The sequence below is a fragment of the Delphinapterus leucas genome, chromosome 2, assembly GCF_059928025.1.
Source record: "Delphinapterus leucas isolate spDelLeu-1000000601 "Yukka" chromosome 2, BTC_Dleu_Yukka2, whole genome shotgun sequence".
In the NCBI taxonomy this organism is placed as follows: Eukaryota; Metazoa; Chordata; class Mammalia; order Artiodactyla; family Monodontidae; genus Delphinapterus; species Delphinapterus leucas.
This window is the reverse complement of record NC_143130.1, coordinates 172,235,901-172,523,384: the sequence shown is the minus strand read 5'-3', so window position 1 is coordinate 172,523,384 and position 287,484 is coordinate 172,235,901. Positions and strand designations below refer to the sequence as shown.

Below are 287,484 nucleotides of genomic sequence, written 5' to 3'. Positions count from 1 at the left end.
GCTACTTTATGAATTTAGGTTTATAAATTTTGTAATCAAGTGAATCTTTTTTCTCCCCTTTCAAATAACTCTCCTTTACAACAGACTGTGCCTCCCTTCCTTTATGGCTTCAACTTAAAAGTCCACGCAGACTGCAAGGGAAATTTTCAATGGCTCCCTCCCTTAATAAAATATCTAGTTCTATATGAAATCAGCGAAACGTAGTAAATCCTAGAGAACAACAAACGATTCCTTGAAGATTTATAAAAGGCAAAAACGGCTCTATAAAGAATTTGATAGTTTTCTAACTAATAATTATTACTAGTGATTACATGGCTATTTACCTTGGTTAAAACCCATAAAATTATACACTTTTTAAAACTGGTAAATTTTGTAGTATGTAAATTACACCTCAATAAAGATGATTTTTTAAAGGCATAAACACCCAGGAACAGTTTGGTATTTTTCAAATAATATTAGTTAAATTTCACCTAATATATTCCTAGGCATAGAATGTTTCTTTCCACATTATTTAAAAAATTTGTCTTCAGGACAAACATCTCAAGCTGAGATAGAGTTCTGAAACTTTGGACAAGCTTCCCATCAAAAACGCCTAAAGAATTTTCTCATATTTTGTAGCTTTGTATTTCAAATTAAAAAGCCATTGTTTTCGGGCTTCCCTGGTGGCGCAGTGGTTGAGAGTCCGCCTGCCGATGCAGGGGACGCGGGTTCGTGCCCCGGTCCGGGAAGATCCCACATGCCGCGGGGCAGCTGGGCCCGTGAACCATGGCCGCTGAGCCTGTGCGTCCGGAGCCTGTGCTCCGCAACGGGAGAGGCCACAACAGTGAGAGGCCCGCGTACCGCAAAAAAAAAAAAAAAAAAAAAGCCATTGTTTTCTATAATTGCTTCCTGCTAATTACAGGAAAGCTCTTGTTTAACTTCCTAACACATTTAATCAGGTAGAAAATTTCTCCTGACTCTCTGCCACATTCTTTACTGGGTAGATGCTCAGAAAGGAAATTTAAAGATTGTTTTCAACGGCACTGAGGGAAACTGTGTCCCCTTCACCAGCTATATTCTAGCCTAAGTTCCTAAGGATTCATAACTTTCTAGTCAGGCATGATAAACTTTTTCTTTGCAACAATCTAGCACTGACAGTGTGTCTAGCATTTTCAGTGATTCGTACTGTTATGTAGGAACACTTGTTTCTTACTCTTGATATTTCCACTGTCAAGGAAGGTACATGATTAATGTACTTCCCGATGTTTCCTGGTTCCTTCCATGGGAGGAACGTTGTAAGCGGCCTCTTTCTGCCCCTTTCCTCAATCCTGCTGGGAGGCTGAAATGACTTACCCAATTGGCAACTATGGAAAACTCAACCAGGCAAACTCAAGTTAATTCCTCCCGTCTTCATCCTGAGACTGAGCCTCCCTGCTGAAGCATGAACTCTCTACTCTTCCATATGCCCTAAGACTAACCTGGGCAAAGGGCCCCACACATGGACCCAGTGCCCTGTCCCACCCCAGCTGCTAGGACAGGGTGGTTAAGTCAGTCTAATGCTAGGGTTTAATTTCAGTAAGCTCACTTACCCAAGGATAAAAGCCATGCTCCCAATCTTGATGTTCCATCCACTTTCTTATCTGAACAGGGAAGGGGGTGTCATTAACGAACTACCCTCCAAGACCCCAGCACTTGTAAGAGAAAGCAATGGACATGCACTGAATTCTCAGTCCAACCACCTAACTAGATCGTGACTATGGACCTGCTACTTGATCTTTCTGAGCTCCATCTGTAAAACACAGAGGAAAACAGTAGCAGCATCACAGCACCATCACAGTATCAAATGAGATAGGGAAAAGGAAAGAGGTTGGTAAACTGTGATGACCTCTGTACTTATGAGCTATGCTTAAAACTGTTTGCTCTAGACTAAATATTTGTGTCCCTCACAAAGTTCATATGTTGAAACCTAATCTCTAATGTGATGGTATTAGGAGGTGGGGCCTCTGGGAGGTGATTATGTCATGAAGGTGGAGCCCTCATGAATGGGATTAGTGCCCTTATAAAAGAGCATCCAGGGAGCTCCCTTGTCCCTTCCGCCACACGAGGACACAGCAAGAAGACAGTGAGTGGGTCCTCACCAGACACCGCATCTGCCAGCACCTTGACCTCAGATGTCCCAGTCTCCAGACCTGTAAGAATAAATTTCTGTTGTTTAGAAGTCACTCAGTCTATGGTACTCTGTTATAGCAGTCCAGATGGGGTAAAACAACATCATAAACAATCTTTAGTAAACAGATCCAAATGTACTCAGGCATGCAGAGATCTAAGCTATTTACATGACACCTGTTCTCTTAGCATCTCATAGATCATCGACCAGTTTGTAGTCTTGGCTCTGGGACTGGCCCTGACAAGACTGTGTAGCAGGTGAAAGCACCGTTTATTGGATGTCACATGAATATAGTGAGGTGGCTGAGAGCATAGACTCTGGTGCCAAACAGAACTGGCTGGACTCCTAGCTCCACCACCCACTAGCTGGGTGTCTGTGGGTGAATTTTTTTACCCCTTTGTCTGCAAAATGAGAATGATAATAAATGATGGTAATACTGGACCTGCTTTATAGGGTTATTATGAGGAATAAATGAAGTAAGGCATGGGATAAATTCAATTGGAGTGCTGGTACATCATAAGCATTCATTACATGTTAACAGACATTAGAATATCTACCCACCACCTCCACATGGCACCCATGATATTCACAACCCCCAGGCTAGTCAGGATTCTCGCTAAAACTCCTCGTCTGAGCCTAGCCTCCTTCTCAGCCCTTGTAGTCCACGCATCTTAGCACCACTCATGCTCTCAATTACCCCAATCAAGCAGCCAGCTCATGCCCTGTTTGCCCCAAGCTCCTTGCAGGTGATCAGGAACTATGCTCGTTTGTTCATGCATTCATTCATTCAACAAGTGCGTACCTAGCACCTCCTCCATGCCAAACCCTGGGCTGGCAGTTGGGGCCATGGAGACAAATCAGTCTACTTCTCCCACCCTTGCTGAGCTCATCTGAATGGGTAACAGACACAAATGGCTCCACTCCACAGCTGGCTGTGAAGGAGCAACCTGGAGGGGCAGGCAGTGCTTTGGGAGCACAGGACATGATGCCTTCCAAGTAGGTCATGTTCAACTAGAACTTTGAAGGCAGGAGATGCTGAGGAAGAGCCTCCTGAGCTAAAGAAAGGGCGAGGAAAGGAACCAAGATGGTCAAAGGCATGAAGGTAGGAAGCCACAAGGATTGTGAGAGGAAAGGTCTGTGATCCAGAACCTAGGCCCACCAGGAAGAACTCTGTAATCAGAGATGAGGTTGCTAATTCCATGCTAAGGGATTCTAGATGCTTGAGCAAAGGCTTGAAGTAATCAGGGCTGCTCCTCAGGACGATGAATAGAGCAGACTGGGAGGATGGGTTGTGACAGGGTGGGAAGGCCCAGATGCCTTCTGAAGACCACTGGACAGTGATGGTCTTCAGTCACTTGTTCACTCATTCGTCCGAGAAACGGTCGTTGTGTTCCTGATGACAGGCAACAGCTGTGCGTCTTTGAATGGGACCCCTGAGCCTTCCTGGGCCTCCAGGAACCTTCTTTCGTCCAGGAAGGGAAGATGTCAACATTCAGGGACTGAGGTTGTGCTGTCTGAAGCCAGGTCTTGGGCACAGGTTGCTTTCTGGAGTCTCCTGCAGCCTCAGGACTCCACTCTGCCCAACCAGCAGTATTGGACTTGAGGACTTAAAAATATTTCATCAGCCTTTCCCAAGCTCCACTAGAGTCTCATCTCCCTGACTGCAAAGGAAGGTACTTCCATATCATCTGGGCACACGTGGTGGGTGCTTGCTCAGAAACTGGATGTCCCATGAATGTCAATATCCTCTGAAAGGAAATCCTCTCCAGACAGATGAGGAATCACAGATGCAAAGAGGGGATTTTAATCCATTGAGCCTTTACATCATGCACAGATACTATGACTGGGAACTTTAATGGCCTTCACTTAACCCTCCAAAAACCCAAGGAAGAAGGTATTTGTATTCTCAAGTTCCCAAGGACCACACTGAGGACCAGGGAGACAAAACAAGACATTTGCCTCAAGTCACAAAACAAAGACGCAGCAGAGCTGGGACCTAAGTCAGCTGGGGCTGGTTCCACATCCCATGTTCTTTCTGCTGTATCACTGTTTGGAATCACACTGGCCTCCTCCCCTGTCCTGCACATCTCATCCTCTGGGATTTGGGGTTGCCCCTGCATATCTCAGGATCCCTGGTATGATGGTTCACCCTGGCTCAAGGAGAACAGTACTACTGTGGCAACATGATCCAGGTAGGAAATACCACTTTAATGCATCTCGTCCATCACCCACTCCAACAGGAAAAACAAGTTATTAAACACGCCCCGTGTGCCCTTTCAAATCCTGGCAGAGAGCAGCAATGAAAACTTCTCATTGCAGGGGTCACCCTGGAGACAAATGAAAGGAAACTGAATGCACAATGTGGGGAGAGAAGAATTTCTGTGGGGATCTGGGTAACTTCAGGGTTGTTCAGAGAGATGAGCATTTTACAGATGGTTTGCCAACAGTCTTTGGATAGAAACTCTCAAAAACAAGCCCAGAAGACTTCTCTGGTGGCGCAGTGGTTAAGAATCCACCTGCCAATGCAGGGGACGTGGGTTTGAGCCCTGGTCCGGGAAGATCCCACATGCTGCGGAGCAACTAACCCCGTGCGCCATAACTACTGAGCCTGTGTCTGGAGCCCGTGTGCCACAACCACTGAGCCTTCATGCCACAACTAGTGAAGCTCATGCGCCTAGAGCCTGTGCTCCGCAACAAGAGAAGCCACCACACCGAGGAGCACGTGCACCGCAACGAAGGGTAGCCCCCGCTCGCCACAACTAGAGAAATCCCATGCGCAGCAACGAAGACCCAATGCAGCCACAAAAATAAATAAAATCAATAAATTTATTAAAAAGAAGCCTAGAAAATGTGTGGTCAGTGAAAAATAGCATTTATCAATATGAATATAAGTTGAGCACACACATTCATTTATAACAATGCTTTCTAACTTAAACAATAAAAGATGTTCATTACAGAAAATAATGAAAGTAATAGAAGCAGGAAGGGAGGAGAAATCGCCTTTGGTTCTACTCTTGCTTCCTTCCCTCGCCCAGTAAACAGGTTCTCTCAGAAATAGAGTCACGGGTAACATCTGATTCACTTCATTCTACTTCTCTTTTCACCTGTTCAAAGCTATGATTTGGAGGGAAGAGGAAGTATTTATTTAACATCTACAATGTGCCAGGCAAGTGCCTACTGCATTGCTCCTGTTGCCTTATTTAATTCTCATAATGATACTGTGAGATCAGTATCATTATCCCTGTTTTAGGGAGGAGGAAACTGAAACTCAGAGAGGTTCAAAAACTTACCCAAGTCATACAGCTTCTAAGTGGTGTAGACAGATTCCCACTGGGCTCCAACAAGACTCCGAAGTCCCTTTTATGCCTGGTACCTTGGGGGGAACACATAGAATAAGATTAAGACTTGGCCCTTATTCTCCAATTGCTCACAGTTGAACAGGGATAGTTAGATACATGTGGGATTTATCTGAAGCCCAGACAAAATGCAAATGGTAAGAAGAGGTTTAATTTAAGTCCTCTGAGAATTCACAGAAGGACCGTGGTACTTTCAGTTGGAGGAAGGCAAAGGGGGATCAGATTAATGGAAGGGCTGACATTTGACCTGATTCTTGAAAACAGGGTGGGATTTTAAAAGCCATACTGGTGTGTGTGGGGGTGGGGAATGAAGGGCATTCTAGGCAGAGGTAACAGCCTGAAGAAAGAAAAGAGGTAGAACACTCAACAGCCACAAACAGGGGTTAGATTCATTTGGCTGGAACTTAAGGATGTATGAGTGGAAGACACAGAAAATGAAGCTGGAAATGAGGTTAGAGACAGATACTGAAGGGCCTTGAATGCTTGACTAAGGATCTGAATTTCTTTTATTGAACAGGGGAGTGACATGCTCTGACTAATAGTTTAAGAAAATCTCTCTAGCAGTAGAGGCTGCAATCATCACAGAGAAAAGGGTGTTGATAACGGTGATGGGGAGGATAACAGGAGGAAAGTACTGGAATATGAGGTACGTTAGAGATGAGATTTCTGACCTGAGTTACAGATGGTGGAGCCATCAGTTGGGAGAGGGAACTCGGGGAGAGAAGCCTACTTGGAGGAAAAATACGACATCAACTTTTGTCCAGTTGAGTTTGAGGTGCCTGTGAGGCATTTAAGTGGAATGTCGAGTAGATGGTGGCTGTTATGTGTCCAGCAGTAGAGACACTGGTCTAGCCGGTTTTAGCATATCCCATCGTAGACCCAGTGGGGGCTCTGGAGATGATCCATTCCAGTCTCATCATCCCTACAGCAAGCTGCATTGATTAGGTCTGCTAAAAATTCATGGTCTTTCCTAGATCAGGCCACCCATGTCATTGTCAAAACGTTTTACTTGTCCTTTTTCAGCTTCCTTTACCACTTCATTTCCTCTCTCCTTGCTCCATAAATTCTCCCCTCTTTTTTCCTGCTTCTTTAACCTCCTCTTCTCAACTACCTTCATGCTCAGATCTCTTTCACTTCAGCTGTCCTCCAATCTCTCACCTGTTGTTCTCTTCCCAACTTGTCAAGAGTTATCTTTAATGCCATTCACCATCTTCCCTTCACTTCTCAGCCCATTAAAACTGGTTTTTACCTCCACCATCCTCCCGGAACGGCTCTCAGCAAGGTCAACAGTGAGCTTCTGAGAACCAATGGGACGTGTTCCTTCCATGCCTCGTCTCACTGTGCTTGTCTCTGAGATTTGACTCTGCTGATCCCTGGATTTTTTTTGAATCTTCTTATTCTCAGGGCTTCCACAGCATCGCAGCTTCTGGTTTATCACATCCCACTTTCATTCCTTCCTGGGATTCATCATAGGCTCCTTCTCTTTCCATCCTTTACATGTTATTTCTTAGCATTCTATTCTCAGGCTGTGGCTCTTTTAATTTTATACACATCCTTGTTTAGGGGCTCTTGTTCAGTGCCATTGTTCAAATGACCAACTAAATATTGACAGCTCCAAAGACTGCATCATCATGCAAAAATCCTCAACAAAATACTAGTAAACAGAATCCAACAACATTAAAAAGATCATACACCATGATCAAGTGGGATTTATCCCAGGGATGCAAGGATTCTTCAATATATGCAAATCTATCAATGTGATACACCATATTAACAAATTGAAGAATAAAATGATCATCTCAGTAGATGCAGAAAAAGCTTTTGACAGAATTCAACACCCATTTATGATAAAAACTCTCCAGAAAGTGGGCATAGAGGGAACCTACCTCAACATAATAAAGGCCATATACAACACATACAGCATACATCATTCTCAATGGTGAAAAACTGAAAGCATTTCCTCTAAGATCAGGAACAAGACAAGGATGTCCACTCCCACCACTCTTATTCAACATAGTTTTGGAAGTCCTAGCAACGGCAATCAGAGAAGAAAAAGAAAGAAAAGGAATACAAATTGGAAAAGAAGAACTAAAACTGTCACTGTTTGCAGATGACATGATACTATACATAGAGAATCCTGAAGATGCCACCAGAAAACTACTAGAGCTAATCAAGGAATTTGGTAAAGTTGCAGGATACAAAATTAATGCACAGAAATCTCTTGCATTCCTATACACTAATGATGAAAAATCTGAAAGAGAAATTAAGCAAGCAATCCCATTTACCACTGCAACAAAAAGAATAAAATACCTAGGAATAAACCTACCTAGGGAGACAAAAGACCTGTATGCAGAAAAGTATAAGACACTGATGAAAGAAATTAAAGATACCAAGAGACGGAGAGATATACCATGTGCTTGGATTGGAAGAATCAATATTTTGAAAATGACTATACTACCCAAAGCAATCTACAGATTCAGTGCAATCCCTATCAAACTACCAATGGCATTTTTTACAGAACTAGAACAAAAAAATCTTAAAATTTGTATGGAGACACAAAAGACCCCGAATAGCCAAAGCAGTCTTGAGGGAAAAATATGGAGCTGGAGGAATCAGGCTCCTCAACTTCAGACTAAGTACAAAGCTACAGTAATCAAGACAGTATGGTACTGGCACAAAAACAGAAATATAGATCAATGGAACAGGATAGAAAGCCCAGAGATAAACCCATGCACATATGGTCAACTAATCTATGACAAAGGAGGCAAGGATATACAACAGAGAAAAAACAGTCTCTTCAATAAGTGGTGCTGGGAAAACTGGACAGCTACATGTAAAAGGATGAAATTAGAACACTCCCTAACACCATACACAAAAATAAACTCAAAATGGATTAGAGGCCTAAATGTAAGACTGGACACTATAAAGCTCTTAGAGGAAAACATAGGAAGAACACTCTGACATAAATTCCAGCAAGATCTTTTTTGATCCACCTCCTAGAGTAATGGAAATAAAAACAAAAATCAAGAAATGGGACCTAATGAAACTTAAAAGCTTTTGCAAAGCAAAGGAAACCATAAACAAGATCAAAAGACAACCCTCAGAATGGGAGAAAATATTTGCAAACGAATCAATGGACAAAGGATTAATCTCCAAAATATATAGACAGCCCATGCAGCTCAATATTAAAAAAAACAAACAACCCAATCAAAAAATGGGCAGAAGACCTAAATAGACATTTCTCCAAAGAAGACATACAGATGGCCAAGAAGTACATGAAAAGCTGCTCAACATCTCTAATTATTAGAGAAATGCAATCAAAACTACAATGAGGTATCACCTCACACCAGTTAGAATGGACATCATCAGAACATCTACAAACAACAAATGCTGGAGAGGGTGTGGAGAAAAGGGGACCCTCTGGCACTGCTGGTGGGAATGTAAATTGATAGAGCCACTACGAAGAACAGTATGGAGGTTCCTTAAGAAACTAAAAATAGAATTACCATATGATCCAGCAATTCCACTACTGGGCATATACCCAGAGAAAACCATAATTCAAAAAGACACATGCACCCCAATGTTCATTGCAGCACTATTTACAATAGCCAGGTCACGGAAGCAATCTAAATGCCCATCGACAGACGAATGGATAAAGAAGATGTGGTACATATATACAATGGAATATTACTCAGCCACAAAAAGGAACGAAATTGGGTCATTTGTAGAGACATGCATGGATCTAGAGACTGTCATACAGAGTGAAGCAAGTCAGAAAGAGAAAAACAACTCTCGTATATTAACGCATATGTGTGGAACCTAGAAAAATGGTACAGATGAACTGGCCTGCAGGGCAGAAATAGAGACACAGATGTAGAGAACAAACATATGGACACTAAGGGGGGAAGCGGCGGGGTGGTGGTGGTGTGATGAATTGGGAGATTGGGATTGACATATATACACTAATATGTATAAATGGATAACTAATAAGAACCTGCTGTATAAAAAAATAAATTTAAAAAAGTCTAAAAAGTGCTTCCCTGGTGGTGCAGTGGTTGGGAGTCTGCCTGCTGATGCAGGGGACACGGGTTCGTGCCCCGGTCCGGGAAGATCCCACATGCCGCGGAGCGGCTGGGCCCGTGAGCCATGGCCGCTGAGCCTGCGCATCCAGAGCCTGTGCTCCGCAACGGGAGAGGCCACAGCAGTGAGAGGCCCGCGTACCACAAAAAAAAAATAGTAACATAAGCCAGAACTTCTTCCAATGAGCCAGACTCATACATATCTGCATACCAGATCCTTCCACCGACACATCATGGCTCCTCAAACTCAACGTGTCCAAAAGTGCCCTCTCTCTGTCAGTGGCATGACTATCTACTTGGTTAAACCTTGAAGTCATCCTTGAGTCTTCCTCCCCTTACCCTTCACATCCAATAGATCTCCCCGTTCTGATTATTTTACCTCCCAAACATCTCTGAACCCGTTTCCTTCCTCAATATTTCCCAATGGTTCATATATTCTTAACGTCTCTCCCCGAATTTCTATAGCCCTCTCCTCACTAGTCTCCTCTATACAGCTTTGTTTTCTTCAAAACTAACCTCTATACGGTTAAAGATAAATCATGCAGAATTACTCTCCTTCAGAAAACATTTCCAAGACCCTTGATTACCCATAAACAGTGTTTTCCAAAGAGGTTTTTAAAATACTGGCTTTTCAGAGTGTTACAAATTATTACCAAGTCAATAAATTGAACAGTTTTCTTCATTGAAGGATTCTCAGTTCCCTAATGTGCTACTGTTTATTAGGAATCTCTAAAGCATTGCCCATGCATACTTGGCCTTGGGACTTTTTCCCAAGGACCATGTCACAAGGCCAATTTTCTAAGAAACATGTTTCAGAACTCAATTAGTCTACACAATAAACAGGGTTCCATACTGTTCTCCATAAAGAGAAAGACAAATATCATACAATATCACTTATATGTGGAATCTAAAAAATATCGTACAAACGAACCTATTTACAAAACAGAAATAGAGTCACAAATGTGGAAAACAGAACTACGGTTACCAGGGGGAAAAGGTGGGGAGGGATAAATTGAGAGATTGAGATTGACATATACACACTACTACACAGAAAATAGATAACGAATGAGGACCTACTGTAGAGCACAGGGAACTCTACTCAGTACTCTGTAATAACCTATATGGGAAAAGAATCTAAAAAAGAGTGGATATATGTATATGTATAACAGATTCACTTTGCTGTACAGCAGAAACTAACACATTGTTAAACAACTGTGGTCCAATAAAAAATTTTTTAAAACGAGAGAGTTCCAGAGCTGGACATGGAGGTCCTGTGATGTTCCTCCTGTGACTGCTCCAGCCTAACTCCTACCATGCCCTGCCTCACCTCCTATGCTGTGGGAATAGCACACACACGTACCACCCTACCTTTGTCATCCTGTCTCTCACCTCTATGAACTAGGAATGTCGCCTGCCGTATCAGTGAACAAATGATGTGCCAGCCATCAAGCCATCACATTACAGCCACCTGGACGGTGAGCCCTGAGGGAACTCAGGATGGAAACAATGCCTATCCTGCAGCCACTCCCTGAGGGTGCACCCTGAGGAAACGGGGTGAGAAAGCAGAGGATACTGGCCCCAGATATCTGAAGTGCACATCAGAGGAATGATTTCAGTGAGCCCAGACTCTTGCATCTTCCCATACATAGAAGAGTGCTAATTTCATTAACTTGAGATATGTGGTTTTCCTTAATTAACAGTAATCTTTTGATGTTCCAACTACCTGGTCTTTTGTTGCAAAACCCCCTATATATCCTGGCTCCCCGCCCCTTGCCTCTTTGGAGCAGTCCCTCGGAATTATCTGAGATGCTGTGTCCTGGGCTTAAGTCCTCAGATTTGTCCACCAAATAAAACATAACTCTCAACTTTTAGGCTGTGCCTTTTTTTTCAGTTGACACCTCCTTGCTGTGTCCTCTGTTTGGATTGTTCCTCCAATCTATCTTCACATGACTAATTTCTAAGAGCTCTTCACATCTCAGCATAATTGTCACCTGCTCCGGGAAGCCCAGATCATGGAATTACACAACGGGGGAGTCAAGTAGCTAGAGGAGAATTGGGGCCAACTCATACCCTGCCAATCATAGAGGGGCCAGGAAAGCGTCTAGTGAGTTACCAGGACTGGCCCGGGCCCCATCCAGGGCTGCTTACCCCATGGAGGAAAGGAGTGGGAGGGAAGCTCTACCCTCTAGAGTCTGCAGAGGCCAATAGAAAGAGCCCAGAAGGGTCCAAGACACTCATGTACAGTCCCTTTACCCATCCTTCCAGCCAATTAAGTCGTTCTTCCTGCTTCCAGAAGTAGTCAATTGATAGAGTGGACTAAAGGGTAGAAACCACTTTCCAACATTTCCAAAAGAAAAAAAAGTTTCTATTTTACAGACCAAGGTAGAAAACTTGATTAAGAGAGAAAATAGTTTCTCCTTCACATAAAACATTCTTAATAATAGTCTTAACAATTAACTGGGAAATGGGCCATTTAAGTGCATCAAAAGAGCCGCATAGAAGCCACGGCCTGCTGGCTTAACACAGGTGATGCCTTCTGAAATTCTCCTTGTGGCTCTGAGAAGGGGGACACAACAGAGCCTAGAAACAGAAAGTAAATAGGGATCAAATGGCTCCCTTTCCTGGCTGTTTGGAGAACTGTTAAGTCTTTGATGAGCATTGCCACGGTCTGAGTTACAGAAGTCACTCTCACCTCCCCCTTCTCATTTTCGCTGCAATCCCTCTGGTTATTCTAATTAGGAAGGTGCTTGGACTACATATTCAGCTTCTGTTTCTCCTTCTCCAAATGTATTCTGGATGCCCACTGTTTCACTCAGTTGTCCATGCCCTGAGGATCACTCCTTCCTTCCAAACGTTGGCTTCTTCTCCATTTTGCCTCCACTCAGCCCCTCTGGTTCCCATCAATCTAATTCGTCTATGTCTCCCAAACCTTGGACTGCCCACGGCGGGAGGAATGCAAAACGCTAAGTGCTAAATGCTGTGAAACTGTTTCTCCATTGAATGTATCAGCAACCTCTCTCCGCAGAAAGATGCCATTGTCTTTCCTTTGGTCCAGACCCACCTCGTTTCTGGCTGTCCCACCTTATTCTGATAGAGGCTGAGACACAGCTTGGTGCCGTGTAAGGAGCAGGCCTTGGTGAGACACAGCTTGGTGCCGCGTAAGGAGCAGGCCTTGGTGAGACACAGCTTGGTGCCGCGTAAGGAGCAGGCCTTGGTGTCCACAAAGCTCTGCTGCTTTAAGCCGTAAACAGCTGCTTCGGTTTAAGACACTTAACTAGTCTGGGCCTCAACGTCCCCATCTGTCAATGGAGATAATAATATACAAGGCACAAATCTGGGATATCAAATTAAAGGACCTCGGCACTGAAAAGCCCATAAATCCATCAGTTCACTGGAGCCAGGCTGGGGTTTTCAGACCTTCCTGAAGAGTCATTCCTCATCATTAGGTGGTTGTGAGGCTCAGACGTGAATACGAGTGCGACGCCTGCTGTTCAATTCCAGGCTGACAGGAGCGCCCTTCCAGCCCTCGATCATCCACGTGTCCCAGTGTCCTGTTCCTCCTGAACGCCGCCAAGACCCTCTGAAAGATGCAGTTAACCCCCCAGCCTCCCTTTGAGCTGGACTCCCACCCTCCATGCCCTCTACTTACTTTACGTTGCCAGCTGACTGAGCCCTAATCACCTGTTTCATTAAAAATGGCTAAATTGATAAACGCTAATTGCTCAGAGAGAGAGAGAGAATACTTTAAAGAATGGTGTGTGCAGTAGACTCAGGGGACAAGCCACATAAAGGGGGCTTATCTTCTGTCTGGAATTTAGTGAACTCTTTCCAGATTTTAATTACATTTCTCAAAAACGAAAACAATACCCATTCTGCTAGGAGGGGTTCACCCCCGTTTTATGGAGAGCAGAGCCAGCTGTGTTAACTGGCAGAAAAACAGACAAGAGACAATCACAGCTCACGGGGAGTGGGCAGGACAGCTGCCGAGCGCTGTGCTGACGGCTCCGCGTCGCATCTTTACAACAAGCAGGGGAGGTAGTGACTGTTATCATCCTCGTTTTGCAGGTGGGGAAACTGAGGGTCAGGCAAGTTAAGCCATTTGCTCAAGGTGAGAAGGTATGGGCCCGGCGGAGCTAAAACATGAACACGGCTGTCAGATCCCAGAGATCGTGTTCCCACCCCCAGGGCATCCTACCTAAGGGAGGGAGAGAGACATACACATCCCCCAGAGTTCACCATGGCAGATGACTGCAGGGATTTGAACAGCCCCAAATCCCACCTAACTTTGTAAACAGCAGCTCTGCAAGTGTGGACCTGGACTCAAAGGACCATCATTTGAGATTTGAATGATTTGAGGTTTGAGTTCTCATTGGAAAAGTCACTCAACCTCCCTTCATCTCAGTCTACTCATCTATAAAATGGAGCTAGTTATCTTCACTCTATGAAACTTCCAAGGTTGTTGAGCTGAAACAAGGAGGACATCAGACGTGAAGAGTCATGAGCCAGAAACCCCTCGACAAGCTTTGTCATCGAAGGTAGAGGAGTCACACTCAGCAAAGCTCTCTGTTCTCTGGGTTCAGGCAATGGGTGCAGGGAAGAAGGGTGATGCCCCTCTGGCAGCTGCGGTGCTTGAGGAATGTGGTGGCTTTTGTGCCTCCTGGTTCTGGGGGGTTCTCTCCATGAGTAGCTGGAACTGACCAAGTCCCCTGAACCTGACCGGAGAGATGCCCTTTTAGGTTCCATCAGGATGGACTCTGTGGATGCTGCCTGGTGAAACATGTCAGCATGGAACAATCTTGCTGGAATGGACCCTTCAAGGCAGCCTGGATGGCTCACCCCCATCCCTCCAACCCGACCTTTTGCTCAGGAGGTAGGGGATGCTGACAGCTCAGGTAGAGTTCTCAGCCACATCTTCCTTAAACAGGTACAATGGTGCCTGGGGATTCGTGTGCTGTGCCTTAAAGAGAGCAGGAGCGAGAACTAGGAAATGTGGCCCCACATCTGCACGTCTCATCAGGGATTCCCTACATCAGGGGTTCTCTACTCCAGTGATTCTGATCCCCAAGGGCATGTGGCCGTGTCTGGAGACATTTTAAGTCATCACAACTCGGACGTGCGTGTGAGGGTGCCACTGCCATCTAGTGGATGGAGGTCAGGGATGCAGCTGAAAACCCTGCAGGGCACAGGAAAGACCCCACCACAAAGAGTGGTCCAGCCCGGAACGTCAGTAGTGCTGGAGTTAAGAAACTTTGGTCCAGATAATATTTCAGGGTCTCCTTAACAGCGGCTGCTGTTACTCCCACTATCCTTTCCTTGTCTTTACTTAACGGCAAATGGCCCTTGGAGACGGAGGTCCTGACCTACCATGGCTACCACCGTGAGCCCCCAAATGAGAGCTATTACCAAAGAAAAAGTCATCTCTTTTGCATAGAATGATAATTGCCACCCTAGTTTAGATAAGGGTTTTAGACTCATGCTACGATAGCATACAGGCTAGTTTAACTCATACTGCACACTCCATCTACCATCTCCCTAGTCTGCCATCCCATGAATGATGGTGTTAAACTTGATCTCATGGTCAGGACAGGTAGGCTTGCAAGGGATAAAGGTCCTTTACATTCAAAGAATTTTCCTTCGCCAGTTAGAACTCTTCTCGTATACAATGAAGCAGCGCCTTTGCAAATCACAGTGTTAGTTCAAAATTATATTAAATTCAAATGAGATCCAACTCAAGCATTCATGCACTCATCAACCTGCCAAGAGAAACGTAGAGAGCACCTTTTAAGCCCAAAACCTTCTGCTCCAGCCTGGAATTCTAAATAAGAAGCGGCGCTGCAACCCACACGGCCGACCACCCCCACAGAGTGCACACTCAGATGGGAACACATACCTGCAGGGGAATAAGATGGATTTGCTGTGGAGGCTCGTGGTGGAGGCTGACAGCTCCAAACCTGCTTCCTTTCGTCTTGTGCGTGCAGCTAGACGCCATTTCTCATCTTCCCCTGCAGCTGGATGCACCTGGGTCTCTGAGTTCTGGACTGTGAGCTAGAAGTGAGGAGAGTCGCTCACAGCCTAGCCCATGAGAACCTCTCGGGCTTGGTCTCTCTCCTTTCCCATCTCCAAGCCAGAGACAGAGGATCCAGCAGCAGACTCCAAGACCCCAGGGGATGGCACAGCCATAGTGTGGAAGGGTCCCAGGATGGTGGGGGGAAAGAAAGACCACCCCTAAGCAAGAATGCCGACATTGGAGTGAGACGTCAATTTGTATTGCATTAAGCTACTGAAATTTGGGGCATGATTTTCACAGCAGCTAGGGTTACTTGTCCTAACTAATAGCAGATGTGTGCCCAACCGTCCACCCAAGAGGAGCTGATTCTCCTTTGTGTCCCCATTATGATTTATAAAGACCTTTATCACAATACCTGGAAGGCCTTGCTGCACTAATTTATCTCTTTGTGTCCCTACAGTGGTCGCCACAGACTTTTTTCATGGTAGGGGCTTAGGGGTGGCCATCTTACCACCAGGGGAGACAGGAAACTTGTCTTGAAGTTATAACTGCCTAGAAAATGCACCATTTCACTCTCAACCTAAAAAATAAGAAGATACATTTTGTTGGCATTTTTTTTCAGCAAGGATTCTTCCCTAGATTCAACTAGGATGGCAAAGTCAACATTCTACCAGGGTACTTCTCCATTTTTATTCTCCTCTTAAAAAAATATAATAGGGCTTCCCTGGTGGTGCAGTGGTTGAGAATCTGCCTGCTAATGTAGGGGACACGGGTTCGAGCCCTCGTCTGGGAGGATCCCACATGCCATGGAGCAACTGGGCCCGTGAGCCACAACTACTGAGCCTGCGCATCTGGAGCCTGTGCTCCGCAGCAAGAGGCCACGATAGTGAGAGGCCCGCGCACCGCGATGAAGAGTGGCCCCCGCTTGCCACAACTAGAGAAAGCCCTAGCACAGAAACGAAGACCCAACACAGCAAAAATAAATTAATTAATTTTAAAAATATAATAAAAGACTGTAAGGCTATTTTGTTTGGAGCAGTAGAAGGTATTAGCCTACGTCCTCCCTGTAGCAATGCATGTTGCATTGAAGAATCACCCAGCTGTGCTACCTGCTTTTGAAAAGAGACCAGAGACAGCCCTAGGGATCCAGGAGCCATTGGAGGATCTGGGCGGAAGACAACGCTCAGACTCGGGGGCTGTTAAAACCAGAAGAGGGAGGCGGGGCGGAGGCGCCGCGGCCGCTGTTATTGTTCAGCTGGGCTCCGTTGGGCGCCGTCTCCCTTGCCTCCGACGGTGTCGATTTCTCCCGCTTCCTCTCGGCACCTCACTCCCGGCGGCTGACGGCGGCGGCGGGCGGAGCCTGGCGTTTCGAGGCCGTGCGGCGCCGTGGTGAGGGGCGCGGCGGAACGGGAGCCTCCTGCCCTGGCGCCGAGCGGCCGCGGCCATGGCGTACGCCTGTCTGTTCAAGTACATTATCATCGGCGACACGGGCGTTGGTAAATAATGCTTATTGCTACAGTTTACAGACAAGAGGTTTCAGCCAGTGCATGACCTTACTATTGGTGTAGAGTCCGGTGCTCGAATGAAAACTATTGATGGGAAACAGATAAAACTTCAGATTTGGGATACAGCAGGTCAGGAGTCCATCACAAGGACCTCGTTCCATCACAAGGTCGTATTACAGAGATGCAGCAGGGGCTTTACTACTGTATGATATTATAAGGAGAGACACATTCAACCACTTGACAACCTGGTTAGAATATGCCCGCCAGCATTCCAATTCCAACATGGTCATTATGCTTACTGGAAATAAAAGTGATTTATGTAAGGCCAACTGGCCCGAGGCAAGGGAACGCAATCAGACTCACAGGTTGAAACTGACCTGGAGACTTTCCGGACCACCCAGTTCCAGGAACTGACCTGGGGACTTTCCACCCGGCCCAGCCTTCCCGCCTTTCGAGGGGCGGGACTAACGGTCCCCCACGATACCCGACGAGACCACCAAATAAGGAATACCCTGCGCCCTCCCGGATTCACCACACCCCTTTCCCTTCTTCCCCTATAAATCCTGCCCAAACCCTCACCCGGCCGCGACTTGTGTGGCCCCTTTCTCTCGGACCAGTGAACCTCGCCCGGGAGCGTTCCCAAATAAAGCTTGTTTAAGCTCTCCTCCGTTTTTGGTGCCGTTCCTTACAATTTAGAATTTAGAAGAGAAGCTTTTGCACGAGAACATGGACTTATCTTCATGGAAACTTCTGCTAAGACTGCTTCTAATGTAGAAGAGGCATTTATTAATACAGCAAAAGAAATTTATGAAAAAATCCAAGGAGTCTTTGACATTAATAATGAGGCAAATGGCATTAAAATTGGCCTTCAGCATGCTGCTACTGACGCCACGCATGCAGCACGCAGCCAGTCAGGGAGGACAGCAGGCCGGGGGAGGCTGCTGTTGAGTCTGTTTTTACTGTCTCGCTGCCCAGAAGGGGCTACTCACCTATTCTTTCACCCACCTGCTCAGCTGAGACATGAAACTCTTCGAAATGGCTTTATGTCACAGAAGAAGACTTTAATCCTTCAAATTCTTGTGTAACTTTGAATAAGTGGTTAATGTTCACTTAAAAAGACAGATTTTGGAGATTGTATTCATACCTATTTGCATTTGATTTCTAGGTCAATTGACGTGATTATTTTTGTTCAGTGTTGTCTTGTGCCCTTACCTACGAACTGAATTGTATTGAACACTACAAAGTCATCCTGAATATTTTAAATCGGTTTGTGTAGTTAGGTTTCCCCACATCTGTGGTTACCTAATGTTTAATATTATGGAATTGTTCTCAGAAGTTTGTCAATTTTCAAGGCTATAAGGAAAACAGAAGGACTCTTTTAATTCTGTATTTATCATTTACTTTCTGTATATATAGTTTAATAACCTGCTTGGGTGTAATTTGCCAAGCTTGGATTCTTTAATGCATTTGCGTAAAGTCTATACTGTTTAGAGCTTAAAGCTACAGAAGCATCGTTAGGAATTGCTTGGACACTGAATTTTAAACTTTTTGACATTGTTAACAAGCATGTTCATCTTTTTCTTGTCACTAGTCCGAGAGAAATATGCTTCATGTACATTCTAAAGGCTATGTATGTGTTAACCTGTTTTAATGCCAAAAGTTTGCTATTTGTCCACAGTTCCTTTAAGACCTCTTCAGAAAAGGATTTATTTGCCTTAATGCATACTGTTGGGTAAAAACACAGTATAATGAGTGAGGTGGGTGGAAGAAAGAACTCCCCCCCGCCCGAGAGACTCCAGGAGGAGTGAGTGTCCACATTTAGATGGCACATTACGAGGACTTTAATCTTTCCTTGAACACAATCACGTTTTCTTTTTCTTTTATTCACATGACTTCTAAGTATATTTTTCTCACAGGACAGTTTTTCAACCTTGATGTACAGTGACTGTGTAAAATTTTTCTTTCAGTGGCAACCTATAATCTTTAAAATATGGTGAGCATCTTGTCGGTTTTGAAGGGGATATGACAATAAACCTACCAGAAGGAAAATCCTGTTAAAAGTAGAAAAGCTTTAGTAATTTGCTCAGTGTGGTGGTTTTATCCTTCTTTTTCTTTTTCTCCCTTGGACTATAATGAAGTTGTTATAGCAGTGCAAAATAAAATCCTATGTATAAAAAAAAATTTTTAAATAAAACAAGAAGAACCTTAGGAATCATCTCAGGTTGTAGATGGGAAAGCTGAGGCCCCACGAGGGGTCAGATCACCCAAGGTCATCAGCTGGGAAGCAACTGGTGTCCCAAAGTCTTCACTCTTAAGCATCTCCCACTAAGGTCCAGGTGAAAGCACCTAGGTTCTTCCTAAGGCATCCTTCCACCCTCTGTCCCCAGGATCTAGTGCAAGCAGAGTCATTCATGCTTGCTCCTCCAGAGGCCGGTGTGGGTGTCTGGGGACCTTGGCCCCAGCCTGAAGCCCTGATGTCACACTAGAAGACGACTGGGCCAAGGAGCTGAGTAAGGCTCATAGCAAACATTTTCAGGGAAAATAACCTCTGAGTCACAAGAAGGATAGCCAGATGGGTCATCTCCAGCAGCAAAGAGAGGGTCAAAGCAATGGGTCCCAGTACCCCTTGGGGTCATATTGCCTTCAGAATAACTTAGCGGATGGGGTAGATGGGGAGGAGGGGTGAGCGCAACAGAAATCTTACTCAATGAGCTGCATCTGGGCAACCTGTCCAATTCAGTCCATCTCCAATCCAATGTCCAGTCCGATGTTCATTTGTCTAGACAGGTCACACTTGCTAGAGGTTAAAAGTACAACTCTGGGGCCAGACTGCCTGGGCTTGAATCCCTGTTCTCCTGCTTACCTGTGAGACTTTGGATAATCACTTACCTCTGCTTGACTCAATTTTCTCCTCTGTAAAATGGGGACATTAATTGTACCTGCTTCATAGGGCTGCTGAGAGGATTACAGGGAGGCTGGCACCTTATAAGCACTATATAGATACTATATATATACTATACATATATATATGAGTATAAATATATATAAATGTATATATACGAGATTACTTTATAAAATACCTTGTGATTGTCCATTTCATGGTTTCACCCCAGGACTAGCCCACCTACCCTGGGGACGATGACTGTCCAGGTGGCTCTGTGCATCACGAAAACTCTCTTTTTTGACTTAAACCAAAGGGAACACAAATGTCTTCTGCTATCTGGAGTGTGACTGCTGCCGTAAGCTTGGTGGGCCACTGCCCCAAGACTGGCTTTCGGGGAAAAAGACCCAGGAGATGTGATCTAAAGGAGGATAAATATTTCCCCCTGTGTCTGGAATCAAGGGGCATTCGCTTTCAGCGTTGAGGAATCCATTCTTTTCTGTAGCCCCAAATCTTTATGGAGGGAGGAAATTATCAGAGGTAAAACTGAGTCTGTTTAGTGGTGCCTGACTCACTTGGGGACAGCACTGGAATGCCCGTGGGCCCAGGCCCTGCTGGTCACCCCTCTCCCGGAGCAGGCTGCCCACTTATAGGGCGGAAGTGGGGAAGGGGGCTACACTTCTGTCATCTGGCCGACATCCTGCAGTGACCTCACCGCTGATGCTCTGGGTGGCCAGGAGCAAGATGCTTCACCTCTTTCTGGGTTTCTCTTTCCTCTTCAGTAAATGTAAGATAATGAGTCCTGCCTTGTATTATTACCGTTGATTAAATCACAGATGCAAACACCTCTGCACAAACACCAAGAGGTATTATTCCAATCAACTCGTGGCTGATCTGCCCCTTCCCACCCACCAAACTCAGCCTCTCCTTCCTCTGATAACTCCAAAGGGGTTAAAAGATTTGCATCCTGGCTCTGCCATTTACTAGATTATGCCTTCAGACAATGCATCACTTCTCTGTGAAATGGGGCTAATAATAGTACCTCCCTGCAGAATTGCTGGTGAGAATTAAATGAACAAATCCATGGTAAAGCACTTAACTCACATCAGTACTTGCCACAAAGCAAATAGACATTGACAGAGATTAGCAGTAAGGGCACACTTAACACCTCGTGTGTAATTTGTCCCTCTCTGTGCATTCCTATGCGATTGTGGGCCCCTCAAGCACAGGGGCATGACCTTTCTATTTTAATCTATTCTCCTTTGCAGTGGGTATGGGATGCCTCCCGCATACCTCTCTCTCTAACGGAGTACAAGGCTCTCACACACCCCGCCCCCACCTCACCTCTTTTCCAGCCACTGCTGCCCTGGCCTTTTCTGCTGAGCTTTGATCAGCTTTGTACAGGGGTCGCTTGGTCTCAGCTTTTGGCCATGTGTCTCTTATGCCCTGTCCCAGGGCTTCTCTCATGGGTGTCACACTCCTGGGCACTCATCCTTGCCCAACCGGAAGTGTGGGAAGTTAACACCGACGGCCAGGTCTTGACCAATGGGATAGGGGCCGATGCCTCCCACTGCCTTCCCCCAGGAGCACAGTCCTGAGAAGCATTTCAAAAAGGGACTCAGAGTGTCCATGGGACGGAGCAGTCGCTCAGAGTGGTGGCCAGTTTAATAAGGCCTCCTTGCATTGGGTTCTCCCTTCCTGTTTCACTTCCCCAGGCCCTCCCTCCTTCTCTCTGGTACTATGTTCTCCAATAAACAGCCCCACTACAAGCCTTTCTCTCGGGTTCTGTCTGCAGGGGGCCCAGGCTAAGACATCCTCTTGCTGTGTTTCCCATCACAGGGAATGGCAACCCCATCCACACTGATTCCAGGAAAGAATCTGGGGAGAGATTCCCTACTCTTCCTCTCCCTTCTTTACTCCTCCCCCACCAAAAAACAAAACAAAACAAAACAAACCCATCCAAATGATTTCCTTTCTGTTGATTCTATTTTATTTTCTGTTGGTTTGATTTGACTTCCTGTTGATTTTATCCTCCTAATTATTGATTTTACTTTATTTCCTGCTGCTTCTTTTTTATTTCCGGTTGATTCTACTTCCTGCGAGCTTTTTCAACAGCTAGTTTCTCAGCATCTCAGCTGCCTCTGCCTTTGTATGGGCCACCACCATCCCTCCCCAGCACACAGCAGCAATCTCAATGGTCTCCCTGCTTCCAGCACTCAACAAGGCCAGAGCTCAAAGACTCTTGTATAGTTTGCTCTGTAGTTTGAACTTTACCCTTACTCTGGTGGGAGGGGTATGGTGGGAGTGGAGGGTGGTGATAAGTAGAGTCTAGAGGCAGGGAGGTAATTTAAGAGGTTCTCACAAGAACCCCAGGCAAGAGGTGGTAAAATCCCAAGAAGTGGGAGATTTGGCAATAGATGTGATTTTTGGGGGTGTGGTTTTTTTTTGTGTGTGGTATGCGGGCCTCTCACTGTTGTGGCCTCTCCCATTGTGGAGCACAGGCTCCAGACGCGCAGGCTCAGCGGCCACGGCTCACGGGCCCAGCCGCTCCGCGGCACGTGGGATCTTCCCAGACCGGGGCACAAACCCGTGTCCCCTGCATCGGCAGGCGGACTCTCAACCACCGCGCCACCAGGGAAGCCCTGCAATAGATGTTTTGAGTTCGCCCTCCACTTCTTGTTTCCTGGGAGTCCTGCAACTCATAACATTCACCTCCCAGATTTCAGTGGCAGGGAGCAGTCTCAGAATGTGAAGAATCATGCACATTTGGCATCAGGGGACTCAAGAACCCACGAGCAGGCTTCTTGTCCTCAAATAAAAGTGCTGCTTCATCTCCAGCAAAGGGAATTAAATTAATAAACTGCGTAAGGAGCCTAGACCCCCTCCAGCCCCCTGTCAGTCACCCCAGCACCAGTGCCCTCAGCCTCTGCTGATCAACAGCAGCTCCAGCCTGGGGGGCAGGGAGTCTGAAGTCTGCTATTTATATGTCTGTCATTGTTACCCACAGGTGCTTGGTGGGGAGGAGGTCCCGGAAAAGCTTTATGCTTAAACTGAAACTATAATACACCGTTTACTTAGGGACCAAGAAAGGCCATCTAGGGCCCATCTTTTATTTTCTTTTAACTAACATTTTTATGTCAACCATCATATGTAACTCCCCTAATCTTCTGAAGGGACACTTTTTCCCTTCATTTTACAAATGAAGAAACTGAGTCTCAGAGAAGCAAGGTAACTTGACTAAGATCATGCAGGTGTGTCTCCATCCCCACTATATGCTGAAAGTCCCTTTTCATCTTTCCCTTTAAAGGGCTGGTCAGAAAGACTTCTCTGGGTGGGAAGTGTAAGGCCAAATGGCACGAGGCTGCGGAACGCAATCAGACTCACAGGGTGCATCAGACCGACACTTTCCGGACCACCCAGTTCCGGAAACTGACCTGGGGACTTTCCACCCGGCCTAGCCTTCCCGCCTTTCGAGGGGCGGGACTAACGGCCCCCCACGATACCCGAAGAGCCCACCAAATAAGGAATACCCTGCGCCCTCCCGGATTCACCACACCCCTTTCCCTTCTTCCCCTATAAATTCTGCGCAAACCCTCGCTGGGGCGCGAGTTCCTTTCTGTCGGGCCAGTGAACCTCGCCCAGGAGCGCTCCCAAATAAAGCTTGTTTAAGCTCTCCTCCGTTTCTTGGTGCCGTTCCTTACAGAAAGAATAGGCTATAATCATTGGCCCACTTTTCAAAGGTTATTTTTTATCTGGAGCCGAAGGACCTATTCCCTTTCATCCAGAGGCTGTCTTTTGAGGCCATTCCAGTACCCCTCCCCCACAAAGGCCACTGGCAGCGCTCCAGGCCACGCCAGCCGCTCTTACCTCCAAGTTCCAATAGCACCTAAGCTTGTGCTGATCCTTTGGCTTTTAATTATCAGAATTCCATATAACTTCTCTTTATTATTTAACACTTGATGGTCATTTCATTTTAACAATAGAAACCTTCTAACTGAATATAGTATATCTCCAGCAAATTGTATATACGGTGAGTGTATAGCATGTTAAATGATCACAGACTGAATCCAGCTGTGCCACAGGACCCAGCCCATAAAGAAGAACATGGCCAGACCCCTAAGAGCTTCCCTGTATCCCCTTCCAGCCACTATCTCCCCAACCGAGAATAACCACTCTCTCGACTTATGACGCTACAGATTAGCTTTGCTTCTCTTGGTGCTTTCCGTGAATGCAAATGTAAATGTCATGCAGTACATACCCCTTTGAGCCTGGCTTCTATGCCCAATGTCTGCGAGTTCACCCATGGCTGTAACTTTCCTCACCCTTCTGTTTGTGGGATTCATCCATTTTGTTGTGCATAGCTGTAATTTGCTCATTCTCATTGCCAAGTTGTATTCCATTGTATGGAAATACCATGATGGAATGAATACCATTTGACCATTGATGGGCTTTTGAGTGGTTTCCAGTCTGAACAGTTTTGCAATGAACATTCTAGTCCATGACTTCTGGTGGACATAGGTTCACATTTCTGTAGGGTGTGTACCTGGGAATGGAATTGTTGGGTCATCAGGTACATGTGTTTTCAGCACTAGTAGAAATTGTCGATGATTTTCCAAATTGCATGAATTTACACTTCTACCAACAGGGCATAAAGATCCAGTTGTTCACAAGCTAACCAGAAGTTGATATTTTCTTTTTCCTTTTATCAATTCTGGTTAGTACACAGTGGTCTCTAATACTGGGTTTAACTTGCATTAAACCTGATGCCTAATGAACTTGAGCTTATTTTCATATGTCTATTGGCCATTTGGATAACCTCTTTAGTGAAGTCCCTGTTCAAGTATTTTGCCAGTTTATCTACTGGGTTGCCTTTTTTTATATTGATTTGTAGAAGCTCTTTACATATGTTATATGAGTCCTTTTTCAGATACATGTACTGAAAATATCTTCTCCCACTTGGTGAGCTGACTCTTTATCCTTTTATAGTGTACTATGTGAGTAGGCTTCCTCAATTTTAATATAGTCCAACTTTATTTTTTCTTTATGATTAGTGATTTTATGTTCTACTTAAGAAGACTGTCTACTTCAGGGTCACAAAGATATTCTGTTATGTCTTCCTTTTAAAGTTTTATTATTTAACCTATCTCATTTAAATCTGCAATCCATCTGGAAATATTTTTTGCACATTGTATAAGATAAGGATTCATTATGGTTCATGTATATATCCACTTCCCCCCATACCACTGGTTGAGAAGACCATCCATTCCCCACTGCTTGTCAATTAAAAAAAAGACTTCTAGGATTTGGATTGGGCCTGCATTGAATCAACAGATCAGTTTAGGGGGAATTACCATCTTAGCAATAGTGAATCTCCCAACCCATAAATATTCTATTTCTCTCCATTTATTGAGGCCTTCTTTCATTTCTCTCAGCCATGCTTTGTAGTAGCCAGTGTACAGCTCTTGCACATCTTTTGCCAGATTTCTCCCTAAGCATCTCATTTTGTATGCTATTCTAAATGATGTTTTTAAAATTTCTGATTGTTTGTTGGTAATATTGAGAAATACAATTGATTTTTATATACTGATCTTCTAAAATTATTACCTCTAGTAGCTTTTTTAAAAATAGATTTCATCAGATTTCCTACATAGGCAATCATGTCAACTGTGAATAAAGACAGTTTTCCTTCTCCCTTTCCAATCTGATGTCTTTTATACCAGGGGTGCCCAACCCCCGGTTAGGAACTGGGCCGCACAGCAGGAGGTGAGGGTGGGCGAGCAGGCGAAGCTGCATCTGCCGCCCCGGTCATTGGCATTATCCCCTGAACCGTCCCCATTCCCCTCCCCACCCCACCTTGGTCCGTGGAAAAATTGCCTTCCACGAAACCGGTCTCTGGTGCCAAAAAGGTTGCGGACTGCTGTTTTATGTATTTTTCTTAATTTATTGCCCTGACTAGAAACGTCACAATTTTGAATAGAATTTGTGGGAAGAGACATTCTTGCCTTGTTCCTAAACTTAGAAAGCGTTAACTATTTTACCATTAAGTATGTTAGCTATAGATTTTCATAGATTACCCTTTATCAGATGGGGCAAATTCCCTTTTATTCCTAGTTTCCAGAGACTTTTTATCAGGGATGGATGATAGATTTTGTCAAATGCTTTCTCTGCATTTACTGAGATGATCATATTTTTTTTTTCTTTTTTTTTAGTCTGTGAATATGGTAAGTTACATTAATTCATTTTTGAGTGTTAAACTAACGGGGCATTCCTGGATTTGGTGGGGTATTTTTGTTTGTTTAGTTTATTATGCTTTCTTTTAGTTACTCTTGACTTATGAAATCTTTTATCTTTGCTTAATTTTCCCTAATCTCTGCTAAAGATGATTAATACCTATGTCTTCTCTCCGCCACTTCCTTTCAGCCAAGATAAGAACTTCAGCATTGATGCACTTATAGGGTTCCTAACCTCCTGCCCAAAATTATGTTGTTATGTTATGTTTAATACTGGATTTTGAGGAGCATGTTTCTTTAAAAATCGTTCCTTATTCATAGAACTATAAGCCTTACATATTCAGTGCCCTTTCCTTACTTCCCATTCCATGTCTTTGCCTGCATGATACATTTTGAGCACTTAAGTAGATATTGCTATGGTTGGAACAAAGAGCATAGGGTGTGGGGTAGGGGAGGAGAGGGTAGTGGAGGTTAAAGGCCAGATTATGATGAGCCTTGGCTGCTAAAGAGTTTTTTTTCCAGAAGGCAATAGGAAGGTATAAATCAGGTATAAAGGAAAGGTAATTTTGATATCAAAAGTTATCATAAATGTAAAGTAAGTCAAAGTATGATATTGATGCAGCAATAGATAAATAGGAAAATGGAACATGATAGCTCAGATATATGTCCACACCTATGATCCTATGATAACTTGGCATATGGAAGAAGTATATCATAAGGCACTAAGTAACAAATGCACTATTTGCTTAATGGAATTAGGAAATTTTGTGTGGAAAAAATTGAACTTTTACTTTATGTAACCCCCAAAATGGCTTCCAGGCATACTGAAACCTAACTGTTAAAGAAATAAACAAACTTTAATATTTCTGAATCAAATATAACTATATATGTTTATGACATCAGGGTAGGGTAGTGAAGAAACTACCCTGGAGGATTGGGATGTGTCTTCCATTTTAGCCATTGTGGTGGGTAGGATTTCTCTGTGGTCTAACTGACATTTCCCTGATGAGGAAGGAGGTTCAGCACCTTTTCATATGTTTATCGGTCATTTGGATATCCTCTTCTGTGAAGTGTCTGTTCAAGTCTTTTGTCCATGCTTCTATTAATTTGTTAGAATTCTTCATGTATTCTGGATGCGAGCAGTTTGTCAGTTCTAGACCTTGCAAATATAACACTCTGGGTTTTTATTCTCTCTCTCTTTTTTTTTTTTTTTTTTTTTGCGGTACGCGGGCCTTTCACTGTTGTGTCCTCTCCCGTTGCGGAGCACAGGCTCCGGACGCGCAGACTCAGCGGCCATGGCTCATGGGCCCAGCCACTCCGCGGCATGTGGGATCTTCCCAGACCGGGGCACGAACCCGTGTCCCCTGCATCGGCAGGCGGACTCTCAACCACTGCGCCACCAGGGAAGCCCTATGATGAAGAGAAATTCTTAATTTCATGAAATCCCATTTACCAATGTTATTAAAGGTGAATTTAGGGTTGAGTTTGGTGACTCCCTGTGTTGCTCCACTCCCCACTCTGGGTGACCCAACAGTTGATGGGAGAATGTGCTTCTGCCACTTCCCAATGTAAGACTTTTCTGGACAGTTTTCTCATTCCAGTATTTCTTAAATGTCTTCTGTGTGTCAGGTTCTCATAGGTGCTCAGGATACAAGGAAACAAGACCAAGTCTCTGCCCTTATGGAGCTTACATTCCCGTGAGGAATTAGAAAAAGAGTAACTTGGAAGTCTTCACTATGAGTAAGATAATAAATCAGCAAGACTGCTGAGTGGGCTGCGTGGGATCAGACATGATGAATGTATCAAATCAGAAAAAAGCTATGACCTTCTCCAGCAGTCCTCAGAAACCTGGGACGAGATCAAACCAACAGCAGAGCGTTGTAAATTAGAATGAGGGGAAAAAACGGCAACTGTTCCAGAAATATATTCCAGTCTCCCAAGGTTACTGCCACAACTGGTTTGTTTAGTTTTAACAAAATGCAGCAATGCCCAGATGAATCCAGTGGTCAGATTTTTGGCACAAATACAAACCAGGAAATGAACAAGATCATAGTGAGGACACAAAGCTTTAAGAAAAATGGCCCTTATGCAGCCTCTGCCATCCTTAGCCCCTCATCCAGATAATGTCATGTAAATTTAGACAACAGATTAGAAGAAGGAAGATACACAGGCCCTCATTAAGGAGTGAACAGGAAGAGGAGAGAAAGTAACTAAATGCCTTCTGAAGTAAATAGAACTAAAAAGGCACAGGAGTAGGGGCCGTACAAGCTATTAGGCAGAAGGTCGGCCTGGGTATTAAAACTTCTTATGAATGTTTCCAAAGCATAACATGGTTAATCACTTTACCTAAGAAGTCAATAAGAGAAAGCTTATTTATACTTAGTCTACTGTCTTTATGAACTCCAGGACAGATGTCATATTCTGGAGGAGACATATTTTTCCCTAAAAATGACTTAAGTTGTCCTAAAGAAGAGGGGAAACTTCAGTTATCAAGAATCACAAATCACATGATGGATAATTCTTAATTTTTAGAGTCTTGGACCCTCTTCCTAGAAAAACGTCGTATGTTTCCATACAAATAAAATTGTACGTACAATTCCAGGATCCTGGCGCCTAGCTTTGAATTTCAGATTGCAATCTCTGACTCATTTCCCAGCAATGTGAATAAACAGTGTTACTATTTTTGTTCCACTTTGCCAACGTTAATGAACCTTCCAGGAAGCCCTCTCTGCAGTTTTACTCTTAATAATAATGTGCTTAAAATCCATGTTTAAAAGTATAGTGTAATCTTAGCTAATCTTCCCCAGCTCTATTTCATTGCTGAGTAATTTACATAGGACTAGAATTTATTCACTGATTCATTGCACCACCAGATGCCCCACCCACTGGAGACATCTGGCCTCATCTCCGCTTCCTTCCATCCTTGCAGGTCTGTTTCCAGATCCCAGCATGCCTCCTGCCCAGGTGCACCTGAGTGTTGAAGCCCTGTATCCCGCCTCCACCCTCCAATATTGCCTCTGTATTGTCAGGGTTCTCCAAAGAAATAGAACCAATAAGCGCTGTCTATCTATCTATCTACCTGTTTACTGATTGATCAATCCTTTTTGCTTGTTGACAAGGATTTTTTAAAAATTTATCCTTGATAATTGTTTTACAATGTATTTAGATATCTTTTCCCTTATTTATTCTATTCTGATGATATCAATTGTCTTTAGTTCTGGAAATTTCTCAATTATTTATCAAATATTGCCTCCCTTTTATTCTCTTTTCTCTGCTTCCGGAATTCTTATTAAATAGATATTGGAATTTGTGCATTTATCCTCCAGGTCTCTTAATTTCACACTTTCCAACTTTCAGTCTGTGATGCATTCAGGGAGGCAACCTTCCAGGCTTCGATCTTATCTATTCTGTTATTCAACGTACCTAGTGAGTCTTTAATTTCAACAACAGCATATTTTGTTTCCAAGATCATAAGAACAAATATTAATTGAGTACTTACTATATGTTAGGAGCTACTCTAAACACTTTACAAATATTAACTAATCTTCATAAAAACCCCATGAAGTAGATGTAATTTTATTATTCCCATCTTCCAAACAACAAACTCAAAGCGCAGAGAAGGTAAGGGACTTGCCCAAGGTTACAGACCCAGTAAGCGACTGATGGAATGTAGATCCAGGCAACCGATTCCAGAGCCTGTGCTTGTACCCCTACAGTACTGCATCTCCAGAATATGATTTAAAAAAAAAATAACCACTTATACTTGTGTCATTGCCATAAAACACAACCTTACTTTCTGTGGGCATATCAATTAGGCTTGTTTTAAATACTGCTTCTCGCTGTTTGGACTGCTCTCTTCCCTTAGGTGTAAGTTCTTCTGTTTTTTGCCTCTTTTGCGTGGCGTGTGTGTTCTTGCACCCTCCTGTGATTCCTTTCTGTGAGCTCATCTCAGAAGTTGTGCTCCCCTATAAGAGTTTCAGCTGTCCTGGCTTTGGAAATCTATCTGGGGGATGGGCAGAACTTCTATGGGGCTTGTTTCTCTTCTTATCCAGGGCTAAGGAGTTTGCCTGGGTCTCCAGTGGGCGGGGGTGGGGGTCGTCTGCTTATTTATGGACTTCCTGCCCCCTTCCAGGGCACTGCCCCAACTCCTATCCGAGTACCATTCCTCCAGAGAACAGATGTAGTTTTTCCCTTAACCAGGGCGGTGGGGTGTGGAGGTGGCAGTGAGATCTTCACAACAGCTGGACCAAACGCCCTGCTGTAAAATTCTAGTTAATCCTTTTGTTGCCACTTCCATTCCCTCCTCCCACTACGTGTGACCATTTCTGTGCATGGAGCTCCCGTCTTGTGACTCACGCCTCATTTGGATGTACTTCCTTGTAAGCAGGCTTGCACTGCTTCTCCTTTGATTGAATTTCTTTTTTTCCCCCCACCATTACTCTTCATAAACCCTGAGTCAGTTTTAAAGTATCTTTGTAAAGTATCTGGAGTTTGAGGAGAGAGACTAAGAGACAGGGAGAGGTGAAGAAAGGGAGTGTGTTGCTTATCTTTTAAACCACCGTTTGTGTTTGCTGAACAATTTTTTCAATTTATCATTCTTTTCCATTTTTGTTTGTGGGTCTTGTTTCTTCGTGAAAAAAAAATACATTTCTTCCCAAGGTCATAGAAGCGGTCTTATGTTTTTCTTGCAATCGTTTTTAAGTTGTATTCTTCACTTGCCTATCCCCCAACAAAAAAAAAAAAAAGAAAAATTGTGGAAACAAAAATAAAACTCCTGAAATGAAAAACTCAGTAGATAGGCTAAACTGCATAATGGATACCAGTAAAGAGTAAATTACTGAACTGAAAAATCAGTCTTAGGAAGTCTCCTGGGATGTATTAGCTAAAAGAGAAGGAAAGAATAAAAATGAGCTAAGTCATGGAGGATGAATGCAGAAATATAAACACCTATTTAATAATGCTTCCAAAAGAAGAAAATAAAAAGAATGTGAGAAAACCATAATTGAAGAAGTAATAGCTGAGAACTTTCTAGATCTAAATAAAAAACAGCTTAGGCCTCATGGGCCAGAGCTAAGGCATGTGGTCACCCCAAACCAAGAACTACCTTAGAGAAATCAGGATTTACCGATGAAGTGGGTCATCATTACTCCCAGTTACCTGAAGAACTTAGAGGTAGAGACCCCCCAAAATGAGGGTTCTGCAGCATGAAGAAGAAGAGAAATGCGGGCTGGGTAGCTAACCTACGGCATTACAGTAACCGCTTCACCACAAATGTAGATCATTTCAATAGATGCAAAATAGGCATCCAATAAAATTCAACATATATGTTAAAAAAAAAAGCTGAAGAACTAGGAATGGTAGGACATTCTTTAACTGATAAAGCATATCTATCAAAACTTTCAGCTAAGATCACGTTTACTGGTTAAACTTTAGAATTCTTATTAAAGACAGGAACACCTACCATCAACCACTCATGTTACTTAACATATTTTAACGAACACCAAAAGGCAATGAGACAGAGAGACCTAGAGAGAGAGAGAGAAAGAGAGAGAGAAAGGGACAGAGGGAGAGGGAAAGGGAAACAGATAGACAGACATTAGGAAGTATAAGGATTGGAAAGGAAGAGGGAAAAATAAACTATTATTTGCAGATAAACCAACCATCAAAACTAATACAAGAGCTTAGCAAGGATGCTGGGTGCAAAGTCAACACCAAAATTTTACACCAGAAAGGAGCATAAAAAATACCATTCAACAAGAATTTACTATATAGCACAGGGAACTATATTCAATATCTTGTAACAGAATTTTTAAAAAAGAATATATATATTTGGTGTGTATATATATATATATGTATATATATTAACCAAATCACTTTGCTGTACACCTGAAACTAACACAATAAACTAACTATAAATCAACTATACTTTAATTTTTAAAAAAGCTTAAAATCTCTAAAAATAAGACCATTCATGCATTCCCTCATGCAATTTTCTGTATGTACGTTATAGGTCAATAAAGAAAGAATTTAAGTGTATCCTTTCCAACTTTTAAGGCATCGTTATCTTCTCACTGATACAAACACAGAGAAAATATATGTTTTCATTGGCACGCAGTGACAGAGATGGACGCAACAATTCTAAATAAAATGATGGCAAATTAAAAAATATACACCATTTAGAAAAGCAACAAAACTAAAAAATATCTAGAAGTAAGCAAAACAAAATATGTAACACTTTCAAAGGAGATATTACAAAATGTTTTCAAAGAATATGAGGTTTTCCTTAACTGTACAAATTCAATGAGCTGCCAGTAAAAATCCCAAAAGTATTAAGAAAAAATACAGACAGGGAGATCAGCTCCGTGCTTTGTGACCACTTAGAGGGGTGGTATAGGGAGGGTGGGAGGGAGATGCAAGAGGAAGGAGATATGGGGATATACGTATGTGTATAGCTGATTCCCTTTGTTATAAAGTAGAAACTAACACACCATTATAAAGCAATTATACTGCAATAAAGATATTAAAAAAAAAGAAAAAATACAGAGATGCAAAAGTACAATTTTGAAAAAAGAACAGAGAGAAGACCTATCCCATCAAGTATTTCAAATTCAAATTTGTAATAATTTTTTTTTTTTTTTTTGGTACGCGGGCCTGTCACTGCTGTGGCCTCTCCCGTTGCGGAGCACAGGCTCTGGACATGCAGGCTCAGCGGCCATGGCTCACGGGCCCAGCCGCTCCGCAGCACGTGGGATCTTCCTGGACCGGGGCACGAACCTGTGTCCCCTGCATCGGCAGGCGGACTCTCAACCACTGCGCCACCAGGGAAGCCCTGTAAAAAATTTTAAGTGTGGTTTTACCATAGTAACAGTCAAATGCGACAGAACAGAGCCCAGAAACAGACTCATTTGTACATGGGAACTTCATATTTAATAGGGGCACTATCAGGGACTTCCCTGGAAGTCCAGTGGTTAGGACTCTGTGCTTCCAATGGAGGGGGCATAGGTTCGCTACCTGGTCGGGGAACTAAGATCCCACATTCTGCGTGGTGTGGCCAAAACAATAAAATAATTTTATTTTAAAAATTTCTGCTGTCAGAAATCTTGTGTGGAAGGATAAATTATTCAGCAGTCTTTGGGAGACTGACTAAAAATTTGGAAAAATTAAGATACAACTAGATTCTGACCTAGCACATAAAACATACATATTAGTATATACATACTATATTTATATACCTCATGTAAAAATAAGTCCCCCATGCTGTTAATTGATGAGAATTCCATTTAAAATATCCTAAAATTGAAAAGCTAGGTCAAGAGATATTGTGTAAATGGGACAGAGGACATTTTCAGTATGAAAACTAAAAGCGCTATACAGTTAATATATTTATCTCAGTTTATATATGTTAGAAGCATGAAGATGAAGAGCCACTTTTCTAGGAGGAATAAAGAGAAATGCAAAATATTTTTCTGAGGTCAAATTAATGCAATCAAACTAAATTAAAGAAGAATTAAGGGTGCAGCAAGAAGAACCATGCTGGGGCTTCCCTGGTGGTGCAGTGGTTGAGAGTCCGCCTGCCGGTGCAGGGGACGCGGGTACGTGCCCCGGTCCGGGAGGATCCCACATGCCGCGGAGCAGCTGGGCCCATGAGCCATGGCCGCTGAGCCTGCGTGTCCGGAGCCTGTGAAAAAGAAAAAAAAAAAGAACCAGGCTGATGGGCAGCCCCAGCGATAGGGTGGGTATAATACCCAACGTGTGGAGTAATCCCATGCTTGAAAAGGGCTTCGGATACAAATTTAGGTAAGTTTTAACCTGTCTCCGGGCAAATGGGAGCCTCATTTCTAGCTCAAAGTGTCTGTTACAATTCTATTGATCCTACATGCTGCTCACTGCACCAGTTTGTCAGCGTCAACCATTTTGTGTGTTTTGAGACGGGGTTATGGGTGTTTGCTTTTGCAGTTGTGTTGTGTGTGTATTGAGTTAGCATAGGACCTTGCTACTTGGGGGTGGTTCATAGACTATCGGCGTCAGCCCCACCTTGGAGCTTGTTAGAAATTCAGGATCTCAACCCAACTCTATCCAGTTAGCATGTGCATTTTACCAAGTTCGCCATATACACCTTAGAGCTTGAGAAGGGCTTAAAACTTAAAGAAAACTCTGTTTAGAGAGAGACAGTAGCCATGCAAGGATTAAAGCTATGATCAGTCCCTGAGTTTTACTTAGTATATCCTTGTCTCAGATTCTCCATTAACCTAGAGACAAAATTTCATCCCTATGGGTTAAAGTTATAACATCCCTTTTACCCTGAGCTCACTTAGTCATCAGCCTTAATTATCTAAAATATGGCCCAGGTTTAGGAATTAACAAGAAGAACAACAAAACACTCCAGGCAATTAGCATGGATGCAGCTTCTGTATTTCTCGCATTGGCGAGATCTCAGACCCTCACAATCCTAATAATCTTGGTGTTATGGTTCCCCGTACACAAAAGATTGGAAGCAGCAAATTAAAAGTAGAGCCTAGGAAAGGAAGAGCAGGCTTGGGTGAGGTTCAGAATGAGAATTGACGGTAGAAAGAATGGCTTTAACATTTTCACGGTTATTTAGTTTTATAAGTCTTGGTCATACCTCCAAAACAGTAACTCAGATCTTAGAGAAGTGGTTCTCAACCTTGGCTGCCCTTTAGACTCACCTGAGGAATCCTTTAAAAAATAAAACCCAAAACCTCAGTCTCAGAGATCCTGGTCTCATTGCTCTGGGGTGGAGTCCAGGCACAGGTGTTTTATAAAAGCTTCCCAGGTGATTGTAATAAACACCCAGGGTTGTGATCCATTAGCTTAATGGTGTGGAGCCACTCATTGTAGGGCCCAGAGCATCTATCTAGCTTGGCTCATCTATTACAAAAGTGTGGAGATGGGGCCAAGACAGCAAAGGATTTGCTAAGTTCATACGTCACAGAGGCAAAGTCAAAACGGGCTCCAAGTCAGGACGTGTGTCAGTTAAGGATGTTACTAGAAAAATGAGTCAACATAATTGCTTTGTGTTACTTTCTATATGAAAGTTACTTTCTGTATGAAATATCAGCTTGATTATCCTCAGGGAGCTTGCAGACTAACAAAGGCCAGAGCTGGAAAGGAGCACAGAACTCTGAAGCTAGGCTGGCTGGCCGTGAGCCCTAAGATGGAGCAGATAACATGCTGAAGGGGCTCCCCTGTCTCTGAGACCCCACAGGAGCTATGTTTTCCCTCTCATGGAATTTCCATAAAGAAGGCTCAGGTCTCCAACAGCAGCTGCTCGATGAACTCCACAGTCATGCTTATTTCACTGATCATTTTTTGGACCCGCTTCTCAAATGATTTTCTAAATCCTACACAAGAATGATGTATACTCCCATTCAATGTTAAGAAGCCCTCGTGTGAAACTGAAGAAGTATATTATTCTTTCAAAATGAGGGTGGGAGGAGAGGGGGAATCATATTCCCAGAACATTCAGAAGCATATCCAGCCAAATGGTTCTGATTCTTGGCCCATTATTTGTGGCCTCTTAGAAAAGCAGAACGAGTGCTAATGAAATCAGCAGACCCAGTGGCATTGTGGGTCCTGGAGCCATCCATGTGGCTGAGACAGTGGCCACAATGGCTCCTGGGTGCCCCCTTCCCTTGCCACAAGAGGTCATCCCAGCAGCACTGTTTAAGCTGGACTTGTTTTTGTTTTGACCTCAAAGCTCAGGACCGGGCTGAGACTTCCTCAACAGAGTATATGACCATATTATCTTGCTCCCAGTGGCTATCTGGGTCCGGAATTAAGAACCATTCACAGGGAAAGCCGCCTGAAAGCCACAAGTCTGAATATTAAACAGTAGCACCATTAGGGGCTGCAGTGGGAAAGAGGTTTGCTGGCTCATGTCACCTGCCTCCGCTCCCAACTTTACTTGGCTTTTGTCTTCTATTTTGTGTTCATGGTAAATCTAATTATATCTCCATTACCTTAGGCCACCTCAGCACCTTCCTGGGAATTAGGCTGTCTGGTTAGGCAGAGAAGCAGATACATACCTTTACTGACAGAGGGATCAGGTGTTAAGCTCATTTTCACTTCTGAGACATTTCAAAAGATCATAAATTATTTTCTTAGTGCCTAGTCAGAGAGACAAGAAAGAGCTGGAAGGTGAGGCACCACTGGTATCATTTGAGCAACCAGGCTGGAGCTCCTTTTACATGTTTCTCGTATTTTATTTTCTTAATTGCCTTAATGGGCATGTGGTACAGCAAAATGAAGTGAAATTGTTTTCCTTATTCGATGTAATTTACAGAGAAATGCTTGATTCTAGAACCCAGGGACTTTTCAAATCCATTGATCTTGGGGTGGAGGGAGGGGTTTCTTTTTAAGCATTCATTTTGGAACGATGTTTTCACTAATGAATTCAAAGACTATAAAGGGAAAAACCCATGCTTCTTCACTACCACGTTTCAGAATAGCTATCAGATGACCACAGCATCATCAATGAATGGAAAACGTGTTGGAGAGAGGGAAGGGGGGCTTCAAGAGCTGCAATTTACCAAGGAAATTGACTTCGATACCCAAATCCACAGGCTGACAGTGGTGCCGTGAACCTGGGAAAGTCCAGGCCTGGTTCAGGCTTGCACCATCTCTTCTGATCCCAGATGTGCAGGGGCCCTGGCTCCGGGTGGCCACATGTCGACTGTGAGCTCCAAGCAGAGGCTCCGAGTCCCAGTCTTGAGCGGCCACACATAGTGGCTGTTCCGGACAGTGGGGCACGGGTGTCGAAGGGAGCGGAGGACGCAGGTGCCTCCTGACAGAAGAAAAGGCCATAGCCACAGACCCGAGTGCCTCCCCAGCAGTGGGGAGTAGGGGACGGAGGGCAAGGCTGGCTGGCGGTGAGTATGGAGGAAGTCCTGGGTCTGTGGGGCTGGATCTGCGCTCCTAGACGCTGCCAGGGTCTCAGGGCACAAGGCAGGCCTCGGTGCAGGGTCAGATCCTGTCGCTTCGGCACGGCCCTCCTCCCGCCCCGCCCTCCTCCCGCCCCGCCGCGTGGGGGCGCCCGCGCACCGTCCCGTTATAAAGCATCGAGGTTCCGCAGCCCCTGGACTACCGAGAAGCCCGGAGAGGCTCCAATCCTTGCTTCCAAGACCGCTCGCGTCACCATGGGCGAGCTCCCTTTCTTCAGGGCGCACACGGCCTTGCACCCGGACCACCTGTGGATCTGGGAAAAGGCCGTGTATGTGGACGAGAACCAGCGCACGTGGCTGCCCGTAACCATCGAGGTACAGACGCTCTGGGGTCGGGCGCGCGGGGCAGCATGGGCGTCCCATCCGTGGCCCGGGCTCTGGAGCCGGGTCGCCCCAGGCCGTGCAGGCCCTGGAGGAGCCCCTCACATGCCGCAGGGCGAGGGCGGCGGGGAGGCTCAGAAGGGCAGGTCCACCCAGGGCGGCCGGGGACTCACAGATGAAACCACTTTGCACTGAGCGCAAGGGTGAGAAGTTCTCCGGGCCAGAAAGGAGGGTGGGAGAAACACAGAGAGAGGCACGTTGGCCAAAGAATGGGGACCCAGTGTGTCTGGAGTGTATGAATATGATCTTGAGTAAAATAGGACTTCTCTGGGCCTCAGGGTTCTAATCCATAAGATGGGAATAATCTCCAAAGTAAGTGATTCACACACATGGCCAATTATCAAAATCTCAATAGATGAGCCCCAGAAATCTGTATTTTGAAAGAACCCTCAACAGATTATGGTCAACCAAGTTTGGGAAGCACTGCTATAGAGTTTGGAATATTTCATACCTCCTCTGTGCTTTGGAAGAAACAAACTTCACAAGGTATATAGTAGTATAAAAGCCAGTGTTGAATAGACTTTGACTTTGTTTTATGTGTAATGCCTTAAGATGGATATTTAATTTTTTTTCTTTTTTTAAGAAATACAACTCTCTTACAGCACTTTCCATCGGAGCATGGATTTCCTCAAACTTAGGTGAAAAATGTTGAAACTTTCCATATATAAACCAAAGAAAGAACGTATAAAAGAAAAATTTAAATGTCGTATTAGAACATTTATGTAATGTAATAGCAGGACAGCTAAAAGTTACTGAGAGTGACTGTGTTCCCATTTTATAGATGAGGAAACAGAGGCATAAAAATGTAAATCTGTTCAAAGTAGTGCTGCTTGTAGGTAATGGGGTTGGGATTCCAGAGTCATAACCACCATCTAAACTTTGCATCTTTATTGGCTTTTAAGAGTTTGAAATACATATTTATATACATATATATACTTTTTTTTTTTTTTTTTTGCGGTACACGGGCCTCTCACCGTTGTGGCCTCTCCCGTTGCGGAGCAACAGGCTCCGGACGCGTAGGCTCAGCGGCCATGGCTCACGGGCGCAGCCGCTCCGCGGCATGTGGGATCTTCCCGGACCGGGGCACGAACCCGTGTCCCCTGCATTGGCAGGTGGACTCTCAACCACTGCGCCACCAGGGAAGCCCCATATATATACTTTTAAAAATCAAGTCAAATATTCACTGTAAGTCAAGTATTTGAGGAAAATTTAAGTGAATATCTTTTTTTAATCTCTGGTTGGGACATATCTTCTTCAACATGATGCTGAAACTGCGAAGCAGAGTTTTTCACCTAATCATTATAAATTCTGGACAAAACATAACCCCTTAGCAAACCATGGGGCAGGAATTTCCCCACATAACTTAAAGGACCAGTATTCTTAATATGTAAAGATTTACATAAGTCAACAAGAGAGAGATGAATAAACAAACGTAAAATGGTTAAAGGATATGGAAGGTTATATACTAACACAGCAAGAATGGTGATTTTCACACTTACACCTTGCAGGATGATCTGAATTATTTTTTAACAGTGAGTTCTAATTTACTTCATAGACAAAAATTTTGAAAAGCTATTTCCACTTTGGAAAAATAATCATTGAACAAAGATAAGAGTCCAATTTTTATGCCAAGCAGGATTCTAGGCTGTGGGGTTTTGCAGTGAATGTGATTAAATCTCACTGCTTGTGAAGCTGACATTCTGCTGGGGGAGAAGGACAGCACACTAATTGAGGCCGGTGGTAAGTTCTGTAGGATAACTACAGTGGGAGGGCAGGCAAGGATGAGTGGGGTAGTGGGGTGAGGTCTTCAGGCTAGTCCTCTCCAGAGTTTTTCTTGTTTGCTTGTTTGTTTTTAATTTATTTATTTTTGGCTGTGTTGGGTCTTCGTTGCTGTGCTCAGGTTTTCTCTAGTTGTGGCGAGCGGGAGCTACTCTTCGTTGCAGTGCATGGGCTTCTCATTGTGGTGGCTTCTCTTGTTGCAGAGCATGGGCTTTAGGCTCGTGGGCTTCAGTAGTTGTGGTTCCCAGGCTCTAGAATGCAGGCTCAGTAGTTGTGGCGCACGGGCTTAGTTGCTCTGCGGCATGTGGGATCTTCCTAGTCCAGGGCTTGAACCCGTGTCCCCTGCGTTGGCAGGAGGATTCTTAACCACTGCGCCACCAGGGAAGCCCTCCCCTCCCGAGTTTTAATTTGCATGTGCCTGCCACACTTTGCCCATCATTTTCTTTGAAACCTTTCTGGACATCTGGGACATGCCTCTTATGTATATCGTAAAAGTTGGATTTTGCTGACGTTTGTATTTATAGACATACATTTGAGCAGAGACCTGCCTTAAAAAAAGGGTGTGAGCCCTTCATGGATTTAGGGGAGAATGTTCCAGGCAGAGGACAGCAGGTGTGAGAGATTTCTGGGCGTGTGCACATCCCAGACACTGCGAGGAGGCCTGTGTGGCTGGAATGGGTGGAGGGTCCAGGATGGAACAGAAGGAGGTGAGAGAGACAGGGAGCCGCTCTTGGGGGCCTTCGGGCCACGGTGAAGATTTCAGTTCATCTGCCTGCGATTGGAAGGTGTCGGAGGGCAGCCAGCAGGGGAGTGACGTGATTTTTAGGTGCACACCTGGCTGCGGTGCTGAGTCTCGGCTGTGGCCACAGGGCCAAGTAGGCGGCAAGTTGGGCCGTTGTCACAGTAGCCCAGCGAGAGGCGATGAAACAGGAACGGTGGCAGAGATGGTGACAAGTGGGCTGTCACCTGATTCTGGGGTCTGGGGAGATCTTGTTTAAAAGAGGTTGTGTGATAAAGAAGAATCCAAGAAAATCCCCCATCAGCTGAAATAGGCACCAGACTCCATAGTTACAGAAGCTCCGGGGCCCCATGGCATACCCCGGCAACTAGGCATTTGTCACGAAGTGGACCTTTTGTGGCCCTGTCTGGGTATCTAGACCCATTCGAGTGCTGGTCATCTCGGCCCAGCCAGAGTCCCTGAGAGGAGCGTGCCTGGCTTAGGGATTGGAGCTTCTGGGAACAGTGACCACCAGCATCTTAGATGCGGGCTGGGCTGGGTGGGTGGCAGGATGGACCGTGGGTATTTGTGCCTGCAGGACCGTGAAGGTGTGCCCTGCCCTTCTCTTCTCTTCAGTTAGAAAGTAGCCTCCAAGTCCTCATGCGTCAGGAAGATGTCCCCCTGGGGGAGCCTGTGTGCCCCAGCCAGCTGGGCCCATACCTGCTGCCCGTCATGTGGCAGCTCTACCCTGGAAGAAGGTACCGAGGCTCAGACTCCAGTTTCTGGCGCATAGTATACCACATCGAGGCAAGTGTGTGCTTCTCCGGGGACCCATCAGGTCATCGTGGGTGGCCCTGCTCCCCTTCCCCCATGTCTGGCCTCTGTGGTCTATCTGTTCCCTCCATTTCTGTACCAGAAGCTAAAAAAATGGAGGGACTTTACAAGTGCAGATTTTTAAAGGACCAGATTGGAGAAACATTAGAAGCAAATGACCAACCACCCTCGGGGGTCTCCAGCGGAAGCCCCTGGGTGGCAGGAGCCTCTGTGGCGGGCAGTCCCAGGGTGAAGGCTGGTGGGAGGAGGGGCCCCTGGGGTCCCCCCCATGCAAGTTCCCGCCTGCCCCTCCAAGCCCTGGGGCCGGGAGGGGAAGGAGAATCCCGGACTCTGGCCTCCAGCTCCTTCTCTCTCACAGTTCGGCGACACGGAGGACATGCTCCTGGAGCAGATGGCAGACCCAGAGTATGAGTGACGAGGTGAGCCCCCGGGGCCAGGTCAAGAAGAGGGTACGCCCCTCCTGCCTTCCGTGAAGGCAGAACTGACCCCCACCCCCCGAATGCGCTGCCCTGCGACGGTCCCCAGGGTGGGGGACCCAGGCTCTCTCCTTTAACACCTCAGAAGCCAATCATTTTTAGGCCCCCTTAATATTAGGGGCACACAGCTGCACAGTGCTTCACAGGTGTGGGCACTGTCCCTTGATCATCGCATCAACCAAGCTGGGTAGTATTAACTTTACAGGTTATAAAAAGGGGTTTTGAGAGGCACAATGACTGGTCCAGATCACAGAGCCAGGTTTCAGATCTGGGTCTTCCGACACCAAGCTGCTGGCTCCGACGCAAGGCCTCGGCTCTGGAGACCAGCACCGACCACCCAGCTCGCCCGTCCAGACTCTTCCCGGCAGCTCCACTCCTGCCCACCCCGCACCCTGCCCCTTCCTCCCCTTTGCCCTTGACCCTGTCTTCTCTTGTCCCAGGTCCTGCAGCTCCCATCTCCTCCTGCCCCCTGAGCCCCAAGCCTGCCGCGGCGATGTTCGTGCTTGCGTTCACCTTCGTGCACCAGCCCTGTGTGTCCTGCTCCGCCACACCCAGGTCCAGGAGGGGAAGGATGGGCAGAGGATGAGCCCCCCACAACGGACCTGCCTGCCGGAGAGGTTGTGTGTGGGTACAGCTTCCTCTTCCTGCCCCGCCGTACCCGTGTCTCCGGCTTTCTCAGCAGCCCGATGGTCTTCAGCCTCTGTCCCCGTTCTGTCCCTCCCAGCAACTAGTGTCACATCCGGAATGCCCTGGGCTGCTTCTCATTCTGTCACCTCAGCTCTGTGTCCTTCCGGCCATAGGGGATGGGACCTACTCGCCTGAGCCTGGTCTCTGAGCCCCTGGACCAGCTGTCTCCTGTGGTGCCGGCCCACACATGACCACACCTCGGCCAGCGCCCCCTGCCCCAGCAGCCTCGAGTGAAGGCCTGAGGAGGGCCCAGGTCTGTGCTCAGGACCCAGAAGCCTGCCGGTCAGTGATCCCCAGCCTGGGATGTGGCAGGAGTCTGGACAGGCGAGCACTGTGGACGGGACCTCGGGTTGCCCACCTGTAGAAGGATAGAGGTTAGAGGTCCCCCTGTTTTACAGGTGCCCACAGACCTGGATGTTATGAAGTTGTATGTCGCGTGAACACTTTGTAATGTTGGTTGATTAAATGTAAGACAGTTCATCTAACTTTGTGCCGGACCAGCTTCTATCCTTGACCCAGATTCTAGTGGAGAGAAGCGGGAGCAGATGGTCACTGAGTAAGAATATTTGAAACGGAAAGAATATTCGTGAATTTAGTGTATATATATTTTTACTTTGGAGGAAAGGTTGGAATTTTCCTTTTTTTCCGTATAATCCAAATGCTCAAAAGCCCAGCGTTCTTAGAGGTATAATTTTGACAACCATTGGAATAAGTGACCTCAAAAAGTCTCAATCAGCATCTCCTGGTATTCAAGGCCCCCCACCCCCGGCCCTGTCCTCCTCACCCTCCTGGTCCAGCCAGCTCTAGCTCCTCTGTCCTCACCTGGGTAGTTCCAATCCCAGCAGGAGTCCCTCCTCCCTGAAACTGTACCCAGCCATCCAGCCAGAGTCCCTTCCCTACTTCACGTGCCCCGCAGTCACAGCCCAGCCCCGATGCCTCCTGCTTCCTTCTCAAGATCCGCTGCCCCTCGTCTGCCTTCTGAACAGGTAAGCAGTACCTCAGGCATTACAAAGGGATGCCTTCCAGTCAAAGGAATCCATTCTGTGTGGAATACTGCTCCTCTCCACTTAGTGTGACTTTAGTCTATAGCTCTTCATCACAGAGCGATGTCAGGGTAATGACACAAATAGGTTGTTAAGTATCTAATATGAGAATTATATAAGAAAATACTACATTTCCTATTTTTTATTCTCTGACCCCAGTCTTCTTACTCGGCCCTAGACAGATAAGCGTCAGGTACCACACGTGCCAGGGTGTGCATCTTTTATCATTTTAACCCTATCGCCTTGCATGGTGCTTGGCAGTGTAAAAGTTTGGTCTGTCGAAGCGTCAAAACATCAGACCAGGAGGAACATCAGTGATCAGCCAGTGGCCTCATTTTAGGAACAGGTCCAGGAAGAGGAAGGTTCTCATCTGGGGCTAAATGCTTGTGTGTCCCCCAAATTCAGATGTTGACGCCTTAACCGCCAACGTGTGTATTTGGAGGTGGGACCTTTGGGAGGTGATTAGGGTGAGAAGAGGTCCTGAGGATGGGGCGTTCATGATGGAATTAGTGCCTTTTTAAGGAGGAGAAGAGAGAAAGATCACTCTCTCCACGTGCACGCACCCAGGAAATGCCAGGTGAGGACACAGCGAACAGACAGCTGTCAACAAGCCAGGAGGCGGCCCTCACCAGACACTGGATCTGCCAGTACCTTAATGTTGGACTTCCAGCCTCAGAACTGTGAGAAATAAACATCTGTGCTTTAAGCTGCCACCACCACACCACACGGAGTCTGTGGTGTTCTGTTACAGCAGCCCGAGCAGACCAAGACAGTTCTTGTGCAAACTTCTCTTGTTCATGAAACTTTGGCCATCACCGTGAACTCTGCTGAGGGCTGCAGATACAGCAGTGGACAAAGCTAAGCTGCTCTCATGCAGCTTTCATTCTGGAAAAAGAAGAACAAGAAGCTTGGAACGTGCAAAATCCTACAATGAAAACAGAACACAGTAACCTGGTAGCGAGTTAGGTCAGGTGGTGAAGGAATTCCCACCTGTGTAGGTAGCCTTTAAGATTGAACCTTGAAAATGAGAGGGATCTAGATTCTTCTTAAATCAGGGAGGAGAGTCCCAGGACGAGGAGATGCAAGTGCTGTGCAGGTTTAATTTGCTACGGAGGGCTTGTCTGGTGGTACAATGGTTAAGAATCCGCCTGCCAATGCAGGGAACAGGGGTTCGAGCCCTGGTCCAGGAAGATCCCATGTGCCGCGGAGCAACTAAGCCCATGCACCACAACTACTGAGCCTGCGCTCTAGAGCCCGCGAGCCACAACTACTGAGCCTGCGCTCTAGAGCCCGCGAGCCACAACTACTGAAGCCCGTGTGCCTAGAGCCTGTGCTCCACAACGAGAGAAGCCACCGCAGTGAGAAGCCCGCGCACCGCCATGAAGGGCAGCCCCCGCTCACCGCAACTAGAGGAAGCCCGTGCACAGCAACGAAGACCCAACGCAGCCAAAAATAAATTATTTTTTTAAAATATTTGCTATGGAAACTGAAACAGCAAAAGATCTTCTCACTAAAAGAAAATGCTCTTTTGTGAGCATAAGTGGCCCTAATAAATTAACTATAAATGCGATGCAGAATCTCAGTTTTCCACAACAAGAATGACTTTGGGGTTGTGGCTGAGACAGCTGGGTGGACAATGGTGGAATAGTGACACCTCCAGTTGGCGAGTCGATAGGCTGTTGATTGAATATGGATCTAGAACTCAGGTCAGGACTAAAAACATCAATGTAGAAATCATTAAGGTATCAATAGCAGTGAAAGCCAGGGGTCTGACCTAGGTCCCTCTTGGAGAGATGGTGGCATCTTTGAAACCCGGAAGCAAGTGTTTCCAGAGGGCCGCTGTGGTGGGCTGGGGAGCACGCCGATGAGGGGCTGAATAGAGAGAAGTGGGTATCAGATTTGGCCACGTGGAGGCTGGTGGTGACACTGTCAGGGAAAGTTTGCTGTGACAGGGGCATGGCCCGGTTGGGGTAGGCGTAGGAGGGAAGGGGAGGTGGGGAGAGGCAGCCCTTCTAGGAGCTTTGCTGTGGAGGAGGGTGGCGTCGAGGGAGCTTCAGCGGGAGGTGAGGGAGCCCGTGTGTGCAGCCCAAGGAAAAGGTCAGCAGAAGGGACAAGCTGGTGCGGCAGAGCAGAGAGGCTGTAGTCAAAGGACCAGCATTCCTGAGGAAGCTGAGCGAGATGGGCCCAGGCACAGATGTATGTTGGCATCTGACAAAGAGCTTGAGCCGTGATCAGCATCACGCCAGTCTTGTTTCATTTCCCCCCATACAAAGTTGGGGTTTGTGTTTTTGCTGAAGTATTTTAAAGGCTTAATATTTCACCCACAAGTATTTTATTATGTATCTCCACAGAGAAAACTTTTTATTCCTGATAGCCACAATACCATTGTCACCCCTAATAAAATTAACTATAATTCCTCAATACATCTAAAGCCCAGTCTGTTTTCACATTTCCCCAGTTATCTCAAATGTCTTTCTGCAGCTGGTTTAGATCAAGACTCAGACTGCGTGTGGTTGATGCATCTCAAGTCTCTTGTGATCTATAACCCACTTCCTTCCTTAGAAGAAACCAGGTAAACTGTCCTGTAGACTTTCTGGATTTGGTGGACGGCATCCCAGAATGTCCTTTAATATGTTTCTCTTCCTCTTATTTCCTGTCTTTAGAGACTTGATTAGATTCTGGTTTAATTCTTTGGGCACAGATACCCACAGGTGGTGCTGTGTGCTGCTCATTGCATCAGGTCAGGATGTCAGGGTACCACTCTGGGTAAGACTGATGTGTCATCCGTCATGACGTTCGCCATCAACCTGTCATCTGCGCCTTTGGCATCTTTATGATGTGCCATCATCCTGTCCAAGAATATGGTCTTCTCTTTTATTTAATTATACATTTGTGTCTTTCAGGAATGTTTTATAGTTTTAATCATAAAAGTTTTGCCTATTCTTTTTCTTTCTTTTTTTTCTTTATTTGGCTGTGCCAGGTCTTAGTTGTGGCACGCACTATCTTCGTTGCCATGTGCAGGATCGTTTTTTTTAACATCTTTACTGGAGGATAATTGCTTTACAATGGTGTGTTAGTTTCTGCTTTATAACAAAGTGAATCAGCTATACATATACATATGTCCCCATATCTCCTCCCTTTTGCGTCTCCCTCCCACCCTCCCTATCCCACCCCTCTAGGTGGTTACAAAGCACCAAGCTGATCTCCCTGTAAAAGTTTGTTGTTGAAACTATTCTTGTTGAAACTATTCTCAGACATTTAATTTACTTTTTGTTACCGTAATGGTGTTTTCCCTTTCATTATATCTTTTAATAGGATATTGCTTGAGGGGTGTATGTGTATGCATGTGTGTATAAAATAGCTATTATTTTCTGTATGTCAATTTTATATTCTATATTACTAAAATACCTTATTATTTTTTAAATTGAAATATAGCTGATTTACAATATTGTGTTAGTTCAGGTGTGTAACAAAGTGATTTGGTTATACATATACTTATATGTATATATCTATATTCTTTTTTCAATTTTTTTCCATTATAGTTTATTACAGGATGTTGAATATAGTTCCCTGTGATATACAGTAAATCCTTGTTGTTCATCTGTTTTATATATGGTAGTGTGCATCTCTTAATCCCGTACTCCCAATTTATCCCCCCCCCGCTTCCCCTTTGGTAACTGTAAGTTTGTTTTCTATGCCTGTGAGTCTGTTTCTGTTTTGTAAATAAGTTCATTTGTATTAGTTTTCAGATTCCACATATAAGTGATATCATATAATATTTATCTTTTTCTGTCTGACTTCACTTAGTATGAAAATTTCTAGGTCCATCCATGTTGCTACAAATGGCATTATTTCATTCTTTTTTTATGGCTGAGTAATATTCCATTGTATGTATATATACCACACCTTCTTTATCCATTCATCTGTTGATGGACATCTAGGTTGCTTCCATGTCTTGACAGTTGTAAATAGTGCTGCTGTGAACATTGGGGTGCACGTGTCCTTCTGAATTAGAGTTTTCGTCTTTTCTGGATATGTGCCCAGGAGCGGGATTGCTGGATCATATGGCAACTCTATTTTTAGTTTTTTAAGGAGCCTCCGTACTGTTCTCCATAGTGGCTGCACCGATTTACATTCTCACCAACAGTGCAGGAGGGTTCCCTTTTCTCCACACCCTCTCCAGCTAAAATATCCTACTATTCGCAGTAGTTTTAATTTATTCTTTGGGTGTTCCAGATACGTGGTGATAGCAGCTGCAAATAGAGATATTATTACCTCTTCCTTCTTAACTCTTATTATTGTAGTTCCTTTTTCTTGTCTAATATCTCCAAAGCTATCATAAGTAGTAATAGGCATCCTTTTATTTTCTTAACTTTATCGGGAAGGCCTCTGGAGCTTCCCTGTTAAGTATGATCCTGTCTTTGCAGCTGAAATATTTTTATTTTATCAAGTTAAAGAAGTATCTTTCAATTCCTATTTTAGAATTTTTAACATGAACAGGTATTGAATTTTGTTACATGCCTTTTGAAGTCTAAGGAGATGATTAGATGATACTTTTATTAAACTCTATTAGTATTATATTGATATTAGGGTATTGACTCTTTCTTACATTCCTGGAATGAACCACACTTGATCATGGTGAATAACGCATTAATGTGTTGATGGATCTCTTTGCTAATATTTTATTTTAAATTTTTGCATCATAGTTAAAATGGTCTGAAATTTTTTCTTTTTTCCCCCCCTCTCAATCTTTGTCAGATTTTGGCATAAAAGTTATATTCACTTCATAAAAATAACTTAGAGGCTTTTCTTTTGTTCTACCCTGTAATACTGTAAACTGCATTAGGATTATCTTTTTTTTTTAGCTTGGGAGAATTCCATTCAAGCCTGGTGCTTTTCTGGAAGGAGCACTTCTTCTACAACTTCCTGTTTCTTCTATGGAAATTGGCTGTTTAAGCTTATTAGCTATACTGGATTCAACTTTGGTTAAATAAATTTTCCTAAAAAAGTATCCATTTCATCTAGGTTTTATATTTTATTTTCATAGTTATTCAAAATAGTCTCTGGGATTTTAATATTTTCTCTGGATTATTATTGCCCCTTGTCATTTCTTATTTTGTCTTTTGTGCTTTATCCCATTTAGTAAAATTAGGTTTGTCTATTTTATTTCCCCAAAAGCCAACTTTTTGACTCATTTATTAATTCTGTTGTTTTGTTTGTTTGTTTTCTATATCATTGATGTCTGTTTTTATCTTTAGTTCTATATTTGTTTCTGTTGTCCCTTTTCTAGCTCTTTTGAGTGTTTCTTTTCTTTTTAAATTTTTATATAGATATTTTGTGTAACAGCTTTACTAAAATGTAATTGACGGGGCTTCCCTGGTGGCGCAGTGGTTGAAAATCTTCCTGCCAATGCAGGGGACACGGGTTCGAGCCCTGGTCTGGGAAGATCCCACATGCTGCGGAGCAACTAAGCCCGTGCACCACAGCTACTGAGCCTGCACGTCTGGAGCCTGTGCTCCGCAGCAAGAGAGGCCGCGACAGTGAGGGGCCCGCGCACCGCGATGAAGAGTGGACCCCGCTCGCCGCAACTAGAGAAAGCCCTCGCGCAGAAACGAAGACCCAACACAGCCAAAAAAAAAAAAAAAAAGTAATTGACGTACCATACAATTCACTCTTTCAAAGTGTCCAATTCAGTTGTTTTTAGTCTATTCACAGTTTTACAACCATCACCATGGTTGCCTGTTCTGGGTATTTCGTATAAATGTCATCACACAGTATGTCTTCTTCTGTGGCTGGATTCTTCAGCATAATATTGTCAAGGATCACACGTATTGTGGTGTATATTAGTATTTAATTTCTTTTATGACTGAATAATACTCCATTACATGCATATGCCCCATTCTATACAATCATGGACATGTAGGTAATTTCTGCTTTTTGCCTATTATAAATAATGCTGCTACAAACATTCACACACAGTTTTTGTGTGGACACGTGTTTTCATTTCTCTTGGTTATATGCGTAGGAGTGGAATTGCTGAGTCATATGGTAACTTTTTTTTAACTTTTTGAGGCACTACCAGACTCTTCTCCAAAGTGGCTGCACATTCCCACCAACAGTGTATGAGAGTTTCAGTTTCTCCACATCCTTGTCAACACTTGTTATCGGGCTTTTTGATTCTAGCCATATAGAAGGTATAAAATATCTCATTGTACTTTTGATTTTGTATATCAAAAATCAGATGGCATGGCCATTTGTATATCTTCTTTGGAGAAATGCCTATTAAGAGCTATTAAGATCTTTTGCCCATTTTTTAAGTTGAGGTTTAATTGACATAAAACATATTGGTTTCAGGTATACAACATAGTAATTTGATATTTGTACACACTGTGGAAAGATCACCACAGTAAGTCTAGTTAACATCAGACCTCATACATAGTTAGATTTCTTTCTTGTGATGATAAAAAGTTTTACTCTCTGAGCACATTTCAAATGTGTAATACAGTATTATTAACTATAGTAACCTTGCTGTACATCAAGTCATGAGTTATTTATTGCCCACTTTAAAAAATTGGGTTATTTTCTTTTTTATTACCAAGTTATGAGTTCTTTATATATTCTGGATTCAACTTCCTTATCAGATAAAATTTACAAATATTTCCCCCCAATCTGTGTATTGGCCTCTCGCTTGTTGATGGTATCCTTTAAAGCACAAAACTTTTAAATTTTGATGAATCTAATGTACCTATTTTTTATCACTTGTGTTTTTGATATTATATTGGGTTGGCCACAAAGTTCATTTGGGTTTTTTAGTAAGATGTTAGGAAAAACCCGAACGAACTTTGTGGCCAACCAATATCACAGAGGGCTTTGCCTAACCTTCACAGTCATAAGGTTACTCTACATTTTCTTCTAAGAGTTTTAAAGTTTAAACTCTTACATTAATGTATATAGTCCACTTTGAGTCAATTTTTATGTATGTTGTGAGGGTAGGGGTCCATGTGTATAGCCAGTTGCCCCAGCACCATTAGAGAGACTTCTTCCCCCCACTGAATTGTCTTAGCACTCTTGTCAAAAATCAATTGACAGTAAAAGCAAGGGTTTATTTTTGGATCCTCAGTTCTATCTGACTGATGTACATATCTGTCCTAATGCCCATACCACACTGTCTTGATCACTATGTCTTTGTGGTAAGTTTTGAAATTGGGACATGTGAGTCTTCCAACTTGGTTCTTCCTTTTTGTTGGCTGTGCAGTGCAGCATGCAGGCTCTTAGTTCCCAGGGATTGAACCCGTGACCCCTGCAGTGGAAGCAGAGTCTTAACCTCTGGACCACCAGGGAAGTCCCTGTTCTTCTTTTTCAAGATTGTTTTCATTACTCCATATTCCTTGAATATCCATATGAATTTCAAGACCAGCTTGTCAATTTCTGAAAAGAGGTCAGCTTGTATTTTGATAGAGACTGTGTTGAATCTGTATATTAATATGGAGAGAATTGCTGTCTCTATTAATCTGCTTAGGCTGCCAAATCAAAATACCATAGATCGGGTATTTTGTTTCAATGGTTACCTTTATACTAATATCTTAGGGTAATATTATTACTCCTTCTTTTAAAAATGCTATCTGCTGTAGCATTGTCCAAAGAACTTGCTATAATGATGGACATGTTCTGTGTTCTCTAATGTGGAAGGTGTACTGGCTACATGTAGTAGCTTATGGAGCACTTGAAATGTGGCTAATATGATTGAGAAACTGAATTTTAAATTTTATTTACTGCTAATTAAAATTTAAATAGCCAGGACTTCCCTGGTGGTCCATTGGTTAAGACTCTGTGCTTCCACTGCAGGTGGAGCAGGTTCAATCCCTGGTCAGGGAGCTAAGATCCCACATGCTGAGCGGCATGGCCAAAAAAACCAATTTTAAATAGCCATGTATATCTGGTGGCTACCATGTTGGATGGTGCAGGTCTTTTGTTTCCCTACTATGAACATTATTGAAATTAGTAACCACTTCTTCCCCTCCCTTCCTCTCCCCAAAGTATCTAAAGTGATATCCATTTAGTGGTAAATAATACCTTTGAGGCAACCAGCAAGCTTACTTTCTACATAATCTTTCCCTGCTCTCCCCATTTTTGATAGATGAATTATGTCTTCATTATTGGAGGATATAACATAGTATTTTTCACCCTTGTGCCTACTAGTCTTCATTCTACAGTTATGTGTGTTCAGTGATCACAAGTAGTTCTTACAGAAAGCTTCTCTAAAGAATTCTTGATTGTCTGGAACTTATTGTTTAGTAGATCTCTCAGTAAGGGCACACAGAAACAATATTCCCTGATTCCCTCAACTTCATCACAGTTTATGTCTTTTATAATTGAAGGTCACTTTGGCTGAATAAAATCATTATTGGCTCACATTTTCTTTCTTGGGTATCTGTACTTCATTACTCCATTTATGCCCTTATGTTTTAATTTAAAAGTATACCATGAAGGTCTAATCCCATATAAGTTACTTGGTCATTTTACCTTATGCCAAAGGATTTCAATTCTATAAAATCTGATAATTTGAATAGACTATGTCTTGGAGTTGACTGTTCTTGGTTGTATGTCCCAGGTACATCATGTCCTTTTTAAATACACAGGTTCAAGTTATTTTTTGTTTGTTTTATTTTCAGGAAAGTTTTTAAAAAATAGTTTTGTATATTCTACTCCACAGCCTTACTTTTCTGAGGTTGGGGGGTGTGGGGGGGATTTATTATGTATATGTTGGATCTTCTTTGCCTGTCCCCTATATCCATCACTTTCACTTGACTCCTTTGGAAGAATCCTTCTACTGATTTATTTCTACTTTCTACACTATTTTTCTATTTCTATCCTTGTTGCTCTGCTGGATTTTGTGAGGGGCTTTGAGGAGATTGGGAAACAATGCCATTGTTACTAAATTGCCCTGATCCTTATTGTGTTTTAAAGCCACTTTGTTAGTGTCACTGTATTTTGCTTACAAAACAAGTTTATATACAAAGGGGAAATGTCTTTAGAAATATACTAATTCTAAAAGATTCTCCCCCATCTCTTTATACCAAACAAGTTATCTTGAACTAGTCCAGTTAAGTCATTGTCAGTGAGTGAGTCCCCCTAGTTTTAGTGAGTGAACCTCCTGGGGCAAACACAATTTATAAATTGTAGTGAGAAATTTTCCAAGAAAATGCTGAACATTCATAGTTTTGAGGTGAAAAATCAGTAGCCCTTGAAACTATTAAATGGAACATTTCAATAATATGGGAGAGCTCTTTGCACTTCTCAGTAATTAAACTTATAAACTCAACTTTGGCACCTGGTCCAGATGATACGGGACTTTATACAGCAGCTTCACTGGTTAAGATGCCAGTTACCTGGGCCTGTGAACTTGGAGAGCCAAAAAGCCTAAAATCTAGGGAACTTTGTGCTGCTCTGATTGGATGGTGCCTCCCCTCAACACTGGCCTCATCAACCCACCAACCAAGGGCACCAAGAAGCCGTGTCCATTTTACCACCTTTTTGGTTGGATTGTACTGGGTTAAATATCTGAGTGTCTCATTCCTACTGATCCTATGACTCTTGAGGGCCATGGGTAACCATAATAAGTCTTCGTCCTGGAAGGGACACACACAGATTTAGCATATCTTATAGAAGAATAATAGACTTGGATCATAATTTGATAATCCCATCTGGTTCATTGTGAAATCCCCTGTGTTTGATGTGGTATGTTTGTCATCTGGGGCACCCCATCCTTATAGACAAGATTTAATCTAGCTCGACCCCCCCCCGACCTCCATATAACACTTCACTATCCCTCCAGAGATTTCATGGGGTCACACATCTGCCCATCACCCCTTACTTCAAGTTCTAGCATATGCTGACTTTCCTTGGTTTATGGGTAATCTCCCATCCATCCCATTCCTGTTCCATGCATATCACCCCACCTCCCACTGGGCACTGCTGTCATTCCTTTACCAGAGGGCTGCAGGTGACAGACATTGGGGGCATGGTTGGAGTTAAGTTTGAGGGTTTGGGGAGGTTTTTGGTTCAACACTCAGATTATGCTTTAAAGTGGGATATTGAACACTCTGGTTTTGTAAGGCCCCTTAGCCATTGTTAGAGCATTACCAGCCCCTCCGCACTAAGCCCATCACCTCATCTTTCTGGGCTCTTCCCTCCTTCACAGACCCCCCCCTCCCTTCTTATAACTAATCTTTGAAATGCTAACATTCTTACCTTATTATGCAGAACAACTTGGTTCTGTTTGACTTGGGGCTAGCTTTTCTGAATTCAATGCCCCATCAAAGTGTTTTGCTAAAATAAAGGATGATCATTCCAAGGAGAATCTCTCCTAGGAGGCGGAGCTGCTGCGGTTAATTTCGGGTTTTCTATTTTCTTACTTTTTCTGCTTCCTTTCTTTCTAGTACACCTGCTCAGAATGTTTGAGTTGGGAAGGGAGGGAGGAGGGGAGAGAGAGTTCAAATGAACAGGACTCATCAAGGAATACTTTCTGGAAATCAAGTGAGACTCCGTCTGCTGAGAAATGTCCTGGGGTGCTCCAGGAGAGGGCCAAGGCCAGGAGGAGGCCCAGGACTGAAAGCAAGCCTGCTTGACTAAGTAAGAGCCATTCTGAGAACCTACCCCTCAGGGATATATTATTATAATGATGCCTCCTTTACACACAAGAAAATGGGCTTAGAGGGATTACCTACCTTACTCTAAGTTAACAGAGCTAGTAAGTAGCAGACCTGCATCCAAACACAGGGATCCTGGCTGAAGTCCATGCTCTTATTAGTCACCATGATATTATACAGACTTGGAAACAAACATGCTTGGATGGAAGCCCAGTCCACCTCTTACTCAGACCCACAGTAAAATGTCTCACTTCTCAGAGCCTCAGTTTCCTCACTGTAGTAAGATAGGTGCGTTGAAACCTATCTCAGAATGTCATTGTGACTATTAAATCAGCTAAAAGCTGGAAAGTGTCTGGCACATAGTAGATTTGATCGGTTGTAATATTCCTCCTTTATGAAATTTTCTGTGTTGAGTGGAAAGTATCATTAACGGCGTTCTTAAGGGGAAAAAATTTAAAACTTTCTAAGATAGTTTTACCTTACTAAAAAAAGGAATCATAGAAAGTTGAGGGACAAACAAGACATCAATACCTGTTATTTTTATTAATATTATTTAAACAGGAGGGGAGGAACGACTTGGTCTTCAGCTAAAGAGACAAAAAATATTGCAAGAACAATACAATTTGCTCTATTAAAAAAGAGTCAAACAATTGGTTTATTTGAGGGGCTCACCTTAAAAACATGACATATATAATCACAAATAATTAGGTCGATTTTTGCGCCAAGTTACAGCTGCCTTTTTTCAACATTTCTACTTCCCTTGGAGACTGTTTAGCAAGGTGACAGGCACCCCCATCCCTGGTTGCTTCAAGCTACCTAAGAATGAATCTATCCAGGTGTTAATACCACAGAATGAAAAGTAAACTTGAAATAAAACAGTATTGTTAGCTTTGTAGCTACTTAAAACACAGGTTTTGTATATATAAACAAAAGAATAAAACTTGTGTATTATGCATTTTTCCCTCTCACGTTTCTAGAAATCCTTTTAGACAGAGATTTGTAAGTATCGCATCCTGACTTTTCGTTAATCCCAGTATTCTTTAAATGTACACAGCCACGGGAGTCTCCCCTTATCCGTGGTTTCACTTTCCATGGTTTCAGTTACCTACAGTCAACTGGGGTCAGAACATATTACATGGAAAATTCCAGAAATAAACAATTCATAAGTTTTAAATTGTGGGCCATTCTGAGTAACTTGATGAAATCTCACACTGTCCTGTGTAGGACAATGAATCATCACTTTTCCAGCATATCCCGGCCGTTAGTCACTTAGTAGCCATCTTGCTGATCAGATCAATTGTTGCAGTATCACACTGCTTGTGTTAAATAACGCTTATCCTATTAATAATGGCCTCGAAGCACAAGAGGAGTGATGCTGGCAATTCGGATACACCAAAGAGAAGCGGTAAAGTGTTTCATTTAAGTAAAAAGGTGAAAGTTCTCAATAACGAAAGAAAAAAAATCATACCATTAAGCTCTACAGTAAGAAGGAATCTTCTATCCATGAAATTGTGAAGAAGGAAAAAGAAATTCGTGCTAATTTTGCTGCTGCAACTCAAACCACAAAAGTTAGGGCCACAGTGCATGATAAATGCTTAATTAAGATAGAAAAGGTGGGCTTCCCTGGTGGCGCAGTGGTTGAGAGTCCACGTGCCGATGCAGGGGACGCGGGTTCGTGCCCCGGTCTGGGTAGATCCTACATGCTGCGGAGTGGCTGGGCCCGTGAGCCATGGCCGCTGAGCCTGCGCGTCCGGAGCCTGTGCTCCACAACGGGAGAGGCCGCAACAGTGAGAGGCCCGCGTACCGCAAAAAAAAAAAAAAAAATACGGCCGGGGCAGAGAGATCTGGCACATAACATCTAATCGTTCCCACGGAGGAAGATGTCCAGTGGGAAGGGCCTGGGAAGGGCCAGGCCTGGGCTCAGCCAGGATGCAGGCATCCCAGGATGTGTGCCCAGCGTCTGTTCCCATTGGTCAGTGCGTAGGCAACAAGGGTAGTGCAGGGTTTCAAACATGGCCCCTGGTTTTGGCTGAGTGGAGGGAGAACACTCCTGCAGAGAGCATCCTTCATGGTCAGTGATTCTGACATACGAGGCTCCTATACATACTAATTAAACCACCTGTTGCTGCCCATCATCCTTTACAAAAAGATATTTTTCCCTGTGTTCTGCGGGACAACGTCTCCTTTGTCCATCACCCGAAGTCATTAACATAATCCCTAGTAGCTGCTTTTAGTCTTCAGCTCTGGGCAGATGGAACTGAGAACTATTTTCTCACCTGCACCAAAGCAAACTGTCAAGAGGTGCTAGACCCAATCTCCAGGACCCCACACCACAGACCCACACCCCGCTGATGAACGCATGGAGATACGCATTCAGGAACCGCACAGAGGATGGAGGAGACCGCACTGCGGACTTCAAGCTCGTGGGTGTAAGCGCTCCTGGATATGCCCCGGGAGTGATTTTAAACATTTCGATGTGCTTCTGCTCTCTTTGCTCTCTCGCATGCCAAACCTCTGTCCTGGATGGCCTGAGACAGCTACCTCCTGGAGGGAAGGGCAGACTTAGACTTTGTTCCAAGGACACGGAGAGAGATCAAAGGCTTTTGACATTTGCAATTGGATTCCGCAGCAGCACAGCACCCTTGCCAGCCAGGCTGCCATCCTGTGAAAGGATTTCCAGATTTTCCTTGTCCTCGAGCATATTAGCAACGGAGCTCCATGACCTAGGAGAAGCAGAGGAGAGCCTGCTGCCTTTCCTGCCCCAGAGTCGGGGCAGGAAGGGGAGGAGGAGGGAAGTCTTGCCCAGTATGTCTCCTGGAATCCTTCCTTGTGTGTGGCTGGGCTGCAGGCTGCATCCGACATGCCCCCACCCATCTTAGGCCAAGGGGAGGGGAAGGCGAGCTGAGGGGAAAAGGGTTTTCTAAAGAGCCAGTTTGTCAGATCACAGGAGCTTCTAAGAGGAAGGGGCTCGGCCCAGCCCCTGGTCTCCCTTTCCTTAACCACTCCTCCACGGCGGACTTGAGTTGTGACCACAGCACTCCCTCCCCTTCCCTCTTCTGCATGCATGCAAGTGTTTTTCTAGGGCAGTGATTCTCAACTGGGGAAAATTTTGCACCCGTGGCAATCGCAACTTGGTGGGTGGGTTGGGCAAAGGGCTACTACCAGCACTTTATGGGCAGGGACCAGGGATAGTGCCAAATATCCTACAGGGCACAGGACAGCCTTTCATGACGAAGAATTATCTGGCCCAAATGTCCACAGCGCTGAGCTTAGAAACCCTACTCTTGGTATATACTCTGGGTATGGCTCTGTGTGCCATTTTAAAATTTGATAAATGCTTCTGAATTGTCCGCCAAACCTCCAGGGTGTCTATAACAATCCACTCCCACAACATGTAAGGCTTAACTTCTGCCAAAATCGAGGATACACATTTCTGAATTCTGAAATCTGCCCTTCCCAACGTTGGGCGTCTCCTCTTCTGTAAATTGCTCATTCCTGGCATTCGCCCATTTTTCTTTTCTTAGGGAGTTCTAGGAGTTCTCTATGTATTCTGCACTCTAGTGCTTTGTATCTAGTCTTGATATTTCCACCCTTGCTTTTTTAGCATCTTGTCACACAGAAAATGCTGAATTTGAGAAAGTTAATTGTCTCACACTGTCTTTTGCTTTCTTTGTCTTGTTTAAGGTGTTTTCTATCCCAAGATCATGAACATATTCCCCTGTGCTTTCTTCAGTAATTTTACGGATTCATTTTTAAGGTTAGGACTTTAATCTGTTGGTGATCTCTTCTCGTGACGGTGTGAGGCAGCGAATTCCCTCATCTTGCCATCACCAAATTCCTGCCCTGCCCTGCATCCACACCGCCCTCTTCCACCCTCTGCTTCCAAGGGCAAGACCCGTCAGGGCCCCGGACTCTGCCTCACCCCTCCCCGCTCAAGGACTGTTGCCTCTTCACCCAGGACATGCAGGAACATCACCGCTTGTGAAAGCTCACGCCTGCTACTGGATATCCTGCTGCACCTACCACAGTCTTTGCCTTTTCATAGCCCAGCCTCACGAAGAGCCCACCCTCCATTCCCTTACCCTCTGCCGACGTCCTGCTGCTGAAATGGGCCAATCCCAACTTCCTTCCCTGCTTGGAAAAACACTAAAGGGATAACTACAGTTCTACCTTCAGTGTCAGCTTCCGCGTTTCTACACTAGGAACCAGTTTAAGCTAAGCTCCGATTCCGCACAAAAGCTGAAGAACGAGCAATGACGTTTAATTACCCAGCACTGGGAGGCAACCCTCCAGGACCAGCATCACTTCCTGGGACTGATGGGGCGGGAGAACCACAGGCCAAATCCGTCGCTCCACATGCCCCTTGTGCAGATGGGCTAACTGAGGCTCAGGAGCTAACAGCCTGCCCAGCACTTGATCTACTCCCGGCCAAAGTGTCAGCAAAAGTGACATCCAGGGCGCATCTGAGTCTCAAGTCCAGACCTGTCACTCTTCAAGCCACTCCCTGCCTGAGGCCAAGCAGAGCCGAGGGCAAGTTTCCAATTTTAGGCTGCACTGGAGGCTCGGGGCTCTGGCTGGGCACTGGGTCTGGTGGGCATGGAGGGGAGGTGTTTGGGGGAGTGGCACCTGGAAGATTGGCATGAGGGATACAAAGGGGGAAGAGAAGCTATGGCAGGTCACCCTGAGCACAGACGGAGGGAGATGGGAAATGCAGAGTGGACAGGGGGCCCGCTGCCTCTGCCCCCCCCAAGGAGGCCCTGGTAGGTGTGCAAACCAAAGAGCAAGTACATAAGGATCACAGGGCCAGCAGGGCCTGGGAGGAGACAAAAGGTGACAGTCTGGGAACCTCAGAAGAGCCGGGCGGTGGCCTGTCAGAACAGGACCAGGGGTAGGAGGGCAAAAGCCCCACTCTGGGCCCTCAGTGCAGTTCGAGCTGCTGCCAGTCTCAGGAAGAAGGCTCTGTGGGTCGACGCAGGGTCCCTGAAGGCCACTGCCATCGACTGGACTTGTGGCGCCCCAGTGCCATGGCCGGACCTAGAGATCCCCGTTCGTTGGATCCAAGCTTGATCACGGCTATTTCCAGGCTCTGTGGTTTCAGGGAAATCATTCCAGCTCTTAGAGCCTGTTTGCTCATCTGTAACACGGGATGTTAACATGTACACCTCAGAGAATTCTTTTGAGAATTAAATGATGACCATTATTCAGTGTTTTGTGAACATACTAGGGGTCTGTCCACGGTGGAAATCACATCCACTGGGGTTGGGAGGGGGCGTAAACGGGTGGCTACGTAAGAAAAACTCAGGGAGCAGCCTGAGGGCAAGGTGGCCAGCATTGCCTTTCTGTAAAGAGGAGTGTCCTCCTTGCTAGTGTCTGCCGTCCGCATTGCGAGGCTCCAGGCCTGACATACCAGCCCCGTCAGCGGCTCCCACTTGGCAGACGTTTTAGGATCGGCTGCTCCATGGAGTTGATCTGCAGAACGGGGGAGCAGTGATCAGTGCCTCTGGGAGATGCTCTTCTATCCAAATGAAGCAGATGGGAACCCGGGTTTGTGGATTTAGGGGCCCGGGGAAGGGATCCCTCCCATCCTTTGCCCCACTTTGCACACCTACGGTCACTACTTAATGCCCATCCCCCTCACCTGGGCCACCATGCACTTTCCTGGCCATGGTCCACTATTTCCCAGAGTCTTGAATCCGTTGCTTGGTACCTTCGCCCGGGGTAGAGCTCCCACTTGGGGGGCAGCCCGAGCACGAGCAGATGGCTGGGGGACCTGGGCATCTGGGGGTGCACTGGTATCTGCCACACGTGGACTGTGACGATGATTTCATGCTGAAGGGACCAGAGAGGAGGGGGCACATCAGGGATGGTTGAGCTGCACACACACAACCAGGGTCCTGGATCCCCTGGCCCGGCTGGTGGGCTGCCCAGACCAGAGGTCGATGGGCATGCTTTTAGAATCCCACACCCAGAGCCTTGGCACCATCACTTGGGGGTTTTCCTTGGACTAGTTCTCTCCAGGCCTCCTCTGTACCATCCTCCCACTGACCTGCACCCCACTCACCCCACCACACCCTGAAAAGTTAGCCTCTGTTTCCAGCCTGTCCGCAACATTGGGCCTACACTGATTACTCTGTTGGCCCTCTGTCTTGGCTACTTCCATAGTTTTAAAAATTCTCTTTTTAAAAATAAGATATCTAAAAAAATAAATAAATAAAAATAAGATATCCATAGACCTCAGGATCTGGGAGTGATGGGTTTTCCCTTAAAAATATTTTGTAGTTTTGATCATGGCCATCACTACTTGTTGTGAACATTAAAAGAAAAAAAAAAAATCAGCCAATCCAGAAAGGTATAAAAATGAGGGAAAGTCACCAGACAACTATAACCAAAGCTCCATGTGTTTTGCAACTAAATGGGAAGTTCTTTACAGAGTTTTCTATCAGAGTATTTGTCTTTGTGCTGAACATTTTTCCGAGCTAAGAATCTAGCCCTTTATCAGTCATACATGTTGCAAGTTATTTTTCTCCGTTTGTTGTCCTAACTTTATGAGCTGGTTTTGCAAGAAGGATAGTTTTAATTATGTGGCAAAATCTCTTTCCCTTTGGATTCTGGCTTCAGATCAGGCGTCAGCAAAGTATGGACCCAATCTGGCCCACCACCTGCTTTTGTAAATAAAGCTTTATTGCAAACAAACACTACTTCCTTTGTGTGCTGTCTTTGGCTGCATTTGCACTACGAGGGCAGAGTTGAGTAGTTGCTACGGAGTCTTTACCATCTGCAAATCTGAAAATTTTTACTATCAGACTCTTTACAGAAAGTTTGCTGACCCTTGCATTCGATCATGCTCGGAAAGCCATCTCCCATCCTAAGACTGCATGTGAAAACCCAGATCTACTATTCAGAAATAATCATTTCAAATTGTGAAAACAATGCTCAGCCTCCACGTTCCCCTCCCCCACTCATGACTAAGTTATTTGAAGAATCCATTCTTTTCCCATTGAACACTTTTGTATGCTTTTTAAAAACTTCCTAAACTATTTTGTCCAGAATTTTCTGCATGCTTTATTGGGTGGAAAAGACAGTGTTCTCAACAAAAAATTTTCTGGATTACCTATTTGAAGATAGCTAGGAAATGTGTTATATTGTTTAAAATGACCGTGAATTGTTTATTTAATACCTGGATAAGTATTTACCATATTACCCTGAAGTATTTATATTTTGTCCCTCAAAGATGGGCTGTGATCCAAACCCTTAGTTTAGGGCAGCTCTTTCCAATCTGAGTGATCATCCTTATCACCTGGGGAGCTTTTAAAACATAAAGGGTCTTAGACTCCACCCAAGGCTCCTGAATCAGTTTCCAAGGTGGGATTCTAGAATGTGTTACCTCTCAAATGCTCGCCCAGGCCATTCAGATGGTGAGCTGTGTCTGTGACCTCCACAGAAGTAGATTTTTCCCATTTTGCAGGTGAGGAGCCTGAAGCCAAGGTAAATTTTATACTATTGGCCCACCTGCTGCTCTAGGTTGCAATGCTTTTGCCTGTGCTTGTCCTGTCTCCTTTCTGATCCTGGAGAACTCCTACTCATCCCGCAGAGCCCACCTGAATAGCCGCCGGATGTGTGAAGCCTTTTCAGCATGCACTAGAGGCAAGACTAGGCCCTGAGCTACCTCTCTCTCAGCCACCCCACGGAGGACTGCATCATCTCCTGTAGATAAGCTCTGCCTGTGGCCCCTCCAGGCAGGGGCTCCTGGTCAGCACGCTCAAACCCACACAGGCCGAGTTTTCCAGCGCCAGTGAGAACTGCATCCTCATTGCATAATATGCAGGGCCCCCACGGGCTAAAGTCTATGTACCACCCTTCCGCTGCCTCCCCTCATGCCCCACGACTCACTGTGCTGCCAGGGGAGCCCCTGCCCCAAGCTCTGTGGGAGGGACTGATCCGCAAGGCCACAGTCACCCAGGTCCTTCCATTCTCATCCTCGTAGATGCCAGGCCTCCGGAAACACAGGCAGCATGGGGGCGACCCAAGGGGCGGAGAAGCTTCTGCTTCCATTGCAAGGCTGTGCCCAGGGCAGGCCTCGAGGCACACAGGGAACCTCCCAGGTGTTCAGCCTCCTTAAGTGGACTGGCTCCCGAGTGGGGTGAGGCCGGTGATCCTGGGGGCGGGGCCAGTGAGCCTTGGCAGGGGCTGCAGGGACCAGCGAACCCAGGTGTGAGGGTGCGAGGGGGTTGAATAAGGGGCAGAGCCAGAGCGGGGAGAAGCCCTCTGCCTCTGGGGGCAGGCAGGGGCGGGGCCACAGAGCAGGAGTCGGAGGAACTGGGCCCACCTGCCTGGAGGTGCGCGGACCAGAGTCAGGAGCCTCAGGGGCCGGCGGATAAGAAGCTCCCCAGGTACAGAGCCCCCCCAGGCCTCTGCGCAGGGGCAGTTTGGTTCCTTAAGATCAACACTTCCCTGCTTCCGCTGATTCCTCCGCAGCCTATCGCTGGCATCCTCTGCTCTTGCCAGGCCTTATGCAAACCTCCGAGCTCCAGATTCTGAGCTGGCAGGGACTGCCAGGGCATCTTCCCGTGGCCATTCCTTCAGCAGGACCCCAATCGCGAACCCTTGGGGTAGTGAGCTCAGTGGATTCTTGCCCCTGGAGATAGCTGGCCAAGGAACCTCCTGGGCAAATCAGGCTCCCTCTCCACAGAAAATGAGCCAGTGCCCCAGGGGCATTTGCAATCGGGATCGTATAAAGTGTGAGAGGGAAACCAGGCCACAGGAGGGAGGGTGTGTGGCCATCTTGCACACCCTATCCTTGACCATGGGGTCCGGAGCACCCGCTTGGCCTGGTCATCTTATTAGCTCTGCTTTGCCAGGAGGCCACAGACACAAGAGGCAGGCGCATGTGGTAAGCACGCTGGGCTTCTGATGAATGCAACGTGAATGTGGTCATTTTCTTGTTGAAAACCGCAAGTGTGATTCTTCTTATTCATCTGAGAATGAGCAATGAGATGACGCTGTTCCTCTGGGCAGGTTGATGTAAGTGGCACATAGGATGCCTGCCTCTGAGGAACTCACTGTGCAGCTTCTGTAGAGGCCTGAGCTTCTTTTCACAGCAATTCCACCTCCTTCCCTGGTGTTTTTCCTTCTATCGTGGGATTGGAGTGGCCGTAGGAGACGAGGGGCATTAAGGTCTTGAATAACACGATCACATACATCTGTTACCATATTCTATTGGTTAGGAACAGGTCCTGCCCACACTCAAGGAGGGTGACAGATTATACAAGGATGTGGATATCAGGAGTCAGGGCTCAAGGGGGTTCCCCAGAGCCTGTCTGCTATAAGCACCAACTCCACTGGGTTACTCTGAGGATGAAATGAGATGGTGTATAAAGAGCAGTGCCTCTAGCACATAGTGAGCTCTCGAAAAATGCCAGGTACTAGCTATGCTCCCAGACTTGTCCCCTTCCTGAGCAAAATCCATCAGTCCACCCTTTGTAACACGAATGCAACTAGTATTTATCTCTATCACTCCATATCACAAACATGTACGGGTATTCTCAACCTCGCTCCAAGATGAGCAAGTATGTGGCTGTTTGTGGGGTGGGGGCAGAATTGGTCAATACGTGCAGAGCATCTATGCCGCATGAGGCACTGTACATGTGTTCTCTCAGTTACGTCTCCCAACAACTCCATGAGCTAGAGACTGTCATCCCCACCTCACACCACTGAAAATGAACAGAAGTGCTTCACTGATCTCCCTTCTCATGCCATGTGCTCCATCCCGGGCCCCTTGGACCCACACTGAAGGAAGATCACTGGCGGGCGATGAGAACAGAAATTTGGACCCTTGTCCTTCAGCTGGCCTTGGTCCATATCATGTTTGAGATACAGCAATGTTTTCTGGCCAAGTGTCCATCTTTGGTACCTGCAATTTGAAGGATTCACTCTCGGGGTGGGTATCACCAAAGTCTTTGGGAAGCCCTTTGATCTCTCCAGGATAGCTCCGGGCAGAGCCTTGTAAAGACAGTGTAGTCTCTAGTAGGTCTGTGTCTTTATTCCTGTCTTACCCCTAGGTTCTTCATGACCTTTTTTTTTTTTTTCCTTAGATTCCATATATATGTATTAGCATACAGTATTTGTTTTTCTTTTTCTGACTTACTTCACTCTGTATGACAGACTCTAGGTCCATCCACCTCACTACAAATAACTCAGTTTCGTTTCTTTTTATGGCTGAGTAATATTCCATTGTATATATGTGCCACATCTTCTTTATCCATTCATCTGTCGATGGACACTTAGGTTGCTTCCATGACCTGGCTATTGTAAATAGAGCTGCAATGGACTGCAGCTCAATCTGCAATGAACATTGTGGTACACGTATCTTTTTTAATTATGGTTTTCTCAAGGTATATGCCCAGTAGTGCGATTACTGGGTCGTATGGTAGTTCTATTTTTAGTTTTTTAAGGAACCTCCATACTGTTCTCCATAGTGGCTGTATCAAGTTACATTCCCACCAACAGTGCAAGAGTGTTCCCTTTTCTCCACACCCTCTCCAGCATTTATTGTTTCTAGAGTTTTTGATGATGGCCATTCTGACTGGTGTGAGATGATATCTCATTGTAGTTTTGATTTGCATTTCTCTAATGATTAATGATGTTGAGCATCCTTTCATGTGTTTGTTGGCAATCTGTATATCTTCTTTGGAGAAATGTCTATTTAGGTCTTCTGCCCATTTTTGGATTGGGTTGTTTGTTTTTTTTGTTATTGAGCTGCATGAGCTGCTTATAAATTTTGGAGATTAATCCTTTGTCGGTTGCTTCATTTGCAAATATTTTCTCCAATTCTGAGGGTTGTCTTTTGGTCTTGTTTATGGTTTCCTTTGCTGTGCTTGAGGATATGGGGAGGGGGAAGGGTAAGCTGTGACAAAGTGAGAGAGTGGCATGGACATATATACACTACCAAACGTAAAATAGATAGCTAGTGGGAAGCAGCTGCATCGCAAGGGGATATCAGCTCCGTGCTTTGCGACCACCTAGAGGGGTGGGATAGGGAGGGTGGGAGGGAGGGAGATGCAAGCAGGAAGAGATATGGGAACATAGGTATATGTATAACTGATTCACTTTGTTATAAAGCAGAAACTAACACACCATTGTAAAGCAATTATACTCCAGTAAAGATGTTAAAAAAAAAAAAAGTGTAGTCATGCCTGGACCCAATGCTATCCTCCTCCAGCGGAGGGCGCCCTTCACAAACCTTAAGTCCAGGTGTCCTGGTGCTGGGGCCCTCAGCCTAAGGGGATGATTCTAGACCGCAGATGGGCACTGAGCAGGACTTGGAAGGCTGGGTCTTGGTCACCAAGATCTCTGCATATTCTGCTCATCTCCTCCCATGTACTGAGCCCAAACTTGCCAAGGCAGGCAGGACACTGGAGGCAGATAGCCTGGAAATAGCATGGCACAGATGGGGTTGTTCACCAGCATGAATAAAGACATGGAGAGGGGACATTCAGGATGTATTTGGAGGTCAGAGAATAATGAGGATTAGCCAGTGCTGAGAATGCAGGCTCGTCATAAGAGGAAGGATGAGAACATGGTGGTGGTATGTGTGGGGGGGTGGATGCTGACGCTCCATTGCAAGGATGCCAATCCAACTAGTTGATTTTGATCAAGTTGATCAGGAGCAATGACAGTGTTTGGGAAAGGAAATGGCATAAGTACACACTTGATAAACGTTTGAACTAATGATAAAACAAAAGAGTGACTCAGTAATCGGGGATTCCTAGAAATGGACTGGATGGAGATGGTTCAGGCAGTATTACAGGCAAAAACATCCAAGTTCCAGCTCTGCTTGTTTCAAACTATCAACAGTATTAAATTGGCAGGATGATAAAAGAAACTTGACGCAGCCATGGAACTGAAGAATGAGCGTTTGGGGAAGTTTTGTCTATTCCAAGGCATTGAAGATATAGTCTGTTTTCTTCTAAAGGTTTTATTGTTTTACTTTTTATATTTAGATGCAATTTATCTTTGTGTGTGATGTGAGGAGAAGATCTAGAGTATCTTTTTCCATGTTAATATCAAATTAACTTAATCCCATTTATTAAAAAGACTATCCCTTCTCTCCTGTATTGTATTATCACTTCTGTCATAAATCTGGAACATATATGTATGGGTCTGTTTCTGGAGTTTCTTTTCTATTCCATTCTTTTTTTTTTATATCCTTGTGTCAATAGCACATTGTTAACTACTATAGCCTTAAAATAGGTATGGATATCTTGTAGTATAAAGCTCCTAGCTTTATTCTCCGTCTAGATTGCCTGGATAATGTGATGGTTAATTTTATGTGTCACCTTAGACAGTGTTTTGGGATAAGAGTAACATTTAAATCGGTGAACTTTGAGTAAAGCAGATTGCTCTCCATATTGTGGGTGGGCCTCATCCAATCAGCTGAAGACCTGAATAGACTGAAAAGGCTGGTCTCCCCAGGCAAGGAGGAATTCTCCAGCAGACTGTCTTTGGACTTCATCTGTATCATTGGCTCTCCTGCCTCTCCAGGTTGTGCACCTTTAGCTCTCCTGGGTCTCCAGCCTGACAGCCCACACTGCAGATACTGGACTTGCCAACATCCATATTCATGTAAGCCATTTCCTTATGATAAATCTCTTTCTATATACATATATGTACATATACACACATGCCCTGTTGGTCCTATGTCTCTGTAGAACCCTAATTCAGCTATTCTCTAAGCTTTGCAATTCCATATGAATTTTAGAATCAGTTTATTACCATCCGTCTCCTCCAGAAAGCCTGCTAGGATTCTGATTGGGGTTGTGTTGTATCTATAGGCCTGTTTGAAGAGAACTGACATCCATACCATGTTGAACCTTACAACCTCAGGATAGCGTATGTCCCTCCCCTCCATATCTTAGGTTGTCTTTAATGTTTCTCTATTTTTATTAAACTTGTTCTTAAGTATTTGACTAATGCTATTCTTTTTTGGTTTTTTTTGCGGTACGCGGGCCTCTCACCGTTGTGGCCTCTCCCGTTGCGGAGCACAGGCTCCGGACACGCAGGCTCTCAGCAGCCATGGCTCATGGGACCAGCCGCTCCGCGGCATGTGGGATCTTCCTGGACCGGGGCACGAGCCCGTGTCCCCTGCATCAGCAGGCAGACTTTCAACCACTGCGCCACCAGGGAAGCCCTGACTAATGCTATTTTAAGTGGTGTTATTTTAAACTCTGTGTTATATTTGTTTGCTGCTGGTATAGCAAAACGCAACTGATTTATGTATATTGTCCCTACATCCAAAAATTCACTTAACTCTATTTTTTTTTGATATTTTGGGAAATTCCCAGTCATTATAGCTTCAGTTATTCCTCTCATTCTCTCTCTCTTCTTCTGTGCTTCCAATTACACTTTGCTACACCTTATAAATTGTGTACCATGCCTCCTATGCCCTGTGCTGCTTTATTTGAGGCTTAAACATTTTTCCTCTCTGAGCTTCAATTTTGATGTCTCCTATCGGCTTATTTTACAGTTCGTTATTAATCTTGTCATTTGCTGTGTCTAATCAGCTCTTAAACCAATAAGTTGATTTCTTAACTGCAAATATTATATTTATCAGGTCCAAAATGTTCATTTGATGCTTTTTTTTAATAGATTTGAAACTTCTCTGATAATCTCTATCTTTTGAACCATTTTGTCCATCATTCTTTCTGTATCCTTAAACATACTCCTCAGTGATTTTAAAGTTCTTTTCTGATACTTCTGGGTTACTAGTGGGTCTGCTTCTATAGTCTGCTTTTTCACTTGGTTTTCAATTACATGTTTTTTCTTTGGGAGTAATTTTTAGGTGAATACCAAATAGTGGGTATAAAACCTCGGAAAAGTTCTAGATAGTATTGTCTTCCCCCAGATGGCGTTAACTGTTTCCTCTGCTGGGCAGATAGAGTGAGATACTGAACAGCTTACTTCTGATAAGAACAGAATCGAATCAAGGTCCAGTTCCAGTTCCAGTGAGCATCAGTCTACCTCCCTCAAGTTCACCCTATTTCTATAGTGTGGCTCTCAGTCAAGAGCCAGGTAGGGCTTTGTCTCGACACAAATAGACTGCGGGAGATTCTGTTCTGTCTTTCGGGGCTCTGGCTTTGCTCTTCAGCATCCTGCCCTGAGCCGCTTCTATTTGTAAAAAGCCCTTTTGGGAGAGGGCACTGGTCTAAGTATGAGGTCCCTCAAGTCTCCACTTTGGCCAAATGCATCAGAATCAGCCAGTGTCCTCAGGAAAAAGGCAGTCACAGATGCCTGATGGTTGATGTCAGTTCATTGCTCCCTCCCGTACTTTCAGCTCTTACCAGGTTGTCCTCACTCCAACCCCTGGTGAGCCTTTGTCTTTTCAAGAGACTCCAGAGAATTCTAGTCTGTTTTCAGAGGTCTTCAGCTTAGTTTTTCAGCCTCTTACATCACACAGCTTCATAATTCAACACATATCTCTTTTACCAAACACAGGTCCAGCTGCTCACTGCTCTGAAGCCAATAAAGAGGCAAGGTTGGTGGAAAGGAAAGTTTGCTTTATTTCGGAGGCTGGCAGCTGGGAGAGGAAGGGCGGACTCATGCCCAGAGGCTGACCGCCCCTCCCTCCCAATCAGTGGGCAAGAGCTTTTATAGATGGAGGGGAGGGGGCCGCAACAGAAACAGCACAGTCAGCTGTGACAGTCACCTTGAAGTTGGTCACTGGTGGTCTGACCAGCATCGTCTTGATTGTTTTAGGTACAGTTCATCTTCAGTTTCAGGGTCGGTTTGTTCCCATTTCCTTGAGGCCAGTTCTCCGAATTGTGGCAGCTTATGTCACGGCTACAGTCTGGTCATCATGTAGTTAACATCTTCCACCTGATGGGGCTTTCAGTATCTATAAGACAGCTCAAAGGATATGGCTCAGAATATTATCTGTAGCCCTTGAGGAGGAAATAAAGTCCTTGACTTTGCTTAATGACTAAACTATTATTATTTGGTCTCATTTGACTGTTTTCCTTTGTTTCTGCATTTTCTCACTTCTCTGATTAAACTTATTCTTTGACTAACGTTTTTCTACAGACAAAAGGCAGACGGAGGACATGGGGGGTAAGAACCATAGGGTCCTGCTTCGTTTCGTCTCGAGTGGAATCTGGCTGGATGTTTGTGGCCCCCCAGGCCTCCAGTTTTGTCACTCTACACCAGCCCTGTGACCCAGCCTTATTTCACCCTCTAGCCTGGACCCAGAATCATCAAGTGACCAGAAGGGAAAAGCATTTGCAGATGCTCACCTCTGAGAAGTCTCCCCTTCTCCAGAATTTTAGTTCCTCTGGTCCTGGTTGCTCCATAGCTCCCTAATGCTTTGGGAAATACAATTTTTATTTTTATCCAGATTTTCTATGGCTTGGCTGTAGCTGTGTCCTGTCGCAAACTATTTCATCTTACCCCAAAGGATGGAGGTATTTTTTTTTAAGGTGAAAGAAATTAAACCATGTCTTTGTACTGATGGAAGTGATCCAAGAGGGAAGGAAGGGGTGATGATGACAGGTAAGGTACAAACTGAAGGCAGTTCTTGAGAAAGGGAGGCATAGAGGTGAGAACCCAAGTGGATGGCTTGCCCTTGAGGGGAGGAAGGATTCTCTTTCCATTGTAACTGTGGTAAGAAGGAGAAGCAGGGTTAGATGCATTTAAGAGTTTCAGATTAGTGGGGGTGAGAGGAAATTCCCCTCCTCCACTTTTCACAAGAAAATTACAAATGGCTTGGAGAGACCTAATGCTAGAAAATAAACACCGTATATGAAATTATTAGCAGGTAATCACAGCGAATATATTTATGATCCTTAGGTAGGGACAATCTTCTTAGAGATGGTACACAAAGCAAAAGGCAAATAAAAAGACTGATTCATCTTGAGATGCCCAAAAGTATATCTTCTAATGGCAATATATTAAGGAAAAAAAGAAGGACCAAAATGAGAAAATACTAAAAATATGCAGCAAACTATTCGTTTCCAGAATATAAAGAGAATTCTCACAAACCAATAAGTAAAAGGAGCAACTCATTGGAAAAATAGGAGAAGGCTCAGATAAGTTCACAGAAAGGAAATGCAAATGGCCGATTGCCATACCTCGACCTCACAAGGAATTGAGAAAATGCAAACTTTTAAAATGAGATACATTTTAAAAACTCTATAATATCGGCAAAAAAAAAAAAGAAAGAAAGAAAGAAAAACGCGGAAAAGCATTTGCAAAAATGAAACGTGGACGAGAGGCGTGGTTTGCCTTATTGGCCAGGCCCCTTCTGCACTAGGAGAGGGTAAAATGGAACCAGGTCACCGGAGTCAGTTTCCACAAAACTAGCACCCCCAGCAGGCAGGCGGGCCAATGTAGGTTTCTTTACTGAAGGTTGGGTCCGTTTCAGAAGGGACATTTTGATGCAGAAGAGACAAATATTAGGGTTTGGGAGAACTTGGACTTCCCCTTGAGTTTTGTAAGACAAAACACCTAGGAACTTTGGCCTTTGCAAGGAGAGGTTCCCCAGTGGACTGTCCCTCCAGCCCGTTATCCTGCCTGCCCACCTGCAGGATAACCCCTCACCCCATAAGCATCCATTTCTTAAGTCTCCACTTGGATAGATTCCACCCCTGCCGGCAGGTGAGCCCTCCCCTCCCGTGGCCCCTCCCTCTTCCTTCAGAGTGTCCTTTTGGTCTGGCCCCTGGGCTACAGCAGGGTGTAGGCTTCAGCCAGGTGGGTGCTGCCCAGTTTTACAAGCCTGGGGAAGGGGGAAAGGGCAATTGGTCTGATGGACTCCAGTCTGATGGCCAAGGGTGAACCTGGCCTCTGATTTGAGTTTCCTCATTGGCAAGAACTATAAGCTGCTAGTTCTTTTATTAACAGATCAATAAAGTCGGCATTTCTCCCAAGGACAGACATTTCCCCCATAGGACACGACAGTCTAGAGCCCAAATGAGGAAACATTTTCTCCATTAACACAGAGCCTGTCCTGCCCTTGCAATCTGGTCTGCATTATTGTCAGAGGGGCTTTTGAGTTCTTCCCTGCCTCAGGGGATGGAGTATGGGCTGGGGCGCTGTCTTTCACAGCAGAGCTTTGTTGGAAGAGGATCAAGATTTGAATTCATGTAACCCCGCTATTCTTTCTCCCTCCCCATAAAAATGGAGAGAGAGGGTGTCAAGGGTGTCTATTCCTCCAGAAACCATAATATTTTCCATTTGCAAATGAGTTGGGAAACCAGAAGCACACAGCTTCCAGCCTGTGGCACGGACTCCAGAACCACTGCTTCCCGCCTTCCTGTTCTGACTTCTGCTACAGCGTCCAACTCCCTTGGCCTTGACTCATAGCATGTGGGTTTATAGTGACTGGATAGTAGTTAAAGCTTTATATCTGGGCTTCCCTGGTGGCGCAGTGGTTGAGAGTCCACCTGCCGATGCAGGGGACGCGGGTTCGTGCCCCGGTCTGGGAAGATCCCACATGCTGCGGAGCAGCTGGGCCCGTGAGCCATGGCCGCTGAGCCTGCGCATCCGGAGCCTGTGCTCCGCAACGGGAGAGGCCACAACAGTGAGAGGCCCGCGTACCGAAAAAAAAAAAAAAAGCTTTATATCTTTGTCTCCACTCGACCCTGGCTCCCTGACAAATAAGGTACCTTAGAGTATTTGAAAGTATGTGGGGTTGGCCATCAAACATCCCTGAATCCAAACTTAGTTCCAACCCTTACTAGTTGAGTGACCTTGAGCCTGTAACTTAACGTTTTTAGCCTTCCTACTCGTCACTGGTAACATGAATGGGGTATCAACCTTAATAAGTTGTCATAAGAAACAATAACATTTGTAAAGCCTTTGGCGCATGGTAGGGCCTCAGTCAATGGTAATTTGTTAACTAAGGGTAAGATACCATCTCTTATTCATCTCTGTGTTCCAGCATCAAATGTAGCACTGGAAATGTAGGAGGGACCCAGCAAATATCAATACTTGTTGGACTGAAATATTCTTTAGTCAGATGTTTTCCTGGTTCAAAACAGCTCCAGCCACATCCAACGTGAACCCAGAGGTGTGCTGGAATAGAACTTATTCAGACACTCTTCCTGCCAACGCCTTATAGAAAATGCACTCAAAACTAAGAGTGTTCACAGCACAGCAGAGGCCCTGGTTATTGAGTTTGCAGGGAAAGGAGAGAGGTTAGGATAGACAAAGCCCCATGCCGAACAGATGGCCCCCGGGACTCTGTAATTATCGTACTTTACTTGAACGTCTTCTTTGTAATTGGTCTAGTGAGGTCAGCATCTATGCCAAGGTGGCTCGTGCGAGCCGACTGCTCGCTGAGGCCGCCCTTGTGTGCCTGGGTTTTCTCCTGACGGTGGTACCGAGCTTCCACGAGCATGCATGGGGCTCCAGCTGCATCATCCCTCCACAGCCTCTCCCTCTGGCTCTTTGGGCCGTGGTTTTAAATGGTCCTTCGTTTAATCCATCAGAATGACCCGGAAGGAAGCAATTGGCTGTTAGTGGGTCATTCCCTGAAGCCCGGTGGCAGCCTTCTTTTTTCTTCTTTTCTTTTCTTAAAAAAATTTTTAAATTTTATTTATTTTTTTATACAGCAGGTTCTTACTAGTCATCCATTTTATACACATCAGTGTATATTTGTCAATCCCAATCTCCCAATTAATCACACCACCACCATCACTACCCCGCACCACTTTCCCCCCTTGGTGTCCATACGTGTCTTTTCTAGATCTGTGTCTCAATTTCTGCCCTGCAAATCGGTTCATCTGTACCATTTTTCTAGGTTCCACATATATGAGTTAATATACGATATTTGTTTTTCTCTTTCTAACTTACTTCACTCTGTAGGACAGTCTCTAGATCCATCCACATCTCCAAAAATGACCCAATTTCGTTCCTTTTTACGGCTGAGTAATATTCCACTGTATATATGTACCACTTCTTCTTTATCCATTCGTCTGTCCATGGGCATTTAGATTGCTTCCATGACCTGGCTATTGTAAATAGTGCTTCAGTGAACATTGGGGTGCAAGTGTCTTTCTGAATTATGGTTTTCTCTGGGTATATGCCCAGTAGTGGGATTGCTGGATCATATGGTAATTCTATTTTTAGTTTTTTTAAGGAAACTCCATACTGTTCTCCATAGTGGTTGTATCAATTTACATTCCCACCAACAGTGCAAGAGGGTTCCCTTTTCTCCACACCCTCTCCAGCATTTATGGTTTGTAAATTTTCTGATGATGCCCATTCTGACTTCTGTGAGCTGATACCTCATTGTAGTTTTGATTTGCATTTATCTAATAATTAGTGACGTTTAGCAGCTTTTCATGTGCTTCCTGGCCACCTGTATGTCTTGTTTGGAGAAATGTCTATTTAGCTTGTCTGCCCATTTTTGGATTGGGTTCATTGTTTTTTTACTATTCAGTTGCATGAGCTGTTTACATACTTTGGAGATTAATCCTTTGTCTGTTGATTCGTTGGCAAATATTTTCTCCCATTCTGAGGGTTGTCTTTTGGTCTTGTTTATGGTTTCCTTTGCTGTGCAAAAGCTTTGAAGTTTCATTAGGTCCCATTTGTTTATTTTTGTTTTTATTTCCATTACTCTAGGATGTGGATCAAAAAAGATCTTGCTGTGATTTATGTCAAAGAGTGTTCTTCCTATGTTTTCCTCTAAGAGTTTTATAGTGTCTGGTCTTACATTTAGGTCTCTAATCCATTTTGAGTTTATTTTTGTGTGTGGTGTTACTGAGTGTTCTAATTTCATTCTTTTACATGTAGCTGTCCAGTTTTCCCAGCACCACTTATTGAAGAGACTGTCTTTTCTCCATTGTATATCCTTGCCTCCTTTGTCATAGATTAGTTGACCACAGGTGCGTAGGTTTATCTCTGGGCTTTCTATCTTTTTCCATTGATCTATGTTTCTGTTTTTGTGCCAGTGCCATACTGTCTTGATTACTGTTGCTTTGTAGTATAGTCTGAAGTCAGGGAGTCTGACGCCTCCAGCTCCGTTTTTTCCCCTCAAGACTGCTTTGGCTATTCGGGGTCTTTTGTGTCTCCATACAAATTTTAAGATTTTTTTGTTCTAGTTCTGTAAAAAATGCCATTGGTAATTTGATAGGTACTGCACTGAATCTGTAGATTGCTTTGGGTAGTATACTCATTTTCACAATATTGATTCTTCCAATCCAAGAACATGGTGTATCTCTCCATCTCTTGGTATCATCTTTAATTTCTTTCATCAGTGTCTTATACTTTTCTGCATACAGGTCTTTTGTCTCCCTAGGTAGGTTTATTCCTAGGTATTTTATTCTTTTCGTTGCGATGGTAAGTGGGAGTGTTTCCTTAATTTCTCATTCAGATTTTTCATCATTAGTGTATAGGAATGCAAGAGATTTCTGTGCATTAATTTTGTATCCTGCAACTTTACCAAATTCATTGATTAGCTCTAGTAGTTTTCTGGTGGCATCTTTAGGATTCTCTATGTATAGCATCATGTCATCTGCAACACTGACAGTTGTACTTCTTCTTTTCCAATTTGTATTTCTTTTTCTTCTCTGCTTGCCGTGGCTAAGACTTCCGAAACTATGTTGAATAATAGTGGTGAGAGTGGACATTGTTGCCTTGTTCCTGATCTTAGAGGAAATGCTTTCAGTTTTTCACCACTGAGAATGATGTTTGCTGTGGGTTTGTCATATATGGCCTTTATTATGTTGAGGTAAGTTCCCCCTATGCCCACTTTCTGGAGAGTTTTTGTCATAAATGGGTGTTGAATTTTGTCAAAAGCTTTTTCTGCATCTATGGAAATGATCATATAGTTTTTATTCTTCAATTTGTTAATACGGTTTATCACATTGAATGATTTACGTATATTGAAGAATCCTTGCATCCCTGGGATAAATCCCACTTAATCATGGTGTATGATCCTTTTAATGTGTTGTTGGATTCTGTTCGCTAGTATTTTGTTGAGGATTTTTGCATCTATATTCATAAGTGATACTGGTCTGTAATTTTCTTTTTTTGTAGTATCCTTGTCTGGTTTTGGTATCAAGGTGATGGTCACCTCATAGAATGACTTTGGGAGTGTTCCTTCCTCTGCAATTTTTGGAAGAGTTTGAGAAAGGTGAGTGTTAGCTCTTCTCTAAAAGTTTCATAGAATTCACCTGTGAAGCCATCTGGTCCTGGACTTTTGTTTGTTGGAAGATTTTTTTTTTTTTTTGAAAACCTCTTTATTTCGTAAATGCTAAATTCAATGGTCAGCTTCTCCATGCATTTTATTTATCCCTCTTTATTTTTAACATCTTTATTAGAGTATAATTGCTTTACAATGGTGAGCTAGTTTCTGCTTTATAACAACGTGAATCACTTATACATATACATATGTTCAATATCTCTTCCCTCTTGCGTCTCCCTCCATCCCACCCTCCCTATCCCACCCCTCCAGGTGGTCACAAAGCACCCAGCTGATCTCCCTGTGCTATGCAGCTGCTCCCCACTAGCTATGTACCTTACGTTTGATAGTGTATGTATGTCCATGCCTCTCTCTTGCTTTGTCACAGCTTACCCTTCCCCCTTCCCATATCCTCAAGTCCATTCTCTAGTAGGTCTCTGTCTTTATTCCTGTCTTACCCCTAGGTTCTTCATGACATTTTTCCCCTTAAATTCCATATATATGTGTTAGCATACGGTATTTGTCTCTCTCTTTCTGACCTACTTCACTCTGTATGACAGACTCCAGGTCTATCCACCTCACTACAAATAGCTCAGTTTCGTTTCTTTTTATGGCTGAGTAATATTCCTTTGTATATATGTGCCACATCTTCTTTATACATTCATCCGATGATGGACACTTAGGTTGTTTCCATCTCCGGGCTATTGTATAGAGCTGCAATGAACATTTTGGTACATGACTCTTTTTGAATTATGGTTTCCTCAGGGTATATGCCCAGTAGTGGGATTGCTGGGTCATATGGTAGCTCTATTTGTAGTTTTTTAAGGAACTGCCATACTGTTCCCCATAGTGGCTGTACCAATTCACATTCCCACCAGCAGTGCAAGAGTGTTCCCTTTTCTCCACACCCTCTCCAGCATTTATTGTTTCTAGAGTTTTTGATGATGGCCATTCTGACTGGTGTGAGATGATATCTCATTGTAGTTTTGATTTGCATTTCTCTAATGATTAATGATGTTGAGCATTCTTTCATGTGTTTGTTGGCAGTCTGTATATCTTCTTTGGAGAAATGTCTATTTAGGTCTTCTGCCCATTTTTGGATTGGGTTGTTTGTTTTTTTGTTATTGAGCTGCATGAGCTGCTTATAAATTTTGGAGATTAATCCTTTGTCAGTTGCTTCATTTGCAAATATTTTCTCCCATTCTGAGGGTTGTCTTTTGGTCTTGTTTATGGTTTCCTTTGCTGTGCAAAAGCTTTGACGTTTCATTAGGTCCCATTTGTTTATTTTTGTTTTTATTTCCATTTCTCTAGGAGGTGGGTCAAAAAGGATCTTGCTGTGATGTATGTCATAGAGTGTTCTGCCTATGTTTTCCTCTAAGAGTTTGATAGTTTCTGGCCTTACATTTAGGTCTTTAATCCATTTTGAAGTTATTTTTGTGTATGGTGTTAGGGAGTGATGTAATCTCATACTTCTACATGTACCTGTCCAGTTTTCCCAGCACCACTTATTGAAGAGGCTGTCCTTTCTCCACTGTACATTCCTGCCTCCTTTATCAAAGATAAGGTGACCATATGTGCATGGGTTTATCTCTGGGCTTTCAATCCTGCTCCATTGATCTATCTTACTGTTTTTCTACCAGTACCACACTGTCTTGATTACTGTAGCTTTGTAGTATAGTCTGAAGTCAGGAAGCCTGATTCCTCCAGCTCCGTTTTTCGTTCTCAAGATTGCTTTGGCTATTCGCGGTCTTTTGTGTTTCCATACAAATTGTGAAATTTTTTGTTCTAGTTCTGTGAAAAATGCCAGTGGTGGTTTGGTAGGGTGTTGGAAGATTTTTAATCACAGTTTCAATTTCATTACTTGTGATTGGTCTGTTCATATTTTCTATTTCTTCCTGGTTCAGTCTTGGAAGGTTATACGTTTCTCAGAATTTGTCCATTTCTTCCACGTTGTCCATTTTATTGTCATAGAGTTGCTTGGAGTAGTCTCTTAGGATGCTTTTTATTTCTGTAGTATCTGTTGTAACTTCTTTTTCATTTCTGATTTTATTGATTTGAGTCCTCTCCCTCTTTTTCTTGATGAGTCTGGCTAATGGTTTATCAATTTTGTTTCTCTTCTCAGAGAAACAGCTTTTAGTTTTATTGATCTTTGCTATTGTTTTCTTTGTTTCTATTTCATTTATTTCTGCTCTGACCTTTATGATTTCTTTCCTTCTGCTAACTTTGGGTTTTGTTTGTTCTTCTTTCTCTAGTTCCTTTAGGTGTAATGTTAGATTGTTTATTTGAGATTTTTCTTGTTTCTTGAGGTAGGCTCCTATAGCTATAAAATTCCCTCTTAGAACTGCTTTTGCTGCATCCCATTGGTTTTGGATCGTCGTGTTTTTATTTTCATTTGTATCTAGGTATTTCTTAATTTCCTCTTTGATTTCTTCAGTGATCTCTTGGTTGTTTAGTAACGTATTGTTTAGCCTCCTTGAGTTTGTGTGTTTTACGTTTTTTCCCCTGTAATTCATTTCTAATCTCATAGCGTTATGGTCAGAAATGATACTTGATATGATTTCAATTTCCTTAAATTTACTGTGGCTTGATTTCTGACCCAAGATGTGGTCTATCCTGGAGAATGTTCCATGCGCACTTGAGAAGAAAGTGTAATCTGCTGTTTTTGGATGGAATGTCCTATAAATATCAATTAAATCTATCTGGTGTATTGTGTCATTTAAAGTTTCTGTTTCCTTATTTATTTTCATTTTGGATGATCTGTCCATTGGTGTAAGTGAAGTGTTAAAATCCCCCATTATTTTTGTGTTACTGTTGATTTCCTCTTTTATAGCTGTTAGCAGTTGCCTTATGTATTGAGTTGCTCCTATGTTGGGTGCATATATATTTATAATTGTTATATCTTCTTCTTGGATTGATCCCTTGATCATTACTTAGTGTCCTTCCTTGTCTCTTGTAACATTTTTTATTTTAAAGTATATTTTATCTGTTACGAGTATTGCTACTCCAGCTTTCTTTTGATTTCCATTTGCATGGAATATCTTTTTCCATCCCCTCACTTTCAGTCTGTATGTGTCCCTAGGTCTGAAGTGGGTCTCTTGTAGACAGCATATATGCGCGTCTTGTTTTTGTATCCACCTAGCGAGCCTGTGTGTTTTGGTTGGAGCATTTAACCCATTCACGTTTAAGGGAATTTTCAATATGTATGTTCCTATGACCATTTTCTTAATTGTTTTGGGTTTGTTTTTGTAGGTCCTTTTCTTCTCTTGTGTTTCCAACTTAGAGAAGTTCCTTTAACATTTGTTGTAGAGCTGTTTTGGTGGTGCTGAATTCTCTTAGCTTTTGCTTGTCTGTAAAGCTTTTGATTTCTCCATCGAAACTGAATGAGATCTTGCTGGGTAGAGTAATCTTGATTGTAGGTTCTTCCCTTTCATCAGTTTAAGTATATCATGCCACTCCCTTCTGGCTTGTAGAGTTTCTGCTGAGAAATCAGCTGTTAACCTTATGGGAGTTCTATGTTATTTGTCATTTTTCCCTTGCTGCTTTCAATAATTTTCTTTGTCTTTGATTTTTTCCAGTTTGATTACTATGTGTCTCGGCGTGTTTCTCCTTGGGTTTATCTTGTACGGGACTGTCTGCACTTCCTGGACTTGGGTGACTATTTCCTTTCGCATGTTAGGGAAGTTTTCGACTATGATCTCTTCAAATATTTTCTCGGGTCCTTTCTCTCTCTCTTCTCCTTCTGGGACCCCTATAATGCGAATGTTGTTGAGTTTAATGTTGTCCCAGAGGTCTCTTAGGCTGTCTTCATTTCTTTTCATTCTTTTTTCTTTATTCTGTTCCACAGCAGTGAATTCCACCATTCTGTCTTCCAGGTCACTTATCCGTTCTTCTGCCTCAGTTATTCTGCTATTGATTCCTTCTAGTGTATTTTTCATTTCAGTTATTGTATTGTTCATCTCTGTTTGTTTCTTCTCTCATTCTTCTAGGTCTTTGTTAAACATTTTTTGCATCTTCTCGATCTTTGCCTCCATTCTTTTTCCAAGGTCCTGGATCATCTTCACTGTCATTATTCTGAATTCTTTTTCTGGAAGGTTGCCTGTCGCCACTTCATTTAGTTGTTTTTCTGGGGTTTTATCTTGTTCCTTCATCTGGTACATAGCCCTCTGCCTTTTCATCTTGTCTGTCTTTCTGTGGATGTGGTTTTTGTTCCACAGGCTGCAGGATTGTAGTTCTTCTTGCTTCTGCTGTCTGCCCTCTGGTGGATGAGGCTATCTAAGAGGCTTGTGCAAGTTTCCTGATGGGAAGGACTGGTGGTGGGTAGAGCTGACTGTTGCTCTGGTGGGCAGAGCTCAGTAAAACTTTAATCCATTTGACCACTGATGGGTGGGGCTGGGTTCCCTCCCTTTTGGTTGTTTGGCCTGAGGCAACCCAACACTGGAGCCTAGCTGGGCTCTTTGGTGGGGCTAATGGAGGACTCTGGGAGGGCTCACGCCAAGGAGTACTTCCCAGAACTTCTGCTGCCAGTGTCCTTGTTCTCACGGTGAGCCAGAGCCACCCCCTGCCTCTGCAGGAGACCCTCCAACACAAGCGGGTAGATCTGGTTCAGTCTCCCATGGGGTCACTGCTCCTTCCCCTGGGTCCCGATGCGCACAGTACTTTCTGTGTGCCCTGCACGAGTGGAGTCTGTTTCCCCCAGTCCTATCAAGGTCCTGAAATCAAATCCCACTAGGCTTCAAAGTCTGATTCTCTAGGAATTCCTCCTCCCATTGCCGGACCCCCAGGTTGGGAACCTGACGTGGGGCTCAGAACCTTCCTTCCAGTGGTTGGACTTCTGTGGTATAAGGGCTCCCCAGTCTTTGAGTCACCCACCCAGCAATTATGGGATTTGATTTTACTGTGATTGCGCCCCTCCTACCGTCTCACTGTGGCTTCTCCTTTGTCTTTGGATGTGGGGTGTCTTTTTTGGCGAGTTCCAGTGTCTTCCTGCCGATGAGTGTCCAGCAGCTAGTCGTGATTCTGGTGCTCTCACAAGAGGCAGTGAGAGCACGTCCTTCTGCTCCGCCATCTTGGTTCCTAATCAGTGGCAGCCTTCTTATGATGAAGAAATTGGGTCTTTGCAAGGAGCAAGCTTCCAATCAAAGCCTGGGGGGATGAGGGGAGGGAGGCTACTGCGTCATAAACCTCCCATGGGAACTGTTCTGTGTGGTCTCTTCTCCTCATTCTAGAGATGAGGTGCCAAGGCTCAGAAAGCGACCATCACTTGCTCAAGATCATGGAGCTGGTGAGCAGAAGAGCTGGAATCTGAACTCCAGTGTGTCTGATTCCAGAGTCCAAGCTTTCTTCCACTCTGCAACTCTATTCATTGACTGATAGAAACCAGGCTGGCATTCACAAGCTGGGCACACATGTCCACGGAACTTAGCCAACCTCTCTAGTTACACTGCCAAATACTACTCACTCCTATAATCCTTGTAGGCCATCTAGGGCCCAGCTCCAAGTTTCTCCATCGTAACAAAGGGCATCATCTTATTAACTTGGGTCCTATAGACTCCAACTTGTCTAGGAGACGTTCTGGGGATGAAATGCACAAGGGTAATGGATGGAGTGCCAGATATGCAAGGCCACGGTCATAGGTTCTTGGAGATCTCAGCTCCCAGGGATGCCAGCCAATATCTGGTTTTCAAGAGGAAAAGAGATTAAGCCATCTCTCCCTCCCCTGTGTTTATACAAATGTCATGCATTCCCTCCCACCCTTTAAAACAAGCTTCCTCACCACCATGTTTCTAGGTTGAAGGTCAGCAGAGTGGAAGGATTAAAAACACATCCTGGAGCCAGATTATCTGGGTTCAAATCACATCTCTGCTATTTACTAGCCATGTGAACTGCAGCAAGTAACTGGTGGGGCAAATGGGGTTAATGAGAACACAGCCTACTCTGTGTAGTTGTAAGGTTGAAATGAGCTCATGTGGGCTGAGTCCTTAGCACAGTAAGAGCTTTAGGTGTTGGCTACTGCTTTGGGTACTGTGCTAGCTCTCCACCTTCCCCTTTGAAGCCAGATGTCCCAGAAGAAGCCAGAGGCACTGTCTTGCTCAAGCTTCGTGCCTCTTACAGAGCACCTCATCATCTTGTTTCTGCCAACCACCTTCCCACCTCAACTCCGCACCCTCTACTGCAAGTGCTGTCTTGAAGGTCCCATGGGCCACCCTCCTAATGGTGGCAGACGATGGGCAGACACCGTCCCGGCATCTCTGCATTGTTTCATGCTGCTGACCCTCCCGCTTTTTAACAGTCTTTGGCTTTCCCTTTGGTTCCACATCTTGACACTGGTGATGCTCACCTTTTGACATAAGGTTTAAAACGGTGGGCGGAATTGAAACTAACTACCGTTCATCTCCTAAATGTTTTCCCCCTAAACTTCTGATAATGGTGTGCATTCCCCACCACCCCCCGCCCTGCTGCACCATTCGTTTTTCTCATCAGAGAATCTGAGTGTTTTGTTGAGGGGGGCACGGGGGACTAGCTAACTGAGGCTTCATCAAACAAACAGAACAAAAAATGTGGCCACTTAATCACTGTCCATCTTCGTTCCCCGAACTGGATTCCCTAGCCTCCAGGAAATAGGAGATTTCCTGCAGCATTCCAATTTTCATGGTGCTCTAGGGACCTCCTATAGGAGATGGGCAGGCACGAGGGCAAAGTGGAAGCAACGAGAAACCCTCAGATGTACACAGATGTGCAACATACAGCCAAGCCCACTTGCTGTGACCCGCTGGGTCCATGATCCATTGTCACTCCTCTCTCAGCACCTACAGCCATTCATCCCCCTGAAAGCTCAGCCCTGTACCAGATCTGAGTCCAATTCTATCCTGATTTGGAGAAGGGGAATATGTAAAGGAGGCCTAGTCCAATGCCTCTGAGAATTCAGCATCTCCAGGCTGTCTGCTAGCCATACTGGTATCAGAAACTAGGATCTGAGCCCCTGCCCCACACCCTGTCCCTCCATCATAGAAGATGTGCCTTAATATTGACATTGCAGGGGGCACCTTCCACCCCCAATCCTAGTCCCCCAACACACACACAAACACTCTCTCTCTCTCTCTCTCTCTCTCTCTCTCTCTCTCTCTCATTCTTTGCAGAAACTGGAACACTGCCTCTGACCCAGGGCTTTGCCTTGGGCCCCACTGCCTGATAACAACTTCCCTGATGCTGGATGGATAAGGTAGACTATGCACTATGTCTTCTTGGTGTTTGCAGTAGGCCTGGCACATATCAGGTGCCTGATAAATGTCAGGAAGACTAAACTCTTATTGCCGATGGCCTCGTGCCTGCTGCAGAGAAGTCGTGAAGAACGATACAAAGAGCACATCTTTTGGAAGAAGACACTCAGGCTTGGATGTGCGTTCTGAAACGTATGAGCTTTGTGATGGCAAACACGCTACTTGACCTCTTGGAGCCTCATTTCCTCGGTTTGTGAGGAATGAAATGACATATGGACATATGACATATGGACACATGTGCTGTCATCCCTGGTCAGGCTTGTTCTTGATTGGTAGTGGTGTGGAAACAAAATTATTAGAATCTCCCCTACCCATGCTGCTTTGAGAAGGGAAATAAATCAGAAAGATATCTTTTCCTTTAGGAGAAGAATTAACTGTAGTACAAAGAAACTAGGAAGCCATCACTTGGACCTTCATTTGTCCAGAACAAAAAATGTCGTCTCGGCTCTGAAATATCTGTGGGACCTTCTCGGTTACAAAGCTTGTTAGCTGAGCTGTTTGGACTAAAGTGAAAAGTTGCCACTCAGATTGCATTTTATGACACTCGGATTTTCTTCTGGGTATTCACTCTCTTTCAGTTTCCTGACACGCAAGGTCCAGGAATGTTAGAGATTTCTCCACTGCATAGAGGGTCTGTATCACTTTTAAAAATATAAATCATAAATCATATGATATCACTTATAAGTGGAATCTTTAAAAAAATGAAACATGTGAACTTATTTACAAAACAGAAACAGACTCACAAACAGAAAACAAAGGGGAAACGTCAGGGGAGGGATAAATTAGGAGTTTGGGATTAACATATACACATACTATATATAGATAATAATCTATAAAAATAGATAATCAACAAGGACCTACTGTATAGCACAGGGGAGCCCTACTCAATTCACTGTAATAACTTATATGGGAAAAGAATCTGGAAAAGAATAGATATATGTATATGTATAATTGAATCACTTTGCTATACACTTGAAACTAACACAACATCGTAAATCAACTATACTCAATATAAAATAAAAAAAGTTTTAAATATATAAATCAGTACCCTATATTCCGTGTAGACTGGAAGCTTTGTGATGCACATTTTACATTATGGCTCACGGCATATAAAACATGGCAAGTGTAGGAGATTACTGAGAGTGTGTACGTGAAGTCATTTTAAGATGTGAACGTTCAGGATTTTTTTCTTCGTTGTCGTTTTTCATGTCTTTCCCCTTGTCACCTCTTGCTCTGGGTCCTGTGTTCCCCATCACTATGCATAAGTCCATCTGCTTTCAGGTGGTCGTGGGAGCAGCTTCCTCTGCTGATTCTCCCTGTCTCATTGATTTTTAATCAACCTCTATGCATAAAAGTGCTTTGTACTGTTTCAGAACCTAAAACACAACCCAGAACACAGCAGAAGCGATTGTTATTGTTATTATTATTATTGAATCCCTGTGTATTGGCTGTTCTCAGACAGTGGTAGTCACCCTTCTGCTTAGGTGTCAAACTTACCTCTTTGCTGGTCTCCCTCCCTCAGCCTTATCACCTGGCTTCTATGAATTCATTCAACAAAGATTTATGGGGCCCCTGCCTGGCGCTGGGCATGGCCCCAGGTGCTGCAGGTTCAGGAGTGAATGAGACAGGCGCGTCTCTCCCGTTCCAATCACTGTCCATTCTAGTGCAGGGGGCAGATGATAAAGAAAAGACAACTGGTATAAGTCTGGATAGTGAAGAGTTATGGGGAAAATAAAGCATCATAATGGATGGAGCATGGTGGAGGGAGGGGGCTCTATGTCAGACCACGTGGTCCAGGAAGCCCTCTCTGCAGAACTCCGTGACCGGGGGGAGCATCTTCCCAGGAGGCAGGCAGACGGTATGAAGATGCCAAGGGAAGGACTAGCCTGAGGTGTTTGAGGACCAGAAAGGCTGGGATGAAGGGAAGAGTGGGCTCGGATGAGATTAGGAGGTGGGGATGGGAGGCAGGTCATATAGGGCCCCAGAGGCCAAGATTTCATTCCATAGGCCATGAGAAACAGGAGAAGCATCAGTTGGCTGTGGATAAGAAGGTCAGTCTGGCTGCTGTGTGGGGAATGGACTGTAGGGTTTGAGAGCAGGACCCAGAGACCCCTTGGGAGGAGGTTGCAGTGGTCCTGGTAAGAGGTGCATGGCCTGGGCTAGAAAGGAGGAGGGGCTGGGTTCGGGTCACGTTTTGGAGGTCAAGGTGATAGGACAGGCTGGTGGATTGAGGAGAGGTGTGGCGGAGAGAGAGGAGGGGCAGCCGACCAATATGTGCTTGGCCAGCCTTCCTGGCCTCCTCCACTGGGCCCGGTCTTCAACTCTGTTCTGGAACCTTCCTGGCTCTACTCCTCCCATTCTGGACATTTCAGAGCCCCTCTCTCCTCCCTGCTGCCCCCTCACCTCCCCAATTTCTCTTCCGACCAACTCCAAGAAGGAGAAGGAGGAAGGAGGGGGAAAAGTACGTGTCTAGATTCTGCAACAGCAGCTGCTCCTGGCCCAGTGTGACAGCGTCTGCGATGTAAATCCACAGTCTCTCTGGATAACACAGGAAACAATTACTCATGCAGATGAAAATCTTTTTCTCCTCTCCTTGACAGCTAGCAGCTCAAGGAGGCTTTACTATGTCAGTCCTCAGTCAAGATAGAAGCTAATATTTTCCATCTGGAGTCTCTGGGATAATATAAGGCAGCTCCCGGTTTAATAATGAGCTTCCAGTGTTTGGCTGGGCCACAGAGTTACAAAGCAGGGGGAGGAGGGAGGCTCAGAACAGTGAGAAAGATTCCAGGAAAGTACATCTGAGAACTGCAGGGGGAAAGTTATTTCAAAGTTAGGGGAAATCAGACACGGCGCCAGCATAGTTATAGAGACGGCAGAGGGGGTCCCGGGAGACAGGATCCAGCAGACAGACCCTGGGCAGGACAGGGTCCAGAACTGGGAGCTGGGGTCCTGAGTTCCAAGCTGGGGCCTCGTAAATCCATTTATTCATTCACTCATTCAGCAAGTGTTTCCTGAAATGTCCAGGTCCTGTGTAGATTCTACATTAGTCTCTGGCGGTGATGGAGGTGGAGGGATTGACAAATAAATAGAAAAATACCAATGCAGGGGGATAAGTATTATGATAGAAGAAAGCAACACAGATTTGTGTGCTGCTGGCCAGAGCCCAAAGGAAAGAACATTTTAGCAGAGGCCTTAGGTGAGCAAAGGTAGAGGCAGTGGAATTCCAGGCAGAGGGAACAGCATGTGCAAAGGCAGAATGACAGGGTTTGGGGAATTGTTAAGATCACAGTGTATGAAATATGGGTTGGACAGTGTGGTAGGCAGCTTCTAAAATGACCCCCACCTCCAGATGTTCCCACCCTAGCAGCATCCCCTCCCCTTGAATGTGATGTGTCCTGTGAATTGCTTCTAACCCACAGAATACAGGGCAAAGGTGACATGATGTATAGGTTATACATAACATGATTCATTATTCACTCATTCATTCATTCACTATTGTAATGATCTATCTTCACAGCAGTTATGAGACAGGCTGGGACCTGGGACCTTTTGCTGCAGTGCTTGCACGTGGACAAACCTCTCATGGAGCAACAAAATACGAAGAAACTATGTATGCAACTAAAACTGACTGTGTGCATGCTGCAGTAGGGGCAACTTCTGTACAAAAGGTACAAAGAGACCAAAAAACCCAACTGCTGGCTCTCTGAGCCTGGCCTTTTCATGCTTCACAAATAAACAGAGGATCAACCCCGGAAGAAATGTTTAGCTGGGGAGAGTTGTTGCAGTTCCTGTGTTTGTCTCCAGGACTGTGAGATGTGTTGACTGAAGAGCTGATGACAATAACCCTGGAAACAGAAGGGGAATCCTTATAAATCACAAAGGAAAACAAATAACTTCACCCATGGAGGGAAAGAGACAGCTTGAGAAAAGGGACTTTGGAAGAAAGCTGCCTCTAGATAACAGTCTTGTGGCTCTTGGTGTTCCGGTCGGGTGTCAGGCCTGAGCCTCTGAGGTGGGAGAGCCAAGTTCAGGACATTGGACCACCAGAGACCTCCTGGCCCCACGTAATATCAATCAGCAACAGCTCTCCCAGGTCTTCATCTCAACGCTAAGACCCAGTTCCATTCAATGAGCAGCAAGCTCCAGTGCTGGACACCCCATGCCAAACAACTAGCAAGACAGGAACACAAACCCACGCATTAGCAGAGAGGCTACCCCAAATCATAATAAGTTCACAGACACCCCAAAACACACCACCGGATGCATCCCTGCCTACCAGAAAGACAAGATCCAGCCTCATCCACCACAACAGTCACCAGTCCCCTCCACCAGGAAGCCTACACAAGCCACTGAACCTACCTTACCCACTGGGGAAAGACACCAAAAACAATGGGAACTACGAACCTGCAGCCTGCAAAAAGGAGACCCCAAACGCAGTAAGTTAAGCAAAATGAGAAGACAGAGAAATATGCAGCAGATGAAGGAGCAAAGTAAAAACCCATCAGACCAAACAAATGAAGAGGAAATAGGCAGTCTACCTGAAAAAGAATTCAGGGTAATGATAGTAAAGATGATCCAAAATCTCGGAAATAGAATGGAGAAAATACAAGACACGTTTAACAAGGACATAGAAGAACCAAAGAGCAAACAAACAATGATGAACAACACAATAAATGAAATTTAAATTTCTCTAGAAGGAATTAATAGCAGAGTAACTGAGGCTGAAGAACAGATAAGTGACCTGGAAGTTAAAATAGTGGAAATAACTACTGCAGAGCAGAAAAAAAAAAAAGGAATGAAAAGAATTGAGGACAGTCTCAGAGACCTCTGGGACAACATTAAATGCACCAACATTCAAATTATAGGGGTCCCAGAAGAAGAGAAAAAGAAAGGGACTGAGAAAATATTTGAAGAAATTATAGTTGAAAACTTCCCTATGGGAAAGGACATAGTCAATCAAGTCCAGGAAGTGCAGAGAGTCCATACAAGATAAATCCAAGGAGAAACACACCAAGACACATATTAATCAAACTATCAAAAATTAAGTACAAAGAAAAAATATTAAAAGCAGTGAGGGAAAAGCAACAAATAACACACAAGGGAATCCCCATAAGGTTAACAGCTGATCTCTCAGCAGAAACTCTGCAAGCCAGAAGAGAGTGGCATGACATATTTAAAGTGATGAAAGAGAAAAACCTACGACCAAGATTACTCTACCCAGCAAGGATCTCATTTAGATTCGACAGAGAAATTAAAACCTTTACAGACAAGCAAAACCTAAGAGAATTCAGCACCACCAAACCAGCTCTACAACAAATGCTAAAGGAATTTCTCTAGGCAGGAAACACAAAAGAAGGAAAAGACCTACAATAACAAACCCAAAACAATTAAGAAAATGGTCGTAGGAACATACGTATTGAAAATTCCCTTAAACGTGAATGGGTTAAATGCTCCAACGAAAAGACATAGACTGGCCGAATGGATACAAAAACAAGACGCGTATATATGCTGTCTACAAGAGACCCACTTCAGACCTAGGGACACATACAGACTGAAAGTGAGGGGATGGAAAAAGATATTCCATGCAAATGGAAATCAAAAGAAAGCTGGAGTAGCAATACTCATATCAGATAAAATAGACTTTAAAATAAAGACTATTACAAGAGACAAAGAAGGACACTACAAAATGATCAAGAGATCAATCCAAGAAGAAGATATAACAATTGTAAATATTTATGAACCCATCATAGGAGCACCTCAGTGCATAAGGCAAATGCTAACAGCCATAAACGAGGAAATCGACAGTAACACAATCACAGTTAGGGACTTTAACACCCCACTTTCACCAATGGATAGATCATCCAAAATGAGAATAAATAAGGAAACACAAGCTTTAAATGACACATTAAATAAGATGGACTTAATTGATATTTTTGGACATTCCATCCAAAAACAACAGAATACACTTTCTTCTCAAGTGCTCATGGAACATTCTCCAGGATAGATCATATCTTAGGCCACAAAGCAAGCCTTGGTAAATTTAAGAAAATTGAAATCGTACCGGGTATATTTTCCAACCACAACACTGAGACTAGATATCAATTACAGGAAAAAAAATGTAAAAAATACAAATACACGGAGGCTAAACAATACACTACTTAATAACCAAGAGATCACTGAAGAAATCAAAGAGGAAATCAAAAAATACCTAGAAACAAATGCCAAAGAAAACATGACGACCCAAAACCTATGGGATGCAGCAAAAGCAGTTCTAAGAGGGAAGTTTATAGCAATAAAATCCTACCTTGAGAAACAAGAAATATCTCAAAAAAACAACCTAACCTCACACCTAAAGCAATTAGAGAAAGAAGGACAAAAAAACCCCAAAGTTAGCAAAAGGAAAGAAATCATAAGTATCAGATCAGAAATAAATGAAGGAAACGATAACAAAGATCAATAAAACTAAAAGCTGGTTCTTTGAGAAGATAAACAAAATTGATAAGCCATTAGCCATACTCATTAAGAAAAAAAGGGAAAAGACTCAAATCAACAGAATTAGAAATGAAAAAGGAGAAGTAACAACTGACACTGCAGAAATACAAAGATTCATGAGAGATTATTACAAGCAACTCTATGCCAATAAAATGGGGAACCTGAAAGAAATGGAAAAATTCTTAGAGAAGCACAACCTTCCTAGACTGAACCAGGAAGAAATAGAAAATATAAACAGACCAATCACAAGCACTGAAATTGAAACTGTGATTAAAAATCTTCCAACAAACAAAAGCCCAGGATCAGATGGCTTCACAGGCGACTTCTATCAAACATTTACAGAAGAGCTAACACCTATCCTTCTCAAACTCTTCCAAAATATAGCAGAGGGAGGAACACTCCCAAACTCATTCTATGAGGCCACCATCACCCTGATACCAAAACCAGACAAAGATGTCACAAAAAAAAAAGGAAATTACAGGCCAATATCACTGATGAACATAGATACAAAATTCCTCAACAAAATGCTAGCAAACGGAATCCAACAGCACATTAAAAGGGTCATACACCATGATCAAGTGGGGTTTAGGAATGCAAGGATTCTTCAATATTTGCAAATCAATCAATGTGATACACCATATTAACAAACTGAAAGATAAAAACCATATGATAATCTCAACTGATGCAGAAAAAGCTTTCAACGAAATTCAACGCCCATTAATGATAAAAACCCTCCAGAAAGTAAGCATAGAGGGAACTTACCTCAACATAATAAAGGCCATATATGACAAACCCACGGCCAACATCATTCATAATGGTGAAAAACTGAAACCATTACCACTAAGATCAGGAAAAAGACAAGGTTGCCCAATCTCACCACTATTATTCAACATAGTTTGGAAGTTTTAGCCACAGCAATCAGAGAAGAAAAAGAAATAAAAGGAACCCAAATCGGAAAAGAAGTAAAACTGTCACTGTTTGCAGATGACACAATACTACACATAGAGAATCCTAAACATGCTACCAGAAAACTACTAGAGCTAATCAATGAATTTGGTAAGGTTGCAGGATACAAAATTAATGCACAGAAATCTCTTGCACTCCTATACAGTAACAATGAAAGATCAGAAAGAGAAATTAAGCAAACAATCCCATTCACCATGGCAACAAGGAGAATAAAATACCTAGGAATAAACACACCTAAGGAGACAAAAGACCTGTATGCAGAAAACTATGAGAAACTGATGAAAAAAATTAAAGATGATACAGACAGATGGAGAGATATAGCATGTTCTTGGATTGGAAGAATCAACACCGTGATAATGACTATACTACCCAAAGCAATCTACAGATTCAATGCAATCCCTATCAAACTACCACTGGCATTTTTCACAGAACTAGAACAAAAAATTTCACAATTTGTATGGAAACACAGAAGACCCCAAATAGCCAAAGCTATCTTGAGAACGAGAAACGGAGCTGGAGGAATCAGGCTCCCCGACTTCAGACTATACTACAAAAGTAAAGTAATCAAGACAGTATGGTACTGGCACAAAAACAGAAAGATAGATCAGTGGAACAGGATCGAAAGCCCAGAGATAAACCCACGCACATATGGTCACCTTATCTTTGATAAAGGAGGCAGGAATGTACAGTGGAGAAAGGACAGCCTCTTCAATAAGTGGTGCTGGGAAAACTGGACAGGTACACGTAAAAGAATGAAATTAGAACACTCCCAACACCATACACAAAAATAAACTCAAAATGGATTAAAGACCTAAATGTAAGGCCAGACACTATCAAACTCTTAGAGGAAAACATAGGCAGAACACTCTATGACATACATCACAGCAAGATCCTTTTTGACCCACCTCCTAGAGAAACGGAAATAAAAACAAAAATAAACAAATGGGACCTAATGAAGCTTCAAAGCTTTTGCACAGCAAAGGAAACCATAAACAAGACCAAAAGACAACCCTCAGAATGGGAGAAAATATTTGCAAATGAAGCAACTGACAAAGGATTAATCTCCAAAATTTATAAGCAGCTCATGCAGCTCAATAACAAAAAAACAAACAACCCAATCCAAAAATGGGCAGAAGACCTAAATAGACATTTCTCCAAAGAAGATATACAGACTGCCAACAAACACATGAAAGAATGCTCAACATCATTAATCATTAGAGAAATGCAAATCAAAACTACAATGAGATATCATCTCACACCAGTCAGAATGGCCATCATCAAAAACTCTAGAAACAATAAATGCTGGAGAGGGTGTGGAGAAAAGGGAACACTCTTGCACTGCTGGTGGGAATGTGAATTCGTACAGCCACTATGGAGAACAGTATGGAGGTTCCTTAAAAAACTACAAATAGAACTACCATATGACCCAGCAATCCCACTACTGGGCATATACCCTGAGAAAACCATAATTCAAAAAGAGTCATGTACCAAAATGTTCATTGCAGCTCTATTTACAATAGCCTGGAGATGGAAACAACCTAAGTGTCCATCATCGGATGAATGGATAAAGAAGATGTGGCGCATGTATACAATGGAAAATTACTCAGCCATAAAAAGAAACGAAATTGAGCTATTTGTAGTGAGGTGGATAGACCTAGAGTCTGTCATACAGAGTGAAGTAAGTCAGAAAGAGAAAGACAAATACCGTATGCTAACACATATATATGGAATTTAAGAAAAAAAAATGTCATGAAGAACCTAGGGGCAAGACAGGAATAAAGACAGAGACCTACTAGAGAATGGACTTGAGGATATGGAGAGGGGGAAGGGGAAGCTGTGACAAAGCGAACGAGAGGCATGGACATATATACACTACCAAACGTAAGGTGGATAGCTAGTGGGAAGCAGCCGCATAGCACAGGGAGATCAGCTGGGTGCTTTGTGACCGCCTGGAGGGGTGGGATAGGGAGGGTGGGAGGGAGGGAGACGCAAGGGGGAAGAGATATGGGAACTTATGCATATGTATAGCTGATTCACTTTGTTATAAAGCAGAAACTAACACACCATTAAAAAGCAATTATACTCCAATAAAGATGTAAAAAAAAAAAAAAGTAGAAGAGGGCAATGGGAGAGGAAGGTCAGAGGAAAAGATATGACAACTGAGCAGCCTCAGAAAGTTGCAACATTGTTTGTTTTAAAGATGGAGAAAAGGCGGCCACAAGGCAAGGAACATGGGCCGGCTACAGAAGCTTGAAAAGGCAAGGAGATAGATTTTCCCTTAAAGACTCCAGAGAGAACAGAGCCCTGATGACACCTTGATTTTAGCCCAGTGAGACCCATGCCGGACTTGTAACCTACAGAACTGTAAGATAAATGTGTGTTGCTTTAAGCTGCTAGGTTCGTTGTAATTTTTTACAGTAGCCATAGAAAACTAATACAGCTTCCGGAATGGTTCACTCATATGTTTGTTGACAGGAGACCTCAGTTCCCCAGCATGAGGACTTCTTTCATAAACCGCTTGAGCATCCTTACAGCATGGCAACTGTCTTCCTCCAGAGCAAGTGATCAAAGAGAGAGAGCAAGGAGGAAGTTGGAATGCCTTTCAGGATCTGGTGTCCGAAGTGTAACACCAGCATTTCTACCACATTCTATTTGTAGAACAGCAAGTGATCCAAGAGAGAGAGCAAGGAGGAAGTTGGAATGCCTTTCAGGATCTGGTGTCAGAAGTGTAACACCAGCATTTCTACCACATTCTATTTGTAGAACAGCAAGTGATCCGAGAGAGAGCAAGGAGGAAGTTGGAATGCCTTTCAGGATCTGGTGTCAGAAGTGTAACACCAGCATTTCTACCACATTCTATTTGTAGAACCACTAAGTCCAGCCCACACTTAAGGGGAGGGAGATTGAGCTCCACCTTTTAAAGGAAGGAGTATCAAAGAATGTGTGAGCTTTTGTCACACTATCCAAGATCACACCAGATTAAGCAGTAGGCTAGACATTTTTAAAAACTCCAGTTGCTGACTCCAAATTCTACCGTCTTTCTAGTTCATGGAATTACAGAGCTGGTTCTAAGGGCCAGATACCTTGGTCTTGCCACACAACAAGTGGTACTGAACCTGAGTTCCCAGGAGTGGTCACGGAGAGCTGAGAATGATTTTTAATGCTTTTAAATTCCAAAGGGAACACAGTACTCCCAGCCAAATGAGGCTGCACTAGCTCTTGCATGAAATGACATCAACCCAGTTTGCTTTTACTGTGACCAGAAGCTCTGGTTGGAAGTTATGAATGTCTTTAATAAAACCTGAAAGACCTAATGTTATTAAATCAGCTCCATCTGACAGACAACATCTTTCTCAAATGTGCCCTCTTGTAAAGCAATTATACTCCAATAAAAGTTAATTTTTTAAAAAATGTGGCCTCTGAGGGCAGAAAACAAAGAGCATCTTGGTGGGGTAGAGGTTGAGGATCACTGCTCTACAGCAGCCCTCTTATTTTACCGAAGGGGAAACTGAGGCTTGGAGAGGGGAAGGGCCTCACCCAAGTCACCCTGAGAGTTAAATAAAGCCAGGATTGGACCAGGGAATCTTCATTCCCAAGTCAGTGCTTGCAGCCCCCGAAGAGAAGGTTTTCCTTAAAGAGGGAAGGACAAGCAGGGAAGTGACCGAAGAATTTTCTACTCTTCCTCTGGGAAGGCTTTGGCAGCTTTAAGGTGGGATGTAGATGAGGAGAGGCCATAGATGTGCTTCCATGGGAATTAACGGGAGGTAGGTGCTGCTTAATTTTGCAAGTGGGAAATTGGGGAATGAAAGTGGGGTCTGCTGTCCAAACTATTGCGTGGATCCTGGAAGTATAGTCCCACGGGCAAGACCTGACTCTGGCCGTGAGTTTCTTCTCTACCCTGGACAGTTCCTGAAAGAGGAGGACTCAGGTGAATTGATGCTTTGGGTTCCTAGAATAATTCCCAAGACCTACCCTGCACCTGCCCCCAGCCAAGCTCAGACCTGTGTAAAGACCCAGGAAGAATCACATCTCTGCAAAGACACTGGTGACCTTCCATCCCTTTCCCCACCAAACCTCCTCCCCATCTCAGCACAAGGCCCACCACCCACTCAGGCACCCGAGCCCAAAGCCCCGGCTTTTTCTCATTCCACGCAGCTAACCAAACCCTGTTGAACCTTAGCGTATAAACTGGTAAAGTCCAAATAAGGTCTGAAGTACAGTTAATAGTAACGTACTGATGTTGGTTCTTAGTTCTGACAAATGTACTATGTTAATGTAAGATGTTAACAGCAAGGGAACCTGGGTGAAGTATACAGACTCTGTACTGTCTTTGCAACTTTCCTGTAAATCTAAAATTATTCTGAAATTAACAGTTTATTTTAAAATTTAAGAATGAATGAATGTTTAAACAAAATGTGATATATATATATATATATAATGCAATATTATTCAACCTTATAAAAGAAGGACATTCTGACATATGCTACAACATGGATGAAACTTGAGGATAATTATGCTAAGTGAAATAAGATAGTCACAAAAAGACAAATACTGTTCATAGGGACAGAAAGTAGAACTGTGACTGCCAGTGGCTGGGTGGGGCGGGGTGGGGTGGGGGGGATGGAAAGTTGATATTTAATGGTTACAGAGCTTCTGTTTGAAAAGGTGAAAAAGTTCTGGAGGTAGATGGTGATGGTAGCCCAGCAATGTGAACGTGTGAAATGCCACTGAACTGTACATTTAGAAACAGTTAAATGGTACATTTATGGTATTCGTAGTTTACCATGATTTTTTTTTTTAATTTAAGAAAGACATTGGGAAGTTGCATTCTTGAGGAAGGCTAGAGAACAGGGCTTGTAGGCTACACAACCGAGACTGACCCCAAACTGCCCGGCAGACCTAGTTGACTGCAGACACAGCTGCCAACACTGTCGGGCATAGACACCACCACCAGGGCTGGACCCTGGACCCGGCAACTGCTGACCCGAAATCCAAAGGGGCTTCAGCGGCTGCCTCCCCCACCAGGATGCTCCTGCTTCTTCACGTGCTTCTAACTCAAAGGGCAGAAGCCTGGGTCCTGTGCCCATGGCCTGGATGCAGACCACCTCAGGAAATCAAGTATGTGTCATTTGCCTCCATTTCTTTTGTGGGACACGGTTCCAACTCCAAGGGTGGGAGATTTCTCCCAGATATCTTGGTGGTGTGGCCCTTTACTCCACAGAAGGGAAGGCACCTCCCTTCTACTTCTGACCAGCAGCATGCCTTGATCCGACTTTCCCAATATCCTCCTGGCTGGGGTCTGTCTCCAGAGTCTCCCCTGCAGCCCCGGTGACAGTCCTGCAGCCTCTGTGTCCCCTTGTGCTCGTCTCACTCTTCCTTACACTCACATCTGGGTGTCACCAAGGCCAACTCTGCCTCCCTAATCTCCCCTCTCCGTGTCCCCCTTTCCGCCTCTACTCTTAGAACCCTGGTGCACGCTCCCACACCTGCCCTCTGGTCCTGACCACTCTTATCTTCCCAGCACGATGCTTCTAGAACGTAAACCAGACCAAGGCACTCTCCTGGTCAAAATTCTTCTATCACTGACCCATCCATGCCTTCACCATAAATCGTCAAGGCCCTCACCCGGCATCCGTGCATCCGTCACTAGCAGCCCCCCCCGTTGTCATAATAAAAGCACATAGCAGCTGCAGGCCCCGTGCTCTTTCCTGCCCCCAAAGGCAGCTCTGCTGCATCTTCTAAATGGAACAGTCTTCCATCCTTTTCGACCAAGCAAAAGATTCAGCTCAGATGTAACCTCTACCTTGAAGACATCCTTGACCTCCAAGGCAAGACTGGGGCACACACTGTGTCCCCTGATACACACCCTGACCGTCCACAGCCCCTACCATCTCCAGCACAGCACTTAATCACTCTGAACTGGAAACTTATGGTATTGTGACCCCTTACTAACCTAGGTACTCCTTCAAGTCTGGGACAGTGTGTTGTTCACCACTACATGATCAGCATCTAGCACAGCAGACAGCAGGCCCTCAATAAAGGCTCAATGCATGGATGAGGCGAATGGACTTTTGGGCCCTAAAGAGCACAGCCCCAGTCTCTGGGGGAACCGGTCCTGGTGTAACAGATCTGGCCCTTTAAGTCTGAGCGGGCTTTGCTCTGAGGTGATGCCAGCTCACCTGTGGCTTCCTGACCGCAAAGGCTCTTCCCTCAAAGCCACCAGGAGGAGGCCAACCTCTGGCCTCTCTCCAGAACTGCGTGGATGTCTAAGCTCAGGCCAGAACAGCTCAGAACCAGACTCCTGCCTACTGAATGATGGCCCAGTTCTGCTCGGGCTGTACCAGCCATGTTCCCATCACCTACAGCCTCACCTGAGCTGCCGGCTGGGCTGAGCCCTGCTGAGCCCTGCAGGCCAGCCCTGGCCTAAGTTTTAGCCTAGTTAAGGCCCTGGTCTCTGTGGTCCAACCACAGAAACTGCCTGGACGTCTGATGGTCCTACCTTCCATCATGCACCTTTCTGCTTCATCCCTCCCTTCCTTCCCTTCCTTCCTCCCCATTCGGTCCCTTCCTTCCCACTCCCTGCCGTATTTCTTTCCTTTCCTTCCTCCCCTCCATCCCCAGCCATTTCCATGGGTGCCGTCAGCCTGCCCAACAGGAGGAAAATAGAGAAACCAATAAATCCTGGTTGTCCCCACTCTTCCTGCCACTGTGTCAGACACCTGATAGAGAGTATCTCACTGCCTCCCGCCCACAACCTCTGACACTGGGATTATGATACTTGGCTTACAGAGGAGAAACCCCCCTCAGACAGGCTTGATCACTTATCCATCCTACCTGTTAAGTCACCTGGCTAGAGTTCAAACCCTATTCCAAAGGATGCACCCATTTCCCTGAACCATCTGCTTTTTCTACTCTGCTATGTTCTTCTTCAAGAGGAGGATAGGGCTTCCCTGGTGGTGCAGTGGTTAAGAATCGCCTGCCAATGCAGGGGACACGGGTTCGAGCCCTGGTCCAGGAAGATCCCACATGCCGTGGAGCAACTAAGCCCGTGTGCCACAACTACTGAGCCTGTGCTCTAGAGTCCGCGAGCCACAACTACTGAGCCCGCGAGCCACAACTACTGAAGCCTGTGCACCTAGAGCCCATGCTCCGCAACAAGAGAAGCCACCACAATGAGAAGCCCGCGCACCACAACAAAGAGTAGCCCTTCTTGCCACAACTAGGGAAAGCCTGCACGCAGCAACGAAGACCCAACGCAGCCAAAAAATAAATAAATAAAATAATAAAAAAAAAAAAAAGAGGAGGATGGCCTTGTCCTTCTGACCTTAAAGAACGATCAGCACCACAGCAGGGGGGAGAGCTCCCCACCCACCAAAAGATTCCAACAAAACATGGGGAAGCCTAGAAGAGGGGACATTCACTTCCTGTTGGAGGGATGACTGCATTTTGTCTTCAAGAATACACAGGGCTTGGGCTTTGGGGAAGAATGTTCAAGTGTAGGACAGGCAGGAAAGATGGGATGAGCTGCACAAACATGCCACCTTCCCCAGGACTCTATAAGCCCGTGCGTCACTGGGAAGAGATGCCTATCCCCACCGAGGAAATGGAAATATGGGGCAATGATAAAAAATAGCACCAGTAATGATGCTGACATTTTTGGAACCACCTGGAAAGTGAAATATTGCTGACACTCTACTGGTGAAGTTATTTAGATTGATCTATACTCTCACAGGGGGAGGTGGGGAGGCAAATGAGCCCATCACTTCAGGAGGAGGGAAAGAAAAGTCACCTTTGGTACCAAGATATCTTCCCAAGTCACAGAACCTAGCAATGCCTAAACCACATCTTTATATCTTTAAATAACTGGGGGCTTTGCAGGCCAGGGCTCTTGGTCTGCATTGAAGGTCATTTAAAGAAACAAATGGTCATTGTAACTGTAACTACAGTTTGAAAAATAATGAAAAGCAAGCAGGAGGACACATAGAAACCACTCCAACTGTTGACTGTAGGCCCTTCGCTGGCCCCACCCCCTTTCCTCGCTTCCTCTTCCTCCCACTCACTTCCTGAACAACAGTCAATCCCTTCCCCACCCCCCACCCCCTCCACCGCCCCCCACCCACCCCCCCCGCCCACATGCAGCCCTGGAAACCCGGCATCTTTCTGCGCCACAGTGGGCTTATCCGGGGCCCTGCTCTACTAAGGCACCTCTCCCCCATGAGGAATGCCCAGGCTGACTGCTGTGAACCTAAAAATTTGTCACCATTGCTCATAAAGAAGCAATCTAAGTGCTTGGCAATGAGATAATATGGGAAGCAGCGGATATCATTAATCTCATTTCTAGGTAAGGGAAACTGTAGCTTGGAAAGTCTAAGACACTTGCCCAAGGTGACATGGCTCCTCCTGTTCAGACCCCGCCGTTGAGGTTAAGCAACTGGCCACACACATTGCCCAGGGAAGCACATGGCTTCCACTGCTGAGCTGTCCTGGCTTCCACTCTTTGGCCAGTCAGCTCACATGCCATCTCTGTCAACCCACTGCCCGTTGCCCCTGTTTCTCTGGGTTCTGTAAGTGTGTGTCTTTCAGCGTCCTCCTGGAATATAACCACTGGCTCACCTCCACCTGCTTCCAGTCAAGACTTCCCTTTGGATTCCCCCCAGCCGTGCTCCCAGCAGCAGCATGTTGAAGTCAAGATGCTCTGGCCACCAGCCTCAGTCCCATAAGACTGTCACAGGGCACAGCAGTCTGGCAGAGGGGAACATCATTCATATAGCAATCACTTATGGAGTACCTGCTCTATGCTACGTGGGGACTGAGATTTCCAGGGTGAGCCAGTCAAACACAGGCTCTGCAGTCATGGAGGGAGAAGCCAAGTATTATTTAAGACTACACGTTCAGATCCTGGCTCGACTTCTTATTACCTATGGGACCTCTCTGTGCCTCAATTTCCCCATCTGTAAAATGGGCATAATTACAGTACTTACCTCATAGGGTTGGTGTGAGGAGTAAATATACATGAGGTGCTTAGACAGTGCCTGGTATAGAGTAACATGCTGGGTAAGGATGTGCATCATTATTCTGGAGCACACAACCCCATGGGGGAAACAAACTTGAACAAATCATTGTGCTAACATGGTTCCTAATCCTGGCTGTGTCTTAGCATCCCTTGGGGAACTGTTACAAACCCAGATTGCCCAGCCCCTCCCCAGACTTGCTCACTCAGACTCTTTATGGATGGGACCCAGGCATCTGTAATTGTGAAAAGATCCGTAAGTGATTCTGATCAGGCTGGTTTGAATGGGAGCCACTATTTGAAGCACAAATGTTCCTGTAGACCTGAGAGGACAGGAGAAGGTCTCAACCAACTCGGCAGAGCTGAACCAGCGGATGCTGGCTGGATATCAGAGATGGGGAGAGGAGTTAGGTACCTTCCTGCTTCCTGTAGCTCTAGCTCTCTAGGCATTCTACCAAAGGCAATCCACACTGCCCACTGCGGACACGTGTAGGGTGTGGGTAGACGGAATCTGTCTCTATAAAGAATGGGTCAATAGAGGGGAAAAGCCACCCCGGACCCATTAAAAATACACAGCCACAGAGAAATGTCACACTGCAAGGAACCTCAGGAGAGAATTGCTCTGAAAATTATTTTCTCCATTAAGCAGAAGGAAACTGTTAGGAATCATTTTCAGGGGGTCTCAGAAGAAGACATGGCCTCTCTAGAAGAGGGTCAAGGAGCCTCAGATGAGTCTGAGACCCTAGGGCAGCAGGCTGACATGAAGAGATGGGCTGAAACAATGAAAGCCTGCAAGAAAACCGGGATGCGATTGCAAAGATGAAATCTACATCTGAGGCACTTAAGACGGAATTGACCAAGCCGAAAATCAAATGAAGGAAGTAGTAGTGGGTTGAGTATGAGCTCAAAATTCATGTCTACTCAGAACCTCGGGCGTGAATTTATTTGGAAATTGGATCTTTGCAGAAGTAATTAGTTAAGATGAAGTTATACCAGATTAGAACAGAGCCTAAATCCAAAGAGTGGTGAAGAGGCAAAAGGGTTCACAGAGATTCACACAGAGGAAGAAGGCCATGTTGTGACCGACCAGTGGTTTTCTGGCCTCCTAAACCAATAGAAATTGATCAGAGGCCTGACAAGAAATTCAGGCAAGGCTTTACTGGGGCCCCTGCTGCAGCGGGGGGAGGGAGAACAAACAACAGGTTCCCTTGTTTGCTCGCTCCCTGAGCGGGGACGGGGCGAGCTTCTTCCTTATATGGGGTGAGGGTAGGGGTGTGCCCAGGGGTCGGGCCAGAGGGGCGGCTTCCGTGGTTCGCCCACCCCTTAGGTGGCGCTGGGTGCAGGGGGCACGCACAGCTTTTTGCTCCCGACCCCCTGCTTCTGCTCGGGGCTCTTCAAAAGTGGCAGGTGGGTTTTTCAGTCTCTTTGTATCTTTTATCCAGAATTTGTCCCAACTGCGCATGTGCGCACAGTTATTTTTAGTCCTATACAGTTTCTTTGTATTTTGTCGCTCAAGGAGAGGTGTGTCCAGGTGCAACCACTGCAGCACTGCAGCAAAGGGTCCCAGGTCCCAGTCTGTCTCAATGTGACCACGGGGGCAGAAATTCTAGTGATGCAGCTACAAACCAAGGAATACCAAACATTGGCAGGAGCCACCAGAAGCTAGAAAAAGGCAAAGAAGAATTCCTCCCCAGAGCCTTCAGGGGGAGCATGGCCCTGTGGACACCTTGATTTTGACTTCGGCATTCCTGAATTGTGAGACAATAAATCTCTGTTGTTTTAAGCCACTCAGTTCATGGTAATTTGTTACAGCAGCCCTAAGACACTAATACAGATTTCTAGGTCATACTTCAACTGAAAAGGAAAAAGACAATGGAATGAAAATGTTAAGAAATTAAGAGCTATAGAGGAAAGAGAGAAAAGATCTAAACGACTGGGCTGCCTGGGCAAGCAACCAGGCCCCCAGTGAGTTTACCTAGACATGAAGGAAAGAGTTAAAAACAAGCCCTCGGACTTGCCTCATGGCGCAGTGGTTAAGAATCCGCCTGCCAATGCAGGGGACACGGGTTCGAGCCCTGGTCTGGGAAGATCCCACACTCCGTGGAGCAACTAAGCCCGTGCGCCACAACTACTGAGCCTGCGCTCTAGAGCCCAAGAGCCACAACTACTGAGCCCACAGGCCGCAACTACTGAAGCCCGTGTGCCCAGAGCCCATGCCCCACAATGAGAGAAGCCACCGCACTGCAGCAAAGAGTAGCCCCCGCTCACCACAACTAGAGAAAGCCTGCCTACAGCAACGAAGACCCAACGCAAACAAAAATAAATAAATAAATAAAATTTAAAAATAAGTAAATAAATAATAAAAATAAAAACAAGCCCTCCATCTGGCCTTGTGTGTCTTAATACTAAGGGATTTTTTTTTTTTTTTTTTTGCGGTACGCGGGCCTCTCACTGTAGTGGCGTCTCCCGTTGCGGAGCACAGGCTCCGGACGCGCAGGCTCAGCGGCCATGGCTCATGGGCCCAGCCGCTCCGTGGCATGCGGGATCCTCCCGGACCGGGGCACGAACCCGTGTGCCCTGCATCGGCAGGCGGACTCTCAACCACTGCGCCACCAGGGAAGCCCAAGGGATTTTTTTTAAATAAATAAAATGTAAAAGAAAAGCAATGGCAGAATATTAACCTATTAGTAAAAAGTTTTACCAAAAAGAAAACCAGCATAAATGGTGCAGGAGTACTTAATAGAAGAAAATTCCAGACCTCAGAAGTTACACCTTCATATCACAATGCCAGGTCAGCAGATTGATGAGGCCCGGCCAGGACTCGGTTACAAAGACGGCGCCCCACGGCCACGTGCTTGTCACATGCCTCCTCCCATTCTGTGCTCCAGCCGCAATAAATTACCCCAAGTCTTCCCAACACGCTCTTTCATGGTTTTTCATGTATCCTCACCTCCTTTCCTAGAACTGGAATTCCTTTCCCAAACTCCCTTCTGCTCTCCCCCAACCCTGCTTACCCTCTCGCCATTTTGGGGGGATCCACTTACTCTTCAGGTCACAGCCAAGCTTCTTTGCCTCCAAGAAGTCTGTGCCCTGGCTGCCTCCTTTCTTCTCTTGTGCCCTCTACACCCTAGACACAGGCCTAGGATCCCATTTCTCACATGCCATTGTAACTTACATTGTTCCATCTCTGTTTCACCTTCTAAACTGAGAGTTTCCTGAAGGCAGGACTCCCACCTTCCCTGTCGTTTTTCCTGCAGCTTCCTGCACGGTGCTCAGAGCTATCTCATCCTTGAGGGATAAATAAGCACAGTGCCTAGAGACAGCTAAATTTTCAAGAGCTGAAAAAAAAATGCTTGAGACCTGAAAACAACGATAGCTCCAAATTTGGGGGGGAAAGTGCAAAATACAGTTAATGTTTGTCTATTAACCATGACAATAAGTCAGTTTCATTAATTGTTCCATTTAATGTTCATAAAATGTCATTATAAATGGAAAAGTGTGTAGAGTAGTTTTTTCTCTTTGCAAGAACCCCTCAATGGTTGCTGAGAAATCATAGATGATCATAAAGAATGACTTGTACCCAATAATTCAAAAAGTAAAACCAAGGCCTTAAAAGCCTTTCAAAACTTCTAAGGCAAAAGAAAAATTTTACATAGGGTGGATGTATTTTAATATATTTGATATGAGAAGAGACGGGGAATCCTAAGGCCAGGGTGTCTGAGACCTACGATCTTAAACATCCCTGACGCTGCTGGAACATAACAGATTTTTCAATAGATGGGTGTCAAGTGAATTAAATGAACACAACCCTCAAAACAAATGGCCGTTTATGGGGTACCATCCTTGCAAGGAGGGTGTACGCCTACATTGGTGGGCTGTGGAAGGTCAAGTGCCAAGATGTATCATGTGCACACGTATGTACAAGGAGGGAACCTTGTTTCTGCTCTGTTTCCACTTTTAGGGACATCAATTAGCGTAGCACTCATGGCCTCCTGCCAACCTTCACTCATACCATGAATTCTGATTGGGGGAGGGGAAGTGGGCGTGCCCAGCTCAGCCCCTCCTTCCTTCCTCCTTCTCCTCAGGGAGCGACCCAGGTTCCCACAGGAAGTATATGTTTTGGGCTGCCCTTCCCTAGGTTTACAGGGGCAGGCCCCATGCAGGGATGCTGGTGGTGGTCTAGCTGTGCCAATGAGAATGGGTGGGACTTTCTGATAAAGGGTTCAACATCTCCTTTGTTTCCATGCACCCAAGCCACATTACACACAGCAAGTATGATTTCTTTCCTGTTCTTGGAATGGTTCATTGTGGGTGAACCTGCCGCTCTGATGCTGACCTCGGCCATGGGATTTGCTTTAGCCAGTGGAATATGGGTAAAAGTGCCATTTCCATGCTGAGACTTTAAGAGGCATCACATGTGTCTGCTGGTCCCTGGCATTTATGCCACCTGCCATGAGAAGAGCATGTCCTGGTCCCAGCATCAGAGACACACAGAGCAGAGATACGCCCATCCCGCAGCCTGAAGCAGAGCTGCTCTAGTACACAGATCCATGAGTTAGAAAAGTAAATGGTTTTTTTTTTGTCTTTGGTCATAAGCCACTGAGTTTTGGGGGCTTGTTTGTTATGAAGCAAAAAGCTAACTATTACATCCTCCAACCTAATGCATAGAGGTGCTATTTTGCTCTCCATCTGCTGAACTCAGGCTGGGAAAGAGAGGTGTCATTTAATGAGTCCCTCAAACCAGAACAACATGCAGTATCACAGTGGAAAAGTCTGTGCATGGGAGCCTCTTAGGATTAGACGGTCCCCAAACCACTTGTACACATGCTTAGGGGACTGTATTGTTTGTAATGAAGAGCTCATGCAGTGGGTAGAAATAAACTGATCCAGGAACACAATGCTGTTCTCAAAATGAAGATGGGAGAGGGAATTCAACCCATCCTGCTTTTTTGTTGGGCCATTTGGAGTAATGGACAAGTACCAGAGCTATTAGGGGGCTGGTTCAAAGCTTCCGATTTTCTAGAATTTTTATTTGTCCCCTGGGAGTATCTTTCACCACTGCTTCTCTGCCTGGGAGGAACTGTACTAAGATGGCCTTTTTACTCATCTGTTTTCTCTCCTATGCTGGGAACTCCCGGAAGGTACGAAGTTCGTGTCTTATTCATCTTCATATTCCTAGAACCTAGCCCAGTGGATGAACATCCAGTTGGATGCATGTATAATGGGAGAACTCCCAGACTTTGGCAGGGCAAGCCGGGTGCACATTTCTGGTCCTGAAAATGATGCTTCCCTCGGCATTAGCTTTCCCAGACTGTCACCATCAAACGAAGGTTGACAGAAGCCCAGATTCCCTGCTCACTTCATCTGCTCAGCCCTGCAGGAGGTTCCCGGCTAAATGGATCAAGTTGAGCTCCTAGGGACCATTTCCACAGTTCCCTAAAAGGATGAGGCACAGCGACCTAAAATGAATTATTCTTCACAGTAGACACCCTGTTGGCAGCCGCTAAAGCAGCATTTCCAAGGACATGGTGTGCATTTTTCAGGGGCAGAAGAAGCATCAGGCAAGTGAGCGCAGACTCGGGACTTTTACCTGTGCCTCCACTAGCCCTGTGACTTTGGAAAAGGAGCTTAATCTCTTTGAGCCTCGATTTTCTCATCCTTACAGTGACCATCCTGCTGCCTGCCTCAGAGTACTTAAAGCATACATAATAGATGAAAACGTCCAGCTCATAGTAGGCACTCGTGACAACTGGAGGCTTTTAAAAAATGTTTTGGCAACAGCTGGACTTTCCACCAAATGGGCTTTTTATAACCATTGGCCCAGAAGACCCAAAAGGTAATTCTATTTTGTTTCAGTACATCTTAGATCTGCCTCCTTTGAGGGGATGTAAAGCAGAGAAATGCTGATTTGTGACTATTTTAAGGACTTTAGGGAGAATGGCACATCTTTCAATAGTATATATGAAAGCTTTGCAGATTGAAAATTAAAGTGGTAGTTTTGGACCTGAGTCTCACCTGATGCCTGACCCCACTCTGGCTTTCCGATCTTCTTGGCCACGACTGTCCTTCCCAGGTGGCCTGGGCTCTGATCGCTGCTCCTTCCCTGGATGACCCTCTCTCTAGGCTGGCAGCTCACCCTTTTCTCTATCACAAATAACAGTACCTGCACCTCATCCCTGCATATCCATACCGTGTCGTGTCTTCAAGATGGTGCAGAAGCCACCTCCTCCAGGAAGTCTTCCCTGAAGCCCCAGTGCATTGGTTCCTACATGCATGCTGCAGTGCCTGGAGCTTTAAAGTAGGATAGCATTGGGTTTGCAACCTAGATCCACATCATACCAGCTGTGACTTAAGGCAAATAGCCTAACTTCTCTAGACAGACATTTCGTTGTGTGAAGATAGAACAATCACTTAATTTGTAGGGTCGTTGTGAAGATTAAGTGACAAAGATCCCTTACAGTAAGGGTTGGGTCCACAGAGAGCACTCAGTAAACATTGCTTCCTTCCATTGGCCTGTATCACTGTCTTCTCTGTCTTAGACTGAAAACTCAGCTCTTTTCCTACAAGTCCATAGCTTGTTATTCATTCATTCATTCATTAAAAATGATTCATTGATTACTTGCTATTCACCAGGCACTGTCCCAGCAGTTGGGTCCATGTGTGAAAAAAGTAGTCAAAGGTCCCTATTGTCAGGGGACTTAACTTCTAGTCAGGAAGACAAAATAAACAATAAACGTAATATATAAGTACATTACTTTGTCTGTTAGAGGTGATGGGGGGAAAAAGAGAGCAGGGAAAGGGAGCAGTGTTGTGGGGAGACCAGGTTGCAGCTTTAATTAAACAGGTGGCTGGGGGGACTTCCCTAGTGACACAGTGGATAAGACTCTGCTCTCCCAATGCAGGGGACCCGGGTTCGATCCCTGGTCAGGGAACTAGATCCCACATGCATGCTGCTAGTAAGAGTTCACATGCCACAACTAAGGAGCCCGCGAGCCGCAACTAAGACCCAGCGGAACCAAATAAGTAAATAAATATTAAAAAAACAAACAAACAGGTATTTGGGGAAACCTCATGGTGAAGGTGAGATTCAAGCACAAACTCAAAAGAGATGAGTAGCTTGCATCCATTTGTTGAATAAACAAATGAATGAATGAAGAAATAAAGAACCATCTTCATTTATTTCTAAGGAAAAAGAGCTCAACAGCAAGAGCTTGAAACTTCAAAAGATTTCAACCAAACCCAGATCTTATCTAATTAATAGAGGAAAGGAGAATTCTCACAATATTAGTCCTAAAAGCCACACACCTCTTTAAAGAGTGACACTCTGTGCAAATGAAGCAACTGACAAAGGATTAATCTCCAAAATTTATAAGCAGCTCATGCAGCTTAATAACAAAAAAACAGACAACCCGATCCAAAAATGGGCAGAAGACCTAAATAGACATTTCTCCAAAGAAGATATACAGATCGCCAACAAACGCATGAAAGAATGCTCAACATCATTAATCATTACAGAAATGCAAATCAAAACTACAATGACATATCATCTCACACCAGTCAGAATGGCCATCATCAAAAAATCTAGAAACAATAAATGCTGGAGAGGGTGTGGAGAAAAGGGAACACTCTTGCACTGCTGGTGAAAATGTGAATTGGTTCAGCCACTATGGGGAACAGTATGGAGGTTCCTCAAAAAACTACAAATAGAACTACCATACGACCCAGCAATCCCACTACTGGGCATATACCCTGAGAAAACCATAATTCAAAAAGAGTCATGTACCAAAATGTTCATTGCAGCTCTATTTACAATAGCCCGGAGATGGAAACAACCTAAGTGTCCATCATCGGATGAATGGATAAAGAAGATGTGGCACATATATACAATGGAATATTACTCAGCCATAAAAAGAAACGAAATTGAGCTATTTGTAATGAGGTGGATAGACCTAGAGTCTGTCATACAGAGTGAAGTAAGTCAGAAAGAAAAAGACAAATACCGTATGCTAACACATATATATGGAATTTAAGAAAAAAAATGTCATGAAGAACCTAGGGGTAAGACAGGAATAAAGACGCAGACCTACTGGAGAATGGACTTGAGGATATGGGGAGGGAGAAGGGTGAGCTGTGACAGGGCGAGAGCGAGTCATGGACATATATACACTAACAAATGTAAGGTAGATAGCTAGTGGGAAGCAGCCGCATGGCACAGGGATATTGCCTCGGTGCTTTGTGACAGCCTGGAGGGGTGGGATAGGGAGGGTGGGAGGGAGGGAGACGCAAGAGGGAAGAGATATGGGAACTTATATATATGTATAGCTGATTCACTTTGTTATAAAGCAGAAACTAACACACCATTGTAAAGCAATTATACTCCAATAAAGATGTTAAAAAAAAAAAAAAAAAAAAAGAGTGACACTCTGCAGGCCAGGGAGGGCAGGGGCATGAAGGCCTGAGTCAGCAGGGAAAGTTTTAATTGACTTCCTTTTGTAAATGATACTTACAAATCGCACCTGACAGGAGGAGTCTGTTTGTATAGTGAGTAATTCCTCCAGCGAATTCTAAAATGAGTTTGAGGCCTCTGAGCTGAGCTGTGGAGTCAGCACGCTGGAAGACTCTAGAGCTACAGGTGCATCTGAGAACCTGGCTGGAATTTTAAAGGTTCTCTTCCTTTAAATGGTTCTGGATGGCCGTTAAAGAGGTTTTAAGTGTGTGGTAGCTTTGTCCTGTGTGGCCTGCCCAGTAGCCACCTGTGAATCTACAGAGTCACTGACACTGTAGAAAGACCTCGCAGATACACCTTCATGTGGTCTTCCTCCAGTAACCCCAGGAGGTTACAGCCAAGGCTCAGAGAGGGCAAGCGATTCCCCAAAGTCACACAGCCACTGCCAGCACAGCTCAGCCTCAGACTCAGGTCATCTGATGCCCACTCCAGTGCTCTTCTTGGCTCTGATCCACCCTGGGTTGGTGGGCCCCAGTCCAAGGAGGGGGACAGGATGAGAGGAGGACCCATGAAGCTTATTCTGCCTCTGAGCCCTGGTCTCCTCCTGCTCTGGGGAGTGGGTGTCCATACTGTCACAGAACATTACCACCTTGCTCAGCTCCAGAGGGCAGTGTGACGAGTGATCATTGGGGTCCCCATGGCAACTGGTCCATCTCAAGTGCCAAATGCACCTGACCTGAGACTGTTTAGGCAAAAAGGGGCAGGGAGGGCCTCAGGCTGTCAACCTCACTGGGTAAAATTTCCTAGCAGCAGAAGGGATACTTTTTAACCAGTTCAGCTCACAAATCTGCAGGGATTTGCAATGTCCAGCATCTCTTTTTGCCCAGGTACAGCCTCACTGGGAAAATGCGGGATGATGCTAAAGCAGCTTTTGGACTTGAAGGGATCTCATTCCTTTCTTTTTTTAGTTATTTTTTTATTGGAGTATAGTTGATTTATAATGTTATGTCAGTTTCAGGTGTACAGCAAAGTGGTTCAGTTATATATATGTGTATATATATATATATATTCTTTTTCAGATTCTTTTCCATTATAGGTTATTACAAGATCCTGAATATAGTCCCTGTGTTATACAGTAGGTCCTTGTTGTTTATCTATTTTATCTATTTTATATATAGTTGTTTGTACATCTTACTCCTTTCTTATCCCAATTCATTCTTTCTTTCATTCATTCATTCATTCCAAACATTTGCTGAGAGCCTGCTATGTGCCGGAAACTCTCATAGGTCTTGGGGACCCAAAGATCCCTAGGTCCTGGTCCTTCTCTCACCTGTGGCCATGTTTAAGGTACTAGGTGGGGGGTAGACACTGAGAATTAAAGGAGCTGGAAGAGAGGTACCTGCTGTGTCTGGGGTGGAAGTAGGTGGTCATGGAAGGCTTCCTGGAGGAGGTGGAGGCTTAGCTGAGCCTGAAGGAGGATAGAGGCAGTTATCAGGGTTAAAGAGGTGGAGGGGCCAGGGTTCAGGGTGAGAGCATGCCATCAGAAGGTGTGAACAAAGATCCATAGGCCAGAAAATGCCACGAGGGGCAGGGAGCATGGTGTTTGTATTATTGGAGTGTGAAGTTTGGAGTCAGCTTACACTGATGGAACCAAGTGATGAAGACCAAGAAATAAAGGCAGAGAGAAACGGGGCCTTGGGAACCAGACTTATGGAACTTGGACTTGATCTCTAAGAGAGCAGAAAGCGCCAGTGAAGAGGGTCAAGCAGGAAGTGGTGGGGCCAGATGTGCCTGTGGGGAAGAGCAATCGGGCATCTACCTGAAGGAGAGATGGGAAAGCAGGAGGAGGGCAGGGAGACCCCAGAAGATTCTACTCTCTCCCAGATGAGCCTCACACACATTCTGATGGTTTCCACCAACCCTTCCAAGCCGATGAGCCCTGGTACCCTGGGCAGAATCCATCCTGTGGTTCTGGGCTGCAGAACCCATATGGAATCTCCAGCACATCCGCTCTCTGCTGCCCCCGACTGTCTTCAGAAGGCAACAACACCCTGCCTTTAGGCCTCGGAAGGCTTTCTCTTGACCTCTTACATCCTAGCCCAAGAGTAGCAAACGTTTTCTGTAAAAGATGAGATAGTAAAATATTTAGGATTCACAGAACATACAGTCTGTTGCAAATACTCAACTCTGCTGCTGTAGCACAAAGGCAGCCATAGACAAAATATAAACAAGTGAGCATGGCTGTATCCCAATGAAATTTAATTTATGGACATTAAAATTTGAATTGCACATAATTTTCACAAGTCACAAAATCTTCTTTTTTAACCATTGAAAATGTAAAAACTTCAATAACAAATAAATAAACCCAATTTAAAAATGAACAAAGGGGAACTTCTCTGGTGGTCCAGTGGCAAAGAATCCTCCTCCCAATACAGGGGACGAGGGTTCGATCCCTAGTTGGGGAAGTAACATCCCACATGCCACGGGATCCAACTAAGCCTGCACGCCACAACTACTGAGCTCACACGCCTCAACGAGAGAGCCAGTGTTCTGCAAACTACAGAGCCCATTCACCTTGGAGCCCATGTGCCACAACTAGAGAGAGAAACCTGCAGGCCACAACTAGAGAGAAGCCTGAGCACCACAACAAAATACCCCGCATGCTGCAACTAAGACCCGACACAACTAAGAAAATAAATTAAATAAATAAAAAAATTTTTTTAATGAACAAAGGACTTGAGACATGTCTTCAGAGATGACATACAAATAGCCAATAAGCATACTAAAAGATGCTCAATATCACTAACAATTAGGGAAGTGCACATCAAGACCACAAGATACCGCCTCACACCCATTAGGATGGCTGATATCAAAAAAATCAGAAAATAACAAGTATTGATGAGGAGAAATTGGAATCCTTGTGCACTATGAGGGGATTGTAAAATGGTGCAGCCACAACAGAAAACGGTAAGGAGGTTCCTCAAAACATTAAAATTAGAACTACCGTATGATCCACTTTGGGATAATTTGTTACATAGCAATGACGAACAAATACAGAGGTATGAAAAGAGGCAGATGACATGATTCCTATATTGAAACACCATCAAGGAAGGAAGTGAAGTTAGAAGGAGAAAGACAAATACCATATGATATCACTTATACATGGAATCTAAAATATGACACAAACGAACATATCTACAAAACAGAAACAGATTCACAGACACAGAGAACAGACTTGTGTTTCCCAAGCAAGAGAGTGGTAGGGGAGGGATAGATTAGGAGTTTGGAATTAGCAGATGCAAACTAGTATATATAGGATGGATAAACAACAAGGGCCTACCGTGTAGCACAGGGAACTATATTCAATATCCTGTGATAAACCATATGGAAAAGAAAATTTTAAAAAAGGAATGTCTATATGTGTATAACTGAGTCACTTTGCTGTACAGCAGAAATTAACACGTTGTAAATTAAATACACTTCAATAAAATATACAAAAAGTAGTGGCTGTGGATAACTTATTATTCTTAGAGGTTGTGTTTGCTTGCTTGTTACACATCTAGACTTGTCTAGGAAATCATCTAAGAGGAAATCATCACATCTGAGCAGTTGGGAAGAGAACTTTAAACAGACAGCTAAAGAGGAAGGGAAGAGGAAGTGTTGCGTATTAAGCACCTAGTCTGTGGCCAGCATCTTACCAGCATCACTTCACTTACTCCCAACACAGGCAGGCATTAGGGGCCCGTGACACAAATGCGGAGATGGAGGCAAGAGTCACACAGCCACAAAGAGGCAGAATCAGCATCTGAGCCCAGGCTGGTCCCAGGCACTCACGGATTTGCGTTTTTTTCTTGAACATGCAAGTATTTATTTCTACACATGTTGAAAGAACAGACACGAATAACTTTGCAATTTCTTTGATCTTTATGAATTTGGGACCAAGTGCAAGGCCTGAACGCTGAAGCAGCGTGGCTGTGAGGAGAGAACATGGGGGGACAGGGGTTGATGTGCACTGGCCCTGCACCTGGGTCACAGCAACATGGAATTCACTTTGAATCCTCCCTTGCAGCCCCTTCTTCCACCCTCTCCCAGCCTCTGAGTGAGGGCTGGTGTCACGAGGGACTGGAAGATGTTCAAGGCAGGGTCTGGTCCTGCAGTGGAGAGGACGGTGGCTTGGAACCCCATCGTGGCCCCCTCCCATCACTTCTCAGCGTGTGACCTGATGAGTTCCTCAGCCCCTCTGAGCCTGTGCAGGCAGGAGGGTTCTTCCCAGATCACTGTGTTCCCCTGAGGATTTAAGGAAATTGTGTGTGATGTGTGCATGGCATGTAATAGATGCCAGAGCATAAGATGCTGAAATGAAAATGTCCCAGGTTTGGGGCAGGGTTATAGACCCTGACTGTACAGCTCAGTTTTCCCACGCCCGCCCATGCTCCACCCCCCATTACATACCCACACATTCACACACAGACACACATATACACAGACACATACATATACTCACACAGTACACACACACACACACACACACACACACACACTCATCCACTGCCACTAATTCCCTGTGAGAACCTAGACCAGCACCATCCAATCAACATATAATGCAAGACAGGCACATAATTTAAAGTTTTCCAGTACCTACATTAGAAAAAAGAAACAGGTAAAATTAATTTTAATAATGTATTTTATTTCACCCAGTATATTCAAAACATTATCATCACAACATGTAATCAATATTTTGTAGTCAATATCAACTCAACATCAAAAACAAAAACCGCAAACAACCCAATTTAAAAATGGGCAGAGATGGGCTTCCCTGGCGGCACAGTGGTTGAGAGTCCGCCTGCCAATGCAGGGGACACGGGTTCCTGCCCCGGTCCGGGAAGATCCCACATGCCGCGGAGCGGCTGGGCCCGTGAGCCATGGCCGCTGAGCCTGCGCGTCCGGAGCCTGTGCTCTGCAACGGTAGAGGCCACAACAGTGAGAGGCCCACGTACCGTAAAAAAAAAAAAAAAAAAAAAAAAAAAAGGGCAGAGGATCTGAATAGACATTTTTCCAAAGAAGAAATGCAGGGACTTAGCTGGTGACACAGTGGTTAAGAATCCTCTTGCCAGTGCAGGGGACACGGGTTTGAGCCCTGGTCTGGGAAGATCCCACATGCCGCGGAGCAACTAAGCCCATGCACCACAACTACTGATCCTGCACTCTAGAGCCCACGAGTCGCAACTACTGAGGCCTTATGCCACAACTACTGAAGGCCATGCACCTAGAGCCCGTGCTCCACAACAAGAGACGCCACCACAATGAGAAGCACATGCAGCACAAAGAAGAGTAGCCCCCGCTCGCCACAACTAGAGAAAGCCTGTGCACAGCAACAAAGACCCAACATAACCAAAAATAAATAAATAAGTAAATAATTTTTTTTAGAAAAAGAAGAAATGCAGATGGCCAACAGGCACATGAAAAGATGATCCACATCACTAATCATCAGGGAAATACAACTCAAAACCGCAATGAGATATCACATCACATCTGTCAGAATGGCCATCACCAACAAGAACACAAATAACAAATGTTGGTGAGGATGTGGAGAAAAGGGAACCCTCCTACACTGTTGGTGGGAATGTAAATTGGTGCAGCCACTATGGAGAACAGTATGGAGGTTTCTCAAAAAACTAAAAATAGAACTACCATATGACCTAACAATTCCAAGAAAAAGCAAAAACACTAATTCGAAAAGATACATGTACCCCAATGTTCATAGCAGCATTATTTACAATTGCCAAGATATGGAAGCAACCTAAATGTCCATCAACAGGTGAATGGATACAGACGATGTGGTACATATATACAATAGATTACTACTCAGCCATAAAAAAGAATAATTTGTCTCTGGTTTTATGTTTATATTAGTTTAGAATTTAGAGTTTATTATCATTGGTAGATTTGTTTATTGATTTGGCTTCTCTCTTCCTTTTTTTAATATATATATAGATATATATATATTTTTCCTTTTTCTCTTTTTGTGAGTGTATATGTGTATGCTTCCTTGTGTGATTTTGTCTTTATAGCTTTGCTTTTACCATTTGTCCTAGGGTTCTGTCTGTCCATTTTTTGTTTTGTTTTGTTTTTCGTATAGTTTTTAGTGCTTGTTATCATAGGTGGATTTGTTTTTTGGTTTGGTGGCTCTCTTCTTTCTTTCTTTTTCTTTTCTTTTTTTATTACATTTTATTTTTAATAATTAAAAATTTTTTTATTTTATTAACTTTATTTTATTTTACTTTCTTTCTTTTCTTCTCCCTTTTTTCCTGAGCTGTACGGCTGACAGGGTCTTGGTGCTCTGGCTGGGAGTCATGCCTGTGCCTCTGAGGTGGCAGAGATGAGTTCAGGACATTGGTCCACCAGAGACCTCCTGGCTCCATGTAATATCAAATGGCAAAAGCCCTCCCAGAGATCTCCAACTCAATGCTAAGATCCAGCTCCATTCAATGACCAGCAAGCTACAGTGCTGGACACCCTATGCCGAACACCTAGCAAGACAGGAACAAAACACCTCCCATTAGCAGAGAGGCTGCCTAAAATCACAATAAGGTCACAGACACCCCAAAACACGCCACCGGATGTGGTCCTGCCAGCTAGAAAGACAAGATACAGCCTCATTCACCAGAACACAGGCACCAGTCCCCTCCACCAGGAAGCCTACACAACCCACTGAACCAACCTTAGCCACTGGGGGCAGATACCAAAAACCACGGGAACTACGAACCTGCAGCCTGCAAAAAGGAGACCCCAAACACAGTAAGTTAAGCAAAATGAGAAGACAGAGAAACACACAGCAGTTGCAGGAGCAAGGTAAAAACCCACCAGACCAAACAAATGAAGAGGAAATAGGCAGTCTACCTGAAAAAGAATTCAGAGTAAATATAGTAAAGATGATCCAAAATCTTGGAAATACAATGGGGAAAATATAAGAAATGTTTAACAAGGACCTAGAAGAACTAAAGAGCAAACAAACAATGATGAACAACACAATAAATGAAATTTAAAATTCTCTAGAAGGAATCAATAGCAGAATAACTGAGGCAGAAGAACAGGTAAGTGACCTGGAAGATAAAAGAGTGGAAATAATTACCACAGAGCAGAAAAAGAAAAAAGAAAAAACTGGTTCTTTGAGAAGATAAACAAAATTAATAAACCATTAACCAGACTCAGCAGGGAAAAAAGGGAGAAGACTCAAATCAATAGAATTAGAAATGAAGAAGGAGAAGTAACAACTGACACTGCAGAAATACAAAGGAACATGAGAGATTACTACAAGCAATTATATGCCAATAAAATGGACAACCTGGAAGAAATGGACAAATTCTTAGAAAAGCACAACCTTCTGAGACTGAACCAGGAAGAAATAGAAAATATAAACACACCAATCACAAGCACTTAAATTGAGACTGTGATTAAAATTCTTCCGACAAACAAAAGCCCAGGACTAGACGGCTTCACAGGCGAATTCTACCTAACATTTAGAGAAGAGCTAACACCCATCCTTCTCAAACTCTTCCAAAATATAGCAGAGGGAGGAACACTCCCAAACTCATTCTATGAGGCCACCATCACCCCGATACCAAAACCAGACAAAGATGTCACAAAAAAAGAAGACTACAGGCCAATATCACTGATGAACATAGATGCAAAAATCCTCAACAAAATACTAGCAAACAGAATCCAACAGCACATTAAAAAGATCATTCACCATGATCAAGTGGGGTTTATCCTAGGAATGCAAGGATTCTTCAATATTTGCAAATCAATCAATGTGATACACCATATTAACAAATTGAAGGAGAAAAACCATATGATAATCTCAATAGATGTAGAAAAAGCTTCTGACAAAATTTGACACCCATTTATGATAAAAACCCTCCAGAAAGTAGGCATAGAGGGAACTTACCTCAACATAATAAAGGCCATATATGACAAACCCACAGCCAACATTGTTCTCAATGGTGAAAAACTAAAACCATTTCCACTAAGATCAGGAACAAAACAAGGTTGTCCACTTTCACCACTATTATTCAACATAGTTTTGGAAGTTTTAGCCACAGCAATCAGAGAAGAAAAAGAGAGAACAGGAATCCAAATCAGAAAAGAAGAAGTAAAGCTGTCACTGTTCGCAGATGACATGATACTATATATAGAGAACCCTAAATATGCTACCAGAAAACTACTAGAGCTAATCAATGAATTTGGTAAAGTAGCAGGATACAAAATTAATGCATAGAAATTTCTTGCATTCCTATATACTAATGATGAAAAATCTGAAAGAGATTTTAAGGAAACACTCCCATTTACCACTGCAACAAAAAGAATAAAATACCTAAGGAGGCAAAAGACCTGTATGCAGAAAGCTACAAGACACCGATGAAAGAAATTAAAGATGATACAAACAAAGGAAAGATATACCATGTGCTTGGATTGGAAGAATCAACATTGTGAAAATGACTCTACTACCCAAAGCAATCTATAGATTCAATGCAATCCCTATCAAACTACTAATGGCATTTTTCACAGAACTAGAACAAAAAATTTCACAATTTGTATGGAAACACAAAAGACCCTGAATAGCCAAAGCAATCTTGAGAAAGAAAAATGGAGCTGGAGGAATCTGGCTCCCAGACTTCAGGCTATATTACAAAGCTACAGTAATCAAGACTGTATGGTACTGGCACAAAAACAGAAATATAGATCAATGGAACAGGATCGAAAGCCCAGAGGTAAACCCACACACATATGGTCACCTTATTTTTGATAAAGGAGGCAAGAATATACAATGGAGAAAACACAGCCTCTTCAATAAGTGGTGCTGGGAAAACTGGACAGCTAAATGTAAATAGTTTTAGCCACAGCAATCAGAGAAGAAATTTGGTCCAGCTGTCCAGAATGAAATTAGAACACTCCCTAACACCATACACAAAAATAAACTCAAAATGGGTTAAAGACCTAAATATAAGGCCAGACAGTATAAAACTCATAGAGGAAAACATAGGCAGAACACTCTATGACATAAATCACAGCAAGATCCTTTTTGACCCACCTCCTAGAAAAATGGAAATAAAAACAAAAATAAACAAATGGGACCTAATGAAACTTAAAAGCTTTTGCATAGCAAAGGAAACCATAAACGAGATGAAAAGACAACCCTCAGAATGGGAGAAAATATTTGCAAATGAAGCAACTGACAAAGGATTAATCTCCAAAGTTTACAAGCAGCTCATGCAGCTCAATATAAAAAATACAAACAACCCAATCCAAAAATGGGCAGAAGACCTAAATAGACATTTCCCGAAAGAAGATATACAGATTGCCAGCAAAAACATGAAAGGATGCTCAACATCACTAATCATTAGAGAAATGCAAATCAAAACTACAATGAGGTATCATCTCACACCATTCAGAATGGCCATCGTTAAAAAATGTACAAACAATAAATGCTGGAGAGGGTGTGGAGAAAAGGGAACCCTCTTGCACTGTTGGTAGGAATGTACATTGATACAGCCACTATGGAGGACAGTATGGAGGTTCCTTAAAAAACTAAAAATAGAACTACCATAACACCCAGCAATCCCACTATTGGGCATATATATACCCTGAGAAAACCATAATTCAAAGAGTCATGTACCACAATGTTCACTGCAGCTCTATTTACAATAGCCAGGACATGGAAGCAACCTAAGTGTCCATCAACAGATGAATGGATAAAGAAGATGTGGCACATGTATACAATGGAATATTACTCAACAATAAAAAGAAATGAAATTGAGTTATTTGTAGTGAGGTGGATGGACCTAGGGTCTGTCATACAGAGTGAAGTAAGTCAGAAAAATAAAAATAAATACCGTATGCTAACACATATATATGGAATCTAAAAAAAAAAAAATGGTTCTGAAGAACCTAGGGGTAGGACAGGAATAAAGACGCAGACATAGAGAATGGACTTGAGGACACAGGGAGGGTGAAGGGTAAGCTGGGACGAAGTGAGAGAGTGGTGTGCACATATATATAGACTACCAAATGTAAAATAGCTAGCTAGTGGGAAGCAGTCACATCACACGGGGATATCAGCTCACTGCTTTGTGACCACTTAGAGGGATGGGATAGGGAGGGTGGGAGGGAGATGCAAGAGGGAGGAGATATGGGGATATATGTATATGTATAGCTGATTCACTTTGTTATAAAGCAGAAACTAACACACCATTGGAAAGCAGTTATACTCCAATAAAGATGTTAAAAAAAAATAAATAAATAAGATAAAGATAGCAATCATGTCTCAAAAAAAAGAGTGGGGAAGTGGGAGGTACAAACTATTGGGTGTATGACAGGCTCAGCGTTGTATTGTACGACTCGGGGCATATAGCCAATATTTTGTAATAACTGTAAAGTAACCTTTAAAATCATATAAAATATTTTTAAAACTTTAAGAAGATATATATTTTTTTGGATTACAGTCTTTGAACTCTATCTGCATTTCACACTCTCACACGCCTCAGTTCCAACTCACCCTATTTCAGGTCCTCACTACCCACGAGGGCCCCTGGCTGCTGAGTGGGGAGGACAGCCTTAGACAGTCTCTTGTCCTCTCAGAGCTTTGGTGCCTTCCACCACATGTGCTGGGGGCGCCACGTGATCTCCTTCTGGCTCCATCAGCTCAGCCCTCTGTCCGCAGCCACACTGTCCAGCCCTACTGATGAGCAGGGAGTCCTCACTGCAGCTGTGGTGGGGACTCTGTGGAACAGGGAGGCCCTGGGCTATAAACATGCCGTTAGGCAGCACTCCAGGAAATACAGACACGGCGCACTGGGGAGATGATCAGCTGGTAATTGCTGCGGAGATGAAGGGTCTGCCTGGAAAGCTGGCAGAAGCGCGGAGCAGACATCCTGGGCTGTCTCCCCCTCACAAGAGGGACAGGAGACACAGGAATTATTCCTATAACTTCGGTTTTCAACAGGATCAGAAGAGACACCTCACTAACGACCAATAAATATGAGAGAAGGGTCAACTCCTGGAATTGAAAAAATCCAAATTGAGCTACAACGATGTGCCCTTGGCAACCTTCTGAAGGTGGGGGCCAGGGGAATAGTCACCAGCCCCCCTTTACCTTTCTGACATCCGCACAGATCTAACACTCTCCCCTATCTTCCAGCCTTGGGCCCAAGAATTAAAATCAGAAAACAGGTTTCTGACTCCTTTGCCTTCCAACTCCTCACTTCCCCAGATCCTCATTCTCCCAGGCCCCTCCTATACAGACCATCTCTGAGAGCCACTGGGGTTTTTCCTTGATATGCTAAAGACAGAGATAAAGCAATCTTAGCACAACCTCTCTCTCTCTCTCTCTTTCTCTCTGCAATAAGCCTCCTGGCCCCCCTGGAGGGAGTGGCTACAGGGAAACTGGGAAATGAAAATGCATTGGTTTAAATTTACAAAAAGATTATCCTTGGGATACTCTTATGATAATTACGGCCCTGGGAGTCGGGGTGAGGTCTCCAGAGCTTAAGAATGAACTTCAGGCAGAGTATTTGCAATTTCATGGTCTTAAATCACTAGTACAGCAAGATGTGAAGAAAAGTCCAAGCAATAAGTCTTAGCTGGGTCTGGGTCTTGAACTCCTGGGAGCTCATGCATCTCCTCTGATTATGAAATCCGGGGTTTGGAAAAGGCCATCTACGAGGACTTTAAACTCTGAAGTTCTTCTCTGGCCAAAGGTTCTATTTCCATATACTTCACATTTCTAATTGAAACTGCCAAAATACAATCAAAACTCAAGTCATTTTAAAATTACAGGGTACTGGAGGAGTTGGGCTCCCAAGTTCTGCCAAAGTCAGCTCCCTGCAGGGCTTTGGGATGGCTGCATCATCTACCCGCAAAAAGGAGTGGTAGACCCCGGGCAGGGCTCATTAGAAGGAAGCTATCTAGGGAAGATGGACATGAGTATAGAGCCCAGCTACAGGGAACCACTGGGGAGAAGAAAATGAAGAGCAAGATGATAAAACATAAAGACCTGAGTGAGAAATTCAGAAAACCTAGCCCAGCAAGTACTGAGTCATCTCCTTTTGTCCACGTCCACCATCAGCAAGCCAGGAGCACATCAGTTCTCCCTGAACTCTCACAATAGCCCCTACAGGTATTCCTGCCTCCGCTCTGGGTCCCTCTAATCACTTCCTCACTCAACAGCCAGAAAGTTCACCTCCCTCTGGCTCTTCCCATTGACAAGGATAAAGACCATGGCTGGGATTTCTCTGGCAGTCCAGTGGTTAAGACTCCATGCTTCCAGTGCAGGGGCTGAGGGTTCAGTCCCTGGTTGGGGTGGCTAAGATCCCACATGCTTTGCAGTGTGGTGAAAAAAAAAATTTTTTTTTATTAAAAAAAAAAGACCATGGCTTCCAATGCTTTGCATGGGCTGGTTCTCAGCCCTGACTGCATATAACAATCCTGCTGGCCCAATCCTTAGAGATTCTGATTCATTTAGCCTGGGGTGAGGTGATTCTAATAGCACCAAGGATTGAGAACCCCTGATTCTCCAGGGGTTCTCAATCCTGCAACTTCTCCAGCCTCGTCTCATGCCATACTCCCTCTCATTTTCTTTGTGGTACAACACATTGCTCATTTTCCAGTACCTCTCATACGCTGATCTGCCTTCCCCTTTGGATCATTTGTATTCGTACTTGCTTATCTCCAATGCCCAGAAATCCTACATATTCATCAGAGCTTAGCTGAAACATCCCTTTCTAAACTGGGAAGCCTTTCTGACCCGCTAGGCTAGATCATGTTTTCCTCTTCAATGCCATATTGCTCAAGGTTCAACTAGGAAAACAGAGACCCCTCTAGGTGTTTCAAATAGAAGGAATTTAAATGTGGGAATTGGTTACACAGTAGGGAGCCGCTACCGCTTTTGGGGTCAGCAGGATAACAGATATCTCCCAGAAGCCAGAAGGTGGGGCAGTTTGGCTGGAGCTAGAATCCAGTGAGGGCTGCCTACTGGGAGCTGGGACCACAGAGGGAGGGTCTCTCTGATAAGAGACAGAGGCAAAGAAGAGATGCAGCCATTGCAGGAGATGCCACCCAAAGCACAGAGGGAGGGAAAGGAAATAACCTGGCTTCTCCCTTCCTTCCATCTTCCAGTCTCCCACCAGTGCCTCCCATTGGCCCAAACTTCTGAGAACCAAGATGTCAAAGGGGCCTAGGAAATTTAAGTTTACTTGATACCAAGTAAAGAATATGTTCTAGTTATCTATTGCTACATCAACCCCCCTCCAAAATTTAGTGATTTAAAACTATTATTATCACCCATGGTTCTGGGGGTTCATTGGATTCAGCTGGAAAGTTCTCACTTGAGGCATCTCATCCAGTTTCAGACGATAGCTGGGCTGCAGCTCCCTGAAGGCTTAACTAGGCTAGACATCCAAGATGGCATGCTCACAGGGCTACTGGTGGATGTTGGCTGTCAGCTGGAAGCTTAGCTAGAACTGTCAGCCAGAACTCTGACATAGGGCCTTTTCACATGGCTTGGGGATGTCTCACAGCTTGACGGCTAGATTCCCAAAGGGAATATACCAAAAGCAAGCTTTCCAGGAGACCCAGGCAGCAAGTGTAAGTCTTCTTATGACCTAGCCTTGGACATCATCTCTGCGGTATCTATTGGTCAAAGCACAAGTTGGACTTGATGGGTTAAAAGAATAAACTTTACTGAACAGTGGGGAAATAGTATGTGTATACAGGGAGAAAAAGAATTAATGGTGGCCATCTTTGGAGGCAAGCTACTATCAGCCATTCTGTAGCCACAACAATTCACGTCCCTTGCAAAATTTTCAAAATTTACTCATCTTCTTGTGAGACACCCAAACTTTCATTCCATTATGGAATTGAATTCAGGCTCAAGGTCTAGGGCCCCATTATATAAAGCAGGTTCAGCTGTGGATGAAGCTCTTATGTTCTAAATATTTGCATCCCCCCCCAAATTCATGTGTTGAAATCTTAATGCCCAAAGATGATAGTATTTGGAAGTAGGGAATTTGGAGGTGCCTAAGTGAATGAGATTAGTGGCTTACAAAAGAAGCTCCAGAGAGCTTCCTCACCCCTTCCACCATGTGAGGACACAGCAAGAAGCTGCTAGCTATGAACCAGGAAGAAGGCCTTCCCCAGAACATGACCACGCTGGAGCCTTGATCTTAGAGTTCCCAACCGCTGTAACTGTAAGAAATAAATTGCTGTTGTTTATAAGCCGCCGAGTCTGTGGTACATTTTTACAGCAGCCCAAGCAGACTAAGACAAGCCTCCTCTGGTGCAACTCCTCAAGTACAGTTCCTCACAATCTGAAGACCTGAAAATTAAAGAGACAATTATGTCTCCCTTCATTTTCCCAGTCCCAACGTAGTGTGATACAAGCAAAGGACAAATGTAGTAACACTCCCAATCAAGAAGGGGTGGGGGAAACAAGAAGTGAGGAGAATGGGAGGCACCTAGGGGTCCCTGGTCCATAGCAATTCTGAAATGCAACTGGGTTCACATCACTAGTTCCTTGAATAAAACCCGGTCCTGCTCCCTGGGAATGCTTCTCCATGACTCCGGGCTCTGGGTTCTGCTCTCTGGATCATCCTTCTGAAACCAAGCGGGGTCCTATGGGGGGTCCCAGGCACGGAGGCCTTTTTGTCCCCCATTTCTTGTAGGCAAGACTCCAGCCTCCAAGACCTTCCCTGTGTTCCAAAGGGCAGATTCTTGAACAGTTGCAAATCAAGGGAGGAGCAACCAGGAAACCACCTGAGGCAAGATTAAAGGGACCAAAGAAGCTCATGGAAATTAGGAGACCGCCTGAGACACTGCACACACCCTAATCTTGTCAGCAACCCTACCCTTTTGAAACTCTGCAGAAGAAAGAAGAATGCAGGACTGTTACTGCCTTGATCCTTATTGCACACCCCTGACCATGAGCCCTGACTATAAGACCTCTCCCTATTCCCCAGGGAGGGGGGCACAGTTCTTGAGGTGCTAGCCTGCTGTGTTCCTCTCTTTGCCTGGCAAAGAATAAAGCCACCCTTTCATTCTCCTCCCAAACTCTGTCTCCATATCTCATTTTGGCATCGGTGTACAGGGAGCCAAGATTTTGGCAGCACCTCCTTTTCCAAAAGAAATGGTCCACGTGCACAGTCAAATTGTTTTCTCAGCCCGCCTTCTGCCTATACTATGTTCAGACCCAAAAGGTGTCTTTTCATTTTGAACTGTCTCTCTGTCCCTTCACTCTAAGCTGACATATCTCCTCTAAAATTCGTGTGGGTTTCCTATTATCAAAGAATAAAATACCCATTTCTTTCTAGGATACACCTTTCTACATTTGGGCTACCTGTGAGGCTGCTGTGGGACAACACCTCTGAGATTCTTTTTAGAAAAAAGGCCCTGCTGTCTAGCAGAAATGGTATAAAAGATGCCTCCTAAGATTGTTAGAAATCCTCCTGTCTAACAGAGACAGTCTACAAAGCACATCCTCAAATCTTCCCGATATCTTTTTAAAAATATATTTATTTATTTATTTGGCTGTGCCAGGTCTTAGTTGCAGCACGCGGGATCCTCACTGCTGCATGTGGGATCTTCATTGCAGCATGCAGGATCTTTAGTTGTGACATGCAGACTTCTTAGTTGTGGCATATGAACTCTTAGTTACGGCATGTATGCGGGATCTAGTTCCCTGACTAGGGATTGAACCCAGGCTCCCTGCATTGGGAGCACAGAGTCTTAACCACTGGACTGCCAGGGAAGTCCCAAATCTTCCTGATGGCTTAAGAAAAGGCCTTACAGTCGCACCCTGGACTTCATTTAACTTTGACAGGTGATATTTTACTGGTAGTCCCCGGATTTGATCTTTGCCATGAGGCCATTTGGAAAGATTGCCCTGAGTTCTCTATATTTCCTCAAAATTCTGTGAAAACCAAACAGCTCCTTTTTCTTTCAGCTCATCCATCTATATCCATATCTTATAAGTAGCTAAAAGGAACCCAGTTGGCACTTTTAACATTCCACCTGGAAACCTCCTTAGCTAGACCCATAAGTTCAATAGGTACAGTTTTTATGCTCCAAATTGACACAGGCAACCATCTCACTAATTGTGCTGCAAGTATATAAATCACAACTCTTTTCTTACAGTCTCCAATAAAAATTTCTTTGCTGTCCTTCAAACCTTCACTGACAGTCTCTGTTTGAAATCCTTCCAGCTCTCACCTGCCACAAAGTCCCAAATAGATCAGCACCTCATTTCCCTCTACTAATTTCTTCTCTCAGTATCTATTACTGTGTAAGAAACCAACCCAGAACGTAATGGCTTAAAATAACAATTTATTGTCTCTCTTCATTCTGTGGATTTGCTGGCCTCACTTGGGATGTCTCATAGAGTTATAGTTGAATGGCAGCTCAGCTGTCAATCATGTGGTTGCTCCATGAGCCTTGGGCTTCTCACAGGCTGGATTCCAAGAAAGAGTGTCCCAAGAGCAAGCATTTCCAAAAATCTAGGAGGAAGATCCAAGACTACTCATGATCTAGCCTTGAACATCACTTCCGCTGTATTCTTAGATCTCCAGATCAAAGCAGTCACAGGCTAGCCCACACTCAATCAGATGGGAAAATATTCTCCACCTCCCAATGGGGTAGTGTCATGTGGGTACAAGGAAGAAAGGAATTGACGGTGGCCATCGCTGGAGGCAAGCTACCACAACAGGGAGGGGCAGGCAATGGGTCTGAGAGCAGGTGACTAGTACCCTCCCCCTCACTTCCCTGTCATCATAGCACTTATTACCATTTCTAATTAAATATTTGTTTGACTCTGATCATTCTGTGTCCCTCAATAGAATATAGACTGCATAAAGGCAGGGATCATGCCTGTTTTTATGAACCATTACATTTTCATATTTAGCCCAATGGCTTGTCCCTCCGGAGTGCTCAATATGTAAAAGTATTTGTTACTGTTTCTATAACAAACAGTATTTGCTACATTCTATAATAAATGAATGAACAGGGCATATAACTGCCCAACCTCTCCATGGGAGTTTTCAGGAGAACTAAGGGCCCTGTTTCCACTGAAGCATATAGGTGTCTGTCCTTGGATATAGAGCAGCAGAACTCTCATTCATTCATTCATTTTTATTCAAGATGCTTAATAATATCAGCTTATTATAGATGAGCATTTCTCAAAGCCTGATCCATGAATGCTGGACATGAGCATTTCTTGGTTTTGAATGTGTGTGGTGGGGAGGTAGGTGTCAGGGTGGTTAGGTACCTGGGGTCCACACCAGTCCTAACAAGTCTGAATTGATGGGAATGGACCTCAGGAAGCTGTGTTGAAACTAGTTCCAGGTGGTTTTGATGCCCGTGAAAGTGTGAAAACCTGTGCGGGAGATGATATTGGCATCTGGAGCTGGGTAAGATGGCCCAGGGAGAAGCTAGTGGGAGGATGAAAGGGCCAAGGGGGAAAGACCAGGGAAGCAGCCTTCCTTGCAGTGAACAGTGAGCCCTTACTGTGTGTCCCACAGTACAGCAGTGAGCAAGACAGGCACGTCTCTGCCTTCAATGGGCCTCTATTCTTGCGGGGCACAGGGTAGTAAACAAAGAATTCCAAGGATGCTGATTGCAGGAAGGAGGTGCAGGGACCTTTGGGGATGTGTAATAGGGTCTAACCCAATGGAGAATGAGAAAGAAGGCTTTGAGAAAGTGACTTGCAGCTGAAATCTGGGGGGACCGGGGTGATAGGCAAATCCGGGTGGGGGTCAGAGTGCTAAGGCCAAGGGACCAGACCCTGGGAAGGCCGAGAGGCAGGAGAGGGTCTGTCTCATAAAGGAGCGGAAGGGGGCCGGGGAGGCCAGAGCAGAGAGCTAGACAGGGAGGCAAGGAGGCTGGCGGGGCTGGACCTGCAAGGCCTTGAGTGCCTGGTAAGGAGCTGTCACTCCATCCTCCATCCTGGGGGCAGTGGTGACCACTGGGGAGCAGTAGGCAGAGTGTCGTGGGTGGAGGCAGAGAAGCCCTGATAGAGTCTGAGAAGGAGACATCCCCAAGCCAAGAATGGTTTTCACATTTTTTGTCTGTTTGTTTGTTTTTGCGGTACGCGGGCCTCTCACTGTTGTGGCCTCTCCCGTTGCGGCGCACAGGCTCCGGACGCGCAGGCTCAGCGGCCATGGTTCACGGGCCCAGCCGCTCCGCGGCATGTAGGATCTTCCCGGACCGGGGCACGAACCCGCGTCCCCTGCATCGGCAGGCGGACTCTCAATCACTGCACCACCAGGGAAGCCCCACATTTTTTAATGTTGAAAAAAAATGGTTTTTAATAATATTTCATGATAAGTAAAAATGTTCTAAAATTCAAAGGTCCAAAAATAAAGTTTTATAGGAACACAGTCACGCTGATTTATTCGTTTCCGTGCCGTTTCTGGTGACAGAGGCCCTCGGACCCGCGCCTTAATGTGTTTCGTCTGCCCCTTTACAGAGAACGATTGCCTGATCCCTCTGAACTGCTCAGCAGCACTGTCTTTTGAGGAACAAAGTGTGTCAGCGTTTAACGTTGTGAAACGTTAAGGACAAATGGAGGAATCTGACCCCTTGAAATCAGAATGTGAGTCTCAATGCCAGGGAAGCTGGGACACATGCTTTTCTGTCTCCATGGTTTGGGTCCTGCCCTCAGTAGAGAGGTATTAAGCCTTGAGCGAAGAGGAAAGCTCCCTGCCTTTGCACCTGCCCAGAGGGACGTCACCGTGTGTGTCAGCAGTTCTCCCTGCCATCGAATTAAGGTCACTTCCTGGAGCTGCTGGGAGGGGGCGGGCCGGGATCCTGCTCAGGGTGCTGTCCCCACCCTGCCCCTGACAGCGTAAGGCCCAGCCCGCCCCCTGCCTCCCCCCATCCTGGTGTGCCTGGGGTGCCCGCTGGGGCGGCTGAGAGAGTCCTCGCCCAGGCTCACCCCTCCTGCATCTGCTCCCAGCCAGTCTCCATGCCTGGCCCTGGGCCTTGGCCCTGGTTCGCGGAGAGGAGTCCGCACAAGGTCAGCTCTCTGGGGAAGCCAAGTGGGCTCGTTGCCCGTCTGCAGTAGAGGACAGAAAAATCAATCAAATGCAATCACGCTCAAGTACTCACCCTTCTTTGCATGTCCCTTAGTATTTCACATTCGTTATCCATTATTTTTCCACCTCTAGGCAATTCAGTGGATACCAGGCACACAGTGGGTGCTCAAAAAGAAGCAAAAAAAAACGTAGTCCCTCAAATCTGGGCTCCTGCGGTTGACCATCTCATGTGACCCTACAACAGCCCAGAGGGAAGTATGTGTGGTCTCTGCCTTTTGATGAGACACCAAGAACTCAGCTGACTTGCCCATGATCACACAACTGATAAGTGGTGAAACTTGAATTTGACTGTCAGCCCAAGCTCTTTCCACAACCCACTGAAAGGGCAAATAGAGATGAGAAACAATGCAAGGCAGTAGATTGGAACATGGGCTTTGAAAGGAGTGGGTCCTGGAATTAAATATTGACTCTGCAATTCATTGCAGTAGAGGCTGCTGTATGTCTAAAAAACTATACATCCCCAGCCTCCTTGCCTCTAAGTGTGCCCATGAAGCCACAAGGTGGCTAATGAGAGGTAGGCAGAGTGTTGAGTGTGACCTCCAACAGGTCTTTTAAGTTAAGCATGTGCACCCTTCTGTGTACCTTCCTCCATCTTCCTGTTAGAAAGGAGATGTGATGATAGGAGCTTTTGCAGCCACCTTGGACCATGAGGAGCAGGGTTATACCCAAAAGACTGGGGAATCTGAGCACACAGAGAGCTTTGAGGACCTGACACACAAGCCCTGGGCTGTTTCACAAGAAAAGAATAAATGAATAAATAAACGTCTACCTTGTTTCAGCCACTAGGTATGCATATTTATTTTTAAAGGCAGATGAATATAATCCTAACTTAATCTCCCTGAACCCTAGTCTTCTAATGCAGCGTATGTAGATAGTAAGAGCTACATCATGGAGTCATTATGTAGGTTAAATAGCAGCTAATATTTATCGAGCACCTACTACTTTTCTAACCATTTTACATGCGCTGTTACATTAAGTCCTCAAAACAAACCCCCAAGGGAAGTACTATTGTTACCACCTTACAAACAGGATTCTGAGGCTCAAAGAAGGCATTAGCTAATTTAGGTTCAGCTGTCAGTGACACAAACCCCCTAGTTAACAATGGCAATTGTGTTTCCCTTGGCAGTTCAGCTGGACACATATGGAGTCTCTGCTCCCGGGAGTCTTCGGAGCTCACTCAGAGCTCACCACGCTGTTGTCTCTGGGTGGTGGCCCTCACCCTCAGGGTCCACACCGGCAGCACCACAGTGCAGGCAGCATGACAGAAGGGATTTTTGAAAAGCAGAGAGAAGGGCTGTCTCTGAAGGAAGGCTTCTCAGAAATGAATTCATGACCTTTCGGCTTAGATGCCATTGAATAAAACGTAAGTGCATGGCTACACATAGTTGCAAGGGAGCTGGGAAATGTAGTCTTTATTCTGGGATGCCATGTGCCCAGCTAAAAACTTCCCTGCTATGAAAAGGGGGAGGGTGGATATTGGGGGACTGTATTAGTCAGGATTCTGCAGAGAAACTGAATCAATGGGATAGACAGTAGAAAGATATATAGGGAGAGAGCGAGAAATAAGGGATTTGTTATAGAAATTGATTCATGTGGTTATGGAAGTTGAAAAGTCTTGCCATCTGCAAGGTGAGATCCATAAAAGCTGATGACGTAATTCATTCCAAGTCTACAGGTTTGAGAACAAGGGGGCAGATGGTGTTACTCCCAGTCTAAGCCTAAAAGCCCAAGAACCAGGAGCTCTGACGTCTGAGGGCAGGAGAAGGTGGATGTCTCTGCTCAAGTGGACACAGTGAATTGTGCTTCCTCTGTCTTTTTGCTCTGTTCAGGCCCTTGATGGATTGGATCATGCCCACTTGCATTGGTGAGGGTGATCTTCTTTACTCAGTCTACCAATCCAAATGCTAATCTCTTCCAGAAACACCCTCACAGACATAACAAAAATTAATGGTTTACCAGCCATCTGAGCATCTCTTAGCCTAGTCAAGTTGACGCATAAAATGAACCATCACGAGAATTTAACCACAAAGAGGTTAAATAATTGACTTAAGCTATAGATAAAAAGTGGCAGAGCTTGGATTTGAGTCCAAGCAGCCTGGCTCGAGAGCCTGGTCTCTTAACCATTCCCCTTACACCACGGTTGATCAAATCCAGCCCACCACGTGTTTTTGTGAACAAAGTTTATTGGGCACTCAACCACGCCCACTTGTTTCCATATTGCCTGGGGCTGCTTTCACTGCAGGGTTGAGGAGTTGCCATAGAGACAACATGGCTGGCAAAGCCGAAAATATTTACCTTTTATGGAAAAAGTGTCCAGACAGTTCTTGAGGCCAGGTCTAAAATAACGAGCTGAGCTCCCTCTCGCAGCTGTAAGCGGCGTAGTCATCCATCCACCAGCTCTAGTTTGTCTAAGACAGACTTGGTATAGAAAAAGTACACCCTGGGAGAGTGCTCTAAGCTTTCACAGCTCTTGTCTGAGAGGAAATCCTCTCTTGTCTGAGAGGAAATTAAATGAAGGTATAAGAGCTTTCTCAGAACTACCAGTCTTGCCTGAACCAAGATGGCGGAGCAGAAGGACGTGCTCTCGCTCCCTCCTGTGAGAACACCAGAATCACGACTAGCTGCGGGACACTCATTGACAGGAAGACACTGGAACTCACCAAAAAGATACCCCACATCCAAAGACAAAGGAGAAGCCACAGTGAGACGGTAGGAGGGGCGCAATCACAGTAAAATCAAATCCCATAACTGCTGGGTGGGTGACCCACAGACTGGAGAACACTTACACCACAGAAGTCCACCCACTGGAGTGAAGGTTCTGAGCCCCACATAAGGCTTCCCAACCTGGGGGTCTGGCAACAGGAGGAGGAATTCCTAGAGAATCAGACTTTGAAGCCTAGTGGGATTTGATTGCAGGACCTTGACAGGGCTGGGGGAAACAGACTTCACTCTTGCAGGGCACACACAAAGTAGTGTGCGCATCGGGACCCAGGGGAAGGAGCAGTGACCCCAGAGGGGACTGAACCAGACATACCTGCTAGTATTGGAGGGTCTCCTGCAGAGGCGGGGGAGGCTGTGGCTCACGGTGGGGACAAGGAAACTGGCAGCAGAAGTTCTGGGAAGTGCTCCTTGGCGTGAGCCCTCCCAGAGTCCTCCATTAGCCCCACCAAAGAGCCCAGCTAGGCTCCAGTGTTGGGTTGCCTCAGGCCAAACAACCAAAAGGGAGGGAACCCAGCCCCACCCATCAGTGGTCAAATGGATTAAAGTTTTACTGAGCTCTGCCCACCAGAGCAACAGTCAGCTCTACCCACCACCAGTCCTTCCCATCAGGAAACTTGCACAAGCCTCTTAGATAGCCTCATCCACCAGAGGGCAGACAGCAGAAGCAAGAAGAACTACAATCCTGCAGCCTGTGGAACAAAAACCACATCCACAGAAAGATAGACAAGATGAAAAGGCAGAGGGCTATGTACCAGATGAAGGAACAAGATAAAACCCCAGAAAAACAACTAAATGAAGTGGCGACAGGCAACCTTCCAGAAAAAGAATTCAGAATAATGACAGTGAAGATGATCCAGGACCTTGGAAAAAGAATGGAGGCAAAGATCGAGAAGATGCAAGAAATGTTTATCAAAGACTTAGAAGAATTAAAGAACAAACAAACAGAGATGAACAATACAATAACTGAAATGAAAACTACACTAGAAGAAATCAATAGCAGAATAACTGAAGCAGAAGAATGGATAAGTGACCTGGAAGACAGAATGGTGGAATTCACTGCTGTGGAACAGAATAAAGAAAAAAGAATGAAAAGAAATGAAGACAGCCTAAGAGACCTCTGAGACAACATTAAACGCAACAACATTCACATTATAGGGGTCCCAGAAAGAGAAGAGAGAGAGAAAGGACCCAAGAAATCATTTAAAGAGATTATAGTCGAAAACTTCCCTAACATGGATAAGGAAATAGCCACCCAAGTCCAGGAACCTCAGAGAGTCCCATACAGGACAAACCCAAGGAGAAACACACTGAGACACATAGTAATCAAATTGTAAAAAATCAAAGACAAAGAAAAATTATTGAAAGCAGCAAGGGAAAAATGACAAATAACATAAAAGGGAACTCCCATAAGGTTAACAGCTGATTTCTCAGCAGAAACTCTACAAGCCAGAAGGGAGTGGCATGATATACTTAAACTGATGAAAGGGAAGAACCTACAACCAAGATTACTCTACTCAAGATCTCATTCAGATTCATTACTCACTCATTACTCACAGATTCAAGATCTCATTCAGATTTGATGGAGAAATCAAAAGCTATACAGACAAGCAAAAGCTAAGAGAATTCAGTACCACCAAACCAGCTCTACAACAAATGCTAAAGGAACTTCTCTAAGTGGGAAACACAAGAGAAGAAAAGAACCTACAAAAACAAACCCAAAACAATTAAGAAAATGGTCATAGGAACATACATATCGATAATTACCTGAAACGTGAATGGATTAAATGCTCCAACCAAAAGACACAGGCTTGCTGAATGGATAAAAAAACAAGACCCATATATATGCTGTCTACAAGAGACCCACTTCAGACCTAGGGACACATACAGACTGAAAGTGAGGGGATGGAAAAAGATCCCATGCAAATGGAAATCAAAAGAAAGCTGGAGCAGCAATACTCATATCAGATAAAATAGCCTTTAAAATAAAGAATGTTACAAGAGACAAGGAAGGACACTACATAATGATCAAGGGATCAATCCAAGAAGAAGATATAACAATTATAAATATATATGCACCCAACATACGAGCACCTCAATACATAAGGCAACTGCTAACAGCTCTAAAAGAGGAAATCGACAGTAACACAATGATAGTGGGGGACTTTAACACCTCACTTACATCAATGGACAGATCTTCCAAAATGAAAATAAATAAGGAAACAGAAGCTTTAAATGACACAATAGACCAGATAGACTTAATTGATATTTATAGGACATTCCATCCAAAAACAGCAGATTACACTTCCTTCTCAAGTGCGCATGGAACATTCTCCAGGATAGATCACATCTTGGGTCACAAATCAAGCCTCAGTAAATTTAAGAAAATTGAAATCATATCAAGCGCCTTTTCTGACCACAACGCTATGAGATTAGAAATGAATTACAGGGAAAAAAAACTTTAAAAACACAAACACATGGAGGCTAAACAGTACGTTACTAAATAACCAAGAGATCACTGAAGAAATCAAAGAGGAAATCAAAAAATACCTAGAGACAAATGACAATGAAAACACAGCGATCCATGGGATGCAGCAAAAGCAGTTCTAAGAGGGAAGTTTATAGCTATAGAAGACTACCTCAAGAAACAAGAAAAATCTCAAACAATCTAACCTTACACCTAGGGAAAGAAGAACAAACAAAACCCAAAGTTAGCAGAAGGAAAGAAACCATAAAGATCAGAACAGAAATAAATGCAATAGAAACAAAGAAAACAATAGCAAACATCAATAAAACTAAAAGCTGGTTCTTTGAGAAGAGAGACAAAATTGATAAACCACTAGCCAGACTCATCAAGAAAAAGAGGGAGAGGACTCAAATCAATAAAATTAGAAATGAAAAAGGAGAAGTTACATCAGACACTGAAGAAATACAAAGCATCCTAAGAGACTACTACAGGCAACTGTATGCCAATAAAATGGACAACCTGGAAGAAATGGACAAATTCTCAGAAAGGTATAACCTTCCAAGACTGAACCAGGAAGAAATAGAAAATATGAACAGACCAATCACAAGTAATTAAATTGAAACTGTGATTAAAAATCTTCCAACAGGGCTTCCCTGGTGGCGGAGTGGTTGAGAGTCCGCCTGCCAATGCAGGGGACACGGGTTCGTGCCCCGGTCCGGGAAGATCCCACATGCCACAGAGCGGTTGGGCCTGTGAGCCATGGCCGCTGAGCCTGCACATCTGGAGTCCGTGCTCCTCAGCGGGAGAGGCCACAACAGTGAGAGGCCCGCGTACCGCAAAAAAAAAAAAAAAAAAAAAAAAAGGGAATCTATTGACAAAATGATTCTGAAATTCATGAGGAAGAGGAAGCTAGAAAGAATACCTAAGAAAAATTTGAAGAAGAAATAACAAAGAAAAACGTGAAAGATAAGTGATCCTTTGCCAAGAATTTTAGGTGATATTATCTCATTTCATCCTCATAGTAGTTCCATAAGGTAGAGACTGTTATTAACCCCATTTTAGAGATGACAAAGCTGAGTTCAACGGCAACAAAGGATCTCCAAGGATGACAGATTTAGATGCATCTATAACCTATACATGTACCTATATCTATGTCTATACTTGTGTCAGTGGTTTGAGAGGGCATTTAAATACAGATTTTTTTCAACCAGATTTTAGACTCTCTGCATTCCCCTTTGATGCCTCCAAAGCTGTTGCAGAAACCCCAGATCCCTGAGAAATGCTATGGGACTGATTACTGATTTCTAAGAAAACCTAACTCACTGCTAGCAGAGCTGTGATCTCTCTAACAAAAACGGTTGATTGGAAGACATCTATTCATGGGGAAATGCTGCAATTTAATAAATAACCCCCCACATGAAAATTATTTCACACACTCATGCGTGAGGCGAGCGGAGCCAGAGACAAGAGCAGAGGTCGAACTCGGGATCTGACAAGATGGCCGGGCTGCCCCGCAGGATTATCAAGAAAACCCAGCGTTTGCTGGCAGAGCCAGTTCCCAGCATTAAAGCAGAACCAGATGAGAGCAGCGCCCGTTATTTTCATGTGGTCATTGCTGGCCCTCAGGATTCCCCCTTTGAGGGAGGGACTTTTAAACTTGAACTATTCCTTCCAGAAGAATACCCAATGGCAGCCCCTAAAGTACGTTTCATGACCAAAATTTATCATCCTAATGTAGACAAGTTGGCAGAATATGTTTTAGATATTTTGAAAGGTAAGTGGTCCCCAGCACTGCAGATCCGCGCAGTCCGGCTATCGATCCAGGCTTTGTTAAGTGCTCCCAACCCAGACGGCCCATCAGCAAATGATGTAGCGGAGCAGTGGAAGACCAACGAAGCCCATGCCATAGAAACAGCTAGAGCATGGACTAGGCTATATGCCACGAATAATATTTAAATCGATCTGATCATCAAGTGTGCATCACTTCTCCTGTTCTGCCAAGACTTCTTCCTTTTCTGTTTGCATTTAATGGACACAGTCTTAGAAACATTACAGAATAAAAGCCCAGACATCTTCAGTCCTCTGGTGATTGAATGCACAGTAGCAAATCTATGTCTTGTCCTGACTCACTGTTGTAAAGCAGGAGCAGAGGCTAGAAGTGTCATCTGGATTGTTGTGAGACGTTTAAAAGCAGTGGCCCTTCTCTGCTTTTACTCATTTCCCCATCATGGTTTGAGTATAAAGTGCTGTGAATGAAGGTAGTTGTCAGGGTTAGCTGCAGGGGTGTGGGTGTTTTCCTTTATTATTATTATTTTTTGGTGGTCGGGGGAAGGTAGTTTTATTTGAATTTTATGGGCTCCTTTCCCCCTTTTTATGGTGATCTGATTGCATTGGTTAAAAGCAGCTAACCCTGGCTTCCCTGGTGGCGCAGTGGTTGAGATGCCTGCCGATGCAGGGGACGCAGGTTCGTGCCCCGGTCCGGGAAGATCCCACATGCCACGGAGCGGCTGGGCCCGTGAGCCATGGCCGCTGAGCCTGCGCGTCCGGAGCCTGTGCTCTGCAACGGGAGAGGCCACAACAGTGAGAGGCCCGCGTAACGCAAAAAAAAAAAAGGAGCTAACCCGTTCTTTAGAATATGCTCTCTAGCCAAGTCTAACTTTATTTAGACACTGTAGATGGACAAGCTTGATTGTTTGAACCAAAATGGGAACATTAAACAAACATCACAGCCCTCACTAATAACATTGTGACTTTGCTGTCAAGTGCGGAATCTTCCCTTCAGGAAAAAGCTTGTGACCATTGTGTATGGCTTGTCTGGAAACTTCTGTAAATCTTATGTTTTAGTGAAATATTTTTTGTTATTCTAAAAAAAAATATATATTTCTCACACACACACACACACACACACACACACACACACACACACAGACTGTTTAATGCCAAGGGCCAAGAAGACCTGCGTAAATTCCACAAGAAGCTTTATTATCCCAAACCGGAGGCTGAGCCGTGAAGACTACATTCTAAGCCCCATCTTGTTCCCGCTGTTTGTTACCAGGGTTTAGACAACCTCAAAGTGACGGGTCAGTTATTTGGACCAGATAGCAGGATTGATCAAAGACCTCAACAGCACCTATGCTAATGAAAATCTATTGCACACACTAGTGGCAGTTAGAAAGCCAGGGATCATGCTATGCAGGCTTCCAAGCCCCTCTCACAGGACTGGATTTGATGGATGATTCCTGGCAGCCCTCTGATAGCACATGGCTCTCACCATCTACACACTCAGTGGGTCTCCTGTCAAGTTTAAAAAGATGCCAAGGTTTACCTCTCTCACTTCCTCTCCCAAACTCCCCACCACACCCATGTAAAAGGGAACACCACCCATTGCTTGTGCATTTTTACACTGTCGGTGGTCTCTGGTGTCAGGAAGCCCCACACGACAGAAAGGTCTGGAATCCCATGACGGGCGCAGGAAATGTCAGTTCACAGGCCATGGGCTTCATACTCAGGTCTGCTTCTCCCTCATCCCAGCACCTCCAGTTCTACCGTCTAAATATCTCTCAGATGATGGGAATGTAAATTGGTGCAGCCACTACGGAGAACAGTATGGAGTTTCCTTTAAAAACTAAAAATAGGACTTCCCTGGTGGCGCAGTGGCTAAGACTCTGCACTCCCAATTCAGAGGGCCCAGGTTAGATCCCTGGTCAGGGAACTAGATCCCATATGCATGCTGCAACTACGAGTTTGCACGCAACAACTAAGGAGCCCACATGCTGCAGTTAAGGAGCTGGCGAGCCACAACTAAGGAGCCCACTTGCCACAACTAAGACCTGGTGCAACGAAATAAATTAAAAAAAAAAAAAAAAAAAAGCCAGGATAATGGGAAATGTGCTTCTTGGTTCTCAGGGTTACAGCTGTAAAAGGAACTGCTGAAGTTCTCCTTCAGATTCCAAGTATTTTGAGCCTGCCCCGGCTCAGGGTAGGGGCAGGGGTACCTGACTCCCAGCTGAGGCTCAGCCCCAGACCTGGGGTCTAGAGTGGGAAGAGGTCCCATCGCATAGTCTAGGGCTTAGGGCTTAGCATGGACGCCCCAGAAGGCTGGCTCATCCCTGTTGCTGGTTACCAAGCCTCATTGTCAGTTTAGGACTAGACGGACCTACCAATAATCTGGAAATATTTTCTGCGGTTCATCACCTAACTTCCTGTGAGCCAGGGAACCTATCAACCTCTTTTTTCCTGGCAAAATGTATCCCTGTGAAAATTACTACTTGGGTACAGTAGAACCCAGCATGACAATCCTTGTTACTGATAAATTAGAATTAACTCAAGGTTAAACTGTGCTCTTTCAAGCATACCTCCACACAATAAAGCCTATTCTAACCTATCAGTTCAGTACAGACTTCCCACTGCATGAAATAGAAATAATATTAAAAAAAAATTAAAACTCGGTGGCAATAAGTCCAACTATAGTCTAGGGAAAGTAATTTACAGGGAATTCTTTCTGTCTCAGGGCCCTCCCGACTCCAGCCCCAAGAACAGCTGAATAATGGGTACACTCCACTGAGATTATCACAAATATTAGATCTTGTCATTGACCTTCAAAGATGAGTCTCCATGCTCTGGGGACAACCAAACAATGGCCTGTTAATAAATATGGACTTAGCTCTACTCCCTTAAGCCTAAAAATGATGGTGAGTAATATACCGCAATCAAGTCCAGATCTAGTCCAAGGTAACCATGGAGGTTAACCTATCTGGAAAGCTTATTATGGGCTTGGCTCTTGATGTGGATTCTCCCATCTCATGACGAGCCTGGTGTAGGTGACGTTCCCCACTGTCCTGTTCGGTAGAGTAGGCAAGGGAGGTTATTAATGTGTCTGAGGCCAGTCACACATCGGAGAAGAAATGGGATGGGAATCCAGGAAGTTTGATCCAAACCCAAGCTCTTAGGGGTTGCCCTGTGCTGCTACCCTGGTGAACTGTAAAGACCTAACGCTTCTTGTGACTCATCAGGACAGAACGGAGAAAGAGAATCCTTTGCTTATTTTTTACATATTTTTCTAAGCACTACATATGCTAGCGATAGCGGGTCCTCGAGTGAAGCCAAGCAAAAGGGCAATGACAATCTGGTGCTGTGGGGACAAAGCAGGGAGGTGAGGGAAGGCCTTCTGGGGCAGCGACCTGGGAGGTCTGTAAGTAGGGGAGTGAGAAATGTAAGTAGTGTGTCTGTGGAAGGCCATTCTGGCTGCAGTCAGGAAAAAGGCCTTCGAAGCAAGGTGCACTTAGGCTTTCAGGCCAGATCTGCTCCCAGCTCAACTGCACAGCCCATGCAGCCTGAAGACCTGCAGTGACACTGCTCTCAGGAAACAGGACGGGATGCAACCTCCCACAAGTCCATCTTGGCCACGTTGTGGGTGGCTTGACAACAGCTCTTCCCCCTTTCACTGTTCCTCCCCTCTCCCTCAAATTAGCTATCGTATGGGACCCGCCCGGCGGTCCTGTGGTTGAGACTCCGCGCTTACTCTGCAGGGGGCACAGGTTCGATCCCTGGGCAGGGAACCGCATTTGACGCGGCCAAAAAAAAAAAAATTCTCAACTGGATTAAGAAATCTATCTTTTTTAATAGCTATCAAATCAGCTCCTTTTGGTGTGACCATCCACCAGTATCTATTTTTTGCCCGTCAGTGACTCTCCGGAACCCACCTGGAAGCTTCCTTGCCTCTGGTTTAAATGTACTCCAACATAACTTGGCCAGCACGAAGGTCGATCCTCTGAACCCTTAGCCCGATCTCTCCTGTCACGAACACCAAGGGACCCAACCTCTCAAGAAACAATTTTCCTCTAAATAACCAAGCTCATTCATAAATTTACAAAAGCTCTTTCTCAAGCTAGCTGCTGGGGCGTTGGTAATTACAGGAAAGCTTGAGGTCCCAGATTCTACCCAAGTCAATTCAATAGGGCCAATACAAGAAACCCAAGACGCCTTAAAACTTACCTGCTGTTCTAAAATACCTCCCAAACTTAAATGAAGCGTAATGACATTTATGTAACTACCAGCTTACAAGACAAAAACTACCTCAACTCATACAAATGTTCTAAAATAACTTCATCTATTTCTAAACCGTCTAATAACACAGGACTGAAGTTGTGACATAAATCAAATGATACAAGCCAGTGTCCTGTAGTGGAAAGCCGTGAAGCATTTTTAAATAGATGATGTGTGATATTGCTGTTTGTACAATGAACTTTGGTGTCACTGTTCTAATTATCACAGTGAATTCTAATTATGCAGACCATTAAAGTTATTGAGACTGACATCAGATAGCATCTTCAATTTCCCACTTGGCAGAGACTTGTCAAGCATAGAGAAAAAAAGGATTAATTAACTTTGGAAAGAACATTTCCATTTCTTGTAGAGCTCCGTGATTCCTTAAACTTTTAAGCTCTCTGGTGGCTGATATGATCTATGATTCATAAGCATCTGAGTCAAATTATTCGCCTAGCAGCTCTCCCCTAGTGCTAATATTCCAGGGAGGTTTCCTACATTGATGTTTCCCTACAAATAAGTTTCTTATCATTTCATTTTTTAGATGAACCCTAAGGGGACATAGGCAGGTTTAAGGAAAAGCCAAAAGGAGCAAAATTATGGAAAGGTACCCTATTACACACCAGATGTGAAGGCAAGGGACAATTTTGCAGACTCATGTGTGTGCCCCATGGCCTGGTACTCATCCAGGGACAGTAAAAAGTGGTTTGTTAACGGTATTCTTTCCAAAGGACAAGGTCACAGCCTCGGTCGGCCACCACGTGGCAGCAGCACAGGCAGCTCTGAGCACAGGGCTTCCTTCCAGTGCCCTCACATTCATTTGTAAAGCAAAGTGCTTCCAACAAGTGAGCTCCAACCTCCTCTAAGGGTCTGTGTAAGCTCTTAGCTTAGAGCAGACCCAAAAGGTATTGATGGGATGCAGTATACAATGCACGTAATATAAAACTTTTTTTTTGGCTCCGGACGCGCAGGCTCAGCGGCCATGGCTCACGGGCCCAGCCGCTCCGCGGCATGTGGGATCTTCCCGGACTGGGGCACGAACCTGTGTCCCCTGCATCGGCAGGCGGACTCTCAACCACTGCGCCACCAGGAAAGCCCCGTAATATAAAACTTTTTGTGGCAGTAATCTGCTTTTCTTTTCCCTGAAGCCCTGAGCTCTGTAATTTACGAGGGGCAGTCCTATCACCTGACAGGGCCGTCCCCACGGATGTAGGGCAGTCCCCATGGATGTGGGACAGTCCCCACGGATGTGGGGATGGGCTACAACTTGCCTTTCTTTTCTCCTGGGAATCTCACAACCTCTGGGGGAAGGACGGAGCCAGGAGCTGTGAGCTACAAGAGCACCCGGCAGGTCAATCCTTACCCCACCAAGTCTGTCCGTTTTCAGAGCTTTTCCAAGTGGCACTCATGCAAACTCAATAATCACAGAACAAACCTCCAGAACAGCTCCGGGGAAATAAGCCATCCCGCTTTCCTTGTCATTTTTGTTCTTTTCATTAAAAAATGCAGCTTCGGGCTTCCCTGGTGGCGCAGTGGTTAAGAATCTGCCTGCATTGGCAGGGGAAACGGGTTCGATCCCTGGTCCGGGAAGATCCCACATGCCGTGAAGCAACTAAGCCCGTGCGCCACAACTACTGAGCCTGCACTCCAGAGCCCGTGCGCCACAACTACTGAGCCTGCGTTCTAGAGCCCACGAGCCACAACTACTGAGCCCGCGCGCCTAGAGCCTGTGCTCCGCAACAAGACAAGCCACCACAATGAGAAGCCCGCGCAGCACAACCAAGACTAGCCCCCGCTCGCCGCAACTAGAGAAAGCAACGAAGACCCAACACAGCCAAACATAAATAAATAAATAATTTTTTTAAAAATGCAGCTTCTTCTTACCTCTGCCACTGTAAAGATGTGCTTCTAAATAAATGCTCTGTTTAAGCAAGCCCTTGGAGATGAATGAAGGCTTCTGGGGACCCAAAGGCACACGGTGACAGGATGGGCTTTCTTCCCACGAGTCGCTTGCTGTAAAGCTTACCTCTAGCTCCACCTCCAGCCTAGGTGGAGAAGCAAAGTCTTGGTAAAAGACACCATGTACTGGAAGATCTTGGCTATGATTACAATTATGTCCTTTTTTATAAAGGCCCCATTTTATTTTTTTTTAATTTTAGGTGTTTTAGGTATCTATTCTTTTTTTAAATTTATTTATTTTATTTATTTATTATTTTTGGCTGCATTGGGTCTTCATTGCTGCGTGCTGCCTTTTCTCTGGTTGCGGCAAGCAGGGCTACTCTTTGTTGCGGTGTTCAGGCTTCTCATTGCGGTGGCTTCTCTTTTGCGGAGCACAGGCTCTAGGCGCGTGGGCTTCAGTAGTTGTGGCTCACGGGCTCCGGAGCGCAGGCTCAGTAGTTGTGGCACACGGGCTTAGTTGCTCCGTGGCATGTGGGATCCTCCCAGACCAGGGCTCGAACCCATGTCCCCTGAATTGGCAGGCGGATTCTTAACCACTGCGCCACCAGGGAAGCCCAAAGGCCCCATTTTTAAGGAATAAAAGACTCATGAGATCCCATTCTTTGGACGGCTGCTAATGCTGCTCCCTGTCCAAGTGCAGCGCAGGTGGCCAAGCACAGGTCTTCAGAGAAGGGCGAGCGGGGTGCCTCCCTCCAGCCTCCCCATCTCACTTCTCGCCAGTCCGCCCAAGCCTCCAACTGGATCATCAACACCTCTCAGCGTTCACAACACTTACTTCCCTTCTAAAAATTAGAGTACAGCTTGATGGCAATTTCTGTGGCAAATTTAACAGGAGAGTATGAATGAGAATCACTCTTAATTCCTAAAATCAAAAGGTCAGAGGTGCTAAAAGTCCTTTTCGACTGAATGTCTGTGTCCCCTCAAAATTCCTATGCTGACATATAACCTCCAAAGGGATGGTTTTAGGAGGTGAGGCCTTCGGGAGGTGATTAGGTCATGAGGGTGGAGCCCTCATAAATGAGATTAGTGCCCTTATAAAAGGGACTCCAAAGAGCTTCTGTGAGAACACAGTGGGAACACAGCTGTCTGTGAAGCAGGAACAGGCCCTCACCATACACCTGATGTGCTACAGTCTTGATCTTGGACTTCCACCTTCCAGAACTGTGAGAATCAGTATCTGTTGTTTATAAGTCATTCAGTCTGCGGTATTTTGTTATAGCATCCCAAACGGACGAAGACAAATACTTATTGCTATTCAGATTAACAACTCACACGTGGTATCCCTGGGTTGGCAGTTTATTTTAAAAAAAACAACACCCCGGTTATCTTATTTTCTTCCTTGTCCATCGTTTTTCTTAACAGAACAAGTTACAAAAAATTAGGATGGGGGGGTATATGATCTTTGCAGACTGACATATTTGCAGAGGACTCATGAATAATAATGATGATTCAAAATCTCCTAGGTTTACTCCTGAATCAAGCAAAGAGCAAAGGACAACATAAGAAGGAATCGCGTGTACAGCAATCTCGTCGTACAACATTGATTATGACAGTGCAGTGGTTACAATTACGTTCACGATAGGATATTCCTTGCTCAAACACCAGACATGCTAAAATCACCAGGCTGTTTACAAACTGGAGGAATCAGTGCAAACAGTCATCTGAAGAGCAAAAACCAGAATCGGGAAGGCTTTTCTGGCAGTGAGATTCTGACACCAGTGGCTTCCTCGCGTGGGCCACCCTCACTTTGAGTCTTGATCTTTCTTTTCATCTAAGAGGGCGGAGCGGATCCCCAGCTTTTTCAGTTCTTCCACCAGGTCCCCATTCTGGTGCATCTGCAGAAGAATGTCACAGCCCCCCACGAACTCGCCGTTGAGGTACACTTGTGGGATGGTGGGCCAGTTGGAATAGTCTTTAATGCCTACGGGGAAAGAACATTTAACCGTCATTTCAGTGGTCAAATACTTGTACGGCAAAATACGTTTCCCTGCTCCTAGGGACACCCCGTAACCCTTCCTGGCTCCCCATCCCTGGGGGACCGTGTATTTGCTACAAAGAGCATAAGCTTTTGAGTTGAATGGACCGCTGACTCTTCCAATTATAAACAGTGAGGCCTCCATCCTCTGTTTCCACCCTTATCTCACAAAGTTTTTATGAGAATCAGGTTAAGTAAGGCTCTCATAAACTACCTGACACACAATCGACCCTGGATTAATGGCAGAGAACTTGACTGGTTAATGCAAGTGACACAAGATACAGAAGGCTATATTCCCCATGCTTCTGCGGGCCACGTTTTCAGCAAAACAAACAAACGAAAGAAATGCCACTCCATTCCCAAATGGACTACTGAACATGGATCCATCATGGTAACTCACTGGCACACTGGGCAGCCCCCACCTAATGTTTTCCGTGCCTGTCTCAGCTGGTGAATTTAAAGACACTGAGTCATTGGCTTTGATCTTTAATAATTCTTTTACCCAAAGAAAAATCCCTCTCCTGTGGCTAGACTGTGGCCCTCGTCCTATTCAGCCCCTCAGATGAGCTCTCCATGGGACAGCTGATCTGACTCAGCACAGAACTCGCAGGGACTGAGTGAAATGAAGGAAAGGCCCAAAGCTCATGAAGGTCCACGTCCTGGGCCAGGCACAGGGCCACAGGGTGAGACCCACTCCCTGCCCTAAGAGACAATGGCTTTGAGGACACACCGAGATGAAGTATGTTCAGGGACAGTGCAGCCATGGGATGATTCTGTGCAGTGCTGCGCCACGAGGATGATGGCTATGAAGGAAATGTGGTTTCAATCTTAAGGCAGAAAAGATCAGTCACTCTTTTCTAAATTCCTCCTTACCTTTTACTTCCTTTTCTACTCAGAGGTTGAGATGAAGTATACTTTTTTTTCCTTTTCTACTCAGAGGTTGAGATGAAGTATACTTTTTTAAATGTACAAATAAACGAAACAGAAAAGTCAACAAAGTCTTCAGGCAAAATACAGTATTACACAAATTTTAGAAATCGGTCAAGTGGTGGTTTTTGTGTAAACAAACTAAAAATACAAAACCTTTTTCTTGATGCCCTACCATTTATTATCAGATGAGTTTTACCAAATAAGATTACCAATATGAGTTATATTACAAATAACCTTCCCAAGATACCATGTGTTTTTCTCTTTTAAAAGTCACTGCTTTCTAAAAAACAGCAACTTCGCTCTAACCGACAGCGCTAGAGGGCCCCCAGTAGAGAGCTTTATCTTTCTTCTGCAGACAGACTTCATGGAGAGAGAAATGGTTACAACGTTATAGGCCCTGAAAAGCTCACTTCTAAGCCACTCTGGGTTTCTGTTTAAAAAAAAAATCAGCTAGAGGTTTGGAGGTTACCAATAAAGGGCAAATTCCATTAACCATCAGAATGCCTTTATACTTGAATACCCTGATGAATTCAAGTTTTTTTTTTTTTTTTTTGAATTCAAGTCTTTCATCACTCTGATGTTTGGTGCTACATAAACAGTTACTTAGCATGTAAGCTGTATGTTTTGGATTTTTTTTTTTAACTCTACCCTCAAACACAAAGAGTCTATCAGAACTTAACTTTACGTTTCCAATAACACATCTTTTTATACTTTATGATGGGGGGAGATTAAGAAACGTTCAGAATATGAACTTTTTACTTCTAAACTTTCTTTAGTATCTGTTACATTTATGTACATGAACCATTTATCTGCACAATATTTGTATCTGGGTTTTTTTTTCCAATTAATAATACACTGCATTAAGCTTTTCATGGCAATGAGTATCTACTGATTCTTTTGGCGAGTGCCTACAATTTCTGAAACACACCAAAGGTGAAAACAAATTTGCCATCTGAGGGCCACCCAAAACCACACGTTTAATCCTAAAAAGTACAATTTTTTAAAATAAAATCTTTGTTGAGTATAAGAATGACTTGCTTTCATCAATCGTTTTCATGGTAGCACACTCAACCAAAGCGTTAGGCAACAACTCAACATACATTACATTGTTGCAGACCATACATCCCAACTATAAGGGAAGGAAGGAAATCCATCCTAACCACCGAAACTACCCAAATAAGTGGGCTTTCCACCATCCTGAACAACCAACATACAGTCACATGCAAGGGAGGCTAACTCCTTCCAAACCCCTTGGCCTGTGACTGTCCTAATAACTTCAAGAACTCAGAAGAACCCACCTCAGAACACATGGCATCGTGACAGCATCCAAGGTGCCTACCAGCTGATAGTTTATCGAAATTAAACTTAAATACTTCTTTAATTTTTAGATTATCAGGTGTTACAGGCGGCTGTTGTCAAAGCAAAGCTCTGGCATCTCTCCTAAAAATGATGCCATTTTCCATGTTTAAAAAGTCCAATTACAAGTTTAAATATTTAAGGAAATACCCAAATTGCTTCCTACAGAGTGAAGTGAGAAACTTCCAGTAAGACTACATTCATGAATTGAAAACGAAAACAAATTCTGTCAATTCACAATTAATTGTTTAAACATGGCTAATTTTTCTCACCCTTTAAATTTTCAGTAACTGTAATATACAGTGATAATTCTTGTATCATATGGAATAACTCAGAATCAGAGAGCAACTCCTGAAAATTAGAAAAGCATACCCAAGAATGGATTTTAATGATAACCATATTTTATAGATGACAAACTGATTCAGTTTGGGACAGAAAGTGGTGACTGCCAAGTTACATAACAGGTAACACTAGGACTGGGAGCTAGGAGGCTGTCTTACAAAATCTGTTCTACATACACCTACTGCCCCACCAAAAAAATGTCATGTTCTGAAGTATCAAGCGAGAGGGGAGAAAATGTTCTGGAAAATTCCCTTCCAGAACTTTCAAAAGGTACTTTTCAAAATTCATGACATTTCAGAATATTGGACCCCATTCCTGGTTTGGACAATAATCGTAAGAGCATCACGATTATAGTTTTCTTTTTTTCCGGTAGATTTTCAGTACACGAGCTTCAGAGTCTGACGCAGGTTGATGCCAACTCTGCCACTTAACGAGGCTCTGTTCCTCGGGCAAGTCATGTCACCTCCTCCTGGAATCACGTATTTCTCCATCTTCCTTAAGAGAATGATGTTAGCACTGCCTGTCAAAAAGTAAACCACGGTGCCGAGAGGGTCAAGGCGCTGGTTTAGGGGTCAGCAGACTGTGGCTGGCTGGCTTGTAAATACAGTCTCAGATAAATCTGCTCATCTCTCAACCTGTTTCCTTTTCTGTAAAATGGGAATAACTCTATGCCTCACATATTTGTTATGAAGATTAAATAAGATATAATTGGTGAAATGAATTAAGCTCCCACAGCGCCAGGCGCACTGTGGCTACTCTCTCCACATCAGTGTCCTCTACCCCACCCTCCACAGAAATGCTCTCCTGACAATGTATGCAAGTAAACAGAGGGAAAGAATGCAGGGAAAGAATGCAGGAAAGAATGCATACCAGTGAAGCATGCAATGCAATAATAAAAATACCATTTACTGAGCTAAGGGTTCCTGAGTTTCATACTCTAAGTTTTTCACATATCTAATCTCATTTCATCTTTACAAAATTCCTACAAGTTATGTATAATCATCCCTATTTTACAGATGAAGAAATGAAGGCTCAGAGAGGTTAAATAACTTAACCAGCGTCACAGTGCTGACATACGGTAGAGACAGGATTTGAGTCCAGGTGTCTAGGACTCCAAAGGTCAGGTTCTTGACCACCAGAGGTGGTCTCTGGCCGGAGGCTGGCATCTGTCACTCCTGCCCCACTGTGAGCCCCACCTGCATGACACATGGATCTGCAATCCATGGGACTGTTCCACATCTTTAACATTTATAGACACAAACGGCATTAAGCCACAATTACCCTTTTGTAACTTGCTTTCTGACTAAGCATCGCCTTTTTTGAGAATACATCTAGATTTTTTTTTTTTTTTAATTTTTAAAATTTTTGGCTGCGTTGGGTCTTTGTTGCTGTGCGGCTTTCTCTAGTTGTGGAGAACGGGGGCTACTCTTCGTTGCGGTGCGCGGGCTTCTCATTGCAGTGGCTTCTCTTGTTGCCAAGCACGGGCTCTAGGCGCACGGGCTTCAGCAGTTGCGGTGCACAGGCTCAGTAGTTGCGGCACGCGGGCTTCAGTAGCTGTGACTCGCGGGATCTAGAGCACAGGGTCAGCAGTTGTGGTGCATGGGCCTAGTTGCTCCGCAGCATGTGGGATCTTCCCAGACCAGGGATTGAACCTGTGTCCCCTGCATTGGCAGGTGGATTCTTAACCACTGCGCCACCAGGGAAGTCCCTAGATCTAATTCATTTTAACCACAGTTTAGTTTTCCATCATGACTAAGCTACAGTTGGTTTCTTCAGTCTGCTGCTAACAGACCAAGATCTGTTCTTGCCCACTTTTCATTACCACAAGGAACACTGCAGTGCTCACCCTTATGTGCATCTCCTAGCTCACATGCAGGGGACAGTCTCTCTAGACAAAGGGGTGGCAAACTACAGCCTTCGGGCCAAAGCCGGTCCACATCCTTTTGTAAATAAAGTGTTATTGGAACTTCGCCCCGCTCATTCGTCTATGTGTTGTCCCTGACTGCTGCTACACTGTAACAGCAGAGCTGAATAGGTTAACAGAGACCACCAGGCCCCCAAAGCCTAAACTATGTACTCTCTGGCCCTTTACAAGGAAGCTTGTCGATCCCTGATGTAGCCTAAATAACCGGGAGTGAAACAGCTGGGTGTTCAGCTCTGTCCACCTTCAACTTGACTGGGTACTGAGAGTCACTCCTTCCAAGTGTGGGCCCCACTTTATACCCCCATCTGCAGCATACAACCTGCCCACCAGACACACATGCACACTTGTTATCTGATTTTTAATGCTTACCAACGTCATAGTTCTACTACTGCCTGAAATTCCTTGATACTGGAAAGGCTGGGCATATTTTCAAATACTTAAGAACCATTCAACGATAGGATGATGGGTATTCATTCAACAGATGCTGTTCCCGATTCGAGGAATACAGTGGTGATCTGAGTAGGCAGAAATTCGAGTGTCTATAATGTTTTTAAGAGCAGGAAAGAGAGTTTATGATAAAATGATAAATAAAAGAAGCATTTATTTATTCATTATAACACGCATTGAAAGCTCGCTTTGCATAAGCGTCACACACAGTGCTCAGGGAGTCGCAGAAGACACATTCCCTGCTCTCAGGAGGGCAAAATGCTATATATAGACATGGGTGATCTCAACTCTGTTAAAAAAGAAAAAAAAAAAACTGTTAGAAACTAGATCCAAATGTTAATAATAATGGTTTATACGGAATTACAGGGGATTTTCATTTTATTTAGATTTTCAGTGTTTTCCAAATTTCTCCCACGAGCACATATTACTTTTGCAACTGAAAGTAAAGATTAGTCTTTGTTAAGACCAGGAGCAGGATATGGTGACATCCATCCACCGTGACCCTATGTGGCCGTCTTGTGGGTGCTCCAGATTCTTAAAAAGGAACAAGCCTTGAGGAAGGCCAAAACGCAAAGCTGCCTCAGTCACCTTGGTTCGTTGGGTCTCAGGCCTCAGGCTGACACCTCTGTGCATCATACTCCCTGGACCCAGTGCCCAGAACTAGGAGACAGTGTCTGAGGGTCTTCCTCCGACTTGGGTCCTTTCTAAAACTCAGCCTTCTCTGGCACAAGAAAACAGGAAAGGCCAATTTTGCAGAAGCCCCTATCCTGTTACTAGAAGTGACCTTGGGTCTGGGAAAAGTTCACAGACATATCTTTAGTTGGCAAAAGCAAGCATCAGACAGCCTGTCAGTCTCTCTTGGTAAACCTGAAGGTGTGGAGAGCAAAAAGATGAAGAATCTTCATGTTTTAAAGCCTCACCCTGGCTAAACTACTCCCCACTGTAATAACGTGCTTACACCGCCCTGCCTGAGTCTAGAGGTTAATACTTACCCTAAGGTTTACTTTTCTAGGCAACGAAAGACGTGTTATGTATGCAACACATTCACTAACTAAAAGTAATGGTCTGATGAAGCTCAATGGTCAAGAAATTTAAGGGTTAAATTCCTGTTGCTATTGTTTGAACACTTAAGAACAGAAGACTGGAAGTCAGATACATAAGGGCTCTCGGCAAACATTCTTATTCCTGCTATTACTTTCAGTTTACTGGCCATATTCCAGTATAGCCCATCTCCGGTTATATTTCAGAAAAATGTTTTAATTCAAGTATAGTTGATGTACAATGTTTCAGGTGTACAGCAAAGTGATTCAGTTATACCATCTCTGGTTATATTAAACAGGAGAACAGAAATTCATAAACCAAAGACTCTCAAAACTTTAAGCTAAGCAAGATATCAACAACACAACCTTCTACTAAGGACCACAGTGGCAATTTGCAAGCGGCCTGAGGCAAGGTCCCAGCAGAAAGATTACAGAGTAGTTTCTCCTATCTTATCTTTTAGGCAGAGACGCCACTGCTGCTGCATGAAGACTGCAGATCACCCTGTATGTGAAAAAAGCCAGCAACTGGTAGCATTCCAGGACTCCAGGAAGGGAGAAGGATCATGGGCACAGCACATGGAAATGTTACATACGCCTCCTGGTAACTCAAAGCTGCCTTCACTCCTTGTTTCCATCCACCCAAACTGAGAGTTCTATAAGGATGAGATTCCATGGGAAAAAATACTTTTAAAACCATAAAGTGCTAATAATAAAATGGTTACCATTTAATGGATGCCTTCTGAGTGCGAGATAAGAGGACAAGGCACTTTCTAAAAGTTTTATTTTCCCTTTTTTCCTCACAAAACCTTTGCCAAGTGTGGTTTCATTATCCTCATATTACCGAAAAGGAAAATGCAGTCATGTACCTTGCCTCGGGTTGCACAGCTGATTGGCCAAAGGAGTCTAACCCAAAGCCTTTCCCTGACGCCAGCCTGTCCCATCTCTGTTGGAATGACTATGATTGACAACTTCAAATGTAGAAGAGCAAAATACAGAATTCTGAATGTAGACTACCATAGAACTTGAGGCCCTAAAACACTTTTTAGAACACTGTCACTAAACAACATCAGGAAACTCGGGGAGAACTCAGTCACTGAAAGTCTAACTGGAATGCCACCCTTCAGGGGGTACAGGCACGGTCCCCCCATGCCTCCAACAACCCCACCCACCCCAGCCAAGGAGCAGACCCAGGTGTTCTGGCCCCTCTCTCCTCCCGCACTAAGATAAAACAGAAGAATGCAGGTAAGGTTCTCAGCAAGGTGCTCATCAGAAAAGATGCTAGTTAACTGTCAGGGCCCTCCACCCTCCCCTCTGGGCCACTGAAAAGTCACAGACAGTACTGTGTCTGCCCCAGACCCTGACCGGTTCCTGGAGCTCCAAGCTTGAGTGAGCTAGGGCCCAGGAGTCATTCTTCGTCCCTCTCCCCACAAGCCTCTCCAATCCCTAGCCACCACAAATCTCCCCCATCCTTGAGTATCTAAAAATAAATTTCATGTCTTTTTCTCCCACACCAGATCCCAACTAAGACCTGTCCAAAAGCTGTATCAACCGCTCCTGTAGCAGCAACAGAGAACGGTCCCTGTCACCCCGAGCCTTGAGGCACGACAGGCCAGCCTCTGAGCCCCTAGCCTCAGACAAGGGCAACCTCGACCCTCCCCCCGCCATCAACAGCACCTCTCCTTATCCACGAGACAGGGCAGCCCCTCAAAGTGTCCCCGAAGTGCCTACCTCTAATGGCTCTTCTTGTATCCCTCTCTGCCCACTTCCCCAGCCCTGCAGAGCAGGGAGTCAGGCTGCTGACCACGCTCCTTGGATTCAGCTGAAGAGCACTGGCCCCGAAATGCCTTTTTCAGCTCAGAGTGAGGACTGGGGAACCGCTAGGACTTACTCCATTGCCCATGTTAGCCCAGAGGCCCAGATCCTCGAGATCCAGTTCAAGTCGATCAGGCCCCCACCCTAGACCCGTGTGGAAGCTCGTGTCTGAAATCCCCTCAAGCCCCCGGACGGACCTTGCCCGACAGACCCTCGACCCCGCAGAGTGGTCTCGGCCGGTCGCCCCCCAGCTGGCTCTGACCTTGCCTGAGCTGGGGGTCGTCCAGCACGTTGTAGGCCGCGTAGTCGCGGACGCCGTGCAGCCGCAGGATCTGCACCACGGCGTTGCTGAAGCCGCACTGGGGCTGCTCCGGAGTCCCCTTTAGGAAGACCACCACCCTGTCCTTCTTCACCAGCGCGTCCAGGTGCTCCGACGAGCCGCTGCCGCCCGAGCTCGCCGCCCGCACGCCCGGGCCCCGCAGGCCGCCGCCCGCGCCGCGCCCCCAGCGGAGCAGAGCCGCAGCCGCCCGGCCCAGGGACCCGCTCATTCCCGCACGCTGGCCTGAGCTCTCGACGGCCAAGGGCCTGGGCTAGCCAGCCGAAGCCTTCCCGGGGCCCGGCCCGCGGAGGCCCGGCCCGCCCCCCGGAGGCCCTCATTGGACCGGCGCCGAACGGCTCTCCGTGATTGGAGAACCCTGGCCCTCAATTGCTGGATCCCACCAATCATGTTACTCGTCCCGCCCCGACAGGCTGGAGGCGGTCCTTACGCCTGAGCCGCATTCTATCGCCTTACCATTGGCCGCCGGAAACCGTTTTGTCAGTTGATTGGAGAGAGTGGGTGTCCATCAGGGTCACGCTCCGAGGCAAGGGGAGGCGAAACGAGAGGGAAGACAACTTCTCTCTCAAGGGTAGACGGGCCTGCTGGGATGCTCCGGGAGGACTTGGGACAGGCGCTGGGCGGGGTTTCGTCGTTCCGCGGAACGCCGGGAAGGGGTCACTTCCAGATGAAGGTTCCGGTTCCGGTGCGGTTGGAGGTTGCGTTGCCACGGCAGCGCGGTTGGCCGGCCGCTGGTTTTTGCGTTCCGGGTGGTGGTGGGGCTGGAGCAGGCTTGGATCCGCCGTTCCCGGCTTAGGTGAGCTTCCCGGAGCTTCAGTATGGCCGCGGCTGTTCGCGGCGAGAGCAGGGACTGCGCCGGGCTCTGGCGGCCAGGCCTGCCCGGGGCTACGGCGTCGGGGCCCGGGCCGTGTGTCGCAGCCCTCCTGTGGTCCCGCTGCCCCCGTGAGAGCAGAGGCCCAGACCCCTTCCCGTGGTTCCCGCCTCTGCAGCGCGATTATTTCACTAAAACAACTTTGATTTTTAAAGTTTGTAAAGAGCTCTCGTCTGTGTGATCGGGGCTTCGCTGACTTTCCAGCCGACCTAAGCCCCTGGGCTTGGGCCCAGGAGAGGTTGAATGGGGAACTAAGAAAGGAATTGGTTCATTCGACAGACGTTTTCTGAGCAGCTGCTGCGTGCAAGGCACGGTGCCGGCGCGGGACCTGTGCCCAGAGCTTGAGAAATGAGAAGCAGGTACAAATCAATGTGAGGGTAGAGAGGAGGGAAGGGAAGCCTCCCTAGGCCCACTGCTTTCTCTGTTCTCCATTGTGCTTAGTACATTTTGACATATATTTGTTAACTTGTTTATTGACTTCCCTCCCAGACTGTCAACTTCATTCATTACTGTATTCTCAGTACGTAGAACAGTGCTTGGAACCTAGCAGGTGCTCACATTGGTGGAAAGAATGATCCCAGAAGAGCGGGGCTTAGTGAAATCTCCACGTGGTCTGTAGTCTTGGAGCGGTGCTGGGTTGGTGGTACCCTAGAGCACACCAGACTTGCAGAGAAAGCATTCTCCAGAGGAAGCTGAGGCATGGCTGCTCAAGGGACAGCAGTACCATGTGCAATTTTCCTCTGATAGTTTCCGATTACTGTTGCCACGGTGATAATGGCTGTGCCATGTCATTATCTATCAACCGACAGTAAGAGAAGCTTTTGCAGTCAGATGTTGTTTAACAGATGGAGTGGTTTCTGTTGGACACTAAGTACTGCTACAAATTACTTTCTTTTTAAACCCTAAGTATTTAAAAAGTTGTGGCTGGAGGTGACCTCGTTCTGCTTTGGAGGTGCTCAAGTTTAAAAATCAGAAAATTAGTACATGTGCTGACAGCAAGTGAATCTTCCAAATAATTGTTCACCGGGAGACTTGAGGCCAGTAAGCTGAAAATAAACTCAAGATGTTACTCAGAAGTGCTCCCCAGTGATGTATTTGTTTTATCCCCGTGGTTGTTATTGATGTTTGGTAGTTTTCTAATGTGGGACCCAAAATTGATCAGCTTCTTAAAGAGCCCTTTTTTTTCCCCTCTAGAGTCATTGATTCCAGGTAAATCAGAGGAACAAACATCATACAGAAATATACAGGACAGTAACATACAGGAAGCGATGTGATGTCGAAGCTTAACTGTTGTTTCAAAAGTCCAGCGTCTGGTGCACCTAACAGTAGGGGCTGTATTATTTGCAAAGTCACCTAACTTTTACTCATACTTATGTTCTGGTAAGTTTGTTTTAGTTTTTTTTTTAAAATAAATATTGGCAGTTCATTCCAGAAAACCTGAATTGTTTATTGCCTACTCTGAACTGTCTCATTCCGCTCTTGCGTTAACTGGAATAGGGAGAAGAATTTGCAAACTTACGATGTGAGGATCCAGAGACGTAGTGCTAGTCATGGGGAGTATCATGTCACTTATCTAGTGTGTGATACTGGCTTTGCCAGTACAGTTGGCAGACATTTTATTAAATTGAGAAAACACAGTTGTCATTAAAGGTTAAGAGTAGTCCTTCAGCAGGAAGAATACAAAGCCTGTGTTCTCCAAATTTATAATAGAGTTGCTGTGTACAGTCGAGTATGATAAGGACATCCATGAAATGCAAGGAAAGCAAGTCGGGGCTCTTTCAGGGAGCTAAGTGGGATGGCTTTGATAGTATTGACCAAGGCCAGGAAAACAGATCACGTATCTAGACCAAAGAAATTGAAACAATGCACCTAAATTTAAGTTTCTAATAAAGCAACCTAAAATGCAAAATGTTGTATGTGTTGAACATAACTGCATTCTGTCTTTGACTTAAAACCACTCATCAAGTATTAGCACCAAACATCAGTGACTTAAAGAATCGAAGAAAATAGTGTTCAAAATACTTCTTCCAAAGCACCAACTTCTTATATATGATGTGGCATTTGAGTTATGAGCTTTCTCATTAGAAATTCTGTAGTGAGAAAGTATGAAAAAAATACACTTCTTAAACAGTTGTGAGAAATCTGCATTTATGCTCAAGTGCATTTGGGTGTTTGTTTGTTTTTTGCGGTACGCGGGCCTCTCACTGTTGCGGCCTCTCCCGTTGCGGAGCACAGGCTCCGGATGTGCAGGCTCAGCGGCCATGGCTCACGGGCCCAGCCGCTCCGCGGCATGTGGGATCTTCCCGGACCGGGGCACGAACCCGTGTCCCCTGCATCGGCAGGCGGACTCAACCACTGCGCCACCAGGGAAGCCCTATTTGGGTGTTTTGAACATGGAAGTCACCATCTTTATCAGTTTGTGATCTCCCATGTGGACATTAATGGGGAGGTAGGGGTGGGAAGTACAGGAAACTTAGGAGAATCCTAGGATTTGGGGTCACAAAGTGTAATTAGACCCCAAACTAAATAATCATACCATGTAAACATGCTGACTCAGGCATCCTAAAAATGTTTTTCTTCCCTGTGCTTACTTATAGGTAAGCCTTTACTATATTTAGTAAAATTTCTCCTTTCTTCCCACTCCACCAAAAGCAAATTCACTGTTGAACCCATAATTAAAACCTTATAAATTTGAGATCATTTCTTCCTATATATCAGCTCTAAATGAAGAGTCAGGATTATTGAGCCTAAGATGAAACTTTGTTTGAACACTTAGCATGTCAGTGTTTTCGTACCCTAACTTCAGTCCTAAAGGTCACGCTGCATTCTGACAGAGTGTGGCGATTGTGCATAGGGCACATGACCCAGAAATGTCTAGGTCTGAGCTGGCCAGAGCATTCTGCGAGTGTCATTTTAAGAGAAAAGTGGCTGCAGGTGTTGCACAACGGGTTGAGCCACCAAACATTCCTGAGCTAAAATGGCATTTGAGACCCAGATTTCCATAGACCCAAGTTGAAACTTGAGACCGTTCTCCGTGGTGCCCCTTAGCTATTCAGTAATTTTAGAGCATCACTGCAACCCTGGAATTAACTTGATTGCCTAAAAAGTAATTGTTATGTGTGAGAAACTGAGGCAGTGCCCATCTCCCTGAGAAAATGTTTGCTGACCCATAATGCAAAGATAGAAATGCCTTTGCAGGGACTTCCTGGGGGCGCAGTGGTTAAGACTCCACATTCCCAATGCTGGGGACCCAGGTTCCATCCCTGGCCAGGGAAATAGATCCCATGTGCATGCCGCAACTAAGAGTTCGCATGCCACAACTAAGGAGCCCACCTGCCACAACTAAGACCCAGAGTAACCAAATAAATAAATATTAAAAAAAAAGAAAAGAAAAGAAATGCCTTTGGGATCTTCACTACCTCTATCTGACAAGACAGCTGGGTTTATAAATACTTCTCTGGCCATGGGAGTGGCCTCAGTTTTGCTAATCGCAGGTTCTCACATCATGTGGGCTCAGCCTAGAGGCAGGAAGGGAGACCTCATTCGGGCCCCCTTCCACTCTATCACAAAGGTCCTGCTCTCCTCCTCTGGGTAAAATGAAGAGAAATGATGTCCTGTAAATTTAGTTCAGTCTAGAACACACTGTGGGAGATACAGGTGAAAATGGATGTCACAGCAGAGCCTGATTCTGTTCTGGGATTTGGACTGTAGAGGTGTGAGGCCTGGCTTCAGTCCTAAGCATCACTTACGAGCTCTTTTGGATTTTCCTTGGAATTTTCTGCCCCTTACATCTTCCCCTTCCTGGATTTGTGAAAAATGTCTTTGTGACATCTGCAAAAGGTAATGCCTATTTCAAGATGTCTTTATCTAAGGATTGCAGAGTTTTAATGAATCACTTTGTACTCTATTCCTCTGCTCCTAGACATTTACCCCCAAAATGTTGGCATGCATGTGTAGTACAACAAACTGGTTTTGTGTACATGAATTCATTTGAACTTGCATTAGCCCTAGGCTAATAGTTCTCTGGCATTTTGGTCCCTAAGTTAAGTTCTCTTTTCACTAAAAGATCCCACATGCTGCGGAGCAACTAAGCCTGTGCACCACAACTACTGAGCCTGCACTCTAGAGCCCGCAAGCCACAACTACTGAAGCCCGCGCGCCTAGAGCCCGTGCTCCGCAACAAGAGAAGCCACCGCGATGAGAAGCCCGTGCACAGCAACAAAAACCCAACTCAGCCAAAAATAAAAATAAATAAATAAATTTTTTTAAAAAAAGAATGAACCAGAAGTAAAAAAAGAAAGATTGTTAATAACATCTTTTTGACAGACTTGAGCACTTTGGGTTCCTCTTTTTACCTTCACAAGCACTTCTTAAATCTTACTGTGGAATCGTAGCAAAGCCAGCAAGTCCCACAGAAAATTAAATATTCCTGAATTATCTCCAGGATATGTATGTATTGGATCCAGATGTGATTTTTATGCTTTGTGAAACTAAACTGACAACAATTTCAATGCAAAACTCCAATGAAACAAATAACCCGTAGCTTTTCACTTCTGAAAGTTTCATTCTCTTTTGTCCCCATGCTGCTTTTTCTCAGTGAGGCCTGAAGTCTCTGGCTATATATAGGCTTTTAAACTCAGACATCTGCTGGACTTTGTTCTATTGAGAACTTTATTTCGAGGGAAAGAGCCCAAATCATATCTCCTGTCAGGTAATATTAAGAATTAAGTGGTAATCATAAAACATGTTAAGACTTAAGTAAAGGTGATAAAAGAATTGTTGACTTTTCCTCAACTGTCTGTTTAGTGAAAGATTTTAATGTTTTGTGTTATGTTTCTTTTTTTTTTGCAAGCAGATAGATTCCATGATTCAAACTGTTATTACATTTCCAGCGACTTCTGAGAAGGTGCCCAGACCACAGAATTCAGAAAGCAAGGAGCCAGTACTGTTGTGTGTCACACTTGTTAGGAAGATTTATCTGTTGGCAGGAGTCTGTGTCTTCCTCTGATAATCACTGAGCTTGCGGCCAGACGAACACTGAGAAAATTTTATTTTTTCCTTTGAATGATGGCTAAGATGTATTGCCAAGGCCATAAATATTCGTTATGTCAGAATTCGTTGAGTCAGAATTTCATTTCACACTTCAGCCTTTGAGCCTTAATAATTTCAGTCTTCAAAATTAAATCTTGCTGTCATGGGAATCCACTGCTCTAGCCTACTTCAACAAAGTAGCTAGTGAAGGACCCCAGTTTCACGGATTGGGGGAGTGGGTTGGAAATGGGCTGACATTAACTGTTCATTTTCCTTTGCAGGAAGAACACTGGAGGATTAAAAAAATATATTTTTTCCTACTCTTAGGGCCAGAAAAATCCCACTTGCTAATTCTAAACTTTACACTTTTTGAAAGTGTACTCTACTGAGATAGAATTAATTGATACCAAATTTCTGTGAGCCAGAGTTTTAATAAAAGACTGTATTATAAACCAGTTACACTGTAAAAATAAATAAATAATAAAAGAAGGGAGGAGCATTTTGCATAGGCTGCACTTGCAAAATTGAGTCACCAAGAAAATTTTGTATCAGAAGCTTTGAGAAGGTGACATACTTGCAGGCTTTCTCCCCTCTCCAGACATCCAGTGACCTGCACTTAGTGTAACTAAGCACATACGTCAGTCCACTTGGTGAGCTATTCCCATTGGTTCATCTCTTCATACTGCTCAGCTGCAGCTGTGTGATCGTTCATGCATACTGCCGGCTGGTGGGGAACAGGGCCAATAATACCCTCCTACTTGAAGGGATTTTTTTTTTTTAGTTTTATTTTTTTGCGGTACGCGGGCCTCTCACTGTTGCGGCCTCTCCCGTTGCGGAGCACAGGCTCCGGGCGCGCAGGCTCAGTGGCCATGGCTCACGGGCCCAGCCGCTCCGCGGCATGTGGGATCTTCCCGGACCGGGGCACGAACCCGCGTCCCCAGCATCGGCAGGCGGTCTCAACCACTGCGCCACCAGGGAAGCCCTTGAAGGGATTTTTTAATCCCTTCTTGAAAAATAACCCATCATCTTTCAAAATCATTCTGTCTTTTGAGAAACTTGGAGCATTTCATAATGAGTCTCTGCCTTACCCCACGAGACAGGTAGGGGGCACTAGTCTATCTTAGGAAGCAGGGGCAGCAAGAGCCAACAAGTGCTGTCGGTGTCAGTGCACAGTGTCTGGGAATTAATCAGCTGGCCGGTTTCTAGGAATCGGCTCTCAGCTCCCATCCAAGTCCTGTTCTTATTTTAGGGAACGGTTTACTCTCTCAGTTTTCTAGTATTACAGCCACAGCAGATTAGAGGCAGTGAATTGAAAAGGCTAACAGCCGGAAGAAGCAAAGACTGACAGGTTAACAGGAGGTTTTTTAAATTGAGAAGCAGATATTTTGGGATTTTCCTCTTTTTTTTTTTCTTTTTTGAAAAGTCACATTCTGGAAGCGTTTGGTGTGAGCAGGGGAAACATCCCTCACATGTCACAGTTCCTTGAGCATTAGAGCCCTGTGTAGTAATTCTAAATCATCCAGAAAAGGAAATGGTGTTTCATGTGCTTTGGTTAAGAAGTCAAGGAGACGTAGTATATATTAGATTGCCAACAAAAATTATACAGACTCATGGCCTAATTTCAGAGGAATACTTTCTTCCCTCATTATGCCAGATAAACAGTTTTATTTCTACTTTTTTAAAAAATATATTTTTATGTCTTTATTTATTTGGCTGTGCCGGGTCTTAGTTGCAGCACTCAGGATCTTCGCTGAGGCATGCAGGATCTTTCGTTGCGGCACGTGGGATCTCGTTCCCTGACCAGGGATCAAACCCGGGCCCCCTGCATTGGGCGCATGGAGTCTTAGCCACTGGACCACCAGGGAAGTCCCTATTCTACTTCTGTTATGTGTCTCATATTAGTCCATGATGAGCACTTAGAAATACTTAATCCATTTAATTAGGTGGTGAGGTATTGAATAATATGGGCGTAAAGTTGGGTTTCTCTAAACTATGAATCAGTTAGGGCTTGAGAGCTCAGCTACCATCAGGCCTGGAGACAGCTGTGCATAAAGCAGCTCTGCAAACCCTGGACACACAGTCATCGAAGAATAGAACCACTGTGCGTCCTACCACTCAGCCCCATTTTACTGCTTTTGGGGACGGAAACCCTTTAGGGGTTTTCTATGTATCACAGTTTAATTTTATGCCCTACCGCCCACTAGACCATCAGCTTCTAGTCCAACAGAACTCATTTTTTCACCCCTGGTCCTTAGTACTACGCCTGGCACTTAGTATGTGCTCAATGCATAACTCCTGAATGGAGAACACGTGACATGGTAAGCAGTACAGGACAGTATCTCAGAAACCCCAAATTGCATGAAACTCACGATACTGACCGCAGATGCCATAGGAGGGAGAGAAACATTTGGCCATAGAGCTTGTGCTAAGCAGGACATGGAGTGGAGTAAGACACTCCCACTGCCCGGGACCTCACCATCTTATGATAAGGACAGATGCAAGAATGTCACTAAGTACTGGAGCGGGCTGAGGGTGTGGGCCCCAACACAGCGAGTCAGGGCCTCAGGGATCAGAGCCAGTCGGTAGAGGGGCTGGTGTTTGAATTGAGTGTTGACGAAGAGGTAAAGAGCTGCTATTTAAAAGGGAAGGACAAAAATTTAAAAGAAAGAGAAGGACATTCCAGGGAGAGGAAACAGCCAGGGCAAAGGCACGAAGGCCCAGGCATGCTCTGGGGGACACACCAGGCATTAGGATTTTGTCCTTGGGTTGAGAGAAGATCACAGAGAGAGTGTAAGCGGCAGAGTTCTTGAGAGATGAGCCTGGTAGGAATGTTGATGAATTGCAGGTGGCCCAGACTGACCGAGGGAGGCCAGTCCGGAGACCCCTGTAAGATGGAACGATTCCCAGGCTCTGGCTTGTGTGCTATGGGTGAAGGGCAGCAGTGCAAAAGCCACGTTCCACACTTTGATGGTAGGATTGACAGCATCTGGTGGCTGGTGCATGTGGGGACGAGGCTGGGAAGAGGCGGGCAGGACTCGGGCTTACTCCCAGGTTCTGTCTTAGCCGCTAGAGCTCCCGCCTGCTGAGGAATATGGGAAATACCGGGGGAGGAGGGAGGGTTGAAGGGGTGAGTCACGGGTTACTTCTGAACATTCTGAGTTTCCAGGAATCTGAGGGGCATCTCTCTAAATCATTAGGTTATGTCTGAAATACTGGGGGAGATGATTCAGATGATTGCCCGGGCAGGCCTGGACCTGATGGTAAAAGAGATTCGGGCAGGGAGAGCAAGAAAAGAAAAACCAGGGCTGAAAGCTGGGGGATGTGTGCAGTTAGGGAAGGACAGGCCCGAAGACGAGAAAGGAGGCAGGGGGAGAAATGAGCAAGTGCTTGCAGGAGAGAAGCCCCGTCAGGGCTGTCAGAAGCCGAGAGAGGCCAGGTAAGGACCCAAGTGTCCCCTGGGTTTGGCAGTGGAGGTAAGCGAAGCATGGCTGTGGGCTGGGCAATGAGGGCGTTCCCCAGCCTTGGGCAGCTCCCTGAACCTCTCGAGTCTCTGGAGCATGAAGGAGCTGGGCCAGTGGATATAGTGTCTTCAGGCTGCTATCTATGGGCGTGCACCTGTGTTTCAGGCCATCTTAGAGTGTAAACTGAGCGGACAGGGTCCAGTCCTTTGCCCAGATTTGCCAGTGACACAAACAAACATTTCAGCTGGGATGACGAAACAGCCCTGATTGCTGAAGCAGGTGAATTAATCCCGCTGGCGCAGCATCAGCAAGGACCTTTGAAATACCCAAGGACACAGGATGTGCGCGCTGCTCTCTCTCCTGCCTGTTCATGGGGGCTGCTTCTGTCTGCTGAGTACTGATTTGAAGAGCCAGGAGGTGCATTTGGTGGCACTTGCCGTTTTTCTCTGCACACCAACTCGACAGCATCAAAGAAGGAAATGAGGATTAAAGTTCTGTAAGATTCCAGGCCAGGTGCCGGGGTCTCGCAGTGCAAGGACTTGTGGCAGTCAGTTCGAAAAGCGTTTGTGCCGCCTGTGTCTGGGGCCAGTTTGCAGCAAGATTCTAAGGTTTGCTGGAAAGAAGCTCCTGCAGTGAAATGGCCTTCTCTGCTGGGGAAACACCAAGAATTGTCATCGAGAGCAACAGGTTTCATACAGGTGTGCGGATCTACTTGACACAAGCGTCGCCAGTCCAGTAGAGGGGCCAGCCATGCCCCAAGGGCGGGTTTCCCCCTAGCAGAGCCCAGCCGATTGCATGGTGATGGGAGTGGCACAAATGCCCTGCACAGTTCTCTTGCCCTAACTTGGGTGCAGAGCCCCCGCTGCCCATCCTGGGCACTCTGCCTATCACACTGAGCTTCTAATATTATCACATGTTCAGAATAGCCAAGCCTGCCGAAAGCAAGGAGAGAACATTTCAGCAGATTTCAAAAACATGTCTCCAGGGAGCAAAAACAAGAAAAGATTTCTCTTCCTTAATGGAAACGTCTTCCTTACCCACAGCCTCTTCCTGAGTTGGTCTGCCATGAACTTTGGTTGGCAAGCCTAGTCATTGGAGGGTTTCATTTCCCATGATAGCACACATTTGCACAGAACTTCAAGTTCATAGTACATTCTTATGGTCCTTATTCTCTGCGATCCTCACGACAGCTCCTATGGGGAACCCAGGGCACGAACTGGCCCCATTTTGTAGATGTGGAGGGGTGATGACCCGCCCTGCACTCAGCCAGCTGGGGAATGCCTAGCCCCGGAGGTACCACGTCAGGAGATTTCCATCCAATGAGCTTTTCACTCTGCGACACCTCCCCCCTCCCCATGCCCCTCTCTCCCCCCCCGCACCCCACCCACCCCTGGCTTCGCAACACTGACATTATCAAGGCTGCATTCAGGTTTCAAAACAAAATCAACAAACAAATAAGCTGGGTTCCTAGTGTGCCCCGTGCCATTGTTTAAGGCAAAACAGTGAAGCTGGAAAGCCGAGCAGCTGTCAAGGCTGTGACAGAAGAGTAATCACACATCTCACGTGTTCAGCACCAAGGAAACCGCTGAGCGTGGCTGTGACTTCCCTGGTACAGAGCAGTTCAGAGAACTCAAAACCACAATCATCATACGAGATGAGCTCAGCCAGCCCTGCGTGTTTCATGGTACATGTGAAACAAGCTCTGATGTTTTTCTCACTGCATGTGCAGGTGATCAGTGTAACTGGAGGGCTCAGCCCTGCTGTTTACACTCCCTGATACACACACATACACACACACGCACGCACACACACAACAGACCTCCAGGCTGGTCCTCTTCATTATGTGCAGACTTCCTCTTCTGTTACTAAGGCTGGTACTGTTCTTTGCAAAGTACTTTTAATTTCTCATCAGTAACCTTGACCCATAAGGAACGCATCACAATAATGAAGCCAGAGCTGTAATGTTTAGGGTTCATTGTGGCTCTGTGTAAAAATATAACCTAAGACACAGATTGGAATTTAATCATGACCAGAAAATGGCCCTCCGCTATTGCTACCAGGCAGACAGAAGGGGCAGTGATTATTAATAAGAGTGTGGGCTGGAGCTAGAGTGCCTGGGTTTGTACCCCAGGGCAGTCATGTGATAGCTGTGTGATGATGAGCAAGTTATTACCCTCTCTGTTCCCTCATTTGTAAAATCAGATAATAGTAGCTACCTTGATGAGGACTAAATGAGTTAATATAAGTAAAGTCAGAGGACAGTGCTTGGCACATAGTAATCCCGTAATAGATGTTAAATATCATTATTATTCTCCATCATTCAAGATGTAGCTCACATCTCACCTTATCCACAGTGCCCTCCCCCAAACACTCGAGCCTTCACTCCTCTCTCCCATTTCTGGATTCCACTAAGAGTCGATTGTGTACCGTGCTGTCTAGCATCTGATGACCTGCAGTGCTGTCTTGTTATTTCAATGTTATTTCAAATGTTTCAGTCTTAATGTTGCTTCCCCAATAGATTGTAAATTCCTGATGGTAGGAACCATGTAGTTTGCTTTCGTTGAATTTCCACAGGTCACAACTTCCTGGTCCTGGGCAGTTACTAGACACTTCAACATCCTTGGAGTGTGTCCATCACTACAAATAAATAGGAAAAATTCTGGTGGTGTGGTATTGTATACAGGTACTATAACTAACAGTTAAAACTTAAAGTGTAATGACTTACCTTGAACCAAAAACCTGTACTAAATGTTTATAGCTGTTTTATTCACAATAGAACCCAAGCTGAAAGCAATCTTGAGGTCCTTCAACAGGTAAATGGCTAGACAAACTATGATCCATCTATACTATGGAATACTATTCAGCAATAAAGAGATATGAACTCTTGATACAGTGACAACCTGGATGAATCAGCAGTGAATTACACTGAGTGAAAATAGCCAGTCCCAAAAGGTTACACATGATTCCAAGGTTATAAATGATTCCATTTATATAACATCCTTGAAACGGCAGAATTGTAGAAATGAGAACAGGTTAATGGTTGCCAGGGGTTAAGGAGGGGATGAGGGCAGGAGGGGGGAGCCGCATGAGGGATCCTGTGGCGATGGAAATACTCCGTATCTTGATGGCATCAGTGTCAATATCCTAGTTATGATATTGTACCAGCTACTTTTGCAAGATGTTACCATTGGTGTAAACGAGGGAAAAGGCACAGGGGACTCTCTCTGTATAATTTAATACAACTTTATAGTCTACAATTACCTCACGTAATTTTTAAAAACCACTTAAGATGTTCCTTAAGCAAAAGCAGAGAGAATAGATTGGCCTGCTCACTGATGAGCGGAATATAGCAAGGCTCTTTCAGAAGGATTTTATTTTTTAGGAATAAAGATGGCGATTTTACCTTAACATTTTTATTTCTGTTATTACTTATTCCTTGGAGTATAATAATAGTAGTGTTTAATAGTCATGCTAAATGACATTATTATCCAGTACAATCAAGATTCACATTGTTTTTTAAATTGGGAGGAGTAACTTAGAGATGATCTTTTCCAATTCTCTCATTTCACAGATTCAGAGACTCAGAAGTGACCCAAAGTTACACAGCTAATTAGCAGCATTAACAAGGGCTAGAACCCAGTCAACCCAGGATCCAGTCCTGTGCTTCCGACGCACGTTATATTTTTATTTTATAAAAGCAGCACAATTCAGAAAGAGAAAGACAAATACCATATGATATCACTTATATGTGGAACCTAAAATATGCTACAAATGAATTTATCTACAAAACAGAAACAGGGGGCTTCCCTGATGGCGCAGTGGTTAAGAATCTGCCTGCCAACGCAGGGGACACGGGTTCGAGCCCTGGTCCGGGAAGATCCCACATGCCGCAGAGCAACTAAGCCCGTGCGCCACAACTACTGAGCCTGCGCTCTAGAGCCCGCGAGCCACAGCTACTGAAGCCCGCGCACCTAGAGCCCATGCTCCGCAACGAGAGAAGCCACTGTAATGAGAAGCCCGCGCAGCGCAACGAAGAATAGCTCCCGCTCGCCTCAACTAGAGAAAGCCCGCGTGCAGCAACAAAGACCCAACGCCGCCAAAAATAAATAAATAAATAAATAAATAAATTTATTTAAAAAAAAAAACAGAAACAGACCCACAAGCATAAAGAACAGACTTGTGGTTGCCAAGGGGGGATGGGGGAGGGGTGGATTGGGAGTTTGGGATTAGGAGATGCAAACTGCTATGTATAGAATGGATAAACAACAAGGTCCTACTGTATAGCACAGGGAATGATATTCAGTATCCTGTGATAAACCATGATGGAAAAGAATATGAAAAAGAATGTATATATATGTATAACTGAATCACCTTGCTGTACAGCAGAAATTAACACGCTGTAAATCAACTATACTTAAATAAAATTAATTTTTAAAGAAGCAGCATAATTCGTGTATGTAGCGGAATAGCCTGAATTACTCCAGTTACCGTGCTCAGTGCTTGAGATGACTGCCATCCGGCAGGGGTGCCCCTACTCAGTTACTGGGTGGCAGCTGCCAGTGGGGAAGGCAGCCGACTCAGAGAGGTTGACAAACCAGGCTGGTGCATCCGCTCACCCTACGAGCACACAGTAGGACTGGAGGGGGAAAAGACAGACTAACACTAGGAGAATTGGCAAAGGAGGAAACAAAGAAGGAAGCAAATGAGAGCAGAGCCAGGATGAGAACCAGCTGTCCACGCCCAGATTGGGATATCTCTGAGGAGGCGTCACAGAAATGGCTACCCCAGTGCAAGCTTTTCATCTATGCTTAGCCAAGAGCACTAGGTAAGTCGTCACCAAGGGGGAAGCCAGGCTAGGGATGGAGAAATGGGAACATAAATTTCCAAAACACCAATGACCACCCTTGGACCCTGGGCAGGGTCCCTCCTTCCTGCCCTCTTGCCTCAGTTTACCCATTCGCACATGAGGGGTTGAATTAGTCAGAAGAGCCATTCCGGCTTTCCTTGTTATCTTTCTGTAGAGACTGAACACACAAACAACTAAGAATCACACAAACTAAGACTTGAGGATTGCTGTTGAAGCTAGCTAGCCAAGGCAAATGTGAAACAGACCTGAATAACCTCCCCAGGCCTTTTAAATTGGCCCCTGCTTCCAGGTGAGTGGTGGTAGAGATGCTGGCCACAGGGAAGAGACGTGGAGAAAGAACAAAATATTTCACTCTTGGGGAGAATTTTCAAACGTTGCACAAACAACCCCCATCGCCAAATGAGTCAGTTTCCAAATGGCATCATTTTAGAGCCTCCTTGTGGCTCCTTCTCTGGGCCACGTCTGAAAGGGAGGCTGGGTGGGGTTTCCTGTGCTCAATTGCAGAGGTGACAGAGGGGCTCTCCCGCCTGCCTTTGCCAGAATGTTCTTTCCAGATAAGCTTTCATTTCCACTCCTTTCTGTAGCAGTGGGTAATGCTGAAGACGAATTGAAGTTTTTATAGCCTTCCTACTTGCAAACTCCCCCATTCTCCCGCATTGTTTATTCAACTTTTTTCCCTTCCATATGGACTTAGTGCTTGAGATGACTCTGCCATCCGGCAGGGGTGCCTCAACTCAGTTACTGGGTGGCAGCTGCCAGTGGGGAAGGCAGCCGACTCAGAGAGGTTGACAAACCAGGGTGGTGGATCCGCTCACCCTACAAGCACACAGCAGGACTGGAGGGGGAAAAGACAGACGAAAGACTGCCATCAAGTGAACAAAAAGGAAGCTCCTGTTTTTATGTCAGGCTTAAGGAAAGCAATGGAGGACTATACTGAAAGCACTAAGCCCTGTAAAGGTCAAGCTAATAATAAAACTAGTAACGTCTGCATGGTATTTTGCAGTTTATACAATATTTTTATCCCATGTATTCTCACCTATGAAATGTTATTGCTATCGCCATTTAACAGATGGGAAAACCAAGGTTCTAAGAGGTTACCCGGCTTGCTAAGGTTCCCTCAGTCAAGCAGCAGAGCTGGGCCTGGGATTTGGGTCTCTCAGCTCTGACAGGTGCTCTGTAGTGAGAAGAACAGTCCATCTCTGTACCACACTACCCTGTTCAGGCTACAGCCCCTTGGACATATTCCCAGGGACTAGCACATAGTAGGTGCTCAGGAAATTTTTGATGAAAGACTGAATAGGGAATTCCCTGGCAGTCCAGTGGTTAGGACTCTGAGCTTCCAATGCTGGGGGCCCAGGTTCAATCCCTGGTTGGGGAACTAAGATCCCACAAGCCACATGGCTCAGCAAAAAAAAAAAAAAGGACTAAGTAGCTGTTTCCCAGGAACCACAGTGATCCTACTATCTCCAGAGCAGTTCGCGTGAGCTGGGTGCTCACAATACCAGGCACAAAACCATTCAAGAGAGGTTGTTATTATTAGACCCATTTAACAGAAGAGGAAGGTAAAGTTGAGTAATGAGCTGAAAGTCGTTAACCTGGGCAGTTCGGCACCAGAGCCTGACTCCCCACTTGCGTCAAACTGTCTCTCACTGCAGGAAACTGACTTGAAGGGCCTCACCCTTTCAGGAGCGTTGGTGGATCCGTCTTCATCCTCGTGCACATCACCTGACCTGTTTCCGTCATGAGAGAACTCAGGAAACTTTTCTTAATTACGTGGGGGATCTTTGCAGAGATTTCACGAGCAGATACATGTGACAGCATTTGGAAAAGCAAAGCACATTATCCAGATGCCCAGTATTATAATAATTGTTGACCACTGTCTGTACCTTCAGCTAGACTGCTGCAACCCCAAAGCCTGCAGCAACATATCAGTTGGAGTCAGGATGATAATGACAAACATAACTGGACACCTAGAACAATCAAAGGGCAAGGATGAAAGAGGCCCTTTGTGTGTTATCTCCTCTGACCCTGTGAATAATTATAACTTAGTGAATGGGTTCTGAGTTAAGGAAGTGTGGCTGACACTCAGGCATTCAGCTCAGGCTAGGTCTACCCAGCGTTAACGCTGAGCTTTGGCATCCTTCTACGTTGCCCTGCATTTGGAAAACACACACGCGCGCGCACACACACACACACACACACTATTACTATCTGGTCCTGCTTTACAATTTAATCTTTCTCTTAGGACGCTGATTTCTACACTGAGTTATTCAACAAACATTGATAGAGGGCTGGCCAGCCTCACTGAGGAACCAAAGAGGAAAACACCCTCCGGGAAGCATTAGATTTGGGACATTTACTTAACTCTTCATCTGCAAAATGGGCGTAGCCACACATGAATTGTGAAGACTGGAGTCCACGTGGTACAGAGTTCTGCAAGTTGTATCCTTCGTGAGCGGCTCTCATCCCCATCCAAAGGAGGCGGACCCGATCGTGCAAACCTGTGATTACTCGGATAAAGATCGGCGCTGAGGTGGGGGACAGTCCAAAGGCCTGAATGTGCTGGGAGCACAAAGTCAGAGGCAGATAAGATTTAGACTCTGCTGTAAGGTTAAAGACTTGGAGTCCCTGGATCAGGGGTTTGCGAACGCGTGGGAGGAAGTGTCCGCTGGGGGGCGGGTCGCGCGGGGAGACCGAGGGGAGGCACATTCTAGCGCCTCGGGTTTATAGGAGGTTGTTTATGGGTGGGATTCACATTCCTCGTGACTCACCCCCCATCGCCTCCCCTCGGCATCCTGGGGGTCTCCCGTCCGAGCCGGGGGCGCGAAGATCCCTCGCACGGTGGCTTCTGGGACTGTGGGGTGGGAGGGGCCGGATGGGGCGCCCCCTCTGTCAGGCTGGCTGATAAGTGTCACTTCCTCCTTGGATTTCGCGCCTCCGGGAGGGGTGCCCCTGCCTTTGCTCCCACCTCGGCTCCCAGAGGGCAAGACCTCCCAGGTCCCCAGCCTCCTCCCCAAGGCTTGACGCACAGAGGAAGTCCGCAGATCGAACTTTCTCCCGGGGCGCGGCAGCTCCGCGCCACCCCCAAGGATGAGACCCGGGCGGAGGCAGGCGGGGGGCGGGGCTCGGGGCGGCTCCCGAGCCGGAGAGGGCAGCCCCGGGCGCGAGGCCTGGGGTGAGAGTGGCGACCCCCCACGGCAGCGCTCCTCCCGCCCGCCGGACTGGGGCCGAGCCTCGGGGGCCTCCGCCGAGCGCGCAGAGCCCGGCGCGTCCCTCTCTCGCCCCGCCACTTTGGCGGGGCCTGGGGGCGGCTCCCTTGGCGGGTCCCCAGAGGACTGGGCGGGGCGGGGGCGAGTGTCCGGGTCCCGCCCCGGCCCCGCCCAGCCCGGAGCCTCTCCGGACGCGGGGAGGGGTAGGGCGGTTCTGCCCGGAGTGCCCGCGGCACCGCGCTCCTGCAAGCTCCCGGCCGGGTAAGTGGCTCGGGGCCGGGAGGCCGGGACGGGGACCGAGAGGGTCGGGTCCTCAACCCCCCGGCCCAGCCGTGGTGCGTCCCTCAGGGATCGGGGTCGCTGAAAGTCAAGGGGACCCGGGGAGGCGCGCCCGGCGCGGGGGCGGGGGCCCTGGCGTGACAGCTGCGGGCGGGCGGGTATTTTTAGTTTAAACCCAACCATTTCCTGCCGCCTGCGAAATCCCCTAGCCTTTCTGCTCCCCAACCCTGGAGGTTCGGTCCCCAAGAAAAAGCCCTTAAGTCCAGGGCAGCGCGTCCCCGGAGGGCCGGGCGCCGCCTCCAATCTTCGCTCTGCCTCCGCTTGGGGCGAGCGGACCTGTCGCTGCGGGCTCGCGCCGCCGCGTGTCCCCGGACCGGGCGGTAAACGCCGGCGGGAATACCCCCTCCGGGCGACCACGAGCTCGCTCCGTAGTGCCTGAGAGAGCCCAGAGCCCACGGTAGGAAGAGGAAGTCGCACCGCAGGCAGGATCAGTTTCCTTCAGAACCCCCGGCTGTGCAGCCTTGCGCAAGCTTCTCAGCCTCTCTGGGCCTCATCCCACATCTCTAAAGAAGGGGAGAGTGAGGGCAGAAACGTCTTGTAGGGCCTGAAGGAGCCCCGACGGGATGCTGACTCTTATTAGAATCTTCAGATCTTGACTCCAAACAGTGGATCTGGTGGACGTGGCCTGTCGGTCGTCCCAGGAGCAGTGAGTGCCCAGTGCAGCCCACTGACCTCCGCTTCAAAACTCTAAGGCGGGGAACTCCAGCTGCGGTGGGGTGATAATAAATGTTATTGTTTTATCACTTTGGCCCTGAAGCTCTGGCCCAAGGCTGCCCTGGGACCCTCTCCCAGGTTCCTCCCGGCACTAGTGAGGGGCCTTTTACAGCCAAGCGCTGCCAGTGGGGGAGCCTGATGTGCCCGGGGTGGAGGGCGGGGGGGCATGCCTCGTTTCACATGAAGGAGGACAGGAGGAGACAGTGGGGAAAAGTGACTGTCCTCCCAGTAAAGGGAGCATGTCACAAAATCGCTGCCTCTCTGAGCCTGACAGGACAGCCTCCTTCATCCAGAGGAAACAGGTCCAGAGAGGGGGAGTGATTTGCCCAGAACCACACAACCAAAAACAGAACTTGTCTCTTGAAGGGTCCAGCCCTGCCTCCTGCACAGCCCGGACAGCCAACAGCTATCAGAGGTCAGGAGCTGGGAGGCAGAGGGGGAGTGCACTGTGCCAACAGGCTGTTTTGCCCTGTTTCCTGTAACCATGCCCCAGTGGAGCTCTCTGACACGTGTGGGTCTGTGCATTCCTCAGGCAGCCGGCCACAGCTGTGCCAAGCCTGCTGGCCCTGGGGCATCATTTGCAGCCAGAGAGGCCCCTTGGAGGGCAGCTGGAGGGGGTGTGGGCTGCGAGGGCTTATTTCTGGAACTCATTCCTCTCGCTGGGGTTCCTGAGGAGGAGACCCGAGGATTTGCTGGCGGCACTGAGGGGAGTGGTGGGAATCTGGGCTCAGGTTTCTGCCCCAGGGTGCAGGCTGGCCTCTAGCTCGTGCAGGCACCCTTCAGGGGAAGTTTGAGTTCCTTCTGTCTCCTCGGGAACAAACCTCTAGCCCGGGTGTTTTGCATGTTTTCCCACAGCCAGGGACCTGTCCTTGCCTGGGTGGCCACTCTGCCTTGCGATGCAGAAACCTGGGGCGGCGACTGTTGGGGGAACGTGGCTTAGCTGCAGGGTGACCTCCATTCTGGGGAGGCAAGACCGGGCAGGTCCAGCACAACCTCCAAAGCGCCCTGGAGCTCCTGGGTGCCCAGTGGGCAGTAGGGCCTCCTGTATTGCTCCACTGTTAGAAATGAGGGTGGACGTCAGACTAGCTGTTCCAGCCCTGGCTTAGCCTTTTCCCAGCTGGGTGATCGTGGAAACGTTACTTCGCCTTTCAGAGCTTCAATTTGCTTCCCCACGAGACGGGATGACTATGGCGCCCGCTGAGAGAATGAAATGGGACTTCCCGTCAACAGTGTTCCGTGCGGTGTCAGCCTCGGCACATGGGAGCAGGTGTCACAGTTTGGGGTAACGGGGTCTGGTTAGGACACCTGAGTTTCCTCCCCCTCAGTTCCACCTTCTCCCCCTCTGTCTTGATGTCCCCATGTCTGTCAAATGGCAGGTGGCCTTGATCATCTCCCTCCGAGCTCTTCTGGCACTGAAAGCTGGTCCTTGACCCAGGCAGAGAGATTTGAGAGGCACCAGCAGGGGACTCCAGGGGACTCTGGGCTCTTAGGCAGCATTTCCTGTCTCTCACCTCCTAGGATTCTGACCGCAGGCAAGGCTGCCACTCCTGGCCCAGGGACAAATGAGGAGAGAGATTCAGAGGCCAGGAGTGGTGGAGTCAGGATTTGAACTCGGGGCTTTTTTTTTCATTCCTTTTCTTTCCTCCTTCCCCTTCTTCCTCTTCTTCTTTTTAATTGAAGTATAGTTGATTTACAATGTTGTGTTAATTTTTGCCGTACAGCAAAGTGATTCAGTTATACATATATATGTACTCTTTTAAAGAAAATTTTATTTATTTATTTTTGGCTGCATTGGGTCTTTGTTGCTGCGCGCAGTCTTTCTCTAGTTGCAGTGAGCGGGGGCTACTCTTCGTTGCAGTGCGCGGTCTTCTCATTGCAGTGGCTGTTCTTGTTGCGGAGCACGGGCTCTAGGCACGTTGGCTTTAGTAGCTGTGGCACGAGGGCTCAGCAGTTGTGGCTCGCGGTTTTTAGAGCACAGGCTCAGTAGTTGTGGCACACGGGCTTAGTTGCTTTGCGGCATGTGGGATCTTCCCGGGTCAGAGCTCGAACCCGTGTCCCCTGCATTGACAGGTGGATTCTTAACCACTGAACCACCAGGGAAGTCCTATATATATATTCTTTTTTTTTATATTCTTTTCCATTATGGTTTATCATAGGATACTGAATATAGTTCTCTGTGCTATACAGTAATACCTTGCTGTTTATCCATTCCATATATAATAGCTTACATGTCCTAACCCCAGCCCCCACTCCATCCTTTCCTTAGCCCCCTCCCCCCTGGCAACCACAGGTCTTGAACTCAGGGCTTTTGACTTGATGCTCTTCACTCCACCACACTGCCTGTCTCAGACAACACGAGGACAGTGTTATACATCAATTATCAGGAGGACAGTACTGATGAGGTAGGATCCAATCAACATTAAGACATTGGCATTTGCTGGAAGAAGTGGATTCCAAACTTTTTTTTTTTTCCCGTAATATCTAACAGTAGCCCAGCTGGATCACAGAGAGAGGAACCTGGGAGGAGCCGATGGAAGTTGGGGAACTGTCTGTCCACCCTCTCGGCCCCTACCCACCGGCCAAGGAATCTTTGCTTCAAGACTTAAGGATGAATTCCCTGGCAGTGAGAAGCCAGGAAGGAGATGGGGGGACGGGCGGTCCTGGCCACAGAAGCCTTGATTTTGTCCTCATCAAAACAGAGTTAAGGGCTTCCCTGGTGGCACAGTGGTTTAGAGTCTGCCTGCCGATGCAGGGGACACGGGTTCGTGCCCCAGTCCGGGAAGATCCCACATGCCGCGGAGCGGCTGGGTCCGTGAGCCATGGCCGCTGAGCCTGCGCGTCCGGAGCCTGTGCTCTGCAACGGGAGAGGCCACAATAGTGAGAGGCCCGCGTACCGCAAAAAAAAACAAACAGAGCTAAGAGGCCCCAACACCTTCCTGTGGGGTTGCTGGGAGGATAAATGAGACAACTGGGGACAACACTCAGCAGAATGCCCAGCATGGTGGGGACACACCAGAAAGAGGCGTTATCATGGTTTTATTATTACTAATCCTCCTAATGTCGCTGCAACAATGTAGTGTGGCCTGCACCTCTTGCCTGGATTTCTAGGCCGCAGATCTGGCAAAGGGAATCCTAGCATACCCAGAATACTTTGAAAGACTCAGGGGAAAGGCAGAGGCTGCTCAGGAAATTCGAAAGGTCAAAACACGAGCACACTGACATGAGTTGATTAACATATATACATCCCATGTAATATATACATGAGATGTAAAATGGTGGCAGAAAGCAGGAAGGTGATTACCTTAAATAAAAGTCAAGTGTCACCTTGGGCTGGGGGGAGAGGAGATTGGATTGAGAGGGTCATGGTGGGGGGGGCGGGGTTATGAGGGAATTCACCTTGTAACTACTTGTGAGTACAGGTATGTTTCATGCACCCCTCTATACCTAGATCCTGTTTCATAAATTTAAGCAGGTTTAAAAAAAAAAAAAGGCAAGGGAATGATAATGCAAAACCAAGGTGGCCATCTTTGGTGGGGGAGAGGGTACAGGGTCAGCCTGCTCCATTCTCAGTGGGATCCACTGTTTCTGTGGGCTCGTGGGCATTATTTAAAAATATTTTTATGCTTCATCACTTGCAAATAAGAAACATATATACATATACAATGTATATAATATGTAAATGTAATACATATATAATGTAATACAATATATATTCCATTGTTTATATATCAAATTGTACATACAAGTAAAATTAGAAGGTAATATAGAGCATTTTCACAAAGCTGTCTTAGAAAATCACACTCTTCCCAAAGATTCAAATGTTAAATCTGCCTGGGTTTAAAAAATGGAACCCACACAAATCCCGTTGTATAACAGACACATGGTTTCTCATTCAGTAGAAGTAATCTCCCTCTTCTGAAGTCATAACAAGAGAGTGACTTTCACACTCTACCATCTCAGATGATTCAACAGGGTTTTTAAGTCCTGGCCTCATGATTTATGCTTCTGAAATCAGAAAATCCTGACGTATTTGAGCTGGGAGGAACCTCAGGTCCCCTGGACCCATCTGCTGGCTTTATGGCCGAGGGAACGTGAGGCAGGTAGTTAGAGAAGACAGTTCGCTCTGTGCTGCTACATGTATGTGACTCTCATCAGGACGCCACCCACCACACCTGTGCTGCTACTCCTACTAGTACTACAAGGCAGGGAAATGGGTGGTATATCTGAGATTAAACTGATGCGATCGTTTCAATTTTAAAAAGTCAGAAGAGAGCTACAACAAGCGGTGACCACAGCACTTCCAGGACTTACGCGGACAGAAACATACAAGCAGTGCCTTTCCTCCTGGAAGCCCTCTTAGGGTTCCTCCTACTCTTTGCAGGGCATGCTGGATATATTTATAAGTTATCAAAGCAATTTTGTGCCATGGATATGGTGATCCCCGGTTTTCAGTCGGGGAAACAGGTTCAGAGAGGTTAACCGTCTTGCCCCAAATCACATGACAGGTAATTGATGAGGCAGGAGTTTCACCCCAAGGGAGTACTAAAGAGACGAGAGACTGCTTTAAGTGTGCCGTGTGTGAGCATACCCTTCACTCCTCAGATGCCGAAGCCCACCGTGGCCGCTGGTTGAACTCAAGTCAAGAGTTTTATTTGAGATCTGGAAAGGGCTGAGCCCCTCCCAAGTGACATTTGCTGAAATAACGCAGCAGGGCTGACTCACTGGGGGAGACTCTTTCCTTGCTGTTGCAAAGAGCTGGCCTTTCTGTGATGCTAGGAGGCGCCCTCATTCATAGACCTGTTTGACCTTCACCTGGGCGGGTCTCCGTTTCCTGCCCTTTAAAAAGGGAGGTTGGAATTAGGAGATCTCTAAGGTGCCTTGAAGTCTGAATGTTTCCTCTCATCCAAGAACCACAGCCTCACAGTAGGTATTTGGGGACCTTCAGTCTGGCCGCTGCAGTCTGCCCCCCTGCCCCGCCCAGGAGGGGTCAGGTCACTTAATCAGGTGATTCCCTGTTTATCTACCTCCAATGCCCCCCCCCCCCCCGCCCCTTGCTCTAAGGACTAAGTCCCAAGCCTCCAGCCTGGGAGGAGGCTCATGTTTCCCACCTCCAGACTGTGCTCCAGAGGTTACCTCTGCCCAGCTGTTACCTCCCCACCAACACCTGGCTAGACATCACCTCCTCCTAGAAGTCTTCCTCAACTACCCGGTCAGGGTTGGTGATTCTGTTTTCATGGTCTCATTGCGCTTTGCAAGTGATAGGTAGCTTTCAGTTTTCGTGTTGATTTCCTGCTAGATTATGACCTCCTGGAGGGCAGGGATAGAGGATTATTTATTCTCACATCCCAACCAGAAAGAGCTTATTATTATTTTCATTATTATTATTTAACGAAAAGGCTTTACGGTTTAAAACAGGATCTTACAAACTTGAGCGGAGCTGATGTTCACACCACCCCTGAGTGTAGCGGCCAGGGCACATCCTAATAATTCCCAGGACACAGAGGAGAAAGGTGACCCGAGGCTGGGGAGAAAAGGTGTCACACGCCTTCTCTCCCTTTGTGGCCCTCTTCAGGAGACTTTCTCCTTGGAGAACCGTCCATTTTCCTGGACTCTCCGGGGGCCGGCCCTGGAACTCTGGACACGTCTCTCGGCCTCTCTGGGACTCAGACCTGCCGTCTGTTCTCTCCTGTTAACGCCCAGCGTTCGGCGGTCTTCCTTCTTGCTCCTACCCCTGCGTGAAGCGTGCCTCCCCCAGGCCTTTCCGTGGCTGCTCCTTCTTTTCTTGGAAATCTCACCTCACAGTCACAGCCTCCAGGGGGTCATCCTGCCCACCAGTAATGCCCATCCCATCCCCTGCCCCTCTCTACTATGTCCTTATCTCCCTGTTTTATTGTCTCTCTAGCACTTAACACTACCTGAAATTATCTTAGTTATTTATTTACAATCGAGTTTAGCTTCTGTCTCATCTACCTGAAAACTCCAGGAGGGTGAGATTGTTTTTCTGTCCCCAGAGCAGCCTGGCCATAGTAGCTGCTCAACACATATTTACGGAACGCAAGAATGCATGGATCAATGAATGAATGAAAATGTCTAAGCTGATGGGCTGGATGGGATGCCGTGAGCCCCCTTGCCTGGTTTGTCATGTCAGTTAACATCTGTTCAGCCCTTAACTGAAGTTTCTCTGCATTTTCTCTCTTTACCTTCACGACTGTTCCATGACGTGTGCTCTGATAGTCCTGTTTACAGTGAGGTTAACTCACCTGTCCTCAGCTAGCTCACAGTGAAGTTAAGACCTGAACTCAGACTAATTTATCCCAGAGCTCATGCAGGTCTACACTGGCCTTTCCATGCTGGGAGTGCACTGGGCAGGATGCGGTGAGTCAGACCCAGGACTCAGGCCTCCTTACTAGGCTTCTAGTTCTTTCTCTGCAATCCCCAAAGGCTCTCACACTGCCAGGCCATTCCTCAAAGGAAATCCTCTCTGTGTGGCTAGTGTCATAGGGGTTCAGGAATGCCACGGGTTCCCCAGAGCTGGGGCCCACCCTGGAGCATCCTGCCCTGCACACGCCATTTGCTAGCTTGGACCCAAGGATCTCCACCTGCGGCTGGCTCACCAGCTGTCCGAACTTGGTGACCACAAGCCGGTGGTTGTAGGTTGGATGTGAGCCAGTTGGGGTTGCCAGGTTACATTCCTTTCCTCAGAGCCAGGCAGCCATCGAGCCTGGTTTACGTAATTGGCCTATTTATCGCTTTGTTGATTTCAAACTCAACTTTGCTCAGAAATAATTTTAGAAAATGGAGTTTTTAAAAAGTCCATCTTGTGGTGTCTCATCCCCATTTCCTTCTGGATAAAACCACCTGAAAGCTTAAGTCTTTGCTCGTTGCTGCTTACTCCCTTGGGGAAGGGAGGGGAGGTCCCCATAAGTTCCTATATTTGTCCCCTATTGGAATTGGCTCCTGGCTGGAGCCAACTTTGCTTCGGGAGCCATAGAGGCACACGTTTGTGCCAGAGATCTGGGCCCTTCCACCCTGGAAGCTGCTCTCCTTGGGCAGCCGCATTCCTTCAATGCGCTGACTGAGATGGACATGTCCCTGCGCTGGATGGGAGCAGTCTGGTGGGGGGAGGTGGATGCTTTAAACAGACTGTCCCATCCCAGGGACTATGGCTCAGCTCCCAGGCAGCTGGGAGAGGCCCCACGATGGACCCTTTAATTTTGTCCTTTTGGGCCTCAGTTCCCTTCTCTGCAAAGTTGCGGGGGACACGTGCTACACTCTTCACCGCGCTTGGTATGTGTGAGCAGGTATCACAAGCCACAAAACCCCGCCTGGAGCTAAGGGATTGTTAAACGCTAGTGTAGCCCACAGAGCAAGGTGTCACCTGTCTTCCTATGCAAAGGACAGTTAGACCTCCTACTTTGCCTGGTTTTTCTCTGCTCCTGGGCCTGAGGTGTGGAGCCGGCAGCCTGGAACGGTGACGTCAGAGAGACCTGGGCTGAGACCCTGATTCTGCCACCTGCAGTGGGGTCTTGGCAAGTCACATAAGCTCTACGGGCCTGGACAACTCGCCGGTTCAGGGGGTCTGGTCACACCTTCCCTGCAGAGCTGGCGTGAGGGGCAGATGTGATCCCAGGTTTACGAGGCATTCCCAGCTCCAAGCAGGTGCTTGGTCCAGCTCCGGTCTCTTCCTTCTCCAGCCTTCCCGAGCGCTCCCCGCTCCCCCGAGGCGCTCCCTAGCTGGGAGGTGACTTTGGTGACAATTTGGGTCACTTGGAAGGGAGCTCGGCACTTCCGCCTACCTCGGCCCCAGAATTGGCACTTGTTGGACTTGTTGGGTCCAGCGCAGCTGCTGGTGAGTCAGCCCAGGCTCAGGTGTTCTTGGCCGAGGCCCGTCCAGTGGGGGGCGTGATGGGCTGGAGTCGACCCAGCCTAAGCCTGTCCCCTTTGGAGGACTCTTATTGGGGTATACAGGGTGCAGACCACATACCTCAGTCATTCATTTCCTTCCCAAGGTCCCAGCCATCCCTAATGGCCAGTGCAATTTTGTTCTTTCATAGAATTAATTATGGGAAAAAAGTCAATGTCACCACTCCAGGCCCTGTTGTCTGACTCCCAGTCTGGCCTCGGGGTCCTTTTCAATACAGCCAGGGAGCTTAAACTAGGTCAGAGCTCTGAGTTTGGACCAGGCGGCTACTAGTAACTGACAGGATGACTGCGGTGCGCTAAGCGAGAGCACAGGTGACATAACTCCCTTCTGTCTTCCTCTCCATCTTCCTTTGGCCTTTTTCTTTTTTTTTTTTTTTTTTTGCGGTACGCGGGCCTCTCACTGCTGTGGCCTCTCCCGTTGCGGAGCACAGGCTCCGGACGCGCAGGCTCAGCGGCCATGGCTCACGGGCCCAGCCGCTCCGCGGCATGTGGGATCCTCCCGGACCGGGGCACGAACCCGCGTCCCCTGCATCGGCAGGCGGACTCTCCACCACCGCGCCACCAGGGAAGCCCGGACTTTTTAATCCTTCTGATTATCCTGTGTTCTCATAATCACCTGGGCGCCGCCTTCGGCTAAAGGTTGAGTCTCTGGACCTGGGACTGCTTATCTGTGTTTTGTCAAAGCTCCCCAGGTGGTTCTCATGCACAGGGATGGTTGCGAAGCACTGGATTTTGTGCAGAGACCGTCTCCGTGTGGAGCTAATCTGGTCTGACACCTCTCTGACACTCGCCCATCTCTCTTCATGTGCTGACCACCAGATAGAGATAAATAAACGGCGTTTATATTCATTGCATTTATTCCTTTTGATGTTCTATACATGGCAAACGATCCTCACCCTGGCTTTCTATTTAAGGTAAAAATAAAAGGTCTCCTCTTAAAATAAATTTAAGTTTCAACGGGTTGAATTTCTTACAAACAAACGTGAAAAAGTAATAGTGCAGGTGTCCCCAGATGTGGCCCAAATCATGGATGTGGGCTTTCCTGGTGGCGCAGTGGTTGAGAGTCCGCCTGCTGATGCAGGGGACGCGGGTTCGTGCCCCGGTCCGGGAGGATCCCACATGCCGCGGAACGGCTGGGCCCGCGAGCCATGGCCACTGAGCCTGCGCGTCCGGAGCTTGTGCTCGGCAACGGGAGAGGCCACAGCAGTGAGAGGCCCGCGTACCGCAAAAAAAAAAAAAAAAAAAAAAAATCATGGATGTGATGATGCACAAATGGCCAAAGTGTGTAAAAACATGGAACTAGATGACTTCCAGGGGCCCCTTGAAGCCTGGCATCCTGATGGATCCAAGGAGTGCTCACCATAGCTGCGCTTTAAACTCTCCCGAAGCGAAACAGAAAGAGAATTTCAGGTGAACAAACCCTGCCTGACCCCAGCTGGCTTTCTCTGCTTGTGTGCCGGGGCCGCTACCTATTATCACTGGAGAGTTGGCCTGTGTGCCTTCTTTCAGAGTGATTGTGAGGTCCCTGTTGTCTTTGAACTGTCTTCTAGGGATTCATGCCATGGCAGGTCCTGGGGAGGGTGGAACCCAATCCAGGATCCAGGTATGATTCCGGTACGGTCTTGAAGGGCATGGGTAGGTGGCTCCAACGATGTCCCTGACAGTGCTGGGAAGACCTCACTACCTAAGTGTCTCTAAGTAAGGGGAACTCCAGAGGGAAAACTGCTGAAGACATGGCTCTCAGCATTTGGAAAACTTTGCCTGATCAGCCCATTCTGGATATCAGGGACTGCCTACTATTATATTTCCTGAAAGGAATAGTAAGGAATCTTCTGGATTCTCAGACCTGGAAGAATGCTATGCTGTTAGGTAGGGTTGGGGTGAGGTATTTCCCTTGAGCTGATAGAACAGAGGTCAGCAAACTTTTTCTGTAAAGGGACAGGTGGTAAATATTTTTGGCTTCATGGACCATTTGGTCTCCATCGCAATTATTCAGTTTTTCCATTGTATTTAGAAAGCAGCCGTAGACGCTTTGGAAATGAATGGGCGGGCTGTGTTCCGATAAAACGACTTGGAGTTTGCATTGCATGTAATTTTCACCTGTCATGAAATATTACTCTTCTTTTGATTTTTTTTCCAACCATGTAAAAATGAAAACATCACGCAGCTGGAGAGCTGTACAGAAACAGGCAGTGGGCCACGGTTTAGCAGTCCCCTGCTCTAGAAACCTTCTCTGCAGTGGAGGGTGGACCTTGAAGATGTGAGTAAGTCACTGTTATAATCATTTCAGTTCTTGCAAATAAGGCGCTGAAACAGGCCTGGGTCTCATGTCTGTTAGTTAAAGTAGAGCCTAGTATTAGTTACTGTACTTAGTTCATTTACCAACAAATACTAGGTCTAGTGGTGAAGACGGAGGGAGAACGCTGGTCCTGGGCTGGCTGTGGAGCCTTGGGCAGATGGCTTAGCCTCTCTGAGTCTCAGTTCTTTCATCTGTAGAGGCAGTAATAGTGGGACCGATCAAATCAATGCAAGACAGTTCACTTCTGGCACATAGCACACCCTTCACGAAGGTTAGCTATTTCCTCTCACTTCCATAGAGTTCAAGAGTACGGGGATGTTTTATCCCTTCATCCAGCAACCCTGCACAGTAGATCTTATTTAGCACTTTATGGAGAAAGAGGCCCAGAGAAGTTACAGAGCTTGACCAAGGACACAAGCTAGTAAAAAATGGTAGAGCTTGAAGACTGTGACTTGAAAGACCTAGCTTTCTCTATGTGATGCCCTTGCAGACAGCCAGACAGGAGAATAAATCTAGTTTCTCTAGGGACTTGTGGAGGTGGTTAATTTAACGATCTTTTCCTCTAGAGCCAGGCTCTTATAACTCCTCCATGCTGTGCCTCAGGTTCTTGGGGAGACCAGCATCATTTGGGGGACCTCACAGCCCTCTAGCAGTTTGGGGAGGCACCAGGCTGAGGGGTTTCTGTGAATATTTTAGGGGGAACTTTGTTGCTCTGCATGGAGCTCTGGTTTAGAAGCCCCAGCGTGGAAACAGGCATCTGGACAAGATTTTAAGTTTTTCTGAGTCCTCCTGGGAGAGAACGTCTGTGGTGTGTGTCTCTGCAGGGCTAGTAGGGAGGGTTCTAGAAGACAGGATTTAAGGCAGCTGCTTTTGAATAATGGAATCATCAGGATCTTGGGAAATAAATAGCAGAGGTGGATTCCTGACCAGCTTTATGCCTTGGTTTTCTCTTCTGTATAATGGAGATGGAAAAGTCGTCATTAGCTGCCTGTTTCTTGAGCCCAGCACGTGTGTGTTGGACGCCTGCAATGGGTCTCACTCTGAACACACAAAGGAAGTCTGGGGAGGAAGCCTGACCTTGGATAGGGGAGGCCTCGGGAGGTAAAACTCAGACAAGGGAAACAGTGAAGGAACCAGAGAGCCTGCAGCAGCCTGGGAAGGTGGCCGAGCCAGTGTTTAATGTGCCCCTGCACTTGTCTGAAGACTTAACCAGAGAAGCGAGGGACACAGGCATTAGACTCGCCCATCGCTGTGCCCTCTGTTCCCACTCGGTTACCCGGGGAAAAGCTGCCCTGGACACTGGCTGCTAAAAATTCAGCCCTCACCTGTGAGTGGCTGAGAGGTTGGCGGGGGAGGGGTGTTGGGAGGGGACATGCAGGTGGAAGTAAGTGTGACCAACTGTTCCCAGTTTGCCCAAGACTGAGGGGTCTCCTGGGACACAGGACTTTTGGAGCTAAAACTGGGGAAGCCCCGGGCAAACCAAGACACTTGGGTCGCCCTAGTTAGTCAGAGTCTTGCCATCCTGACCGTGGCACTGGGCAGTCTGGGTCACAATGGACAGTGTAAGAGGGGTCATCTGCCCCCTGAGCCTCAGTGCCCCCTCAGGCTTGATCGCCCCTCCTCTGAGCTCCCAGAGCCCCTGTGCACGAAGAATCACTGGCTCTGCTGTCCCCCGAGTCTGTGAGCGCGTGAAGACAGAAACCACCCTGTCCTCGGGCCAGCCTCTGCCTGTCCCTGAGCACAGAGCAGGTAGTAAATGCTGTAGGATGAAGGAATGAGGGTTGAGGGTCTCCGCCTTCATTTCCTCCATGCTGGGGACAAATTACTCAGATGCCAATTCATGCTTTGCTACTTTGCACATGCTGTTCCCTGTCCTGCATGCCTTCCCCTCCCTTGGCAGTCTCTCACCGCACTGTGTCCGCTCTGAGCTGAACCTTAACTCTCTAACTGGCCTTCTCTGTTCATTCGTCTTCCCCTCCCACCCCCGACACGATGAGCTCCTCAAGGGAAGGTCCCAGCTTAGTATTTTCTCTGCTGCACTTGGCACCTGTAAAGGTTTCTTGAACAAATGAGTGGCGCTGAATATGTAGAGCAGCGATTCATTCATTCACTCACCAACTCCTTGCCGAGGGACTACCGCATGCCAGGCGCTATTCTAGGCAGAGGGACGGGAGCAGTGGACACGACTGGCAAAACTTTTGCTCTGATGGAACTTATATTCTAGAAGGTTCTAGAATCATCTAGCTTCAACAAGCAAGCAATAAGTAAACAGACCATATCCGAAGGTCACATGTCCTGGCCAGTTGCTGCCAGGCTGGAGGTTGCAGTTCCGTGGAGGGGAAGTGATTCAGGCCCAGCACGTGTGGCTCCCCTCCTGTGGATGCAGAATGGACATACCTTCCCCTGGGTGGTGGCGGCCCTACCGTCGAGCGCGGTCAACTCGGGGAGGGTGACATTTGCCTTTCATGCAAATCTTGTAGGCCATCAGTCCTTGCAAGAAAATCCACTAAAGCTAGCATTGTGCAACAGGAGGGGAAAAACACATTTTAGGAGGTCATGTGCTGTTTGTGCCGGGTGTGGGAGGCCCCGTGTGTCTGACCCCGGTCCCCAGGGCGGGAGTGCAAAGAATGGGGCTCACATGCTGACCGCCTCTCTCCCCCAACTGCGCGGGTGACCTTGCTGGGCAGCAGCAGGAGGGCCATGGGCTCTGCTAAGGGATTGTTGGGGAGCCCAGATTCCTCCAGGAGGAAAGGGATTAAACTCCCTCCCATCAGGGGGATAAGGAGGGGGATGCGCTTGGTCAGCTTCCAAGCGCTGCACACAACAGTGAGCTATTGTCTGCTGGGACTGACGGGGAGCTCAGCCCTGGACACAGTCCCCTCCGGGAGGGAGGAGTGGAGTCCGGCAGGGCCAAGTGCCCCATGCCCGGGAAACACGCTGCTCCCCAGAGCCCCAGGTGGCATCTCCCTGCTGCCTGGGTACTGGTAGCCCCTGGTCCTGAGGTCCAAGGGGCTTGGGTGGCACCTCTGTGTCTGCAAGGACGTGACTCACCCCTGCTGGTGACCCCCTTATGTTGCCCCCCACCCCGGAGGGCAAGGACTGAAGACTTAATCAGTCCCCAAGGCCGGTGCCCTTGGCTTCACACAGACACATCGTAAAACTGGCGTCTTGAAGCCTGGGAAGGAACTGGCATGTGCTAATTATAATCTGCACAGCCTGTTACCGATTGACCTTGGACTCCTGGGAGGTGAAGGCTCCTGGGGGAAGTCTTAGTGGTGCTCTGAGGCTTCCAGATATCAGGCACGGCGTCGAGATAAGGAGGATGGACTCTTCTGGATGGCTCAGTGGATACCACCTTGCAGCTCCAGCAGAGTGCGGACAGTTTTAAACCTCTTGGGCTCTGCTAAGGGACTGTTGGGGAGAACAAGGCAGCAGGATACCTTCTGTATGACCTTGGGCAGGTCACTGAACCACTTTGGACCTTGATTTCTTTATATAAAGAAGACAATCATTCCTACTTAACAAGAGGTGAGAGACCTCAATAAGCTGCGTGTAAACACCTAACATGGGGACTGCCACCCGGTACATGCTTAACAGTGTTAGTTCCCAGCCCGGTACACCCTGAGAAATCCTGGAGGGCTCCCTGGAGGCAGTGGTGCCAGAACTGATGAATGAATGTGGGCAGGCAAAGAAGAGCACTGAGGGGGGAAGCCACATGCTATGTACAGGGAGCCCCAGGGAGCTCTGGTTCAGGAAGAGGAGGTGGGAATCGGTGGGAGGTGAGGCTGCAGAGATAGATGGAGAAGGACCTCAACTGTCCTGGGACACGTTGTGGACTTTCTCAGGTAAGGGCTGTGGAGCCTTGGAGGGATTAAGTCAGAAGGGCCTTTGACTCTGAACCCTAAGTGCCCCTTTCTGCCAAAAAGAGAGGACTCTGTTCCCTCTGCCTCCTCAAGACTCAGGGCCCAGGGGCTCAGGCCCCAGGAAGAAGCACGCTGGGCCTGAGCCCCTGTGGGGACGTGGATCTCCCCAGGGGTTCGGCCAGTGCAGCCCCGAGAATTCCCTTGCTCCGAAAACTCCCATTTGGAACAAACCCTGCCTTCTTTTGGCTGTTCTTCTCACATCTGGGGTGCCATTTATTAAATGAAAGTGGGGTTCAAGTTGTTCTGTATCCTTTTATAAACCAAACCTGAAAACCATAGGAGGGTATTTTTCTTAGGTGAGAAGTAAAGCGTGCTGGGTTTTCTAGTCTGCTTTGATCCTGGTGATGACACAGACCCAGGGTTAGCAAGATCCTGCCTGTGTGGGTCCTATGGGTCCTGTAGGTCTGAAAGGCACGTCTTTGTATTGAGGGCCTACTGTACCCCAGGCTCAGCGCCAAGCCTTTGTTTGTTTTTTTTGTTTTGTTTTAAATTTAATTATTTATTTTTGGCCTTTTGTTTGTTTTTAATTTATTTATTTATTTTTGGCTGCGTTGGGTCTTCGTTGCGGTGTGCAGGCTTTCTCTAGTTGCGGTGGCTTCTCTCTTGTTGTGGAGTATGGGATCTAGGCTCGTGGGCTTCAGTAGTTGTGGCACGTGGGCTCAGTAGTTGTGGCGCACAGGCTTAGCTGCTCTGCAGCATGTGGGATCTTCCCGGACCAGGGCTCGAACCCGTGTCCCCTGCATTGGCAGGCGGATTCTTAACCATTGCGCCACCAGGGAAGCCCAGTGCCGGGCCTTTGTATGCTTGTTTGGTGCCATTGGTATCCTCACTTTACAAACAAGGAGACTGAGGAACAGAGAGGTTAATAAACTTGCCTGGGGTCACACAGCTAGTAGATAAAGAAGCAAGATTCAGTCCCACGCTGGCCATACTTCATGGACTACGTTTTCTATACAGCATAATGTGAAAGCTGGGCTTCCTAATTCTAACTTATTTTAAAAAGTCGAATGGAACTGTGAAATCTCTTAATTTGTTATTAGAATGTACGCAGTCTTAAAGTACTTTAATTTTTTTAAAAAACTACTACTACCACCTTAAAGAAATTGACATTTAAAAAATGTGCCTATGATTCCAGTGCTCTAAGAGAACCTTCTACTTTTTCCTGTGTTCCTTTCAATCTTTATCTTTTTTCACACAGTTTTTGTATAACTTGCACAGTAGGAGTTGGCAAACTGCAGCCCACAGCCCAAATGCCACATGGTTTTGTAAACAAGGTTTTATTGGAACACTGCCATGCTCATCATTTACATACTGCCTATGGCTGTTTTCACGCTACAACTACAGATTTGAATAGTTGTGACAGAGACCATCTGGCTTACAAAGCCTAAAATATTTACTATCTGACCCATTCCAGAAAAACTTTTCAGCCCTTGGTCTAGAGAGCAAAGAGTTTTAATTGAAGTGTAGTTGATTTACAATGTTGTGTTAGTTTCAGGTGTACAGCCAGGTGATTCATTATGCTTTTTCATATTCTTTTCCATTATAGTTTATTACACGATAGTGAATAGTAGCTCCCTGTGCTATACAGTAGGACCTTGTTGATTATCTATTTTATATATAGCAGTTTGTATCTGCTAATCCCAAACTCCTAATTTATCCCTCTCCCCCCTTTCCTCTTTGGTAACCATAAGTTTGTTTTTTATGTCTGTGAGTCTGTTTCTGTCTTGTACGTGCATTTATGTCATATTTTAGAGTCCTCATGTAAGTGATATCACATGCTATTCGTCTTTCTCTGTCTGACTTACTTCACTTAGTATGATAATCTCTGGGTCCATCCATGTTGCTGCAAATGGCATTATTTCATTCTTTTTTATGGCTGAGTAATATTCCACTGTGTGTGTGTGTGTGTGTGTGTGTGTGTGTGTGTGTGTGTATACCACATCTGCTTTATCCATTCATCTGTCGATGGACATCTAGGTTGTTTCCATGTCTTGGCTATTATAAATAGTGTGCAACGTGCTCTTTTTTCTCTTCAGACACAGCATTATTCCATGGTGTTAATCATCACGTTTCTCAGTGTAAATGGCCCAGGATGTTCCACGGGATGGATGTCATCAACTTTCCTTAACCATTTTCTTTTTGCTGGACAGTTAAGTGGCATCTTCTGTTTCTCAGTGTTTATCTAAAACATTTATATAGCACCTACTGGTTACCAGCACCGTTGACCAGTATAACTCACTTAATCAGATCAGTGATAAGAAGTTCATACTATTATTACTTCCATTTTACAGATGAGCAAGTGAAGTCAGAGGAGTTGAATCCACTTGGCTGAGGCCTCATTGTTTTTCAGCAGCAAAGTTAGGCCTGAATCTGCTCAGCCAGTTGGCTCTAGAGTCTACACGCTTAGCAGCTGTTAGGAAGTGTCCTGGAAGAGGCAGGCCTTTGTGACCGTGACTCTGTGTGTGTGTGTGTGTGTGTGTGTGTGTGGTGGTGGGAGGGTGTCCAGCGCAGTGACTCACCAGGAGTGAGCCCCACCCTGCCCAGCCCAGCCTAACCACCCAACATCACCCAGATTTGGTTAGTCTCTGGTCCTCCTTGTTACACACCAGGCAGCTTCAGCCATGTGACCACAAACTTTGTTTCTTTGTGGAAAACAGCCCTGAAAAGAAGGCCAGCTGCCGATGCCGAAGAGAAAAATGAATTCTCCCGGTCAGAAGAAGACCTCTTGGGCGGGTTAATACTAGAGTAGATTAGGGCTCTGCTTTGTGGCCAGGGGGGGTACACATCTTGCTCAAATGTTAAATCAGTCATAAATTTGCATATGTTCTAGTTGGACTGAGAAAAACAACAAAAATGTGACATAACTGTCCAGCAAAATGGAAATGATTAAGGAAAGTTTGTGACATCCACCCCAGGGAATATTCTGGGTCATTTACAAGGAGAAACGTTGATAATTAACACCATGAGTCCGGTGTAGCGGTAGTCAGGGGGCCTTCGGGAAGCCGATGAGACCCGCAGACCTTGCCAGGAGAACAAGCATGCACACGAGATGCTGCGTGAGATTTCAGGAGGCTCAGGGAGCCCTCATAGCCTAATCCAGGGGGTCTTACCCATTGTCAGGGAGGGGGGCAGGTTAAAACCCCTGGTCCACGAGACGTTTTGTGTTTTTTTTAATAAATTTATTTATTTTTGGCTGTGTTGGGTCTTCGTTGCTGTGCGCGGGCTTTCTCTAGTCGTGGTGAGCAGGGGCTACTCTTCGTTGCAGTGCGGATTGTCATGGCTTCTCTTGTTGCGGAGCACGGGTTCTAGGCACGCAGGCTTCAGTAGTTGTGGCACGTGGACTCAGTAGTTGTGGCTCGTGGGCTCTAGAGCTCAGGCTCAGCAGTTTTGGCCCACGGGCTTAGTTGCTCTGTGGCATGTGGGATCTTCCTGGGCCAGGGCTCGAACCAGTGTCCCTTGCATTGGCAGGCGGATTCTTAATCACTGCGCCACCAGGGAAGCCGTCACAGACACATTTTGAAAAGTGAATTTAGTGAGTGCTACCCACGGGACACTTGTGAGGTGAGCTAGTGGATACCAGAAGGTCTCAGGTCAAGAAATGCCGTATTGTAGAGACTGCGGGGGTGGGAGGGTGTTGAGAAGACTCTGAACACTGTGTCCACCTTCCAGCAGAAGGAAGGGAGCCTGAGCTGTCAGGTGACCCAAGGGTGCAGGATCTGGTCGGTCCTGTTCACCTCTCTGATCTTCAGCACCAACCACAGCATCTGGTACGGAGCAGGCGTTGCAACAAGATCTGTCATTAAATGAATAAATCGTCTCCCAAGCTCTGGAACAGAGGGAAGTTGGGCCTGGTGTGGCTCTGGGTTAGAAGATGAGATGGGCCCCTCTCTCTGCCTGTTCACACGGGTCCTCAGAGGGCACGCCCTTCATCATCACCTGGCCTGGCGGCTGGATGGAGTGAGAGGCACAGAGGGAGAGAAGTGAGGGTGAGCTGGATTTTTCTCGGCCGTCAGTTCCTGGAAACCCAGGTCGGGCCTCCACAGCCTGGTTGGTGCCCCATCTGGCCTGATTCATTTCGAGCCATACACTGAGAGGCCTGGCATCACTGGGCCCATCGCAGTCCCGCCCAAACTGGGCATGCCTCTCAGCTAGTCCCCCATCTCAGGCACGCTCCCTGCAGAGGACTTGGCCTGGGCACCTCGTCAGTCTGACCTGCAGGGGTTCATCTCCCCCCAGCCCCCGGCCTCTGTATCAGTCGGCTGTGGGATGGGACATCCTGTTCTGACTCAAAAAGGAACCCTCCTTCTTCTGCCTTCCTGACTCACTTCCTCCTTTTGCTGGCCGTCGTGCAGCATGGCATGGGCGCTGGAGCCCAACAGACCTGGGCCTGCCCCTGACTGCACCTCAGTAGCTGCCTGACCTGGGCAGGAGAGCTGGCCCCTCTGAGCCTCAGTTTCCCCATCTGTAAGGTGACGCGGTCGCCCCTGCCTTGGTGGTTGGTGGTAATGGATGCACCGCACCTGCCCAGCACCTGGCACCCAGCAGGTAACCTCATACATGGGAGCTTTGGGTGACATTTTCCCCAGCCCACAGGGGCCTCCTTTAGCATACAAAAGTTAAGACTCATGATGACCTTGACACTCACCCAGGGCAATCATAAGGTCACAGATGACCTGGGGTGGAGACAGGGTAGGAGCAGGCAGAACACTCGTTACCCACCAAACAGTGTTGGCTGGGGTGCGAGGCTGGGGGCTTTGCTGGGAGGGGATCACGGGGACTAGCTTCAAGGGCAGACACCGTGGGGAGGAATGACGGCCGCTCCCCACAGCTGATCAGATATTTGCACATTCAGTCAGCAGTGGAGAAAAGATCCTTGGACTTGAACTCTGGTTTCTTTGTGGAAGAGCAGGTTTCCAATAAAAAGAATGCCTTGGGGTTAAACAGCACTTTACAAAGCATTTCCTAGCAGGTGATTGAAGGTTCCAGGTTGCCTGGACGCTTCTCAGTGCAACATTGTTTCCAGACAATTGGTCAGGCGCTGCCCTCCCTGCCTGTGGGTCAGTCACTGATCAGAGCACGCCACTCCCTTGCTCACAGACCCTCGCTGGTTCCCTAGTGCCCACAGAGGGAAGTCAGTGCACCCCTCTGACTCCCCTGCCTGCCTGTCCGTCACAGCTTCCTTTAGCAATTCCCAAGCCCACTCTGCCGCCTGAACTTGGCATTGCACTTTCCCAGCTTTTGCTTATGCTGGTCCAACAGCTTGTTACACCCTTTCCCACTTGTCATCTTATCCAGACACTGCTCATCCTTCTATCTCAGTCAGTGTGTCCCCTCGTCTGTGAACCCCTCCCTGGATCCCCTAATCAGCATCATGGCTCCACTCTCTAGGCTCCGAGAGTTTCTCATGTGCCGCTCCATTTGAGCATATAAGAGCCTCAGAGTCTGCGGTCACGCAGACCGTGTTTATAACCCGCAGCCTGCGCCTGGCTCACCGCTGTGTACATCTGGATGTTAAAGCCGACTGGTCTTGGATTTGACTCCTTATCTCCTAACTAGTAGCTCTGGGACCTTGGGCAGAGCACGAAACTGCTCCATCTCAGTGCCCTCGTCTGTAAAATGGGAATGAGTATTAAGACCTGCGTCTCACTGGCTCTCCCCTGTCATTTTTGTGTCTTGAATTCTTTTTGTCACTCTTAATGTTAACATAAATCTATGTCTCTGATCTCTCTGTAATTGTCCATAATGTAAAACAGAAATATTGTCATAGTTTTTGGATATTTTATGTTCTTAATATTTAAGAACATTTAAATTATTTTGTCTAAAAAAAAAAAAGACCTGCCTCTCAAGTATAAAAAATATTTTTAGTGTTAACTCAGCAAATGCTGTCAAATTGAATTGAGTAACTTCTCACGGGGGTGGGTCTGTTTCTCACAGGAATGGGTGCTTAAATTAGGTCTGTTTGAAGGGCCCTCTTAGTTTGGAGATTTTGATTGTTTCTTTTACAGAAAAAGTTTTATGGAGATATAATTCACAGTATACAATTTAAATGGGTGCATTTAAAGTGTACAATTCCATGCCTTTTTGTATATTCACAGAGTTGTAAAAACATCACCCCAGTCATTTTTAGAGCATTTTTACTACCCCACCCCAAACCTGCACAATCCCCGGTCCACCCATGCATCCACTCCAGCCCAGGGCACCACCCATTTCCCTTCTGTCTCTACAGACCTGCCTGTTCTACACATTTCGTATAAGTGGAACCATACAATATGTGGCCCTTTGTGATTGGCTTCTTTCACTTAGCATCATGTTTTCAAGGTTCTTACATGTTATAACCGCATCACTACTTCATTCCTTTTTATTGCTGAGTAATATTGCATGGTATGGATGTAACATATTTTATTTATCCGTTCATAAGTTGACAGACATTTGGGTTGTTTCCACTTTTTCGGCTCTCATGAACATTTGTGTATAAGTTTTTGTGTGGACATATGTTTTCATTTCTCTTGGAATATACCTAGGAGTGGAATCGCTGGATCATGTGGTAACTCTGTGTTTAATCATTTGAGGAACTGCCAGGCTGCTTCTCAAAGTGACTATACTTTTTATATTCTCACCAACAGCATAAGAGCATTCTACTTTCTCCACACCTTCACCGATACTTTGTTATTGTCTGTTGTTTTGATTATAGCCATCCTTATGTATGTGAAGTGGCATCTCCTTTTGGTTTTAATTTGCATTTCCCTGATGGCTAATGACGTTGAGCATCTTTTCATGTGCTTATTGGCTATTCGTATGTACGTCGTCTTTGAAGAAATGTCTGTTCAGATCTTTTGCCAATTTTATGATTGGGTTTTTGTCTTTCTAGATATAAGTCCCTTAGTGGGTAAATGATTTGCAAAATTTTCTTCCATTCTGTGGGTTGTTGTTTCACTTTCTCGATGGTGTCCTTTGAAACACAAAAGTTTTTAATTTTGATAAAGTCCAGTTTATCTTTTTTTTTCTTTTGTTGCTTGTGCTTTTGGTGTCACATCTGAGAAATCAGCGCCTAATCCAAGGTCAGGAACATTTGCACCTATGTTTTCTTCTATGAGTTTTATAGTTTTGGCTCTTACAATTTGGCCTTTGATCTATTTTGAGTTAATTTTTGTATATAGTGTGAGGTAGTGGTCCAAGTTCATTCTTTTGAATGAACGTGGATATCCAGTTGTCCCAGCACCATTTGTTAAAAAGACTATTCTTTTCCCATTAAATTGTCTTGGCACGCTTGTTGAAAATTAATTGTCTATAAATATGAGAGTTGATTGTTTCTTATCTGTGGGTTATTTTGAAGAAATGTAATGCTTTCCTTCAGAGGCAGAGATGTTTTTATACCAAGATGAGTCCTGGCCATAGCTCTGCCACTGAGCTGCTGCAAGATCTTGGGCGGGTCTCTCGCCTTCTCTAAGCCTCAGTCTCCCCATCTGTAAAATGGCACAGCTAGATAAGAGGATTGCCAAGAGGTGGTCCAATTGTTTTTGTTGTTGTTGTTATTTGTTTGTTTGTTTTTGTCCGAGTTGCACGGCATGTGGGATCTTAGTTCCCTGACCAGGGATCAAACCCGAGCCCCTGCAGTGGAAGCATGGAGTCTTAACCACTGGACCGCTGGGGAAGTCCTGGTCCAATTGTTACATGCGGAAATGTAGGGAGGTTTCCGCAGTACTTTTCACTGGCTCCTGGGGTTGTCCCATGAGGCCTAGCCCTGCAGCCTGAGATCTGGAGCCAGTCTGAAACCTGTGGGCAGTTTCAGGAACTCCCTACCCTGGCCTGGCCCCATGGGAGCCAGCCCTGCTTTTCCAAGAATATTAGTGTTGTGCTCACTTAGTAAGCAACACCGCCATCCTCCTCCATGCTGGCTGTGCTCCAGGCCTGGGTATACAGAGCAGATGAGACACAGCCTCTGCCCTTGACAGCAACAGTCTAATGGGAAGACAGACACTCAACAACAGTCATGGAGCTGAGTGGCGTGTTCTGGTTGGCACTGTGTCCCAAGGGCTGCAGGTGCAGGGGGAGGGGGGCAGATGGCAAAACTCGGCTTTGCTGGTAGGGCCACAGGCCTGGCCCAAATGTGAGCGCTTGCTCTGGGCAGTATCTGAAGAATGGTCGGGTGAGCTGTGTAGTATATTTCACAGCTCTTCCACGTGCCGTCCAGCAGCACAGCAGCTCCTTCTTAACTCGCATTTAACCAGCCCTAATGTACTGACCAGGCGACTACTGACCTCTTGTCCCCAGGCAAGGCACTGTGGTTAAGGAAAAGGCTCTGGAGCCAAGCTGCCCGAGTTTCAATCCCTGCTTTGCACGCTTTGGGGAAAGTCATTTAACATCTCTGTGCTTTGCTTCCTTATCTTCTAATATGGGGTTTTATATTAGCACCTACCCGGTAGCCTGTTTGTTTCTAAAGCACTATAAGGTGCTCTAGGAACATGGCCTGGCACAAGGAGCCAGCTCTTATTAAGGCCTCTGGTTATTACAGGTTGGAATTGTAGCTTGGAACAGTGTAGCACTGACCCCAGTATGTTAGGCCCGCTACGCAGTTGGTTATTACAGCCCACGGCTATTACATGGTGTGACATGGTAACATGGTGCAATTAGCCTATAGGTTGCCTGGGGATCATTACAGTTCTGTGCCTTTGAATAAAGCAGAGCTTCTCGGCAGTGTATATGTCCCTTCCCAACAGCCGTTCTGTTAAAAAAAAAAAAAGCCCGGAGGTGAATCGGATGTGCCCCTTCCCTTCAAAACAATCTTCCCGTTTAAAGCTCCCCCATCTCAGAGGGGAGGAGGTCAGGCAGAAATTCTTGCTCTCATTTGACCAAAGAGACTGGTGTTTGGAGCTGGTTAGTGGCAGAGCCTGCGCTGGACCCCATGCGCCCTAATTCCATTTTGGGGCCTGCTCTGCCCCCAACCCGTGGCCTGAAGGAAGACTCTGATTTGGGGGTTAACAGAGTCTGTGCTAATGCCTACCCTTCCCCCATCCCTGCCTTTCCCAAGTTTCCCTGAACCTGCAGCTTGTGTATATTGAGGACCAAATAGGGCTGATAAGATGCTCCTTCTGGCTCCACACATATTCCTTTTAATAAAAAAGACCAGGAAGTTCCCTGGTGCTCCAGTGGTTAGGACTCGGCGCCTTCATTGCCGGGACCTGGGTTCAATCCCTGGTCGGGGAACTAAGATCCCGCAAGCCACGGGGCATGGCCAAAAATTAATAAATTAATCAATTAATTAAAATTTTAAAAAAGACTAGAACTAACAATTATCAAGTACCTACTAAATGCCAATGGGGGTAAATATTATTCTTTATATTTTCCAGATTTATCTCTCCACCCATGAACATTTGTGAGCACCTACTATGTGTCAGTATCTGTCTCAGGTACCTTGATCAAGGTAGCAGTGATCAAGATGGGCAGTTCACATTCAAATGAGAACAGCAGGCTGAGTTCAGTGGTGCTGGACTGCTGACTCGGAAGTTGTTGATTTCCATCCTGGATGCTGGGAGACCCCGTGGCAGCCACACGACTTGTTGAGCAGACATCCAGGTCCCTACTGAACCAGGGGCTCGCAGGAGCATGGATAAGGGCCCCATGGCACCGCTCTTTGGGAGCTCCGAGAGCCCCACGCATACGTGAGGGACTCCATTTGTTTATCTGTTTTTACACACTCTTGGCTGTTGGTTCAAGGAGTCAGCCGGCAGCGCCCTCGAAATTGGAGCAACTTCCTGTTGGCTGTCTCCCCATCCCTGACCTTCTCACTCCCTTAGCCTCCAGCCTACCGGGCCCGCACTGAGCACGGTAGCCTTAAAGGAGGAGGTGCCTGGGAAGTGCTGAGCGCAGCCTGGAGCTTAGTAACTTGTCCTAAAGTACAAACGCAAAAGGCAATCAGATGGTTCGCCGTTAGGGACTGCAAATTAAAACCACAATGAGATTTCATTACCCACTGGTTAAAAGGGCTAAGATTAAAAAGACTGACCATAGAGGGCCGTGTGGGAATGGCAACTCTCATCCACCGTGATGGGAATGAAAAGTGGCGTGGCTGCTTTGGAAAACAGTGTGAATGTAGACATACACCTACCATCTGATCCAGCCACTCCACTCCTAGGTGTTTTTTTTTTTTTTCTGTTTTTGTTGGGTCTTCGTTGCTGCGCGCGGGCTTTCTCTAGTTGTGGCGAGCAGGGGCTACTCTTAGTTGCGGTGCGCGGGCTTCTCATTGCGGTGGCTTCTCTTGTTGCGGAGCACGGCCTCTAGAGCGCAGGCTCAGTAGTTGTGGCTCACGGGTTTACTTGCTCCGCGACATGTGGGATCTTCCCGGACCAGGGATCGAACCAGTGTCCCCTGAATTGGCAGGCAGATTCTTAACCATTGCGCCAGCAGGGAAGTCCCACTCTTAGGTATTTTTGCAAGAGAAATGAAAGTGTATGTCCATACACAAGTGTTTAGAGCAGCTTTATTTGTAATAGCCAAAAACTGTCCATCAGCGGGTCTCCACATGCCATGGAATATTACGCAGCAATGGAAAGGAATGGACCACTGATACAGGCAACAACGTGGATGAATCTCAAACTAATTATGCTGAGTGAAAGAAGCCAGGACCACATCACCTGCCCCCCATATATATATATACATATATGTATATATATATATATATATATATGTATATATGTGTGTGTGTGTATATATATATATATATATATATGTATATATATATAATTCCATTTACGTAAAAATCTCCAGAAAATGCAAACTAACCTCTAGAGACAGTAAGCACATCAGCGGTTGACTGGGTCAGGGTGTGGGCAGGAGGGAAGGATTAGAAGTGGAATCAGGAAACTTTTGGGGTAATGGTTGTGTTCATTATCTTGATTGGGGTGATGGTTTTGTAGGTATATATGTTAAAACTTGTCGAACCCTACAGTTGAAATGTGTTTATTGTTTATCAATTTTACCCCCAGATAAACCTGTTAAAAACAAAGTCCACCCCATCTCCAGTTAATCAGTAAGATGAATCTGACCCTGCCCTCCTTCAGAGAACTTGTTTGTGTCAACAGATACGAACAGCAAAGCATGAACCGTGAGGTCAAACTTCTGGGTTCCGTCTTGGATTCGTAGCTACTCACCTTGCCTCCCTAAACTTCAGTTTTCTCACTGTGGGATGGAACTGATAGTAGTACCTTCCTCCTGGGGTTGTTGGATGGAGAACATGGGAAAATTCAGAGTGTTTAGTAAATGGATAGTAAGTGGTAACATGCACAGCGTCCCGTGGGCACCCAAGAAAGGGAGGAGCTGTTACTATGAGGGGAAGGAAGCTGGAAGGGTTTCCCATCTGAGTGAACTGAATCTTGAAAGAACAGGGAAGAGTCTGCTAGAAGGAGGTGTGTATTGGGGTAGGGGAGGCTCACCAGGCAGAACTAAGATAGGGAGGCAGCACTCAAGATTCTAAGCTTCTAGAAACTTCAGCAGTGTGGTACAGCGGGCGTGCAGGGACCAGGGGCACCCTGGTGAGTCAGGGCTGTAGGTTAGGTGGGAATCTCATCCTTGAGGGTCCCTGAGGAGTCCCCTTCATCCTCCAGGCCAGGGTTTCTCAAATTGGGATATGAGGAGGATTTCTCTGGAGACCATGAGTTTTTTTTGGCTGCACCGAGCGGCATGTGGGATCCTAGTTCCTGGACGAGGGATCGAACCCGTGCCCCTTGCAATGGAAATGTGGAGTCTTAACCACTGGACATCCAGGGGAGCCCCAAGACCATGAGTTCTATGAGAAGTTTTGAAATTTTTATCTAATAAAGACAAACAAAAAAATAAAAACCCTATATCTTGATGCAATGCTTTTGAATACAAAGACGTTTTCATCTAGTAGAAAGCGCTCATTTCTGAAGTCCTTCTTGCTAAGAGTGGTTCTGAAGGTATATTATTGTGCAGCCATAATTTTCTTTTCTTCTTTTCTTTTCACAACTGTATTTTTTCTTTAATTGAAGTCTAGTGGATTTACAATGTTGGGTTAGTTTCTGCTGTACAGCAAAGTGATTCAGTTATATATGTACATTTTTTTTTTTTTTTTTTTTTTGCGGTATTCGGGCCTCTCACTGTTGTGGCCGCTTCCGTTGCGGGGCACAGGCTCCGGACGTGCAGGCTCAGCGGCCATGGCTCACGGGCCCAGCCGCTCCGCGGCATGTGGGATCTTCCCGGACCGGGGCACGAACCCACGTCCCCTGCATCGGCAAGCGGACTCTCAACCACTGCACCACCAGGGAAGCCCTATACGTACATTTTTTAATATTCTTTTCCATCATGGTTTATCTCAGGGTATAGAATATAGTTCCCAGTGCTATACAGTAGGGTCTTGTTATTTATCCATTCTATATATAATAGTTTGCATCTGCTAACCCCAAACTCCCTTGGCCACCCTCCCTTCCTTGGCAACCACAAGTCTGTTCTCTATGTCTGTGAGTCTGTTTTTGTTTCATAGATAGGTTCATTTGTGTTATATTTAAGATTCCACATATAAGTGATATCATATGGTATTTGTCTTTTTCTGTCTGACATCACTTAGTATGATAATCTCTAGGTCCATCCATGTTGCTGCAAATGGCATTATTTCATTCTTTTTCATGGCTGAGTAATATTCCATTGCATATATAGATATACATGTAGATATATGTACCACATCTTCTTTATCCATTCATCTGTCAAAAGACATTTACATCTGTTCATGTGTAATTCAGGTTTGAGGGCCACAGGAGGTGTGTGTGGTCATTGTGGTTGAACCTGCTCCCTTGGGCTGTGGTGCAGACAGTCCAGGGAGGGGGCACCGGTTCCATGGGAGATGTTCAGGAAGGTAAGGCAGGTCTGGTGGGTTCAGGGGTGACTGTTGGAATCACTCCTCTGCAGGGAAGAGTCCTACCTGAGGAGAAGGTATGAGGTGCTGGGGGCCTGGCATGGGCCCCTGATTCCCAGGGCCAATAACAGAGAGTCCTGGGGAGGAGGTGTGAGGACATCTGTCACTGCCATGCTGTCACGGAAGACGCTGCCTTGGGCCATTGGGGAAGGGAGGGGAGAAAAGGTGCAGGGACAAGGGGCCAACATCCATCCTGGAAGCTCCACCCCCTTGGTCAGATCTTCTTCAGCAGGACCTGGGATGGGCCTTGCCACACGGCAAATGGAACCCTCTCTGGTGGGACAAGACCTTGGAGATTTCATCTACAGGGTACTTGGGAGTGCGGCTGGTGCTTTCACTGCCAAGGCATGGGGTTGGGCCACGACCCACAGTGTGAAAAACCAAAACCGACCTAAAGCTCCCGTTTCCGAATCAGAGGTAGGCTGGGCAGCGTTGATTGGTCTGCCCAGACTCACGCCTGCGGTCCGCAGGTGTCCCACCCAGTCCTGGACTAGTCTGATGCCTTGCTCACTGCTGCTCTCTGACCCGCAACTGATGGCCAGTCCTTGCCTCCCCGGCCTCTGATCGCCCCTAGCCACACCGCCAGCAGCCGACTGGGACTACGTGACCAGGGCTACTGGTAGGATGCTTCTCAGAGCCCCCTCAGGGAGCCCTCCGCTTCGCGCCCTCTAATTGGCTGCCCTCCCAGCAGCCTGAGCCAATGACACCTGGCCCAAGGAGCCGAGGCCCCGCACCTTGGAGCCACTTGCCTTGCCCAAGGGATGCCCCTGTCCTCGTTGGGAGGTCGGGCCTTCGGTACCCCATTCTCTTAGAGTTGCACTTTGCATTCTCTCCCTCTCGCAGACATCCATATTTGACTGTGCTTTGCAAGGCCAGCGTTTCCCGGGTAGAAATCCTAGCGTCCTCCACGCTGTGCCCTTTGACGGAGAGCTTGGGTTTAGTTAATTTCAGAGTGATTGGAAATGCTGTTTTATAGTCAGCTATCTGGGAAAGGAGGTGGGCCAGAGCACAGTGGGCTTTCACTACCAAATACCATTTGTCAGTGATGGCAGAGCTGATTTGAGAATCCCTCTCAGAGCACTTGTCTTGAAAGCAGTCCCCTTTGTGGCTAGAATTGTAAAGTGGACCCCAGAACCCTGTTACTAAGCGGGGTTTCTTGTATGAACATTGACAAGCTCATGGACAGAGGGTGGGTTGTGGTGCCCTGTAGTTTGTGTGGCTTTGGTTCAGTCCCTTAATCCCTCCAAGCCTGTGGTTATCTCTGACGGGATAAAGCCCAGTAATTGTTCCCAACTCCAGATTCAGCAACCTGGGAGGGCTGTTGTAAGATGAAATAAGATGGTGTGAGAGTTCCTGGTCCAATGACCAATTAAGATGCTGCGGAGGGTACCGGCCCCTGCTTCTTACACGCTTTGCTCTCAGAATCACCTTCTGTGAATGCCAGATAAGAGAGCATGGCCCAGGACCATCCTGGCGCTCTGAACGATGCTCTGAGCTGTGGCTTCTCCGTGACGTCATCTGCAATAAGTAAACAAAAAAGCGTTCCCAGAATTCACTTGGAATAGGCTTTGGGATTAAAACCAGCTGCTTGGTCCCTGAAATCCCATCTGTGTACGGGAGAGCAGTGGGGATGAGTAAGGGTGGAAACTGTGTGTGTGGGCCCCTGGCCAGGTTGGAGGGGCAAGCACACTTGCCTATAGGGCCTGCCGTGGGAGCTGGGGTTTGCTTGGGTCTGGATCCTGAAGGTTCTGAGTTCTAGAGCAAAATGCCAGGGGGCAGCTGGGTTGGCAGAGGGCCAGGTGGCTGAACACCATAGGACTGAGGCGGCCCGGCAGCCGGGGGCTCAGTTTATTAAATCCAATTCTAGATTCTTGAGCGGAGCCCCAGGTTTACACCCTGCGGTCACCTTCCTGGAGCTCGGATGCTCATAGAAGACGACCCACAGGAGGCGTGGACGGCTGTCAGTGGGTTCTGGGGGGCACAGGCGGGGGCGTGGAAGCCGGGTAGCACCGTGGTGTTTAAAAGCAAAGGCTCTGGACTCAGGCCATCCTGTGTTCCAGTCCTGTCCCCGTTACTTAACATCCATCTGACTTTTGAGCAGTGTTCTTAGTATCATTGATCCTCAGTTTTCTCAGCCATAAAATAGGGATAAGTGTCTCATTAGTCTCTGTAGGATAAATGAGTTAATAGCTGTAAGCCCTTTATCACGGAGTCAGGCACGTACAGAATGCAAGATGCATGCGGGCTGTTAGAATTATTATTGTTAATCCTGGATCCACCACTTTCTTGCAGGCTGTTTGCTTTTCTGAGTCTCAGTTTCCATCCTTATAAAATGGTACTAATAATGTCAGCCACATAATAGTCACTCTTTGAACCTGACTTTGCCCCTTTCTTTGCTTGGGAGGGATTTGGTGTCCTGTTTTAGGGGCATTCCCTAACGGGGTTTGGTTAGGTCTTAAGCAGGATTCTTGCAGTGTCTAGATCATTGAATGGCACGTGGAATTAGAGTGTTTGCACACTCCCAGAGAATGTTTTATATTGTCTTTCTGGTGTTGGAGGGGCTGGAGCGGGGAGCTGTCCCAACCTGGTCTTTATGGGGTGTCTGACCCTCACCACTGGCACCACAGAGCCAAGTAGGGCCCTCCATCCTGCAGCCTCAGCTTCCCAGGCCCAGGAAGGGGAAGGGAGAGGACGGAGGGCTCTAATCCCGCTGCCCCCAGGACACAGGGTTCTGAGCCCTGATTTATTTCCCGTGGACTCCCCCTCAAGGTCAACCCGGCAAATGGTCAGTGTCAGTGCCAGTAACTTGTCCTTTGTCCTGCAAGGCTGGTCCCCCGCAGACTAAGTTGCAGCTTGGCCCATTGCTCAGGCAGCCCGGAATCAGGGCAAAGGGAGCTGGTGTCCTTCTCCATCTACAGATGGGCAGCCTTCGCAGGCCTGGGCTGGGAGACCTTCCTTCCCGTCCCCTGGGTCACAGGAGGGTTGACCCCTGCGGGCTGCATCGCTCAGGTTCCCCTGTGCTGGCCCAGGGATTTCGCCCACAGCAACCTTTCCGCCCTGGTTGGGGTGAAGCCTCCCTTGGGGCTCCAGTTCCTGCCGCTTAGAGGCTCCCAGCCCGGGTCTGGTAACATCACCTCCTCCTTTGCCCCCTCCAGCCAAGGTGTGGAAGTAGCCGATCTCTGGGTTCCCTTTTGTCCCCTGGCAGCTTCTCAGCTCCTTCACCCCCATGGAGCCGGGTCCCTCTGGTTCACAGCTGGACTCAGAGTGGATTCAGTCTGCCTGGTTGAACCCTGTCCAACCAGACTCATGGTCTTTGGGCTTTGGAATCTGACAGAACAAAGTTCAAATCTCAGTGCTGCCCTGATGGCCCTGTGCCCTGGACACTCCAGCCTCAGTGTTCTTGTCTGCGATTGCGGAAGGTGACGGCAGCCCTTCCCACTGGGCACTGGTTCTGAGCAGGTGCCCGGTGAGGCCCCCAATATTCTAAGAGGAAGGTGCTGGTCGGTGGGGGGGGGGGAGGAAGTTCTTCTGAGGTCCCTCTGCCAATCAGCAGAAGCTCTCCACCTGAGAGGATGCCCTGCTGCCCTACCTCTGCTCCCTCCTGTGTGACCCACCCTCAAGGACCAAATGGATGACTTGTAGACAAGTGCTTAGCACGGACGTAGGCCTTTCATCGTGGTGGAAATGTCAGCACGCTTTTCACTTCCCTGGTTGGCTTTTTTTTTTTTTCAAGTCTGCATCACGTTTTCCAACCCCCTCCATCCAACCGCACACTGCTTTATGACACTTCTGCCTGCTCATTCACCCTGAGGCTTCCTTGTGACTCTAACTAAGCTCTCCCCTTTTGACTCGATGGCTCAGGCCTGGAGCTCAGATTCTGGAACCTTCTTGGCCTCCCCTGAAGTACAGCCTCACAGTCCATTTCCGGGAGAGCTGTGTCCCCGGTCACCTCCTGTGGACGCGTCAGTCTCCCAGGCTGGTGCCTTTTCACCCGGGTTGCATCGGAACACATGCTCTTTCTTGAGTCTTCTCCTCTGCTCTGTCATCTGCCCTGCCCTGGCTTGTCTGTCATCAAGGAAAAAAGATAATTTCTCTTCTGGCTGTCATTTGTGATAACCACACGGGATGCTGAAAACCAAGGCTGCTTCCTTTCTAACCATCTCCTCCAGCAGGCCAACGCCGGCCTGAACCAGAAAGGGCCTGCATCCTGTCTCTGGTTCCTCAGGGACAGCCCAGAGGCGCCCCTGGAGCCCCACTCCCTTGCTGCCTGCAGCAGCACCCCAGGGCTGCTACCCAAGAAGGGACTTGGAAATGGAAACAGCTTTTTAAAAAAGGCCTGAGCACGTTTTTTTTTTTTGCCAAAATGTTTGGAAAATGCATAGTTCCATATTGTTTTTAAATCCTGTGTCCACTCAACCAATCCAATAAGGACAAACTCATGGACGATGAGAATTCCCCCCTCCCTCCCAGAGAGGCGTGCCTGCCATGCCCGCTCCTGCAGCCTTCCTGCCTGGTCCTTGGCCTCATGCGGCTGCCCGTGTCTGCACTGACCCCCTCCCCCCACCCCACTTCCACCCACCCCCTTGGCAAGGGCTTCCCTTCTGCACCCACCCCGGCCAGGGTGACTCGTCTGAACCTCAGAATCAGTGTTGTCACTCCTACCTGAACCCATGTTGGCCCCCGATTGCCCCCAGGGACCAGCCCAGCCTCCTGGACATGGCTCTGGGGCTCTGATCTGACCCTTGCTTCCTTCATTGCCTCCCCCGATCCTCAAGCTCCAGCCTCCCCGTCCCCCAGTGTGTCGAGAGCCTCCCCAGTATCCTTGCAGCACCTCCCACTCAGCTTGCACTCCCCTCTCTCAAAGCTCACTTTGGCCCCCTCACTGGACACGGAGCCCCATGGGCCAGAGCCTTACCTGGTTCGTCTCTGAATCCTGAGCACCCAGCAGCTGTGAAGATGCACAGATGCATTAGTCTATGGCTAGTAACCCCCATTCCTACCCCACACCCACCTTTGGGATGGTGTGAGAGCCTCCGTCTGGATGCAGGTTTCTAAAGAAGGAAAGCCCTCCACCTGACCCCAGAGGAATTTGGGGTAAAAAAAGAACTGCTTCCAAGTATGGAATGTGTTCCAAATGCTGGGTAGGAGGTTTTTTCATTAATCAAATCTAGGTGTTGTCCCCATGCCATGGTCTGCATATTTATGTCCCCTCAGAATTCACCTGTTGGAATCCTGACCCCCAATGTGATGGTGTCAGGAGTTAGGGCATCTGGGAGGTGATTCTAATCCTGTTCTAACATGAGGGTGGAGCCCTCATGAATGGGATTAGTGCCCTTATAAAAGAGACCCCACAGAGCTCCCTAACCCCTTCTTCCACGTGAAGATACAATGAGAAGTCTGCAACCAGGTCTCCCGTGACTGTGCTGGCACCCTGATCTCGGACTTCCAGCCTCCAGAACTGTGAAAAGTAAATTTCTACTGTTTATAAGCCATCCGGTCTGTGATATTTTATTACAGAAGCCCAAACGGACTAAACCCCATTTCCAGGTGAGGAGATGGAGACTCAGAGAAGTTAACTGACTGGGCAGATGTCACACGGCTAGTGAATAGCGGGCTCAAGACCACCAGGACCAATTATAAGTCCTTCTGGCCTCAACATCTGTCCAATCCCAGGACACACGCCTGTGGGTCACTTAGCCAGCTCACTTTGCCTGCTGGCCGCTGTGGCTCCCTGCAGCTGCTGGTTACAGCCTTGGAGCATCTACAACGGAAGTTGGCAAACTGTGGCCCACAGGCCACATTTGGCTAGTAGTCTGTTTTGGTGCAGTGAATGTGAAATGGGTTTTACATTTTTTAAGGGCTGTAAAATCAAAGAAGAATATGCAACAGAGACTGTATATGGCCTGCCGAGTATAAAGATAGCTACTACCTGACCCTTTACAAAAAAAGTGTGCCCACCACTGTATAAAAGGTCCCCAGGACCACCTCCTTTGGAGTTTCCACGTGGCCCTGGGAGGCTACTCACCTCGGCCTGCCTTAGAGGGGCCACGATGCTGGAAGGGGTGCTCTGAACTGGCTGAGGAGGGGGGTCCGTGGGGAGAGAAGGGGACCAGGGCCCAGACCAGGCTGACAGTCTGAGGGCGGAGGCTGGTGCATAGGCCCCAGCTGGCGTGGCTCACAGAGATCTCAGTAATATGGACCCTTCCAACCCACAACCTCAAAGACCCTCAGAGACCCTCTGTTCAACACTCACAGTGTGCAGATGGGGAAACTGAGGCCCAGAGAGGCAAAGGCGTGCTCAGGGCAAATGTGCAGATTCCAAGCCCAGGGCGGTTGCTCCTACTTTCCCTGTCACATTTTGGAAGGCTTCCCACCCTGCTCAGCCCAGTACTATGGGTCATTTCCTTGGCTTATTTGTTCTTTCAGTCGACATTAATGAAGGGCTGGTAACTTGACGCTCCAGCACTGGGGTGCAGAGGTGGAAAGGCAGCAGGAGAGGAGGTGGCCTGCGCAGAAAATATAGTCGGTGGTCACGATGCTCTGGGGTTCCACGCCGGACAGCAATGCTTGGGGGAGGGGGCTCGCTTCTAGAAGAGGGAACAGAGGTCATTGTCTTGGCTGTGTCAGAGAGGCGCTAAGAACTGCACATCTGCCCTGGGGTTGGCTGTGAGGAGGCATGGCAGGAAGCAAGGCTGGAAACAGGGTCACGCTCAGGGCTTGGGGGTCGGTCAGAAGACTGCTGCAACGTATCTTTTAAACAGGGCAATGGTCAGCTGGATTTGTGTTTTAGGAAACCCCCTCTGGTTCCCGCCCGGAGAAGGGATGGGAAGAGGGCCGGAAGCTGTTGCAGTCGATTGAGGAAACGGAGGGAAATCCATGATGTTCCTGGTGAGGGATGCGAAGGAGGGATGTCTTCCTGGTCCATAAACCAATTGTGAGTGGGCTTTTCTTGAGCTGCTCATTTGCTTTTTAACTTTAAACTTTTAAACTTGTGTAAGGAAGCAGGCTCTCCTTTCCATCAGTTGTGGATTCTAAGCCAGGTCCATGGACTGACAGGGGGCTATGGATAGAATTGCTACTGACCTCTAACTGACGGTAATTTCTTCAGTTATGCAGGAGGCAAAACAAAATCAAAGCCTACTCTGTTATTAGCAGTGGCTGTAACTTCGTCACATATATTTTTATGTTGCACTGCAGTCATCGTAGATTTCTTGAAATGTATTTTATGCCCATCAGTATTTCAAAATTCCAGTAGTTATTAGACCCATTGTCATTAGATCTTGTGATTTAATGTGTTAGTAAGGTAGTGTGTGGTGTGTGGGGGGGGTGTGTGTGTGTGTGTGATAAATTCGATTTTTGATAGTTTGATAACTGTGTTTTAATATGATTGGTTTCCTTTGTAATTCTTGCAGTTTATTCTCGGCATTTAAAGACTTTATTCCAAGAAGGGGTCCACAGTAAAAGTCTATCCCCCTCCCCTCAAATCCCCCACCCTGGTTTGCAGTTCATCCACCTGCAGCCCACACAGGCGTTCAATGTGCAGCTTCTCTTCTGGAAGCTTCTTCTTCTTCTTTTTTTTTTTTTTTTTGCGATACGCGGGCCTCTCACTGTCGTGGCCTCTCCCGTTGCGGAGCACAGGCTCCGGACGCGCAGGCTCAGCGGCCATGGCTCACGGGCCCAGCCGCTCCGCGGCATGTGGGATCTTCCCGGACCAGGGCACGAACCCGTGTCCCCTGCATCTGCAGGCGGACTCTCAACCACTGCGCCACCAGGGAAGCCCCCTGGAAGCTTCTTGAGGCAGAGGTGGTGCCCACTTATTCGCTTCTGTGGCATCTGGCCTAGCTAGAAGTGCGTGTTTAATTCCTGTGTGTTTCACTGACTTGGAATGAAGTGGTTTGGTAGCACAGGCCAAGAGGCCCTGGTCTCTTGAACTCTGCCGGCAGCTTCACCAAGCTGACAGTTAGTGGTCCCCCATCCGAGGTTAGAAGCCCCCATCTGAGGCTGATCCGTGGGTCTGAGGTCCACCCGAGTCCCGCCCCACCCTGCCGGACCCCTAGTGTTCCATTTGAGTAACTTGGGGTCTCCAAACCATCACACCTCCCGGGCCCTGGGCATTTCCAACTGCAAGAAGGGTTCTCCAAACCTCGCTGCCTCTGGGTGTTTAGAGCATCCACCCCCCTCCGCATCCTGTCATCTGAAACCCTGGGAGCTAGTTTCGGCTCCTCCCATTCATCGCTTTGTAAAAAATAAAAGCTGAGCTTTTGGAAGCCAATCAAGTCACACACTAGACGAGAGATTAAAGCCACAATGAACCAATTTAAATGCCTGCGCGTTCTAGCAGTGCTTTTCAAAGGAAGCATTCAAAGGCAGGGAGTGGCTGCAGGGAACGTATTAAGTTGTTAGAAAAGCATCAAAACATCTCCGGAAGAAAATTGGGAGACTGAGCTCTGAGGACCGAGGTCCCAGAGGGAAGCCCACCCTGGGTCGCCCACTCCCTTCCCCTCGCTGGTGGCGTCCTTCCGCTCTCCCAGCGTGCATCGCGCAATCCCATGGCAGAGCTGCCTGTGCAGGGGTAGAGGTGAAGGGCGGGATGCCCGCGTTCCCAGTCAACGCCTGTTGTACGACCAACTGATGATTGAGAAAAAAGGGCCAACAGACACTTCAGCCAATGTTAAGAAGTTATTTGGATTTTTTTAATTTTAAAGTAACGATTGCCCTTTCTGGAAAATTCACAAAGTGCCTAAGAGGAAAAATAGGGAAACAGAAAAACTTCCAACTGTGATTCCACCAACCAGACAATGGTCCTTAACCACATGGCCTCCAAAGACACGGTGCCAGGAAAAGAGAGGCCTGAGGTCACGTGGGATGCTTCTTCAGCCACTTGCCCACACCCCTCTCTCCGACTCATCACATGGGCATTGGTTTTTGTTTGTTTGTTTGGACTACTTCACGTGGCTTGCGGGATCTTAGTTCCATGACCAGGGATCAAACCCATGCCCCCTGCAATGGAAGTGCGGAGTCCTAACCACTGGACCGCCAGTGAAGTCCCTACATGGGCATCGTAATGGCGAGATTTCCCAGCCTTTTTCTACGAGCATGTTTTTTTTGTGGTTGTTTTGTTTTGTTTTTATTAGCTGTAGAGCCGGGGCTACTAAGTATAAATTTTGTTGCATTTTTGGATATTATCATTAGAGCCTAAGTATTCTCCATCACAAATTCATTTCAAGCCTACTTTTTATTGGCTGCATAATATTCTTTTTTTTATTGCGGTAGGCGGGCCTCTCACTGTCGTGGCCTCTCCCGCTGCGGAGCACAGGCTCCGGACGCGCAGAATCAGCGGCCATGGCTCACGGGCCCAGCCGCTCCGCGGCATGTGGGATCTTCCCGGACCGGGGCACGAACCCGTGTCCCCTGCATCGGCAGGCGGACTCTCAACCACTGCGCCACCAGGGAAGCCCGGCTGCATGATATTCTGAAGTGCAAGTGTGTGATACTTTCCTTAACTAATTTCCTATTGTTGGGCATTTGCGTTGTTCCTAGTTTTGTTTTGTTTTGCCTTTTTAACAAATTCTGGGGTTGGTCTTGGGTGCATGACGCTTTATGGCAACGCTGGGCTATTTCAGCATCAGCAGAGGGTTTACTCTGTGCTAGGCATTGTGGGAGATTGGAGGATAAACTAGACACAATCCTTTCACCTAAGATGCAGATATAAATAACTTTAATCCAAAGTCGGTTATAGTTGCCGTAAGCAGACAACTAGAGCTGAAATACAGAAGAGTTTTTCCTGGGCCTAATGGGATTTTAAGAAAGTTACATGAGAAAATCTGAGACCTTGTATCCTCAGCTAGAAGGTAAGGGAAAGAGAGGAGGGGACAGGATAGCAAAGCGGTTGGTTTAGCTGGGAGACCTATGCCAGGAGGCGGGCATCCCCGAAGGCAGTGGGTCTCAGCTCAGATGCTAGGTCAGTTGATTGTCAGTGGCTGCCAAGAGGTAGGTGGTGCGTAGCTCAGTGGAAACACTTAGGAACATCTGCCAGGGACCCAGGTTTGGTGGAGAAGTAGCCACGAGACACCTGGCTCACCGGGCCATCCCCAACCTGAGCTATTAATTTCAGGTGAGATTCAGGGGCTGGCGTCAGCCTGGCCAATGCCCAAAAACTGTGTTTCTTAGGTTGAGGCTTTTTGATCCATTCAGATCAAGGTTCAGTGTCTGTCACAGACATCTCAGCCTGTGTGTGTTTTAGGATCCACTTTTGGAGGGGTTTCCAGCCAAAAAGACAGGAGAGAGTTGGCCCTGAGTGCCATGCTAGCGTCAGAGGGGAGCAGGGAATCTGAGACAAAGGGAGTCTTTGCCAACCGGGCACCCTGGGCCCGCTCTCCCTGCCCAGCCCCCGGAGAGGCCAGACCTGTTTCCCTTCTCGGCCCATTTCCAGTCCTTTGGCTCTCTGACAAACACGATCGCCTCTGGCTGTTGGCACCGAAGCTGGAGCATCAGGAGGGTGCTGGGGGTGGAGGGCGAGCCCCATTCCCGGGGTCAGGCTCCCCAACCCAGCTCGCCTTCCCCCCGCCCTCCTCACCTGTGTGCCTGACCTTGTGTGGTCCTGTCTTCAGCCCCTGCAGGTGCCATGACCCAGCAGCCGCAGGAGGGCTTCGCCAGGAGCGTGGGGGACGCCCAGGAGTGGATGAAGGCTGTGCAGGAGCGGCTGCAGATCAATGACGACACCCAGGGGCCCCGCGCAGCCCTGGAGGCCAGGCTGCGGGAGACCGAGGTATGCAGAGACCATGGCCTTGATAACCCTGTGGCCTTGGCCCGGTCCCTCCCTCTCAGGCCTCAGGTTTCCCAACTGTTGCATGGCAGAGCGGACTAGACGGGTGTTTCTCAAAGTCTGATGTCTTTGAATCTCCTGGGGTTTAAGTGCAGCTTGTGATCCAGGAGCTGGGGGTGGACCCGAGATGTGACATTTCTGACGTGCTCTCGGTGGCACCTTTGCTGGGGGTCCTAGGATCACACTTTCATTGTAAGGGTCTGACTCTCCCATCCTGGAAGGGGGCACCGTGCAGCGGGATGGTCTCCACCCGCAGGTGGCCCAGGCCCTGCTTCCTGCCCCTTCTCTGCTTCTCTGCAGCTGAGGCCCCTCCCTTGGCTCTTATAGGGCTGGAGTCCAGCTGTACCCTGACCTGGCACAAGGCAGAGGCTCAGTGCTACCCTGACCGGAAGTGCCGATGCCCAGTGCCTGGCCCAGCACTGTGGTGCCCCCAACCTGAGGTCATCTGCTCTGGGCCAGGGGCCAGGGGGAAGAACTCTAAGAGTCAGAGACCTGGGTTGTAGTCTCCACGCTGATCTAAAGTGCTGTGTGACCTCGGCCACATCCCTGTCCCTCTCTGGGCCTCAGTTTCCCATCTGTAAGTAAAGCAGTTGACTTAACGCCTCTCAGGTCATATCCATTGGGATATGCCACAATTCTAATTTATCACCTAACAATGGTTGCTTTATTTAAGGGGAGGCTTACCTCTTCCTGCACAAACTGACCCCCCAACAGGCTAGAAATAGAGCTGACCCCACACCCACTTCCCTGTGTCTTGTCTTTTCTTTCTTTCTCCTTTTTTTTTTTTTTTTGAGCTGTCTTATTGATTTTGCACATTTTATTGAAAATATCTAATGCTCTTTTTGGAAGTGGACAGTTAAAATTAAGAATCGATATCACCTTTTCAGGGCCAACGGCTTAAGTGTCACCACACAGTATGAAGAAGGACCCAGGGTCTGCATTTTAAAAGTGGGGAAACTGGGTCTGGGAGCGGTCTGGTGACTTGTTCAAGTTGAAAAGGTCTCTGGGGAGGACACTCCACCCTGGAATTCTGGTCTTCTGACTCCTTTTCAAATATGCTTTCTGCTTCCCTACAGCATCGTGTACTTCTGTAAAATCGTGCCTGCGTCAGGGCGCAGGGCGTTGTGGTTTCTCAGGCTTTCTGTTCAGTAGAACAGCTCACTGGACTAGAGACAGGACAGGCCTTGGAGTCTGGAAGTCCTGGGTTCAAATCCCAGCTCTGCTTCCTGCTGGCCCTGTGACCCCGCTGGACCTGTCTTCACTTCCCTTCTAGAATGGGTGAAGCTCATTGTGTCAGGATGCTGACTTTGAGAGGGTGGGTCACAAGCTGCCTTGAGGAGGCGTTTGTTGCTGATGGATGTTAACAGAGAGAAAGCCCTGTACTACCTCTGAGGCTGGATGTAAATGACCTGAGTTGACAGTGACAGTGGCACCCTCTCTATTCCCCCTCCCCCACCCCCAGTCCCCTCCAATGTCTTCTGGCATTTCCTGTCATCCCAGTTGCCCTCAGATTAGTCCTTCCCAGTCCTTCATTGGTCGGACCCCAGAGGATCCGAGACCCTCCACTTTGAGTCACGATTTCCGTCAGCCTCCCCTGTGCCAGGCCTCGAAACCTTGGGATGCCAGGTGATGGTGCCTGGTCCCTGCCCTCAGGGAACTCCTCCCAGGTAGGCACAGAGACTCCCGCTCGTCCCAGTGGGAAAGGTCCCCCATCCCTGCTCGGCCTCCCTCTTGGTGTGGCACCATCCTAGCACGCACCACCCTGGACCACTTGTCCTTTTATAGCAACCATGAAGAGATACTTGATGCAGTTGGTGAGAGCCCTGCCCAGGGGACCATCACGGCAGAAAGGAGGGGTGACCACTCTTGAGTGGCCCAGTCAGAGGCTTCTCAACTGGACGGTGAAGTGAGTGGAGAACCCAGGGTACACGGGGAGCCCCGAGGAGGTCACGTCCCCGGGTCTAGAGGGTCAAGAGAGGCCTCTGGGGACAAGGGTCTTTACTGCTGAGGCTTGAATGAGGCGTTAGCCAGACTCGGGGATCCAGGGGGAGGGGAGGGAAGGGACTCCAGGCAGAGCGAACATAATAGGAAAATCACTGGAGGTGGGCACAGCTGGGGGCACATGTGGGACACCCCCGATGCTGGTGTTGGGACAGCATCAACCATCAGGGAGACGCAGGGGTCCTGGAACAGGGAGCCAAGGAGGACCCCTCCTGTGTAACAGAGCGGGTGAAGGGTTGGAGATTTGGAAGGTCAGGGGCAAGCCTGGTGAGGAGAGGAGTTGACAGCCAAAGCCCCTTCTCTTGTCAGTCTTGGCCTCTGTCATCATCGTCATTATTATTGTCACCAATATTCGTTATCAAAAGATGACTCTGCCCGGCCACTGAGAGAAGGGAGCTGACATTCCTTCAGCAACTATTGTGTGCTCAAGCCTGTGCTATCCGCTTTCATGTTTAGTTTCCCGAAAGCCCTGTGATCGTGGTGTATTGTCCCCACTTTTCAATAGTGAAATGGATCCCTAGACACAGAGATGGGCCAGAATGGAAGGAATGGATCTTGTTAGGGCTTGAACCCAGGGCTGAGTTCAGAGCATCACTGACCCGTCCCCGTGTGGGGTCCTGGGGCGGTGGAAGGGGTGAGGCGCACCCTACGCTCGGGTTCACGGCATCACGGGGACAGGCACACACCTAATCCTGCAGTCGCACAAGTATGTACGAGGTGCATCCCTAACATGGGTCTCGTGGTTATTCTCCTCCTCTAAAACCTTCTATGGCTCCCCACTGTCTGCGAGAGAAAACCCAGCTTCACCTGGCATCAAACGTCCTCTACTACCTATCTGCCACACCCTCTTCTGCAGCCTCAGATTCCCCCTCCAGCCGACCTCCCAGGCACACATCCTCTCCCGCTGGCAGAAAACCTCCTAGATTTCCTATCACCAAACCTTTGTGTGTGCTGTTGCCTCTAGTTGGAACGCCCTTTCGTTCGGGTCTGGGTGTGCATGTGAAATGAAACGTCCCCTCGTCCACATGTCTTTCCTAACCCCTTCCCCCAGCCCCAGCCCCAGCTCCTGGCAGCCCTGCACAGCACTTGCTGTCTTAGCGCGCTAATCCCTTTGGACCTTGCACCATTTGCTGACAGCTTATTACCCCCTGGTGGTGGGTCTGGCTTCGTTAGGAGAAGGCTAGGGCGGCCCTTAGGAAGAGCTGTTGGCAAGGCCAAGGTGACCGGGTTCTGGAAGCCAAGGGAGCACTTCCATCAGGTGAGCCCTCAGGGATTTGGCCTGGAGCCTAGGTCAAGGGAGCCGTGTCCTGGGTGCCCCACCACCGTGCTCTCCTACGGGGCTCAGACCTGCTTGTTTTCTGTGTGCTTTGACGTTTCAAAACCAGTTTTGCAATAAGAAAACATTTCACCCTTGTCCTCTGGTGAAAGGAAGCAGCTAGAACCTTCTCCACCTGCTGGCCCGTGGGACCTGCCCTGGGGCTGGGGTCTCCCATGCGATCCCTCCACCAGCTCAGTGACGCATGTCCCAAGCGCCTGCTGGCTAGAGTGACCAGGATATGAGTTCTGATCCAACTCTGAAGCTTAGTAGCTGTGTGGCCAGGAGCGGGTCCCATGCCCTCCTGCCACCTCATTTTCCCAGCTATAAAGTGCAGGAAGAACCCCCGGCAGGGACCGGTCACTGAGAGAAGGCCTCTGGGGACAAGTGACTTCACTGCTGAGGCTTGAATGAGGAGTTACAGGATGGGGGTCCAGGGGGAGGGGAGGGAGGAGCCTGGGGGAGGGGGAGAGCTGGGGTCTGGGGCCTGCAGGCCTGGGTTCACTCCGGCTGTGGCACCTGGGGAGAATTTCCAGTGCCTTCTGAGCTTCAGCTTTACTCCTGGGGAAAGTGCTAGTTGCCACCTTGCAGGAGGGTGGGAAGATTGAGGCCAGTGACTTATTGGTGCACTTGGCAAAGTGCAGGGCACGCTGGCAGAGCCAGTGGAGAAGGTTGTTTCTCGTGGTTTCAATTCAGGGACACCAGCCTGTGGACTCTCCCAGCCCACGCCGGTGCCCGCAGCAGTCTCCCAGGTCGCAGCATCTTGTCTCTTTGCCCTCCTCGGCCCTGCACTTGGGGTCTAGGCCAGGCTGTTTTCTTACTGGTTTCCAAGCCTCTTTATGGTCAGAGACATGCCACATTTCTTAGGACTTGGCTTCCAAAAGCCGGATGCCCTGAACACGCTGTGTTTTCCTAGCTTTGCTGGCTCAAATGTCTGCTCAGCACTGAGGCCTGGTGCCACCGCCACCTCCTCATGAGGCCTTCTTGGTTTGCCCACATCCCTCCTCAGAGCTCCAAGTTTGGGGTCTCTCACGGCTCTTTTACAGTCATCTGTGCTCTTGTCTGGAGACTCCCTTACAGCCTGCAAGCATCGGGCCATGTTTGTTTTCCTCCTGGACTCAGCTCGGCACCCAGCAGAGCACTCAGCATAGTACTCAGCATATTACCCAGGACAGCGCCCATCTGGCCGTGACTGCGTTGAGGGAAAGCCCTGACTCACCACATTCCTCCAGTCTTCCTGAACTGCTTCTCCTCCCTGCTGAGGTTTTCCCTCCACCCAAACCCCGCCTGACTTTTGCCCTCACTGGCTCCCTCGAATCAGAATTGCTTTGTGGCTACAGATCAATGGCCCCCTTCCCAGCTGGCTCGTGTCCCTTGCCAAGCACTCCTGGACTGTGTCCTTGCTGGGGTGGGGCTGTAGAAGAACCACGCACGAGCCGAAGAGCGGAATCATCAGGGCAGAGAAGGAGGGTGGAATCTGCTTCTCGAAGGTTGGCTTTGCCAGCTCAGCTCTAGCCTCTGGTCCCACAGCAGACATGCCTCTGGTCAATGTTTTGGTTTGGGGGCAGGGGTTTCTGCTTCAGGCCAGGTGGGGCTCATGTTCTGCCGGCCTTTGGGACGGGCCAGCTCTTCTCTCTTTGCAGGGAAGCAACAGGCTCACTCCCCTGCAAAGAGCGGTGGGTCCCCCCATCTCCCATGTTGCCCTGGTCCAGCCTGTGCTTCCCTGGCCAGGAATCAGGAGGGCAAAGGTCCAGAGGCCTAGAGGAGGTCACAGAATCAGGACCCTGGACTTTGGGAAGGGGCCCTTGTCCTCACAGGGACTTTCCAGGCTTGGCTGGTTCCTTGTGAGTGTGGCAGAGAGAGACTGAATTTAGTTTCTTCCCCAAGCTGCTGTCTCCCTTCCTTCACGGAGCTGGATTCCGACTGAGGTTAAATTGGGCAGCCCCTGTAGAGGAGGCCTCGCTAACTGCTGGCAGAGAATTGTTCTGCAAAGCTAAGGTTTCTGTGGGTCCCCGGTGCCCCCACTGGTAAAACTGGAATCACCCTGGTGCCCATCTTGCCAGCTTGGGGATTGGGCATGGGGTCTACGCCACAACTCTGGGTGTCAGAGACATCAGATCCTGAATTATTATTTCTTTTTTTTGCGGTACGCAGGCCTCTCACTGTCGTGGCCTCTCCCGTCGTGGAGCACAGGCTCCGGACGCGCAGGTTCAGCGGCCATGGCTCACGGGCCCAGCCGCTCCACGGCACGTGGGATCCTCCCAGACCGGGGCACGAACCCACGTCCCCTGCATCGGCAGGGGGACTCGCAACCACTGCGCCACCAGGGAAGCCCTATTATTATTATATCTAATCAAATTAAATCTCACTGGATGGCAAGAAATTCATCCTCAGCCACGCGGGGGGACCCCTTCTTCTGAGAGGTGTGAAATGTTCTGTTCAGGGGGTGGGTAATCTTACTCAGCCCAGAACATTCCATGGTGGCCCTGGGTCTTTGGTCCACACTCGTCACTGTGGTGCCTTTGTCCGCCACTTTGCTGCCCACTGCTGAGCGGGACTTGGGGTCCCTGCTGGGCGCCTGCTGTTCCTGTTACCTGCTAGGGTCCGGCGAATCCTGCTGCTGGGCCCAGCCCTGAGCCCCAAACCAAAGCTCTTTTCCTCTCTGGGGGAACCTCCCTGCTCTTCACGCTACCTGCTCTACACCCCACTCAGAGCACAGAGACAGCCCTTGTAAGGAGGTTCTTTAACCTCACTCTTTCATAACACGCGTAGGCAGGGAAGTCCCTCTATACCAGGGGTCCCCAAGCCCTGGGCCGGGGACCAGTACCCGTCTGTGGCCTGTTAGGAAACTGGCTGCGTAGCAGGCAAACGAGCGAAGCTTCACCTGCTTCTCCCCATTGCCCACATGACGACCTGACGCACCTCCCACGCTGCCACCACCCGTGGAAAAACTGTCTTCCACGAAACCGGTCCCTGGTGCCCAAAAGGTTGGGGACCGCTGCTCTATACTATCATCGATGTCATCACCATCGTTAACCACTGTCATACGAGGTAACAAAAAAGGACTGGGACCACTGCCCGTTTGCACGTGTTGGGGGAGGGTCTGCGGAACCGCTCAGCGGTTTATAAAGTACGCTAACATATTCATGTTCTAATTAATAGTGTTTTCGAAAAGTAATATTATAACCCTATGAGGTGGACAAAGCAGAGATTGTTATCACCATCTCTGAGTGACTGAGTGACCTGCCTGGGACCACAGAGCTGTCAGTGGGGCAGCCCTGGACACGGCAGGAGCCCCTCCCCGACCCCACCCACAGTGAAGGCTCAGATGGCCAGCCCACTGGGACATCAGTCTAAGAAAAGTGACTGCCAGCCTTAGGGAGACAGGCTGGGGAACAGCTGGAGCTTTAGGCGAACGCTGTGCTGTCAGTAAATGTAATCAGGAGGTAAGCGAAAGGTAGCGGTAACGGTGAACAATTTTGGAGTGATGGGAGGTGCAGTGTGGGCCAGGCCATGCGCTAGTGTATCTCGCAATGTCATTATAACCTTGGGTGGCGTTAACCATTATCTTCCCCCATTTCATAGGCCTGGAGAGTTTAAGTACCATGACAAAGGTCACACAGGTAGTGGAGACTAGCCCTGGAATTGGAGTCTAATCTTATTTTGACTGCAGAGACCCAGCTTTAGTTGCCAAAGAACTAGAATAATAACAGTGAATAAGGACAACAGCTAATGTTACCAGATAACCTACTATTTGCCCGGCGTTGTGTATCAGCCTTGGTCCTCCGAGAAGCCAAGGCCAAGGTGAGGTTAGATATGCAAGACGTTTAATAGGGAACCATCTGTGAGAGAAAATGGGATGGGAACCCGGGGTGGCTGGGAGGGACACGGTCAGTCCAATGCAGGTCCGACCCTGAGTCTGGGAGAGCAGGGAGAATCTTGGACTGCTGGGTGGTTCTCAGGGAATTTGGCAAGGCCGTGGGGCATCCCGAATTAGTCACCCATCAGAGGAGCCCAGTGTCCTGTAGTAACGGGCCTGCCTTCATGTTCCTGTTTGGTCACTGGTGGGAACAGCTGAGGGAGCGAGGCCTTGGTGCCAACTGCAAACTCAGAGATACTTCCGAGCTTCGGCTGGGGACCTGGGCCAAGCCCACTCCCTGCAGTGGGCCTGAGAGGCAGATTCTCATGGCGCCACACACTGGGACATGCACTTTACATGCATTTTCTCAGTTAATTCTGGAAAAAAAAAAAATCTGAGAGCTGAGTACTACTATACACCCACTTTACAGACAAGAAAACCAAGGCCAGGGAAGTAATGAAACTTTTCTGGGTTCACGCAGCTGGAAACAGGCCCATCGGGGAAGGGAGGGCACTCCTATCATCAGACAGCTCTGGGCGGTTCTTAATCTCCATCGCCGCTCGCTCCCACCCCAGAGCCCTTAGCAGCCTGCCTAAGGTCACAGAAGAAGGGGCAGGGGCTGCGATTCGAACCCCAGCTCCTCTGGTCTCAAAGCCCTGCCTCTTTCCATGTCTTGCCACTGTCTTCCCAAGGCTCTGCCTGTTGGCGTGTTGTCTAACTCCTGGGAACTGGCTTTGTGTCCACAACAGAAAATATGCCAGCTAGAGCCAGAGGGCCGCGTGAAGGTGGACATGGTGCTGCGGGCGGCCGAAGCCCTCCTGGCATGCTGCCATGAGGACCAGAAGCCCGAGATCCTGGCCCGGCTGAGGGACATCAAAGCGCAGTGGGAGGAGACGGTCACCTACATGACCCACTGTCACAGGTAGGGTGGCTGGGTACCTTTCCAGGCCTTTGTCTGCAGCTGCTGCCGACCCTCCGTGCCCACCACCACGCTGGCCTGGGGCCGCTGCCCAAGGGACATTTCTTCGGTCCTGGGATTAGTGGGAACAGGATGCTCTCTTGGGATGTCAGTCAACCCTGCCTGCCTCTTTCTAATTATAATCAAGCTTAATGAGGATAATAGACAGTGGGAGCCCATCGTGTTTTGCCAACAACTAATTCTTGGTAGACTTGTGGCGTGTGCATCCTCCAGCAGAAAGGCCGAATGGCCCCGGTGGGTAAGAAGGCCTGTTGCCTTGCTAGCGCTTTAGCCCAGATTCTCTGCTTGTACCAGGAAGCCAGGTCAGGGGTGGGGGCTTTGCCTGACCTGGGATCGCCTCTTGGCTCTGCTGGTTACTTGCTGTGTGGCCTTGGGAAAGTTACGTGACCTCTGAGCCTCAGGCGCCTCATCTGGACAATGGGTATAGTCAAGTGTTTCTTGAAGGTTTTCAGGAGGATGGCGGGGGATAGCAAATGTCGAGAGCCAGGCACAGCGCTTGGCACACAGGAGGTCCTCAGTGGGTAGGAACTGCCATTATCTTCTCCGTCTTTATGAAACCAGAATGTTGAGTGGACCGGGGGGACTTTACACAGTGTTTTCTGCTTTTCAAACTCTTTCACTTGGAATTCCAAAGGAAGTAGCTTGATGTTGGCTGGACCGATAGGGCCATCTCCACGTTACAGACGGGGAAACTGAGGCGGATGCAGAGGCAGGGTAATGCAGCGAGTTCATGGCACGCCTGGAACCCATGCACGGGCCCCAGCCCTCTGTCACCGCTGAGCGGTGACGAGCCCACAGATCCTATTATACTCTGCAAATTAAGAGACACACTCCCCGTGGCAGTCTTCTCGTGACTGCTGGTGGGCACCCATGTGGTAAGAGCCAGGTGACTGTGTGTGGAGCCCCAACACCAGAGAGAAACAACTGGGGGCATCGTCGTGCATCACTAATAGGAATTTGGGGCTAGAATTTGGGGTCCTGGTGGCTAAGGGCATCAGCAGGCTGGGGGTTCTCAGAGCAGGTCTGGAATCTGAGACACCCTGATCATTAGCCCCGTGGAGCTTGTTTCCCAGACGGGAGGGTCTTGTCTATCAGGACCGGGGTGAGGCCCGAGAGGGTGTCCTTGTGCCCCCTCCCACAGCCCCCCAGTACCGGGGAGGGGGCAGCGGCACGGCCTCCCCGCCCATGAGCCTGGTGGGGGGATGCTCATGGCCGTGGCCTCTGCCTACAGCCGTATTGAGTGGGTGTGGCTGCACTGGAGCGAGTACCTGCTGGCCCGGGATGAGTTCTACCGCTGGTTCCAGAAGATGACGGTGGTGCTCGAGCCCCCTGTGGAGCTGCAGCTGGGCCTGAAGGAGAAGCGCTGGCAGCTGAGCCATGCCCAGGTGCTGCTTCAGAACGTGGACAATCAGGCCATGCTCCTGGACCGGCTGCTGGAGGAGGCGGCCTCCCTGTTCAACAGGATCGGGGACCCCAGCGTGGACGAAGACGCGCAGAAGAAGATGAAAGCCGAGTACGACGCGGTGAAGACCAAAGCCCAGGTGGGTGAGGGCAGTGGGCTGTCTTCACCCCTCCATCCGTCACCTGCTCCCATCTACCCGTCCAGCCACTCATTTGCTCCCTCACCATCTATCCATCCAACCATCTACCCACCATCTACTATCCACCCACCCGACACCACTCACCCACCACCATCCACCCATCTCCCCACCCTCCTATCCAACTGTCTACCCACTCACCCATCTATCTCCCCTCTAAACTAACTACTAAATCCCTTATTTACTATCTACCCACTCGCCACTCCATCCACCACCAAATCTCTTATTTACTATCTACCCACTCACCCCTCCATCCACTTACCTACCCATCCACCCATCCATCTCCCCACCCTCCTATCTATTTACTCACTCACCCATCTACCTCTCCACTAACCTAACTAGATCTCCTATTCCTCTCTCCAGCCACTTAATCACCCATCTATTCATTCACCTACTCGTCAACCCACCGATGTACTCTTCACACACCCATGTACTCATCCATCTCTCCACTATCTACTACCCACCGTTCACCCCTTCACCCACTTACCTACTCACTGTCTACTTGCCACCCATCCCTTATCCACTCACCCAAGCATTATATAACTACCTACCTGTCAGTCTTCCACCTACCCATTCACCCACCCCTCCACCATCTATCCACCCATTGACACGTCATCTACTATCTGTACGGCCAGCGTTGCTCATGCCTAATACACATGTGGGGACTTAGTAAGTGTATGTTGACTGACTGACTGATGGACTTTGAGGTTCACTTCCACCCAGCTCCCCTCCCCTCTCCCTCCCTCCTTCCTTCCTTCCCTCCCTCCTCCTGCCCTTTAGTCCTTCTCCTTTGCTTTCCTCCTCTGCTCTCTTTTGTCCTTCCCCCAATTCCTCTGCCCATTCTTTGTCCCCGTCTCTCACCTCATTCTTGCCTTGGTTTAAACAGTCCATTGAGTTATTAAGTTCAATTTTGTTTCAAGAAATTCTATTTGGTTTTGTATTATATCCGTCATTCATTTTTTTTCTTTCTTTCTTCTTTTTTTTTTTTAAATTTACTTATTTTATTTATTTATTTTTTAGTGCATTGGGTCTTCGTTGCTACACGCAGGCTTTCTCTAGTTGCGGTGAGCGAGGGCTACTCTTCGTTACGGTGTGTGGGCTTCTCATCGCGGTGACTTCTCTTGTTGCGGAGCATGGGCTCTAGACGCGCGGGCTTCAGTAGTTGCAGCACGCGGGCTCAGTAGCTGTGGCTCACGGGCTCTAGAGCGCAGGCTCAGTAGTTGCGGTGCACGGGCTTAGTTGCTCTGCGGCACGTGGGATCTTCCCGTACTAGGGCTCTAACCCGTGTCCCCTGCATTGGCAGACGGATTCTTAACCACTGCGCCACCAGGGAAGCCCCTCTTTTTTTCATTGTCCTTTTTCTCTTAAACTTGGCACTCCTCTCAGGTACAGATTCTATCTGTAGTCATTTTAATCGTACACATTTTATAATCGTCAGGCTGCTCAAGTAGCTGAAGTTCCTGGCCTGATGCTGCCGTCTGTTGGGTCTCCTGACATGGTGGATCATTTCCTTGGAGACTTCGTAATTCTGAGCTGTGAGCTCATCCTATTTGGGGCCTTATCTGCAGAAGCCCGTGGTTGGGCCTGGCCCTCAGAGAGCCTGTGTTTTCTTCAGCCAGGCTACCATGGGAACTTACCTTCAGGGTTCCTACTGAGTGTCACTGAAATGTTTTGGGGGTTCCTAAATCAAGTGGGTTCTCCGTACTTGAACCCTAAGTCCAAATGATGCAAGAGGCTCCGGGCTCCATACTCTGGAAGGTGACTATCTTTTCATTTGTCTTTTCAACCAGAGCCCAGGCTGAAACACATATGCTTCTGTCTTGTATTGCGCTGGTGGGAAGGTTTTTTCTCTAGTTCACCCTTTGACAGAGGGGGAGTCCCCTGAGTATTCTGCCTTTTTGCCGTGGTCTCTGCCCCCCTGGGCCCAGAGTCTTACCTCCTCCTCCAACCTGAGCATTAAACCCAAGAAGACGTCAAGCACACATGTGGGTTTAGCATCCCGGTTTCCATAGCATCTTTGCATCTGGTCCACGGGATATCTCTTACCTTGGTGTGTGCGGTGTGTGCGTGGTTCTGCATTTAAATGATGCTTGTTACATTTTATCCAGCGTTCCTGGCTGGCTACGGTGGAAGGGTATTCAGCTCTCCCACGTTGCTGGAGGTGGAAGTCTCCTGGGTCCTTCAAGTTATGGGAAATGGTTCTATAATAAGCAGAGATCTGAGAAACTTTGAGTAGGAATAGGACGCTGGCCCCAGAATGCTTGGAAAGGGACCTGGGTTCCAGCCAGGCTCTGCTGCGTCCCAGCTGTGTGGCCTCGGGGTGCTCACCCTACCTGGAGCCAGGGTGTAGGACTGAATGAGTTTGCATGTGAGCTCTTTGAAATTGGCAGGCATTTTCCCAGAATAAAGGATGACTTGTGCTCTCGGTAGCAGTGAGAAGAAATAGCCACAACAAGGGTGTCTGCCACGTATCAGGTGCTCGGAGCCCTTCATTGAATGAATGAGAACCCTGCCCCTGCAGCCGGGAGGCTCGGAGGACAGGCAGGCGGGGTGGAGCTTGGCTCTCAGAGCTGTAGCCAGCTGGCCCTCCCTCACGGCATCCAAGTGTCTAGAGCCTGCTTAACAGCAGGTCTCTCTCCAGGTCTGCCCCACGGGCTCAGGCAGGGGAGGTGCCTGGCCCATGGCCTCCTTGCTGCTGTGACTTTACAAGAAACAGGTGCTTGTGCCGATCAGCAGAGAGTGCCTCGTGCAGGAAATGGAAAGTGGTTGTGTGTGTGTGTGTGTGTGTACACACGTGTGTGTGGAAGGGGCATGCCTGGGGCACCGGTGAGCACCAATTCTAAGAAATGATCACCTCAGAGATTCTCATCGTCCCTCCAGGGAACCCTCCCCTCACTGGATCCAAAAATTCATAGAAATCACAACTCTTATGGGCGAATGCTATCTTTTCCTAGTCCCTTCATGTCTTTGACCTCATTTGAGCCTCCCGACCTTCTTATGTGGTAAGTAGAGAAGGTGTGACTGGGCCCTTTTTTAAAATTTTGACTTAAAAAATAATCTACAGATAAACAACAAGGTCCTACAGTATAGCACAGAGGACTATATTCAGTAACCTGTGATAAACCACGATGGAAAAGAATACGAAAAAGAATGTCTATATCTATATAACTGAATCACTCTGCTGTATACAGAAGAAATTAACACAACATTGTAAATCAACTATACTTTAATAAAAATAATAATAATCTAAGGGTCAGATACCCCTGGCCCATCAGAAAGAACCGGAAGTCCTAGGCGACTCCCTGTGCGGGGTCCTCCTTTGGTGGTTGCCCCAGGTCCTGGGTGAGGCGCTGCACCTGTGTCCATCAGGGGAGATCAGGGGCTGCCAGAGCTCCTGTGGGTCCAGCTCAGAAAGTGGATGCAGCGGTACATGGGAGGTTTCGAGCCCCTGGATGAGGGAGCAGGTTGTTTCCAAGGGTTTTCCTGAGGCGGAGCCCAGCTGGCAGCATCCTGGGGGCAGGAGCCTGGGGGCTCTGCCTGTGATGGAGGGGTGGGGGGAAGCTGCCGCCCTGGCAGAAGCCCTCCGAGTTGCCAGACGGGCTGGTGAATTTTGACCTCAGTGTGGAGACTGGGGGGTGTGCAGGGTGACTGGACCCTATGAGAGAAGGCAGTTCAGTTTGGCCTTTTGAGCTGTTGGCTGAAGCTCACAGACCCTTGGTTTTCTGCTCCTGGCTGCCAGGGGTTTGGGAGCTGTGTTCTAACTCATAGGGAGCCCGGTTAGCTCTCGGGATGGGGTTGGGGGTAGGGTGGTGAATGGGGAGCTGTTTCTTGTCTCTCCCAGAGCCGGCAGTAGAAGATTGAAAGGCGGTATGAGGGAGAGGCCAGGGCAGGCCCCTACAGAGCCTCTGAAGTTATACTCAAACTGTCATGTGAATGTGCATTTTATTGGTGAGAACAATCATAGCTTCCAGATGATGCCATGACCTTCAGAAGACAGAAGCTACTGAGAGGGGCAAACTTCTATATCACCCTTAGCAAGGGTCCTCTTCAGTGAAGTAGGATATAGCTTCCCCAACGTCAGCCTCCCGGGGCATACCCCATACTGGGCCTTCCAACCCCAGACGAAAGGAAGACACTCTGGCTCCACCCTAAGCAGGGTGAGGGACACTGCATGTCCAGTAGCCCTCAGAGATTCTTTGTAGCTCGGATGCCTCCTGGTCCCCTGCTCTGTACATTTGATGAAGGTCTCACCTTGCACTAAAGTCAGACGAGAAAGCCACCCTGAGGCAGGCAACTGAAATCCTCCCACCCCAGTGAAGAGTAGGAGAGCCATGCAGGGATCCCTAGAGGTCCAGGCCTATTCTCAGGGTGGGAAGGGTCCCTGGGATATTGTCTTAGTCTGCTCGGGTTGACAGAACAGAATACCATAGACTTGGTGGCTTAAAAAACAGGAATTTGTTTCTCACAGTTCTGGAGGCTGGGAAGTTCGAACTCTAGGTGTCAGCAGATTTGGTTCCTGGTGAGGGGCCTCTTCTTGGCTTGAAGATGGTGGCCTTCTTGCTGTGTCTTCACACGCTGGAGAGGGAGGGTCAGCAAGCTCTCTGGTGTCTGTTCTTATAGGGGCGCTCATCCATTCGTGAGGGCCCCACCCTCATGACCTCATATAACCCTGATCACCTCCCAAAGGCCCTGCCCCCAAACACCATCACATTGAGGGCTAGGGCTTCATCGTGTGAATTTGGGGAGGATGCATCTCAGGCCATAGGAGATACTGTATGTATTAATATCTCAACTTTCACCGAGGAGAGCCCATTTCATTATTTCTTGTGCTGGTTAACAAGCCACTACTTTTGCCTCTAAAAATCCAGTTTCGACTTCCAATATGTTAATTAGCAAGGCCTCTGGTGTTGATAGGGACAGGACCACAGAAGCACAGCGGGAGTCACCTCTGGACTGTATCCTTCGTGACCACCCCCTGAAGGGAGATTCTTGATCAGGAGAAGTGGCCAAGCCCCGGAATGAGCAATGACACAGCCGGCAGAAAGCAACTGAAAGTCGAGAATAGACAAAGCAGGCTGGTTGCCCATAGGCGGGGCCTGCTTGTTTACTTTGCCTGATGGCTTTTAATCCAATGATTCTGTTTTCTGAAGGGCCAGGCAGATAGTAGCACCCTCCTCCTCCCTGCTTCCCTCTGTGGCTGTGTTTGTTTGGCATCTCGGCCAGGAATCAGAGCCCTTCCCGCAGCCCTTTGCAGAGGCACAAATCCACTCCCGCCCTTGTTAATTGGTTGGGTTTTGACATTCCTGACAACTCTGCCCACACAGATGGTTTGATTGTTTGGTGTAACGAGAGGAGGTGGAACCCTCTCCCATTTGTCACCCACCTTCCTCCGAAGTGCCCTGCCCGGCCGTGGCTGAACTGTGTTCTGTGATCTCCTTATGCCTGGCACAGAGCGCGGCTGGACGCCTGCCCCGCTCGGCCGCGTTCCTCTGCTAGCGCGCCTGCTCACCATCACAGAGGCTTTTATTTACTCTGGATCTCGCCCAGTGCCAGCACCTCATTCTTCACACACACAGAGCCGCCAGCCGGCACTTTTATTGGAGAGTTTGCCGCACTACAACCTTTATCACCATCAGTGTCAACCAGGGGCCCAGCCCCTATTCTCTGCTTAGTATTCTTGACCCACTTTGTTTCGTAAATGAATCTTCTCGCGGATGGAGGAAGCTCGGGGAGGATTCTGGTGGATGCAAATAACCCTGCGGGGACGGGGAGCAGCAGGGGAAACGTGAAGGAGGTGGTCACTGGGCCTTGGTCCACTTCCTGAATTCAAGCAGCCCCGTGTTTCCCATCTGTCAAGCGCTGAGCCTCACTCCCGTAAGTGAGAGGATTCTCAGCGCTTCACTGAAGGACTTGATCTTGTGCCTTGGTTTCCCCGTCTCTGAAATGGGGATATTTTCCCCTACTTGCCATGGGTGTTGCAAAGGTTTAAACGAATTAGTGTTTCTAGGTTTGGTGAGGGGCTTCTCCACGGGAGGGGAAGGCACATACAAATAGCCAGGGAGGTTTTTCAAATCCACGTGTCCGTCTACCCTTCCCAGTTGAGAATGGTTGGCTTAGCCTCGTAGAAGGTCAGGACCCTCCTGAACATGGCCTGGCTCCATGGCTGAGAGCTGAGGTCAGCAAACCACTGCCCACACCACTGTTCAATCCAGCCCGATTCCTGACTTTTTTATGACCTGTAAACCAAAAATAGTTTTTATATTTTTCAATGGTTGGGGGAAAATCAAAAGCAGAATATTTCATGACATGTGAAAATGATAGGAAATTCAAATTTCAGTGTCCATGATTCATTTGATTGGAATACAACCATTCTTTATGTGTTTGCCTGTGGCTGCAACTTGTGTGCTACAATGTAAGTAGCACACAAGTGGTTGAGAAGTTGCAGTGGAAACCACATGGCAGGCAAAGCCCAGAATATCTACCATCTGCGAGAAAGAGAGATTCTGCCACCCCCTGGGCCTGAGCAGTGATTTTGGAGTCTGAACTTGGCGTTTAAATCTTGTCTGCAAGAGTTATGTTACCTCCCAACACCCATTTGGATACTTGCATAATGGGACAGTTTGGGGATCCTTGTGAAGATATTAAATACGATAATGCTGGTCTATTTCCAGGTACATAGTAGGTGCTTATTAAATGAAGGTCCCCTGGTTCCTTTTTCTTGGCTCTCCTTGGAGAGATCCCTCCACCGGCACACACCCCACACTTAGTTACATCTGACCACTCAGGAAGCACTTAGTCTCAGAGCCTGCCCTGAGCGGGACCAGGGAGATGAAATCAACCCCCGTGTCCTTAGGGAGCGCTTGGTCCCCACCAGATGACAATTCGGTAGACAAGGCTGGGGGAGAGCCACAGCCTGGGGCAGTGGGCAAAGCCTCAGAGCAGGTGGGGCCTGGAGATTAGCAGTGCCACGCGGGCACCCCTCACTTGGTTGGGTGTGACAAGAGCAGAGGGACACAGGTGACTATAAACAATGGCTCAGAGTTCTCAAGCTCTTACCAGCTGCCCGGTGCTCTTCTGGGGTTGTGCGAGCCCTGACTCATTTAATGCCACACCACCCTGATGAGGCAGTTACTGTTATCAACCACACCATACGGAGGGGTTAATTACAAGCTCGAGGGGGGCCAGGGTCAAGCCCCAGGCAGTGGGCTCCCAAGCCCAGGATCTTGACCGCTGGTCTGCAGAGCCGCATCGTGGGGTCCTGCCCTTGACCACCAGGCTACAATGCTTGGACCTGGGCCTGGGGGCAGTGGGGAGCAGTGGAGGGGTTTAAAGGGACGGTGCTGTAATCAGGGGTGTGTTTTGAAAATCAGAATCTCTAGGCACACAGTAGGTCTTATAGCAGGACACTGTTATCTCCCCAAATGTCACCCACCCTTAGGACACCATCTTGCCCCGTGTGGTTAGAGCTTCAGTGGGATTGTCTGAAAATAGAGGCAATTCCAACACATGTAGGCAAATCACCACACTCAGGGGGAAATGGGGGGCAGCCTGCTGTTTACTCTCATACCCCGTGGACATAATCGCAATGGAGCAGAGATGCGTTGGCCCAGCCTTGCCCCCCAGGTTGGAATCTTGGTGCTTTCCTAGCCAGGTGACCTTGGGCAAGTCATTTCACTTTCTGTGCCTTGGTTTCCCCATCTATCAGACTGGGATAATAATGGTACCACCTTATGGGGGCAGTCAGGAGCATTCAGTGAGATGATCTTGTACACAAAGTTCTTAGGGCAGCGCCGGCACCTTGGTAAGTGCTCAAATGGTAGTGTTATGTAGTTGTTACCACGGCCCCATCTTGAGTGCCATTCCTAGGACGTGGCAGGAAAAAAAGCCCACTGTGTGGTTGACAAGCCCAGTGCTGGCATGTTTTGGTCTCCAAAGCCAAGAATTTCTTGACTGATCGCTGATGAGGTAGAGAAGAATGTCCGGGATCTTTGTGTCCAGCGAAAGGGCTGAGGGTCAGTTGCGTCCCACGCTCCCCCCCCCCCCACACACACAGATTCAGGCCTAGGAGGCCAGGCGAGGGGCAGGCCAGTGACTCTCCTCCCCTCCCACAGAACAGAGTGGACCTGCTGGAGCAGGTGACCCAGGAGCATGAACATTTCCAGCTGAGCGTGGACGAGTTCCAGCTGTGGCTGAAGGCGGTGGTGGAGCGGGTGCACGGCTGCATGGGGCGCAAGTGCCGGCTGAGCACCAAGGACCGTCTCTCGGCGCTGCAGGTAACCAACCCCCGCTGCAGGTAACCAACCCCCGGCAAGTCTGCCAGAGGGGAGGGGGCGCTCATGGCTGGCGGGTCTCTGTTAGAGTTTATTTAATAGGATGGGGCTGGGAGCCAGAGTGGGGAGGGAGCGCTCATGGCTGGCGGGTCTCTGTTAGAGTTTATTTAATAGGATGGGGCTGGGAGGTCCCAGGAGATACAAACATCCCTGTACACAGACCCCACAAGAGGAGAAGCATGGGATGTGGTGTAGATCCCATGCTTGGGGCCTTGGCTGCTTTATGGAAATCTCTGAGCCAGCAGGGCATTTGGAAACCCAAGGCCGCAGCAGCATGGTCTAGACCAGCTGGGCTCAAATGGGGGACATTGTCCATGTCTGGAGACATTTTTGGTTGTCACAACTGGGAGTGGAGGTGCTCCTGCCATCTAGTGGATGGAGGCCAGAGATGCTGCTAAACACCCTACAGTGCACAGGACAGCCCCCGACAACAAAGCGTTATCTGACCTCACATGTCAGTATGTGAAGGTGAGGAACCCTGGCGTAAGCATCTAACCTGCAGGAGGAGCTGGGTCCACTCTGGGCTTCCTGACTTGCTGTGATCCTGAACGAGCTTCCAACTCCCTCTGTAAAGTGAGTGGGTAGATTATCTTCAATAATTCAAGGATCACTTTATAATTTTTGACACAGCTCTACGGCACCTATACCATTTATTTAATATTTGTATTTAAATTGACTCTCTTTTGAAAAAAACCAATGAACAGTGACCACAAAAATCTTCTATGGCTCGTGCAGTTTCCCCACTATCTGAAAGTAGTGTTCCTGTGGAACTGTTCATGAGCCGAAATGGTGTGTAGCAGAGAAGTGGGACTTCCCTGGCGGTCCAGTGGTTAAGGTTCTGTGCTGCCTCTGCGGGGGGTGCGGGTTCGATCCCTGGTTGGGGAACTAAGATCCCACATGCCGCGCAGCACGGCCACAAAATTAAAAAGAAAAACAAACAAACAGAAAACAAGCGGAGAAGTAATTACCTTTTCTCGCAAAAGCTAAAATCCTCTTTGGATTTCTTTCAGGTAGCGAAAACAGGTACTAATGTAGGTCTTTTGTAAAAGCAAAGTGATATACACTGTTGCGGCCTCTCCCGTTGCGGAGCACAGGCTCCAGACGCGCAGGCTCAGCGGCCATGGCTCACAGGCCCAGCTGCTCCGCAGCACGTGGGATCCTCCCGGACCGGGGCACGAACCCGCGTCCCCTGCATCGGCAGGCGGACTCTCAACCACTGCGCCACCAGGGAAGCCCTAAATTGAACTTTTGAAAAGTGTGGGTATCTGTAAAAGAATGTTCACAGCAACCTTATTCATAACAGCCCTAAACTGAAAACAACTCAGATTTTTATCAGCAGAGTATTGGATAAACACGTCATAGAATAGAATATATGTACAAAGACATATTAGTCAATGAAAAGGAATGAAGTTCTGATATACCTGACAGCATAGAAGAATCTAAAAAACATTATGCTGAGTGAAAGAAGCCAGTTTCAAAAAATAACATATTCTATGATTTCAAATAGATGAAGTTCTAGAATCTTCTGGGATGTTAGAAATGCTATATTTTGATAACAGTGTGGACTGCATGGGCATATATATTTCTCAAAACTCTTTGAACAGTAACACTTAAGATCTATATATAGATTTTCTCAACTTACAGTAGGGCTACGTCCCAATAAACCCATCGTAAGTTGAAAATATCGTAAGTCGAAAGTGCATTTCATACACCTAACCTACCAAACATCATAGCTTAGTCCAGCCCACCTGAAGCGTGCTCAGATCATCTTCCATTAGCCTAAAATCATCTAGCACAAAGGCTGTTTTATAATAAAGTGTTGAATACCTCATGTAATTTATTGAATACCATAGTGAAAGCGAAAACTATGTTGGTTTACATTCACTGCCGCTGCCCAGCATCACGAGAGCATCGTGCTGCATATCACTAGTCTGGGAAAAGATCAGAATTCAAAATGCAAAGTACAGTTTCCACTGAATGCATATTGCTCTCATACCATCGTAAAAAAGATCATAAGTTGAACCATTTTAAGTCAAGGACAGTCTGTACTGTACTCCATGTAAGTTGTACTTCACTAAAAAAGTGAAAAAAATATTTTGCAGGTATTTTAAATAAAACAGACAAAAGTGTTTACCAAATTTTTTTTTAATATTAGAAGGCAATGAACACTGATTTAAAAAGAAATTTTATATCATTGTCATAAATGGAATACCAATACTCATTCATAATTGGTAGATAGCCATACAAATAGATGTAATGAGGCCAAATGGCGTCGCTAGGTTCTATTTGCTCCATACTTTTGCCAGCTGAAGGCTTCGAGCCTGAGGCTGCCTCCGTCTCTGTTAAAAAAGCAAGATTAACAAATGTCAGAGAGTGTTAAAGACAGAGAAGTACCCAACAGAGACTTTCCCCTTCACTTAATCACATGGCTTGTAAATGACATGGTAAAGGAATCACATCCTGAATGTTATAAAGGCAGACAGTGTACCCCTTGGAAAGGTGCCTTGGGTCTAGCCTGGGAATAGGAATTACCGTTGGGCATGACGCTCCCAGCGGTCCTGGGAAATGCAGCACGTGTTTTCTTTTTCCCCTCGGGTTTCTTTCCCACCGCCTCCCTGCTTTAGGACATCGCCAGCGACTTTCCCAGGCGCGAGGAGTCTTTGCGGAGGCTGGAGGAGCAGGCCGGGGGCGTCATCCAGAGCAGCTCCCCTCTGGGTGCAGAGAAGATCGCCAGAGAACTGGAGGAGATGCGGAATGTTCTGGAGAAGCTGCGTGCACTCTGGGAGGGGGAGGAGGGGCGGCTGCGGGGCCTGCTCTGGTCCAGGGAAGCCTACGAGCAGCAGAGGAGGCAGCTGGAGGCCGAGCTGGCAGAGTTCAGGAAGGGCCTTCAGAGGCTGGCGGAGGAGGACCTGGAACCCGCGGCCAAAGCAGGGACCCAGGACGAGCTGGTGGCCCGCTGGAGACTCTACTCGGTAAGCAGTGTTTGGCAAAGCCACGGCCCAGTCCGGGTGCCGTGTGTGCCTCGGGGCATCCTCTGTGCAGTGGGAGGATCACGCTAAGTCTCGAGCACACTGGCTCTGGTCTTCCTGGATTTTTGATAATCTCAGTGCCCCGAGCATAGTAGACAAATTGGTTGTTTGTACCTGTTTTCTGGTTGGCGGGTAAATAAGAGGTGGACCGGCTCCAAGTTTGCCATTCGCTTGCCTGATGGTAGGATGTGGTGAGCACTTTCTGAGCACAAAGCAGGGAGTGTGAGGTCAGAGGCAAGGCTCTCAGTGTAGAGAAGATGAGGAACAAACATAACCAGGGCTCTTAGGAGGCCCAGCGGATGACGCCCATCCTGGGGAGGGTGGGGGCACTCCAACCCAGACACGGTGTCCAATCGGAGCACCCTCCCCCTTCCCCACCCGTGTGCACACTGCGAGAGGTTTGACGTGAGGACAGAGAGATTTTTCAAATAAGGATTAACGCCCTTCTGCAGTCCTTTATTTACTATATTAACTCAGAGGGCTAGCTTGTCAATTCCATCAGGGGAAAGATCTAAAAGGAAAGCCCCCAGGTCCTACCTCCACTCCAGATTGTTCTGTTTTTTCCCCTCTTCTTTCTAATGTTTGCTCATATGCAGAAATATTTGTGTGTAGGTAGAAACAAAGCATCCATGCTCTTTAACATCACTCAGCCTTGTAGGAGACCAGGTTCACTGCAATGATCAACTTTGTACAAAGGGAGTTGTTTCCCTTGTAGGATTGTCTGCCTTGGCACAGGGTAGGGGTGGTGTGGTGCGGTGGTGAAGGGCGGGGACTTTCAGATCAGACTGCCCGGGTTCGAGTCTTGGTTCCTCTCCTTGCCGACTGGTTGGCTTTGGAAGAATTACTTTTTTTTTTTTTTTTGGCCACACCGCTCGGCTTGCAGGATCCCAGTTCCCCCAACCACGGATTGAACCCCAGCCCTCGTTGGTGAAAGCGCGGAGTCCTAACCACTGGACCGCCAGGGAATTCCTGGGGAGAATTCATTTAATCTCAGTTAAATGTGACATGGACGTGATGATAATAAGACCTGCCTTCCGCATTCCTTATGAACCCGTGAAAACAAAAGTGCTCAGAACAGCACCTGCCAATAGCATCGGGACTCAGGGAACATACGGCTCTTAGCAGGAGTTCTAGGTGAGGGCCAAGGTCAAAGCAAGGAAACTGGCAGGGATGGAGTTTGGGGAGGGTAAGGCCTGGAAAGCCCTGCCAACACTCCCGTGTCCCGACAGCCGCCACCTGGCCATGCCCGGCTATGTTTCAGGAAGCCTTTCCCGATGCAGGAGGCAGACCACATCCCTACAGGTGCGGCCTGTCCCACCCGGTTCAAGTGTCAATTATGACCAAGATATGACTAACCGGAAATCAGTGAAGGGGAATTTCAGAACTTGTTCGAAGATTTCTGTTCTTAAACTAGCGTTTATGTAGTGAGAAATGCTCCTGCCCTGTACTCGGTGCCTTGTCAAGCGGGGGTGGCCCCGTTTTACCCCCGAGGGACCAGGACCGATCCAAGGCTGCGCAGCTGGGAAGGGCTGGAGGTGGGTTTCCAGGCCAGCCTGTGTCCTGCCAGAGCCCGTGCGCTTTCCACTCCCCCACCCTGCCTCCTACTGAGCATGGGTGTCAGAGCCTACTGAGCCAGAGTCAAGGTCAGGATCAAACTCCACATTTCCCTGGATAGCAGGAAAAGGCCGCATCCGAAGTACCTGAACGTGGCTGAGTGGAGTGGTCGGGCATGCTGGGTGGAAATATCCTCTTGCCGACAATAACTGGGTTCACAGAGCATCTTCAGGTCATTGTTTCCTTCAGTGCTGAAGGGGCAGGTTAAGGGCCAGAGGGCCCTGCTCCTATGTCAGGTCCACTATTTCCCAGCTCTGCAACTGTCAGAAAACTCTTGGCCAGAGTTTCCTTGTGTATAAAACAGGGACACGGAGAATTACTGTCTAGGACCATGGCGAGGCTTCAATGAACGGGACCACAGGGCACTCAGCACGTCGTCACTGTTCCCTAAGTATTAGTTATTTGTATGATTAGGTGCTAGTCGATGGCAAGGCTGTGAGGTAGGTGATGATAAAGAGAAAAACCTGCTCATCAAGAGCAAACATGGGGCTTCCCTGGTGGCGCAGTGGTTGAGAATCCGCCTGCCGATGCAGGGGACATGGGTTCGTGCCCCGGTCCGGGAAGATCCCACATGCCGCGGAACGGCTGGGCCCGTGAGCCATGGCCGCTGGGCCTGTGCGTCCGGAGCCTGTGCTCCGTGACGGGAGAGGCCACAACAGTGAGAGGCCCGCGTACCGCAAAAAAAAAAAAGAGCAAACGTGTTTGGGGTCACGGAGCGGGAGAGCAAGGGAGAGCAGGGGCTGAGCTCTCGGGGCCCCTGTCCCTCCCCTGGGGGACCGTTTTCCCCCAGGCTGGCCCACTTCCACAGGATATGCTCACCCCGGTGCACACACACCGCCATCCCATCTCGGAAGCTCACCTGTCCCGTCGGGTGTTGTCTGTTGCTGCAGGCCACGCGGGCGGCGCTGGCCGCGGAGGAGCCTCGGGTGGACCGGCTGCAGGCCCGGCTGAAGGAGCTCATCGTGTTCCCCGAGGACCCGCAGCCCCTCGCGGGCAGCGTGGTCTCTGCCATCCAGGAGCACCAGAGGTACCGGGCGGGCCGAGGGTGGTCCTGGACCTCATGCTCAGGGCCTCTGCCCATCTGACACCAGCTGCAGAGGGGGCTTGCACCCTCTTGCTCCCTGATAACAAATAGTTCTTGTTCTTATCAACGACTGGCCATTATAGGGTCTCACTGGGCTCAGGTACTGACCCCTTTTCGAAGTATTTTCCATTCTGCTCCCAGAAAGAGGCCTGAACTTTGCTTTTTTCCGTGCTATGTGGCCTCTTCACTTATTTCCATCAAGTCTCCTTATGCAGCTTTGCACGGGGGATGGGTCCGCTATGTAATGGCCGAAGGGGAGGGCTTTTCACTAGGCCAGCATTGTGCCCCACTTCCTGACGGCTGTGCTGATGTAAGCGCTGGACCTGACTTCAGACCAGCCCCTACCTCCCTGTCCGCTCATGGGTTTGGGCGCGGCTAGGTCTCCAGCTTTTTAGCCCAGCAAAGACCAGCAGTTCAAATACCCACCCTGTGTGGAGCTGGGCACAGTGTAAATTCAGAATCGGTACCTGTTTTTACTGCATGAGGCTCAGAGGTGTTTGGAACACAGCCCAGCTGTCCCTGCCCCTGTAGCACTTCTCATCCTCCTGCCTCTGATGCAGGGGTTTTCCTCGAGAAGGAACTCAGGGACCTCCTGCCTTGCCAGGTGGCTCTCACCCCACGGTGTGCACAGGCCCTACATGTGTACACCCAGAACAAGGGCCTGGATCCTCCACAAGATGCTGGGGTGGTGGTGAGACTGAATCTCCTGTGCATAAAGTGGGCCGTGGGAGAGGGTGGCCGAGGTCTCCCTCCCCTTCGTTGCTCCTGTGGAGGTGGTAGGTGCTGGTTATCTATGACTGGGTGCTAGACATTATATCTGTACATATATATATGTATTTTTTTTGGAAATGTAGTTGATTTACAACGTTTTGTTCGTTTCAGGTGTATAGCGAAGTGATGCAGTTATACATATATATCGTTTCTTTTTCAGATTCTTTTCCATTATAGGTTATTACAAGTTATGGAATATAGTTCCCTGTGCTATACAATGGACAGTATATTGGAAAAATTATTTGTAGAAATTATTTGGGCCTCAAGTAATGGCATCCTACTCAAGAAAGTATTCTGTTTTGCTTCCGCGAGGTGCCTGGGGGCAGGCGGTACCAGCCTGGGGGCCCCATAATTCCTCTTCCAGGCTTGACTCTTTCTCTGGTCCAGAAGCTGGCATGCAAGTCTATTTGAGGACTGGCTTACCTCCAGTGCCCTTTTATCTGGACACCATAGGCCTCAGGGTCCCGTGGACAGCCCAGTAGTCCGTAGGAGAGGAGAGTGCCCGCCCTGGAAGCAGCACAAGCCGGGCGCTCTGGGTTCTGGGCAGCGGCCTTGCTCCTATACTGACCCGCTCTCTCCTCTCTCGGTTCCCCCTCCACGGTGCTCACAGCATGAAAGCCAAGAGCAGCAGACTGCGTAATGCCGCGGGCGTGGACCTGTGGCGGCATTTCCAGCGGCCCCTGCAGGAGCTGCAGCTGTGGAGGGCTCTGGCCCAGAGGATCGTGGACGTCACCGCCAGCCTGCCGGACCCGCCCTCCATCCACACCTTCCTGCCACAGATTGAGGTCCGCATGGCTCTGTCGGGAGGGCTGATGGGTGCAGCTGGGGGAGGCCACCAGCCAAGCTTAGCATTTCAGCCGACCCCGCAGGGACAGTCGTGTCTCTGGGTCCTCCAGATGTCTGGGTGGAGCCCACTGTACCCTGTCTGGTGAGTTCTAAGTGCACAGGAAATGTCAACACTTGTAGTTATCAGCGACAAAAGTCACCGTCAGTTCTTGGGAAGGAGGTGAAGCCTGGTGCCTGGTGTGGCTCCAGGACTCTGCACGGATCTGCGCTCAGCCCTTCTCTTTAGGACCCTGCTGCAGGCAGTCCTCAGGTGGAAGCCTGAGCAGTGCTGAGAAACAGCAGGGTGTCAGGCCATTACCTTTATTGTGTGTCAGTTGGACTGCATGTGACAAGTGACAGGAAACCTGATCAGCGGTGGCTTAAAACACAGAGACGGGACTTCCCTGGTGGTGCAGTGGTTAAGAATCCGCCTGCCAACGCAGGGGACATGGGTTAGAGCCCCGCTCCGGGAAGATCCCACATGCCACAGAGCAACTAAGCCCGTGCGCCACAACTACTGAGCCTGCGCTCTAGAGCCCGCGAGCCACAACTACTGAGCCCATGCGCCTAGAGCCCGTGCTCTGCAACAAGAGAGGCCACCGCAATGAGAAACCCGTGCACCGCAACGAAGAGTAGCCCCCGCTCACCTCAACTAGAGAAAGCCCGCGAGCAGCAACGAAGACCCAACGCGGCCCAAAAAATTAAATAATTAAACAAACAAACACGGACACTTTCAGGTCGTCCCAGAGCTGGCTTGATAGCTCAGCAGTATCTTCCAGGACCCAAGCTCTTTCCAGCTCTAAACCACGTCTGCCTTCATGGCCCCAAGGTGGGTGCCACCACTGCAAGTGTGCATCCTCACTGTGTATTTGAGCTCATGCTGTATGGTTGTATATTCAGATACTTTCAGTTGACACATATGAACTTCTTCTCAGCGGCCTTTAAAATGGTTCAGTAAAGCCGTCACTTGAAATGGCTGCAGAATATTCCCCTTGGGGGCATGTCATTTTTTTTTTTTAAAGTTTCTGCACTTAGATTGTTTAGGTTCTTTCCAGTTTTCACTGCCATAAACAGCATATTTTGATTATCTATGTACATGGATTTTTGTTTCCATTTCTACCATTCTCCTCATTTTACTGATGAGGGACTGGGGCCAGGGAGAAGTTAGGGAGCTTGTTCAAGGTCAGGCTGCTCAAGAGAGCAGAGCTGGGGGCAGAATGGTGGGTTCTAGACTCTTGTCTAATGTTCTTATCCATGTCTTCACTCTGGCTCCTGAAAATAGGTTTGCGAGGCATTCAGAACACTTATTATCATTTGACTGTTGAGAAAAACAAATGTCCCAGAGGGGAAGCCACTTGCTCGATGTGACACAGCCATTAAGTGACAGGGCTGGCTTTGACCCAGACCTGTCTAACTTTCCCCACTGCGTCACAACTATATTTCATCCTGTCCTTCCCACTAAGGCAGAAAGCAAACCGGGACCTCCTTGAAGCAGGAGAGAGGTCCTGTCTTTCTAGAGTATGACCCAGGACTCCCAGTGTGGGAATTTCACGGAGCAGTGGGTTGGAACACTTGGGGCCAGGACTTTGGTTTATTCACGTTTGGACGCTGTTTGCTGGCTGGGAGTATGTCTTTCATCACTCCCACCGGCGCACCTGGGCGGGATGGATTTCACAGACCAGGGCTCAAGCTGCCAGCTCTCTCTTTTCTTGACTCAGCTCCTGCATCTAGCCTCAGAGCAGCCTGTGGATCTGCAAAGCTCCAGCCAAAACCTGGGCGTGGCTGGTGTATTAGTTCCCTGGGGCTGCTGCAACAAAGCACCAAAAACTGGTGGCTTAAAACAACAGAAGTTCATTCTCTCAAAGTTCTGGAAGCTGCAAGTCCAAAGTCAAGGTGTCAGGAGGGCCTTGCTCTTCCCAGTGGCTCTAGGGGAGAATCCTCCTTTACCTCTTCTAGCTTCTGGTATTTGCTGGCAGTCGCTGGTGTTCACTGGCTTGTAGGTCCATCACTCTGATCTCCGTGTCCGTCATCACGTGGCCATCTTCTCCCCATGAGTCTTCTTTTTTTTTTTTTTTTCCACCATATCTTTTTTGAAGGATACAATTCAACACGTAACAGTTGGTTAAATAATAATGGCTGAGAAGATCTGTCTTTTATGGTGTGTTCGCTGTGGGTCCTGCAGTATGTTAAACGCTTTCTAGGCAGTTAAGCCTCACGGCAGCCCCGTGACCTAGGGTGAGACTACCCCTAATTTACCGATGAGAAAACCGAGGCTTGGAATTGCCCAAGTTCCCCCAGTTAGTATGGAACCCAAACTCATGACTGCAACTCCCCAGCCTGAAGTCTTAACCCTCATGATATTGTGTCTGAGTCTGGTGAAAAGGGGGTGAAGGTGACTCCCTACAGCTAGAGGCTTGACCTCTGTGTAGCTAATTGCAAACCACACAACTGGGCTGGGGTCTTGGTTCTCCCTCTCCCAGCCCCATGCCCAGCTCAGCATCTCTGTAACATCATCAGATATCAAATGGAAGGACTCTGGCCAGCTGAAGACCAAACCCCTGGCCTCCAGGGCCCCTGTGCCCTCAGAGAAGCAAGAGGTATTTGTCCCCAACAGCTTGTTGATCAGCAGGAGCCTGAAGCGGGGAACAAGGCTTTGGGGGCAGGAAGAGTGCATGTAGGCTGGGAATGTGGTCAGGGGAGGCTTCCTGGAGGAGGTGGGGCCTGGGCTGTGCAGAGTTCAGGCTGCCTGCTTAGGAGCCAGCTGCCCATTACACAGGGCTTCTGAGTCCCCTTTTCCTCCCCACTCTGCCCGGTGAGCTCCTACACATCACGACTTCACTCAGGTGCCACCTCCTCTGGGAAGCCTTCCAGAATTTCCTCTGATCGTGATCCCATAGGCCCTTAGCCCCTTCGAAATGTCCCATACACCAACTGGGGGATGGCCCACTGCTGTCGGTGATAGAGGATCACTGAGTAGAGGATCAGACTAGTTAGTTTGGGGTTCGGCTGCAGTGTGGACGGTCGATTTCGGGGGGCGGCTGGGAGGCAGCAGGCGGTCAGGAGCTTCTGGGGTTCAGGTGAGCACAGTCAGTGGTGGTGGATGGAGAGGGGACGGATTTCCGGAACACGTAGGAGGTAGAATTCTTGCTCAGGCTTTGGTAATAAGATGGATGTGGAGGTGAGAGAGGAGTCAGATTGACCCTGACATTCAGGGCCTCCTACCGCCCTCCTGCCCGCCCGTTTCTCCTTACGTTTGCTGCTTCCTTGGAAACCAGCACCAAGGCCCAGCCTCCTGAGCAGGCACAGCCAGAACAGGTGCGCTCCTGGCCCCATCTCCAGCCTCATCCTGCCCTGCGGCTCACGGAGGCCCTGTCTCCCCTAGGCGGCCCTGGCGGAAAGCTCCCGCCTGAAGGAGGAGCTGACGATGCTGCAGCTGAAGAAAGACCTGCTGGGTGGCATCTTTGGCCAGGAGAGAGCCACGGCCCTGCTGGAGCAGGTGGCAACTTCCGTGAGGGACAGAGACTTACTGCACAACCGGCTTCTGCAGAGAAAGAGCAAACTGCAGGTGAGCCCCGCTGGCGGCCCTCAGCCGTCGACCCGGCCCTCCAGGAAGGGCAGCCCTGCATCCTGACCCCAGCTCTGCCACTGGCCACCACGTGGCCCTGGACATATCGCTTTGTCCCCCACGACCTCAGGCCCCTCATCTATCATCTGGGTAGGATTATGGCGCGATCCTTCTCACCTGTCGGCCTCCCACCTCTGCCCCCAAATTCCCTTCTTCACTGATCAAGTCGAACTGTTTTCTGCAAAGAGCTGGGGACTGTCAGATAAGAAGACGCAGAGAAAAACACTTGTAAACTTTAAACCACTGGAGAGCTGGGAGCTAGTATTATTAGGGCCACTTCTAAACGGCCACACGAAATCAAAGACGTAACATGGGATGCTGTGGCCAGTTTCTTTTAGGTAACAAATGTTTGCTGAGCATCTAATAATGATGATGATGAAAGAGGTGGTCTCTGGGGCACTGACCAGGGGCCTGGCACCTGCTAAGAGCATCACATCCCTGGTCTGATCTAATCCACGGAGCAAACATTTAGCAAACATCTGAGGGTTCGCAGGGCAAGTGGTCTCCGTTGCAGCTTCTCAACTCTGCCGCTGTAGCATGAAAGCAGCTGTAAATGAATGGGTGTGGCTGTGTTCCAATAAAACTTTATTTACAAACACAGGCCCCTGCTGGGACTTGGGGTGTGTGGTAGGAGATGTAGTTTGCCAGCCCCTGTTCTAGAGGCAGAACAACTGTTAGGTGAGGACACTACGGTCCTCAAGGAGGGGAGTCAAACACCCTCAAGGGCTCCAGGAAGGCTTCCTGGAGGGGGCGGCGCCTGAGTGAGTACGAGCCAGCCAGGAGGAGGCTGGAGATAGAGCAGCTAGTCTGTGAGTGTCAGGTTGTACCACAGGGAGCCTGAGAAGAAAGCTGATTTGTGTGCTGCCTGTTCTGCCTCCGCAGAGCTCACTCGCTCAACACAAAGATTTCGGAGCTGCTTTTGATCCCCTGCAGAGAAGGCTCTCAGACCTCCAAATCAGGGCCCACGCTGAGAATGGGCTTCAGCGGGACCTTCCTGGGAAACAGGCCCAGCTTTCGAGGTTGCAGGTAAGAGGTCTGTCGGGCCTGAGTCACCTCTACGCAGATACTCAGCTGTGCCTAGAAGCAGCCCCCTGCAGTAACAGTAACCAGCAAAGCAGCGGCCAGCCCGAGCCAGATTTTTAGACCCTCCCTTGAGAACTGACCTTTCATCTCAGATGAATCGCTGCTGATATACCTGATGGTTCCTGGCCTCAGCAAGGCCTTAAGCACCTCCAAATGGCTGATTCTTGAGTCTAACAAAATGATAGGCTGTCCTTTTGCTTACTCCATGGTTCCAAAGTCTAACGTGAATATTTACTTTTAAAGTTGCTTCACTAAGTGTTCCTAATGAGTCCAGAGGCCTTCAGTTAAATAAATGATTTGGGGATTAAGAGTAAATGTTTGAAAACACACTGGACTGTACGTAGGTTGATCATGAATAATTGTTGGCTACATGAGGAGCTTGCCGGTTTTTAAAATGCATGTGAAACAACAATTATCTTTTTAAAACCCAGGCACAGCTCATACATAACTGGGAATGTTCTTTGGAAGGTATTAAAAATGATGCATTTGGGGCTTTAAAACTAAAGCTGAGATGTGATTTTTCATATTAAGAGGTGGTCATCAAGTATAAGTCCAGACGTGAGTTTGTCCCCCAGAGACGCCTTCTGGTCTTTAGCAGTTTATTTTCATGGTGTCTCAGGATGTTTTCATCTCATTTTTAAAATTCTCACCAGTCCTGAGGATGGGCCCATCAGACAGCCATATGGTGCAGTGGATGGAGAGGGGGAGTCCCACGGTCCCGGGACCCTCCCAGTCTCTCCCACTCGGAGCCCCCACCCTGATCAGCTTCCACAAGGAGAAGCGGAAAGCGTGCTCTACTCATTCCTTCCTCTCCTGCAGGGGCTACAGGAGGAGGGGCTGGACCTGGGGGTGCAGATGGAGGCCATGAGGCCTCTCGTCCAGGGGAACTCCCACCACCAGCACAGAATGGACCAGCTCTCCTCTGACCACCAGACCCTGCACAGGTCTCTGGAGGTAAGGGGCCAGCGGAGGGTCTGTGCTGTGACAGAGACATCTGACACTCCTGGGGACTTTCTCCCTCTTTTCTTCCTTCGTTCCTTCCAACCCTTCTTTTTCTTTCTCCCTTCCTTTCTTCCCTTCCTCATTCATTCAGGAGCACCTCAATTACTGAGCACCTCCTGTATGCCAGGCAGTGTTCTGGGCTCTAAGGATTGAGGCAGCACGAGCAGGACAGCCAAGGCCCCTGCTCTCCTGGGTTTAAGTTCTGGTGGGTAGATGGACAACGGAGTCAGCAACAAGTTAAGCATACCATTCCACATGTGCCAGGAGGCCAAAGCACGGACCAGGCTGCACACACGCAGCAGTCCCCGTCGTTTGCGGCGGTAACGCCAGGTTGAAAGGTGGGTCCTGGTGGCTGTAAGCTCCGTATGCAGTGCCCTCTAGTGGCCACCTGGATCTTGCTGGGGTCCACGCAGGATCGATGCCCCTTTGGTGGTGGGACGGCCAGTAGGTGTGGGTAGTGGGATGGCTCCTTCAAAACTGGCCTGAGGACAAGTTGAAATGCAGGCTCCAGCCCTACCCTGACACTGATTTAAATGGCGTCCTGGGTCTGCATTTGTAACAAGTGCCCCCGGCGTGCAAAGCCAGCTGTCAGGCAGCCACAGCTCAAGAACGCTAGTCTAAGGCAGGGTTTTCCACCCTTCCGGACCCTGCATGTCCTATGTTAATAACAAATATTCCTGACATCTTCTTTGCAACGCTGAATCATAGTGTTACCTGCACAATTTTAAAATTTAATATAACGCTTTTTCTATTATGAAAAAGGGAAATAAAAGGAGAGTAATTATAATAAAATAATGCCTTATAATAACCTATAATGGAAAAGAATCTGAAAAAGAATATATATATATATATATATACATATATATGTACATATAACTGAATCACTTTGCTGTACACCTGAAACGTTTTATATCAACTATACTTCAATTTATAAAATAGATAAAATTTATTTTTAAATAAACCACTGGTGGCGCAGTGGTTAAGAATCCACCTGCCAATGCAGGGGACATGGATTTGAGCCCTGGTCCGGGATGATCCCACATGCCGCGGAGCAACTAAGCCCATGCACCACAACTACTGAGCCTGCGCTCTAGAGCCCGCGAGCCACAACTACTGAGCCCACGTGCTGCAACCACTGAAGCCCATGCGCCTAGAGCCTGTGCTCCACCATAAGAGAAGCCACCGCAGTGAGAAGCCCGCGCACCGCAACAAAGAGTAGCCCCCGCTCGCCGCAACTAGAGAAAAGCCTGTGCACAACAACGAAGACCCAACGCAGCCAAAAATAAATAAATACATTAAAAGAGAAAAAAAAGCCTATGTCATAAAATAACCTTTTAGAAAAATAAAATAAAATAAAATAATGCCTTTTGATGAAGTGGGTGCTCCAAGAAGGCTATACCAAAGACATCGGAGGTGGTCAGGCCGCACCCGCTCTGCTCAACTGCTACAGATCCCTCCGGTGATGAGAGTTCTGGAGTAAGACCCTAAGCTCGGGTCACGATAAACAGCTTTTTCATCTCTGTGGACATCAGTAGGACATGAGGAGACCTTGCGAGGTGTGGGGTAGCTCTGCATTGTTGGTCTTAATCGAGGCATAAGGTCTGGATGAATGCATTTAATTCCATTTAATAAATTAAAAGCGTGTGGTCTCGAGGTTGGGGCCAGGAAAGTAGAGAAATAGGTAGGAATCACTGTGCTTGCTCTTCAGGGGCCCGCAGAGCCCACAGAAGCAGCAGACATCAGCTTTCACGCCTACATCCAAACGATGAGCTAATGGATTGTTACAATAATTAGAAGAAGTATTAGCTGAGCATCGCAAGGCTTGCAAAATGGTGATATTCCATTTCTCTCATACTTCTTTATTGTTTAAATGCTTCTTCAAAGAAGTATTGCCCTTCTTTTATTATTTTGGTGCTCGGTGCTTTTTAAGTCTAGTAAGATCTAGTAAGTCCTTCCCCCGTAGCCCAGTAGATCTTCCTGTCCCCCTGGGGGGCACATACCCCATTGCGTAAGGCATTGCGTCTGATGTTGGTGCACAGGGGACAGGAGGAGACGGTGGTAGTGACAGTGCAGGGAAGTCCCCAGCTTCTAGTGGCAGCCAGTGGTGTCAGCCAGTGTCTGGAATGCAGGAAGGCAGGCCCTACGGTGGCCCAGCAAAGAATCACAAGGACCTAAACTGAGAATCACAGCAAGAGAGGGGACCACAGACCCTGGGGTCTGACTGGCCTGTGGTTGGCTGAGAGGGAGGGCCTTCGAGGGTCTCAGGCTGGGTGACCAGGAGGACAGAGAATGGTTACTCTGCTGGATACAGCACCCACCTTTTGTGGAGACAGAGATGAACAAGGTCCCAGAGAGCTGAGCCATGATTGACTCACGGGAGGGGAAACAAAGCAAGACCATTTGAAAGACTTTTTATCAAAGTATAATCATATACAGAAAAGTGAACATCTAATTATGCCGCTTAATGCATTTGTAAAAACAAAAAAATCTGCGTTACCAGCACCCAGATCACAACACAGAACAATACCTGTCCTCGTGCCCCCTCCAGTTGCTGCCTGACACCTGCAAGTAACCCTGACCTTCGACTTGGCATGGCATCGACTGGGTTTGCCTGATTTTATACGTTACTTCAAATGAAGACAGCATATTTCATTTTGTTTCTGGCTTCTAGGTCTCCACGTGATGGCTGTAAATCCATCCATAACGTTACACTAGATTGCTGTGTAGATTGTTCATTCTGGCTGCGGCGGAGGTGACATATTCCATGCTGTGAATGTACCTCAATGCATTTATCCATCTACCATTGACAGGCACTTGGGTAGTTTCCAGTCTGGGGCTCTCACAAGTAACAGCACACACGTGCCTTCTGGTGAAGATATGTTCACATCTGATGGGTTACATGCAGGAATGAAATGGTTGGGTCATAGGGATGCCTGTGTTGGGTTTTAGTAGATACAGACCTATGGTCTTCCCAAGTGGTTGTACCAGTTTACGCCCAAACCCATGACGGACGCGAGCTCCCATTGCCCGCACCCTCACCCAGACCTGGTACTTTCCATAAAAGTAGGACAGGCATATAGGCACTTAAAACCAGAGTTGGTCTTTCTGGGGTAAATTCCTTGCGCTGTGCAGAAGAGAAGACCAACCCCTCATGTTCTTGGCTGGATGGGGAGCCCTGGGGGCCATCCTCCCCTGGGGCTCCGGCAGGGCTGAGGGTCCTGCAGGGTGAGGTCTCAGCCTGGGTCCCCCGGGGCTGTGCTGCAGGACCTTGTGGACACGTGCCGGCAGAGCGTGCGAGAACATTGCACCTTCAGCCACGAGGTTCTGGAGCTGCGACAGTGGATCTCCGTGCTCACGCAAAAGCTGGAGGCCCACCGTGTGGACACGGGCCCATGGGATGCCCAGTCCCGAGAGGTCGATGTCGAGGTAAGAGGGCTCTCCCCACAGAGAGATTCTGTCCCCCGCATCCCAAAAAAGCAGGTTTGGGGAGCAGAGACCCCCCCTCCCCATTACCTTACTCTGTGTGTATGTGTGTGTGTGTGTGTGTGTGTGTGTGTGTGTGTGTGTGTGTCCTTCAGAAGCTGCTGGACGAATTCCCCGCAAAGGAGGCCCAGCTGCCCCTGATTGAAGCACGCGGCCGGCTGGTGATGGAGAAGTCTTCTCCGGAGGGGGCTGCTGTGGTCCAGAAGGAGCTTCAGGAGCTGGTGGAGTCTTGGGGGGCCCTGAGGCTGCTGAGGGGAAGCCTGCTGAGGTGAGAGAGCTCCCGGCTCTGCGCCTGGTCTCGGACAGCCCCCTTCCCAGCCAGGGAGAGCTCAGCCGCGCTCCTAGAACAGATGGCTGGGGTCTGGGTGCCGGGTGTGGCGCCAGCTGCCTCCGGGCATCTCCAGGCAATTCTAAGTAGAGGCACTAAGAGCGAGGAAACGCCTCAGCTTGGGAATTAGCCTCCAGCCCCTCCTGGCCTGGGCCTCACCTGCATCGATGGGTATGTGCACCTTGATGACAGTAACGTGAGTCTCTAGCAGGAAACTGGAGCTGCAGGTGCCCTGGGGAGGTTCTGACAAACCCGAAGGACAGGCGTGGGCTTGTGAAGACCGGAAGTCGGCTCCCACAGCCTGGTGCCCTGATTCTGTTCCTTCTCCCGTGACCCGGGGAGTCCCCATCCCATCACCACGCTGACTGGGCTGGTTTGTCTTCTCAGCCTCGTCAGGAACCGGCAGCTACAGAGGGTGGAAGTGGATTCGGGGAAGAAACTGATTTTCACCAACAACATCCCAAAGACTGGGTTTCTCATCACCCCCATGGATCTTATTTTCCGACACCACCGTCAGGTGAGTCCGTCTAGTGGGGCTTCCGGGGAGGGACCAGATCCCCAGTCAATTGATGGTGGGAAGCTGTCTCCAGCAAAGTCCCTTCCCTGCCTGGGGCCACATGCTCCGCTCAGGACTGGACCATGTCCCTTCTCAGGTGAGCCTGCCCGGTAGTGGCACAAGAGCTCCCTGTGCCACTGGACAGAGGAACTCTGAGACCCCAGACCCAGGGGTCCCCACTAGGGAAGGTCCCAGGCATCCCTCGGGCAGACAGGCCCTCACCCTCAGAAACCCCGGCTACTGCCTTTGCAGGGAGGAGTGTTGGGGTTGGAAGCTTCCTGCTGACCCCAGATGCAAACGGAAAGCACACAAGATGGGTATTTTTTGTGCCCTAAACTGTATTTTGTAAAAAGAACTAACCTATCTACATAGTATCATCCATCCCTTCCCTTGAGTGGCTTTAAAAAACGAAACCACGTTGAAAAGAAATCCATTCCTTTTTCTTCAAAGACAACACGTCCATTCAGTTGTTTTCCCATTCATTCTTTCACTTCCCCATCCAGAAAGCACTTCTGACTGTTACTATGTTCTGAGGACTGTGCTTGGAGCTGGGACACAGCTGTCAATAAAACAGAGACACTTGCAACCCTCAGAGAACGTAGAATCCAGCACAGAGCATGTGCCACCAGATCGTGTTAAAAGACAGATTCTGATTCAGCAGGTCTGGGCTGGGGCCCGTCACTCTGCATTTCTACAAGCTCCCAGGAGATGCTTAGGCTCCTGGGCCTCGGAGCACATTTTGAGGAGCAAGGAAATGGGAACCACAAGGCAATAGAATAAGGGTTTACGGAACGCGCGCTTCTCGGAGGCAGAGGGGCCAGGCGCTATGGCAGCCTGTTGCAGAGTGATGTGACCTGGGGTAGCGAAGCCCTCCTGGGAGAAAGGAAATGTCGGGGGATCCTCACGGCCGAGTGGGAGCCAAGGAGAGGAGTGGAGGGGGTGCATCCCACGCGGAGGAGGCCATGTGTGCAAAGACGGAGGGAGAGGGCACCGGCGCCAGGGGCCGAGAGCTCAGAGGATGGGGCAGGTGGCACGGTCTGCAGAGCCAGGCAGAGCCAGAATCTGAGGCTCTCAGGCCACATCAAGGAGTGTGAGAGGCCACTAAAGTGTATAAGTGAGGCTCAGCTGAGTGGCCTTGCATTTTAGATAGATCACTCTGGCCGCATAGCCTGGAGGGGGACAAAAGTGGCAGAAGGTGACCACTGTTATAGACTTCCTGGTAAGGGATGATGCTGGCTGTCTCCAGGAGACCAGGGAGGTGACAGTGAGGAATGTCCTTGGCCCCTAAACATGGCCACATTGAGTAGAGATGCATTCCTCATCCCCCCGACCCCTAGGTGTCTCTTATCACCGTTTGGGCATCCTTGGCCCCACCCCTCTGCTCAGATGGAATCCCCAGGACATGTGGCTAGTGGACTGTTTTCAAAAACGCTGATGTGTTGGTCGTGCTGTACCTTCCCGCAGACAAATGTGCTTCAGGAGGAGGAAGACAGCTGTGAAGATTTCTCCCAGCTCCTGAGGAGCTTTGAGCACTGGTTGCAGGTGGATAATTCCCAGTTGGTTAGAATCATCGGCATGAGAACTGCCACCGCCAAGGACCTGAGGACCAGAGAAACAAAACTGCAGGTTTGTTCCCAAGGAAAGGCCCTGTTTCCGAAGGATTTGCCCCTAGAGATGTGCTTGTCGCCAGGGAGTTCTAAAAACAGGAGCACATACATAGCCCTTGAGCTGTTCTGGCTTGTGTATAAATAATAGTTTTTAAAACTTTTTTGCCTCAGGGCTTCCCTGGTGGCGCAGTGGTTAAGAATCCTCCTGCCAATGCAGGGGACAAGGGTTCGATCCCAGGCCGCGGAGCAACTAAGCCCGTGTGCCACAACTACTGAGCCTGCGCTCTAGAGCCCACAGCCACAACTATTGAAGCCCACGCGCCTAGAGCCCGTGCTCCGCGACAAGAGAAGCCACCGCAATGAGAAACCCGCGTGCAGCGATGAAGACCCAACGCAGCCAAAAATACATAGATAAATTTGTAAAAAAAAAAAAAAAAAGAAGAAGAAGAAAACTTTTTTGCTTCAAATATTTTAGAAGAACCATCCATTCATTCATCTCTTCATTCCGCCTACTGCTGTAGTCCCCAACTTGGAAAATATCACCACTAATCACAATTCTTTTATCGGTTAACTCTTGCTATGGAACAAGCCATTCCAACAGTTTGTAGCTTAAGAGAGCAACTGTTTATTTAATTCATGATTCTGAAGTTTGGCAATTCAGACTGACTGAGGTCAGCTGGGCACTGCTTCTGATCTTGGCTGGGTGCCCTTATTTGTAGACCAGCAGGGTGGCTGTCCTCTGGAGCTTGGTGGGCTATTCGAGATGAGCACGAGGTGCACCACACGTCTCTTATCCTCCTGCAGGGCAGCCTGGGCTTCCCAGAACAGAGGCAGGGTCTGAGAGAGCGAGTGGGGGCATGCAGGGCCTTTTCAGGCCTAGGCTAGAAACTGGCACATCGTTTCCCCTGCATTCTGTTGGACAAAGAAAGTCACGAGGCCGGCTCAGATTCAAGGGGAGAGAAAATAGACTCCACCTCTTGATGGGAAATGTTGCAAAGTCATCTTGCAAAAGGCGTGGATGTGGCAGGGGGCTGGAGGGATAATCCACCTACCGCAAATCTTTCTCCTTCTCCCACATCGAGTTAGTCGCCAAGCCCTTCTTGATTCCACCCCCTGGGTTTTTGTCGTTTGTTTCCTCACTACCACCGTCTTAATCTAGGCGTTTATCATTTTTGACCTTGACTATGACAATAGCCTCCAAGCTGGCCTCCCTCCTTCCTGTTGGGTCCGCATCTCAGTAATGGCTCATTCTGTAGCCAGAGTGACCGTTCAGAATCCTAAATATGACCTTGTCTTCCCCCAGTGAAAACATTTCAGTGTAGAGTTCAACCTCCCGAGTTTATCACGCAGGGCCTTATTCTGTGGGCTGCCTCTTAAGTGAAATCTGAATGGCTCCTCCGGACCAACCAGGTGGGACCTCCTCGGCCATTTGGAAGGCACACGTGACCCTGTCTTTCTCCCTCTAGGAGCTGGAGGCTCGGGTACCAGAAGGTCAGCATCTCTTTGAAAACCTCCTTCGTCTCAGGCCAGCAAGGGGGTCCTCAGATAAGCTGGAGGATCTGCGCTACCGGTGGATGCTCTACAAGTCCAAACTAAAGGACTCCAGCCACCTGCTTGTACGTGCTAAGGATGCACAGGTCCCAGGCCCTGGGGAGACATAGCTGGGCCCGCATCCACTCTGCCCCATGCCTCCACAGACCAGGCTGAGGGGACCACTCAGAGAGAGGAGACGGAGACTCATGGGTCCTAGGCGCGTGACTTGCAATTTGTCATTTGGCCCTCCTGCCACCCATTGAGGCTGGAGCTCCAATAACAACAGCTTTGCTACTTACCAACCTGAAACCGTTACGTGCATCGTCCCATTCAGTGCTTACAGCAGCCCTCTGCCAGAGTAATTGCATTTCCAGCCTTCAGAGTGGGGCTGAGACTCTGAAGAGTTAAAAAACTCACCCAAGTCCACATGGCTAGGAAGGGGCAAAGCCAGCACTAAACGCACCCTGGTGTTGGAGGCATGACAGAGGGAACGCTGGAGTGGGACCTGCGATCTAGGCCCGCTCCTCCACTAACCTGCTTTGTGACATTGAGGAAGCACCTTCCCCCTAGGCGCCCCCCGGGTCTCACACAAAACAATAACAATAGCTAAACTCATAACAGCCTTTATTAAACGCTATGTCCTCATTATGGTCTTATAATGGAGGCACCGTTATTATTCCCTGAGAACTGATAGGGAAACTGAGGCACGGAGGTTAATCCAAGGACAGGGTGGGTGGCCTCCTGGAGCCCTTTAGGCCCTCAGACCCCAGACTCCAAGCTTTGGGGCTGCAGCTTTTCTGGCCCTGAAACAGCCATGTCGGCCACTAGGTGTCACCCCAGCCCCAGCCAGGTCAGCATGCCCGTGGCCTTGGCCCAGGGCTTCCCAGACAGGATCCCCACCTGGGCCCCATGCTTGTTAAAAAGCTCATTAAATTGAATCACCTGCTGGTTCAGCCTGTCCAGATGACCACAAGTTTTAAAGAAACACTCCCCTGACAAAATGAATATTCCATTACAGGCTCTGCTGGGATTTAAGTTTCACTCACTTAACTTCGTTTTTTTTTTTTTTCCCTTTTCCTCTCCTTACCTAAAATAACAGACGCAGAATTCTCCAGGGGAGCCGACTGGATTCCAAAAGGTACGGTGTCTGCCATCTGCTCCACACAGCTATAGGGCAGGGCATTTGGAGGGTTGCTGGGCCTGTGATGCTGGGGCAGGACCCCTGGGCTTTCTGGAAGGTTCCATGAGGTCTGAGGGATGTTTCTGGGGAATCGGCTCTGGGCTGCACTGTGCTGGGCCCCCGGGGGTCCTTGCTCTCAGGGATGAACAGAGTGCTCTCAGCTGTGACAGGACACGGGAGGAGTGAGCAAGGACACTGCTGTGACAGCAGTCGTAAACTGGGACGGTCCCAGGAAACCTGGACCACTCCGGGTCACTGGACCTCGCGACCACCTGAGTAGTAGACGGGCATCCGGCGGGGGGGGGGACAAAAGAGGAAGGGGTGAAGCGCTCAGAGCCCCTCCCGCGGGGCTTGCAGGCCAAAGCAACGACAGTAACAGCAGTAATCATAGTAATAATGAGGAATAAGAATTATTACTCTACATGCTACGTGTTGACCCTCCAGTGTGTGCCAGGTTCTGTGCCAAATCGCGGTGAGGGCGTTTCACTTAACTGTCCCCTAGACACCCAGCAGGCATCGCTCCCGCCATGTTAAGCATGAGGCAAACAAGGGAAGGCAAGATCGGAGTGACATGTCCAGTCAAGGCGCACGGCTCCTGAGTGGCCTCTGGCCTCTGCCTCCTAAGCCCACACGTAACCATCCACGCTGTGCCTTGGAGAAAGCATCCCTGGGGGCTGGAGGCTCTCCCCACTTCTGGAAAAGTCCCATGTAAATTGGTGTCCCCAGCGCCACCTTTTCTGAGCGCACGCTTGTTGTCCTGACAAGCGTTGGCTCATGACGTGAGCCTGCAGCACACTCTGCTCCAAAGAACCCCGGGACCACGAGATCTCTCGGGCCCTGCAGTCTGTGTTCCCAGGGGCTCTGTCCACCTGGACTTCTTGGTCTCCAGCTGGTGTTCATGTCTCCATCTGTGGGACGGCAGGTGTCCCCGGGACTGGCTGGGGCAGTCACAAGACCAATGCTGTGCACTGGGCCTGGCGTCCACCAGCTTTGCGGCCTCGGGCAAGTTGCTTTGACTCTTGGGGCTTACTTTCCCCATCTGTAAAATGGAACCATCAGTGCCGACTTTATTTACTTCATGAGCGAATTTTGAAGATCATGTGAACTGTTGTTCGTTCTTTAGAGGAGACCGGAAGCCCTGGTTTTCCCCCCTGATTTAGAAGAACAGAGGGCCTCCTCATGAAGTAGGGGAGCACATCAGGAAGGCAGGGTGGCGCACACAGCCCAGCCTGTGACTCCTGGTGGTACAGGGGGGCTCAGGGCCCGGTGTCCAGGCTGTCTCCAACTCCTGCTCTTTAAGCCACTCTGGTTGGGAGCCCCCATCTATGTAGCTCCCAGGCCAGAGTCCAGGGGCAGTCATGTCTGGGTCCTGTGGTGTTTTTGAGTAGGGGGGCGCTTGGCTGGCTGACACCAGCCCTGCAGTGCAGACTCAGGTCCCTGGCAGCCTGAAACCGGTTCATGTGGGGTGTTCACAACCCTAGGTTCATTGACCGGCTCCTCATTCGTTCATTTCACAGATATGTACTGAGCACTGACTTTGTACCAAGCACTGTTTCAGGTACTTGGGATAGCTCACCAGAGCAAAGGCCTGCTCGGGGAGTGCTGGGTGAAGGGGTTTGGGAGAGAGGCTCACACCCACAGCCGGTGTTGCCCGCACGATGTCGAGTCTCTGGCCAGGGACCGCCCAAGGACAGCAGTGGCTTGAGGTCTTTACAGCTACAGCGTTGATCTTATCTATGACTGTCCCACGTTGGGCACAGTTTCGTGGGATATGCAAAGCAGGCAGACTCTAAATGGCTAAAACAAATCTTCTTATTCAGTCTTCATTTAGAAACAAATGGATGTGTGAAAGTTTGAGTTCAGTGCTGGCTGGCTTTTGAGCTCATGGGTCTCAGCCCCCTGTGAAGAAGCAAGCAACTCGGAAGCCAATCTACAGAGGCCATCTGGGGTTCCTTTATATGAGCTTGTTTCAGCACAGATTTCTGGGTCCCACATCCAGAGTTTCTGATGCATTAGGTCTGGGGGTGGGGGGCCTAGGATCTGCATGTCCATCGAGCTCCCAGATGACGCTGTTGCTGCTGGCCCGGGGACCAGACTTTGAGAACTGCTGCTGTACGCTCTGGATCTGAGTCCAGGATCCACCATCAGTGTGTGTGACCGTTGGCGAGTCACTTAACCAGGGTTTTCCAAGGAATAAAATGCGGGTCCGCTGAACTAATAGTTCTTATCGTAAAGATTCTTAATTGCCATGTAAATGAGGACCGAGGAGAGGTCTGCAGTCACTGCCTCTGCTTCCCTTCCTGATGGCAGAGGGATAGTGCCGCTTCTGGGGGGAGCAGTGGGGGGATCCTCCTGCCGGTGCGGCTCTGGTGTTGTTTGGCTGGGAGGGGTGCACACATGCGTGTGTGGGGCTCTGCACATACACACGCAGGTCTGACAGGTAGAAAATAGGTGCTGTTTTCCGAGGTTGTAATCTTGCCAACTTAAAAACATTCCATATATTAGTTTTAGTCCAAAGGGAAGGGGGGAAAAAAAAAGAAAACTCTGCCCCAAAGCTAATTATTTATGAGCAGTTGGCTCTCCACACTTTTTTTCTCTCCACGCACCAAGCCACTGAAAGCTCCAACTACGTCAGTGGCTTCAGCCTCCTTGTTTATATAAACAGAATAATTAAGATTTATTAAATTTGCAGCTGCCTACACACTTGCCAGCTCAGTGCCACCGGATACGTCTGCTTGAAGCAGTCAGACACATGCAATGTCATTGCTTTTCGAGCTGCTGTTGGGCTGTGAGTCGACTGAATTCCTGCGCTGGTACAGGGAAGTGGTCCTACCTGAGACAGCCTGTTAGTTGAGGGGCAGATTTGCCAATGCTTGCCTTTGCCGGCGTGCACTAGGCAGGGCCACATGCCCGCGTGCAAGCATGGAGAGCAGATTCCTCCCGGGCATCCCATGCTGTGGCCTCTGAGTGATGGGTCCAGATGGTGAGAGACTCGAGAGTGGCATTTTATTCACAGGTTTTAGACTCATAATTATTCACGTTTTCACCTCTCGGGAATGGGGGTGTCCTATTACAATCTAGTTTTTCCAGCGAAGACTGGGGCTTACTTTTCTCTGCCACCCGGGGCACTTTCCACCTGAGATTTCTTTAAATTAAAATCTCTCCTTGGAGGTTGAGTTTTGTTTTCCATTGGACCACACCGATTGTGTCGATTTAGATGACCCACCTCTGGGAGCTCTGAACTGAGGTTCAAATTCTCAGGGGAGACTTTATTTCCTGCCCGCACCCAGTGCCAAGATAAGACCTGGGATTTCCTTGCTTCCCCTTTCGGTGGGGCGGGATTAGCCCTCGGTTCCCCCTGACCCCAAACGCATAGCCCCGTGTGGCCCCGGCATTGTGTGGGATCTCCAATCAGACACTCCATCTTGGTTGTTGGGTCTCTTTCTTTCTTAGCGGTGTGTAAAATAGTGCTGTACCTTACAGTCAGCGTGCTAGAGCAGAAGAAATATTGTAAGACCAAGTCTCAGAACTCACTAAATCTCTTAGTGAGTTTCCCACGTTAGGCAATAACTTTCTCTCACTATAGCTATGCTTTTTTTTTCTTTTCATTTATTAGTTCACTTTATTATTCATTCAATAGCTATGCTTTTAAAAATTCATCACTATTAACCAGAGTTCATAGTTAACATTAGGGTTCACTTTTTGTGTTGCACATTCTATGGGCTTTGACAAATGTCTGATGACGTTGCAGTGTCACGCAGAATGGTGTCACTGCCTTAACCTTCTCCCAGCTCTTCCTCTTTATCCCTCTCCCCTCCCCCAGAGCCCCAGCAACCACTGATCTTCTTACTTCTTTCACTTAGCAACATGCGCTTGAGTTTCCTCCATGCCTTTTTGTGGCTGATATTTCATTTCCTTTTACACAGAATAACATTCCATTGTAGGCATGTACCATTTACAGTCTTTTATAGCCTTTTCCGCAGTCCAGGATCCAACCTAGGATCACACGTTACATTCAGTCATCACACCTCTTTAGTTTCCTCTAAGCTGGGACCAGTCCTCAGTTTTTCTTGACCTTGACCTTCTTGAGTACAGGCCAGATATTTTGTAGAATGTCCCTCACTTTGGGTTTCCCCAGTGTTTCCCTGCTCTGCATTTCTGGAAAGCATATCCCAGAAGTGATGCTGTGTTCTTAGCGCGTCTTATTGGGAGACATGTGATATTGGTACACCCCCGTATTGGTGATGCTGATTCTGATCACGTGATGAAGGTGATGAGTGTCAAATTTCTCGCCTGTGAAACCGCTCTCATTTCTTTTATAATTAATGAGAACTAACTGCTCAGAGACCCTAGAAATACAGCGCCTCTTTCTTACATGGTCACATCCACCGGGTTCTCCGGGGCCTCTTTCCCTCTCACGACTCACTCCCCAGCAGTTCCTTCCTGCCGTGGCTTTGTTCCCCGACTCTAGGCCTCTCTCTCTCTCTGGTCCACCTCTGGTCTGGGTCTCCTTCTAGCTTCAGTGCCAAGGCCCAAGCCTGTGGGATGTTTATCCGGGAGACTCCTCGACTCAGCGTGTCTAAAGCTGACCTCACCGTATTCCCTGTGTCCAGCCAAACCCCGTTCCCCATATCAGCAAAGCATCCTCACTACCCAGTCTTCCAAGCTGGATGCCTCTGGGTCACCCTAGACCCTCACTGACCTGGGTTCTGTCCTAGACTCAAAAGAGCCTGGTCATGGATGGATCTCAGATGAGGGAAGGAAGGGAAGGGAAGGGGGCCTTGTGTCCATACATCTGCTGCTGAATGGGGCTCTGTCCTCTCTTGAGTAATAATAAGGTCACTCCTCAGTCTGATCATTTCATCCAGAGGTTCTTCCCATCAATCACCAAACCACCTCCAAAAAGCCAGCTCAGACCGTCTCATCTTCATCCTCCCCCAAACCAAGCCAGGGAGCTGGAAGAACACAGTTCTGTAGCCTGACCATCACATGCAGGGCTGGCCCAGTGAGGAGATAACATTAATCCCGCCCCACCCCAGCCTCTGCCCTTCTGTGCCTGGGTGGGAGCTCTCCGCCGCCTCTGAGCATGCCTGGGGAGTGAGTTTGGGCTCTAACTCAGTGCTTTGGCACCAAGAACTTGGTGACGAAGACATTCAAGGTGCTGTGGGCAGGACCCAGCCCAAGATCTGTGATGTCCTGAGACTCCCTGTACCAGTCAAGGAGACGCAGCCCCCTGCTGGGGGTTCTTGAGGAACGCTAGTGGGAGCAAGCCAGCCAGCATGTGGCTTGGCGTCTGTCAGAGGGACCTTCAGGGACTGAACTCATTGCCAAGTGAGAGTCTAGTGAGGGGCATTGGTGCTGGTCCATCTTGAATAGCCAGAGAAAAGCTGGCCCCTGCCCATCACCTTGAGCTCTTGGCGCTGGCCTGGAAGCGTCTTTGTGCTGGAGAATGAGACCGAACTAGCTCCTGGGAAAGACCCTGCAAGCCCAAGTGGTGTTGCTGTGGGACTTCCATACCCAGGGCCCCGGGTCAGGGTGGGACCAGCTTCAACAGAGGCCCAGGGGGACTTGTCTCATTGTTGCTGCTTCTTATGAGAAACGCCACATGGGATGGTGGAAGAGCCTGGCTGTGGAGCCGTGCTGGTAATTTGAGCCTGTCCGTGTGACCTTGGGCTGGTTATTTCCTGCGGGCTCAGTTTCTTCCTCTGAGAAATGGGCACAGGGTACCTCCCAGAGCTGGGCAGGAGCTCAGGAAGCCCGTGAGTGAGGAGGCGAGCTGAGCGCGGGGCTGGGGTGTGCTCAGTGTTGTTCATTCACGTGTGGAGCCCAGATTCTCTGGGGGAGCCATCAGGACAGCGTGGACAGTTCACTGACAGGTCAGTGAGTGTCTGCGTGGTCACACCACAGGCACCGAGGGAGGAGCAGATGGCCAGATGCACAGGAAGGGAAAGAGCCTCTTATTCATTGTTTCGTTCTTTCAGTAGGTATTTACTGCACATTGCTGAGGATACAGCGATGAACCAAACTAATGTAGACCCTGCCTCCAAGGAGCCAAGGGGAGCACAGACTTTAAGTGGTAACCCAAAGGAAAGGCATTGGTGCCGTGAGAATGTGTAATGGGCCTTTTTTTGGTTTAGAGGCAGGGAAGGTTCCCCTGAGGAAGCGACTCACAAGTTGAGATTAGAATGATCAGTAGGAGCTAACCAGGTGCATTGGAGAAAGGAGGGAAATGGGTCTTCCAGCAGAAGGGATAACCTGTGCAAAGGCCCTGTGGCAGGAGGATCTGAGGGCCTTTAAGGGGCCAAGAGATGGCGTTTAGGGAGAGCAGTGTCTTCCTTTCTGATGGGGCTGAGGAGGTGATAGTGTCTGATTCTTGGCACCCCGGGTGCAGGGGGAAGCTTAGGGGTCTAGTAGAAGCTGCCCATCTGCCCTGGGCAGTTGGAGGAGTAAAGGAATGAGTATTTGCCAAGGACCATTGGCATGTTGGCTCATCATTTGCGTGTTGGGCGTAAGCTGCATTGCTCTGTTTATCCTTATGACTCTGGCAGGCAGGTGTCAGTCTCCCTTTGCCTTGACAGATGGAGGCACTGAGGCTCAGAGAGGCTGAGTGACCTGTCCTAGGTCACACAGCTGGGAAGTGACAGGGCCAGGGTTAGAACCCAGGACTCCAAGCCTTTTCTTTCCCCCACATCCTTTTTCTTCAATGGCAGAAGATTAAATCACATTTACTGTGATAAACTCATCTTGCCTGAACTCCTCAAAACTGCAGAGTCTCAGGTTCGTGGGAGATATTGGAGGACTCAAGCATTTCATCACCCTCCACAACATCACCTGTCTCCTCCCCACCACCATGTGCTATCAACGCTCTGCTTCCACACCCTAAGGAATGGGGAGCTTATCACTTCCCGAGGAAGCCCCTTCTCTCTTTGGATAGCTCTAACGGGGCAGGACACACGTAGTACTTTCTATGGGGAAACTGAGGCACAGAGAAGCTCCCAGATCTGGGAAGAGCTGAGATTGTCAATTTCTTTGTTGGCTTCTTAGACAGTAGTTCATGCCTATTTGTGTGTGTGTGTGTGTGCGTGCACACATTTGTTTTCTAAGCATTTGAGAATCATATTAAAGTGTGTCTTCTATTTTAAAGGGCATTTTAGAATTCAGGTCCCTCAAAACGAAGATGTGAGCTCCGTGTGAATAGACATGGGGCAGGCAGCAGGACTCCTTGAAAAAGATCACCCCTTGTCAACACTTGTAAATGCAAACATGCTTTGGACCTTCAGAGTTGTTTTCTCCAGCGGATCGTGGCCAAGGCACAGCTCCTCACTTAAATAAGCAAAGTGTTAGCTCTGAGAAAGGAGAAGCAAACAGGACCCTTAGACACAGATCTCCACTTGGGAGACCACTAATTACAGGTTTTCAGTTGTGGTGTGAACCCAGGCTAGTGGGGGGGCCTACACGTTGCCTCACCCTCTTTCCCTCTCCTGGGTGGGTCAGAGATTTGGAATCGGGCAAAGTCAACATGAAGTGTCAAAGAGTCAAGTCAGAGCCCCCAGAGACTGAGGCATTGCTACATGAGTCGAGTAGGTGGGTAAGAGCACGTGGCAGCCAGGTCTGACCCAGCCTGGCAGCTGTGGGAAGATCCTGTCTCCTCTGTGGACATCGTTCAGCTATTTAAATGACTTATCTCACACACACGCACACACACACACACACACACACACACACTCCTGAAGTCACTGCTGAGATAAATGCAGCCAGCAATGCTTCTCCATTGTGTGGGTTATAAGAAGTCTGTGTTTACAAGATCAGTGTCTAGGGCCTTTGGTGACCGAGAGCACCTGAAGTTGGAGGCATAGGGTCAAGTGTTATCAACCTGGAGGAGATAGTTGGGGCAGGAGAGTGGGTGAGATGACTCAGGTATGAGAGGTAGAGAGAGAGAAGTGCTCAGGTCAGAACCTCGCAGAAACACCTGCAGAGTTCCTCTCAGCGTCATCCCCACCACCGTCAGCATCAATTATTTATTTATTTATTTTGGCTGTGCCAGGTCTTAGTTGCGGCACGCGGGATCTTCGTTGCGGCACGCGGGCTTCTTGGTTGTGGCGTGTGGACTTCTTAGTTGCGGCACGCATGCGGGATCTAGTTCCCCGACCAGGGATCAAACCCCCAGGCCCCCTGCCTTGGGAGTGTGGAGTCTTACCCACTGGAACACCAGGGAAGTCCCAAGAGCATATATACTTTTTAAGTGGTGTATAAATGTACTTTGCTTTGAGTCCTCACCACAACCTGGAAAATGGGGGTAGGTGTTTTATCCCCATTTTGCAGAGAAGGAAACTGAGGCTTAGCGAAGTTATTGACATAGCTAGTGTGTGACACAGTCTTCACTGGAGCCCAGTCGGCCAAGCTCCTGAGAACTGGGCCCCTACCCTGCACCATGCTGTATCTTGAGTGTGGGGCCTCCACTTTATGGGGTGGCCAGCTCTTGGCTCTGCACTCCCGTGAAGTTGCAACCCAGCCAGTCCCTCTAGAATTTAGGAACTGTCCTGTGGCTGCTTTCATGGACATCGCAGCATAGAAACCCATTAGACGTTTGGACTTGTGAGATTGGCATTCAGGTGTTGATGATGAACAAGGAGAGGGAGGAAACGAAGAAGAAAGAGGAAGAGGAGGAGATGAAGAAATTGAGATTATGGTGGTGACAGTGGTGACCATGATTTAGATGGTGATAGTTTTTGGTTTCTTTGATTGTTATTTTTTCAAACCCTGTGTCAAGGGCTGATGTTCAGTAGACTGCAGCAAGGGAGCTGCTCTGCTACTTATGAAGCGCTGACCCAGAAGTAGGTCGTCTTCAAATGGTTTACATTCCCCATGAATGTGTCTTGTAATGTGTCTTGTAATGGGTGAGGGGGGCTTCACACTGGGGCACGTGGCGGGGACAGAGGGGAACTGACTATCCGAGGCCAGCTGGGGCCCTGCAGTGCTGCTGTATGGTTCTGCCTGTGTGGGATTCTGACTTAGAGGTCTTTAGTCATAATCCCACAGATGGTAGCTTCACCCCATTGGCCAAACACATGCACCAAAGATGGTGATCGTAGTAATGATGCATAATAATAATGGCAGCAGCTTTGAGTACCTACTGTGTGCCAGGCTCTGTCTCATTGAATCCTCACAACAACTCTGTCAGGTAGGTGCCATTATTCCCCCTATTTATAGATGAATATAAAGTTTAGCGAGATTGAGTGACCCTCTTAAGATTCACACCCAGGACTCTTATAACCTGGCACAGATTTATGTAATCATGGACAAAGCCTGTAACTTTTTTATCCTCTTCCTTTCTGAGTGGTTTGAGAAAACTAGAGATCTTTGTTTCCGGAAGAACTGACATTAGTCCCACTTCACAGATGGGAAAACTGAGGCCGATGCGGTTGGAGAGTCCGCCCGGAGCCACTGCCGCTCCTGGGTCATCCCAGCCCTCTCCTCCCGAGCCCACTCTCATCCGGAGCCCACTCACATCTCCTGCTTTGGTTCTGCAGGCCCAGCGGTGGCGAGGGCTCGGCTCCCTCTGCCGGAAGGTGTGCTGCGTGGCGCTCCCCCTGCAGCTGCTGCTGCTGCTCTGCCTGCTGCTGCTCTTCCTGCTTCCCGTCAGGGAGGCGGACCGCAGCTGCACGCTGGCCAACAACTTTGCCCGCTCCTTCACGCTCACGCTCCGCTACGACGGCCCCCCGCCCACCTAGCCCCCTGGCAGCGCTCCGGGGACTTCCTTCTCCAAACTTCCATGTGCCCCAGCCTCCTCCAGAAGATGCTGGGGAAACTGGAAACAGGGGCAGGCCAGAGCCTGCCGGGCTGCATCCATGTAAATACTGTATTGATGTTCCCAGAGCGAAATTACCTTTTATACAGTGTTGTCTTCGTCTAAACTAAACATGTTCTATGTGGGACTAGGGAATAATGCATAGCGTTTTTATATGCTCTCTATGTAAATGCTCAGTATGTATGATTTCATATATGACCTCTATTTGTCTTTGGGAAAATTCCCAGCAGTATTCTTGTCCAGTTCGGGATCTTGTGGCATTTTGGCCTTGGTCTGCAGTCAGGCCTGGAAAGCAGGAACAATAACAGGTCGCTTTTATGGCCACCTCCTATCCAGAAGCCAAGCCCTACACCCAGATGTTCATGAAGAGGACTCTGAGCTGTCAGCACAGAAGAACAGCCCTGGCCCTCATTCAGAGCCCAGTGACTCTTGCTTTAGGTACAGTGAGAACAACCATGCTTGTCTATTTTTTAGAATGACAGCAGATTAGATGCTGTGGATTAGAAGCAGAAAGGGTGCCGATCCCCGGCAGGCTCAATGGCAACAATGAAAAGTGACAAGTGATAGAGTGAAATTAAGGGAGGAAAAGAAGAACTGCAAAGAGCAGACCCAGAACTAACAAAGCACAGCAGAGGGCTTCCCTGGTGGTGCGGTGGTTGGGAGTCCGCCTGCCGATGCAGGGGACGCGGGTTCGTGCCCCGGTCCGGGAAGATCCCACGTGCCGCGGAGCGGCTGGGCCCGTGAGCCATGGCCGCTGAGCCTGTGCGTCCGGAGCCTGTGCTCCGCGACGGGAGAGGCCACAACAGTGAGAGGCCCGCGTACCGCAAAAAAAAGAAAAAGAAAGAAAAAGAAAGCACAGCAGAATGGGGACCTCAAGGAGCCCGAAGAGCCCAGACCAGTGATGAAGGTCCGTGGTCAGGACAGTGCGTCTTCAGGGAATGGTTAGATCATGCCACGTGTTCTCTGCTCTGTTCAGGGAGAAAGTGAAGGAGAGGAAGCTGACTGTTAAGCTTCCCATGCAGAACGATGAGCACACTCTGTGCGTAGCACCCACCTGACAGTGCCGGGGAAGATGTGTTACCGCTGTTGCTCTTAAGCTGGGTTTTCATCATCTATGGCTCAGGCTGAAGGGACAGAGGGGAGCATCTGCCACGCCAGGGGCCAGAGATCGAGGGTCCAAGGTAGAGAGTGGAGGTCCGCCGTGGAGCTCAGCCTGTCTGAAGGGCTCTCCCTCCTCCTCCCAGAAGGGACTTTGGAGAGAGGTGGGTCCTGTGTCCCACACATGTGCCCACAAGGGACCCAGGGGCCAGGCGCCCCACCAGGCCCCCTCTGCAGGGGCTTGGCAATCGGGCCCATGAACCACCTGGGGCCTGAGGCTGGAAATACATCCCTTCCTCCCCGAGGAATTCTGGAATGGTTCCTAAGTGCTTCATAACTGGATCATATTTTCCCTAAATCAACACAAAATTTTCCTTTTTAAAAAATGCTTAGTTCCCACTCTTTACAAATTGATTTTGTCTGTTCAGCTACGCATAGGAGACCAAGAAGGGATTCCTCAGGCCTTTGAAATCACAGTGTTATAGACCAAGAAAGACCTTTAAACAGAGGGGAAACCGAAGACCCAAGAGGGTCCAGACCCCCAGCATGTGCCGCTGCCCCCTGCTCTCTGGAGCACACGGACCCGTCCTTTCCAGCGCAAGCCCGGCCTCAGCACAGCTCTCAGCGCAGGGACCCCAGCGTCCCTGTAACTAGAAAGAGCTGGACGTCCACAGGGCGGGAAAACAGCGTCACCAAGAAGGGCTCTCAGCACTGACTCAGAAAGCACACTTTTCTCCAGATATTTAGAAACCAAGCCACAAAGCCGTTCTCCACAGGAGATCGCTTTACTGGAAAATCTGGGGCTGTGTGAACCAAGACCTCAGGCCCAGGCAGCTGAGCCCAGATGCCCACTGGGTTGCATTGGTCCAGCCCAAGAAGGTCAGCGCTGTGGCCAGGGCCTTTGAACATCTCCTCTCCCACTCTCCCACTTCACAGCGAGCAGGCAGTGGCCCAGAGAGGGGAAGCAGCTTACCCACAGCCACACAGCAAGAGGTGGCCAAGGCCAGAGCTGAGCCTGGTCACCGCTACCCCCAGGCGGCGCCCTGCTCGCAGTCGCCCCATCCCCCCACCCCCATCCGTAACTTCAGAAAGAAAAAGCTCGAAGGATGTGAACACAGTTGTGTCCTGCGTGTGGGCTCGGGGGAGAGGTGTAATGTGTGGGCTGCTGGGTGGGAGTGTCTGCATATATTTTTTAAACTTTGACAGTGATGCCATAGAGCTTGTTTGCATAACTTTTTTTGAAAAAGAGAATTGATATTTTCATTACTCTCATATCAATGCGGGGCCGATATGACATAACCATCATTTACTGGTGCTTTTCAAGTGTCGTCTCTTGCTTAAAGTGGATGCTAACAACTGTGATTTTTATGACTTTCTAGCTTCCTGAGCACCAACCTCAAAGAGCTTTAACGCGCCTTTTTAGAAGGGTGCCGCAGTGGGACCTTCGTGTGTTTATTTTTCCTCTGTCCCCCAGAGTGAGAGAGATGGTAAGAAGTGTGAACATCACTGCCCAGCCCAGGGGTGTGTGCGTGCGTGTATGTGTGTGTGAGAGAGAGAGACGGAGACAGAGAGAGAGAGGAGAGAGACAGAGGAAGGGGGAGGGGGAGGGGAGGAGGAAAAGAGAAACACAGGTGAGCCTGATCAAAGCTGCTGTCACCCTCCTTAGCTGTCTCGCCTGATGAGGGACACCCCTCCCCCAGGGTGGCCACGTCTGGGGCAGTGGGGAGATGGGGAGAGGTCCCTGCTAGCTCTGTGGATCCCAAGATGCCAGCAACTTCCTTTGAAGTCTGTTACCTGAGTGTCTCTCACTGGTGGCAGTACAGTGACCCCCAGCAAGCCTCTTGTGTTCCCAGCCCAGTCGGGAATGCACCCTAATTCCCTCTCTCTTGGGAACTCAGCTAATGGCGTGGCGTCTCCCCCTGCTTCTCTCACCCCAGTAGGATTGCCACCTGTCTGGGTCAGCAACAGAGGAGAGGTGGTCGGGCCATGAGCTGTGAGCACAGGCCCAGCATTAAATACATGGGCGCTTCTTTTCAGGAGCTTTCGCAGAAGCCCCACCCAGACACGTCTGTCGACATCTCACTGGTCAGAACTGTCACATGGTTCCTCTGCATCTCTCAGGAGTCTGGAAACATCCTCCAACAAAATGGGCATCTCTTAGCGACAAGGAGGGGTAGAGTGGATTGGGGTGGCACTTAGGTGTCTCAGCCCCAGTCACCCTGACCCTCCGTGTCTTGGTCTCCTGCTCTGTCAGCAGAATTTGGGGGCGTTCATCATTGAGGGGTGAAAATGACCTTCCACCACTGCCCCCCACCTGCCTCCCCCGGTGACGGGGGTCCCTGAGTTTTTCAAGTCCCTCTCCCTCCCCACGGTGTCACAGCCATTCCCTCCACACGCAGGACACTTCTAGGTCCACCTCCTTGCAAGACTTGGGAACAGGTAAATAAACCAAAATAAATCAAGTGCCCCTCTTGGCCAGAGTGTGTGCAGGGGCAACCCTCCACGCGCCACCCGTCCTGGCCGTGTAGGCTCAGGGATAAGCTTTTTAACACTTGTGTGTCTGTATCCAGCCTAGGAAATTTGTAGTTGCTTTAATTTCTTCTGGAACATGAGTTACTCCTGGGTGCAAATCCTGGAAAGAGAGGCTCTCTTGAGCGTTGCCAGGCTGCCCCCCTTCCCCCCATTTTCCAGCAAACCGCTGAGGCCTGGAAAGGGAACGTGGGAGGACACAGCCACAGGTGGCTCCCAGCGTCCGACTGGCGGAGCCTCCAGCAGAGGAGCAGATTCAAAGGATTTAAATCGTCATTTCTCCCTCGGTTTCAATTACAAGAGAAAGGCCTTCTATTCGTCAAAGTAAGCAAAAGGGGGAATTCATTTTTAAAAAGAAATTAAAAAGACAGAAGCTCATGGTTTAAAAACAGATCTCAAATCAGAGCACCCAGAGCCTGAAAGAACAGTCAGCCAATTCAGCATCCTCCAGTGCCTGCCTTTTGGTTGTCATGGTAATGTGACAGCTGCTTACAGGTTGGTACCCAACCAGCTTGTTCAGTCAGGGGACAGTAATCATACAGAGGAAGCTCAGTTTCCCCAAGGGTCCCAGGCTTCCTTTCAGGAACGCTTACTTCCTAGCTCAGCCACCAGAGCACAGGGTGGCAGCCCCTCTTCCTATTCTGACGGAAATGGGAGGGAAGAAACGAACTGAGGACCTGCAAGATGGCCCTGACTCCTTCCAAAACCCTCACCATGGAGTCATGGTCTTGTTTTTAGATGCTGAAACCAGAGCACAGAGAGGGTTAGCAACCTGCCTTAAAGCAACCAGCTTGTGAGTGAGTGGTTGATTTGGGACTTGTGCCCCGGGGTGATGGGCTCCAGGCCTCTCCGTGGAACTTCAGCCTCAGCTACTTTTCTTTCCTTGGCAGGCCTGGGCCACTGCTACTTTGGCAGCCGGTTAGCTAGTTGAGGGTAATGTTCCAGAGGAGGGGTTGCAGGGCTTCCTTCTGATGCCCACTGCCCCAGAGAGCTGACAGGGTGATGTGCTGGGGGACAGAGACTGGGTGCTTACCATCCCCTGGAAAAGCAGAAATAGACCTCCTCTTGCAGGACAGCTGGAGGGCAGAGTTGGCTTTGGGATGTCGCTGCCTGTAGAACAGTTCTGACTCCTTCCACTGGAGAAAAAAAGAGGCATTTCTCTCCAGAGGCAGTGGCCTCGCATGTTCTAGAGTTTTATAGGCGAGGAAGAGGTGGACAGAGGAAGTTTTGTGTGAATGTGGTGTGTGTGTGTGTGTGTGTGTGTGTACACGTATATGTGCATGTGTGTGTATGTGTACTACGTGTTCATCTCCACCCAGAAGCACAGCTACGCAGCCCTTGTTTCCAGCCCTGGGCTTCCGGGCAACAGATACCACTAGCCTGTGGTCTCTGGGAACCTCAGGGTGACCGTGCTGGACCCAGGATGTTTCCCCAGGTTCCAGCATTTTATGCCTCTTATGGAAGCAACTGGTTGTTCCCCCTGCTGTTCTCCACACAAAGGGAAGGTCAGCTGACCCCCTGAGACCTCTGCCATCTGGAAACTCCCTCAGGCTGGTTTGGAAAACGATGCCCTCTCTTTTGCTCTGGCTAACATACAACCTGCTCTTAGAGGAGGACTTAGCTAAGTGGGCCCTAATTTGCCCATTTCTCTCTTGCTCTGTGTGTCTGTCTGTGTGTTTTAGAAACCAGGGACGTTCAAAGATGCTAAAAACCCAGGAAATGATCATTTAACAGCTTGTAGATAAATATATCTTGGTTTCTGTCCATTTTTCTGCTCTCAACCACTGTTTCTTAAAACATTTATGATCTAAGTATATGTGAACGTGCAGTTACTAGCTCTACATTCTCTTTTCATTTATGTTTGATGGTGTAGGACTCCACTGAGGAAGTGTCAGCTTTTATTCTTTTCACTTGCTTATTTATATTCATGCATGTTTTCTTTTAGAAAATGTTTAAGGCAAGATTTGAATGTATACATGGTCAACACAAGAATTGTGAGGGTAGAAATAACCTGTTTATTGATGTACACAATCTAGTTTTAACCAATAAATGGATTGGCTAGTTTTAAAAGATGCGTCTAGAATCAAGAAAGAGAGAGAGAGGGAGAGGGAGGAAGGGAGGGAGAGAGGAAGGAAGAAAGAAAGGAAGAAAGAAAGAAACTAGTGATGTTCATAGAATTTGTTGAGCACCTAAAGTACCAGAACCAGGAAAAATGGCAAGTTTCCAGTAGCAGCTTTGGAGGAATGACCACTTTCCCCTCCATTTCCAAAAGACCAGCCCTCTCACTCCAAAGCAGGTGAGCCTGGTAGATTGGTTAGTTTCTCTCGTCACCCCTCTAAAGGGAGGGCTCAGGAACCAGAGGGCACCACACCTCCTCAGAACCCCACCTGGAGGCATCACTGCCTCCCTGCAGTCTGTCTACCGTCAGTCAAGTCCACAGAGGCCAAGTCAGCCCGTCTTTGCTCTTGAAGACCTGGTGACACTAACCTAGTACTGACCAGCTAGCTATTCATGTTGGCTGGACTGGCTAGTTAATGCACGGTGAGCCAGGCGAGGGCATGGTGGAGTGTGTGTGTCTGTGTGTGTGTGTGTGTGTGTGTGTGTGTGTGTGTGTGTGTGTATGTTTGATGCTGTGTCCGTGGGCTTTGTTGTCAAAAGCAAACTAAATTTTTGTCATTGTTTAAAATGTTCTATTATGTAAACAGTAGACACAGGGACCATATCCACTCCCGTCATATTATTTGTGATTGTAAAACACACGTTTGCAGTAAGTTAAACTTTCTGGAAAGGCAAGCAGAGTGGGAGCAAATGACTGTCTTGGAACATGTGTGTATTATCTTGGTTCATATCAAGTCCAAAGCCGGCCAAGAGCCTCCCCTGCCTTCCCTGCTCGGGGGGGAGGGACTCTAGTTTCTTGTCAGTGCTGTGTTTTAAAGTCATGTGAAGTTTTCATCCCCTTTCTGTTGTTCAAGTTGGAAGCAGCCATGTTCTCAAAGATGGTTGGACGTTTTTGCTATTGCTTTATGTTTTCTAAAACGTATCTACTTTATGTTTGGAAATAAAAATCTCTATTTTGGCCTATGAAACATTGTGTGGTTTGGAAGTTCTTTTTCTGAGGTAAAAGGGTTTGTCTGAAGAGATTATAAGGAGAAAGATGCCATGTGGCTAAGGCCGACTCATTGTTAAATTCTGACTTCCGGGCAGAACGGAGGCCCGGTTTATTCAGGGGTTCAACTCAAGGCAATAGTGTCTCTCAATCCAGTGTGAGCGTCAAGTCACCTGGGAAGCATCTTCATAAATTTCGCCAGCATCGCCCCAGACCTCCTGGGTCACAGTCTCAGGGGTGAGGGCAGGCCAAACCTCGCATGTGGAAATTCCAAAATGCGTTCTGAGTAGAGAGATGGCCCCAGGCAGATCCAGGCTGCGGGGAGGTAACAGCAGGCCCGTCTCCCCAGATCAAAACCCCACTGTGATGGTTTGTTTAACAAACTGTTCTTAGGTTTGGGGATCTGGTTTCCCAACGGACAGTGCATTGGAAGCTGCAGAATCGGGGGAAGGGGAGTCCCGTGCCCACGTTCGAGGAAAGGTCTAAGAAACCAGCAAGCGAACCCAGTTAATGAAGGCTCCTAACTAGGGCCCTGGCTTGCCAAGAAAAGGAAAATTTAGGTCCAGAATCTGCTGACAAAGGCACGGATGTTTACTCTTCAGTCTAGAACACGTTCTGTGAGAAGGATTTAAAACAGAAAGGGTCTGCCTCTTGCGTAATTGATTCCCCAAGTTAAAAAAAACCTGCCATTGTTTTAATAATGCCTGTAATACTTTTTCTAATGTGTTATCTTAAGAAAACTTCCTCACCTTTTGGGAGGAGAGAGAGAAGGACACCTCAGGCGAGAAGTGTTGTGTCTGCAATCCCTTACTCCTAAAATGCTGGGATAAGGTAGAACAAGGTTCTAGACTCTGCCTCAGCCTAAGCGGCATCCAGAACTGTGAGTGAGAAAGACTTGGAACTTTCTAGATTCAGGGTCAAGTTCCACTGCACATGCCCTGGAGTTCGACATTGTTGAAATCACTAGCTGAGGGGTTTTTTTTCTTCATCTTAACACACCTTACTTTAAATTTATTTTTTCTTTTTTAAAAACTTTTTATTGAAATATAGTTGATTTACAATGTTGTGTTGGTTTCAGGTGTCTAGCAAAGAGATTCCATTATAATGCATACGTATATACACACACACACACACATATATTCTTTTTTAGATTCTTTTCCGTTGTAAGTTATTATAAGATACTGGGTATAGTTCCCTGTGCTGTACATCTGAGTTTTTGCCTTGGTGGAGCAGCTCTGCAGACAAAGATCAAAGGGTCAGACTGCAGCAAGAACAATGTTTGTTTGCTACAAGGAATTTACAGCTGGAAGAAGGGAGTCACCAGGCATCTCAGGACCATTGACTAAAGTCTCAGCGTAATACCACATGCCCTCAAAGAATCCTTGCAGTCAAATGGCCGGGGATACGGAGGCCCCTCCCTCCTAATTAGTTGTCCAAAAAAATAAAACATATCCTCTGAAGGAAGACAGAACTTTGCCTGCTGGGGTCCCTTGCCCCTTAGGTGAATATGGAATTGGTCATGGTGTAGCTGATTTTAAGCTTTAATTCGTGTAATGGAATAGTGTGCCGGGCATTGTCTATAGTAACTAAGCACGGTGTACCTGTTTATTTCTACAATGGAGACATCAAATCTTGGGTCAGAAACTTCAAGTGTTAAAACACTGACTCAGTGGGAAAACTAGATTCAGTCTCCTTCGTTTTAATTTCGCACCTTTGGGGGAAATCCAGCCCACTGTGGGGGAATCCAGCCCACTGTGAAAGTTATATTAAACACACATACGGTTTCTAAATCTTTACAGAACTCTCTCTCCTACTCCTGGCTGGGTGATTAACTCATTTTTATGACTATGGATTTTTTTTTTTTTTCACAATCAGGCATGCTATGGAAGTGATTATCTTACCTCTGTTTTCATCTGTGGCTTCCAAGCCCAGCCGTGACATGTTTAATAGGAGAGATTCATCATCTTTTGTGGAAACCCCTTGGTGGGAACGTTACTCAGCTACTTGGCCTTGGCCTTTTCTGTCACTGTCTCGCCAACCCTGGCTCCAGCCGCTCCTGCAGTGACCTTTCTCCACTCTGCTTCCCCTAGTCATGCATCAAGAGGGGCCACATGTTGGGGCTTCTATCGCTGGGATTTGGTATGGCCGTTGCCCTCTGGCATGCATCCTGGTCCCTGCTCCCGGCTTCCACTTGGTCTTCACTGTGGCTTCTGCTGTCAGTTTCTAACAGGAGGGCTCCTCTACCAATGGGCATCAAGGGAGATTGTTCCAAATTGTCCTGCCGCACAGCCCCTCTCACTTGGAGAGTGCATGGTTCCCGTCCTAGAGCATCTGCAAATAATGGAGGTCCTTCTGCTTTGGAATGAGGTGATGGGAAGACAAAAAGTAAACATTTTTAAAAAAGGAAGCCAAATGGAATTTGGTATCCTGGACTGCATCCTAGAACAGAGGACATTGGCCAAAAACCCGATGAAATGCAAATGAAGTCTGCAGCCCTGTTAATAAATCCGTGCCAGGGTTAATTTCTTGGTTTTGACAAATGTCCCATATGGTAACTTGAGATGTGAGCCTTAGAAGGGATCAGGTGGAGGGTGTATGGGAACTTTGTGCTATTTTTGCAATTTTCCTAAAATTACTCCAAAATAGATTTTATTTTTTAAAGTGTAGATTTTTATAGCCTTGGAAAAAAAAAAAAATGAGTGTTCGATTTTGCCCTTAACTTGCCCCCTTAACTTAACTTGCCCTTAACTTAAAATAGGGATGAATCTGTTCTAGGAGCAGGATTGGAGTCAGTCTGATCTATGTTTGGCTCCCAGCAACCGCATCTCCAAGATAATGGACCTTGAGAAAGTTCTTCAATCTTCCTGGATGATTCAAAGGGATGTGGTTGTGAGGATGAATGAGACGGTACTGTAGAGCTTGCACAGGGCTTGGCACAGAAAAAACACAACAGTGGGAGCTATCTATTCAACTCCCATCCCAGCGGCTTCCTCAGTCGTGCTAGGCAGGTTCAGAAGAAGTGTCTTGTTTTAGCCATCTGAACTTGGAGTTTCTAGAATACTTAATTTGATCCCAAAGTACTGCCTTGCAAGCACTGCTAGGGGTTTAGGGTGTCCCCTGTGGGCTCGCAAGTGTCTTGGGGATACTTGTTGGGGGAGATTCTAGAATCAGTCAGGGTTCAGTTGCAGACAACAGAATTCACTCTAACTAGTCTGAGAAAAGGATTTATTATGAGGTATTAGGTGGCTTACAAAATTGTTGGAAAAGATTGAAGCAGTAGGCTGTAGTCTGAGATTCCAGGAGTAACTCTGGCCCTACGGCCACTCTGCCTCGTCCATGAGGGAGAAAGGGGCCCTCACCATGGTAAGAAGCTGCCAGACCAGGAAACTGCCGAGTGAAGAGCCTCATTGTCTCTCATTGTCTCAGCAGCAAAACAAATACCTGATGTCAGGCTGTCTCCTTGGTGCTTCCCTTCCATCCTGAGAGCTGTGCAGGAGAATCTGAGTGGGTGAAATCTAGGTCACATTTGGAATTGGCAGCAAAGGAGTCAGGAAATATCATTTTAGCTTTACCCTTTCTGCATTACAGGAAGACATCTTGCAAGGAGTTTAATGAGTGATGAATGAGCAAAATCCATTCGATGCCCCGCAGTCCACCCCTCTGGAGACTTAATATCTGTGCACACTCCCATTTCCATATCTAAGCTTCCAAATAGAAACCACAGCACAAATAATAAGATCACATTCCATCTAATGGAGCTACCTCTGTACAAACAGGTGCATGCATAGCAACGTGTCACTAGTCAGCTTTTTTATTTCTACACTCTATCAGTTTTCTTCAGTTTCATTCACAGTCTTGGCTTGATGTCCTGAAGTCTGCAAATTAAATTAAAAGTTTAAGCACCCCCATCCCTGCCACCATGCCCACATGGTTCATGAGTGGGCACAGGGGTAGCTGGGGAAAGAGACTGTGTGACGTCCATGGGATGGACTGCCTTGTCCACCTATCAGGAACCTCTTCTGCATGGACAGACTTTTGGTGAAAGTTTCTAGATACCACCCACACTCTTACACCCGAGATCCACTCCTAAAGGGCTCCCCACAAATCTCTTCCTCAAGCCTCTTTGTTATCAATCCCTAATCTTATTCGTTTCAAGCCCTTGATCATCCTTAAGTCAAGTTAAGAATTAAGGAAAGAATATTTAAGGAAAGAATGTTATTGATCTCCTACCAAATATCAGGTATAAATGTGAACAAAACACTAACTTCCTGCCTTCCTGGAGCTTACTTTCTAGTACAGGCTGCTGCCCACCAATCCATGTAAATTTGTACTCCCAGCCACTTCTCCCAGGCAAAATGGACCACAAAAAAGGTGCAGCTGAAACGTGTGTGGGGCTCTCCCTTCCCCACTCTCTTTCATCACCAGCCTTCAGCAGGGTTATAATCCTATAGAACTATACTTCTGGCTGGTTCTATCATATCTTCCAAGGCCAAACTCTTTACTCCAAAGATAACTGGTCATACGGGCCTGCAGGTGAGGCCATAGGGGTGTGGGTTGAGGGAGAGAGGGCTGTGCAGGTGTAGGTGCCCTGGGGTGTGAATCACATGTGCATTAGGCTCATAGGGGGACCAAATTGGACAGTGGGCAAGGACTCTGGGCCTGGGCACTCATCCAGCAACTGGGCAGTGGCATTGGGATCAGACGTTGTGTGATGGATAGGTGGGACAAGCAGCTGGTGGGCTCTTGACCCCTTGAGCACTGCCTCGCCATGGAATTCCTCTCCATTGACTCATCTTGTGCTGCTGAGATGCAGCCCCTCCTCTGAAAACACTCCATGATAGAGTCCCCTACACCAGGGGCCTGACCTCCCAATTCCAGAAGCCAATTTGTGACCATTGTTTTGCACCTTCTCACACAACGCCCAGCCATGTTCTTTGTTCCCTGTTCCCGTCTCTCTTCCACTGGCTCTGACCCTGTTGTCTTTGGTCCAGTTTCTGGTTCCATAAATTCAGATTCGTCTATTCTGATGCTTCTATCCTCCAAAACAAGGGCTAGCCTGCAAGTCAATTTCGGTTAATGATTTTTACATTTTTAAATGGTTATCTGTTTAAATGGTTATGTAAGTACCTACATAATATCTTCAAGTGTGTCTCTTAGCCTGTTAAAGTCTAAAATATTTCCCATTTGGCAATTTAGAGAAGCATTTGTCAACTCACGCTTATGGTATTGCTTGCACAATTTCCCGCCCAGCCACTCCTCGTATCTGAGCTGTTCACACCTGCCAATCCCACCCAGGTCCTTCTGTAAGACCAGCTCCCTGGCAGGCTGGCCCTGACCCCCCTGAAGGGGATCAGGGAGAAAGCACATTGAATCGGGCATCAGGAGAAATTGCTTCCAGCCCCGGCGATGGCCACCAACTTGCTTTGTGATTCTTGGCAACTCAAGTTGCCTCTCTGCTCCTCGGATCCCCTCCCTGTCAAGTGGAGATTTGGGTGTGAATGATTCTGGAGATCGCCCATGGCAACCTCTTCAAACCATCCTTCACATCATCACAAGGAACACGCGGAGAGAACAAGGCACCAGGCAGAGTCCAGAACCTCTGGATGGAGCCCACGATTCATCCTTCATGCCGGGGCCGTGGATGATGAGCCACGCAGGCACACATGTACACACACACACACACACACACACACCCTTGATACATGCACGCACTTGCACATACACGCCACACACACCTGCAGGCAGCATACACATACCACACACGCGCCAAACACATGCCTTGATGCACACATACACTCACACCACAAACAGACACACACAGATGCAGACACACACCACGCACAGAGGTACACACCACACCAACAGATGCACAGACCCACGTGGACACACGTGGCTTTTCATGGGTCGTTCAAGTGGGAACCCCACTGCAGTTCTGGGGCACATCCCTGGGGGGAGCCCTCCTTGACTCTCAGCCCAATTAAGTCAGCTCTTCAAGAAACCAGAAAATTAAAATTGGGGCCATTTCTCTGTTCCGGATATTGTGCATAATTTGAGGATTACTCTGGGCAAGGAAAGGAGAATGAATGGACTTCTGTCTCTTTTTTAAAAAACTGGGCTTGAAAAGAAAAACACTGCTGTGTGGGTTAAGGAGCGTTTTGGTGGGCGAGGTCCGGAGGGTTGGGTCCGGGAGCAATCAGAGCCGTGAGCACCCACCAGCTTGCCTGCTGGGGTCGGGGAGGGGGTCAGAAACGCAGGGGCTATAAAGAAAGAGATTGCATTTAATTAAAGAAACATCTTACAATCATGATTTTGCTGAAAGGTATGTCCAACCCCGACCAAGGGCTCAAGGGGCCAAACACAAAACGTGTAGTCAGGTTGCTAGAAAACCTCCCACAAGTTATATTTTAACCCGTGTCAAAACTCCAACTGACGCAGGAGTTGGGAAAGTGAGGGAGGGAGGCCTTTATTTGATGGGTCACGCATACCAGGCTTAATAAAATGAAATAGTCACATTTTGCTTGACACCTTTACACACATTATTTGGTTCTTCCAAAAGACGTCAAAGGTATTATTGTGTCTAACCCCGAAGACTATTTATTGGGTGTAGAAGAAAGAACAAGACCTTAAGGTTAATAGGGCAGAACTGGAGGATCTTGGACAAAATCTCTTAGCCCAGAGGTATCTGATAGGTTACTTGAATGACTGCCCAAAGCACTGTGTTAAGAAGGGCTCTGAGGGTGTAATTAAACAAAGACCTCCAAGATCTCATGGGGGGGGGTGAGGGGGGTTGGTTATGGGAGGGGATGGGGGGACTCGCATTTGCATTCTTTTCTTAAGTCTTAGTTTCTTTACCTGTAAAAGTGAAGGGATTGCCCTCAATCTGGCCTCATAAACTCACGTGCATGCAGAATCCAGACAGGAAGCCCAAGTGAGAGACTAAACAAAGTGTAAAAGATATCGTGAAGGAAGGTTTTGGGGACGCTGTCCAGTTGTTGTCATGTGGGTATGCAAGCTTTGGGTCCCTGTGTCTGACAGTTTCGAGATCATTCAAGATTTCAGATTTTAATGTGTAAAAAGAAATACAATTTTTAAGTGGCAATTAATCTGAATACTTAAAAAATACCTGTGCAAACTGTGTGTGTGTGTGTGTGTGTGTCTTTCATCTGGATGTGGCCCCAAGACTTCACTTTGCATCCTTTGGTCTAAATAGTCCCAAAGATTCCTTTTAGTTCAAAACTTCTAAAAGTTTGTGTGGAATGCAGATCCACAGACCATGTGCATGTGATACATTTCTCAGTGGACCCATTGTTCTAAACCTGGTCCCTCATCCACTTGCCCTGAGATCAATTTGAGCACCTACGACGTGCCCATCACCAAGTTTTACAAACATTATTTCACTCAAGCTCTACAATGGCTCTTGCAGCTAGCTCCTCTCTCGTTTTTTTGTGACAGAAGACACAGGCTCAGAGAGGTTACAAATTTGCCCAAGGTTGCACAGCACATAACAAAATTAAAACTTACTCCTTGGTGATTTTTCAAGCTTTTGGGTTTTTTGGGTGGAAATTCCCTGACATAGTCAGCACTAGTGGAAAAACACTCTTTGATAACTAGCACAAAGCTAGCTAGGACTTGAACCCAGTGTTGCATCCGGATGCACTGTGCATTTCCAGTGCTCAGAGGATTGTAACTCGATCCTCTTCAGTGAATATCCCTGCAGGCCTTATCAGGTCTGGGTGGGTACCAGAGGCCCCTGGGCAAGCAGTCCCTTGGCTGCCTTCCAGCCCATAAATTGTCCTAAATGGCCTCCTGGTTTTGGCTGTTGGTGGAAGGTGGGAGACATAGGGAGGCCTTGAAAGGCAGTACCTTTCCCATCTGTTCCACATTATGATGCTGTTAAATATTTTATGCTCTCCATTGTCTCAACAAATAAAAGCAGAACTAATCTCTTTAAGGTTCCTTGACTGACATCACTGGTGATTAAACAATGTAGTTATTTTCCCATAACTGAAGAGGACTGCTTCTTCAGGGGGTTTGGAAAGAGAATGGGCTCTCGCCCACAAAGCTCAGCGAGAAGCCTCCCGATGCTGACAAGGTAGAATAAAATGACATCTGTAGAGGTGGGGATGAGAGAAGCTTTGCAATTGTTTCAGCCTTGGAGATGAGACTCCGAGGAGACGAAAGACTTTCTGGTTGTCCATCCATCCGTCCAGCCAGCCAGCCAGCCTTTTATCCCCATTGCTGGAAGGGGCCCACAAGCCAAGGGATGCACATGGCCTTTAGAAGCTAGAAAAGGAAAGGAATTGATTCTCCTCTACAGCCTTCAGAAGGAACACAGCCCTGCTGACACCTTGATTTTAGCCCAATTTTCAAACTTACTTTGAATTTTAGTAAGATTATTAAGCTATTAAGATTAAAAAAATCTGTCTTATTTTAAGCCACCAAGTATGTGGTAGTTTGTTACAGCAGCCATAGGAAAGTAAATCACAACCTCACAGGAGCATTAAGTGAGCTAATATATAAAAAGCACAGTGCCTGACACATAGCAAGTGCTCAAAACATAGTTTCTCTTGTTTTGATCATTACCACTTTTAGGACGTCCTGTCCTCCAAGGTGCACTCAGCCTAGTGGGGGACAAGAGCACATGCATAACTTGATAAGACCTGGATGAAGGGAAGGTAAAGAGAAGCCCTGAGGGTGAGTAAGCACTGCTGCCTGAGACTAGCCCTGGGAGCTCCAGGGCTACAGAAGGATGAGGGGGCACCTTATCCTCTTATCCTAATGTCATGGGTGATGCCTGAGCATCTTAGCCTGATCCAGAGCAGCTCGCAGGCCTGATGGAGAAAAGAACTCTTCATACTCTGCGGGGGGGCTTCTTTCTGGGCAAACCATCCTTCCACACTCCCTGCAGCTTACAATGCATCCCCTCATGCGCTGACATATGTATATATATATATATATATATTTTGCGGTACACGGGCCTCTCACCATTGTGGCCTCTCCCGTTGCGGAGCACAGGCTCCGGACGCGCAGGCTCAGCGGCCATGGCTCATGGGCCCAGCCGCTCCGCGGCATGTGTGATCCTCCCGGACCGGGGCACGAACCCGTGTCCCCTGCCTCGGCAGGCGGACTCTCAACCACTGTGCCACCAGGGAATCCCTTCGCTGACATATTTAAATCACCTTTAATCCTCAAAATAATCCTCTCTTGTTTCCTAAGCACTCTTTTTGTTTCAAAGTGGAAATAACACGGTTTTTTTCTGATTAAAAATGTAATGCATGATCATTGAAACAAATCTGGTAGACAAAGAAGGTGCAGTTCTGTTATTTTCTAAAACAATACTCGCTATAGATGGACTGAGTGTCCTGAATCATCACTCTCCCTCTATCCTCTCCCTCGGGCATGTCACTTATCAGGACCCTCCCACTGCCACTCTGGCTGGGTTGCTGTCCATGCCTCGGTTCTCAGCTTGGCAAGGTGACCTGTTTTGACCACTGGGATGGAGGCAGACGCGACGGTAAGCAGAGGCCTGAAGTACTCGAACCTCTGCCATCTCCGCGGGAACATGCCTAGGCTAGCCAGCTGGAGGATGAGAGCCTTGCGGCCAGGGTCCCGCGTGGTTCCGGCCAGGGTCCCGCGTGGTTCCAGCCAGGGTCCCGCGTGGTTCCAGCCGACAGTCAGCCGACATTGGGCCTATGAGTGAGCCTAGCCAAAACTAGAAGGACCACCCAGCTGAGCCCAGTCTCAGTCACTGACCCCACCTGTTCACCGACTATATAAATGCTTATCGTTCTGAGCAGCTGGAGTTGGGGGATAGCTTGTCACATTCCATTATTGTTGTAATAGATGATACAGAATAATAATTACAACAACTACCAATGACATGGACTGAGGACTTATTATATGCTGGGCTCGGTACTAAATCCTTTTTAAGCATCAGTGTTTCTTACTGACACACCTGGGTGATAATCACCTAGAAGCTTGTCAGAATGTCCCAGAGCCCCAGTTTAGTTTTACTTAATGAGAAAACAAACAAACAAACAGACAAAAACCTAAGGGGCCTGAGAACCTGCATTTTAACCATCTCTCCCTTTGATTCTTGTGCACCCTGATATCTGGGAACCATTAACACTCATTATCTCATTTCAGCTTCACAGCCTCCCCACAAGACAGAGATTCTCATGCCCATTTTACAGACGAGGGAAGTGAGGCTCAGTGAAGTTACTTTTGCGAGTTTGAGGTGGAGCCAGAACTTGAACCCAAGTGTCATGACAGTCAAAGGTAGGCTCTCCATCAGTCAGCACACATCACCATGGGGTGGCTCCGTGCAGCCCCGCCCTCTGCCTGACATTCTGGGGGCCACCCCTGGGGACCAGGGATAAGTGTTGTTCTGGGTCCCCCCTGAAGCTGGGCCTGCTCTGGACAGAGGAAGAAGTGTCAAGGGATTGATGAAGTTGGCTTTTTTTACTGAACTGGAAATTGCTGTTAAATAAAAGCATAAATATTTAATTACCTACGGTGACTACTCTTTGCATAACAATTTGGAGTCCAGATTCAATATGAAATAGGCTTAACACAGACACAGCACTTGGGTCCACGTCCAGTGCCTCCCTAACTGAAGGCAGCTGTGCTCTCCCTCCAAGACTGGCTTCCCAATCTGCCCTGAAGAGAAGAAGCCTTTTACTGTTTCATCCTCACCTACGGTGCTTCCAGGTGATGAGAAGTGCCAGGTACCTGTCTACAGCCTTCTGACACCACTAATGGCCCCGAGGTTAAAACTCTCACCTCTTTGCTATGAAAGACCCTTCGAGAAAACAGCCCCCACTGCCTGAGGTGAGAGGCGCTGGTTTCCTCCTGCTGTTGCCTGCTCCCAATTGCTCCCCGAACAGCAAGTTTCTGGGAATACTGTGAACGGTTCTCTCCATCACTTAGAACCCTCTGCCTAGATTTTCCCTCTTCTAAGTTCAGGGCAGAAGAGAGGCAGCCACCTTGCACGACACCCGTCTCTGCCCGGCACAGGACGGCTGCGTCTTGCCCGTCTGGATGCTTTTCCTGACTTGCCCATGAAATGGTTACAGGCGACAGATCATTTCTCGGGAAAGCTCTCTAGCATTTAACACGCAATCCCTCCTCTGAGAGCTATTTCTGGGGAACCTGCTATTTCAAGGGGTCTGTCTCCTGCATCTAAACACTTGAAAGACGGCAACAGAACCGTGAAACAAATTCCGCAGGAGTTTCTTCAGCTGGGTGGAAATTTGAAATGGTTTAGCCTTTGAGAGATGGGAAGTTGCCTTGGGGTGGCTGGCGTTTTGGGGGCAAGAAGATGACAAGACATAGAAATGGAAAGAAAGACAATGGCCAGGTCACAAATAGGGAAGTGACAAACAGAAACCAACAGCAGTAATAGAAGAGCTAATTCTTTCACTGTGTCACCATATGTCAGGTTATGTGTATTAACTCAGTCAATCCCCACAATGCCTCTGGGAGGCAGGCACTGTTACTATGCCCATCATACAGATCACAAAACTGAGGCTGCCTTGGTTCCTGCCCATTTCTAAGCTAGATCTTCTAGCCTTTTCTTATTTTTAAGGAATGTTCCTCCACCCCTACTCTATCCCTCCTATATGTTGCCTTTTGGGGGAATGTTAGCCAGAATTGACTTCTGTCATTTGCCACCAGAGGTCCTAACCAGTGTGGGGCAAGCTGAGGAGCTGCCACTTGTTCCAATAATTGGATCTGTGTTGATTCTGCAGCATGTGGGTGTGCCCCGCAGATCCCAAGCCTGTTCAGTCTCCAGGTCCCCCGAGCCTCAACCAGGGACAATTTTGCCCCTCCCAGCCCTGGGAGCATTTGGCAATATCCATCTGGAGACATTTTTAGTTGTCACAACTGGGGCCACTGTATTATGTACTATTATGGGCATCTAGTGCGTGGAGGGCAGGGATGCTGCTAAACACTGCCATGCACAGGACAGCGGCTCACCACAAAAAATGATCCAGCCTTGAATGTTAACAGTGCCAAGGGCGTGGACCTCTGCTCCTGCCTGACTCGTCTCGGTCCCTAGTGTGACAGTCTGACTTCTGAGTCCCCCGCTTTGATTCCTGCCTCCACTTATGGCCACCTGCTCCCCGTCACCCTCATCGCACGCCATGGATCACGTGGATATCCTCTCACCACCCACAGTGTGTCCCCTCCCAGCCCACCTGCCCTCCCCCAGTGCCAACCTTGCCACACGGGCCCGGCTGCTCCCAGGTCTTGGCAAGACCAGCTGCAGTCACCAGGCTCTGCCCAGACGCAAAAAAGACCCCCCACCAGGACGGGATCTTCTCCCTCCAGGACACAGTGTCTGGCTCAAGACAGAGCGACCACCCACCCTGCACACTGCTGCCGCCACTCGCTTCCCAGGCATCCAGGGGCCAAGTTCCCTGGAGTTCTGGTGCGGGGGCGAAGCCGGCAGTAGAATGAAAAGGCTCGGTGACCCATGCCTAAAAATAAAAATATTATTCAGTTGTCATGTCTGACAGACAGAGCGCCTGACGCAGAAGGCAAACCCATGGCAACGGGATAAACACACTGGAAACCTTCTCTCTCGGGGGAATTAGAATAGATCTCAGCTCGGCCTTCTGGAGACGGAGCCCGAACTGGCCCCTCCACAGCTCTCTGGTTTCTGGGCTTGGGTGGGGTTACGGTGGGAACGGGGAAAGGAGAGGGCAATGGGCCCCCTCGGCTGGCCCCGTTTGTTGGGGATTCCACTGCTTTTGGGTGGAAAGCAGCTTCGGAAGTGGATTTCCATTAGAACAGGACCTGGAGGGTAAACACGGAAACTCCATTCTCATCCCCATTAAAGATACCCTCTTCCCTTTTATACTCATGGGAATATTTGGGCTCTCGACCAGCCAGACAGAGGTCCCTCTTTGTCCCCCCCAATACCCTCCTGCCTTTAGGTCTTCTGTTCATTGCTTTGTCCAAAACATCCTTCTCTGCCATCTCTGCACAGTAGAATCTGACCCATTCTCTGGACCCAGTTAAAACGTCACTTCCTCCAGGAAGGATTTCAAGATGTTTTCCCTCTGCCAGCCCCACCGCAACCATCTGCAGACGGCCGAGGCCTTTATCCACCCAGGCTTCCCAGGGCACTTTACAAATCTTTATATTGTGCCCCTTATCTCAGCAGGGTGGGGCCAGGCCAGAGAGCTCAAATCGCAACTCTGCTCCTGAGAAGTTGTGTGACCTGGGACATTTAGCCTCCCCATGCCTTAACTTCCTCACCTGGAAAATGGACCCATGCCTACCTGGTAGGCCTGTTGTGATTTTAAAATGGCAAAAGGTAAGGAATCGCCTACATGGAGCAGCACCCTGAAAATGCCTGCTGTCATTATTAGCACCTTCAGGCCGAAAGAGCCTGTGCTCTGCAGTCAGACCTGGGTTTGAGGCTGGCTTCACTACTCAGTGGGTTTTAGGAGTTAAATCATGCTGCCCCCTAAAATACATGTTGAAGTCCTAACCCTCCGTACCTCAGAATGTGACCTTTTTTGGGAAATAGGGTCGTGGCCGATGTAATTAGTTAAGATGTATTCACGATGGGGTAGGATGTGTTCCTAAGCCAGGGTGCCTGGTGTCTATAAGAAGAAGATGTGAGAACACACAAGAAGATGGCCGTTGATGATGGAGGTAGAGGTTGGAGTCGGGCATCTACAAGCTGAGGGACGCCAAGGGATGCTGGAAACTCCCAGAATCTCGGAGAGAGGCAGAGAACGGATTCTGCCTCACAGCCCTCCGCAGAAACCAGCCCTGCCGACATCCTGATTTTGAACTTCTGGCCTTCTGAACTCTACGAGGATATATCTGTGTTCTTTTAATCCATCCCCACGTGTGGTACTTTGTGACAGCAGCCCCAAGACACTAAGACAACGGCACTCACCTCTCAGTTTTTCTCCCTCTGCTATAAGCAGGGCTTAGATGTGAAAGCTCTGGGCATCTAGTAGGTGCTGAATTAATATTTAGGGAATCTGGACTCAACCACCTTCAGAAAAAGGAAAACAGAGGTGGGGAGATATGTGTATTCCCAGCCCAGACTAAAGGGAGGCCACGTGGACCCCAAGTGAGAAATCCAATCAACAATGTCTGCTATGGCACTCCTGCGTGTATTTATACTCTGACACCTTTCATGGCGGTACCAGGACACTCACCGGACAATAAGATAGAAAAAGAACCTGCCAGATAAAGTACAGCTAGACTAGAAATATGAGGAGGGGGAATAAATACCTCTGAAAACCCAGGAGTCCTGCCAACCTCCACCCGCAGGAGAGGTGGCGAGGAGGTCAGCTGCTATTTTTATTTGCCCAGCTTCCCTTCCCACGTCTTCTTTTTTAAAACATTTATTTATTTAATTAATTTATTTTTGGCTGCATTGGGTCTTTCTTGCTGCGTGCGGGCTTTCTCTAGTTGTGGTGAGCAGGGGCTACTCTTCGTTGAGGTGCGCAGACTTCTCATTGCGGTGGCTTCTCTAGTTGCGGAGCACGGGCTCTAGGGGCGCATGCTTCGGTAGTTGTGGCTCACGGGCTCAGTAGTTGTGGTTCGCGGGCTCTAGAGCGCAGGCTCAGTAGTTGTGGCGCACGGGCTTAGTTGCTCCGCGGCGTGTGGGATCTTCCCGGACCAGGGCTCAAACCCGTGTCTCCTGCATTGGCAGGCGGATTCTTAATCACTGCGTCACCAGGGAAGTCTCCCCACCCCCACGTCTTCTTAAAATAGGATCATCCTTCTTTGAACTGCTCTGTCCTCCAGGCACGTGATTCTAGTACAGCTGCCAACCAGCTCCTGGTGGGCACGTGACCCAGACCTGGGTAATCTGTGCCTCCCACCTCTCTGGCCATCCTGGGGTAATGCTACAAGAAATGCAGGAGACCCAGTTTGACCAGTCCCCAGCTGGGATTCTCCATACAAAGGCTGGGAGGGAAAAGACCTCCTTTACCTCAAGATGGCTGAGCCGGGATGACTCTCACCTGGAGCTTTCTGCAGCCACGACCCGTTCCTCCTACTGGGCGGAGCAGCTCACCTGGAGTGGAAAAACTAGGTTCCATACAAGGAGAAGCACACAGGTGTGCGTGTGTGTGTGTGTGTCCCAAAGAGAGAGACAGAGGGAAATGGAGGCCTGATGAAGGGACATTATTTTAGTCCCTAGGCCAGCCCCATTCATGGACTCTGTTACACAAGCCAATACATCTTCATCTTTAAGCAGTTTGAGCTAAGGTTCTGCCACCCACCAGGAGAAAGTCCTGCTCAACCCAGTGGGGCTGGTAGACAGGAAAGATATCCATCAGGGAGGTCTCTAGGCCCAGGGCACCCCCGGATGTCTAAGGAAGAATGGTTGGGCGCCCCAGGGGGGCTGCGGGGTTGGGCTTGCCTGGGGGTGTTTGGTGTAAATCTCAGGAAGGGGAGCTTTACAAAAAGGCCGGCTGGTCATCCAGCGAGGCCTCCAGCTCTACCCGTACTTCCCAGAGCCACCGCCTCCCCCCCCACCCCCCGTGCTGGCCTTTTGCCCGCACTGCCATCTTAGGTACCTGTGGAGCAGAGATACTGGCTGATTTGCTTTCTGGGGACAGATCCAGAGCACAGAGGGGGAGATTGGCCCCAGAATAGAAGAGGGATGTCTCTTCTGCTAAGACAGGTGAGTGGGCAGGTGGGGGTCAAGTGACCACTGCTAGACTAGACGCGGGCTGTAGGTGGGCAGAGGCCCCGGGGGGATGGAGTGGGAAAGGAATCGTAGCTTAGCAGACGTGAGGAAGAGCAGAAAGCCTGGGACTTGGGGCCCTGTGTCCCCAGCCCAGCAGGCGCATGCCCTCTCCTCCCTCAGGCCTCTGCCCCACTGTCCCCTTGTCCTAGCAGCCTTTCTGCCACCCCTTCTCAAATAGCACCCCACCGTCACACAGCAGACCCGTGACATGCTGGGGTTTTCTTTATTGCTCCCGTCACCCCCTGCCCTACAGGTTCGCCTGATGCTACTTTTATCTTCCCGCTACGCTGTAAGCCCCCGGGAAGACAGGGACTTGGTTCTGTTCGGTGGTGAGAGCTCAGAGCCTGGCACAGTGCCTGTCACGTGACGGGCCTCCAGGATTTGTTCTTGGCCAGGCTGGCAGGAGGTGGCACGGGGCCTCGTAGGCTGCAGGGAGCGGCCTGGGCAGATTCCACACGCCAGGCCTGAGCCAGTTCAGGGATTTGACAAGGCCCCCGTGGCTGCTGGTGGGGAGGGAGAGTTGGAGGGGCAAGATGGGAAACAGCGGGGGTGGAGGGGGGCCCTGTTAGGAGGTTATTCCCATAACCCAGCGAGAGAGAAGCGTTGAGTTCGGACTCTGAAGGCACAGAGCCAGGCTCGCAGTTCGGCTGGAGGGTCCACTGGCGCTCCTGGCACACACAGCGGCCCAGGGCAGGGCCGGACTTACTGTGGGAGAGGCGCAGGATGGAGACACAGAGCCTGGCTCTGAAACGCCCAGGCCTGGGGGTGGAGGCGGGTGGAGGCAGAGAAGGGAAACTGAGTCCTGCTCCCTGGTGCTTTGAAAGCAGCAAATTGCCCTCTGCCTTTTGCTACGGAGCAATCCATGCTTGCTGCCAGGTCAAGACTCTTTCTCGTGCCTGCCCAGCCTTCAATCTGTTCAATCATGTGAAAACTGTGGGATGGCTCAGACTCCTAAAAGCAGCAGACGATCTGCTGTGAGATGTTCCCTTCCCCCAGCGCTTTCACATACAGCTAGGACTGAACATGAGGCTTCCACTACCCCTGCCTACCTCTTTTCTACGTGGGAGCCATGGACACAGGCAGAACTGGCCCGGTCCTATCTTGACCCCATTTGATCTTGCACAACCCCTTGGGGCTCCCAGTCCCTCGCCTGTGATCCCCCTTGGGGTTGCTGTAAAGACAAACTGAAGCCCTGGGCCAGGTCCAGAGAAAGTGACCGGTGAATGTTAGTTTACTCTTCCCCCTCGGCCTGCTTTTAAAAGCTGGGACTGTCTCGGCTCAGGAGAATCAGCCTGGTCCCCAGTCCAGGGATGGAGCTGAATGATGCTGGGTGAATTGAATTGACTCAGGACACAAACCACCCAGAGAACACAATTTGATAAATTAATCCTATTTTGGAAGCTTCTGCTTCCCTAATTGTAGGGAAACCAAGATATTGCACTTTGATGACCCTCTCCTCTTCCCCAAGAGTTGTAAATCCTGCCAGCCAGTGCTCAGATAATAAATGTTTTCCTTGTGAAGTTTTAGCCTTCCCTTGAACAATAAAGGCGACCCTTTGGCCTCACTTATCACATTTCATGATAGAGTCAGGCCTCACTGATGGGCCGGTTTGGAGATCATAGAAACATGTGTTCAAAAGTAGAAGATGATACCCACTCATCACAAGGGCTTCAAACGGGAGAGTTCCATGCAATATAAAATCCCCACTTCACTTCCACCACTGATAAAACTTCCTTAGAAACGCAAATCTGATTTGGGCCCCAAAGGAGAAAATTAAAACCAGAAACTGAGACACGAGTACCATATTCTGTTCTGTTGGTTTGGGTTTTGTATGTGCATTTTAGAAGAAAGAAATGCAAATAACCTGCTGTTAGGATTCTACTTTCAACAAGGTTAAACTCATGAGTCATTATTCCCAATAGCAAAAATGTGAGTTTAGAGGCTTGGAAATATTTTACAGAGGTGCATAAAGTTTTAATTTTATGAATAGGAGAAGAGGACAGTGTTCACTTGAACAGACACCGTCTGTCTTGTTTGTCCCTGTATGCCCCAGCCCCCAAAACAAGGCTTGCCCGCAGCAGAGGCTCACCCAGCATTTGCCCACTAAATGAATTAAGCCACAATCATAAATATCATAACCAGTTTGGCCACCCTTTTAGACTCACAGTGAACTTCGCTCGCTACGTCGATGGAAAGCCCTAAACAATTCAAGTCCAGTACATCTGGGCTTCAGAATAGACATTCACCCAAAGGAAAGCACTTGGAGTTGTTCATTTCCTATGAGAGCCCAAGTCAGACTCTGGCTCTCCCATATCTAGGCTAAACTTGCCTCCCTACTGTGGGTTAGTTGTCTTTTCATTTTTCATTTGAGGAACATCACACACACAGGGAAGCTGCTGCCTCCATCTTGTTCTTTGTCAGTTACATGTAGGCATCTCACCTTCAGAAATACTCTATAAAATTCCTTGGAAAAGTTCAAAGTCAGGGATCTATTCATTCCTAGTTGTGAATTAGAAAAAGCATAGGGTTGGGATCTGCATTGAGAAGAAATTGCTAGAAGGGGAATCAAAACAGTAATATTGGAACAATCAGAGTGATGGAAAGAGAAGGACAGATAAACGTTGGGCGAGGAACAGTCAGAAAATTCAGACAGCTGGATACATTTTTTTTTAATTAATTTATTTTTGGGGGCTTTGTTGGGTCTTCGTTGCTGCACATGGGCTTTCTCTAGTTGCGGCGAGCGAGGGTTACTCTTTGTCCCGGTGTGCGGGCTCCTCATTGCAGTGGCTTCTCTTGTTGTGGAGTACGGGATCTAGGCACGCGGGCTTCAGTAGTTGTGGCACACGGGCTCAGTAGTTGTGGCTCACGGGCTTAGTGGCTCCGCAGCATGTGGAATCTTCCCGGACCAGGGCTCGAACCCATGTGCCCTAGCATTGGCAGGTGGATTCTTAACCACTGAGCCACCAGGGAAGCACTGGATACCACATTTTTAAATATTACATGAAAACAACAGAAGAAGAAGGTCTGCAAATTGAGAAGAGATATCTGAACCATAGTCCCTTGAAAATGTTCATGGAAACTAAATTAACATTAAAATGAGCAATCAAAAATTATCTTGGAAAATCCTATACCAAGTTAATATAAGAAGAAAGAGAATAAGGAGAACAATATACCTACAAACAATGAAGCATACAAGAAAGACATGCTCAGAAAATAGGTCAAAACTGAAACCTACTATTATTTTTTAAAAAGCTAAAAGTCATTAATAATATGATACAAGACACAAAAATATATAAATTATATTTCAAAAACCAAAAAAAAAAAGGGACAGAACTCAAGAATTGGAAATAGAAGGAAAAACCATTTTAGAAATGAAGACAAAAATGGAAGAAACCACAGCAAACAACATGACAGAACATGGCTTAAGAGAAAAGATAAAATGCAGATAAATTTTTAAAATATGAAAAAGAAGAAAGAGGCAAAGAAGATTTGATAGGAGGTGAAATAGTGGAAATAGGCAAAGAAAATACAATATACAGATAATGGGAGACCCTACAAAAGAAAACCAAAGCAAGAAAATAGAAGAAATACTAAAAACCATAATTCAAGACCACTTTCCTGAAAGAAAAAGATTGAGAGCTTCATACTGAAAGAGCACACTGTGTACCTAAGAACATTGACCAAGAACAACCAACACCAAGACATAGTCTATTAAAACCTCTTTAAGGAGCTTCCCTCGTGGCGCACTGGTTGAGAGTCCACCTGCCGATGCAGGGGACACGGGTTCGTGCCCCGGTCCACAAAGATCCCATATGCCGCGGAGCGGCTGGGCCCGTGAACCATGGCCGCTGAGCCTGCGCGTCCAGAGCCTGTGTTCCGCAGTGGGAAAGGCCACAACAGTGAGAGACCTGCGTACCACTAAATAAATAAAGTCTATTTAAAAAATCTTTTCAGCCAAAGAGGAGGCCAAAGCCATGCATAATTTTCTATAAAAACTTTATTGTTACAATTTTCTGTTAAAACTATAGTGACAGGGGCTTCCCTGGTGGCGTAGTGGTTGGGAGTCCGCTTGCCGATGCAGGGGACACGGGTTCGTGCCCCGGTCCGGGAAGATCCCACATGCCGCGGAGCGGCTGGGCCCGTGAGCCATGGCCGCTGAGCCTGCGCGTCCGGAGCCTGTGCTCCGCAACGGGAGAGGCCACAGCAGCGAGAGGCCCACGTACTGCAAAAAAAACGAAAAAAAAACTACAGTGACATTTGAAGTGCTGACAGAAACAGTTGATGGAACCATCAGTTAATGAGATGTTTGTGGTCCCTCTACTGAGGGGCCCCATCTCACTGAAGAGATGTTTGCGTTCAACCAAGGTAGGTTTTATAATATTTTGGCTCACAAAAATGGTATAAGGATATAGTGTTTTTCCTAAAGTTGTCTAGCTCACATAGTCTCTCCAACCACCCACATTGTCAGCTACTCTCTTATTTATTTTACTATTTGAAAGTTCAGAATAATTTTTGTGCCTAAAATTAACAACTTTCACCCTCATAGTTATTGGAGCACGTTTATACAGTAATACACGCTTTTTACTTCAACTGATTGATAGAATTTCAACATATAAAGCACAAAAGATTCTCACACCAAGTTGCACCAAGAAGTCTTGTTTATATTTCAAGATGGATGTTTAGTGGTGAATAAATCTGAATGTCATGCCTTGTTCGTATCACTGCTGTTGTTATGATGATTAGATGTGATGCAATCACATGACTGTTGGCCACACACAAGTTCAGCGATGCCAGAAATGATACTGAAGTTGGCATCAGCTATCTGACTTTCCGAAGGCCAAGACAAAGCTGAAGACAAACATCATATTTTGGCCACTACCAGAAGGCTGAGGGTGAACTTGGGTGCATCTCTAACTTAGTTTTGGCTACACCATTTGTATTTAAGAAGCATATATTTCTTATATGATTTTGAACAAATATTTCTATTGAAATCACACATTAAAAAAACTAGAAATCCTCCACTCCCCTGGAAAAAAAAAGTATCGGTAAGAACATTGGATTGAACCTCTAAATAGTTTCCATCCTTTTTGAATAGTGAAAGGAAAAAAAAAAAACGCACACCATTTATGTGTACCAAAACCAAGTGAATTTTTTGGTATATAAATTATACCTCAATAAAGCTGTTAAAAACTTTAAAACATGCTCAATATTCTGTAATAACCTATATGGGTAAAGGATCTGAAAAAGAATGAATATATATATATGTATAACTGAATCACTCCGTTGTACATCTGAAACTAACAGAAGCTGCCTGGCCGGGGTGGGTGTGAATGTTTGGCTGAGATAGGGCAGAGGGGAACTTTCTAGGATGATGGAACTGTTCTCCGTCGTGAGCGGGGTCATGATCACTGAGGTACCTACTTTGTCAAAACTCGTCAAACTGTATATTTGATTGCATGAAAAGGATATTTCAGTAAAATTGATTTAAAGTAACAAAGTAAATGCGAAGGAAGGATTGGGAGTTTGGGATTAGCAAATGCAAACTATTATATATAGGATAGATGAACAACGAGGTCCTACTGTATAGCACAGGGAACTATATTCAATACCTTGAAGATTTGATAGGAGGTGAGATACTGGAAATCATTATGGTGATAAACCATAATGGAAAAGCATATGAAAAAGAATATATATGTGTATAACTGAGTCACTTTGCTGTACAGCAGAAATGAACGTAACACTGTAAATCAACTACATGGCAATCAAATTTAAAAAAACAAAGTAAAAAGATAGTCATATTCGTATAAATATTGGGGTTTGGGGAAATGCCAATTAATCATACCTCTTTTCTCTTTGTGTTCAGAAACAATTGAGAAATAGATCCAGGAACCAGACAGACGGAGTTTTTTAAAAAACCAGGTTTATTACTGAAATGGCCAGATTACAGAAGGCAGCTAAGCCATGTGACCACAGCTGGGGTCCCTAATCCCCTGCCTAAGCTGGCAAAGCAGATACACTCGAATCATACCATACACCCATCACACTCCAGCACTGGGCACAGAGGAATGGGGTCTTAATTTGGAATCTCTGATGGCAGAGCTTGAGACATGGACTTAGGTGAAAGCGGTTTACTTGGGAGGCGATCCAGGGAAGCAGGGATGAGAAGACGGTGGGGAGAGTGAGGCAGGACGGAGGAGGGGCCTAAACAAGGGAGCCTGTCCAGGTGGCTGCTATAGGTGTGCGGGCCCAATCCCAGGGGCCCCTCTGAGAGGCATCTGTATGTGACACTCCACAGAACTCTGCCTGAAGGAAGAAAAGCTGGAACATTTACCCGTCGGCTCCCTCCCCCAACATGTGACCCTTGTGGCCACTGAATTGACAGTGCAGCTCTAGACTTTCAGAAGGAAGAGTGGTTTGGGCTGGGATGGCTGCTATTTGCAGAGCAAGGGGGGCAAAGCTGGCTCTCGCCATCAGACTGGGAACTCCTCGGAGGGCAGAGAGCCCGAGTTACTCTCTTAGTGTCCCCTGCCATCTTGAGGGGCACAAACCAGGCACTTAGTGTCCACTGCATAGCAGGTGCTCAACAGATATAGGAGGGAGGGAGGGAAAAGCTGTATCCCTATGAGAGGCTGAACCTGGAGAAACTTCACAGCCTCAGGGTGACACCAAATGTCACACAGGGCTGGTGAGTGATGGGGGGGGCGTCACTCACCCTCCAGAAGTGCGAGGGTCCTCAGCATAAGAGGAAGAGTGCCCTGGAGTGTCCAGGGGTGTCCTGGAGAGACCAGATGTCGGCAGGTCCAAGGGCCCAGTGTGGAACCAAGAAGGTCCAGGGTGAGGCTGGTTCTGAGGGTATGGTCAGTGAGATCACGGGAGACTGAGGGCATGCAGAGCTCGATGAGTGAAGGCCGTTGGTGCCCCATCCATCATTCAGTCCCCCTGGGAAGACATTTCCTGCCCCCCGTGGTCTCCTGCATCTCTGGCCTGACCACCTTCTCCAGCAGCTGGAGTAACCCTGGGATAGATACACAGGGGTCCACAAATGAGGGACAGGATGGCTGGAAAGACACCCCAGCTTCCTGCCCCTTGCTGGGACGGTCCTGAGGGGTACTCCAAATAGCATCTTAGAGGGTCTCCAACAGGATCGACCTCTTACTGTCTAAAACAATAACCACTCAGTAACTCACATATTTGGGGCTTTCCTCCTGTCCCCATCCCCTCACGTGCTTCCTGGAACCACCTCCCAATAAGCCACTTATACACAAGCCTTAGAGACCACCTCTCAGCGAACCCAGACCACAAGTGAGTGCGTGATGAAAGCAAGGGCAGCCAGGATGAGCTGCAAATCTGTGGTGGACGGGTACAATTCACCACCTTGGGACCAGTGAGCATCCCCACTCTCACAGCTGAGACGCTGCTCCCTCACCTCAGTCAAGTATAAAAAATAAAGTTCTACCTGATGACTTCCTTCTTGTTGTTAACTGTATTAGTTTGCTGGGGCAGCTTAAACAACAGAAATTTATCTTCCTCACAGTTCTGGAGGCTGGAGGTCCAAGACCAAGGTGTCGTCAGGGTTGGTTTCCTCTGAGGCCTCTCACCTGGGCTTGCAGACAGCCGTCTTCCCCCTGTGTGTTCACATGGTCTCCCCGTGTGTGTCTGTGTCCTAATCTCCTCTTCTTATAAGGGCACCTGCCAGACTAGATTAGGGTACATCCTTGGGACCTCATTTTAACTCCATCACCTCTTTAAAGGCCCTCTCTCCAAATACAGTCACGTTGTGAGGTCCTGGCGGATGGGATTTCAACATATGAATTTAGGGGAATGCAGTCTGGTCCCTAATACCAACTTTGAATCTGTTATGAAGAGTGGGCTGGTTGTTCATTTGGTTTGGGGCTTCACCAGATGGAGAAAGGCCTATATGGGAGCCTCTGGGAAGGGCAACCTCTCCCACAGCACTTCCTTCACTCCGCTGCTCTGAGCTGAGAGTGACCCGAACTCACAGTGGGGTTTTAAAATTTAAATCCCCTTGCAGAATATTAATCCTGCCCACCTCTTTTTCCTATTTGGGATCCCAAAGGGCTTGACAGTCATTGAGACCCGGACATTCAATCTCCTCACAGGCGAGCTTGGGTTCCCAAGGTGTAGATGGTTTGGAGGGGCTTTTATTTGTGTTTTAACGTGTTCAAACTCCATAGCATTTCCCCAGAGCACTGGAGGGACCTGAGTGCTTTCTGTTCCACCTGCCCTTGTCCCTGGGCTGTGGGGAGGGGGTCACCCCGTGCCACTTCATCCTCCTGCAGCCACAAAAGGTCCAACATGAGGTGGGGATCAAAACAGGCCAGGCCCAGCACTGCCAAGACAAACACAGAGGAAACAGGGTGTGAGCCCAGCAGAGAAGCCAGATTCCCCTGGAAATCGTTGCTCCCCTGCGTGTCTGGAAGGCCGACTCCCATAAAGTGGCTCAGGAAGGCCCGAAGGACCCTCATGGCCCTCATCTTGATGGAGATGCCAATAAAAATCTCAGAACATCCAGCCTGCAGGCCCCGAGGCTTGGCCCTGGGGCCATAAACCAGGATATGAACAGCTGGGGAGCTGGGAGGGAAGAGGCCTGTCCCCAGAAGGCTCACCAGCCAGCCTCCCACAGGCCAGAAAGTAATGGAGACACCATTAGGGAAAGAGGCCAAGGTCAGCGAGCAGGAAGGGAAGCCGCCTGCCCTGCCCGGGCCCCACTCCAAAACCAGGCAAGAGCCATAAAATCCAGGAGAGCTTCAGGAAGGAGTAAAGACCGCCCAGCAACTGCAGGTTCTTGGAGAAAGTTGGGAGGAACTGGCCTCAGGAAGCAACCAGAGACCCCGTGGTTGTAAACTCAACTCTGAGGACACCCTGGGGACCCAAATGTGCTCAGCGACAGAGGAGGATGAAGTGTGTGTGTGTGTGTGTGTGTGCACATCTGAATCCATGGGCACTGGACCTACCAGTCCTATGTGTACGTGAGCACATATTTGTGCACACAGAGTGGGTGTTTTTGTGTGCAGAGTCACAAGAACAAATGTGTGCATTTAGGTGTACGTAGCGTTACCAGAGTCAGCAAATAAATATATAGAATGCCCACTTACATTTGAAATTTAGACAGTAAATGAAGACTTTTGTGGTGTAAATATTCCCAAGTGTTGCATGGGAGTTGCTTAGACTAAAATTATTCATTGTTTACTTGCAATTCAAATATAAGTAGGTGTCCTGTATTTTATCTGGCAGCCCTGCATGTCCTCGAGTGTTCAAATTTAGGGTAGCACAAGACATTTGAGACTACAGAAGGGGGTCTTTGGTAATGAGGCCAAAAACATACATTATATGATATGATATGATATTATGCTAAGTTATGCTATGTTACGTTATGTTATATTACATCATTAGCATGATCGTCCTCAAAAGTTCTCC

The 287,484-nt window shown here is 47.5% G+C and overlaps 4 protein-coding genes, 1 long non-coding RNA gene, 1 other non-coding gene and 2 pseudogenes across 12 annotated transcripts; 6 read left to right on the top strand and 2 right to left on the bottom strand.

Annotated features, from left to right (window-relative positions):
* Window positions 1–16,891: 16,891 nt before the first annotated feature.
* On the top strand, window positions 16,892–18,210 carry LOC115802917 (ras-related protein Rab-2A-like; annotated as a pseudogene).
* A 19,150-nt stretch (window positions 18,211–37,360) lies between these two features.
* Window positions 37,361–41,411, top strand: TCL1A (TCL1 family AKT coactivator A). The gene is made up of 3 exons (XM_022575882.3): window positions 37,361–37,480; window positions 40,680–40,850; window positions 41,236–41,411. The coding sequence occupies exons 1-3, from the start codon at window positions 37,361–37,363 to the stop codon at window positions 41,290–41,292; spliced, it is 348 nt and encodes a 115-aa protein (XP_022431590.1). The 3' UTR covers window positions 41,293–41,411.
* Window positions 41,412–58,837: 17,426 nt separating this feature from the next.
* Window positions 58,838–61,784, bottom strand: TCL1B (TCL1 family AKT coactivator B). Its single transcript, XM_089908171.1, has 2 exons — window positions 61,623–61,784; window positions 58,838–59,561 (listed from the first exon to the last, which is right to left on the bottom strand). Exons 1-2 carry the CDS (start codon window positions 61,782–61,784, stop codon window positions 59,367–59,369), a joined length of 357 nt encoding a protein of 118 aa, XP_089764297.1. The 3' UTR covers window positions 58,838–59,366.
* A 70,502-nt stretch (window positions 61,785–132,286) lies between these two features.
* On the top strand, window positions 132,287–133,427 carry LOC111176111 (ubiquitin-conjugating enzyme E2 N pseudogene; annotated as a pseudogene).
* A 7,276-nt stretch (window positions 133,428–140,703) lies between these two features.
* GLRX5 (glutaredoxin 5) lies at window positions 140,704–149,844 on the bottom strand. Its single transcript, XM_022576166.2, has 2 exons — window positions 149,512–149,844; window positions 140,704–141,344 (listed from the first exon to the last, which is right to left on the bottom strand). Exons 1-2 carry the CDS (start codon window positions 149,795–149,797, stop codon window positions 141,166–141,168), a joined length of 465 nt encoding a protein of 154 aa, XP_022431874.1. The 5' UTR covers window positions 149,798–149,844; the 3' UTR covers window positions 140,704–141,165.
* A 276-nt stretch (window positions 149,845–150,120) lies between these two features.
* On the top strand, window positions 150,121–155,571 carry LOC111176113 (uncharacterized). Of its 4 annotated transcripts, none has more exons than XR_016392263.1 (4): window positions 150,121–150,382; window positions 150,613–150,816; window positions 151,652–151,837; window positions 154,524–155,571. It is a non-coding gene; the product is annotated as an uncharacterized LOC111176113 (long non-coding RNA). The 4 variants fall into 4 exon arrangements; XR_016392264.1 differs by having other exon boundaries at window positions 150,126–150,382; window positions 150,737–150,816; XR_016392265.1 differs by lacking the exon at window positions 150,613–150,816 and having other exon boundaries at window positions 150,131–150,382.
* On the top strand, window positions 151,068–151,342 carry LOC115802945 (small Cajal body-specific RNA 13). Its single transcript, XR_004023533.2, has one exon.
* Window positions 155,572–167,109: 11,538 nt separating the features above from the next.
* SYNE3 (spectrin repeat containing nuclear envelope family member 3) lies at window positions 167,110–262,555 on the top strand. Of its 4 annotated transcripts, none has more exons than XM_022576171.3 (18): window positions 167,110–167,286; window positions 205,759–205,916; window positions 213,898–214,070; window positions 215,359–215,668; window positions 223,837–223,998; window positions 226,680–227,027; window positions 229,589–229,725; window positions 231,164–231,338; window positions 234,761–234,943; window positions 235,886–236,029; window positions 236,906–237,040; window positions 240,353–240,514; window positions 240,667–240,839; window positions 241,287–241,416; window positions 242,920–243,081; window positions 244,529–244,678; window positions 245,695–245,733; window positions 255,306–262,554. In XM_022576171.3, exons 2-18 carry the CDS (start codon window positions 205,773–205,775, stop codon window positions 255,504–255,506), a joined length of 2,928 nt encoding a protein of 975 aa, XP_022431879.2. In that variant the 5' UTR covers window positions 167,110–167,286; window positions 205,759–205,772; the 3' UTR covers window positions 255,507–262,554. The 4 variants fall into 4 exon arrangements, with proteins under 4 accessions (XP_022431879.2, XP_022431875.2, XP_022431881.2 ...); XM_022576167.3 differs by having other exon boundaries at window positions 167,185–167,286; window positions 240,670–240,839; window positions 255,306–262,555; XM_022576173.2 differs by lacking the exon at window positions 255,306–262,554 and adding an exon at window positions 247,596–255,299 and having other exon boundaries at window positions 167,185–167,286.
* The last annotated feature ends 24,929 nt before the right edge of the window (window positions 262,556–287,484 follow it).

What these genes read in the sequence shown, in the direction of transcription:
- TCL1B (XM_089908171.1), bottom strand. Translation starts at nt 61,784, where the DNA reads ATGGAAGCAGAAGCTTCTCCGCCCCTTGGGTCGCCCCCATGCTGCCTG. An exon ending in GGGGCTCCCCTGGCAGCACA is followed by an intron (nt 59,562 to 61,622) that starts GTGAGTCGTGGG and finishes TGGTCCCTTCAG; the next exon opens with CATGAAATCATCGTCACAGT.
- TCL1A (XM_022575882.3), top strand. Translation starts at nt 37,361, where the DNA reads ATGGGCGAGCTCCCTTTCTTCAGGGCGCACACGGCCTTGCACCCGGAC. An exon ending in GGCTGCCCGTAACCATCGAG is followed by an intron (nt 37,481 to 40,679) that starts GTACAGACGCTC and finishes TCTTCTCTTCAG; the next exon opens with TTAGAAAGTAGCCTCCAAGT. An exon ending in GCATAGTATACCACATCGAG is followed by an intron (nt 40,851 to 41,235) that starts GCAAGTGTGTGC and finishes TCTCTCTCACAG; the next exon opens with TTCGGCGACACGGAGGACAT.
- GLRX5 (XM_022576166.2), bottom strand. Translation starts at nt 149,797, where the DNA reads ATGAGCGGGTCCCTGGGCCGGGCGGCTGCGGCTCTGCTCCGCTGGGGG. An exon ending in CGACCCCCAGCTCAGGCAAG is followed by an intron (nt 141,345 to 149,511) that starts GTCAGAGCCAGC and finishes CTTTCCCCGTAG; the next exon opens with GCATTAAAGACTATTCCAAC.
- SYNE3 (XM_022576171.3), top strand. Translation starts at nt 205,773, where the DNA reads ATGACCCAGCAGCCGCAGGAGGGCTTCGCCAGGAGCGTGGGGGACGCC. An exon ending in CCCGCTGGAGACTCTACTCG is followed by an intron (nt 227,028 to 229,588) that starts GTAAGCAGTGTT and finishes CTGTTGCTGCAG; the next exon opens with GCCACGCGGGCGGCGCTGGC. An exon ending in AGAGAAAGAGCAAACTGCAG is followed by an intron (nt 234,944 to 235,885) that starts GTGAGCCCCGCT and finishes CTGCCTCCGCAG; the next exon opens with AGCTCACTCGCTCAACACAA.